Below are 220083 nucleotides of genomic sequence, written 5' to 3' on the forward strand. Positions count from 1 at the left end.
AGTGATCCGGTTGTCCCACAGGGGGCTCATAGTCTTAATCCCCATTTTACAGATGAAGGAACTGAGGCCCAGAGAATAATAATAATGATGGCATTGATTAAGCGCTTACTCTGTGCAAAGCACTGTTCTAAGCGCTGGGGAGGTAACAAGGTGATCAAGTTGTCCCACGGTGGGCTCCCAGTCTTCATCCCCATTTTCCAGATGAGGGAACTGAGGCCCAGAGAAGTGAAATGACTTGCCCAAAGTCACCCAGCTGACAATTGGGGGAGGCTGGATTTGAACCCATGACCTCTGACTCCAAAGCCCGGGCTCTTTCCACTTTTCGCTGAGGAGGGAGTTGGAAGAATTGGGGAGGGCGATGGGTGTGGGGGTCCATAAGGGTGGAGAGATAATTTTGGCAGGCAGAGGAGAGGTCAGAATTAAGGCATGCAAGGATAAACCTGTAATGCACCTGTAGAAGCAGCATGGCTCAGTGGAAAGAGCCTGGGCTTTGGAGTCAGGGGTCATGGGTTCAAATCCCGACTCCGCCAATTGTCAGCTGTGTGACTTTGGGCAAGTCACTTCACTTCTCTGGGCCTCAGTTCCCTCACCTGTAAAATGGGGATTAAGACTGTGAGCCCCCCATGGGACAACCTGATCACCGTGTATCCCCCCCCAGAACTTAGAACAGTGCTTTGCACATAGTAAGCGCTTAACAAATACCATTATTATTATTATTATTATTATTATAATGGACGAAATCGGCCCGATATTTAGATTTCCACTGGCAACGGGCTGTGGGTCTTGCACAGGAGTGAAGGAGGCGATTGGAGAGGCGAGCCAGGGTTGTGGGGTAGTGACACGAGATCGATGAAGGGATAGGGGAGCGAATGACTTGAGTTCAAGAGAGAGGATGGTGTTGAGAAGCAGCGTGGCTCAGTGGAAAGAGCCCGGGCTTTGGAGTCCGAGGTCATGGGTTCAAATTCAGGCTCCGCCAATTGTCAGCTGTGTGACAACTTCTCTGGGCCTCAGTGACCTCATCTGTAAAATAGGGATTAAAACTGTGAGCCCCCCGTGGGACAACCTGTGGGACTATGTCGCCAAAGTGTACTTCCCAAGCGCTTGGTACAGTGCTCTGCACACAGTAAGCGCTCAATAAATACGATTAAATGAATGAATGAATGACAACCTGATCACCTTGTAGCCTCCCCAGCGCTTAGAACAGTGCTTGGCACATAGTAAGCACTTAATAAATGCCATTATTATTATTACTGAAAGCATCAATTTGGTCATCAAGGGAAGGTAGTTTGGGTGTGGAAGCTAAATTCATTCATTCATTCAATCGTATTTATTGAGCGCTTACTGTGTGAAGAGCACTGTACTAAATGCTTGGGAAGTACAAGTTGGCAACATATAGAGTAAGCGCTTAGAACAGTGCTTTGCACATAGTAAGCGCTTTATAAATGCCATCATTATTATTATTATTGAGAGCATCAATTTGGTCATCAAGGGAAGGTAGTTTGGGTGTGGAGGCTAAATTCATTCATTCATTCAATCACATTTTTTGAGTGCTTACTGTGTGCAGAGCACTGCACTAAGCTCTTGGGAAGTACAAGTTGGCAACATATAGAGTAAGCACTTAGAACAGTGCTTAGCGCATAGTAAGCACTTAATTAATGCCATTATTATTATCATTATTATTGAGAGCGTCAATTTGGTCATCAAGAGAAGGTAGTTTGGGTGTGGAGGCTAAATTCATTCATTCATTCAATCGTATTTATTGAGTGCTTACTGTGTGCAGAGCACTGTACTAAGCGCTTGGGAAGTACAAGTTGGCAACATATAGAGTAAACGCTTAGAACAGTGCTTAGCACACAGTAAGTGCTTATTTAATGCCATTATTATTATCATTATTATTGAGAGTGTCAATTTGGTCATCAAGGGAAGGTAGTTTGGGTGTGGAGGCTAAATTCATTCATTCATTCAATCACATTTTTTGAGTGCTTACTGTGAGCAGAGCACTGCACTAAGCGCTTGGGAAGTACAAGTTGGCAACATATAGAGTAAGCACTTAGAACAGTGCTTAGCGCATAGTAAGCACTTAATAAATGTCATTATTATTATCATTATTATTGAGAGCGTCAATTTGGTCATCAAGGGAAGGTAGTTTGGGTGTGGAGGCTAAATTCATTCATTCATTCAATCGTATTTATTGAGCGCTTACTGTGTGCAGAGCACTGTACTAAGCGCTTGGGAAGTACAAGTTGGCAACATATAGAGTAAACGCTTAGAACAGTGCTTAGCGCATAGTAAGCGCTTATTAAATGCCATTATTATTATCATTATTATTGAGAGCGTCAATTTGGTCATCAAGGGAAGGTGGTTTGGGTGTGGAGGCTAAATTCATTCATTCATTCAATCGTATTTATTGAGCGCTTACTGTGTGCAGAGCACTGTACTAAGCGCTTGGGAAGTACAAGTTGGCAACATATAGAGTAAACGCTTAGAACAGTGCTTAGCACACAGTAAGTGCTTATTAAATGCCATTATTATTATCATTATTATTGAGAGCGTCAATTTGGTCATCAAGGGAAGGTAGTTTGGGTGTGGAGGCTAGATTCATTCATTCATTCAATCGTATTCATTGAGCGCTTACTATGTGCAGAGCACTGTACTAAGCGCTTGGGAAGTACAAGTTGGCAACATATAGAGTAAACGCTTAGAACAGTGCTTTGCACATAGTAAGCACTTTATAAATGCCATCATTATTATTATTACTGAGAGCGTCAATTTGGTCATCAAGGGAAGGTAGTTTGGATGTGGAGGCTAAATTCATTCATTCATTCAATTATATTCATTGAGCGCTTACTGTGTGCAGAGCACTGTACTAAGCGCTTGGGAAGTCCAAGTCGGCAACATATAGAGACGGTCCCTACCCGACAACGGGCTCACAGTTTAGAAAAGGGAGACAGGCAACGAAACAGACCATGAAGACAGGTGTCAAAACCGTCAGAATAAATAGAATTATAGCTATATGCACATCAGAGTGCATATAGACTGTGAGCCCACTGTTGGGTAGGGACTATCTCTATATGTTGCCAACTTGGACTTCCCAAGCGCTTAGTCCAGTGCTCTGAACACAGTAAGCGCTCAATAAATACGATTGATTGATTGATCGATCAGAGCCGGGTTTGAATCCCGGCTCCGCCACCTGTCAGCTGTGTGACCCTGGGCAAGTCACTTCACTTCTCTGAGCCTCAGTTCCCTCATCTGCAATGGGGCCGGAGGAGTTGAGACAGTTGGATGGGGTCAAAAGATTGGAGGTCTCTGAGGGGGAACAGGACAGATTTACGGGGAGGAGGGGTGTGGGAAAGAAGGCAGGTCGAGGAGGTTGAGGTCAGAGGGATTTCAGAGTTGGTGAGGGGAGGGATGTGCAGTGGTTAGTGTGGCTCAGTGGAAAGAGCCCGGGCTTTGGAGTCAGAGGTCATGGGTTCAAATCCCCACTCTGCCAATTGTCAGCTGGGTGACTTTGGGCAAGTCACCTAACTTCTCTGGGCCTCAGTTCCCTCCTCTGTAAAATGGGGATTAAGACTGTGAGCCCCCCGTGGGACAACCTGATCACCTTGTAACCTCCCCAGCGCTTAGAACAGTGCTTTGCACAGAGTAAGCGCTTAGTAAATGCCATTATTATCAGCGCTTAGAACAGTGCTTTGCACATAGCAAGCGCTTAACAAATGCCATCATTATTATTATTATTATGAGGAGATCGAGAGGATGTCCAAGTTGGTGAGTGGCCGAGGTAGGGTAGAGCAGGGAGGTCAGGGGACTCAGCGCTTAGAACAGTGCTTTGCATATAGTAAGTGCTTAATAAATGCCGTCAAACCCCCCCCGCCCAAAAAAAAAAAAACTGAGGAGTGAGGGAAGGCGGCAAACGGAAGGGTCATCAGGAACATTTATGTGGATACTGAATAATAATAATGATGGCATTTGTTAAGCACTTACTATATGCGAAGCACTGCTCTAAGCACTGGTTGGGGGGAATACAAGGTGATCAGGTTGTCCCACGTGGGGCTCACAGTCTTAACCCTCATTTTACAGATGAGGGAACTGAGGTTCATAGAAGTGAAGTGACTTGCCCAAGATCACACAGCAGACATGCGGCAGAGCAGGGATTAGAATAATAATAATAATAATAACAATGGTGTTTGTTAAGCGCTTACTATGTGTAAAGCACTGTTCTAAGTGCTGGGGAGGTTACAAGGTGATCAGGCTGTCTCACAGGGGGCTCACAGTTTTAATCCCCATTTTACAGATGAGGGAACTGAGACCCAGAGAAGTTAAGTGATTTGCCCAAAGTCGCACAGCTAACAATTGGCGGAGCCGGGATTTGAACCCATGACCTCTGACTCCAAAGCCCGGGCTCTTTCCACTGAGCCACGCTGTCTCTCTAGCCACGCTGCTTCTCTACTGAAGTCCCCAAGGATCAATGGGGGCATGGAGAAAGAGAGAAAAAATGCGAGAAAAGGATCAAAATGGTTAAAGAAGTTGGAGGTGGGACCTGATGGCCTTTAGATGACAGTTACTAGAATCTGGAGGGGGTGGTAGAGGCGGATGATGTGGGTTTTGAAGGAAGGGAAAGAAAGGGATGGGGGAAGTGGAATAGTGGGAAAGCGGGATTGGGGCGCGAGAGTCTTCTGGACTGTCAGCCTTCTAGACTGTGAGCCCACTGTTGGGTAGGGACCATCTCTAGATGTTGCCAACTTGTACTTCCCAAGCGCTTAGTACAGTGCTCTGCACACAGTAAGCGCTCAATAAATACGATTGAATGAATGAATGCTAAGGAAGACGACATCTCCTCCTTTCCCAGTGAGTCTGAGGGAGTGGGAAAATTAGAGGCCACCTCTGGAGAGGGAAGCGGGTAAGACTGTGTCTCCTGGAGAGAGCCAGGTTTTAGTGATGGCGAGGAGGAGGAGAGAGAGCGGGACAGGAACAGGTCGAAGATGAGGAACTTCCCCATGATGTGGCAGAGCCGGAAGAAGCAGCATGGCTCAGTGGAAAGAGCCAGGGCTTGGGAATCAGCAGTCATGGGTTCAAATCCCAGCTCCGCTGCTTGTCAGCTGTGTGACTTTGGGCAAGTCACTTAACTTCTCTGGTCCTCAGTTACCTCATCCGTAAAATGGGGATTAAGATTATCCCCCGGGCCTGGAATGCCCTCCCTCTGCCCATCCACCAAGCTCGCTCTCTTCCTCCCTTCAAGGCCCTGCTGAGAGCTCACCTCCTCCAGGAGGCCTTCCCAGACTGAGCCCCCTTCCTTCCTCTCCCCCTCCGTCCCCCTCTCCATCCCCCCATCTTACCTCCTTCCCTTCCCCACAGCACCTGTATATATGTATATATGTTTGTACATATTTATTACTCTATTTATTTATTTTACTTGTACATATCTATTCTATTTATTTTATTTTGTTAGTATGTTTGGTTTTGTTCTCTGTCTCCCCCTTTTAGACTGTGAGCCCACTGTTGGGTAGGGACTGTCTCTATATGTTGCCAATTTGCACTTCCCAAGCGCTTAGTACAGTGCTCTGCACATAGTAAGCGCTCAATAAATACGATCGATGAGGATGATGATGATTGTGAGCCCCACATGGGACAACCTGATCACTTTGTATCCTCCCCAGCGCTTAGAGCAGTGCTTTGCCTATATTAAGTGCTTAACAAATACTAAAATTATTATTATTATTATTACTATTATGGAGCAGGGCTTCCACAGGCCGCACTCGGCTGAGGCTGTGAGGAGGGCTTAGGAAGGGATTAAATGGGGATGAGCTGGTGAGTGTCAGTGTGTCCCCTCCTACCTCACCTCCCTTCTCTCCTTCTCCAGCCCAGCCCGCACCCTCCGCTCCTCTGCCACCGCTCACCTCCTCACTGGGCCTCGTTTTCGCCTCCCCCGGCCCGGAATGCCCTCCCTCCTCACATCCTTCAAACTAGCTCTCTTCCCCCCTTCAAAGCCCTACTGAGAGCTCACCTCCTCCAGGAGGCCTTTCCAGACTGAGCCCCCCCTTTCCTCTGCTCTTCCTCCCCTCCTCTTTGCCCCGATTCCTCTTCTCCCCAATTTCCTCCCTCTGCTCTACCTTCCTCCCTGCCCCACAGGACTTGCGTATATTTGTACATATTTATCACTCTATTTATTTGACTAATGACTTGTATATATCTATAATTCTATTTATTTACATTGATGCTATCGATGCTTGCCAACTTGAAGTTGTTTTGTTTTGTTGTCTGTCTCCCCCCCTTGTAGATTGTAAGCCCGTTGTTGGGTAGGGATTGTCTCTATTTTCTGCCGAATTGCACTTTCCAAGGCCTTTATTAGGGTTCTCTGCACACAGTGAGCGCTCAATAAATGCGATTGAATGAATGAATGAATGAGAGGGGGTTGAAGGACAGCGCTGGGACAGGATGGCAGGGATGGGGAGGGGAAGAGGGATGGGGCGTTGGATGGGAGCTCACTGAGGAGGGCTGGCCTGTGGGGACGGGGGATGAAGAGGGAGTCTGGGCAGAGGGGACAGAGGAGGGGAGACCAGACAGAGGGGAGGGAAGGCGCACTGTGGGGTAAGGGGGAAGAGAACGAAACAGAAAGAACGAGAGAAAGAAAGAATAAGAGAATGAAAGGAAGGAAGCAAGGGAGAAAGAGATAGAACGAGAAAAGAAAGAATGAGAGAATGAAAGGAAGGAAGGAAGGAAGGAAGCGAGAAAGAGAAAGAACGAGAAAAGAAAGAATGAGAGAGAGAGAAAGAGAGAAAGAAGGAAACGAAAGAAGAAAGGAAAGAAAAAATTCAGGTAGGAAGGAAGGGAGGGAGGGAGGAAGGATGGAAGAAAGGAAGGAAGGAAGAGAGAAAGGACGAGAGAGAGAAAGAATGAGAAAAAGAGAGAAAAAAGAAAACGAAAGAAAGGAAGGAAGACAGGAAGGAAGGAAGGGAGGAAGGATGGAAGAAAGGAAGGAAGGGAGGAAGAGAGAAAGAACAAGAGAAAGAAAGAACGAGAGCAAGAAAGAAAGCGAAAGAAAGAGAAAGAAAACGAAAGGATGGAAGGAAGGAAGGGAAAAAGAACGAGAGAAAGAAAGAGAGAAAGAGAGAGAAAGAAAACGAAAAAAAGAAAGAGAAAAAGAAAAGAAGGAAGCAAGGAAGGAAGAAAAAGATAGAAAAGGAAGGAAGGAAGAGAGAAAAAAGATCGAAAGAGAAAAGGAAGGAAGGAAGAAAGAAAAGGGAGAGAGAAAGAAAACGAAAGAAAGGAAGGAAGAAGGGAGAAAGGACGAGAGAAAGAAAGAAGGAGAGAAAAAAGGAAGAGAAAGAGAGAGAAAAAGGAAGAAAGAAGGGAGAAAGAGAAGGAATGAGAAAGAAAGGAGAGAAAGAAAAGAAGAGAAAGAAAACCAAAGGAAGGAAGGAAGGAAGGGAGGAAGGAAGGGAGGAAGGAAGGAAGGGAGGAAGAGATGAAGAGAGAAAGAACAAGAGAAAGAAAGAACGAGAGCAAGAAAGAAAGAGAAAGTGGGAGAGAAAGACAACGAAAGGAAGGAAGCAAGGAAGGAAGGAAGGGAGAAAGAGCGAGAGAAAGAAAGAACGAGAGAAAGAGAGAGAAAGAAAACGAAAAAAAGAAAGAGAAAAAGAAAGAACAGAAGGAAGGAAGAAAGAAAAAGATAAGGAAGGAAGGAAGGAAGAGAGAAAAAAGATCGAAAGAAAAAAGGAAGGAAGAAAAAAAGGAAAAGGGAGAGAGAAAGAAAACGAAAGAAAGGAAGGAAGAAGGGAGAAAGGATGAGAGAAAGAAAGAATGAGAAAGAAAGGAAGAGAAAGAGAGAGAAAAAGGAAGAAAGGAAGGGAGAAAGAGAAGGAACGAGAAAGAAAGAGACAGAGAAAGAAAACCAAAGGAAGGAAGGAAGGAAGGAAGGAAGGGAGAAAAAACGAGAGAAAGAAAACGAAAGAAAGAAGGAAAAGAAGAAACGAAGGAAGAAAGGCAGGAAGGGAGGAGGAACGAGAGAAAGAAAGAAAGAAAGAGAAAGAGAGAGAGAAAAAAACGAAAGAAAGAAACAAAGAAAAAGAAAGGAAGGAAGGAAGGAAGAAAGGAAGGAAGAAAGAAAAAGAAAGATAGAAAAGGAAGGAAGGAAGAGAGAAAGAAAGAAATAAATTAATAAAGAAGGAAAGAAGAGAGAAAGAAAATGAAATAAAGGAAGAAAGATGGGAGAAAGGACGAGAGAAAGAAAGAAGGAGAGAAAGACAGGAAGAGAAAGAGAAAGAGAAAGGAAGGAAGAACTAGACAAAGAAAGAACGAGAGAAAGAAAGAACGAGAGAAAGAAAGGAAGAGAAAGAGAGAAAAACGAAAGGATGGAAGGAAGGAAGGAAGGAAGGAAGGAAGGAAGGACGTAAGGGAGAAAGAAGCAGCGTGGCTCAGTGGAAAGAGCCCGGGCTTTGGAGTCAGAGGTCATGGGTTCAAATCCCGGCCCTGCCAATTGTCAGCTGTGTGACTTTGGGCAAGTCACTTCACTTCTCTGGGCCTCAGTTACCTCATCTGTAAAATGGGGATGAAGACTGTGAGCCCACCGTGGGACAGCCTGATCACTTTGTAATCTCCCCGGCGCTTAGAACAGTGCTTTGCACATAGTAAGCGCTTAATAAATGTCATTATTATTATTATTAAAGAATGAGAGAAAGAAAGAACGAAATAGAGAAAGAATGAAAAAGGAAGAAAAAAAGAAAGGAAGGAAGAAAGAGAGAAAATGAAAGAAAGAAAGGAAGGAAGCAAGGAAGGAAGAAAAAGAAAGGAAAAAAAAGAAAGGAAGAAAGCAAGAAAAAGACAGGAAGGAAAGAAGGGAGAAAGAAAGAATGAGAAAAAGAGAAAGAGACAGAGGAAGGAAGGAAAGATGGAAGAAAGAAAAAGAAAGAAAGGAAGGAAAGAAGGAAGGAGGAAGGAAGGGAGAAAAAACGAGAGAAAGAATGAGAAAGAAAGAAGGAGAGTAAGAAAGAGCTAGAGAAAGAAAACGGAAGGAAGGAAGGATGGATTGATAGATGGGAGGGAGGGAGGAAGGAAGGGAGAAAAAACGAGCGAAAGAAAGAATGAGTGAAAGAAAGAATGAGAGGGAGAAAGAGAAATAGAGAAAGAAAACGGAAGGAAGGAAGGAAGGAATGAACGAATGAACGAATGAACGAACAAATGAAGGATGGATGGATGGATAGATGGGAGGGAGGGAGGGAGGAAGGAAGAAAGGAAGGAAGGAAGGAAGGAAGGGATGGAGAAAGAGAAATAACGAGAGAAAGAGAGAGAAAGAAAAGGAAGGAAGGAAGGAAGACAGGAAGGGAAGGAGGAAGGAAGGAAGGAAGGGAGGGAGGGAGGGAGGAAGGAAGGAAGGAAGAAATAACGAGAGAAAGAATGAGAGAAAGAAAGAGAAAGAGAGAGAAAGAAAATGAAAGGAAGGAAGAGAGAACAAGAGAAACAAAGAATGAGAGAAAGAAAGGAAGAGAAATAGAGGAAGGAAGGAAGGGAGAAAGAACAAGAGAAAGAAAGAACGAGAGAAATAAATAAAGAAAAAGGAAGAAAAAAGGAAGAAAGAAAAAGAAAGGAAGAAAGCAAGAAAAAGAAAGGAAGGAAGGGAGAGAAAAAGAAAGAAAGGAATTAAGAAGGAAAAAGAAAGGGAGGAAGGAAGGAAAGGAGGGAGCAAGGAAGGAAGGGAGAAAGAAAAAGAACGGGAGAAAGAAAAAGAACGAGAGAAAGAAAGAATGAGAGAGAGAAAGAAAATGGAAGGAAGGAAGGAAAAGAAAGGAAAAGAAAGAAAGGAAGGAAGAAAGAAGGAAAAAGGAAGGAAGGAAAAGAAAGGAAAAGAAAGGAAGGAAGGAGGGGAGAAAGAATGAGAGAAAGAAAAAGAGAGAAAGGAAGGAAGGAAAGATGGAATAAAGAAAAATAAAGAAAGGAAGGAAGAAGGAAGGGAGAAAGAATGAAAGGAAGAACGAGAGAAAGAAAGAGAAGGAAAGAAAGAGAGAAAGAAATGAGAGAAAGAGATAGCGAATGAAAAATGAAAGGAAGGAAGAACGAGAGAAAAATAAATAAATAAAAAGAAAAGAGAAAGAAAACGAAAGAAGGAAGGAAGGGAGAAAGAACGAGAGGAAGAAAGAATGAGAAAAAGAAAGAGAAAGAGAGAGAAAGGGAGGGAGGAAAGAAGGAAGGCAAGAAGGAAGAAAGAACGAGAGAAGGAGGACTGGGAGAAAGAAAGAGAGAGAAAGACAACGAAAGGAAGGAAGGGAGAACAAGAGAAACAAAGACTGAGAGAAAGAAAGGAAGAGAAATAGAGGAAGGAAGGAAGGGAGAAAGAAAGAACGAGAGAAATAAATAAAGAAAAAGGAAGAAAAAAGGAAGAAAGAAAGAAAAAGAAAGGAAGAAAGCAAGAAAAAGATAGGAAGGAAGGGAGAGAAAAAGAAAGAAAGGAATTAAGAAAAAGAAAGGAAGGAAGGAAGAGAGGGAGTAAGAAAATGGAAGAAAGAAAGAAAGGAAGGAAGAAGAAAAAGAAAGGAAGGAAGCAAGGGAGAAAGAAAGACTGAAAGAAAGAGAAAGAGACAGAAAGGAAGGAAAGATGGAAGAAAGAAAACAAGAAAAAGAAAGATAGGAAGGAAAGAAGGAAGGAGGAAGGAAGGGAGAGAGAACGAGAGAAAGAAAGGAAGAGAAAGAGGGAGAGGAAGGAAGGAAGGTAGAAATGAAGGAAGGGAGAAAGAACGAGAGAAACAAACAATGAGAGAAAGAAAGAGAAAGAAAGAAAGGAAGGAAGGAAGGAAGGAAGAAAGGGAGGAAGGGAGGAACGAACGAAGTAAGGAAGGGAGAACGAGAAAAAGAACGAGAGAAAGAAAGAATGAGAGAAAGAAAGGAAGAGAATGAGAGGAAGAAAAGGAAGGAAGGAAGGAAGGAAAGACGTGAGAAACAAAGAATGAGAAAGAAAGAAAGAAGGAAAGAAAGAAGGAATGAGAAACAAAGAAAGAAAGAAAGAAAGAAAGAAAGGAAGAAAAAGAAAGAAAGAGAAAGAAAGAGACAGGAAGGAGGGGAGAAAGAGAAAGAACGAGAGAAAGAACGCCTCTGCTCTTATGCTCGAAAGAGAAAGAACGAGAGAAAGAACGCCGCTGCTCTTATGCTCGAGCTGCTGAACGCAGCTGGCGAAAGTCTAAACACCATGCCAACCTCGTTCACTTCAAGTTTATCTTTCCTGCCTTAACTCTGCCCTCTCCTCTGCCAGACAAAAATATTCTCCTCCCTGATTGACCCCCATGCCCATCATCCCCGTCAGCTCTTCCGTACATTCAACTCCCTTCTCAGGCCCCCCTGTTCCTCCCCCTCCTCTCTCCCTCACCCCCCAACGATCCGGGCCTCCTACTTCATTAGGAAAATTAACTCCATCAGGTCTGAGCTCCCCAAAGTCACTCCTCCGCCTTCTCCAACCCCCCGCTCTCAACCTTGTACTTCCCAAGCGCTTAGTACAGTGCTCAGCACACAGTAAGCGCTCAATAAATACGATTGAATGAATGAATGAACCCTCTCGTCTACTCTCCCATCCTTCCCCTTCTAGACTGTGAGCCCGCTGTTGGGTAAGGACCGTCTCTATATGTTGCCAACTTGGACTTCCCAAGCGCTTAGTCCAGTGCTCTGCACACAGTAAGCGCTCAATAAATACGATTGATCGATTGATTCCCAGCAGTATCTTCGGTTGAGATCTCCTCCCTCCTAATAGCTACTCCATCCACCTGTGTTTCAGACCCCATTCCCTCTCATCTTATGAAATCTCTCGCCCCTTCCTTCCTCCCTTCCTTAACTTCCATCTTCAACCGCTCACTCATTCATTCATTCATTCAATCATATTTATTGAGCGCTTACTGGGTGCAGAGCACTGTACTAAGCGGCAGCATATAGAGACAGTCCCTACCCAACACTGGGCTCACAGTCTAGAAGGGGGAGATGGTTTACCTGCATTACTTCCGAGCCCTATATGTAAGTTGAATTTATGAATGTGCCAAGTCTACGAATGGAACAATCCCTAAGCTAATATGTTTAATGGGAAAAAGGCATGGATTTTCCTGGACTACATATTAAAAATAAATCCCAATAAGTTACAAATATTGGGCTGTCAGTGTTTAAAAATACATCTCTCTAGAATACGGACAAAGTTAAATTTACATGGTCTTCTGGGTGAAAGTAAGAGTAATAGTTGCCAACTTGTACTTCCCAAGCGCTTAGTCCAGTGCTCTGCACATAGTAAGCGCTCAATAAATATGATTGATTGATTGATTGATTGATAAGAGCAACTGGAAGTTTATGCTAATTTATAGGATTTCTGCAGTAAGTCCTTGCCGTCTTTACCAGAAATGAAATATGGATCTTCATTTACGGGCAGGGAAAAATCTGAATTAATCTTAATTCTAACTCAACCAAAGAAAAAACAAAACACTATTAATGTGGCACTTACTATAAAAAAGTCAGAGTAGGCTATCGGGCTCTTTCCCCTTCAAATATGCCCCCGTCCCCACAGATTAGAACCCACCACCTCGGACTTCCAAGCCTGTGCTCTTTCCCTCGAGCCACAAAGCTTCTCCTACTTCACTTCTCTGGGCCTCAGTTACCTCATCTGTAAAATGGGGATGAAGACTGTGAGCTCCACATGGGACAACCACATTACCTTGTATCAATCCCAGCACTTAGAACAGTGCTTGACACATGGTAAGCACTTAACAAATACCATAATAATAATAATAATAATAATAATGGCATTTATTAAGTGCTTACTATGTGCAAAGCACTGTTCTAAGCCCCGGGGAGGTTACAAGGTGATCAGGTTGTCCCACGGGGGGCTCACAGCCTTGATCCCCATTTTCCAGATGAGGGAACTGAGGCCCGGAGAAGTGAAGTGACTTGCCCAAAGTCACACAGCTGACCATTGGTGGAGCTGGGATTTGAACCCATGACCTCTGACTCCAAAGCCCGGGCTCTTTCCACTGAGCCACGCTGCTTCTCCAGCCACACTGCTTCTCATCATCATTGACTGGTAAGGATTGGATCTGTATATATGTATATACGTTTGTACATATTTATTACTCTATTTATTTATTTATTTAATTTGTACATATCTATTCTATTTATTTTATTTTGTTAGTATGTTTGGTTTTGTTCTCTGTCTCCCCCTTTTAGACTGTGAGCCCACTGTTGGGTACGGACTGTCTCTATATGTTGCCAATTTGTACTTCCCAAGCGCTTAGTACAGTGTTCTGCACATAGTAAGTGCTCAATAAATACGATTGATGATGATGATGATGATGATCTGTTTATTGTTCTATTGCTCTCTCCCAAGCGCTTAGTCCAGTGCTCTGCACACAGTAAGCGCTCAATAAATATGACTGAATGAATACGATTGATTGATTGCCACACAGCGCTCAATAAATATGATGGAATGAGCGAATTAATCCAAGCGCTTAGTCCAGTGCTCTGCACACAGTAAGCGCTCAATAAATATGACTGAATGAATACGATTGATTGCCACACAGTTAGCGCTCAATAAATATGATGGAATGAGCGAATTAATCCAAGCGCTTAGTCCAGTGCTCTGCACACAGTAAGCGCTCAATAAATATGATTGAATGAATACGATTGATTGATTGCCACACAGTTAGCGCTCAATATGATGGAATGAGCGAATTAATCCAAGCGCTTAGTCCAGTGCTCCACACAGTAAGCACTCAATAAATGTGCATGATTGAATGAATGAATACAATTGATCGATCGATTGATTGGCAGGGAATGCTTACTGTTCTATCGTCCTCTCCCCAAAGTTTAGTCCAGTGCTCTGCATAGAGAGGCAGCGTGGCTCAGTGGAAAGAGCCCGGGCTTTGGAGTCAGAGGTCATGGGTTCGAATCCCGGCTCCGCCACATGTCTGCTGTGCGACCTTGGGCAAGTCACTTAACTTCTCTGAACCTCAGTTCCCTCATCTGTAAAGTGGGGATTAAGACTGTGAGCCCCACGTGGGACAACTTGATCACCTTGTATCCCCCCCCAGCGCTTAGAACAGCGCTTTGCACATAGTAAGCGCTTAACAAAATGCCATCATCATCACCATCATAGTAAGAGCTCAATAAATATGATTGAATGAATCAATACAATTAATGGATTGATTGGCACACGGTAAGCTCTCAATCAATCAATCAATTGTATTTATTGAGCACTTACTGTGTGCAGAGCACTGTACTAAGCGCTTGGGAAGTACAAGTTGGCAACATATACAGTCCCTACCCAACAGTGGGCTCACAGTCTAAAAAAAAAAAAAAATGAATGAATTCAAGTGCTTAGTCCAGTGCTCCGCATATAGTAAGTGCTCAATACATACGATTGAATGAATGAATGAAAGAATGCACTTTATTGATTAAGCACTCAGTAAATACAACTGAAGGAAAAAAGCGGTTAGTCAGTGCTCCGCACAAAGTGATCAATAAATATGATTGAATGAACGAAAGAATCAAAGTGCTTAGTCCAGTGCTCCACACAAAGCGCTCAATAAATTAAGGGTTTAGTACAGTGCTCTGCAAACAGTAAGCACTCAATAAATATGATTGAGTGAACAAATACGATTGAATGAATTAATCCATGCACTTAGTACAGTGATCCGCACACAGGAAGCGCTCAATAAATACGATTGACTGACCAAATGAATCCAAACGCTTAGTCCAGTGTTTCGCAGTCAATAGATACGATTGAATGAGTGAATGAAAGAAGACGATTGATTTCTGGGCACACAGTAAGCACGATAGAATATTAATTAAATAATACAATTGATTGCTCAGCAAATGGTAATCCAGAAATACGATTGAATAAATGCATGAAAGAAGACAATAGATTACATTTGAATTTGACTGTTTGATTACGATTGATTACATTTGAATTAATTACATGTGAATTAGATTACATTTGAATTATCATGGAGTACCTGTAATTCTTTTTTATGAATGAGGTACACATATCTATAATTCTATTTATTTCTATTGATGCTATTGATGCCTGTTTACTTGTTTTGATGTCTGTCTCCTCCCTTCTAGACTGTGAGCCCGTTGTGGGCAGGGATTATCTCTCTTTATTGCTGCATTGCACTTTCCAAGTGCTTAATCCAGTGCTGTGAACACAGTAAGCGCTCAATAAATACGACTGAATAAATGCATGAAAAAAGGCAATTGATTACATTTGAATTTGACTGATTACGATGGATTACATTTGAATCAATTACATGTGAATGAGATTATATTTGAATTGATTACACTTGAATTAGCCCACAGTAGCTATAATTCTATTTATTGTTATTAATAATGTGTATATATCTATTATTCTATTGATTGATATTGATGCTATTGATGCCTGTTCACTTGTTTTGATGCCTGTATCCCCCCTTCCAGACTGTGAGCCCGTTGTTGGGTAGGGATTGTCTCAATCTATTGCCGAATTGTACTTTCCAAGCGCTTAGTACAGTGCTCTGCACACAGTAAGTGCTCAATAAATACGACAATAAATGAATGAAAGAAGACAGTTGATTACATTTGAATTTGACTGATTACAATCGATTATATTTGAATCAATTACATGTGAATGAGATTACATTTGAATTGATTACATTGATTACATTTGAATTAGCACAGTATCTATAATTCTATTTATTTTTATTAATGATGTGTATATATCTCTAATTCTATCTATTTAAATTGATATTACTGTTTCCTGTTTCCTTATTTTGATGTCTGTCTCCCCCCTTCTAGATTATGAGCCCGGTTTGGGCAGGGATTGTCTCTCTTTATTGCAGAATTGTACTTTCCAAGCGCTTAGTCCAGTGCTCTGCACATAGTAAGCGCTCAATACATACGATTGAATAAATAAATGAAAGAAGACAATTGATTACATTTGAGTTTGATTACGATTGATTACGTCTGAATTGATTACATTTGAATTAGCCCACAGTATCTATAACAATTCATTTTTATTAATAAGGTGCATATATCTATAATTCTATTTATTGATATTGATGCTATTGATGCCTATTTACTTGTTTTGATGCCTGTCTCCCCCCTTCCAGACTGTGAGCCCGTTGTTGGGTAGGGACCATCTTTATATGTTGCCGAATTGTATTTTCCAAGTGCTTAGTACAGTGCTGTGCACACAGTAAGCGCTCCAGAACTATGATTGAATAAATGAATGAAAGGCAATCGATTACATTTGTTTTGATTGTTTGATTACGAATGATTAGATTTGAATCAATTACATGTGAATTAGATTACGTTGGAATTGATTACATTTGAATTAGCCCACATATATATATATATATATATATATAATTCTATTTATTTGTATTAATGATGTGTATAGATCAATAATTTTATTTATTTCTATTGATGCTACTGATGCCCGTTTACTTGTTTTGATGTGTTATGTAGCAATAATTCTATTTATTTCTGTTGATGCTACTGATGCCTGTTTACTTGTTTTGATGTGTATATAGCTATAATTCTGTTTATTTCTATTGATGCTATTGATGCCTGTGTCCTTGTTCTGATGTCTTCTTCTAGACTGTGAGCCCGCTGTGGGCAGGGATTGTCATTTATTCATCCATTCAATCGTATTTATTGAGCGCTTACTGTGTTCAGAGCACTGTACTAAGCGCTTGGGAAGTACAAGTCGGCAACATATAGTGTGGCTAAGTGGAAAGAGCCTGGGCTTTGGAGTCAGAGGTCATGGGTTCAAATCCCAGCTCCGCCAATTGTCAGCTGTGTGACTTCGGGCAAGCCACTTAACTTCTCTGTGCCTCAGTTACCTCATCTGGAAATGGGGATTAATTCAATTACATTTATTGAGCGCTTACTGTGTGCAGGGCACTGTACTAAGCACTTGATTGACTGTGACTGTGGGGATTGACTGTGAGCCCTCCTTGGGACAACCTGATCACTCTGTAGCCTCCCCAGTGCTTAGAACAGTGTTTTGCACGTAGTAAGTGCTTAATAAATGTCATAATTATTATTATTCATTCATTCAATCGTATTTATTGAGCGCTTACTGTGTGCAGAGCACTGTACTAAGCGCTTGGGAAGGACAAGCTGGCAACATCTAGAGACGGTCCCTACCCAACAACGGGCTCACAGGCTAGAAAGGGGAGACGGACAACAAAAGAAAACATATTAACAAAATAAAATAAATAGAATAGTAAATATGTACAGGTAAAATAGAGTAATAAATCTGTACAAAATTGTCTCTATTTGTTGCTGAATTGTAGTTTACAAGTGCCTAGTCCAGTGCTCTGCGCACAGCAAGCGCTCAGTATTGAATGAATGCCTCACCCTCTCCATCCCCCCCGCCTTACCTCCTTCCCTCCCCCACAGCACCTGTATATATGTATACATGTTTGTACGGATTTATTACTCTATTTATTGATTTATTTTAGTTGTACATATTTATTTTATTTATTTTATTCTGTTAATATGTTTTGTTTTGTTCTCTGTCTCCCTCTTCTAGACTGTGAGCCCACTGTTGGGTAGGGGCCGTCTCTAGATGTTGCGAACTTGGACTTGCCAAGCGCTTAGTCCAGTGCTCTGCACACAGCAAGCGCTCAAGAAATACGATTGAATGAATGAATACGGCGATTGAATGAATGATTGAATGAATCAATCCCCCTCCTCCCCCTCCCCACCCCCGCGCCTTACCTCCTTCCCCTCCCCACAGCACCTGTATATACGTATATATGTTTGTACAGAGGTATTACTCTATTTATTTATTTTACTTGTACATACTTATTCTATTTATTTTATTTTGTTAATATGTTTTGTTTTGCTGTCTGTCTCCCCCCTTCTAGACTGTGAGCCCGCTGTCGGGTAGGGACCGTCTATAGATGTTGCGAACTTGTACTTCCCAAGCGCTTAGTACAGTGCTCTGCACACAGTAAGCGCTCAAGAAATACGATTGAATGAATGAATGAATGAATACGGCGACTAATGAATGATTGAATGAATCAATCCCCATCCTCCCCTCCCCATCCGCCCCGCCTTACCTCCTTCCCCTCCCCACAGCACCTGTATATATATATATATATATATATATATATATATATATATTTGTACGGATTTATTACTCTATTTTATTTGTACACATTTATGCTATTTATTTTATTTTGTTAATATGTTTTGTTTTGTCTGTCTCCCTCTTCTAGACTGTGAGCCCACTGTTGGGTAGGGACCGTCTCTGCCCATCCACCAAGCTAGCTCTCTTCCTCCCTTCAAGGCCCTACCGAGAGCTCACCTCCTCCAGGAGGCCTTCCCACACTGAGCCCCTTCCTTCCTCTCCCCCTCGTCCCCCTCTCCATCCCCCCATCTTACCTCCTTCCCTTTCCCACAGCACCTGTATATATGTATATCATCATCATCATCATCAATCGTATTTATTGAGCGCTTACTATGTGCAGAGCACTGTACTAAGCGCTTGGGAAGTACAAATTGGCAACATATAGAGACGGTCCCTACCCAACAGTGGGCTCACAGTCTAAAAGGGGGAGACAGAGAACAAAACCAAACATACTAACAAAATAAAATAAATAGAATAGATATGTACCAATAAATCAAATAAATAAATAGAGTAAAAAAAATATGTACAAACATATATACATATATACAGGTGCTGTGGGGAAGGGAGGGAGGTAAGATGGGGGGATGGAGAGGGAGAGAGTATATATGTTTGTACATATTTTTTACTCTATGTATTTATTTATTTTACTTGTACACATCTATTCTATTTATTTTATTTTGTTAGTATGGTTTTGTTCTCTGTCTCCCCCTTTTAGACTGTGAGCCCACTGTTGGGTAGGGACTGTCTCTGTATGTTGCCAACTTGGACTTCCCAAGCGTTTAGTCCAGTGCTCTGCACACAGTAAGCGCTCAATGAATACGATTGATGATGATGATGATGATGATGATGCTGCCAACTTGGACTTCCCAAGCGCTTAGTCCAGTGCTCTGCACACAGGAAGCGCTCAATAACTACGATTGAATGAATGAATGAATGAATACGGCGATTGAATGAATGATTGAATGAATGAACGAATACGCTGCCGAAGTACGCTGGAGCGCCGGCGAAGGACGTGAGCGCCTTCGCGCGCCGCAGGTCCCTTAGCGGCCACCGTTGTTCCCCCCCCCCCCCCCCCCCCCCCCCCGCGCGCGGGACCCGGATGTAGGACCCGGATGATGGACCAGGTTACCGGCCGGCGTCCCCGTTTCCATGGAGACGGCGAAGAAGGCGGCCTAGTTTCCCCTCGCTGGAGCCAGGCCCGTGGACCCCCCAAGCAGGTATCCTCCCCGGGGCCATAGAAACCGCGCCCGGCAATGATGATGATGATGGCATTTATTAAGCGCTTACTATGTGCAAAGCACTGTGCTAAGAGCTGGGGAGGTTACAAGGCGAATGTCTTGGAACAGTCTTCTAGAATAACTTCTAGACTGTGAGCCCACTGTTGGGTAAGGACCGTCTGTGTACATTTTTTTTTTATTTTATTATGTTAATATGTTTTCGTCTGTGTACATATTTATTCTATTTATTTTATTAATATGTTTTCGTCTGTATACATATTTATTCTATTTATTTTATTTTGTTAATACGTTTGGTTTTGTTGTCTGCCTCCCCCTTCTAGACTGTGAGCCCACTGTTGGGTAGGGACCGTTTCTAGATGTACTCTATTTATTTATTTATTTATTTATTTATTTATTTTACTTGTACATATCTATTCCATTTATTTTATTTTGTTAGTATGTTTGGTTTTGTTCTCTGAATCCCCCTTTTAGACTGTGAGCCCGCTGTTGGGTAGGGATTGTCTCTATATGTTGCCAGATTGTACTTCCCAAGCGCTTAGTCCAGTGCCCTGCACACAGTAAGCGCTCAATAAATACGATTGAATGAATGAATGAGCCCCCTCCTTCCTCTCCCCCTCTTCCCCCTCTCCATCCCCCCCGCCTTACCTCCTTCCCCTCCCCACACCACCTGTATATATGTTTGTACGTATTTATTACTTTATTTATTTTATTTGTACATATTTATTCTATTTATTTTATTTTGTTAATATGTTTTGTTTTGTTGTCTGCCTCCCCCTTCTAGACTGTGAGCCCGCTGTTGGGTAGGGACCGTCTCTCTATGTTGCCAACTTGTGCTTCCCAAGCGCTTAGTCCAGTGCTCTGCACACAGTAAGCGCTCAATAAATACGATTGAATGAATGAATGAGCCCCCTCCTTCCTCTCCCCCTCTTCCCCCTCTCCATCCCCCCCGCCTTACCTCCTTCCCCTCCCCACACCACCTGTATATATGTTTGTACGTATTTATTACTTTATTTTATTTGTACATATTTATTCTATTTATTTTATTTTGTTAATATGTTTTGTTTTGTTGTCTGCCTCCCCCTTCTAGACTGTGAGCCCGCTGTTGGGTAGGGACCGTCTCTCTATGTTGCCAACTTGTGCTTCCCAAGCGCTTAGTCCAGTGCTCTGCACACAGTAAGCGCTCAATAAATACGATTGAATGAATGAATGAGCCCCCTCCTTCCTCTCCCCCTCTTCCCCCTCTCCATCCCCCCCGCCTTACCTCCTTCCCCTCCCCACACCACCTGTATATATGTTTGTACGTATTTATTACTTTATTTATTTTATTTGTACACATTCATTCTATTTATTTTATTAATATGTTTTGTTTTGTTCTCTGCCTCCCCCTTCTAGACTGTGAGCCCGCTGTTGGGTAGGGACCGTCTCTCTATGTTGCCAACTTGTGCTTCCCAAGCGCTTAGTACAGTGCTCTGCACACAGTAAGCGCTCAATAAATATGATTGAATGAATGAATGAATATTTATTTGTTTATTTTATTTGTACGTATTTATTCTATTTATTTTATTTTGTTAATACGTTCTGTTTTGTTGTCTGCCTCCCCCTTCTAGACTGTGAGCCCGCTGTTGCGTAGGGACCGTCTCTAGAAGTTGCCAACTTGTACTTCCCAAGCGCTTAGTCCAGTGCTGTGCACACAGTAAGCGCTCAATAAATACGATTGAATGAATGAATGAATGTTGCCAACTTGGACTTCCCAAGCGCTTAGTCCAGTGCTCTGCACCCAGGAAGAGCTCAATAACTACGATTGAATGAATGTAAAAATGTAAAAATGTCATCTGTAAAAATGGGATTAAGGAACTGTGAGCCCACTCTTGGGTAGGGACCGTCTCTCTATGTTGCCAACTTGGACTTCCCAAGCGCTTAGTCCAGTGCTTTGCACACAGGAAGTGCTCAATAAATACGAATGAATGAATGAATGTAAAAATGTCATCTGTAAAAATGTGATTAGGACTGTGAGCCCCCCGTGGGACAACCTGATAATAATAATAATAATGATGATGGCATTTGTTAAGCGCTTACTATGTGCCAAGCACTGTTCTAAGCGCTGGGAAGGTTACAGGGGTGATCAGGTTGTCCCACGGGGGGGTGGGGGACTCACAGTTTTAATCCCCGTTTTACAGATGAGGGAACTGAGGCCCAGAGAAGTTAAGTGACTTGCCCAAAGTCACACAGCTGACAGTTGGCGGAGACGGGATTTGAACCCATGACCTCTGACTTCAATCGTATTTATTGAGCGCTTACTGTGTGCAGAGCACTGTACTAAGCGCTTGGGAAGCCCAAGTTGGCAACATATAGGGACGGTCCCTACCCAGCAGCGGGCTCACAGTCAAGAAGGGGGGGACAGACAAATGGGTTCAAATCCCGGCTCTGCCAATTGTCAGCCGTGTGACTTTGGGCAAGTCACTTCACCTCTCTGGGCCTCAGTTACCTCAACTGTAAAATGGGGAACCAAGACTGTGAGCCCCCCGTGGGACAACCTGATCACCTTGTAACGTCCCCAGCGCTCAGAACAGTGCTTGGCACATAGTAAGCGCTTAATAAATGCTGTTATTATGATTCTATCAATCAATCAATCGTAAATGCTGTTATTATGATTCTATCAATCAATCAATCGTATTTATTGAGCACTTACTGTGTGCAGAGCTCTGTACTAAGCGCTTGGGAAGTACAAGTTGGCAAAATATAGACAGTCCCTACCCAATAGTCGGCTCACAGTCTAGAAGAAGGAAAGGGAGACATTATTCAACAAATACGATTGAATGAATGAATGTATATATGTTTGTACATATTTATTACTCTATTTATGTATTTTATTTGTACATATTTATTCTATTTATTTTATTTTGTTAATATATTTTATTTTGTTGTCTGTCTCCCCCTTCTAGCCTGTGAACCCGCTGTTGGGTAGGGACCGGCTCTAGATGTTGCCAACTTGGTCTTCCTAAGCGCTTAGTACAGTGCTCTGCACACAGTAAGCGCTCAATAAATACGATTGAATGAAATGATGATGTGTCAGGAGGGGGGCAGGACTGGGGTCAGTGGTCAGCCCTGGCAGACCCCATCCCAATCAATCAATCAATCAATCGTATTTACTGAGCGCCTACTGTGTGCAGAGCACTGGACTAAGCGCTTGGGAAGTCCAAGTTGGCAACATCTAGAGACGGTCCCTACCCAACAGTGGGCTCACAGTCTAAGAAGGGGAGACGGAGAACAAAACCAAACATATTAACAAAATAAAATAAATAGAATAGATCTGTACAAGTAAAATAAATAAATAAATAGTAAAATAAATAAATAAATAGTAAAATAGATAAATAAATAAATAAGCAAAATAAATAAATAAATGAATGAGTAAAATAAATAAGTAAAATAAATGAATAAATTGTAAAATAGATAAATAAATAAATAAGCAAAATAAATAAATAAATAAATGAATAAGTAAAGTAAATAAGTAAAATAAATAAATAAATAGTAAAATAGATAAATAAATAAATAAGCAAAATAAATAAATAAATAAACGAATAAGTAAAATAAATAAATAAATAAATAAACAAATAAATAAATCCCAGTGTGGCTCGCACGCCGAGATCTCAAGAGGGCTGCTTGGGAGGAGGGCAGGCACCATCCTGGCGCTTAGTAGGCCATCATTATTATTATTATTGCCCTCATCCCCGTCCCTCGGTGGGCCGCCCCGAGTGCCAAGCACAGGGGTTGAGGGGCATCCGGGGGTGAGGGGCCAGTCCTGGCTCGCGCCGACCGTTGGCATGAGGGGAGGCCCCAGGATTAAGTCTGTGAGCCCCCCGTGGGACCACCTGATCACCTTGTAACCTCCCCAGCGCTTAGAACAGCGCTTGGCACATAGTAAGCGCTTAATAAATGCCATTATTATCATTATTAAGGCGATCAGGTTTCAATCAATCAATCATATTTATTGAGCACTTACTGTGTGCAGAGCACTGTACTAAGCGCTTGGGAAGTCCAAGTTGGTAACATCTAGAGACGGTCCCTACCCAACAGTGGGCTCACAGTCTAAAAGGGGGAGACGGAGAACAAAACCACCTCTGACTCCAAAGCCTGCGATCTTTCCACTGAGCCACGCTGCTGAATGAGAAAAGCCGCTCCATCGTGGCTTAGTGGAAAGAGCCCGGGCTTGGGAGTCCGAGGCCCTGGATTCTAATCCTGGCTCTGCCGCTCTTCAGCTGTGTGACTTTGGGCAAGTCACTTCACTTCTCTGGGCCTCAGTGACCTCAAGTGTAAAATGGGGATGAAGACGGTGAGCCCCCCGTGGGACAACCTGTTGACCTTGTACCTACCCCAGTGCTTGGCACATAGTAAGCACTTAACAAATACCGTCGTTATTATTACTATTATTATCCCCCCTCCTCCATCCTCCTCCTTCCCCAGCGCTGACTTTTCCAGGGGGCCGAGGCCGTTCGGAAGGCCCGTCTTCCCCGTCGGCGTTTCTCGGGCCGGAGTCAGGTTTAGGGGCTTTGGTGGCAGGTGTTGGGGCCTGTTTATGTTTCAGGGATCCAACATGGCTGAGGTGCGGATCCTACCGAGCCTCCCTCAGAGAAATGTCGACGCCAGCAGTGGCAGCAACGCCCGAGGCAGCAGCGTCGCTGGGGCCAAGGTCAGTGGTGATGGAGAATGGGCGCCATTTTGGGGCCCACTGCTTCTGATCCTGGGTGGGAGGAAAAACAACTTTGTGAAGAAAAATGGGTGTTTGTGTGTAAAAACTGGTCTGTGAGGAAAATGGTGTGTGTGTGTGTGTGTGTGTGTGTTTGTGTGTGTGTGTGTGTGTGTGTAAAAACTGGTCTGTGAGGAAAATGGCGTATATGTATGTGTTCGGAAAAACAGGTCTGCCAGGAAAATGATGTGTGTATGCGTGTGTCCTTCCGGGGTTCAATCAATCAATCAATCAATCATATTTATTGAGCACTTACTGTGTGCAGAACACTGTACTAAGCGCTTGGGAAGTCCAAGTTGGCAACATATAGAGACGGTCCCCAACCAACAGTGGGCTCACAGTCTAGAAGGGGGAGACAGAGAACAGAACCAAACATACTAACAAAATAAAATAAATAGAATAGATATGTACAAGTAAAATAGAGTAATAAATACGTACAAATATATATACATATACATATATATACGTACAAACGTATATACATATACAGGTGCTGTGGGGAAGGGAAGGAGGTAAGGGGTGGAGGGGGGAAGAGGGGGAGAGGAAGGCGGGGGCTCAGTCTGGGAAGGCCTCCTGGAGGAGGTGAAATGACTTGCCCAAGGTCACACAGCTGACAAGCAATAGAGCCGGGATTAGAACCCATGACCTCTTCCTCCCAATCCCAGGCTCTTGCCACTAAACCACGCTGACTCTCCCAGCGTGGTACTGCAGGCCCCGGGCGGGAAAAGCCTCCTGGAGGAAGAGGCTTTTCAGAAACACTCCGAGGGCAGGGAGGGGACCCAGTGGGCTACTTTTTAATAATAATAATAGTAATACAGTAATAATTACGGTATTTGTTAAGTGCCTACTGAGGGCCGGGCACCGCACTAAGCGCCGGGGTGGATACAAGCAAATTGGATTGGACGCAGGCCCTGTCCCACGTGGGGCTCACAGTCTCAATCCCCATTTTACAGATGAGGGAACTGAGGCCCAGGGAAGCGAAATGACTTGCCCAGGGTCACACGGCAGACAAGTGGCAGAGCTGGGATTACGCACTTGCGTGTGTGAGGAAAAACAGTTCCGTGAGGAAAAACGGGGTGTGGTATGTGTGTGGAAAACAGCTCTGTGAGGAAAAATGGTATGTGTGGGGGGGGAAAAAAGCTCTAGTGAGGAAAATGGCGTGTGTGTGTGTGTCCCTCCCGAGCTCAGCTTCTACGTACATTGTGTGTGTAAAAACAGCTCTGTGAGGAAAATGGCATGTGTGTGTGGATGTCCCCTCCTGAGCTCACCTTCTGTGTACATGGGGGTGTAAGGAAAAACAGGTCTGTGAGGAAAAAGTGTGTGTGTGTGTGTGTGTGTGTGTGTAAAAGCAGTTCTGTGAGGAAAAATGGCGTGTGTGTGTGTGTGTAAAAATAGCTCTGTGAGGAAAATGGTGTGTGTGTGTCCCTCCCGAGGCTCACCTTCTACATACATTGTGTGTGTAAAAACAGCTCTGTGAGGAAAATGGCATGTGTGTGTATGTCCCCCTCCTGAGCTCCCCTTCTGTGTACGTGTGTGTAAGGAAAAACAGGTCTGTGAGGAAAAATTATGTGTGTGTGTGTGTGTGTGTGTGTGAAAGCAGTTCTGTGAGGAAAAATGGCATGTGTGTGAGTGTGTGTAAAAATAGCTCTGTGAGGAAAATGGTGTGAGTGTGTGTCCCTCCTGAGGCTTACCTTCTACATACATTGTGTGTGTAAAAACAGCTCTGTGAGGAAAATGTTTTGTGTGTGTATGTCCTCCTCCTGAGCTCCCCTTCTATGTACATGGGTGTGTAAGGAAAAACAGGTCTGTGAGGAAACATTGTGTGTGTGTGTGTGTGTGTGTAAAAGCAGTTCTGTGAGGAAAAATGGCGTGTGTGTAAAAATAGCTCTGTGAGGAAAATGGTGTGAGTGTGTGTCCCTCCTGAGGCTTACCTTCTACATACATTGTGTGTGTAAAAACAGCTCTGTGAGGAAAATGGCATGTGTGTGTATGTCCTCCTCCTGAGCTCCCCTTCTATGTACATGGGTGTGTAAGGAAAAACAGGTCTGTGAGGAAACATTGTGTGTGTGTGTGTGTGTGTAAAAGCAGTTCTGTGAGGAAAAGTGACATGTGTGTGAGCGTGTGTAAAAATAGCTCTGTGAGGAAAATGGCGTGAGTGTGTGTCCCTCCTGATCTCACCTTCTACATACATTGTGTGTGTGTAAAAACAGCTCTGTGAGGAAAATGGCATGTGTGTGTATGTCCCCCTCCTGAGCTCCCCTTCTGTGTACAAGGGTGTGTAAGGAAAAACAGGTCTGTGAGGAAAAATTGTGTGTGTGTGTGTGTGTGTGTGTGTGTGTGTGTGTAAAAACAGGTCTGTGAGGAAAACAGTGTGAGTGTGTGTCCCTCCCGATCTCACCTTCTACATACATTGTGTGTGTAAAAACAGCTCTGTGAGGAAAATGGCATGTGTGTGTATGTCCCCCTCCTGAGCTCCCCTTCTATGTACATGGGTGTGTAAGGAAAAATTGTGTGTGTATGTGTGTGTGTGTGTGTGTATGTAAAAACAGGTCTGTGAGGAAAATGGCATGAGTGTGTGTGTGCGTCCCTCCTGAGTTCACCTTCTACATACATTGTGTGTGTAAAAACAGCTCCGTGAGGAAAATGGTGTGTGTGTGTGTGTGTCCCCCTCCTGAGCTCACCTTCCCGTCACCTTCCCGGGAGCTCAGGAGGGGGACATACACACACACACACACACACACACACACACACACACACCTTTTTCCTCACAGCGCTGTTTTTACACACACAATGTATGTAAAAGGTGAGATCGGGAGGGACACACACTCACACTGTTTTCCTCACAGACCTGTTTTTACACACACACACACACACACACACACACACAATTTTTCCTCACAGACCTGTTATTCCTTACACTCACATGTACATAGAAGGTGTGAGGAAAAACAGGTGTGTGTGTGTGTATTTGTGTGTCTGCCCCTCCTGAGCTCACCTTCTACACACACTTTACCCTCAACTCTGATCTTGGGTGTGAGGAAAAGCAGGTGTGTGTGTGTGTGTCTGCCCCTCTGGAGTTCACCTTCTACACACACTTTATTCTCAACTCTGATCTTGGGTGTGAGGAAAAACAGGTGAGTGTGTGTGTTTGTGTGTCTGCCCCTCTCGGGCTCACCTTCTACACACACTTTACTCTCAACTCTGATCTTGGGTGTGAGGAAAAACAGGTGTGTGTGTGTGTGTGTGTGTGTGTGTCTGCCCCTCCCGACTTCACCTTCTACACACACTTTACCCTCAACTCTGATCTTGAGTGTGAGGAAAAACAGGTGGGTGTGTGTGTTTGTGTGTCTGCCCCTCTCGAGCTCACCTTCTACACACACTTTACTCTTAACTCTGATCTTAGGTGTGAGGAAAAACAGGTGTGTGTGTGTGTGTATTTGTGTGTCTGCCCCTCTCGAGCTCACCTTCTACACACACTTTACCCTCAACTCTGATCTTGAGTGTGAGGAAAAACAGATGTGTGTGTGTGTGTGTTTGTGTGTCTGCCCCTCTTGAGCTCACCTTCTACACACACTTTACTCTCAACTCTGAGCTTAGGTATGAGAAAAAACAGGTGTGTGTGTGTGTATTTCTGTGTCTGCCCCTCTCGAGCTAACCTTCTACACACACTTTACTCTCAACTCTGATCTTGGGTGTGAGAAAAAACAGATATGTGTGTGTTTGTGTGTCTGCCCCTCTTGAGCTCACCTTCTACACACACTTTACTCTCAACTCTGATCTTAGGTGTGAGAAAAGACAGGTGTGTGTGTGTGTGTATTTGTGTGTCTGCCCCTCTCGAGCTAACCTTCTACACACACTTTACTCTCAACTCTGATCTTGGGTGTGAGAAAAAACAGATATATGTGTGTGTTTGTGTGTCTGCCCCTCTCGAGCTCACCTTCTACACACACTTTACTTTCAACTCTGATCTTGGGTGTGAGAAAAAACAGATATGTGTGTGTGTTTGTGTGTCTGCCCCTCTCGAGCTCACCTTCTACACACACTTTACTTTCCACTCTGATCTTAGGTGTGAGGAAAAACAGATGTGTGTGTGTCTGTGTGGGTTGTTTGTGTGTCTGCCCCTTTCGACTTCATCTTCTATACACACTTTACCCTCAATTCTGATCTTGGGTGTGAGGAAAAACACATATGTGTGTGTGTGTGTGTGTGTGTGTCTGCCCCTCCCGTCTTCACCTTCTGTGCATACTTTATTCTCAACTCTGATCTTGAGTGTGAAGAAAAACAGGTGTGTGTGTGTGTGTTTGTGTGTCTGCCCCTCTCGAGCTCACCTTCTGCACACACTTTACTCTCAATTCTGATCTTGGGTGTGAGGAAAAACAGGTGTGTGTTTGTGTGTCTGCCCCTCCCGACTGCACCTTCTACACACACTTTACCCTCAACTCTGATCTTGAGTGTGAGGAAAAACAGATGTGTATGTGTTTGTGTGTCTGCCCCTCTCGAGCTCACCTTCTATACACACTTTACCCTCAACTCTGATCTTAGGTGTGAGGAACAACAGGTGTGTGTGTGTGTGTATTTGTGTGTCTGCCCCTCTCGAGCTCACCTTCTACACACACTTTACTCTCAACTCTGATCTTGTGTGAGGAAAAACAGGTGTGTGTGTATTTGTGTGTCTGCCCCTCCCGAGCTCACCTTCTACACACACTTTACCCTCAACTCTGATCTTGGGTGTGAGGAAAAACAGGTGTGTGTTTGTGTGTCTGCCCCTCTGGAGTTCACCTTGTACACACACTTTACTCTCAACTCTGATCTTGAGTGTGAGGAAAAACAGGTGTGTGTGGGTGTGTTTGTGTGTCTGCCCCTCTCGGGCTCACCGTCTACACACACTTTACTCTCAAATCTGATCTTGGGTGTGAGGAAAAACACATATGTGTGTGTGTGTCTGCCCCTCCCGTCTTCACCTTCTATGTACACTTTATTCTCAACTCTGATCTTGAGTGTGAAGAAAAACAGGTGTGTGTGTGTTTGTGTGTCTGCCCCTCTCGAGCTCACCTTCTGCACACACTTTACTCTCAATTCTGATCTTGGGTGTGAGGAAAAACAGGTGTGTGTTTGTGTGTCTGCCCGTCCCGACCTCACCTTCTACACACACTTTACCCTCAACTCTGATCTTGAGTTTGGGGAAAAACAGATGTGTATGTGTTTGTGTGTCTGCCCCTCTTGAGCTCACCTTCTACACACACTTTACCCTCAACTCTGATCTTAGGTGTGAGGAACAACAGGTGTGTGTGTGTGTGTATTTGTGTGTCTGCCTCTCTCGAGCTCACCTTCTACACACACTTTACTCTCAACTCTGATCTTGTGTGAGGAAAAACAGATGTGTATGTGTTTGTGTGTCTGCCCCTCTTGAGCTCACCTTCTACACACACTTTACCCTCAACACTGATCTTAGGTGTGAGGAAAAACAGGTGTGTGTGTGTGTGTATTTGTGTGTCTGCCTCTCTCGAGTTCACCTTGTACACACACTTTACTCTCAACTCTGATCTTGGGTGTGAGAAAAAATGGATATGTGTGTGTGTTTGTGTGTCTGCCCCTCTCGAGCTCACCTTCTACACACACTTTACTTTCAACTCTGATCTTGGTGTGTGAGGAAAAACAGATGTGTGTGTGTCTGTGTGAGTTGTTTGTGTGTCTGCCCCTTTCGACTTCATCTTCTATACACACTTTACCCTCAATTCTGATCTTGGGTGTGAGGAAAAACACGTGTGTGTGTGTGTGTGTGTGTGTGTGTGTGTGTGTGTCTGCCCCTCCCGTCTTCACCTTCTATGCACACTTTATTCTCAACTCTGATCTTGAGTGTGAGGAAAAACAGGTGTGTGTGTGTTTGTGTGTCTGCCCCTCTCGAGCTCACCTTCTACACACACTTTACTCTCAACTCTGATCTTGGGTGTGAGGAAAAACAGGTGTGTGTTTGTGTGTCTGTCCCTTCCGACTTCACCTTCTACACACATTTTACCCTCAACTCTGATCTTGAGTGTGAGGAAAAATAGATGTGTGTGTGTGTGTTTGTGTGTCTGCCCCTCTCGAGCTCACCTTCTAAACACACTTTACCCTCAACTCTGATCTTGGGTGTGAGGAAAAACAGGTGTGCGTGTCTGTGTGTATGTTTGTGTGTCTGCCCCTCTCGAGCTCACCTTCTACACACACTTTACCCTCAACTCTGATCTTGGGTGTGAGGAAAAACACATGTGTGTGTGTGTTTGTTTGTCTTCCCCTCTCGTGCTCACCTTCAACACACACTTTACCCTCAACTCTGATCTTGGGTGTGAGGAAAAGCAGGTGTGTGTGTGTATTTGTGTGTCTGCCCCTCCCGAGCTCACCTTGTACACACAATTTACCCTCAACTCTGATCTTGGGTGTGAGGAAAAACAGGTGTGTGTTTGTGTGTCTGCCCCTCCCGACTTTACCTTCTACACACACTTTATCCTCAACTCTGATCTTGAGTGTGAGGAAAAACAGATGTGTATGTGTTTGTGTGTCTGCCCCTCTTGAGCTCACCTTCTACACACACTTTACTCTCAACTCTGATCTTAGGTGTGAGGAACAACAGGTGTGTGTGTATGTGTATTTGTGTGTCTGCCCCTCTCGAGCTCACCTTCTACACACACTTTACTCTTAACTCTAATCTTGGGTGTGAGAAAAAACAGATATGTGTGTGTGTTTGTGTGTCTGCCCCTCTCGAGCTCACCTTCTACACACACTTTACTCTCAACTCTGATCTTGGGTGTGAGGAAAAACAGGTGTGTGTGTGTCTGTGTGTCTGTGTGTGTTGTTTGTGTGTCTGCCCCTCTTGAGCTCACCTTCCACACACACTTTACTCTCAACTCTGATCTCGGGTGTGAGGAAAAACGGGTGTGTGTGTGTCTCTGTGTGTGTTGTTTGTGTGTCTGCCCCTCTCGAGCTCATCTTCTATACACACTTTACCCTCAACTCTGATCTTGGGTGTGAGGGAAAGACAGGTGTGTGTTTGTGTGGCTGCCCCTCCCGACTTCACCTTCTACACACACTTTACCCTCAACTCTGATCTTGAGTGTGAGGAAAAACAGATGTGTATGTGTTTGTGTGTCTGCCCCTCTTGAGCTCACCTTCTACACACACTTTACTCTCAACTCTGATCTAAGGTGTGAGGAACAACAGGTGTGTATGTGTGTATTTGTGTGTCTGCCCCTCTCTAGGTCACCTTCTACACACACTGTACCCTCAACTCTGATCTTGAGTGTGAGGAAAAACAGGTGTGTGTGTGTTTGTGTGTCTGCCCCTATCGAGCTCACCTTCTACACACACCTTACTTTCAACTCTGATTTTGGGTGTGAGGAAAATCAGGTGTGTGTGTGTATCTGTGTGTGTTGTTTGTGTGTCTGCCCCTCTCTAGCTCACCTTCTACACACACTTTACTCTCAACTCTGATCTTGAGTGTGAGGAAAAACAGATGTGTACGTGTTTGTGTGTCTGCCCCTCTCGAGCTCACCTTCTACACACACTTTACTCTCAACTCTGATCTTGGGTGTGAGGAAAAACAGGTGTGTGTTTGTGTGTCTGTTCCTTCCAACTTCACCTTCTATACACACTTTACCCTCAACTCTGATCTTGGGTGTGAGGAAAAACAGGTGTGTGTGTATTTGTGTGGGTGTGTATTTGTGTGTCTGCCCCTCTCGAGCTCACCTTCTACACACACTTTACCCTCAACTCTGATCTTGGGTGTGAGGAAAAACAGGTGTGTGTTTGTGTGTCTGCCCCTCTGGAGTTCACCTTCTACACACACTTTACTCTCAACTCTGATCTTGGGTGTGAGGAAAAACAGGTGTGTGTGTGTGTTTGTGTGTCTGCCCCTCTCGGGCTCACCTTCTACACACACTTTACTCTCAACTCTGATCTTGGGTGTGAGGAAAAACAGATGTGTATGTGTTTGTGTGTCTGCCCCTCTTGAGCTCACCTTCTACACACACTTTACTCTCTTATCTTGGGTGTGAGGAAAAACAGGTGTGTACGTGTCTGTGTGTGTTGTTTGTGTGTCTGCCCCTTCCGACTTCACCTTCTATACACACTTTACCCTCAACTCTGATCTTGAGTGTGAGAAAAACAGGTGTGTGTGTGTTTGTGTGTGTGTGTATTTGTGTGTCTGCCCCTCTCAAGGTCACCTTCTACACACACTTTACTCTCAACTCTGATCTTGGTGAGGAAAAGCAGTGTGTGTTTATGTGTCTGCCCCTCCAGACTTCACCTTCTAAACACACTTTACCCCCAACTCTGATCTTGGGTGTGAGGAAAAACAGGTGTGTGTGTCTGTGCGTGTATTTGTGTGTCTGCCCCTCTCAAGCTCACCTTCTACACACACTTTACTCTGAACTCTGATTTTGAGTGTGAGGAAAAACAGGTGTGTGTGTATTTGTGTGTCTGCCCCTCCCGAGCTCACCTTCTACACACACTTTACCCTCAACTCTGATCTTGGGTGTGAGGAAAAACAGGTGTGTGTTTGTGTGTCTGCCCCTCTGGAGTTCACCTTGTACACACACTTTACTCTCAACTCTGATCTTGAGTGTGAGGAAAAACAGGTGTGTGTGTGTGTGTGTGTGTTTGTGTGTCTGCCCCTCTCGGGCTCACCTTCTACACACACTTTACTCTCCAATCTGATCTTGGGTGTGAGGAAAAACAGGTGTGTGTTTGTGTGTCTGCCCCTCCTGACTTCACCTTCTACACATACTTTACCCTCAACTCTGATCTTGAGTGTGAGGAAAAACAGGTGTGTGTGTGTGTGTATTTGTGTGTCTGCCCCTCTCGAGCTCACCTTCTATACACACTTTACCCTCAACTCTGATCGTGGGTGTGAGGAAAAACAGGTGTGTGTGTGTTTGTGTGTCTGCCCCTCTCGAGCTCACCTTCTACACACTACTCTCAGCTCTGATCTTGGGTGTGAGGAAAAACAGGTGTGTGTGTGTGTGTGTCTGTGTGTGTTGTTTGTGTGTCTGCCCCTCTCGAGCTCACCTTCTACACACTACTCTCAGCTCTGATCTTGGGTGTGAGGAAAAACAGGTGTGTGTGTGTGTGTGTCTGTGTGTGTTGTTTGTGTGTCTGCCCCTCTCGAGCTCACCTTCTACACACACTTTACTCTCAACTCTGATCTTGGGTGTGAGGAACAACAGGTGTGTGTGTGTGTATTTGTGTGTCTGCCCCTCCCGAGCTCACCTTCTACACACACTTTACCCTCAACTCTGATAATAATAATAATAATAATGTTGGCATTTGTTAAGCGCTTACTATGTGCAGAGCACTGTTCTAAGCGCTGGGGGGGGGTACAAGCTGATCAAGTTGTCCCATGTGGGGCTCACAGTCTTAATTCTCTGATCTTGGGTGGCTCAGTGGAAAGAGCACAGGCTTTGGAGTCAGAGGTCATGGGTTCAAATCCCATCTCCGCCAATTGTCAGCTGTGTGACTTTGGGCAAGTCACTTCACTTCTCCCGGCCTCAGTTACCTCATCTGTAAAATGGGGATGAAGACTGTGAGCCCCACGTGGGACAACCTGATCACCTTGTACCCTCCCCAGCGCTTAGAACAGTGCTTTGTACATAGTAAGCGCTTAATAAATGCCATTATTATTATTATTACTATTATTATTATTCTGGACTGGGAGCCCGTTGTGGGCAGGGATGTTCTTTGTTGCTGAATTGTACTTCCCAAGCGCTTAGTCCAGTGCTCTTCACACAGTCAGTGCTCAATAAATACCATTGATTGATTGATTGAATGAATGAATGAATGAATGAATATAAGGTAGTCAGGTCAGACACAGTCCCTGTCCCATGTGAGACTCACAGTCCTAATCCCCATTTTCCTGGTGAGGGAACTGAGGCCCGGAGAAGTGAAGTGACTCGCCCAGGGTCACTCAACAGACGCGTGGTGGAGCCGGAATTAGAATCCATGATCTTCTGACTCTCATTCATTCATTCAATCGTATTTATTGAGCGCTTACTGTGTGCAGAGCACTGGACTAAGCGCTTGGGAAGTCCAAGTTGGCAACATCTAGAGACGGTCCCTACCCAACAGCGGGCTCACAGTCTAGAAGGGGGAGACAGAGAACAAAACAAAACATATGAACAAAATAAAATAAATAGAATAGATATGTACAAGTAAAATAGAGTAATGAATATGTACAAACATATATACATATATACAGGTGCTGTGTGGAAGGGAAGGAGGTAAGGCAGGGGAGGAGGGGGAGCGCCACTTGTCTGCTGTGTGTGACCTTAGGCAAGTCACTTCACTTGGCTGTGCCTCAGTTTCTTCACCTGTAAAATGGGGATTAAGAGTGTGAGCCCCATGTGGGAGAGGAATTGTGTTCTACCTGATTTGCTTGTGTCTACCCCACTGTTTATAATGATAATAATAATGATGGCATTTGTTAAGCGCTTACTATGTGAGAAGCACTGTTGTAAGTGCTGGGGTGGATGCAAGGTGATCAGGTTGTCCCACGTGGGGCTCACAGTCTTCATTCCCATTTTCCAGATGAGGTCACTGAGGCACAGAGAAGTGAAGTGACTTGTCCAGAGTCACACAGCTGGCAAGTGGCGGAGCCGGGATTTGAACCCATGACCTCTGAGTCCAAAGCCTGTGCTCTTTCCACTGAGCCACACTGTTTCCCTCATAGTGCCTGGTACACAGTAAACGCTTAAAATACCACAATAATTATTTTTGTTATTATTATTCCTCCACCTCCTCTTCCTCCTCCATCTCTTCCTCCACCTTCTCCTCTTCCTCCTCCTCCTCCATTTTCTCCTCCTCTCTCTTTCTCTGTCTCCTCCTCCTGCTCCACCTCCATTTCCTCCTCCTGTGTCTCATCTTCATCCCCATCTTGACCTTGTTGTCACTCCCTCCTCTTTCCTTAACAAATACAATTCTTATTTTCATTATAATTATTGTTATTCCTCCATCTCCTCTTCCGTCTCCCCACCTCCTCTTCCTCTTTCTTCTCTTCCTCCACCTTCTCTTCTTCCTCCTCCTCTTCCACCTCTATTTTCTCCTTCTGTGTCTCATCTTCGTCCCCATCTTGACTTTGTTGTCACTTCCTCCTCTTTCCTTAACAAAATACCACAATTCTTATTTTTGTTATTATTCTTATTATTCCTCCATCTCCTCTTCCTCTTTCTTCTCTTCCTCCATTTGCTCCTCCTCTTCCTCCTCTGTCCTCCTCCACCTCCATATTCTCTTTCTCTGTCTCATCTTTGTCCCCATCTTGACCTTGTTTTCACTCCCTCCTCTTTCCATAACAAATGCCATGATGATGATGATGATGATGATTATTATTATTCCATCTCCTCTTCCTCCTCCTCCTCCTCCATTTTCTCCTTTTTCTTCCTCTGTCTCCTACTCCTCCATTTCCACCTCCGTCTCATCTTCCTCCCCATCTTGACCTCGTTTTCACTCCCTCCCCTTTCCTTAACATATACCACAATTATTATTTTCATTATAATTATTATTCCTCCATCTCCTTTTCTTCCACCTCCTCTTTCTTCTCTTCCTCTGTCTCCTCTTCTCCCCCTCCTCCTCCACCTCCTCCTCCATTTTCTCCTCCTCTTCCTCTGTCTCCTCTTCCTCTTCGTCGTCCTCCTCTTTCTCTTCCTCCTCCTCTACCACCTCGACTTTCTCCTTCTCTGTCTCATCTTCATCCCCCTCGGGGCCATGTTTCCATTCCCCCCCTCTTCCACCGTCACTCCCTACTCTTTCCTTAACAAAATACCACAATTCTTATTTTCGCTATTATTCTTATTATTCCTCCATCTCCTCTTCCTCTTCCTACCTCCTCTTCCTCTTTCTTCTCTTCCTCTTTCTTCTCTTCCTCCATCTCTTCTTCCTCCTCCTCTTCCTCCTCTCTCCTCCTCCACCTCCATATTCTCCTTCTCTGTCTCATCTTTGTCCCCATCTTGACCTTGTTTTCACTCCCTCCTCTTTCCGTAACAAATGCCATGATTATTATTTTCGTTATTATTATTATTATTCCATCTCCTCTTCCTCCTCCCCCACCTCCTCTTCCCTTCCTCCATCTCCTCTTCCTCTTCCCCTACCTCCCCTTCTTCTTTCTTCTCTTCCTCCATCTTCTTCCTCGTCCTCCTCCATTTGCTCCTCTCTCCTCCTCCACCTCCATATTTTCCTTCTCTGTCTCATCTTTGTCCCCATCTTGACCTTGTTTTCACTCTCTCCTCCTTCCGTAACAAATGCCATGATTATTATTTTCATTATTGTTATTATTATTATTATTCCATCTCCTCTTCCTCCTCCCCCACCTCCTCTTCCCTTCCTCCATCTCCTCTTCTTCCTCCTCCTCCTCCCCCATTTTCTCTTCTTTCTTCCTTTCTCCTTCTCCTCCTCCATTTCCACCTCTGTCTCCTCTTCATCCCCATCTTGACCTCGTTTTCACTCATTTTCACCCTTTCCTTAAGAAATACCACAATTATTATTTTCATTATAATTATCATTCCTCCATCTCCTCTTCCTCCACCTCCTCTTTCTTCTCTTCCTCTGTCTCCTCTTCTCCCTCCTCCTCCTCCATTTTCTCCTCCTCTTCCTCTTCCCCTGTCTCCTCTTCCTCGTCGTCCTCTTTCTCTTCCTCCTCCTCCACCACGTCGATTTTCTCCTTCTCTGTCTCATCTTCATCCCCGTCGGGGCCGTGTTTCCATTCCCTCCTCTCTTCCACCTTAACTCCCTCCTCTTTCCTTAACAAAATACCACAATTCTTATTTTCATTATTATTCTTATTATTCTTCCATCTCCTCTTCCCCTTCCCCTACTTCCTCTTCCATCTCTTCCTCCATCTCTTCTTCCTCCTCCTCCTCCATTTGCTCCTCCTCTTCCTCCTCTCTCCTCCTCCACCTCCATATTCTCCTTCCCTGTCTCATCTTTGTCCCCATCTTCATCCCTGTCGGGGCCGTGTTTCCATTCCCTCTTCTCTTCCACCTTCCTGCAGAAGCAGCAGATCCAGGCCTCGGGAATTCTCACTCCTCCAGGTAGCCGGAAGAGGGTCAAGGAGAAGAAGAGCATCTTCTTGGGGTTGGAAGTCAACAAGTGTCTCCACTGGAAAGGCTGGGAACTGGGAAGAGAAGAGACCAAGTCCTTGACTCTGAAAAATGTGCACACAAAGACACAGAAACTCAAGTTCAGGTGGGTGGGCCATGGAGGGTGGGGGGAATCAGCAGCCCCCCAACCCAGGGTGCCTCCCCCAGCCCCTCCCTCCCTTCACTCCCTAATAGAGACTGTGAGTCACACATCGGAACAGGGACTGTGTCCGACTTTTTCATTCATTCAGTCGTATTTATTGAGCGCTTACTGTGTGCAGAGCACTGGACTAAGCGCTCGGGAAGTACGAGTTGGGAACATATAGAGTCGGACCCCACCCAACAGTGGGCTCACAGTCTAGAAGTTGTATCCAGCCCAGCGCTTCGTACAGTGCCTGACACCTAGTAAGCGCTAAACCAATACCATCATTACTCCGTCCGTGTCCATAATTGATTTGTTTCTACTAATGTCTGTCTCCTCCCACTCCAAGCTCTTTGTGGGCAGGGAATGTATCAGTTTATTGTTGGATTGTACCCTCTGAAGTGCTCAGTTCGTTGTTCTGCACTCCTAATTTATTTGTTTCTATTAATGTCTGTCTCCTTCCACTCCAAGCTCTTTGTGGGCGGGGAATGTATCTGTTTATTGTTGGATTGTACTCTCCGAAGTGCTTAGTACAGTGTTCTGCACTCCTAATTGATTTGTTTATATTAATGTCTGTCTCCTCCCACTCCAAGTTCTTTGTGGGCAGGGAATGTATCTGTTTATTGTTGGATTGTACTCTCAGAAGTGCTTAGTACAGTGTTCTGCACTCATAATTGATTTGTTTCCATTAATGTCTGTCCCCTTCCACTCCAAGGTCTTTGTGGGCAGGGAATGTATCTGTTTATTGTTGGATTGTACTCTCTGAAGTGCTCAGTACAGTGTTCTGCACTCATAATTTATTTGTTTCTATTAATGTCTGTCTCCTCCCACTCCAAACTCTTTGTGGGCAGGGAATGTATCAGTTTATTGTTGGACTGTACTCTCTGACGTGCTCAGTACAGTGTTCTGCACTCATAATTGATTTGTTTTTATTAATGTCTGTCTCCTCCCACTCCAAGGTCTTTGTGGGCAGGGAATGTATGTGTTTATTGTTGGATTATACTCTCCGAAGTGCTCAGTACAGTGTTCTGCACTCATAATTGATTTGTTTCTATTAATGTCTGTCTCCTCCCACTCCAAGCTCTTTGTGGGCAGGGAATGTATCAGTTTATTGTTGGATTGTACCCTCTGAAGTGCTCAGTTCATTGTTCTGCACTCCTAATTTATTTGTTTCTATTAATGTCTGTCTCCTTCCACTCCAAGCTCTTTGTGGGCGGGGAATGTATCTGTTTATTGTTGGATTGTACTCTCCGAAGTGCTTAGTACAGTGTTCTGCACTCATAATTGATTTGTTTCTATTAATGTCTGTCTCCTCCCACTCCAAGCTCTTTGTGGGCAGGGAATGTATCTGTTTATTGTTGGATTGTACCCTCTGCAGTGCTTAGTACAGTGTTCTGCACTCATAATTGATTTGTTTCCATTAATGTCTGTCTCCTCCCACTCCAAGCTCTTTGTGGGCGGGGAATGTATCTGTTTATTGTTGGATTGTAGCCTCTGCAGTGCTTAGTACAGTGTTCTGCGCTCATAATTGATTTGTTTCTATTAATGTCTGTCCCCTCCCACTCCAAGCTCTTTGTGGGCGGGGAATGTATCTGTTTATTGTTGTATTGTACTCTCCGAAGTGCTTAGTACAGTGTTCTGCACTCATAATTGATTTGTTTCTATTAATGTCTGTCTCCTCCCACTCCAAGCTCCTTGTGGGCAGGGATTGTATCTGTTTATTGTTGGATTGTACTCTCTGAAGTGCTTAGTACAGTGCTCTGCACTCAGTCACCTGTCTACCTGTATATATATGTATATATGTTTGTACATATTTATTACTCTATTCATTTATTTTACTTGTACATTTTCATTCTATTTATTTTATTTTGTTAATATGTTTTGTCTTGTTGTCTGTCTCCCCCCTTCTAACAATAATAATGGCATTTATTAAGTGCAAAGCACTGTTCTAAGCACTGGGGAGGTTACAAGGTGATCAGGTTGTCCCATGTGGGGCTCACAGTCTTAACCCCCATTTTACAGATGAGGTAACTGAGGCACAGAGAAGTTAAGTGAGTTGCCCAAAGTCACACAGCTGACAGTTGGCGGAGCCGGGATTTGAACCCATAATTTCTGACTGCAAAGCCCAGGCTCTTTCCACTGAGCCACACTGCTTCTCTTACTGTGAGCCTGCAGTTGGGTAGGGACCATCTCTAGATGTTGCCAACTTGTACTTCCCAAGCGCTTAGTACAGTGCTGTGCACACAGTAAGCACTCAATAAACTTGATTGAATGAATGAATGAATGAATGAATGAATGTTTTGTTTTGTTGTCTGTTTCCCCCTTCTAGATTATGAGCCTGTTGTTGGGTTGGGACCGTCTCTAGATGTTGCCAACTTGGAAAGAGCCCGGGCTTTGGAGTCAGAGGTCAGGGGTTCAAATCCCAGCTCCGCCACTTGTCAGCTGGGTGACTTTGGGCAAGTCACTTCACTTCTCTGGGCCTCAGTTCCCTCATCTGTAAAATGGGGATTAAGACTGTGAGCCCCCCGTGGGACAGCCTGATCATCTTGTAACCTCCCCAGCACTTAGAACAGTGCTCTGCACATAGTAAGCGCTTAATAAATGCTATCATTATTATTATTATTATTCCCAAGTGTTTGGTCCAGTGCTCTGCACACAGTAAGCGCTCAATAAATACGATTGAATGAGTGAATGAATGAATAGAAAGCGCTCAATAAATGCGATGGACTGACTGACTCTCCAGGCCTTGGCAGCCCCTTTCCTGGCTCCCAACGCCCTCCACCCTGGATTTCATTCATTCATTCATTCATTCACTCAGTCGTATATATTGAGCGCTTACTGTGTGCAGAGCACTGGACTGAGAGCTTGGGAAGTCCAAGTCGGCAACATCTAGAGATGGTCCCTACCCGACAGCGGGCTCACAGTCTAGAAGGGGGAGACAGACAACAAAACAAAACATATTAACAAAATAAAATAAATAGAACATCCCCTTGCCTCCTCTATTGCCTGCGTCTTACGCGTCCGGTTCCGCGACTCGGACGCCTGGGTCCATTCCCATATGGACATGTACATATTCCCATATGTACATATTTATTCTATTGATTTTATTTTGTTAATATGTTTTGTTTTGTCGTCTGTCTCCCCCTTCTAGACTGTGAGCCCGCTGTTGGGTAGGGACCATCACTATATATTGCCAACTTGGACTTCCCAAGCGCTTAGTACAGTGCTCTGCACATAGTAAGTGCTCAATAAATACAATTGATGATGAATAAATACGATTGATTGATATAGAGACGGTCCCTCCCCAACAGTGGGCTCACAGTCTAGACTATGTGGTGCCGACTTGTACTTCCCAAGCGCTTAGTCCAGTGCTGTGCAAACAGTAAGCGCTCAATAACTACGATTGAATGAATGAATGAATGAACCCACATCCTTTCATTCATTCAATCATATTTATTGAGCGCTTACTGTGTGCAGAGCACTGGACTAAGCGCTTGGGAAGTCCAACACATAGAGACGGTCCCTACCCAACAGTGGGCTCACAGTCTAGACTATATGGTGCCGACTTGTACTTCCCAAGCGCTTAGTCCAGTGCTTTGCACACAGTAAGTGCTCAATAAATACGATTGAATGAATGAATGAATGAACCCACATCCTTTCATTCATTCAATCGTATTTATTGAGCGGTTACTGTGTGCAGAGCACTGGACTAAGTGCTTGGGAAGTCCAACATATAGAGATGGTCTCTACCCAACAGTGGGCTCACAGTCTAGACTATATGGTGCCGACTTGTACTTCCCAAGCACTTAGTACAGTGCTCTGCAAACAGTAAGCGCTCAATAAATACGATTGAATGAATGAATGAATGAATGAACCCCCATCCTTTGACTCCCTAGCCCAGCTTCTTGCCACTAGGCCGTGCTGCCTGTTCTGTTGTTCTGTCGTCTTCTCCCAAACGCTTAGTCCAGTGCTCTGCACACAGTCAGCGCTCAATAAATCCGACTGAAGGAATGATATCCCTTCCCTTTTGGCTACCAGCGTGGCTCGGTGGAAAGAGCCCGGGCTTTGGAGTCCGAGGTCATGGGTTCAAATCCAGGCTCCGCCAATTGTCAGCTGGGTGACTTTGGGGAAGCCACTTCACTTCTCTGGGCCTCAGTTCCCTCATCTGGAAAATGAGGATGAAGACTTGTGAGCCCCCCATGCGGCAACCTGATCACCTTGTAACCTCCCCAGCGCTTAGAACAGCGCTTTGCACATAGTAAGCGCTTAATAAATGCCATTATTATTATTACCCCCACAGAGCCCCGGCCACGAGATTCTTCTCGACGGTGTTTCCTCAGCCCATCTTCCTCAGCCCTGGCATGTCCCTCACCCTCCCCGTCACTTTCCGGCCCTTGGAGGAGGTAAGTTTTATCCCCCCTTCGCCCCATCCTCACCTCACTCCCCCCCGCTTCTTTGGGGACGGGGGACGATGTAATAATAATAATAATAATAATAATAATGATAACGTTGGCATTTGTTAAGCGCTTACTATGTGCAAAGCACTGTTCTAAGCGCTGGGGAGGGATACAAAGTGATCAGGTTGTCCCATGTGGGGTTCACAGTCTTATTCCCCATTTTACAGATGAGGTAAATGAGGCTCAGAGAAGTTAAGTGACTTGCCCAAGGTCACACAGCAGACATGTGGGGGAGTCGGCATTCGAACCCATGACCTCCGACTCCAAAGCCCGGGCTCTTTCCACTGAGCCACGCTGCTTCTGGGAGAGGTTGAGGTGCCCACCCCCTTGATAGTTGTGTACAGTTAGCACAGTGCTCTGCACACGGCAGGCGCTCAATAAGTAGGGTGGAATGAATGAATGAATTAATGAGGCAGCGGTCTGGCAGTAGCTTAACGTCAGGGCGCCCTTCATTCATTCATTCATTCATTCATTCAATCGCATTTATCAATCAATCAATCATATTTATCGAGCGCTTACTGTGTGCAGAGCACTGTACTAAGCGTTTGGGAAGGCCAAGTTGGCAACATCGAGAGACGGTCCCTACCCAACAACGAGGATGGCATGACTCCCCACAGCACATATGTATCTATCTGTATATATCTGTCATTTATTGCTTTATCTACTTGTATTAATGTCTGTTTCCCCCTCTAGACCGTGAGCTTGCTGTTGGGTAGGGACCGTCTCTATATGTTTCCAACTTGTACTTCCCAAGCGCTTAGTACAGTGCTTTGCACACAGTCAGCGCTCAATAAATACCTTCCCAGACTGAGCCCCTTCCTTCCTCTCCCCCCCGTCCCCCTCTCCATCCCCCCCATCTTACCTCCTTCCCTTCCCCACAGCACCTGTATAGATGGATATATGTTTGTACAGATTTATTACTCTGTTTATTTTACCTGTACATATCTATTCTATTTATTTTATTTTGTTAGTATGTTTGGTTTTGTTCTCTGTCTCCCCCTTTTAGACTGTGAGCCCGCTGTTGGGTAGGGACCGTCTCTAGATGTTGCCAACTTGTGCTTCCCAAGCGCTTAGAACAGTGCTCTGCACACAGTAAGCGCTCAATAAATACGATTGATGATGATGATAATAAATACGATAGAATGAATGAACAGCGGGCTCCCAGTCTAGAAGGGGGAGAATCCCACTGAATTCTCCCAATCCTCCTGAATTCTCCAACTCATCCCCCAGGGGAGAGAAGCAGCGTGGCTCAGTGGAAAGAGCCCGGGCTTCGGAGTCATTCATTCATTCAATCGTATTTATTGAGCGCTTACTGTGTGCAGAGCACTGTACTAAGCGCTTGGGAAGTCCAAGTTGGCAACATCTAGAGACGGTCCCTACCCAACAGCGGGCTCACAGGCTAGAAGGGGGAGAATCCCACTGAATTCTCCCAATCCTCCTGAATTCTCCTACTCATCCCCAAGGGGAGGGAAGCAGCGTGGCTAAGTGGAAAGAGCCCGGGCTTTGGAGTCATTCATTCATTCAATCGTATTTATTCATTCAATCGTATTTATTGAGCGCTTACTGTGTGCAGAGCACTGGACTAAGCGCTTAGGAAGCACAAGTTGGCAGCATATAGCGACAGTCCCTACCCAACATTCATTCATTCATTCAATCGTATTTATTGAGCGCTTACTGTGTGCAGAGCACTGGACTAAGCGCTTGGGAAGCACAAGTTGGCAGCATATAGAGACGGTCCCTACCCAACATTCATTCATTCATTCAATCGTATTTATTGAGCGCTTACTGTGTGCAGAGCACTGGGCTAAGCACTTGGGAAGTCCAAGTCGGCAACATATAGAGACGGTCCCTACCCAACAGTGGGCTCACAGTCTAGAAGGGGGAGACAGAGAACAAAACAAAACATATTAACAAAATAAAATAAATAGAATAAGTATGTACAAGTAAAATAAATAAATATATAGAGTAATAAATATGTACAAACATATATACATCTATACAGGTGCTGTGGGGAGGGGAAGGAGGTAAGGCGGGGGGGAAGGGGAGAGGAAGGAGGGTGCTCAGTCTGGGAAGGCCTCCTGGAGTCAGAGGTTGTGGGTTCTAATCCCGGCTCCGTCGCTTGTCAGCTGGGTGACTTTGGGCAAGTCACTTCCCTTCTCTGGGCCTCAGTGATCTCATCTGTAAAATGGGGATGAAGACTGTGAGCCCCACGGGGGACAACCTGATGACCTCGTATCTACCCCAGCACTTAGAACAGGGCTTGGCACAGAGTAAGCGCTTAACAAATACCATTATTATTATTATTCCTCAACCCAGGTGATGAGATTGTTAATGGGAGAGCATTTGGGGGTGGAAAAACACTATACAAAACCAATGATCTGAGAAGCAGCCTGGCTCAGTGGAAAGAGCCCGGGCTTTGGAGATAATATGTATATATGTACATATTTATAATTTTAATTCTATTTATTTTTATTAATGCTGTGTATATATCAAAAATTCTATTTATAATTACGCTACTGATGCCCGTTGTGGGCAGGGATTGTCTCTCTTTGTTGCTGAATTGTACTTTCCAAGCGCTTAGTACAGTGCTCTGCATGCAATAAGCGCTCGATAAATACACCTGACTGACCCCACCACCTAATAATAATAATAATATGCATATATGTACATATTTATCATTTTAATTCTATTTATATCTATTAATGCTGTGTATATATCAAGAATTCTATTTATAATGATGCTACGGATGCCCGTTGTGGGCAGGGATTGTCTCTCTTTGTTGCTGAATTGTACTTTGCAAGCGCTTAGTACAGTGCTCTGCACACAGTAAGCCCTCGATAAATCCAATTGACTGACTGACCCCACCACCTAATAATAATAATAATATGTGTATATGTACATATTTATAATTTTAATTCTATTTATTTCTATTCATGCTGTGTATATATCAATAATTCTATTTATAAGGATGCTACTGATGCCCGTTTACTTGTTTTGCTGTCGGTCTCCCCCCTTCTAGACTGTGAGCCCATTGTGGGCAGGGATTGTCTCTCTTTGTTGCTGAATTGTACTTTTCAAGCGCTTAGTACAGTGCTCTACACACAATAAGCCCTCGATAAATCCAACTGACTGACTGACCCCACCACCAAATAATAATAATAATATGTATATATGTACATATTTATCATTTTAATTCTATTTATTTTTATTAAGGCTGTGTATATATGAAGAATTCTGTTTATAATGATGCTACGGATGCCCATTGTGGGCAGGGATTGTCTGTCTTTGTTGCTGAATTGTACTTTCCAAGCGCTTAGTACAGTACTCTGCCCCCAGTAAGCCCTCAATAAATCCAACTGACTGACTGACCCCACCACCTAATAATAATAGTAATATGTATATATGGACATATTTATCATTTTAATTGTATTTATTTTTATTAATGTTGTGTATATATCAAGAATTCTATTTATAATGATGCCACTGATGCCCGCTGTGGGCAGGGATTGTCTCTCTTTGTTGCTGAATTGTACTTTCCAAGCGCTTAGTACAGTACTCTGCCCACAGTAAGCCCTCAATAAGTCCAACTGACTGACCCCACCACCTAATAATAATAATAATATGTACATACGCACATATTTATCATTTTAATTTTATTTATTTTTATTAATGCTGTGTATATATCAAGAATTCTATTTATAAGGATGCTACTGATACTTTATTTTTATTAATGCTGTGTATATATCAAGGATTCTATTTATAAGGATGCTACTGATGCCCATTTACTTGTTTTGCTGTCAGTCTCCCCCTTTCTAGACTGTGAGCCCATTGTGGGCAGGGATTGTCTCTCTTTGTTGCTGCATTGTACTTTCCAAGTGCTTAGTACAGTGCTCTGCCCACAGTAGGTGCTCAATAAATACAACTGACTGGCAGACCCCACCACCTAATAATAATAATAATAATATGTGTATGTGTACATGTTTATAATTTTAATTCTATTTGTTTTTATTAATGCTGTATATAGATCTATAATTCTATTTATAATGATGCTGCTGATGCCCGTTTACTCATTTTGCTGTCGGTCTCCCCCCTTCCAGACTGTGAGCCCGTTGTGGGCAGGGATTGTCTCCCTTTGTTGCTGAATTGTACTTTCCAAGTGCTTAGTACAGTGCTCTGCACACAGTAAGCCCTCAATAAATCCGACTGACTGACCCCACCACCTAATAATAATAATATGTATATATGTACATATTTATAATTTTAATTTTATTTATTTTTATTAATGCTGTGTATATATCAAGAATTCTTTTTATAATGATGCTACTGATGCCCGTTGTGGGCAGGGATTGTCTCTCTTTGTTGCTGAATTGTACTTTCCAAGTGCTTAGTACAGTGCTCTGCACACAATAAGTGCTCGATAAATACAGCTGACTGACCCCACCACCTAATAATAATAATTATAATAATATGTGTATATGTGCATGTTTATAATTTTAATTCTATTTGTTTTTATTAATGCTGTATATAGATCTATAATTCTATTTATAACGATGCTACTGATGCCCATTTACTTGTTTTACTGTCGGTCTCCCCCCTTCTAGACTGTGAGCCCGTTGTGGGCAGGGATTGTCTCTTTGTTGCTGAATTATATTTTCCAAGCGCAGCAGGCAAGCAGCACGGCGTCGTGGATAGAGCCCAGGCCTGGGAATCAGAAGGTCTTGAGTTCTAATCCTGACTCTGCTACTTGTCTGCTGGGTGACCTTGGACAAGTCACTTCACTTCTCTGGCCCTCAGTTCCCTCCTCTGGAAAATGGGGATGGAGACTGTGAGCCCCACGGGGGACAGGGATTCAACTCGATTTGCTTGTATCCCCCCAGGTGCATAGTACAGTGCCTGGCACATAGTAAGCGCTTCAGAAACACCGTCATTATTATTATTATGTGGCAGAGCCGGGGTTAGAACGGCTCTGATGAATTAATAAATTCATTAAATGAATGAATGACTGTGAGCCCACTTTTTAGACTGTGAGCCCGCTGGTGGGTAGGGACTGTCTCTATATGTTGCCAATTTGTACTTCCCAAGCGCTTAGTACAGTGCTCTGCACATAGTAAGCGCTCAATAAATACGATTGATGATGATGATGATGAATTAGAACCCATGACCTTGGGACTTTCAGGCCTGGGCCGTAGCCACCATTCGTTCAGTGGAAATCAATCAATCAGTCAATCAGTCAATCGTATTTATTGAGCGCTTACTGCGTGCAGAGCACTGTACTAAGTGCCTATTATATGGAAAGAGCCCGGGCTTTGGAGTCAGAGGTTATGGGTTCAAATCCCGGCTCCGCCACGTGTCATTCATTCATTCATTCAGTCGTATTTATTGAGCGCTTACTGTGTGCAGAGCACTGGACTAAGCGCTTGGGAAGTCCAAGTTGGCAACATATAATAATAATAATAATAATGATGATGGCATTTGTTAAGCGCTTACTATGTGCGAAGCGCTGTTCTATGCGCTGGGAAGGATACAAGGTGATCAGGTTGTCCCCCGTGGGGCTCCCAGTCTTCATCCCCATTTTACAGATGAGGGAACTGAGGCCCGGAGAAGTGAAGTGACTCGCCCAAGGTCACCCAGCTGACAGTTGGCGGAGCCGGGATTTGAACCCATGCCCTCTGATTCCCAAGCCCGGGCTCTTTCCACTGAGCCACGCTGCTTCTCTAACATCTAGAGACGGTCCCTACCCAACAGCGGGCTAACGGTCTAGAAGCTGTGTGACTTTGGGCAAGCCGCTTCACTTCTCTGGGCCTCAGTGACCTCATCTGGAAAATGGGGATGGAGACTGTGAGCCCCACGGGGGACAACCTGATGGCCTTGTCACCTCCCCAGTGCTTAGAACGGTGCTTGGCACATAGTAAGCGCGTAATAACTGCCATCATTACTATTAGGAGAAGCAGCATGGCTCAGTGGAAAGAGCCCGGGCTTTGGAGTCAGAGGTTAGGGGTTCAAATCCTGGCTCTGCCACTTGTCAGCTGTGTGACTCTGGGCAAGTCACTTCACTTCTCTGGGCCTCAGTTCCCTCATCTGTAAAATGGGGATTGACTGTGAGCCCCCCGTGGGACAACCTGATCGCACTGTAAACTCCCCAGCGCTTAGAACAGGGCTTTGCACATAGTAAGCGCTTAATAAATGCTATTATTATTATTATTATCATTCAGTGGTATTTAGCGAGCACTTACTGTGTGCAGAGCGCTGTACTAAGCGCTCGGAAAGGACGGTTCGGGAATGAATACGCCTGGGTGCTTCCCTCTCTTTCTCCGCAGCGGGAATACCGGGACCGGCTGAGCTTCGAGTCGTCCGAGGGCACATTTGCAGTGGAGCTGTGGGCATCGCTGCCCCGTCAGCAGCTGTGGTGCCCCGCCAGCGTGAAGTTGCCCCTCTGTGCCGTGGCGGAGAGCTCCGAGGCCTGTTTCCCCCTACGCAATGTGGGGTCGGTGTTGGGGTACTCAGCTAGTAGCCGTGGGGGCGGGCAGGCATTCATTCATTCAGTCGTACTGATTGAGCGCTTACTGTGTGCAGAGCACTGGACTAAGCGCTTGGAAAGTACACGTCGGCAACATATTCAGTCATATTTATTGAGCGCTTACTGTATGCAGAGCACTGGACTGAGCTCTTGGGAAGGACAAGTCGGCAACATATTCATTCAGCCATACTGATTGAGCACTTACTGTGTGCAGAGCACTGGACTAAGCGCTTGGAAAGTACACGTCAGCAACATATTCAGTCGTATTTATTGAGCGCTTACTGTGTGCAGAGCACTGGACTAAGCGCTTGGGAAGGACAAGTCGGCAACATATTCAGTCGTATTTATTGAGCGCTTACTGTGTGCAGAGCACTGGACTAAGAGCTTGGAAAGTACACGTCGGCAACATATTCAGTCATATTTATTGAGCGCTTACTGTGTGCAGAGCACTGGACTAAGAGCTTGGAAAGTACACGTCGGCAACATATTCAGTCGTATTTATTGAGCGCTTACTGTATGCAGAGCACTGGACTAAGCGCTTGGGAAGGACAAGTCATCATCATCATCATCATCAATCGTATTTATTGAGCGCTTACTGTGTGCAGAGCACTGGACTAAGCGCTTGGGAAGTACAAATTGGCAACATATAGAGACAGTCCCTACCCAACAGTGGGCTCACAGTCTAAAAGGGGGAGACAAGTCGGCAACATATTCATTCAATCATATTGATTGAGCACTTACTGTGTGCAGAGCACTGGACTAAGCGCTTGGAAAGTACACGTCGGCAACATATTCAGTCATATTTATTGAGCGCTTACTGTATGCAGAGCACTGGACTAAGCGCTTGGGAAGGACAAGTCGGCAACATATTCATTGTCGTATTGATTGAGCACTTACTGTGTGCAGAGCACTGGACTAAGCGCTTGGGAAGTACAAGTTGGCAACCTATTCTTTCAATCGTATTGATTGAGCGCTTACTGTGTGCAGAGCACTGGACTAAGCGCTTGGGAAGGACAAGTTGGCAACCTATTCATTCAATCATATTGATTGAGCGCTTACTGTGTGCAAAGCACTGGACTAAGCGCTTGGAAAGTACATGTCGGCAACATATTCAGTCGTATTTATTGAGTACTTACTGTATGCAGAGCACTGGACTAAGTGCTTGGAAAGTACGCGTCGGCAACATATTCAGTCATATTTATTGAGCGCTTACTGTGTGCAGAGCACTGGACTGAGTGCTTGGGAAGGACAAGTCGGCAACATATTCATTCAGCCGTATTGATTGAGCGCTTACTGTGTGCAGAGCACTGGACTAAGCGCTTGGGAAGTACAAGTCAGCAACATATTCATTCAATCGTATTTATTGAGCGCTTACTGTGTGCAGAGCACTGGACTAAGCGCTTGGGAAGTATGTCGGCAACATATTCATTGTCGTATTTATTGAGCACTTACTTTGTGTAGAGCACTGGACTAAGCGCTTGGGAAGGACAAGTCGGCAACATATTCATTCAGTCATATTTATTGAGAGCTTACTGTGTGCAGAGCACTGGACTAAGCGCTTGGGAAGTACAAGTCGGCAGCATATTCATTCAATCGTATTTATTGAGAGCTTACTGCAGAGCACTGGACTAAGCGCTTGGGAAGTACAGGTCGGCAGCATATTCATTCAATCGTATTTATTGAGCGCTTACTGTGTGCAGAGCACTGGACTAAGTGCTTGGGAAGGACAAGCTGGCAACATATTCATTCAATCGTATTGAGCGCTCACTATAAGCAGAGCACTGGACTAAGCGCTTGGGAAGTACAAGTCAGCATCATATTCATTCAGTCGTATTTATTGAGTGTTACTGTGTGCAGAGCACTGGACTAAACGCTTGGGAAGTACAAGTCGGCAACATATTCATTCAATCGTATTTGTTGAGCGCTTACTGTGTGCAGAGCACTGTATTAAGCGCTTACTATAGAAATGGTCCCTACCCAACAGCGGGCTCATTCATTCATTCATTCATTCAATCGTATTTATTGAGCGCTTACTGCGTGCAGAGCACTGGACTAAGCGCTTGGGAAGTACCAGTTGGCAACATCTAGAGACGGTCCCTACCCACCAGTGGGCTCACAGTCTAAAAGGGGGCGACGGAGAACAAAACCAAACATACTAACAAAATAAAGTAAATAGAATAGATATGTACAAGTAAAACGAATAAATAGAGTAATAAATATGTACAATATTGTTTATATATGTACAAAATATTGTTTCCCCTCCCCAGCGCTTAGAACAGTGCTTTGCACTGCACTGCACTGCAATAATTATATTATTATTATTATTATTTGCACATAGTAAGCGCTCACTAAATGCCATTATCATTATTAACATATAGAGACGGTCCCTACCCAACAACGGGCTCACGGTCTAGGTTATTCATTCATTCATTCAGTCGTATTTATTGAGCGCTTACTGTCCTTGTCCCCCCCATCTTACCTCCTTCCCTTCCCCACAGCACCTGTATATATGTATATATGCTTGTACATATTTATTACTCTATTTATTTATTTATTTGACTTGTACATATCTATCCTATTTATTTTATTTTGTTGGTATGTTTGGTTCTGTTCTCTGTCTCCCCCTTTTAGACTGTGAGCCCACTGTTGGGTAGGGACTGTCTCTAGATGTTGCCAATTTGTACTTCCCAAGCGCTTAGTACAGTGCTCTGCACATAGTAAGCGCTCAATAAATACGATTGATTGATTGATTGATCATTATCATTATTATTATTATTCTCTGGGCCTCAGTGACCTCATCTGTAAAATGGGGATGAAGACTGTGAGCCCCCCGTGGGACAACCCGATCACGTTGTAACCTCCCCAATGCTTAGAACAGTGCTTCGCACATAGTAAGTGCTTAATAAATGCCATCGTTATTATTATTATTATCCCGGCTCCGCCACTTGTTGGCTGGGTGACTTTGGGCAAGTCACTTCACTTCTCTGGGCCTTAGTTCCCTCATCTGGAAAATGGGAATTAAGACTGTGAGCCCCCCGTGGGACAACCTGATCACCTTGTATCCCCCCAGTGCTTAGAACAGTGCTTGGCACATAGTAAGCACTTAACAAATACCAGCATTATTATTATTAAGTGCTGAACATTAAGCACATTTATTAAGCACCTAACAAATACCATCATCATCATTATTAGAAATAATAATAATAATGATAATGATGGCATTTATTAAGCGCTTACTATGTGCCAAGCACTGTTCTAAGTGCTGGGGAGGTTACAAGGTGATCAGGTTGTCCCACGGGGGGCTCACCGTCTTAATCCCCATTTTCCAGATGAGGTCACGGAGGCCCAGAGAATAATAATAATAATGGCATTTGTTAAGCACTTACTATGTGCAAAGCACTGTTCTAAGCGCTGGGGGAAATACTATTAAATGAATACAAGGTGATCAGGTTGTCCCACGTGGGGCTCCCAGTCTTCATCCCCATTTTCCAGATGAGGGAACTGGGGCCCAGAGAAGTGAAGTGACTTACCCCAGGTCACCCAGCAGACATGTGGGGGAGGCGGGATTCGAACCAGAGAAGTGAAGTGACCTGTCCAAAGTCGCACAGCTGACAATTGGCAGAGCCGGGGTTTGAACCCATCTCTAGATGCTGCCAACTTGTGCTTCCCAAGCGCTTAGTCCAGTGCTCTGCACACAGTAAGCGCTCAATAAATACGATTGAATGAATGAATGTTGGGTAGGGACCATCTCTATATGTTGCCTACTTGCACTTCCCAAGCACTTAGTCCAGTGCTCTGCACACAGTAAGCGCTCAATAAATATGATTGATTGATTGAAATACGATTGAATGAATGAAGGAATGTTGGGTAGGGACCGTCTCTAGATATTGCCAACTTGGACTTCCCAAGCGCTTAGTACAGTGCTCTGCACACAGTAAGTGCTCAATAAATACGATTGAATGAATGTTGGGTAGGGACCGTCTCTATATATTGCCAACTTGTGCTTCCCAAGTGCTTAGCCCAGTGCTCTGCACACAGTAAGCGCTCAATAAATACGATTGAATGAATGAATGAATGTTGGGTAGGGCCCGTCTCTATATGCTGCCAACTTGTACTTCCCAAGCGCTTAGTCCAGTGCTCTGCACACAGTAAGCGCTCAATGAATACAATTGATTGATTGATTGATTGAATGAATGAATGTTGGGTAGGGACTGTCTCTATATGCTGCCAACTTGTGCTTCCCAAGCGCTTAGTCCAGTGCTCTGCACACAGTAAGCGCTCAATAAATACAATTGATTGATTAATTGAATGAACGAATGTTGGGTAGGGCCCGTCTCTAGATGCTGCCAACTTGTGCTTCCCAAGCGCTTAGCCCAGTGCTCCGCACACAGTAAGCGCTCAATAAATACGATTGATTGATTGATTGAATGAATGAATGTTGGGTAGGGACCATCTCTAGATGTTGCCAACTTGTGCTTCCCAAGCGCTTAGCCCAGTGCTCTGCACACAGTAAGCGCTCAATAGATACGATTGATTGATTGATTGAATGAATGAACGTTGGGTAGGGCCTGTCTCTAGATGCTGCCAAGTTGTGCTTCCCAAGCGCTTAGCCCAGTGCTCCGCGCCCAGTCAGCGCTCAATCCATACGATTAGATGAATGAATGGTTGGCACCGAATGAGCGCTTAATCCATCAACCAATCGTATTTATTGAGCGCTCACCGTGTGCCGAGCACTGGACTAAGCGCTCAGTGAGTCCCATAAAGACGGAGTGAAGCGGGATCCCTTCTCGGCGCGCCTGACTCGGCTCTCCTCCGCACCCCAGAGAGGCGCCCACCTCGTTCAGGTGGGAGGCGCCTCCCCCCTTCCAGATCCTGCCGGCCACGGGCCACCTGGAGCCCGGTGGCCAGTGCCAAGTCCAGGTGGTCTTCCAGCCGTCGGCCGCCCTCGCCTACTCCGCGCCGGCCTCCTGTTGGCTTGGGGAAGGGGCCCGCCGGCGCCAGGACATCCAGCTCCAGGCCATAGGTGAGGCATCGGTCAACAGACGCCCGGCGCCGGACTTCCCCTTCCCTTGACCTCTCCCCCTTCTAGCCTGTGAGCCCGCTGTCGGGTAGGGACCGTCTCTGTATGTTGCCAACTTGGACTTCCCAAGCGCTCAGTCCAGTGCTCTGCACACAGGAAGCGCTCAAGAAATACGATTGATTGATTGATATCTATTCTATTTATTTCATTTTGTTAATACGTTTGGTTTTGTTCTCTGTCTCCCCCTTCTAGCCTGTGAGCCCGCTGTCGGGTAGGGACCGCCTCCAGATGTTGCCAACTTGGACTTCCCAAGCGCTTAGTCCAGTGCTCTGCACACAGTAAACGCTCAATAAATACAATTGAATGAATGAATGAATGAATGTTGGTCTCATGAAGCTCTCTTCCTCCCTTCAAGGCCCTACTGAGAGCTCACCTCCTCCTGGAGGCCTTCCCAGACTGAGCCCCTTCCTTCCTCTCCCCCTCATCCCCCTCTCCATCCCCCCCATCTTACCTCCTTCCTTTCCCCACAGCACCTGTATAGATGTATAGATGTTTGTACAGATTTATTACTCTATTTATTTTACTTGTACATATCTATTCTATTTATTTTATTTTGTTAGTATGTTGGGTTTTGTTCTCTGTCTCCCCCTTTTAGACTGTGAGCCCACTGTTGGGTAGGGACTGTCTTTATATGTTGCCAACTTGGACTTCCCAAGCACTTAGTCCAGTGCTTTGCACACAGTAAGCGCTCAGTAAATACAATTGAATGAATGAATCTCCCTTCTAGACTATGAGCCCGCTGTTGGGTAGGGACCGTCTCTATATGTTGCCAACTTGTCCTTCCCAAGCGCTTAGTCCAGTGCTCTACATACAGTAAGCGCTTAATAAATACGATTGAATGAATGAGTGAATGAATGTTGGGTAGGGACCATCTCTCTATGTTACCAACTTGTACTTCCCAAGCGCTTAGTCCAGTGCTCTGCACACAATAAGCGCTCAATAAATACGATTGAATGAAAGAATCCCCCTTCTAGCCTGTGAGCCCACTGTTGGGTAGGGACCGTCTCTATATGTTGCCAACTTGGACTTCCCAAGCACTTAGTCCAGTGCTCTGCACACAGTAAGCGCTCAATAAATACGATGGAATGAATGAATGAATGAATGTTGGGTAGGGACCATCTCTCTATGTTGCCAACTTGGACTTTCCAAGCGCTTAGTACAGTGCTCTGCACACAGTAAGCACTCAGTAAATATGATTGATTGATTGATTGGTTGGTTGCTTGATTGACCCCCCTCCTCCCCAGAGATGCCAAGCCTCAAATAAGGCTCTCCCCCTCGCTGCCCCCCACGTAACCTAGACCGTGAGCCCCTTGTTGGGTGGGGAACATCTCTATATGTTGCCGACTTGGACTTCCCAAGCGCTTAGTCCATTCATTCATTCATTCATTCATTCATTCATTCAATCATATTGAGCGCTTACTGTGTGCAGAGCACTGGACTAAGCGCTTGGGAAGCACAAGTCGGCAACATCTAGAGACGGTCCCTACCCAACAGCGGGCTCACAGGCTAGAAGGGGGAGACGGACAACAAAACAAAACATATTAACAAAATAAAATTAAAAAAAATGTACAAATAAAATAAATAAATCGAGTAATAAATATGTACAAATATATATATTCATTCATTCATTCAGTCGTATTTATTGAGCGCTTACTGTGTGCAGAGCACTGGACTAAGCGCCTGGGAAGTCCAAGTTGGCAACATAGAGAGACGGTCCTTACCCGACAGCGGGCTCACAGTCTAGAAGGGGGAGACGGACAACAAAACAAAACATATTAACAAAATAAAATAAATAAAATTAATATGTACAGATAAAATGAATAAATCAATAGAGTAATAAATATGCACAAACATATATACATTCATTCATTCATTCAATCATATTTATTGAGCGCTTACTGTGTGCAGAGCACTGGACTAAGTGCTTGGGAAGTACAAGTCGGCAACACATAGAGACGGTCCCTACCCAACAGCGGGCTCACAGTCTAGAAGGGGGAGACACAGAACAAAACAAAACATATTAACAAAATAAAGTAAATAAAATAAATATGTACAAATAAAATAAATAAATCAATAGAGTAATAAATCTGTACAAACATATACATTCATTCATTCATTCAATCGTATTTATTGAGCGCTTACTGTGTGCAGAGCACTGGACTAAGCGCTTGGGAAGTACAAGTCGGCAACATCTAGAGACGGTCCCTACCCAACAGCGGGCTCACATCAGGTTGGACACCGTCCCTGCCCAACATGGGGCTCACGGTATTTACTGAGCGCTTACGGTGTGCAGAGCACTGTACTAAGTGCTTGGGAGAGGACAATATAACAATAAACAGACAGATTCTGTTATACCAGAGTTGCCAGACACCATCCCTGTCAATCAATCAATCAATCATATTTATTGAGCGCTTACTGTCTGCAGAGCACTGTACTAAGCACTTGGGAAGTACAAGTTGGCAACATGTAGTCCACAAAGTTGTCCACAAAGAACTTGCAGTCTAGAGGGGAAGAACAAGTATTTCATCTCCAGTGCTTTGCACGCAGTAAGCGCTCAATAAATACGATTGCATGCATGAATGAATAACCTAGACTGTGAGCCCGTTGTTGGGTAGGGACTGTCTCTCTATGTTGCCAACTTGGAGTTCCCAAGCGCTTAGTCCAGTGCTCTGCACACAGTAAGCGCTCAATCAATACGATTGAATGAGTGAATGAATGAATAACCTAGACTGTGAGCCCGTTGTTGGGTAGGGACCGTCTCTATATGTTAATAATAATGATAATGGCATTTAGTGAGCGCTTACTCTGTGCAAAGCACTGTTCTAAGCGCTGGGGAGGTTACAAGGTGATCAAGTTGTCCCGCGGGGGGCTCACAGCCTTAATCCCCATTTTATAGATAAGGTCACTGAGGCCCAGAGAAGTGAAGTGACTTGCCCCAAAGTCACACAGCTGCCAATTGGCAGAGGCGGGATTCAAACCCATGACCTCAGACTCCAAAGCCTGGGCTCTTTCCACTGAGCCACGCTGCTTCTCATTTCCAACCTGTACTTCCTGAGCACTTAGTCCAGTGCTCTGCACACAGTAAGTGCTCAATAAATACGATTGAATGAATGAATAACCTCTTCCCTCTCACTTGGCTACCGAGAGGCAGCATGGTGTAATAATGATGGTATTTGTTAAGCGCTTTTTAATGGCATTTATTAAGCCCTTACTATGTGCAAAGCACTGTTCTAAGCGCTGGGGAGGTTACAGGGTGATCAGGTTGTCCCATGGGGGGCTCACAGTCTTCATCCAAATTTTACAGATGAGGTAACTGTGGCACAGAGAATAATAATAATAATAATAATAATAATAATAATAATAATAATAATAATGGCATTTATTAAGCGCTTACTATGTGCAAAGCACCGTTCTAAGCACTGGGGAGGTTACAAGGTGATCAGGTTGTCCCACAGGGGGCTCACAGTCCTTATCCCCATTTTACAGATGAGGGAACTGAGGTACAGAGAATAATAATCATAATAATCAATCAATCAATCGTATTTATTGAGCGCTTACTATGTGCAGAGCACTGTACTAAGCGCTTAATGATGACATTTATTAAGCGCTTACTATGTGCAAAGCACTGGTCTAAGCGCTGGGGAGCTTTCAAGGTGATCAGGTTGTCCCATGGGGGGCTCACAGTCTTAATCCCAATTTTGCAGATGGGGTAACTGAGGCACAGAAAATAATAATAATAATAATAATGATGGCATTTATTAAGCACTTACTATGTGCAAAGCACTGTTCTAAACGCTGGGGAGGTTACAGGGTGATCAGGTTGTCCCACGGGAGGCTCACAGTCTTAATCCCAATTTTACAGATGAGGGAACTGAGGCACAGATAATAATAATAATAATAATAATAATAATGGCATTTATTAAGCGCTTACTATGTGCAAAGCACTGTTCTAAGCGCTGGGGAGGTTACAGGGTGATCAGGTTGTCCCACGGGAGGCTCACAGTCTTAATCCCAATTTTACAGATGAGGTAACTGAGGCACAGAGCATAATAATAATAATAATGGCATTTATTAAGCGCTTACAATGTGCAAAGCACTGTTCTAAGCATTGGGGAGGTTACAAGGTGATCAGGTTGTCCCATGGGGGGCTCACAGTCTTCATCCCCATTTTACAGGTGAGGTAACTGAGGCCCAGAGAAGTCAAGTGACTTGTCCAAAGTCACCCAGCTGACAATTGGCGGAGCTGGGATTTGAACCCATGACCTCTGACTCCAAAGCCCGGGCTCTTTCCTACTGAGCCACGCTGCTTCTCACTGTTCTAAGTGCTGGGGGGATACAAGGTGATCCGGTTCAGTGGGTAGAGCCCAGGTTTTGGAGTCAGAAGGTCGTGGGTTCTAATCCCACTCTGCCGCTTGTCTGTTGTGCGACCTTGGGCAAGCCACTTCACTTAATAATAATAATGATGGTATTTGTTAAGCGCTTACTATGCGCCAAGCACCGTTCTAAGCTCTGGGGGAGATACAGGAGTCATCAGGTTGTCCCACGAGGGGCTCACAGTCTTCATTCCCATTTTCCAGAAGAGGGAACTGAGGCACAGAGAAGTTAAGCGACTTGCCCAAAGTCACACAGCAGCCGAGTGGCAGTCAAGTCCCCGGCTCCGCTGCTAATCTGCTGTGTGACCTTGGGCAAGTCATTTCACTTGTCTGGGCCTCAGTTCTCTTATCTGTAAAATGGGCATTGAGACGGTGAGCCCCACATGGGACTAAGCGCTTAGTACAGTGCTCTGCACACAGTAAGCGCTCAATAAATGCGATTGATTGATTGACTGGGATTGTGTCCAATCTGATTTGCTTGTATTCACCGCAGCGCTTAGTTCAGTGCTTTGCACATAGTAAGCACTTAGCAAATATCATAATAATAATAATAATAATAATTATTATTATTATTACCTCCGATTGGCTCCTCAGGAGCGCCCCACTCCCGGGCCTGGGGGTCAAGAGGACCTGGGTTCTAATTCCGACTCTGCCGCTTGTCTGCTGGTTGGTCTTGGGCAAGTCAGTTCACTTCTCTGGACCTCAGCGACGTCATCTGGAAAATGGGGATTGAGACTGTGAGCCCCACGGAGGACAGGGACTGAATCAATCAATCAATCAATCAATCGTATTTATTGAGCACTTATTGTGTGCAGAGCACTGTACTAAGCGCTTGGGAAGTCCAAGTCGGCAACATCTAGAGACGGTCCCTACCCAACAGCGGGCTCACAGTCTAAAAGGGGGAGACAGAGAACAAAACCAAACATATTAACAAAATAAAATGAATAGATATGTACAAGTAAGATAAATAAATAGAGTAATAAATATGTACAAACATATATATATATATATATATATATATATATATATATATATGTTTGTACATATTTATATATATATATATATATATATATATGTATATATAGAGAAGCAGCTTGGCTCAGTGGGAAGAGCCTGGGCTTTGGAGTCAGAGTTCATGGGTTCAAACCCCGGCTCCGCCAATTGTCAGCTGTGTGACATTGGGCAAGTCACTTCACTTCTCTGTTTGTACTTCCAATTTGTACTTCCCAAGCGCTTAGTACAGTGCTCTGCACATAGTAAGCGCTCAATAAATACGATTGATTGATTGATTGATTCTCTGGACCTCAGTTCCCTCACCTGTAAAATGGGGATTAAGACTGTGAGCCCCCCATGGGACAACCTGATCACCTGGTAAACTCCCCAGCGCTTAGAACAGTGCTTTGCACGTAGTAAGCGCTTAATAAATGCCATTATTATTATTATTATTATATATACATATATATACATATACAATAAGTGCCATTATTATTATTATTATTATATACATATGTTTATATACATATATACAGGAGTCCAACCTGATTTGCCTGTATCCACTTAGTACAGTGCCTGGCCTCCTAGTAAGCGCTTAGCAAATAGCACAATTATTATTACTCTTCCCTCTCACTTTTTGTCCCGACCGGCTCATCAGGAGAGGCCACCCCAGATTGGCCCTCGCTCTGGGGCATTTCCACAGCCCTTTTGGGGTCCCGGTGGCGTCCTCTACACTGAAAACTCACTTTGGGCGGGGAATGTGGCTGTTTATTTTCCTATTCTCCCACATGTTTATTTATTTTACTTGTACATATCTATTCCATTTATTCTGTTTTGTTAGTATGTTTGGTTTTGTTCTCTGCCTCCCCCTTCTAGACTGTGATCCCACTGTCGGGTAGGGACCGTCTCTAGATGTTGCCGACTTGGACTTCCCAAGCGCTTAGTACCGTGCTCTGCACCCAGTAAGCGCTCAATAAATACGATTGATTGATTGACTTGGACTTCCCAAGCGCTTAGTCCAGTGCTCTGCACCCAGTAAGCGCTCAATAAATACAATTGATTGATTGATCGATGCTTAGTACAGTGCTCCGCACACAGTGAGGGCTCAATAAATCCCCATTTTGCAGGTGAGGTCGCTGAGTTCCCAGAGAAGTGACGTGACTTGTGTAAGGTCACACAGAAGACAAAGCGGCAGAGTCGGGATTATCACCCTATTTATTTGTACATATTTACTAGTCTATTTATTTTGTTAATGATGTGCGTAGAGCTTTAATTCTATTTGTTCTGACGATTTGGACGCCTGTCAATCAATCAATCAATCGTATTTATTGAGCGCTTACTGTGTGCAGAGCACTGGACTTTGTTTCCCTACTGAGAGCTCACCTCCTCCAGGAGGCCTTCCCAGACTGAGCCCCCTTTTTCCTCTCCTCCTCCCCATCCCCCCTCTGCCCTACCTCCTTCCCCTCCCCACATCACTTGTATATATGTTTGCACAGATTTATTACTCTATTTATTTTACTTGTTCATATTTATTAATCTATTTATTTTGTTAATGATGCGCATCTAGCTTTATTTCTGTTTGTTCTGACAATTTTGTCACCTGTTCACGTGTTTTGTTTTGTTGTCTGTCTCCCCCTTCTAGACCGTGAGCCCGTCGTGGGGTAGGGACCGTCTCTAGATGGTGCCAATTTGTACTTCCCAAGCGCTTAGTACAGTGCTCTGCACCCAGTAAGCACTCAATAAATACTATTGAATGAATGAATGAATGAATATGATTGTGGCATCCTCTAGACTGTATTCATTCATTCCATTGTATTTATTTGAGTGCTTCCTTTTTTTTAATGGCATTTATTAAGCGCTTACTGTGTGCAGAACACTGAACTAAGCACTTGGGAGAGTCCAGCACAACACTAAGCAGGCACGTTCCCTGCCCACGAGCTCACAGTCCACAGTGGGAGACATAAATAGAAATAAATAAATAAGGGGGAGGGACATAAGTGGTGTGGGGCAGGGAGGGGGGATGAAGAAAGGGAGCCAGGCATGGGGATGCAGAAGGGAGTGGGAGATGAGGAAAAGTGGGGCTTAGTCAGGGAATAATAATAATAATAATAATGATGGTATTTGTTAAGCACTTACTATGCGCAAAGAACCGTTGTAAGCGCTGGGGAGGTTACAGGGTGATCAGGTTGTCCCACGGGGGGGCTCACAGTTTTAATACCCATTTTCCAGATGAGGGAACTGAGGCCCAGAGAAGTGACTTGCCCAAAGTCACCCAGCTGACTGTTCCAGTACCCAACAGTGGGCTCACAGTCTAGAAGGGGGATTCATTCATTCAATTGTATTTATTGAGCACTTACTGTGTGCAGAGCACTGGACCAAGCGCTTGGGAAGTACAAGTTGGCGACATCTAGAGACGGTCCCTACCCAACATTCAGTTATTCATTCATTCAATCGTATTTATTGAGCGCTTACTGTGTGCAGAGCACTGGACTAAGCTCTTGGGAAGTCCAAGTTGGCAACATAGAGAGACGGTCCCTACCCAACATTCAATCATTCATTCATTCAATTGTATTTATTGAGTGCTTACTGTGTGCAGAGCACTGTACTAAGCGCTTGGGAAGTCCAAATTGGCAACATCTGGAGACGGTCCCTACCCAACAGTGGGCTCACCGTCTAGAAGGGGGATTCATTCATTCAGTTGTATTCAATCATATTTATTGAGCGCTTACTGTGTTCAGAGCAGTGGACTAAGGGCTTGGGAAGTACAAGTTGGTAACATAGAGAGACGGTCCCTACCCAACATTCATTCATTCAATCGTATTTATTGAGTGCTTACTGTTTGCAGAGCACTGGACTAAGCGCTTGGGAAGTACAAGTTGGTAACATAGAGAGATGGTCCCTACCCAACATTCATTCTCTATGTGTTGCCAATTTGTACTTCCCAAGCGCTTAGTCCAGTGCTCTGCACATAGTAAGCGCTCAATAAATACGATTGATTGATTGATTCATTCATTCATTCATCCAATCGTATTTATTGAGCGCTTACTGTGTGCAGAGCACTGGACTAAGCGCTTGGGAAGCCCAAGTTGGCAACATCTAGAGACGGTCCCCACCCGACAGCGGGCTCACAGTCTAGAAGGGTCAGAGGTCAAAGGAAGAGTTGTCTCACGGGGGGCTCACAGTTTTAACCCCCATTTTCCAGACGAGGTGACTGAGGCCCAGAGAAGTGACTTGCCCAAAGTCACCCAGCTGACAGTTGGCGGAGCCGGGATTTGAACCCATGACCTCCGGCTCCAAAGCCCGGGCTCTTTCCACCGAGCCACGCTGCTTCTTGGAGGAGACGGGCCTTCAAGAAGGCTTCGAAGCAGGGGATTTGAGGAGGGAGGGCAAGCTAGAAGAGGGACGTGGGCCGGGGCTCGGGGGTGACTGTCAGCTTGTTGTGGGCAGGGAATCCGTTTATTGTTGTATTGGCCTCTCCCAAGCGCTTAGTACAGTGCTCCGCACACAGTAAGCTCCCAGTAAGTATGATTGACGGACTGCCATCAGACCGGACGTCCCGCAGAGGCTGCTTCATCATCATCATCATCAATCGTATTTAATGAGCGCTTACTTTGTATCCCCCCCAGCGCTTAGAACAGTGCATTGCACATAGTAAGCGCTTAACAAATGCCAGCATTATTATTATTATTATTATTATTACTATGTGCAGAGCACTGTACTAAGCGCTTGGGGAGTACAAATTGGCAACATATAGAGACAGTCCCTACCCAACAGTGGGCTCACGGTCTAAAAGATCTTACAGCGGGCTCACAGTCTTCAAGAGAAGCAGCGTGGCTCAGTGGAAAGAGCCCGGGCTTTGGAGTCAGAGGTCAGGGGTTCGAATCCCGGCTCCGCCACACGTCTGCTGTGTGACCTTGGGCAAGTCACCCAACTTCTCTGAGCCTCAGTGACCTCACCTGTAAAATGGGGATTGACTGGGAGCCCCACGTGGGACAAGCTGATCACATTGTATCCCTCCCCCAGCGCTTAGAACAGTGCTTTGCGCATAGTAAGCGCTTAACAAATGCCATCATTATTATTATTTATTTTACGGACATTTTCGGGCCTCACGACGGTTCCCTCTTTCCTCCCTCTTCCAGCCAAGTGTCCGCAGCTTCGGGTGATCGTGGGCCCGGAGAGGTCCGAGGGGGCAAATCCCGACGGGTCCCCGCCGATCCTGAATTTTGGGCCCTGCCCCGTGGGAAGAACGGCGGAGAGGCGCCTCCAACTCTACAATCCATCGGCGGTAAAATTGGGGGGTGGGGACGGGCCCGGGCGGGAAGGGAGCCCCCCACCAAACCCGGGGCCGGCCTGCTCCGCTCCCCCCCATTCCCAGCGTGCCCCCTTCCTCGTAGAGCCCGGGCTTGGGAATCACAAGGCCCTGGGTTCTAATCAATCAATCAATCAATCAATCAATCGTATTTATTGAGCGCTTACTGTGTGCAGAGCACTGGACTAAGCGCTTGGGAAGTCCAAGTCGGCAACATAGAGAGACGGTCCCTACCCAACAGCGGGCTCACAGTCTAGAAGGGGGAGACAGACAACAAAACATATTAACAAAATGAAATGAATAGAATAGATATTTACAAGTAAAATAAATAAATAAATAGAGTAATAAATATGTACAAACATATATACAGGCGTGTATATACAGAAGTCGCTTCAGTCAATCAATCAATCGTATTTATTGAGCGCTTACTGTGTGCAGAGCACTGGACTAAGCGCTTGGGAAGTCCAAGTTGGCAACATATAGAGACGGTGCCTACCCAGCAGTGGGCTCACAGGCTAAAAGGGGGGACAGAGAACAAAACCAAACATACTAACAAAGTAAAATAAATAGAATAGATATGTACAAGTAAAATAATAAATAAACAGAGGAATAAATATGTACAAACATATATACATATATGCAGGTGCTGTGGGGAAGGGAAGGAGGTAAGATGAGGGGGATGGAGAGGGGGAGGAGGGGGAGAGGAAGGAAGGGGCTCAGTCTGGGAAGGCCTCCTGGAGGAGGTGTCCTGAAGGCAGGAGGGGATGCGAGCCTGGAGAGAGGGGGAGAGAGCAGGGGCAGAGATGGAGATCTGGGTGTCATCAGCGTAGAGACGATAGTTGAAGCCGTGGGAGCGAATGAGGTCACCGAGGGAGTGCGTGTAGCTCGAGAACAGAAGGGGACCAAGCACTGAACCTTGGGGAACCCCCACAGTAAGGGGACGGGAGGGGGAGGAGGAGGAGCCTGCAAAAGGGACTGAGAATGAACGACCGGAGAGGTAAGAGGAGAACCGGGAGAGGACGGAGTCTGTGAAGCCAAGGTCGGATAGCGTGTTGAGGAGAAGGGGGTGGGCCACAGTGTCGAAGGCAGCTGAGAGGTCGAGGAGGATTAGGACGGAGTAGGAGCCGTTGGATTTGGCAAGCAGGAGGTCATCGGTGACCTTAGAGAGGGCGGTTTCCGTGGAATGTAGGGGACGGAAGCCAGACTGGAGGGGGTCGAGGAGAGAGTTGGTGTTGAGGAATTCGAGGCAGCGCGTGTAGACAACTCGTTCAAGGAGTTTGGAAAGGAATGGTAGGAGGGAGATGGGGCGATAACTAGAAGGTGACGTGGGGTCAAGAGAGGGTTTTTTTTAGGATGGGAGAGACGTGGGCATGTTTGAAGGCAGAGGGGAAGGAACCAGTGGAGAGTGAGCGGTTGAAGATGGAAGTTAAGGAGGGGAGAAGGGACGGAGCGAGAGATTTCATGAGATGAGAGGGAATGGGGTCAGAAGCACAGGTGGCCGGACTAGCACTTGAGAGGAGGGAGGAGAGCTCCTCTGAGGAGACTGCTGGGAAGGATGGGAGAGTAGCAGAGAGGGTTGAGAGCCGGGGGGTTGGAGAAGGGGGGAAAGTGACTTTGGGGAGGTCGGACCTGATGGATTTAACTTTGTTAATGAAGTGGGAGGCCAGATCGTTGGGGGTGAGGGAAGGAGGAGGGGGAGGAACCGGGGGCCTGAGAAGGGAGTTGAATGTACGGAAGAGCTGGCGGGGGTGATGGGCATGGGCGTCAATAAGGGAGGAGAAATAGTTTTGTCTGGCAGAGGAGAGGGCTGAGTTAAGGCAGGAAAGGGTAAACTTGAAGTGAGCGAGGTTGGCATGGGGGTTAGACTTTCGCCAGCAGCGTTCGGCAGCTCGAGCATAAGAGCGAAGGAGGCGGACGGTGGCGGTGATCCGGGGCTGGGGGTTAGTGGTCCGAGAGCGGCGAAGGGAAAGGGGGGCGAGGGAGTCGAGCTGAGTAGAAAGGGGAGAGTTGAGAGCAGCAATCTGATCATCAAGACTGGGTAGAGAGGAGAGGGAGGCGAGCTGGGGTGTGAAGCTTCACTTCTCTGGGCCTCAGTTCCCTCATTTGGAAAATGGGGATGAAGACTGGGAGACCCCTGTGGGACAGGGACTGTGTCCAACCTGATTAGCTTGTATCCACTCCAGTGCTGAGTACAGTGCCTGGCACATAGTAAGTGCTTAACAAGTACCACAATTATTATTATTATTATTATTATTATTATTCTGGCTTTGCCCCTTTTCATTCAATCATATTTATTGAGCGCTTACTGTGTGCTTAACAAGTACCACAATTATTATTATTATTATTATCCCGGCTCCACCTCTTGTCTGCTGTGGGACCATGGTCAAGTCCCACTTCTTTGGGCCTCAGTTCCCTCATCTGGAAAATGGGGATGGAGACTGTGAACCCCACATGGGACAGAGACTGTGTCCAACCCAATTAGCTTGTATCCACCCCCAGTGCTTAGTACAGTACCTGGCACATAGTAAGCGCTTAACAAATACCACAGGTATTATTATTAATACTACTAATAGTAATAATAATGGCATTTATTAAGCACTTGCTATGTGCAAAGCACTGTTCTAAGACCTGGGGAGGTTTCAAGGTGATCAGGTTGTCCCACGGGGGGCTCACAGTCTTAATCCCCATATTCCAGATGAGGTCACTGAGGCCCAGAGAATAATAATAATAGTGATGATGGCATTTATTAAGCGCTTACTATGTGCAAAGCACTGTTCTAAGCACTGGGGAGGTTACAAGGTGATCAGTTTGTCCCACGGGGGGCTCACAGTCTTCATCCCCATTTTCCAGATGAGGGAACTGAGGCCCAGAGAAGTGAAGTGACTCGCCCGAAGTCACACAGCTGACAATTGGCGGAGGCGGGATTTGAACCCATGACCTCTGACTCCAAAGCCCGGGCTCTTTCCACTGAGCCACACTGTTCCTCAATTCTAGTATTATTATTATTATTATTGTTGTTATTATCCTGGCTCTGGCCCGTGTCTGCTATGTGGTCAAGTTGCTTCACTTCTCTGGGCCTCAGTTCCCTCATCTGGAAAATGGGGATGGAGACTGAGAGCCCCACATGGGACGGGGACTGTGTCCAACCTGATTAGCTTGCATCTTCCCCAGTGTTTAGAACAGTGCTTGGCACATAATAAGCGCTTGACAAGTACCCTAATAATAATTATTATTGATATGATTCCTATTATTACATATTATGAGAAGCAGCATGGCTTAGTGGCAAGAGCCCGGTTGGCACATAGTAAGCGCCTAATACCATTATTATTATTATTACCCCAGCACTTAGGACAGTGCTTGGCATATAGTGAGCGCTTAACAGAAAAACAGCGTGGCTCAGTGGAAAGAGCCCGGGCTTTGGAGTCAGAGGTCATGGGTTCAAATCCTGGCACTGCCACTTGTCAATCAATCAATCGTATTTATTGAGCGCTTACTGTGTGCAGAGCACTGTACTAAGTGCTTGGGAAGTCCAAGTTGGCAACATACAGAGACAGTTCCTACCCAACAGTGGGCTCACAGTCTAAAAGGGGGAGACAGAGAACAAAACCAAACATACTAAGAAAATAAAATAAGTAGAATAGATATGTACAAGTAAAATCAATCAATCAATCAATCGAGTAATAAATATGTGAAAACATATACACATATATACAGGTGCTGTGGGGAAGGGAAGGAGGTAAGATGGGGGGATGGAGAGGGGGACGAGGGGGAGAGGAAGGAAGGGACTCAGTCTGGGAAGGCCTCCTGGAGGAGGTGAGCTCTCAGTAGGGCCTTGAAGGGAGGAAGAGAGCGAGCTTGGCGGAGGGGCAGAGGGAAGGCATTCCAGGCCCGGGGGAGGACGTGGGCCGGGGGTCGATGGCGGGACAGGCGAGAACGAGGCCTAAAGGTGAGGAGATTAGCGGCTGAGGAGCGGAGGGTGCGGGCTGGGCCGGGGAAGGAGGGAAGGGACGGGAGGGAGGAGGGGGCCGGGGGATGGATGGATGGATGGACAGCCTGGAAGCCCAGGGGGAGGAGTTTCTGCCTGATGTGCAGATTGATTGGGAGCCACTGGAGATTTTTGAGGAGGGGAGTAACAGGCCCACAGCGTTTCTGGACAAAGATAATCCGGGCAGCAGCATGAAGTATGGGTTGAAGTGGGGAGAGACACAAGGATGGGAGATCAGAGAGAAGGATGATGCAGTAGTCCAGATGAGATAGGATGAGATCTTGAATGAGCAGGGGAGCGGTTGGGATGGAGAGGAAAAGGCGGATCTTGGCAATGTTGTGGAGCTGAGACCGGCGGGTTTTGATGTGAGGGGTGAACGAGAGAGCAGAGTCAAGGATGACACCAAGGTTGCGGGCTTGTGAGACGGGAAGGACGGTAGTGCCGTCAACAGAGATGGGAAAGTCAGGGAGAGGACAAGGTTTGGGAGGGAAGACAAGGAGCTCAGTCTTCGACATGTTGAGCTTTAGGTGGCGGGCGGACATCCAGACGGAGATGTCCTGAAGGCAGGAGGAGATGCGAGCCTGGAGGGAGGGGGAGAGAGCAGGGGCAGAGATGGAGATCTGGGTGTCATCAGCGTAGAGACGAGAGTTGAAGCCGTGGGAGCGAATGAGGTCACCGAGGGAGTGCGTGTAGATCAAGAACAGAAGGGGACCAAGCACTGAACCTTGGGGAACCCCCACCGTAAGGGGATGGGAGGGGGAGGAGGAGCCTGCAAAAGAGACTGAGAAAGAACAACCGGAGAGATAAGAGGAGAACCAGGAGAGGACGGAGTCTGTGAAGCCAAGGTCAGATAGCGTGTTGAGGAGAAGGGGGTGGGCCACAGTGTCGAAGGCAGCTGAGAGGTCGAGGAGGATTAGGACAGAGTAGGAGCTGTTGGATTTGGCAAGCAGGAGGTCATTGGTGACCTTTGAGAGGGCGGTTTCCGTGGAATGTAGGGGACGGAAGCCAGACTGGAGGGGGTCGAGGAGAGAGTCGGTGTTGAGGAATTCAAGGCAGCGCGTGTAGACAACTCGTTCAAGGAGTTTGGAAAGGAATGGTAGGAGGGAGATGGGATGATAACTAGAAGGTGAGGTGGGGTCAAGAGAGGGTTTTTCTAGGATGGGAGAGACATGGGCATGTTTGAAGGCAGAGGGGAAGGAACCAGTGGAGAGTGAGCGGTTGAAGCTGTGTGACTTTGGGCAAGTCACTTAACTTCTCTGGGCCTCAGTGTTAAATGGGGATGAAGACTGTGAGCCCCCCATGGGACAACCTGATGACGTTATATCTCCCCCAGCGCTTAGAACAGTGGTTGGCACGTAGTAAGTGCTTCACAAATACCATTATTATTATTATTATTATTATTACCCCAGCACTTAGAACAGTGCTTGGCATGTAGTGAGCGCTTAACAGAGAAGCAGCGTGGCTCAGTGGAAAGAGCCCAGGCTTTGGAGTCAGAGGTCATGGGTTCAAATCCCAGCTCCGCCACTTGTCAGCTGTGTGACTTTGAGCAAGTCACTTAACCTCTCTGGGCCTCAGTTCCCTCATCTGTAAAATGGGGATGAAGACTGTGAGCCCCCCTTGGGACAGCCCCGTTACCTTGTAACCTCCCCAGTGCTTAGAATAGTGCTTTGCAAATAGTAAGCACTTAACAAATGCTATTATGGCTTAATGGAAAGAACACGGGCTTGGGAGTCAGAGGTCATGGGTTCTAATCCTGACAACGCCACTTGTCAGCTGGGTGACTTTGGGCAAGTCCCTTCACTTCTCTGGGCCTCGGTGACCTCATCTGGAAAATGGGGATGAAGACTGTGAGCCCCACGTGGGGCAACCTGATTACCTTGTAACCTCCCTAGCGCTTAGAACAGTGCTTTGCACAGAGTAAGCACTTTAATAAATGCTATTATTAGTAATACTTGATCACCTTGTATCCCCCCCACACTTAGAGCAGTGCTTGGCACATAGTAAGTGCTTAACAAATGCCATTATTATTATTATTCTTATTATTATTATTAATGACAAATAACATCATTATTATTATTACCCCACACCACACACTCTCTGCCTCTGCCTCTGTCTCTCTCTCTCTCTCTGTCTGTTCTTATTCTTATTACATATACCCCACTCCCCCGCACACTCACACTCTGTGTCTATCTCTCCGTGTCTCTGCGTCTCTGTCCATTTCTCCTTGTCTCTCCGGCAGGTGAGTGCCCATTTTCGGATCGAGCGGTCCTGGGGTCTCCCGCCACCCGACCCCGCGTTCTCCTGCCCGACAACGACCGGAGTGGTCCCCCCGGGTGGGCAGCAGTGGCTGCCCCTGCTCTTCCAGCCCCAGACCGTCGGAGAGACCAGCGTCGACTCCTTCTCCATCCTTCTGTCGGGCAACGTCTCCCAAACTCCGTTCAAGGTGATGGGCTCCTGCAAAGGTACCAGTCCTCCACCCCTCCGCCAACCCCACACCTTCCCAGAATCATTCATTCCATTCATTCATTCCCAGAATCATTCAAACAATTCATTCATTCAACTCAATTCTAGCCTGTGAGCCCGCTGTTGGGTAGGGACCGTCTCTAGATGTTGCCAACTTGTCCTTCCCAAGCGCTTAGTCCAGTGCTCCACATAAAGTAAGCGCTCAATAAATACGATTGAATGAGGGAATACAGTTCAGCATCCTTCTCGCCGCTCCCCGTTGATGATGATGCCACTTGCCAGCTGTGTGACTGTGGGCAAGTCACTTGACTTCCCTGGGCCTCAGTTCCCTCATCTGGAAAATGGGGATTAAGACTGTGAGCCCCCTGTGGGACAACCCGATCACCTTGTAACCTCCCCAGTGCTTAGAACAGTGCTTTGCACATAGTAAGCGCTTAATAAATGCCTTTTTTATTATTATTATTATTATTATTATTATTATTATTATTATCCCCCCCATCTTACCTCCTTCCCTTCCCCACAGCACCTGTATATATGTATATATGTTTGTACAGATTTATTACTCCATTTATTGGGCAAGTCACTTAACTTCTCTGTGCCTCAGTTCCCTCATCTGGAAAATGGGGATTAAGACTGTGAGCCCCCTGTGGGACAACCCGATCACCTTGTAACCTCCCCAGTGCTTAGAACAGTGCTTTGCACATAGTAAGCGCTTAATAAATGCCTTTATTATTATTATTATTATTATCCCCCCCATCTTACCTCCTTCCCTTCCCCACAGCACCTGTATATATGTATATATGTTTGTACAGATTTATTACTCTATTGGGCAAGTCACTTAACTTCTCTGGGCCTCAGTTCCCTCATCTGGAAAATGGGGATTAAGACTGTGAGCCCCACGCGGGACAACCTGATCACCTTGGAACCTCCCCAGCGCTTAGAACAGTGCTTTGCACATAGTAAGCGCTTAATAAATGCCATTATTATTATTATGATGATGATGATGGCATTTATTAAGCAAGGGACCGTCTCTAGATGTTGCCAACTTGTCCTTCCCAAGCGCTTAGTCCAGTGCTCTGCACACAGTAAGCGCTCAATAAATACAATTGAATGAGGGAATACAGTTCAGCATCCTTCTCACCGCTCCCTGTTGATGATGATGATGATGATGGCATTTATTAAGCGAGGGACCGTCTCTAGATGTTGCCAACTTGGACTTCCCAAGCACTTAGTCCAGTGCTCTGCACACAGTAAGCGCTCAATAAATACAATTGAATGAGGGAATACAGTTCAGCATCCTTCTCACTGCTCCCTGTTGATGATGATGATGATGATGATGGCATTTATTAAGCGAGGGACCGTCTCTAGATGTTGCCAACTTGTCCATCCCAAGCGCTTAGTCCAGTGCTCTGCACACAGTAAGCGCTCAATAAATACAATTGAATGAGGGAATACAGTTCAGCATCCTTCTCACCGCTCCCTGATGATGATGATGATGATGATGATGAGGCTCAAGTTAATGAACGCATTGATTTTAGGAATGATATTGGAAGAAGATGTAGTTCTCTGTCAGCTGTGTGACCTTGGGCAAGCCTGTTCACTTCTCTGGGCTTCAGTTCCCTCATCTGTAAAATGGGGATGAAGATTGTGAGTCCCAAGTGGGACAACCTGATCACCTTGTAACCTCCCCAGCGCTTAGAACGGTGCTTTGCACGTAGTAAGCGCTTAATAAATGCCATCATTAACCTGATCACCTTGTAACCTCCCCAGCGCTTAGAACGGTGCTTTGCACGTAGTAAGCGCTTAATAAATGCCATCATTATTATTATTATGATGATGATGATGATGGCATTTATTAAGCGCTTACTCTGTGCAAAGCACCGTTCTAAGCACTGGGGAGGTTACAAGGTGATCAGGTTGTCCCACGGGGGGCTCACAGTTTTTAGTCCCTGTTTTACAGATGAGGTAACTGAGGCCCAGAGAAGTGAAGTGACTTGCCCAAAGTCACCCAGCTGAGAGTTGGTGGAGCCGGGATTTGAACCCATGACCTCCGACTCCAAAGCCCACGCTCTTTCCACTGAGCCACGCTGCTTCTTCTTCTGTTCCTGTCAGCCCCATCGCCCCCAGGCCTCACCCATCCCCTCATCCTCCCTCCAGCTCCTTCCTCTCCCCACTCCGGAGTTGCCAGCACTTAGTCATTCCTCCGTTCCTTAAGTCCTATTTATTGAGCGCTTACTGTGTGCAAAGCACTGCACTGAGCGCTTGGGAAGTACAAGTCGGCAACACATAGAGACAGTCCCTACCCAACAGCGGGCTCACATTCAGTCATTCAGTCATTCATTCAATCGTATTTATTGAGCACTTACTGTGTGCAGAGCACTGTACTAAGCGCTTGGGAACTCCAAGTCGGCAACATCTAGAGACGGTCCCTACCCAACAGCGGGCTCACAGTCTAGAAGGGGGAGACAGACAACAAAACAAAACATGTGGACAGGTGTCAAGTCGTCAGAACAAATAGAATTAAAGCTAAATGCACAGCATTAACAAAATAAATAGAATAGTAAATATGTACAAATCAAATAAATAGAGGGATAAATCTGTACAAACATATATACAGGTGCTGTGGGGAGGGGAAGGAGGTAGGGCGGGGGGATGGGGAGGAGGAGAGGAAAAAGGGGGCTCAGTCTGGGAAGGCCTCTTGGAGGAGGTGAGCTCTCAGTAGGGCTATGAAGGGAGGAAGAGAGCCGTGTGACTTTGGGCAAGTCACTTCACTTCTCTGGGCCTCAGTTCCCTCATCTGTCAAATGGGGATGAAGACTGTGAGCCCCCCGTGCGACAACCTGATCACTTTGTATCCCCCCAGCGCTTAGAACAGTGCTTTGCTCATAGTAAGCGCTTAACAAATGCCATCATTATTATTAATATTATTAATAAATGCCATCATTATTATTATTATAAGTGCTGGGGGCGGCGACTAAGCGCTTAGCAAAAGCTGCTTTGTACATAGTAAGCGCTGCGTGGGACAACCTGATCACTTTGCATCCCCCCAGCGCTTAGAACCATGGTTTGCACATAGTAAGCGCTTAACAAATGCCATCATTATTATTATTATTATTAATAAATACCATCATCATTATTATTATAAGTGCTGGGGGCGGGACTAAGCGCTTAGCAAAAGCTGCTTTGTACATAGTAAGCGCTTCGTGGGACAACCTGATCACCTTGTATTCCCCCCAGCGCTTAGAACGGTGCTTTGCACATAGTAAGCACTTAACAAATGCCATCATTATTATTATTATTAATAAATGCCATCATTATTATTAGTATCAGTGCTGGGGGTGGCGACTAAGCACTTAGCAAAAGCTGCTTTGTACATAGTAAGCGCTTCGTGGGCCAACCTGATCACCTTGTATCCCCCCAGCGCTTAGAACCATGCTTTGCACACAGTAAGCGCTTAACAAATGCCATCATTATTATTATTAATAAATGCCATCATTATTATTAATCGATCGTATTTATTATTGTAATATTACTTTTAAATTAGAATAATATATTTTATTGTATAAATTGTATTATTGTACAATGTATTATTGTACAATATATTGTATTGTTATTATAAGTGCTGGGGGCGGCGACTAAAGGCTTAGCAAAAGCCACAATTATTATTACTACTATTATTTTGGTTGCTCTCGTCCCAGGTCCTGCCCTGGTCCTGGTTTGTACATAGTAAGCGCTTCGTGGGACAAATGCCATTATTATTATTATTATTGTTAATAAATGCCATTATTATTATTATTATCATAAGTGCTGGGGGCGGCGACTAAGCGCTTAGCAATAGCTGCTTTGTACATAGTAAGCGCTGCGTGGGACAACCTGATCACCTTGTATCCCCCCAGCGCTTAGAACAGTGCTTTGCACATAGTAAGTGCTTAACAAATGCCATTATTATTATTATTATTAAATGCCACCGTTATTATTATTATAAGTGCTGGGGCGGCGACTAAGCACTTAGCAATAGCTGCTTTGTACATAGTAAGCACTTTGTGGGACAACCTGATCACCTTGTATCCCCCCAGTTCTTAGAACCGTGCTTTGCACATAGTAAGCACTTAACAAATCCCATCATTATTATTATTAATAAATGCCATCATAATTATTAATCGGTCTTATTTTTTACTATAATATTATAATTATTATTATATTATGATAATATATTGTATGGTATATATTGTATTATTGTACAATACATTATTGTACAATATATTGTATTATCATTATAAGTGCTGGGGGCGGCGACTAAGTGCTTAGCCAAAGCCACAATTATTATTCCTATTATTATTTTGGTTGCTCTCATCTCAGGTCCTGCCCTGGTCCTGGTTTGTACATAGTAAGCGCTTCGTGGGCCAACCTGATCACCTTGTATCCCCCCCAGCGCTTAGAACCGTGCTTTGCACATAGCAAGTGCTTAACAAATGCCATCACGATCATTATTAATAAATGCAATCATTATTATTAATCGATCATATTTATTATGATAATATTATAATCATTATTATATTATGGTAATATATTGTATTATTGTACAAAATATTATTGTACAATATATTTTATTATCATTATAAGTGCTGGGGGCGGCGACTAAGCGCTTAGCCACAGCCACAGTTATTATTCCTATGATTATTTTGGTTGCTCTCGTCTCAGGTCCTGCCCTGGTCCTGGTTTGTACGTAGTAAGCGCTTTTTGGGACAACCTGATCACCTTGTATCCCTCCCCAGCGCTTAGAACCGTGCTTTGCACATAGCAAGCGCTTAACAAGTGCCATCATGATTATTATTAATAAATGCCATCATTATTATTAATCGATAGTATTTATTATATTATAATAATATATTGAACTGTATATATTGTATTATTGTATCATTGCACAATCATATTTATTGTGATAATATTATAATTATTATATTATGATATTATATTATGATAATATAATTATTATTATACTATAATAATGTATTGTATTATTGTACAATATATTATTGTGCAATATATTGTATTATTATTATAAGGGCTGGGGGCGGCGACTAAGCGCTTAGCCAAAGCCACAATTATTATTATTATTATTATTATTATTATTATTATTATTTTGGTTGCTCTCATCTCAGATACTGCCCTGGTCCTGGTTTGTACGTAGTAAGCGCTTTTTGGGCCAACCTGATCACCTTGTATCCCTCCCCAGCGCTTAGAACTGTGCTTTGCACATAGCAAGTGCTTAACAAATGCCATCACGATCATTATTAATAAATGCCATCATTATTATTAATCGAACATATTTATTATGATAATATTATAATCATTATTATAGTATGATAATATATTGTATTATTGTACAAAATATTATTGTACAATATATTGTATTATTATTATAAGTGCTGGGGGCAGCGACAAAGCGCTTAGCCACAGCCACAGTTATTATTCCTATGATTATTTTGGTTGCTCTCGTCTCAGGTCCTACCCCGGTCCTGGTTTGTACGTAGTAAGCGCTTCGTGGGCCAACCTGATCACCTTGTATCCCCCCCAGCGCTTAGAACCGTGCTTTGCACACAGTAAGCGCTTAACAAATGCCATCATTATTATTATTATAAGTGCTGGGGGCAGCGACTAAGCGCTTAGCAATAGCTGCTTTGTATATAGTAAGCGCTTCGTGGGCCAACCTGATCACCTTGTATCCCCCCCAGCGCTTAGAACCGTGCTTTGCACACAGTAAGCGCTTAACAAATGCCATTATTATTATTATTATCATTATCAATAAATGCCATCATTATTATTATTATAAGTGCTGGGGGCGGCGACTAGGCGCTTAGCAAAAGCTGCTTTGTACAAAGTAAGCGCTTTGTGGGACAACCTGATCACCTTGTATCCCCCCAGCGCTGAGAACCGTGCTTTGCACATAGTAAGCGCTTAACAAATGCCATCATCATTATTATTAAAAAATGCCATCATTATTATTAATCGATTGTATTTATTATTATATCATAATTATTATTATATTATAATAATATATTGTATGGTATATATTGTATTATTGTACAATATATTATTATACAATATATTGTATTATTATTATAAGTGCTGGGGGCGGCGACTAAGCGCTTAGCCAAAGCCACAATTATTATTATTATTATTATTTTGGTTGCTCTCATCTCAGATACTGCCCTGGTCCTGGTTTGTACGTTGTAAGCGCTTTTTGGGACAACCTGATCACCTTGTATCCCCCCCCCAGCGCTTAGAACCGTGCTTAGCACATAGCAAGCGCTTAACAAATGCCATCATTATTATTATTATTATTATTAATAAATGCCATCATTATTATTATTATAAGTGCTGGGGGTGGCAACTAAGCGCTTAGCAATAACTCCTTTGTACATAGTAAGCGCTTCGTGGGACAACCTGATCACTTTGTATCCCCCCAGCGCCTTGAACCGTGCTTTGCACATAGTAAGCGCTTAACAAACGCCATTATTATTATTATTATTATTATTAATAAATGCCATCATTATTATTAATCGATCGTATTTAGTATTATAATATTATTATTATATTATAATAATATATTGTATTATTGTACAATATATTGTATTATTATTATAAGTGCTGGGGGCGGCGACTAAGCGCTTAGCCACAGCCACAGTTATTATTCCTATTATTATTTTGGTCGCTCTCGTCTCGGGTCCTGCCCTGGTCCTGCTTTGTATATGGTAAGCGCTTCGTGGGACAACCTGATCACCTTGTATCCCCCCCAGCGCTTAGAACCGTGCTTAGCACATAGCAAGCGCTTAACAAATGCCATCATGATCATTATTAATAAATGCCATCATTATTATTAATCGATCATATTTATCATGATAATATAATAATTATTATTTTACGATATAATAATTATATTATGATAATATATTGTATTATTGTACAAAATATTATCGTACAATATATTGTATTATTATTATAAGTGCTGGGGGCAGCGACTAAGCGCTTAGCAAAAGCCGCAATTATTCCTATTATTATTTTGGTCCTTCTCGTCTCGGGTCCTGCCCTGGTCCTGCTTTGTACACAGTAAGCGCTTCGTGGGACAACCTGATCACCTTGTATCCCCCCCAGCGCTTAGAACCGTGCTTAGCACATAGCAAGCGCTTAACAAATGCCATCATTATTATTATTATTATAAGTGCTGGCGGCGGCGACTAAGCGCTTAGCAGTAGCTGCTTTGTACATAGCAAGCGCTTCGTGGGACAACCTGATCACTTTGCATCCCCCGAGCGCTTAGAACAGTGCTTTGCACATAGTAAGCGCTTAACAAACACCATCATTATTATTATTATTATTAATAAATGCCATCATTATTATTAACCAATCGTATTTTTTATTATCATTACATTATTATTATATTATAATATATATTGTATTGTATATATTGTATTATTGTACAATATATTATTGTACAATATATTGTATTATTATTATAAGTGCTGGGGGCGGCGACTAAGCGCTTAGCCAAAGCCACAATTATTATTATTATTTTGGTTGCTCTCATCTCAGATACTGCCCTGGTCCTGGTTTGTACGTAGTAAGCGCTTTTTGGGACAACCTGATCACCTTGCATCCCTCCCCAGCGCTTAGAACCGTGCTTTGCACATAGCAAGCACTTAACAAGTGCCATCATGATTATTATTATTAATAAATGCCATCCTTATTATTAATCGATCGTATTTATTACATTATAATAATATATGGTATTGCATATATTGTATTTGTATCATTGTATTATTATTATATTATAATAATATATTGTATTATTGTACAATACATTGTGTTATTGTTATAAGTGCTGGGGGCGGCGACTAAGCGCTTAGCAAAAGCCACAGTTATTATTATTATTATTTTGGTTGCTCTCGTCTCAGGTCCTGCCCTGGTCCTGGTTTGTACGTAGTAAGCGCTTCGTGGGACAACCTGATCACCTTGTATCCCCCCCAGTGCTTAGAACCGTGCTTTGCACATAGTAAGCGCTTAACAAATGCCATCATGATTATTATTACTAATAAATGCCATCCTTATTATTAATCGATCACATTTATTATATAATAATAATATATTGTATATATTGTATCATTGCACAATCATATTTATTATGATAATATTATAATAATTATTATATTATGATAACATTATCATATCAAGATAATATTATAATTATTATATTATAATAATATATTGTATTATTGTACAATATATTATACTAATATATCGTATTATTGTACAATATATTATTGTACAATATATTGTATTATTATTATAAGTGCTGGGGTCGGCGACTAAGCGCTTAGCGAAAGCCACAATTATTATTATTATTATTTTGGTTGCTCTCATCTCAGATACTGCCCTGGTCCTGGTTTGTACGTAGTAAGCGCTTTTTGGGACAACCTGATCACCTTGCATCCCTCTCCAGCGCTTAGAGCCATGCTTTGCACATAGCAAGCGCTTAACAAATGCCATCATGATTATTACTAATAAATGCCATCCTTATTATTAATCGATCGCATTTATTATATAATAATAATATATTGTATATATTGTATCATTGCACAATCATATTTATTATGATAATATTATAATAATTATTATATTATGATAATAACATTATTATATCAAGATAATATTATAATTATTATATTATAATAATATATTGTATTATTGTACAATATATTATAGTAATATATTGTATTATTGTACAATATATTATTGTACAATATATTGTATTATTATTATAAGTGCTGGGGGTGGCGACTAAGCGCTTAGCCAAAGCCACAATTATTATTATTATTTTGGTTGCTCTCATCTCAGATACTGCCCTGGTCCTGGTTTGTACGTAGTAAGCGCTTTTTGGGACAACCTGATCACCTTGCATCCCTCCCCAGCGCTTAGAACCGTGCTTTGCACATAGTAAGCGCTTAACAAATGCCATCATGATTATTATTACTAATAAATGCCATCCTTATTATTAATCGATCGCATTTATTATATAATAATAATATATTGTATATATTGTATCATTGCACAATCATATTTATTATAATAATATTATAATTATTATTATATTATGATAACATTATTATATCAGGATAATATTATAATTATTATATTATAGTAATATATTGTATTATTGTACAATATATTATTGTACAATATATTGTATTATTATTATAAGTGCTGGGGGCGGCGACTAAGCGCTTAGCCAAAGCCACAATTATTATTCCTATTATTATTTTGGTCCCTCTCGTCTCGGGTCCTGCCCTGGTCCTGCTTTGTACATAGTAAGCGCTTCTTTGGACAACCCGATCACCTTGTAGCCCCCCCAGCGCTTAGAACCGTGCTTTGCACATAGCAAGCGCTTAACAAATGCCATCATTATTATTATTATAAGTGCCGGGGGCGGCGACTAAGCGCTTAGCAGTAGCTGCTTTGTACATAGCAAGCGCTTCGTGGGACAACCTGATCACTTTGCATCCCCCCCAGCGCTTAGAACAGTGCTTTGCACATAGTAAGCGCTTAACAAATGCCATCATTATTATTATTAATAAATGCCATCATTATTATTAATCGATCATATTTATTATTATATTATAATAATATATTGTATTGTATATATCGTATTATTGTATTATTGTACAATATTATTATTATAAGTGCTGGGGGCAGCGACTAAGCGCTTAGCAAAAGCCACTATTATTATTATTACTATTATTTTGGTTGCTCTCGTCCCAGGTCCTGGCCTGGTCCTGGTTTGTACATAGTAAGCGCTTTGTGGGACAAATGCCATTATTATTATTATTATTATTATTATAAGTGCTGGGGGCGGCGACTAAGCGCTTAGCAATAGCTGCTTTGTACATAGTAAGCGCTTCGTGGGACAACCCGATCACTTTGTATCCCCCCCCAGCGCTTAGAACCGTGCTTTGCACATAGTAAGCGCTTAACAAGTGCCATCCTGATCAATCAATCAATCAATCAATCATCAATCGTATTTATTGAGCGCTTACTATGTGCAGAGCACTGTACTAAGCGCTTGGGAAGTACAAATTGGCATCACATAGAGACAGTCCCTACCCAACAGTGGGCTCACAGTCTAAAAGACTAAGACTAAACTAAACTAGACTAAAAGTCTAAATGATCCTGATCATTATCAATAAATGCCATCATTATTATTAGTCAATCGTAGTTATTATTATAATGCTATTATATTATAATATGTTGTATTGTATATATTGTATTATTGTACAATATTATTATTATAAGTGCTGGGGGCGGCGACTAAGGGCTTAGTAAAAGCCACAATTATTATTATTATTATTATTATTATTATTATTATTTTGGTTGCTCTCGTCTCAGGTCCCGCCCTGGTCCTGGAGCGCTCCAGCGTGAATTTCGAGTGGCTGAGCCTGGGCGGCCAGCGCGTCCAGCCCCTGGGCATCTACAACGGGTCCGAGGTGCCCGCCCACTACCAGTTCGAGCTGGAGGGGCCCGGGGGGGTCTTCACCTTGGACCGACCTTGGGGGGTCCTCCCCGGGAGATCGCGCCGGACCCTGCGCCTCACCTTCCGGCCCCCCCAGCCCCTCATCTACTTCCGCAGGGTGGCCTGCCTCGTCCATCACCAGGTGGGCTGGACCGCCGCCTCCATCAATCGATCGGATTTATTGAGCGCTTACTGTGTGCGGAGCACTGGACTAAGCGATTGGGAAGTCCAAGTTGGCATCATCTAGAGACGGTCCCTATTCATTCATTCAATCGTATTTATTGAGCGCTTACTGTGTGCAGAGCACTGGACTAAGCGCTTGGGAAGTCCAAGTTGGCAACATCTAGAGACGGTCCCTATTCATTCATTCAATCGTATTTATTGAGCGCTTACTGTGTGCGGAGCACTGGACTAAGCGCTTGGGAAGCCCAAGTTGGCAACATCTAGAGACGGTCCCTATTCATTCATTCAATCGTATTTATTGAGCGCTTACTGTGTGCGGAGCACTGGACTAAGCGCTTGGGAAGTCCAAGTTGGCAACATATGGAGACGGTCCCTACCCAACAGTGGGCTCACAGTCTAGAAGAACACCTGGGTCCTGCCCCCCTCCTCAGAGATAATAATAATAATAATAATAATAATGGCATTTGTTAAGCACTTACTACGTGCCAAGCACTGTTCTAAGCTCTGGGGAGGATACAAGGTGATGAGGTTGTCCCGCTTGGGGCTCACAGTCTTAATCCCCATTTTCCAGATGAGGTCACTGAGGCCCAGAGAAGTGAAGTGACTTGCCCAGAGTCACCCAGCTGACAAGTGGCGGAGTCGGGATTTGAACCCCTGACCTCTGACTCCAAAGCCCGGGCTCTTTCCAATGAGCCACGCTGCTTCTCTGCTTACGTCTCCCCCTCCTCGTGGTCTTGGATCAGTGGGGGCCCATCAATCAATCAGTCAGTCATATTTATTGAGCACTTACTGTGTGCAGAGCACTGTACTAAGCGCTTGGGAAGTCCAAGTTGGCAACATCTAGAGACGGTCCCTACCCAACAGCGGGCTCACAGTCTAGAAGGGGGAGGCAGACAACAAAACCAAACATATTAACAAAAGAAAATAAATAGAATAGATATGTACAAGTAAAATAAATAAATAGAGTAATAAATATGTACAAACATATATACATATATCCAGGTGCTGTGGGGAAGGGAAGGAGGTAAGATGGGGGGATGGAGAGGGGGATGAGGGGGAGAGGAAGGAAGGGGAAATAAGTTAAAATTGACTTCCCTGACCGGGAATTGAACCTGAGCCGTGGCGGTGAGAGCGCCGAATCCTAACCACTAGAACACCCTGCTTACATCTCCCCGTCCTCGTGGTCTTGGATCAGCGGGGGCCCATCAATCAATCATTCAATCGTATTTATTGAGCGCTTCCTGTGTGCAGAGCACTGGACTAAGCGCTTGGGAAGTCCAAGTTGGCAACATAGAGAGACGGTCCCTACCCAACAGTGGGCTCACAGGCTAGAAGAACTCCTGGGTCCTGCCCACCCCCCTCAGAGATGCCAACATCCCCCTGCTTACGTCTCCCCGTCCTCGTGGTCTTGGATCAGTGGGGGCCCATCAATCAATTAATCAGTCATATTTATTGAGCGCTTACTGTGTGCGGAGCACTGTACTAAGCTCTTGGGAAGTCCAAGTTGGCAACATCTAGAGACAGTCCCTACCCAACAGTGGGCTCACAGGCTAGAAGAACTCCTGGGTCCCGCCCCCCCCCACTCAGAGATGCCAACATCCCCCTGCTTACGTCATCATCATCATCATCATCATCAATCGTATTTATTGAGTGCTTACTGTGTGCAGAGCACTGTACTAAGCGCTTGGGAAGTCCAAGTTGGCAACATATAGAGACGGTCCCTACCCAACAGGGTTCGGGTTTTATGTTTTCCGGCTGGGTCGGGGGGTGGTCCGCAGGAACCATTCCGTGGTCCATTCTGGATCTGATCTGTACTTCCCAAGGGCTTAGTACAGTGCTGTGCACACAGTAAGCACTCAATAAATACGATTGAAGTGCTCTGCACACCGTAAGCGCTCAATAAATACGATTGATTGATTAAATGAATTAGGATTAAGTTAAGGGCTAGGCCTAGCCTTAAGCACTCAATAAATACGATTAAAGTGCTCTGCACACAGTAAGCACTCAATAAATATGATTGAAGTGCTCGGCACACAGTAAGCACTCAATAAATACGATTGATTGATTAAATGAATTAGGATTAAGTTAAGGGCTAGGCCTAGCCTTAAGCACTCAATAAATACGATTAAAGTGCTCTGCACACAGTAAGCATTCAATAAATATGATTGAAGTGCTCTGCACACAGTAAGCACTCAATAAATACGATTGATTGATTAAATGAATTAGGATTAAGTTAAGGGCTAGGCCTAGCCTTAAGCACTCAATAAATACGATTAAAGTGCTCTGCACACAGTAAGCACTCAATAAATACGATTGAAGTGCTCTGCACACCGTAAGCACTCAATAAATACGATTGATTGATTAAATGAATTAGGATTAAGTTAAGGGCTAGGCCTAGGCTTAGGTTTAGGGTTAGGTTTGGAGAAGCAGCCTGGCTTATAATAAAATTAATAATGATGGCATTTATTAAGCGCTCACTATGTGCAAAGCACTGTTCTAAGCGCTGGGGAAGTTACAAGGTGATCAGGTTGTCCCCCAGGGGGCTCACAGTTTTAATCCCCATTTTCCAGATGAGGGAACTGAGGCACAGAGAAGTTGAGTGACTTGCCCGAAGTTACACAGCTGACAATTGGCGGAGCCGGGATTTGAACCCCTGACCTCTGACTCCAAATCCCGGGCTCTTTCCACTGAGCCACGCTGTTTCCCCATCTGATCTGATTTGTACTTCCCAAGCGCTTAGTCCAGTGCTCTGCACACAGTAAGTGCTCAATAAATACGATTAAATGAATTAGGATTAAGTTAAGGGTTAGGGCTTACAGTCTTCATCCCCATTTGACAGATGAGGTAACTGAGGCGCAGAGAAGTGAAGTGACTTGCCCAAAGTCACACAGCTGACAAGTGGCGGAGCCGGGATTTGAACCCATGACCTCTGACTCTCAAGCCTGGGCTCTTTCCACTGAGCCACGCTGCTTCTCTACTGTGTGCAAAGCACTGGACTAAGCGCTTGATTAGGGTGAAAGACGTTAGGATTAGGGTTAAAGAGTCTTAGTGGCTACAGCACTGGGAGTCAGAATAATAATGATAATAATAATAATAATAATAATAATGGCACTTGTTAAGCACTTACTATGTGCAAAGCACTGTTCTAAGCGCCGAGGAGGTTGCAAGGTGATCAGGTTGCCCCACGGGGGGCTCACAGTCTTTATCCCCATTTTCCAGATGAGGTCACTGAGGCTCAGAGAAGTTAAGTGGCTTGCCCAAGGTCACACAGCAGACATGTGGCGGGGCCGGGATTCGAACCCATGACCTCTGACTCCAAAGCCCGGGCTCTTTCTACTGAGCCACGTCTAATCCCGGCTCTGCCACTTGTCAGCTATGTGACCTTGGGCAAGCCACTTCACTTCTCCGGGCCTCAGCGACCTCATCTGGAAAATGGGGATGAAGACTGTGAGCCCCATGTGGGACAGGAACTGTGCCCAACCTGATTACCTTATATCTACCCCAGCGCTTATTATAGTGCCTGGAACAAAGTAAGCACTTAATAAATACCACAATTATTGTTATTATTGTCTAGGTAAGGCGTAGGGCTAGGGTTAGATAGTATTAGGGTTATGATTAGGGTTGTGGTGAGGTAATAATAATAATAATAATAATAATAATGATAATAATAATAATGAAGGTATTTGTTAAGCACTTACTATGTGCCAAGCACTGTTCTAAGCACTAGGGTAGATACAGGATAATCAGGTTGTCCCCCGTGGGGCTCACAGTTTTATCCCCATTTTACAGATGGGTTAACTGAGACACAGAGAAGTGAAGTGACTCGTCCAAAGTCACACAGCTGACAAGTGGCGGACTCAGGATTAGAACCCATGACCTCTGACTCCCAAACCCGGGCTCTTTCCACTGAGCCATGCTGCTTCTCATTATTATTATTATTATTTTATTATTAGTGTTGATATTATCATTATTATTGTTTAGGGTAAGGCCTAGGAACACTGCTTGTCATTATTATTATTGTTGTTGTTGTTGTTGTTATCAGTATTATTGTTTAGGGTAAGGCCTAGGAACACTGCTTGTCATTATTATTATTGTTGTTGTTGTTGTTGTTATCAGTATTATTGTTTAGGGTAAGGCCTAGGAACACTGCTTGTCATTATTATTATTGTTGTTGTTGTTGTTATTATTATTGTTCAGGGTAAGGCCTAGGAACACTGCTTGTCATTATTATTATTGTTGTTGTTGTTGTTATCAGTATTATTGTTTAGAGTAAGGCCTAGGAACACTACTTGTCATTATTATTATTATTGTTATTGTTGTTGTTATCATTATTATTGTTTAGGATTAGGCCTAGGAAAACTGTCATTATTATTATTATTGTTATTGTTGTTGTTGTTATTATTATTGTTTAGGGTAAGGCCTAGGAACACTGCTTGTCATTATTATTATTGTTGTTGTTGTTGTTCTTATTATTATTGTTTAGGGTAAGGCCTAGGAACACTGCTTGTCATTATTATTATTGTTGTTGTTGTTATCATTATTATTGTTTAGGGTAAGGCCTAGGAACACTGCTTATCATTATTATTATTGTTGTTGTTATCATTATTATTGTTTAGGGTAAGGCCTAGGAACACTGCTTGTCATTATTATTATTGTTGTTGTTGTTGTTATCAGTATTATTGTTTAGGGTAAGGCCAAGGAACACTGCTTGTCATTATTATTATTATTGTTGTTGTTTGTTATTATCATTATTATTGTTTAGGGTAAGGCCTAGGGTCAGGGTTAGGACTAGGTCTAGGGTTACGTTAGGATTATTCATTCAGTTCATTCAATCGTATTTATTGAGCGCTTACTGTGTGCAGAGCACTGGACTAAGTGCTTGATTAGGGTGAAAGATGCTAGGATCGGGGTTCAAGATAGTATTAGGGTTAAGATTAAGGTTGTAGTGCGGTTTATTATTATTGTTTAGGGTAAAGCCTAGGATTAGGGTTAGGGCTAGGGTTACGTTAGGATTAGTCATTCAGTTCATTCAATCGTATTTATTGAGTGCTTACTGTGTGCAGAGCACTGGACTAAGCGCTTGATTAGGGTGAAAGATGTTAGGATTGGGGTTCAAGATAGTATTAGGGTTAAGATTAAGGTTGTAGTGAGGTTTATTATTATTGTTTAGGGTAAGGCCTAGGATTAGGGTTAGGGCTAGGGTTACGTTAGGATTAGTCATTCAGTTCATTCAGTCGTATTTATTGAGCACATACTGTGTGCAGAGCACTGGACTAAGCGCTTGATTAGGGTGAAAGACATTAGGATTGGGGTTCAATATAGTATTAGGGTTAAGATTAAGGTTGTAGTGAGGTTTATTATTATTGTTTAGGGTAAGGCCTAGGGTCAGGGTTAGGGCTAGGGTTATGTTAGGATTAGTCAGTTCATTCAATCGTATTTATTGAGCGCTTACTGTGTGCAGAGCACTGGACTAAGCGCTTGATTAGGGCGAAAGACATTAGGATTGGGGTTCAAGATAGTATTAGGGTTAAGATTAAGGTTGTAGTGAGGTTTATTATTATTGTTTAGGGTAAGGCCTAGGGTCAGGGTTAGGGCTAGGGTTATGTTAGGATTAGTCATTCAGTTCATTCAATCGTATTTATTGAGCACTTACTGTGTGCAGAGCACTGGACTAAGCACTTGATTAGGACGAAAGACATTAGGATTGGGGTTCAAGATAGTATTAGGGTTAAGATTAAGGTTGTAATGAGGTTTATTCTTATTGTTTAGGGTAAGGCCAAGGGTCAGGGTTAGGACTAGGGTTATGTTAGGATTAGTCATTCAGTTCATTCTATTGTATTTATTGAGCGCTTACTGTGTACAGAGCACTGGACTAAATGCTTGATTAGGGTGAAAGACATTAGGATTGGGGTTCAAGATAGTATTAGGGTTAAGATTAAGGTTGTAGTGAGGTTTATTATTATTGTTTAGGGTAAGGCCTAGGGTTACGTTAGGATTAGTCATTCAGTTCATTCAATCGTATTTATTGAGCGCTTACTGTGTGCAGAGCACTGGATTAAGCGCTTGATTAGGGTGAAAGACGTTAAGATTGGGGTTCAAGATAGTATTAGGGTTAAGATGAAGGTTGCAGTAAGGTTTATTATTATTGTTTAGGGCAAGGCCTAGGATTAGGGTTAGGACTAGGGCTAGGGTTACATTAGGATTAGTCATTCAGTTCATTCTATTGTATTTATTGAGCGCTTACTGTGTACAGAGCACTGGACTAAGTGCTTGATTAGGGTGAAAGACATTAGGATTGGGGTTCAAGATAGTATTAGGGTTAAGATTAAGGTTGCAGTAAGGTTTATTATTATTGTTTAGGGTAAGGCCTAGGATTAGGGTTAGGGCTAGGGTTACGTTAGGATTAATCATTCAGTTCATTCAATCGTATTTATTTAGCACTTACTGTGTGCAGAGCACTGGACTAAGCACTTGATTAGGGCGAAAGACATTAGGATTGGGGTTCAAGATAGTATTAGGGTTAAGATTAAGGTTGTTGTGAGGCTTATTATTATTGTTTAGGGTAAGTCCTAGGGTCAGGGTTAGGGCTGGGGTTATGTTAAGATTATTCATTCAGTTCATTCAATTGTATTTATTGAGCGCTTACTGTGTGCAGAGCACTGGACTAAGCGCTTGATTAGGGTGAAAGATGTTAGGATTGGGGTTCAAGATAGTATTAGGGTTAAGATTAAGGTTGTAGTGAGGTTTATTACTATTGTTTGGGGTAAGGCCTAGGGTCAGGGTTAGGACTAGGGCTATGGTTACGTTCCGATTATTCATTCAGTTCATTCAATCGTATTTATTGAGCGCATACTGTGTGCAGAGCACTGGACTAAGCGCTTGATTAGGGCGAAAGACGTTAGGATTGGGGTTCAATATGGTATTAGGGTTAAGATTAAGGTTGTAGTGAGGTTTATTATTATTGTTTAGGGTAAGTCCTAGGGTCAGGGCTAGGGCTAGGGTTACGTTAGGATTAGTCATTCAGTTCATTCAGTCATATTTGTTGAGCGCTTACTGTGTGCAGAGCACTGGACTAAGCGCTTGATTAGGGCGAAAGATGTTAGGATTGGGGTTCAAGATAGTATTAGGGTTAAGATTAAGGTTGTAATGAGGTTTATTATTATTGTTTAGGGTAAGGCCAAGGGTCAGGGTTAGGGCTAGCGTTACGTTAGGATTAGTCATTCAGTTCATTCAGTTGTATTTATTGAGCGCTTACTGTGTACAGAGCACTGGACTAAGCGCTTGATTAGGGCGAAAGACGTTAGGATTGGGGTTCAAGATAGTATTAGGGTTAAGATTAAGGTTGTAGTGAGGTTTATTATTATTGTTTAGGGTAAGGCCTAGGGTCAGGGTTAGGGCTAGGGTTACGTTAGGATTATTCAGTTCATTCAATTGTATTTATTGAGCACTTACTGTGTGCAGAGCACTGGACTAAGCGCTCGATTAGAAGCAAGAGAAGCAGCGTGGCTCAGTGGAAAAGAGCCCGGGCTTTGGAGTCAGAGGTCATGGGTTCAAATCCCAGCTCCACCAACTGTCAGCTGTGTGACTTTGGGCAAGTCACTGAACTTCTCTGTGCCTCAGTTACCTCATCTGTAGAATGGGGATGAAGACTGTGAGCCCCCCGTGGGACAACCTGATCACCTTGTAACCTCCCCAGCGCTTAGGACAGTGCTTTGCACATAGTAATGCTTAATAAATGCCATTATTATTATTATTAGGGTGAAAGACTAGACTAGACTAGACTCTAGCCTGTGAGCCCGCTGTTGGGTAGGGACCGTCTCTGTATGTTGCCAACTTGTACTTCCCAAGCGCTTAGTACAGTGCTCTGCACACAGTAAGCACTCGATAAATACGATTGAATGAATGAATGAATGACCATCTCTATATGTTGCCAACTTGGACTTCCCAAGCGCTTAGTCCAGTGCTCTGCACACAGTAAGCGCTCAATAAATACGATTGAATGAATGACCGTCTCTATATGTTGCCAGCTTATACTTCCCAAGCACTTAGTCCAGTGCTTTGCACACAGTAAGCGCTCAATAAATGTTTGTACATATTTATTACCCTATTTTACCTGTACATATTTATTCTATTTATTTTATTTGGTTTATATGGGGTTTTTTTGTATTCTGTCTCCCCCTTCTAGACTGTGAGCCCACTGTTGGGTAGGGACCGTCTCTAGATGTTTCCAACTTGGACTTCCCAAGCGCTTAGTCCAGTGCTCTGCACACAGTAAGCGCTCAATAAATACGATTGAATGAATGAATGAATCAATACGATTGACTGACTGAATGAATGAAAGGCATTGGGATTAGGGTTGAAGATTCATTCATTCATTCATTCGTATTGAGCGCTTACTGTGTGCAGAGCACTGGACTAAGCGCTTGGGAAGTGCAAGTTGACAACATATAGAGACGGTCCCTACGCAACAGTGGGCTCAAGATCAAGCAATTGGATTTATTGAGCGCTTACCGTGTGCAGAGCACTGGACTAAGCGCTTGGGAAGTCCAAGTTGGCAACGTACAGAGATGGTCCCTACCCAACAGTGGACTCAAGATAAATCAATTGTATTTATTGAGCATTTACTGTGTGCAGAGCACTGTACTAAGGGCTTGGGAAATACAAGTTGGCACCATATAGAGAAGCAGCGTGGCTCATTGGAAAGAACCCGGGCTTTGGAGTCAGAGTTCATGGGTTCAAATCCTGGCTCCGCCAATTGTCAACTGTGTGACTTTGGGCAAGTCACTTAACTTCTCTGTGCCTCGGTTACCTCATCTGTAAAATGGGGGTTAAGACTGTGAGCCCCATGTGGGACAACCTGATCACCTTGTAACCTCCCCAGCGCTTAGAACCGTGCTTTGCATGTAGTAAGCGCTTAATAAATGCCATTATTATTATTATTATATAGAGACGGTCCCTACCCAACAGTGGGCTCAAGATCAATCAATTGTATTTCTTGAGCGCTTACCGTGTGCAGAGCACTGGACTAAGCGCTTGGGAAGTCCAAGTTGGCAGCATACAGAGATGGTCCCTACCCGACAGTGGGCTCAAGATCAAGCAATCATATTTACTGAGCGCTTACTGTGTGCAGAGCACTGGACTAGGCGCTTGGGAAGTACAAGTTGGCACCATATAGAGACGGTCCCTACCCAACAGTGGGCTCAAGATCAATCAATCATATTTATTGAGCGCTTACTGAGTGCACAGCACTGTACTAAGGGCTTGGGAAGTCCAAGTTGGCAACATACAGAGACGGTCCCTACCCGACAGTGCGCTCAAGATCATCAGCATCATCATCATCAATTGTATTTACTGAGCGCTTACTGTGTGCAGAGCACTGTACTAAGCGCTTGGGAAGTACAAATTGGCAACATATAGAGACGGTCCCTACCCAACAGTGGGCTCAAGATCAATCAATCATATTTATTGAGCGCTTACTGTGTGCACAGCACTGTACTAAGGGCTTGGGAGTACAAGTTGGCAACATAAAGAGACGGTCCCCACCCAACAGTGGGCTCAAGATCAAGCAATTGGATTTATTGAGCGCTTACTGTGTGCAGAGCACTGTACTAAGCACTGGGGAAGTACAAGTTGGCAACATATAGAGACGGTCCCTCCCCAACAGTGGGCTCAAGATCAATCAATCGTATTTATTGAGCGCTTACCGTGTGCAGAGCACCGGACTAAGGGCTTGGGAAGTCCAAGTTGGCAACATACAGAGACGGTCCCTACCCGACAGTGGGCTCAAGATCAATCAATCGTATTTATTGAGCGCTTACCGTGTGCAGAGCACCGGACTAAGGGCTTGGGAAGTCCAAGTTGGCAACATCTAGAGACGGTCCCCACCTGAGGGTGGAGACGAGGGTCGTCAGGGTGAGGTTTAGGGTCAGCTGGGCATCGCCGAGCGGTGACCCGCCGGACTCTGTCCTAGGAGCCGCTGTTCCTGGATGTGCTGGGCACCTGCCACTCGGACGCCACCAAGCCGGCCGTGCTGAAGCCGCGGCACCTGGCCTGGCACCGTGCTCACCTGGCCCGGGGGCTGACCCTCTACCCTCCGGACATCCTGAGCGCCATGGTCCAGGAGGGGCGGCTGGAGCGGGATCCCCTCGGGGCTCTCCGCTTGCCCAGACAGGTACCCCCCGACTCCGGCCCCCTCAAATGCCCTTCCCCGCCGCCGCTCCCCTGTATATATGTATATATGTTTGTACATATTTATTACTCTATTTATTTATTTTACTTGTACATATCTATCCTATTTATTTTATTTTGTCAGTATGTTTGGTTTTGTTCTCTGTCTCCCCCTTTTAGACTGTGAGCCCACTGCTGGGTAGGGACTGTCTCTATGTGTTGCCAACTTGGACTTCCCAAGCGCTTAGTCCAGTGCTCTGCACACAGTAAGCGCTCAATAAATATGATTGATGATGACTGATGATGATATTTATTTATTTTGCTTGTCCATATCGATTCTATTTATTTGATTTTGTCAGTATGTTTGGTTTTGTTCTCTGTCTCCCCCTTTTAGACTGTGAGCCCGCTGTTGGGTAGGGACCGTCTCTATGTGTTGCCAACTTGGACTTCCCAAGCACTTAGTCCAGTGCTGTGCACACAGTAGGCACTCAATAAATATGATTGATGATGATTGATGATGATATTTATTTATTTTACTTGTCCATATCTATCCTATTTATTTTATTTCGTTAGTATGTTTGGTTTTGTTCCCTGTCTCCCCCTTTTAGACTGTGAGCCCACTGCTGGGTAGGGGCTGTCTCTATGTGTTGCCAACTTGGACTTCCCAAGCGCTTAGTCCAGTGCTCTGCACACAGTAAGCGCTCAATAAATATGATTGGTGATGATTGATGATGATATATATTTATTTTGCTTGTCCATATCGATTCTATTAATTTTATTTCGTGAGTATGTTTGGTTTTGTTCTCTGTCTCCCCCTTTTAGACTGTGAGCCCACTGTTGGGTAGGGACTGTCTCTATGTGTTGCCAACTTGGACTTCCCAAGCGCTTAGTCCAGTGCTCTGCACACAGTAAGCGCTCAATAAATATGATTGATGATGATTGATGATGATATTTATTTATTTTGCTTGTCCATATCGATTCTATTCATTTGATTTTGTCAGTATGTTTGGTTTTGTTCTCTGTCTCCCCCCTTTAGACTGTGAGCCCACTGGTGGGTAGGGACCGTCTCTATGTGTTGCCAACTTGGACTTCCCAAGCGCTTAGTCCAGTGCTCTGCACACAGTAAGCGCTCAATAAATATGATTGATGATGATTGATGATGATATTTATTTATTTTACTTGTCCATATCGATTCTATTTATTTGATTTTGTCAGTATGTTTGGTTTTGTTCCCTGTCTCCCCCTTTTAGACTGTGAGCCCACTGTTGGGTAGGGACCGTCTCTATGTGTTGCCAACTTGGACTTCCCAAGCGCTTAGTCCAGTGCTCTGCACACAGTAAGCGCTCAATAAATATGATTGATGATGATTGATGATGATATTTATTTATTTTACTTGTCCATATCGATTCTATTTATTTGATTTTGTTAGTATGTTTGGTTTTGTTCTCTGTCTCCCCCTTTTAGACTGTGAGCCCACCGTTGGGTAGGGACTGTCTCTAGATGTTACCAATTTGGACTTCCCAAGCGCTTAGTCCAGTGCTCTGCACATAGTAAGCGCTCAATAAATACGATTGATTGATTGATTGATTATTATTATTATTATTATTATGGGATTTGCAAAGCTCTCACTATGTGCCAAGCACTGTTCTAAGCGCTGGGGTAGATACAAGGTTTTCAGGTTGTCCCACGTAGGGCTCACAGTCTTCATCCCCATTTTACAGATGAGGGAACGGATGAGGCCCAGAGAATAATAATGATGGTATTTGTCAAGCGCTTACTATGTGCCAAGCACTGTTCTAAGCGCCGGGAGAGATACAAGGTCATCAGGTTGTCCCACGTAGGGCTCACAGTCTTAATCCCCGTTTTACAGATGAGGGAACGGATGAGGCCCAGAGAATAATAATGATGGTATTTGCCAAGCGCTTACTATGTGCAAAGCACTGTTCTAAGCGCTGGGGGGATACAAGGTGATCATCATCAATCGTATTTATTGAGCGCTTACTGTGTGCAGAGCACTGTACTAAGCGCTTGGGAAGTCCCAATTGGCAACATCTAGAGACAGTCCCTACCCAACAGTGGGCTCACAGTCTAAAAGGGGGAGACAGAGAACAAAACCAAACATACTAACAAAATAAAATAAATAGAATAGATAGGTACAAGTAAAATAAAATAAATAAATAAATAGAGTAATAAATATGTACAAACATATATACAGGTGCTGTATATCAGCACTGGAGATCAGGCTGTCCCACGGGGGGCTCGCGGTCTGTCTGCGGGTGTGAAACAGTAGCGGTAGTAATAGTATTTACTGAACACCCACTCGACAGACCCAAATGTCCAGTTCATTCCCTGTACTCACTGTACCCAAGAATATTAGACTTCTAGCCTGTGAGCCCACTGTTGGGTAGGGACCGTCTCTAGATGTTGCCAACTTGGACTTCCCAAGCGCTCAGTCCAGTGCTGTGCACGCAGTAAGCGCTCAATCAATCAATCAATCGTATTTATTGAGCACTTACTGTGTGCAGAGCACTGCACTAAGCGCCTGGGAAGTCCAAGTTGGCAACACATAGAGACGGTCCCTACCCAACAGTGGGCTTACAGTCTAGAAGGGGGAAGCAACGTGGCTCAGTGGAAAGAGCGCGGATTTATCACTCTATTTCACCTGTCCCTATTTCCTATTCCATTTCTTTCACTAACGATGCGCATCCTCCCCAGTGCTTAGAACAGTGCTTTGCACATAGTAAGCACTTAACAAATGCCATCGTCATCATTATTATTATTATCTAGCTTTAATTCTATTTCTTCTGACGACTTCTAGACTGTGAGCCCTACTTGTCCCTATTTCCTATTCCATTTCTTTCATTAACGATGCGCATCCTCCCCGGCGCTTAGAACAGTGCTTTGCACATAGTAAGCGCTTAACAAATGCCATCATCATCATTATTATTATTATCTAGCTTTAATTCTATTTATTCTGACGACTTCTAATAATGATGGCATTTATTAAGCGCTTACTATGTGCCAAGCACTGTTCTAAGCGCTGGGGAGGTTGCAAGGTGATCTGGTTGTCTCACGGGGGGCTCACAGTCTTAATCCCCATTTGACAGATGAGGGAACTGAGGCCCAGAAAAGTTCAGTGACTTGCCCAAAGTCACACGGCTGACAATTGGCGGAGCAGGGATTTGAACCCATGACCTCTGACTCCAAAGCCCGGGCTCTTTCCACAGAGCCACGCTGCTTCAGAAGCAACGTGGCTCAGTGGAAGGAGCGCAGATTTATTACTCTATTTTACCTGTCCCTATTTCCTATTTCATTTCTTTCATTAACGATGTGCATCCTCCCCGGCGCTTAGAACAGTGCTTTGCACATAGTAAGCGCTTAACAAATGCCATCATCATCATTATTATTATTATCTAGCTTTAATTCTATTTATTCTGACGACTTCTAATAATGATGGCATTTATTAAGCACTTACTATCATCATCAATCGTATTTATTGAGCGCTTACTATGTGCAGAGCACTGTACTAAGCGCTTGGGAAGTACAAGTTGGCAGCATATATACTATGTGCAAAGCACTGTTCTAAGCGCTGGGGAGGTTACAAGGTGATCAGGTTGTCCCACGGGGGGGCTCACAGTCTTTATCCCCATTTGACAGATGAGGGAACTGAGGCACAGAGAAGTGAAGTGACTTGCCCAAAGTCACCCAGCTGACAATTGGCGGAGCAGGGATTTGAACCCATGACCTCTGACTCCAAAGTCCGGGCTCTTTCCACAGAGCCACGCTGCTTCAGAAGCAACGTGGCTCAGTGGAAAGAGCGCGGATTTATCACTCTATTTCACCTGTCCCTATTTCCTATTCCATTTCTTTCCCTAACGATGCGCATCCTCCCCAGCGCTTAGAACAGTGCTTTGCACATAGTAAGCACTTAACAAATGCCATCATCATCATTATTATTATTATCTAGCTTTAATTCTATTTCTTCTGACGACTTCTAGACTGTGAGCCCTACTTGTCCCTATTTCCTATTCCATTTCTTTCGTTAACGATGCGCATCCTCCCCGGCGCTTAGAACAGTGCTTTGCACATGGTAAGCGCTTAACAAATGCCATCGTCATCATTGTTAGTATTATCTAGCTTTAATTCTATTTATTCTGACGACTTCTAGACTGTGAGCCCTACTTGTCCCTATTTACTATTCCTTTTCTTTCATTAACGATGCGCATCCTCCCCGGCGCTTAGAACAGTGCTTTGCACATAGTAAGCGTTTAACAAATGCCATCGTCATCATCGTTATTATTATCTAGCTTTAATTCTATTTATTCTGATGACTTCTAATAATGATGGCATTTATTAAGCGCTTACTATGTGCAAAGCACTGTTCTAAGCGCTGGGGAGGTTACAAGGTGATCAGGTTGTCCCACGGGGGGGCTTACAGTCTTCACCCCCATTTTACAGATGAGGCAACTGAGGCCCAGAAAAGTTCAGTGACTTGCCTAAAGTCACACAGCTGACAGTTGGCGGTGCCGGGATTTGAACCCATGACCTCTGACTCCAAAGTCCGTGCTCTTTCCACTGAGCCACGCAGCTTCTGAAGCAACGTGGCTCAGTGGAAAGAGCGCGGATTTATCACTCTATTTCACCTGTCGCTATTTACTATTCCATTTCTTTCGTTAACAGTGCGCATCCTCCCCGGCGCTTAGAACAGTGCTTTGCACATAGTAAGCGCTTAACAAATGCCATCGTCATCATTGTTATTATTATCTAGGTTTAATTCTATTTATTCTGACGACTTCTAATAATGATGGCATTTATTAAGCACTTACTATCATCATCAATCGTATTTATTGAGCGCTTACTATGTGCAGAGCACTGTACTAAGCGCTTGGGAAGTACAAGTTGGCAGCATATATACTATGTGCAAAGCACTGTTCTAAGCGCTGGGGAGGTTACAAGGTGATCAGGTTGTCCCACGGGGGGCTCACAGTCTTCATCCCCATTTGACAGATGAGGGAACTGAGGCCCAGAGAAGTGAAGTGACTTGCCTAAAGTCACACAGCTGACAGTTGGCGGAGCGGGGATTTGAACCCATTACCTCTGACTCCAAAGCCCGGGCTCTTTCCACAGAGCCACGCTGCTTCAGAAGCAACGTGGCTCGGTGGAAAGAGTGCGGATTTATCACTCTATTTCACCTGTCCCTATTTCCTATTCCATTTCTTTCACTAACGATGCACATCCTCCCCGGTGCTTATAACAGTGCTTTGCACATAGTAAGCGCTTAACAAATGCCATCATCATCATTATTATTATTATCTAGCTTTAATTCTATTTCTTCTGACGACTTCTAGACTGTGAGCCCTACTTGTCCCTATTTCCTATTCCATTTCTTTCATTAACGATGCGCATCCTCCCCGGCGCTTAGAACAGTGCTTTGCACATAGTAAGCGCTTAACAAATGCCTTTGTCATTATTGTTATTATTCTCTAGCTTTAATTCTATTTATTCTGATGACTTCTAGACTGTGAGCCCACTGTTGGGTAAGGACTGTCTCTATATGTTGCCAACTTGTACTTCCCAAGCGCTTAATACATTTATTACTCTATTTTATTTGTCCCTATTTCCTATTCCATTTCTTTCATTAACGATGCTCATCCTCCCCGGCGCTTAGAACAGTGCTTTGCACATAGTAAGTGCTTAACAAATGCCATCATCATCATTATTATTATTATCTAGCTTTAATTCTATTTCTTCTGACGACTTCTAGACTGTGAGCCCTACTTGTCCCTATTTACTATTCCATTTCTTTCATTAACGATGCGCATCCTCCCCGGCGCTTAGAACAGTGCTTTGCACATAGTAAGCGTTTAACAAATGCCATCGTCATCATCGTTATTATTATCTAGCTTTAATTCTATTTATTCTGATGACTTCTAGACTGTGAGCCCTACTTGTCCCTATTTACTATTCCTTTTCTTTCATTAACGATGCGCATCCTCCCCGGCGCTTAGAACAGTGCTTTGCACATGGTAAGCGCTTAACAAATGCCATCATCATCATCATCATTATTATTATCTAGTTTTAATTCTATTTATTCTGACGACTTCTAGACTGTGAACCCTACTTGTCCCTATTTACTATTCCATTTCTTTCATTAACGATGCGCATCCTCCCCGGCGCTTAGAACAGTGCTTTGCACATAGTAAGCGCTTAACAAATGCCATCGTCATCATTATTATTATTATCTAGCTTTAATTCTATTTCTTCTGACGACTTCTAGACTGTGAGCCCTACTTGTCCCTATTTACTATTCCATTTCTTTCATTAACGATGCGCATCCTCCCCAGTGCTTAGAACAGTGCTTTGCACATAGTAAGCACTTAACAAATGCCATCGTCATCATTATTATTATTATCTAGCTTTAATTCTATTTATTCTGATGACTTCTAGACTGTGAGCCCACTGTTGGGTAGGGACCGTCTCTATATGTTGCCAACTTGTACTTCCCAAGCGCTTAGTCCAGTGCTCTGCACACAGGAAGTGCTCAATAAATACGATTGAATGAATGAATGGGAGTCGTCCAAGGTCATGGGTTCTAATTCCGGCTCCGCCACTTATTGGCTTATTGCTTATTGGGAAGCAGCGTGGCTCAGTGGAAAGAGCCTGGGCTTTGGAGTCAGAGGTCATGAGTTCAAATCCCAGCTCCGCCAATCGTCAGCTGGGTGACTTTGGGCAAGTCACTTCACTTCTCTGGGCCTCAGTTCCCTCATCTGTAAAATGGGGATTAAGACTGTGAGCCCGGGACAACTTGATCACCTTGTTACCTCCCCAGCGCTTAGAACAGTGCTTTGCACATAGTAAGCGCTTAATAAATGCCGTCATTATTATTATTATTGGCTGTGAGACTTTGGGCAAGTCACTTAACTCCTCTGTGCCTCAGTGACCTCATCTGGATAATGGAAATGAAGACTGTGAGCCCCACGTGGGTCAACCTGCTCACCTTGTATCCCCTCAGTGCTTAGAACAGTGCTTGGCACATAGTAAGCACTTAACAAATACCATCATTATTAATATTATTATTATTATTATTATTATTATTATTATTATTAAAGCCCGGGCCTGAGAATCAGAAGGTCATGGGTGCTAATCCTGGCTCCACCACATGTCTGCTGGGTGACCTCGGACAAGTCATTCATTCATTCAATCGTATTTATTGAGCGCTTACTGTGTGCAGAGCACTGGACTAAGCGCTTGGGAAGTACAACTAAGGGCTTGGGAAGTCGCTTCTCTGGGCCTCAGTTAGCTCATCAGGAAAATGGGGATGGGGACTGTGAGCCCCACGTGGGACAGGGACTGTGACCAACCCGATTTGCTTGTGTCCACCCCAGCGCTTATTACAGTACTTGGCACGTAGTAAATGCTAAACAAAAACCGTCATTCTTATTATCGTTATCTGCTGTGTGACCTTGGGGAAGTCACTTAACTTCTCTGAGCCTCAGTTCCCTCATCTGTAAAAATGGGGATTAAGACTGTGAGCCCCACGGGGGACAACTTGATCACCTTGTATCCCCCCCAGCGCTTAGAACAGTGCTTTGCACATAGTAAGCGCTTAACAAATGCCATTATTATTATTATTATTTACTGAGCGCTTACTGTGTGCAGAGCACTGGACTAAGCACTTGGGAGAGGACAATCTAATGAAACAACAGACACATTCCCCACCTACAGCGAGCTTCCAGTCTGCCCATGTCCGCCTCATCATCAATCATCAATGGTATTTATTGAGCGCTTACTGTGTGCAGAGCACTGGACTAAGTACTAAGCGCCTCAGCATCCTGGACCTGTGGCAGGGAACGCGCCTGTTGAGAAGCAGCGCGGCTCAGTGGAAAGAGCCCCGGCTTTGGAGTCAGAGGTCATGGGTTCAAATCCTCGCTCCGCCAATTGTCAGCCGGGTGACTTTGGGCAAGTCACTTCACTTCTCTGGGCCTCAGTTACCTCATCTGTAAAATAGGGATTGATTGTGAGCCCTCTGAGGGACAACCTGATCACTCTGTAGCCTCTCCAGCGCTTAGAACAGTGCTTTGCACATAGTAAGCGCTTAATAAATGCCATCATTATTATTATTATTCTCTGGGCCTCATGACCTCATCTGGAAAATGGGGATTAAGACTGTGAGCCCCACCTGGGACAACCTGATCACCTTGTAACTTCCCCAGTGCTCTGAACAGTACTTTGCACATAGTAAGCGCTTAATAAATGCCATTATTATTATTATTATTATTATATTGTTCTAGTGTCCTCTCCCAAGTGCTTTTTACAGTGCTCTACACACAGTAAGCGCTTAATAAATACGATTGACTGACCGACTGACCTCCAATAGGCCTTCCCCGATGAAGCCCTCCTTTCCTCTTCTCCCACTCCCTTCTGCGTCGCCCTGACTTGCTCCTTTTATTCATCCCCATTATAATAATAATAATAATAATAATAATAATGGTGGTATTTGTTAAGCGCTTACTATGTGTCAAGCGCTGCGGTGGATACAGGGTAATCAGGTTGTCCATGTGGGGCTCACAATTTTAATCCCCATTTTCCCGATGAGGTCACTGAGGCCCAGAGAAGTGAAGTGACTTGCCCAAGGTCACACAGCAGACAAGTGGCGGAGCCAGGATTAGAACCCGCGACCTCTGACTCCGAAGGCCAGGCTCTTGCCACTGAGCCACGCTGCTTCACTTGCGTCCGTATCCGTCATTTATTGCTTTCTGTTTGTGTCTGTCTTCCCCTCTAGACTGTAATCAATCAATGAATCAATCAGTCGTATTTATTGAGCGCTTACTGTGTGCAGAGCACTGGACTAAGCGCTTGGGAAGCTGTGAGGGGGTCAGTCGATCGTATTTATTGAGCGCTTACTATCTTCTAGACTGTGAGCCCACTTAGGGTAGGGACCGTCTCTATATGTCGCCGACTTGTCCTTCCCAAGCGCTTAGTCCAGTGCTCTGCACACAGTAAGCGCTCAATAAATACGATTGAATGAATGAATGAATGAATGTGGGCAGGGATTGGATCTGTTGTATTGTTCTGTTGGACTCTCCCAAGTGCTTAGGCCAGTGCTCTGCACATCCGTTCAGTCAATCGTATTTATTAATAATAATAATAATAATTGGCATTTGTTAAGCGCTTACTATGTGCAAAGCACTGTTCTAAGCGCTGGGGAGGATACAGGGTGATCAGGTTGTCCCACGTGGGGCTCACAGTCTTCATCCCCATTTTACAGATGAGGTCACCGAGGCCCAGAGAAGTTAAGTGACTTGCCCAAGGTCACACAGCAGACATGTGGTGGAGTCGGGATTCGAACCCCTGACCTCTGACTCCAAAGCCCGGGCTCTTTCCACTGAGCCACGCTGCTTCTCTTTATTGAGCGCTTACTGTGCGCAGAGCACTGGACTAAGCGCTTGGGAAGTACAAGTTGGCAACATCTAGAGAGGGTCCCTACCCAACAGCGGGCTCATATTCATTCATTCATTCATTCAATAGTATTTTTTGAGCGCTTACTGTGTGCAGAGCACTGTACTAAGCGCTTGGGAAGTCCAAGTTGGCAACATATAGAGACGGTCCCTACCCAACAGCGGGCTCACAGTCTAGAAGATAGTAAGCGCTCAATAAATACGATCGACAGACCCCCCTCACAGCTTCCCCCAGCCCTCTTGGTGGTCTGCCCCCCAACCCTGATTTGGAAACCCTGCCACGGGGAGGAGGCTGGGGCATAATAATAATAACAATAATGATGGCATTTGTTAAGCACTTACGATGTGCAAAGCACTGTTCTAAGCACTGGGGGGGGGATCCAAGGTGATTCATTCATTCAGTCGTATTTATCGAGCGCTTACTGTGTGCAGAGCACTGGACTAAGCGCTCGGGAAGTCCAAGTTGGCAACATCTAGAGACGGCCCCTACCCAACAGCGGGCTCACAGTCTAGAAGGGGGAGACAGAGAACAAAAGACATATTAACAAAATAAAATAAATAGAATAAATATGTACAAATAAAATAAATAGAGTAATAAATCCGTACAAACATATATACATATATACAGGTGCTGTGGGGAGGGGAAGGAGGTAAGGCGATCAGGTTGTCCCACGTGGGGCTCACAGTCTCCATCCCCATTTTAAAGATGAGGTCACTGAGGCTCAGAAAATAATAATAATAATGATGATGGCATTTATTAAGCACTTACTATGTGCAAAGCACCGTTCTAAGCCCTGGGGAGGTTACAAGGTGATCAGGTTGTCCCACGGAGGGCTCACAGTCTTAATCCCCATTTGACAGATGAGGTAACTGAGGCACAGAGAATCAATCAATCAATCAATCAATCGTATTTATTGAGCGCTTACTATGTGCAGAGCACTGTACTAAGCGCTTGGGAAGTACAAATTGGCATCACAGTGAGTTGCCCAATGTCACACAGCTGACTAGTGGCGGAGCCAGGATTTGAACCCCTGACCTCTGACTCCAAAGCCCAGGCTCTTTCCACTGAGCCACGCTGCTACTATGTGCAAAGCACTGTTGTAAGCGCTGGGGGGGAGGGTGATCCAAGGCGATCAGGTTGTCCCACGAGGGGCTCACAGTCTTCATCCCCATTTTAAAGATGAGGTCACCGAGGCTCAAAAAATAATAATAATGATAATAATAATGATGGCATTTATTAAGCGCTTACTATGTGCAAAGCACCGTTCTAAGCGCTGGGGAGGTTACAAGGTGATCAGGTTGTCCCACGTGGGGCTCACAGTCTTCATCCCCATTTTAAAGATGAGGTCACCGAGGCTCAGAAAATAATGATAATGATAATAATAACGATGGCATTTATTAAGCGCTTACTATGTGCAAAGCACCGTTCTAAGCTCTGGGGAGGTTACAAGGTGATCAGGTTGTCCCATGGGGGGCTCCCAGTCTTCATCCCCATTTTAAAGATGAGGTCACCGAGGCTCAGAAAATAATCATAATGATAATAATAATGATGGCATTTATTAAGCGCTTACTATGTGCAAAGCACTGTTCTAAGTGCTGGGGAGGTTACAAGGTGATCAGGTTGTCCCACGGGGGGCTCACACTCTTCATCCCCATTTTAAAGATGAGGTCACCGAGGCTCAGAAAATAATGATAATGATAGTAATAACGATGGCATTTATTAAGTGCTTACTATGTGCAAAGCACCGTTCTAAGCGCTGGGGAGGTTACAAGGTCATCAGATTGTCCCACGGGGGGCTCCCAGTCTTCATCTCCATTTCCCAGATGAGGTCACTGAGGCCCAGAGAAGTGAAGTGACTCGGCCAGAGTCACCCAGCTGACAAGTGGCGGAGCCGGGGTTTGAACCCGTGACCTCTGACTCCCAAGCCCGGGCTCTTTCCCTTCATTCATTCATTCATTCATTCAGTCGTATTGATTGAGCGCTTACTGTGTGCAGAGCACTGGACTAAGCGCTTGGGAAGGACAAGTTGGCAACCTAAGTTGACGAGTTTCCACTGAGCCACGCTGCATCCAAGCAGGAGGCCTTCCCAGACTGAGCCCCTTCCTTCCTCTCCCCCTCATCCCGCTCTCCATCCCCCCGTCTTACCTCCTTCCCTTCCCCACAGCACCTGTATAGATGTATATACGTTTGTACATATTTATTCCTCTATTTATTTATTTATTTTACTTGTACATATCTATTCTATTTATTTTATTCTGTTAGTATGTTTGGTTTCGTTCTCTGTCTCCCCCTTCTAGACTGTGAGCCCGCTGTTGGGTAGGGACCGTCTCTAGATGTTGCCGACTTGGACTTCCCAAGGGCTTAGTCCAGTGCTCTGCACACAGTAAGCGCTCAATAAATACGATTGATTGATTGATTGATTGGGGGGTCCATTCTTATCCTCCCCAGACCCTGGACGAGCCTCCGCCGCCCGCGCCCACCCCCCTGCCACCCCTGGAGGAGTACTTGGCGGGAGAGGCTGGCAGCTATCCAGAGTCCAGCCCGCCCCTGGTCAGCGTGGAGCCCTTGGAGGTCAACTTTGGGGGCTGCCCGGAGCCCCCCGAGCCCTGCCCGCTCCGCCTGACCAACCACAGCAGAGGCAAGGTCAGCGTGGCCTGGGTCCTGCCAGCGGACGGCCCCTTCCGAGTGACCCCGGACACCTGCGACATCCCCCCGCTCAAGTCCACCGCCGCCCGCCTCCATTTCCAGCCCCCGCACCCCTATCGCCTCTACGCGGCCCAGCTCCAGGCCTTCGCCCTCTACAAGGTGGGGACCAGGGATAGATAATAAATAACGATAATAATAATAATAACGGGGCATGGTAATAATGATAGTGATGGTATTTGTTAAGCACTTACTATGTGCCAACAAGGCCAGCTCTAAGTCTTCTCCCTCTTACAAGGTGGGGACCAGAGATAGATAATAAATAACAATGATAATAATGATAATAAATAACAATAGTAATAATAGCGTGGCATGGCAATAATGGTAATGATGGTATTTGTTAAGCACTTACTTTGTGCCAATATGGCCCAGCTCCAAGCCTTCGCCCTCTACAAGGTGGGGACCAGGGGTAGATAATAAATAACAACAATAATAATAATAACGTGGCATGGTCATGCTAATAATGATGATATTTGTTAAGCACTTACTATGTGCCAACAAGGCCAGCTCTAAGTCTTCTCCCTCTTACAAGGTGGGGACCAGAGATAGATAATAAATAACAATGATAATAATAGCGTGGCATGGCAATAATGATAATGATGGTATTTGTTAAGCACTTACTTTGTGCCAATACGGCCCAGCTCCAAGCCTTCGCCCTCTACAAGGTGGGGACCAGGGGTAGATAATAAATAACAACAATAATAATAATAACGTGGCATGGGCATGCTAATAACGATGATATTTGTTAAGCACTTACTATGTGCCAACAAGGCCAGCTCTAAGTCTTCTCCCTCTTACAAGGTGGGGACCAGAGATAGATAATAAATAATAATTAATACGGCCCGGCTCCAAGCCTTTGCCCTCTACAAGGTGGGGACCAGAGATAGATAATAAATAACAATAGTAATAATAACGTGGCATGGTAATAATGATAGTGATGGTATTTGTTAAGCACTTACTTTGTGCCAATACGGCCCAGCTCCAAGCCTTCGCCCTCTACAAGGTGGGGACCAGAGGTAGATAATAAATAATAATAATAACGTGGCATGGTAATAATGATAATGATGGGATCTGTTAAGCGCTTACTTTGTGCCAGTAAGGCCCAGCTCCAAGCCTTCACCCTCTACAAGGTGGGGACCAGGGATAGATAATAAATAACAATAATAATAATAACATGGCATGGTCATGCTAATAACGATGGTATTTGTTAAGCACTTACTGTGTGCCAACAAGGCCAGCTCTAATAACGTGGCATGGTAATAATGATAGTGATGGTATCTGTTAAGCACTTACTTTGTGCCAGTAGGGCCCAGCTCCAAGCCTTCGCTCTCTACAAGGGGGGGACCAGAGATAGATAATAAATAATAATAATAACGTGGCATGGTAATAATGATAGTGATGGTATTTGTTAAGCACTTACTTTGTGCCAATACGGCCCAGCTCCAAGCCTTCGCCCTCTACAAGGTGGGGACCAGAGATAGATAATAAATAACAATAATAATAATCATGTGGCATGGTAATAATGATAACAATAGGATCTGCTAAGCGCTTACTTTGTGCCAGTACGGCCCAGCTCCAAGCCTTCGCCCTCTACAAGGTGGGGACCAGAGATAGATAATAAATAATAATAATAATAATGTGACATGGTAATAATGATAACGATGGGATCTGTTAAGCGCTTACTTTTTGCCAGTAAAGCCCAGCTCCAAGCCTTTGCCCTCTACAAGGTGCGGACCAGGGATAGATAATAAATAACAATAATAATAATAGTAACATGGCATGGTAATGCTAATAATGATGATATTTGTTAAGCACTTACTATGTGCCAACAAGGCCAGCTCTGAGTCTTCTCCCTCTTACAAGGTGGGGACCAGAGATAGATAATAAATAGTAATAATAACGTGGCATGGCAATAATGATAACGATGGGATTTGTTAGGCGCTTACTTTGTACCAATACGGGCCAGCTCCAAGCCTTCGCCCTCTACAAGGTGGGGACCAGGGATAGATGATATATAACAATAATAATAATAACGTGGCATGGTAATAATGGTAGTGATGGTATTTGTTAAGCACTTACTTTGTGCCAATACGGCCCAGCTCCAAGCCTTCACCCTCTACAAGGTGGGGACCAGAGATAGATAATAAATAACAATAGTAATAATAACGTGGCATGGTAATAATGATAGTGATGGTATCTGTTAAGCGCTTACTTTGTGCCAATACGGCCCAGCTCCAAGCCTTCGCCCTCTACAAGGTGGGGACCAGAGATAGATAATAAATAATAATAATAATGTGGCATGGTAATAATGATAACGATGGGATCTGTTAAGCGCTTACTTTGTGCCAGTAAGGCCCAGCTTCAAGCCTTCGCCCTCTACAAGGTGGGGACCAGAGATAGATAATAAATAATAACTATAATGTGACATGGTAATAATGATAACGATGGGATCTGTTAAGCGCTTACTTTGTGCCAGTAGGGCCCAGCTCCAAGCCTTTGCCCTCTACAAGGTGGGGACCAGAGATAGATAATAAATAACAATAGTAATAATAACGTGGCATGGTAATAATGATAGTGATGGTATTTGTTAAGCACTTACTTTGTGCCAGTATGGCTCAGCTCCAAGCCTTCGCCCTCTACAAGGTGGGGACCAGAGATAGATAATAAATAACAATAGTAATAATAACGTGGCATGGTAATAATGATAGTGATGGTATCTGTTAAGCGCTTACTTTGTGCCAATACGGCCCATCTCCAAGCCTTCGCCCTCTACAAGGTGGGGACCAGAGATAGATAATAAATAATAATAATAATGTGGCATGGTAATAATGATAACGATGGGATCTGTTAAACGCTTACTTTGTGCCAGTAAGGCCCAGCTCCAAGCCTTCGCCCTCTACAAGGTGGGGACCAGGGATAGATGATAAATAACAATAATAATAATAATAACGGGGCATGGTAATAATGGTAGTGATGGTATCTGTTAAGCACTTACTTTGTGCCAATACGGCCCAGCTCCAAGCCTTCGCCCTCTACAAGGTGGGGACCAGAGATAGATAATAAATAATAATAATACCGTGGCATGGTAATAATGGTAACGATGGGATCTGTTAAGCGCTTACTTTGTGCCAGTAAGGCCCAGCTTCAAGCCTTCACCCTCTACAAGGTGGGGACCAGAGATAGATAATAAATAGCAATGATAATAATAATAACGTGGCATGGTAATAATGATAACGATGGGATCTGTTAAGCGCTTACTTTGTGCCAGTACGGCCCAGCTCCAAGCCTTCGCCCTCTACAAGGTGGGGACCAGAGATAGATAATAAATAATAATAATAACGTGGCATGGTAATAATGATAACGATGGGATCTGTTAAGCACTTACTTTGTGCCAGTAAGGCCCAGCTTCAAGCCTTCGCCCTCTACAAGGTGGGGACCAGAGATAGATAATAAATAATAACTATAATGTGACATGGTAATAATGATAATGATGGGATCTGCTAAGCGCTTACTTTGTGCCAGTAACGCCCAGCTCCAGCCTTCACCCTCTACAAGGTGGGGACCAGGGATAGATAATAAATAACAATAATAATAATAATAATAATGATGTGGCATGGTCATGCTGATAACGATGGTATTTGTTAAGCACTTATTATGTGCCAACAAGGCCAGCTCTAATAACGTGGCATGGTAATAATGATAGTGATGGTATTTGTTAAGCGCTTACTTTGTGCCAATATGGCCCAGCTCCAAGCCTTCGCCCTTTACAAGGTGGGGACCAGAGATAGATAATAAATAATAATAATACCGTGGCATGGTAATAATGGTAACGATGGGATCTGTTAAGCGCTTACTTTGTGCCAGTAAGGCCCAGCTTCAAGCCTTCACCCTCTACAAGGTGGGGACCAGAGATAGATAATAAATAGCAATGATAATAATAATAACGTGGCATGGTAATAATGATAACGATGGGATCTGTTAAGCGCTTACTTTGTGCCAGTACGGCCCAGCTCCAAGCCTTCGCCCTCTACAAGGTGGGGACCAGAGATAGATAATAAATAATAATAATAACGTGGCATGGTAATAATGATAACGATGGGATCTGTTAAGCACTTACTTTGTGCCAGTAAGGCCCAGCTTCAAGCCTTCGCCCTCTACAAGGTGGGGACCAGAGATAGATAATAAATAATAACTATAATGTGACATGGTAATAATGATAATGATGGGATCTGCTAAGCGCTTACTTTGTGCCAGTAACGCCCAGCTCCAGCCTTCACCCTCTACAAGGTGGGGACCAGGGATAGATAATAAATAACAATAATAATAATAATAATAATGTGGCATGGTCATGCTGATAACGATGGTATTTGTTAAGCACTTATTATGTGCCAACAAGGCCAGCTCTAATAACGTGGCATGGTAATAATGATAGTGATGGTATTTGTTAAGCGCTTACTTTGTGCCAATATGGCCCAGCTCCAAGCCTTCGCCCTTTACAAGGTGGGGTCCAGAGATAGATAATAAATAATAATAATAACGTGGCATGGTAATAATGATAACGATGGGATCTGTTAAGCGCTTACTTTGTGCCAGTAAGGCCCAGCTCCAGGCCTTCACCCTAAACAAGGTGGGGACCAGAGATAGATAATAAATAGCAATAATAATAATAACGTGGCATGGCAATAATGATAACGATGGGATTTGTTAAGCCCTTACTTGGTGGCAGTAAGGCCCAGCTCCAAGCCTTCGCCCTCTACAAGGTGGGGACCAGAGATAGATAATAAATAACAATAATAATAATAACGTGGCATGGTAATAATGATAACGATGGGATCTGTTAAGCGCTTACTTTGTGCCAGTAAGGCCCAGACTGTGAGCCCCCCGTGGGACCACCTGATCATCTTGTAACCTCCTCAGTGCTTAGAATGGACCGTCTCTATACGTTGCCAACTTGTACTTCCCAAGCGCTTAGTACAGTGCTCTGCACACAGTAAGTGCTCAATAAATACAATTGAATGAATGAATGAATGAAGGAAGGAACAGTGCTTTGCACATAGAAGTGCTTAATAAATGCCATCCTTATTATTAGTAGTAGTAGTAAGCACTTAATAAATGCCATAATCATTATTATTATTATTCATTCATTCATTCAATCTTATTTATTGAGCGCTTACTGTGCGCAGAGCACCGTACTAACCACTTCGGAAGTACAAGGTGGCAACATATAGAGATGGTCCCTACCCAACAGTGGGCTCACAGTCTAGAAGGGGGAGACAGAGAACAAAACAAAACATATTAACAAAATAAAATAAATAGAACCAATATGTACAAATAAAATAAATAGAATAAATATGTACAAATAAAATAAATAAATAGAGTAATAAATACATACAAATATATATACATATATACAGGTGCTGTGGGGAGGGGAAGGAGGTAAGGCGGGGGGGATGGAAGGGGGAGGAGGGGGAGATTCATTCATTCTCTTCATTCAATCGTATTTATTGAGCGCTTACTGTGTGCAGAGCACTGGACTAAGCGCTTGGGAAGTCCAAGTTGGCAGCATCTAGAGATGGTCCCTACCCAACAGCGGGCTCGCAGTCTAGAAGGGGGAGACAGAGAACAAAACAAAACATATTAACAAAATAAAATAAATAGAATAAATATGTACAAATAAAATAAACAGAATAAATTTGTACAAATAAAATAAATAAATAAATGAATAGAGTAATAAATACATACACATATATATATATACATATATACATATATATATATATATATATACACATATAGACAGGTGCTGTGGGGAGGGGAAGGAGGTAAGACGGGGGGATGGGGAGGGGGAGGAGAGGTGTCCAGCCATCAGAACAAATAGAAATAAAGCTAGATAAATGCGATTGAATGAACGATAGGCAGGGAAAGGGTCAGGGGTTAGGGCTGGGGTTCAATCGTAGTTATTGAGCGCTTACTGTGTGCAGAGCACTGTGCTAAGCACTTGATTTGTGAGCCCATTGTTGGGTAGGGATCGTCTCTATATGTTGCCAACTTGTCCTTCCCAAGTGCTTAGTCCAGTGCTCTGCACCCAGTAAGCGCTCAATAAATATGATTGATTGATTGATTGATACCTTCCCTTCCCCACAGCACCTGTATATATGTATATATGTTTGTACATATTTATTACTCTATTTATTGATTTATTTATTTTACTTGTCCATATCTATTCTATTTATTTTATTTTGTTAGCATGTTTGGTTTTGTTCTCCGTCTCCCCCTTTTAGACTGTGAGCCCACTCTTGGGTAGGGACCGTCTCTATACGTTGCTGACTTGGACTTCCCAAGCGCTTAGTCCAGTGCTCTGCACCCAGTAAGGCTCAATAAATACGATTGATTGATTGATTGATACCTTCCCTTCCCCACAGCACCTGTATATATGTATATATGTCTGTACATATTTATTACTCTATTGATTTATTTATTTTACTTGTCCATATCTATTCTATTTATTTTATTTTGTTAGTATGTTTGGTTTTGTTCTCCGTCTCCCCCTTTTAGACTGTGAGCCCACTGTTGGGTAGGGACTGTCTCTATACGTTGCCGACTTGGACTTCCCAAGCGCTTAGTCCAGTGCTCTGCACCCAGTAAGCGCTCAATAAATACGATTGATTGATTGATTGATTGGGAGACACTGACTTGCCCCCCCGCCCCGTCCTCCAGGTGCTGAAGGACTTCAACAACGTGGAGCAGGATTGCACCATCTGCCCTTCGTCTTGCCTGAAGCTGCGGGCCAGCGGGCACGGCTTCCGGCCCGGCCTCGTCCATCCCGTCCCCCAGTACACTCTCGACTCGCCCAAGGTGAGGGGGTCAGGACACTCAGGGCCCTGATATTGCCAACTTGTCCTTCCCAAGCGCTTAGTCCAGTGCTCTGCACACTGTAAGTTCTCAATAAATACAACAATGAATGAATGAATGTGAGCCCACTGTTGGGTAGGGACCGTCTCTATATGTTGCCAACTTGGACTTCCCAAGCGCTTAGTACAGTGCTTTGCACACAGTAAGCGCTCAGTAAATACGATTGAATGAATGAGTGAATATAGCTCTATTTGTTCTGACGATTTTGACCCATCTCCATGTTTTGTTTAGTTGCCCATCTCCCCCTTCTAGACTGTGAGCCCGCTGTTGGGGAGGGACCGTCTCTAGATGTTGCCAACTTGGACTTCTCAAGCGCTTAGTCCAGTGCTCTGCACATAGTAAGCGCTCAATAAATACGATTAAATTATTGGATGAATGTGAGCCTGCCGTTGGGTAGGGACCGTCTCTAGATGTTGCCAACTTGGACTTCCATTCAGTCATTCATTCAATCGTATTTATTTGTTTTGTTAATATGTTTTGTTCTCTTTCTCCCCCTTCCAGACTGTGAGATCACCGTTGGGTAGGGACCGTCTCTATTTGTTGCCGACTTGTACTTCCCAAGCGCTTAGTCGAGTGCTCTGCACACAGTAAGCGCTCAATAAATATGAATGAATGAATGAATGAATATAACTCTATTGGTTCTGACGATTTTGACACCTGTCTACATGTTTTGTTTTGTTCTCTGTCTCCCCCTTCTCGACTGTGAGCCCGCTGGTGGGTAGGGACCATCTCTCTATGTTGCCAACTTGGACTTCCCAAGCGCTTAGTACGGTGCTCTGCACACTGTAAGCGCTCAATAAATACAACAGTGAATGAATCAATCAATCAATCAATCAATCGTATTTATTGAGCGCTTACTATGTGCAGAGCACTGTACTAAGCGCTTGGGAAGTACAAATTGGCATCACATAGAGACAGTCCCTACCCGATAGTGGGCTCACAGTCTAAAAGGGGGAGACAGAGAACAGAACCAAACATACCAACAAAATAAAATAAGTAGGATAGAAATGTACAAGTAAAATAAATAAATAAATAAATAAACAGAGTAATAAATATGTACAACCATATATACATATATACAGTGAATACAACAGTGAATGAATGAATGTGAGCCCGCTGTTGGGTAGGGACCGTCTCTATATGTTGCCAACTTGGACTTCCCAAGCGCTTAGTACAGTGCTTTGCACACAGTAAGCGCTCAATAAATATGATTGAATGAATGAATGAATATAGCTGTATTTGTTCTGATGATTTGGACACCTGTCTCCATGTTTTGTTTCGTTCTCTGTCTCCCCCTTCTAGCCTGTGAGCCCGCTGTTGGGTAGGGACCGACTCTATATGTTGCCAACTTGGACTTCCCAAGCGCTTAGTCCAGTGCTCTGCACACAGTAAGCGCTCAATAAATACGATTGAATGAATGAATGAATGTGAGCCCACTGTTGGGTAGGGACCGTCTCTAGATGTTGCCAACTTGGACTTCCCAAGCACTTAGTCTAGTGCTCTGCACACAGTGAGCGCTCAATAAATACGATTGAATGAATGAATGAATGAATGTGAGCCCGCTGTTGGGTAGGGACCGTCTCTAGATGTTGCCAACTTGGACTTCCCAAGCGCTTAGTACGGTGTTCTGCACACTGTAAGCGCTCAATAAATACAACAGTGAATGAATGAATGTGAGCCCGCTGTTGGGTAGGGACCGTCTCTATATGTTGCCAACTTGGACTTCCCAAGCGCTTAGTACAGTGCTTTGCACACAGTAAGCGCTCAATAAATATGATTGAATGAATGAATGAATATAGCTGTATTTGTTCTGATGATTTGGACACCTGTCTCCATGTTTTGTTTTGTTCTCTGTCTCCCCCTTCTAGCCTGTGAGCCCGCTGTTGGGTAGGGACCATCTCTAGATGTTGCCAACTTGGACTTCCCAAGCGCTTAGTCCAGTGCTCTGCACACAGTAAAAGCTCAATAAATACGATTGAATGAATGAATGAATGTGAGCCCACTGTTGGGTAGGGACCGTCTCTAGATGTTGCCAACTTGGACTTCCCAAGCGCTTAGTCTAGTGCTCTGCACACAGTGAGCGCTCAATAAATACGATTGAATGAATGAATGAATGAATGAATGAATGTGAGCCCGCTGTTGGGTAGGGACCGTCTCTAGATGTTGCCAACCTGGACTTCCCAAGCGCTGAGTCCGGTGCTGTGCACACAGTGAGCGCTCAATAAATACGATTGAATGAATGAATGAATGAATGTGAGCCCGCTGTTGGGTAGGGCCTGTCTCTAGATGTTGCCAACCTGGACTTCCCAAGCGCTTAGTCCGGTGCTCTGCACACAGTGAGCGCTCAATAAACACGATTGAATGAATGAATGAATGTGAGCCCGCTGTTGGGTAGGGACCGTCTCTAGATGTTGCCAACCTGGACTTCCCAAGCGCTGAGTCCGGTGCTGTGCACACAGTGAGCGCTCAATCAATACGATTGATTGATTGATGATTATAATTATTATTAGTCTTACACTTTTGTTCTCTCTTCCCTTCCCGCCGCCGGCCCGCCCAGGTGTTTCCAGCCGTGCCGGCCCAGGCTCCGGCCTACCGCAGTCTCCTGCTGACCAACACGGGCACCACCCTGCTGACCTTCAAGCTGTGCCCGGCCAGCCTCCCGGCGCTCAGAGTCCGGCCCGCGGCGGGCAGCGTGGCCCCCGGGGCCCACCATGTCATCCTCGTCTCCACCCGCCCGCAGGGCACCGCCTGGCGACAGGACCGGCTCACCCTCGAACTCAATGCTTGCCCGGACCATACCCAGGTGAGGAGCCCCTCCCCTGCCCCCTGGCAGCTCTGGGGCCACTGGCCCTGGAGTTCGATGCCCATCCGGACCGATCCGGGTCCGTCAGTCGTTTTTATTGAGTATCCACTGCTCTGCAATCAATCAATTGTATTTATTGAGCGCTTACTGTGCCCAGAGCACTGGACTAAGCGCTTGGGAAGTCCAAGTTGGCAACATACGATTGATTGATTGATTGAAGTTTGATTGATTGATTGAAGTACAAGTTGGCAACATAGACATAGAGAGACGGTCCCTACCCAACAGTGGGCTCACAGTCTAGAAGGGGGATTCATCCTTTCATTCATTCAGTCGTATTTATTGAGCGCTTACTGTGTGCAGAGCACTGGACTAAGCGCTTGGGAAGTCCAAGTTGGCAACATCTAGAGACGGTCCCTACCCAACAGTGGGCCCACAGTCTAGAAGGGGGATTCATTCATTCATTCAATCGTATTGAGCGCTTACTGTGTGCAGAGCACTGGACTAAGCGCTTGGGAAGTCCAAGTTGGCAACATCTAGAGACGGTCCCTACGCGACAGTGGGCCCACAGTCTAGAAGGGGGATTCATTCATTCATTCAATCATATTTATTGAGCGCTTACTGTGTGCAGAGCACTGGATTAAGTGCTTGGGAAGTACAAGTTGGCAACATCTAGAGACGGGCCCTACCCAACAGTGGGCCCACAGTCTAGAAGGGGGATTCATTCATTCATTCATTCATTCAATCGTATTTATTGAGCGCTTACTGTGTGCAGAGCACTGGACTAAGCGCTTGGGAAGTACAAGTTGGCAACATCTAGAGACGGTCCCTACCCAACAGTGGGCTCACAGTCTAGGAGGGGGATTCATTCATTCATTCATTCATTCATTCATTCATTCATTCATTCAATCGTATTTATTGAGCGCTTACTGTGTGCAGAGCACTGGACTAAGCGCTTGGGAAGTCCAAGTTGGCAACATCTAGAGACGGTCCCTACCCAACAGTGGGCTCACAGGCTAGGAGGGGGATTCATTCATTCATTCATTCAGTTGTATTTATTGAGTGCTTACTGTGTGCAGAGCACTGGACTAAGTGCTTGGGAAGTTCAAGTCGGCAACATCGAGGGACGGTCCCTACCCAACAGCGGGCTCACAGTCTAGAAGGGGGAGACAGAGAACAAAACGAAACATATTAACAAAATAAAATAAATAGAATAGTAAATATGTACAGGTGAAATAAATAGAGTAATAAATCTGCAGAAACATGTGCTTCCCAAGCACTTAGTACAATGCTCTGCACACAGTAAGCGCTCAATAAATTTGAGTGAATGAATGAATATATACAGGTGCTGTGGAGAGGGGAAGGAGGGGGCTCAGTCTGGGAAGGCCTCCTGATCACCTTGTAACCTCCCCAGTGCTTAGAATAGTGCTTTGCACATAGTGAGCACTTAATAAATGCCATTATTATTACTAGTAGTGGTAGTAAGTGCTTAACAAATACCATCATTATGATTATTATTATTATTCTCTTGTCCTCTCCCAAGTGCTTGGTACAGTGCTCTAGACCGTGAGCCCGCTGTTGGGTAGGGACCGTCTCTATATGTTGCCAACTTGTACTTCCCAAGCGCTTAGTACAGTGCTCCGCACACAGTAAGCGCTCAATAAATACGATTGAATGAATGCTCTGCACGAGGTAAGTGCTCAATGTATGACAAGAGAAGCAGTGTGGCTCAGTGGAAAGAGCCCGGGCTTTGGAGTCAGAGGTCATGAGTTCAAATCCCGGCTCTGCCAATTGTCAGCTGGGTGACTTTGGGCAAGTCACTTCACTTCTCAAATCCCGGCTCCGCCAATTGTCAGCTGTGTGACTTTGGGCAAGTCACCTCACTTCTCTGTGCCTCAGTGACCTCATCTGGAAAATGGGGATTAAGACTGTGAGACCCCAGTGGGACAACATGACCACCTTGTAACCTTCCCAGCGTTTAGAACAGTGCTTTGCACATAGTAAGCACTTAACAAATACCATCATCATCATCATTCTCTGTGCCGCAGTTAACTCATCTGTAAAATGGGGGTTAAGATTGTGAGCCCCACGTGGAACAACTTGATCACCTTGTATCCCCCCCAGCGCTTAGAACAGTGCTTTGCACACAGTAAGCGCTTAACAAATACCATCATCATCATCATCATTCTCTGTGCCTCAGTTAAGTCATCTGTAAAATGGGGATAAAGACTGTGAGCCCCCAGGGGGACAACTTGATCGCCTTGTATCCCCCCAGCGCTTAGAACAGTGCTTTGCACATAGTAAGCGCTTAACAAATACCATCATCATCAATCAATCAATCAATCAATCAATCATATTTATTGAGCGCTTACTATGTGCAGAGCACTGTACTAAGCGCTTGGGAAGTACAATTTGGCATCACATAGAGACAGTCCCTACCCAACAGTGGGCTCACAGTCTAAAAGAGGGAGACAGAGAACAGAACCAAACATACCAACAAAATAAAATAAGTGGGATAGAAATGTACAAGTAAAATAAATAAATAAATAAATAAATAGAGTAATAAATCTGTACAACCATATATACATATATACAGGTGCTGTGGGGAAGGGAAGGAGGTAAGACGGGGGGATGGAGAGGGGGATGAGGGGGAGAGGAAAGAAGGGGCTCAGTGTGGGAAGGCCTCCTGGAGGAGGTGAGCTCTCAATAGGGCCTTGAAGGGAGGAAGAGAGCGAGCTTGGCGGGTGGGCAGAGGGATTGGGGGCATTCCGGGACAGGGGGAGGACGTGGGCCGGGGGTCGATGGCGGGACGGGCGAGAGCGAGGGACGGTGAGGAGATCAGCGGCGGAGGAGTGGAGGACGCGGGCTGGGCTGGACAAGGAGAGAAGGGAGGTGAGGGAGGAGGGGACGAGGGGATGGATGGACAGCCTGGAAGCCCAGGGTGAGGAGTTTCTGCCTGATGTGCAGATTGTTTGGTAGCCACTGGAGATTCTTGAGGAGGGGAGTGACAGGCCCAGAGCGTTTCTGGACAAAGATAATCCGGGCAGCAGCATGAAGTATGGATTGAAGTGGAGAATCATCATCAATGGGGATTAAGACTGTGAGCCCCCAGTGGGACAATATGACCACCTTGTAACCTTCCCAGCGCTTAGAACGGTGCTTTGCACATAGTAAGCACTTAACAAATACCATCATCATCATCATTCTCTGTGCCGCAGTTAACTCATGTGTAAAATGGGGGTTAAGATTGTGAGCCCCACGTGGGACAACTTGATCGCCTCGTATCCCCCCCACCACTTAGAACAGTGCACATAGTAAGCGCCTAACAATTACCATCATCATCATCATTCTCTGTGCCGCAGTTAACTCATCTGTCAAATGGGGGTTAAGATTGTGAGTTGATCGCCTCGTATCCCCCCCAGCACTTAGAACAGTGCACATAGTAAGCGCCTAACAAATACCATCATCATCATCATTCTCTGTGCCTCAGTTAACTCATCTGTCAAATGGGGGTTAAGATTGTGGGACACCTTGATTGCCTTGTATCCCCCCCAGCGCTTAGAACAGTGCACATAGTAAGCGCCTAACAAATACCATCATCATCATCATTCTCTGTGCCGCAGTTAACTCATCTGTCAAATGGGGGTTAAGATTGTGGGATAACTTGATCGCCTCGTATCCCCCCCAGCACTTAGAACAGTGCACATAGTAAGCGCCTAACAATTACCATCATCATCATCATTCTCTGTGCCGCAGTTAACTCCTCTGTAAAATGGGGATTAAGATTGTGAGCCCCACACGGGACAACTTGATCACCTCGTATCCCCCCCAGCACTTAGAACAGTGCACATAGTAAGCGCCTAACAAATACCATCATCATCATCATTCTCTGTGCCTCAGTTAACTCATCTGTCAAATGGGGGTTAAGATTGTGGGACAGCTTGATCGCCTCGTATCCCCCCCAGCGCTTAGAACAGTGCACATGTATATATGTTTGTACATATTTTATACTCTATTTATTTATTTATTTGTTTTATTTGTCCATATCTATTCTATTTCTTTTATTTTGTCAGTATGTTTGGTTTTGTTCTCTGTCTCCCCCTTTTAGACTGTGAGCCCGCTGTTGGGTAGGGACTGTCTCTATATGTTGCCAATTTGCACTTCCCAAGCGCTTAGTACAGTGCTCTGCACATAGTAAGCGCTCAATAAATACGATTGATGATGATGATGCACATAGTAAGCGCCTAACAAATACCATCATCATCATCATTCTCTGTGCTGCAGTTACCTCATCTGTAAAATGGGGGTTAAGATTGTGAGCCCCCCGTGGGACAACTTGACCACCTCGTATCCCCCCCAGTGCTTAGAACAGTGCACATAGTAAGCGCCTAACAAATACCATCATCATCATCATTCTCTGTGCCTAAGTCATCTGTAAAATGGAGATTAAGATTGTGAGCTCCACGTGGGACAATTTGATCGCCTTGTATCTCCCCCAGCGCTTAGAACAGTGCTTTCCACATAGGAAGCGCTTAACAAATACCATCATCGTCATCATTCTCTGTGCCTCAGTTAACTCATCTGTCAAATGGGGGTTAAGATTGTGGGACAACTTGATCGCCATGTATCCCCCCCAGCGCTTAGAACAGTGCACATAGTAAGCGCCTAACAAATACCATCATCAACATCATTCTCTGTGCCTCAGTTGCCTCATCTGTAAAATGGGGGTTAAGATTGTGAGCCCCCCGTGGGACAACCTGATCGCCTCGTATCCCCCCCAGTGCTTAGAACAGTGCACATAGTAAGCGCCTAACAAATACCATCATCATCATCATTCTCTGTGCTACAGTTAACTCATCTGTCAAATGGGGGTTAAGGTTGTGGGACAACTTGATCGCTTTGTATCCCCCCCAGCGCGTAGAGCAGTGCACATGTATATATCTATATATGTTTGTACATATTTTATACTCCATTTATTTATTTATTTTATTTGTACATATCTATTCTATTTATTTTATTTTGTCAGTATGTTTGGTTTTGTTCTCTGTCTCCCCCTTTTAGACTGTGAGCCCACTGTTGGGTAGGGACTGTCTCTATATGTTGCCAATTTGCACTTCCCAAGCGCTTAGTCCAGTGCTCTGCACACAGTAAGCGCTCAATAAATACGATTGATGATGACGATGCACATAGTAAGCGCCTAACAAATACCATCATCATCATCATTCTCTGTGCCGCAGTTGCCTCATCTGTCAAACGGGGGTGAAGATTGTGAGTTGATCGCCTTGTATCCCCCCCAGCGCTTAGAACAGTGCACATAGTAAGCGCCTAACAAATACCATCATCATCATCATCATCATCATTCTCTGTGCCGCAGTTAACTCATCTGTCAAATGGGGGTTAAGATTGTGGGACAACTTGACCGCCTCGTATCCCCCCCAGCGCTTAGAACAGTGCACATAGTAAGCGCCTAACAAATACCATCGTCATCATCATTCTCTGTGCCGCAGTTAACTCATCTGTCAAATGGGGGTTAAGATTGTGGGACACCTTGATCGCCTCGTATCCCCCCCAGCGCTTAGAACAGTGCACATAGTAAGCGCCTAACAAATACCATCATCATCATCATCATCATTCTCTGTGCCGCAGTTAACTCATCTGTCAAATGGGGGTTAAGATTGTGGGACAACTTGACCGCCTCGTATCCCCCCCAGCGCTTAGAACAGTGCACATAGTAAGCGCCTAACAAATACCATCATCATCATCATTCTGTGTGCCGCAGTTGCCTCATCTGTCAAACGGGGGGGAAGATTGTGAGTTGACCGCCTCGTATCCCCCCCAGCGCTTAGAACAGTGCACATAGTAAGCGCCTAACAAATACCATCATCATCATCGTCATCATTCTCTGTGCCGCAGTTAACTCATCTGTCAAATGGGGGTTAAGATTGTGGGACAACTTGATCGCCTTGTATAATAATAATAATAATAATAATAATAATGGCATGGTCGATAGTCTGTTTCCACAATGAGAGTAGAGTATGACCTAGTGGAAAGAGGATAGGTCTGGAAGTTGGGAGACCTGGGTTCTAATCCCAGCTCTGTCACTGACCTGCTGTGGATGGCCGTAGACATGTCGCTTAATCTCTGGACCTGCTTCATCGACAGTAAAATAGGAATAAAATAGATTATGAGCAGTGAAGGACAGTGACTGTATCTCATCTCATAACCTTAAATCTGCTCCAATGCTTAGAATATAGTAAGCACTTGACAAATAGTATATTGTATGTCTACAAGACTGTAAGCCCACTGTTGGGTAGGGACTGTCTCTATATGTTGCCAATTTGCACTTCCCAAGCGCTTAGTACAGTGCCCTGCACATAGTAAGCGCTCAATAAATACGATTGATGATATATATTTGTATAAATTATAATGTAAGATGATATAATTATAATAAAATATGTACTAATATGTAATATACATTATATATCTCTTGTACTCTCCCAAATCCTTAGTTCAGTGTTCTGCACACAGTGCTCATTAAATACAGTTGATTGATTGATAAATGTCATAGTTGTTAGCTCAAAGAGGCCTAGTAATAGGAATCCTCATGCGTGCATAGAGGATTTCCTTCGGAATAATATATCTTTTGTGATGCCTACCAGAGAATAGGGCAGAGATAGATCCATTTGATAGATCATAGGTATGGGAATTCTTAATAATCCAGAACAATTATCTGCTAGGAAAATAACATCATTAATGGTATTTATTGAGCACTTATTGTATGCAGAGCACTGACCCAGATCATTTAGGAAAGAGCTGGGTGTGAAGTTTCACTCCAGATATCAATCTGGCTCCTCCTCCCCCTCCCATTCCCTTACTGTAGGGGTTCCTCAAGGGTCAGTTCTTGGTCCCCTTCTGTTCTCTATCTTCACTCACTCCCTTGGTGAACTCCCACGGCTTCAACTATCATTTCTACGCTGATGACACCCAAATCTACGTCCCTGCCCCTGCTCTCTCTCCCTCCCTCCAGGCTCGTATCTCCTCCTGCCTTCAGGGCATCTCCATCTGGATGTCTGCCCACCATCTAAAACTCAATATGTCCAAGACTGAACTCCTTATCTTCCCTCCCAAAGCCTGCCCTCTCCCTAACTTTCCCATCACTGTTGACGGCACTACCATCCTTCCCGTCTCACAAGCCCGCAACCTTGGTGTCATCTTCGACTCCGCTCTCTCGTTCACCCCTCACATCCAATCCGTCACCAAAACCTGCCGGTCTCACCTCCGCAACATCACCAAGATCCGCCCTTTCCCCTCCACCCAAACCGCTACCCTACTCGTTCAATCTCTCATCCCATCCCGACTGGATTACTGCATCAGCCTCCTCTCTGATCTCCCATTCTCCTGTCTCTCCCCACTTCAATCTGTACTTCAGGCTGCTGCCCGAATCGTCTTTGTGCAGAAATGCTCTGGGCATGTTACTCCCCTCCTCAAAAATCTCCAGTGGCTACCAATCAACCTATGCATCAGGCAAAAAATCCTCACACTCGGCTTCAAGGCTTTCCATCACCTCACCCCCTCCTACCTCACTTCCCTTCTTTTCTTCTACAGCCCAGCCCGCACCCTCCACTCCTCTGCCGCTAACCTCCTCACTGTGCCTTGTTCTCACCTGTCCCACTGTTGACCCCCGGCCCCCGTCCTCCCCCGGGCCCGGAATGCCCCCAATCCCTCTGCCCATCTGCCAAGCTCGCTCTCTTCCTCCCTTCAATGCCCTACTGAGAGCTCACCTCCTCCAGGAGGCCTTCCCAGACTGAGCCCCCTCCTTCCTGTTCCCCTCCTCCCCCTCCCCATCCCCCCGCCTTACCTCCTTCCCCTCCCCACAGCACCTGTATATATATATGTATATATATATATATATATATATGTTTGTACATATTTATTACTCTACTTGTACATATTCTGTTTATTTTATTTTGTTAATATGTTTTGTTTTTGTTGTCTGTCTCCCCATTCTAGACTGTGAGCCCACTGTTGGGTAAGGACTGTCTCTATATGTTGCAAACTTGTACTTCCCAAGCGCTTAGTACAGTGCTCTGCACACAGTAAGCGCTCAATAAATACGATTGATTGATTGAAGTAAGCGCTTACTATGTGCAAAGCACTGTTCTAAGCGCTGGGGAGGTTACAAGGTGATAAGGTTGTCCCACGGGGGGCTCACAGTCTTATTCCCCATTTTACAGATGAGGTAACTGAGGCCCAGAGAAGTGAAGTGACTTGCCCAAAGTCACCCAGCTGACAATTAGTGGAGCCGGGATTGAACCCATGACCTCTGACTCCAAAGCCCGGGCTCTTTCCACTGAGCCACGCTGCTTCTCTAAGCGCTTAACAAATACTGTTATTATTATCATCAATCGTATTTATTGAGCGCTTACTACGTGCAGAGCACTGTACTAAGCGCTTATAATAATTACTCTATATAATAATAATAATGTTATTATTATTGACTGATTGAGTGCCACCTCTTCCACCTGGCCCCCTTCTCTTCCCAGGAGATCACGCTGCTGAGCCGGGAGGAGTCGGCCCAGCTGCGCCTGGAAGGAAGCGGGAATCTCTGCTTCCCGCCGGCCTTCCCGGGCTTCCCGTCCACCCGCTCCCTGAGCCTGCACAGCGACAGTCGCCTGCCCTTGGCCTTCCAGTGGAGGATCCCGCCGGGCCGCGCCGACCTCCTCCGCGTCCAGCCCGGCTCCGGGGTCGTTCTGCCCAACCAGGCCGCCGTGAGTCCCGCCCGGCCCCCTCTTCTCTCCTTCTCTGATTCTGGATATAATAATCGATCGATCAATCTTATTTATTGAGCGCTGACTATGTGCAGAGCACTGGACTGAGCGCAAATTGGCAACATATAGAGATCCCGCCGGGCCGCACCGACCTCCTCCGCGTCCAGCCCGGCTCCGGGGTCGTTCTGCCCAACCAGGCTGCCGTGAGTCCCGCCCGGCCCCCTCTTCTCTCCTTCTCTGATTCTGGATATAATAATCAATCAATCAATCTTATTTATTGAGCGCTGACTATGTGCAGAGCACTGGACTGAGCGCAAATTGGCAACATATAGAGATCCCGCCGGGCCGCGCCGACCTCCTCCGCGTCCAGCCCGGCTCCGGGGTCGTTCTGCCCAACCAGGCCGCCGTGAGTCCCGCCCGGCCCCCTCTTCTCTCCTTCTCTGATTCTGGATATAATAATCGATCAATCAATCTTATTTATTGAGCGCTGACTATGTGCAGAGCACTGTACTAAGCGCTTGGGAACATACAGAGACAGTCCCTACCCAACAGTGGGCTCACAGTCTAGAAGGGGGAGACGGAGAACAGAACCAAACATGTGGACAGGTGTCAAGTCGTTAGAACAAATAGAATTAAAGCTAAATGCACAGCATTAACTGTGAGCCCATTGTTGGGTAGGGACCGTCTCTATATGTTGCCAACTTGGACTTCCCAAGTGCTTAGTATTCATTCATTCATTCATTCAATCATATTTATTGAGCGCTTCCTGTGTGCACAGCACTGTACTAAGCGCTTGGGAAGTCCAAGCCGGCAACATCTAGAGACGGTCCCTACCTGACAGCGGGCTCACAGTGTAGAATTGTTAAGCGCTTACTTTGTGCCAAGCACTGTTCTAACAATAATAATACTAATAATAATAATGGCATTTATTAAGCGCTTACTATGTGCAAAGCACTGTTCTAAGCACTGGGAAGGTTACAAGAGGATCAGGTTAGAGGATTAGGAGGCCTTCCCAGACTGAGCCCCTTCTTTCCTCTCCCCCTCGTCCCCCTCTCCACCCCCCCGTCTTACCTCCTTCCCTTCCCCACAGCACCTGTATATATGGATATATGGTTGTACATATTTATTACTCTATTTATTTATTTATTTATTTATTTATTTTACTTGTACATTTCTATCCTACTTATTTTATTTTGTTGGTATGTTTGGTTCTGTTCTCTGTCTCCCCCTTTTAGACTGTGAGCCCACTGTTGGGTAGGGACTGTCTCTATGTGATGCCAATTTGTACTTCCCAAGCGCTTAGTACAGTGCTCTGCACATAGTAAGCGCTCAATAAATACGATTGTTTGATTGATTGATTGATTGATTGATCAGGTTGTCCCTCTTGGGGCTCACAGTCTTCACCCCCATTTTACAGATGAGCTAACTGAGGCACAGAGAAGTGAAGTGACTTGCCCAAAGTCACCCAGCTGACAATTGGAGGAGCCGGGGTTTGAACCCGTGACCTTTGACTCCAAAGCCCGGGCTCTTTCCGCTGAGCCCCGCTGGTTCTCTAGTTATAATAATAATATAATAATAGACTGTGAGCCCGCTGTTGGGTAGGGATCGTCTATGTTGCCAACTTGTCCTCCCCAAGCACTTAGTCCAGTGCTCTGCACACAGTAAGCGCTCAATAAATACGATTGAATGAATGAATTGTTATCATTAACAGAGCCAGTAATAATAATGATGGCATTTATTAAACGCTTACTATGTGCAAAGCACTGTTCTAAGCACTGGGGAGGTTCCAAGGTGATCAGGTTGTCCCACGGGGGGCTCACAGTCTTCATCCCCATTTGACAGATGAGGGAACTGAGGCCCAAAGAAGTGAAGTGACTTGCCCAAAGTCACACAGCTGACAGTTGGGAGAGTCGGAATTTGAACCCATGACCTCTGACTCCAAAGCCTGGGCTGTTTCCACTGAGCTACGCTGCTTCTCTAATTATAATAATATATAATAATAGACTGTGAGCCCATCGTTGGGTAGGGACCGTCTTTAGATGTTGCCAACTTGTACTTCCCAAGCGCTTAGTCCAGTGCTCTGCACACAGTAAGTGCTCAATAAATGTGATTGAATGAATAAATGAATTGTTATTATTAACAGAGCCAGTAATAATAATGATGGCATTTATTAAGTGCTTAGTATGTGCAAAGCACTGTTCTAAGCGCTGGGGAGGTTACAAGATGATCAGTCAATCAATCAATGAATCGTATTTATTGAGCGCTTACTGTGTGCAGAGCACTGTACTAAGCGCTTGGGAAGTACAGGTCAGCAACATCTAGAGATGGTCCCTACCCAACAGTGGGCTCACAGTCTAAAAGGGGGAGACAGAGAACAAAACCAAACATATTAACAAAATAAAATAAGTAGAATCGATATGTACAAGTAAAATAAATAAATAAATAGAGTAATAAATATGTACAAACATATATACATATATACATATAGAGATGGTCCCTACCCAACAGCAGGCTCACAGTCTAGAAGGTTGTCCCTCAGGGAGCTCACAGTCTTAACCCCCATTTTACAGATGAGGGAACTGAGGCCCAGAGAAGTGAAGCAACTAGCCCACAGTCACCCAGCTGACAATTGGCGGAGCCGGGGTTTGAACCCACGACCTCTGACTCCAAAGCCGGTGCTCTTTCCACTGAGCCACGCTGCTTCTCTAATTATAATAATATATAATAATAGACTGTGAGCCCACTGTTGGGCCGGGACCGTCTCTAGATGTGGCGAACTTGTCCTTCCCAAGCGCTTAGTCCAGTGCTCTGCACACAGTAAGCGCTCAATAAATACGATTGGATGAATGAATGAATTGTTATTATTAACAGAGCCAGTAATAATAATGATGGCATTTATTAAGCGCTTACTACGTGCAAAGCACTGTTCTAAGCGCCGGGGAGGTTACAAGGTGATCAGGTTGTCATTCATTCAGTCATTGTCGTATTTATCATCATCATCATCATCATCAATCGTATTTATTGAGCACTTACTGTGTGCAGAGCACTGTACTAAGCGCTTGGGAAGTCCAAGTTGGCAACATATAGAGAAGGTCCCTACCCAACAGCAGGCTCACGGTCTAGAGCACTGTACCAAGCACTTTGGAGAGGACAAGAGAATAACAATAATAATAATAATGATGGTATTTGTTAAGCACTTACTACTACTACTAGCAATAATAATGGCATTTATTAAGTGCTTACTACGTGCAAAGCGCTGTTCTAAGCGCTGGGGAGGTTACAAGGTGATCAGGTTGTCATTCATTCATTCATTCAGTCGTATTTATCATCGTCATCATCATCATCAATCGTATTTATTGAGCGCTTACTTTGTGCAGAGCACTGGACTAAGTGCTTGGGAAGTCCAAGTTGGCAACATATAGAGACGGTCCCTACCCAACAGTGGGCTCACAGTCTAAAAGGGGGAGACAGAGATGAGCGCTTACTGTGTGCAGAGCACTGTACTAAGCGCTTGGGAAGTCCAAGTTGGCAACATATAGAGACGGCCCCTACCCAACAGCGGGCTTACGGTCTAGAAGGTGGTCCCACAATCTTAACCCCCATTTTCCAGATGAGGGAACTGAGGCCCAGAGAAGTGAAGCGACTTGCCCACAGTCACCCAGCTGACAGTTGGCGGAGCCGGGATTTGAACCCAGGACCTCGGACTCCAAAGCCGGTGCTCTTTCCACTGAGCCCCGCTGCTCCTCTGGCACATTCCCCGCGGTGGGACGGGGACGGGGGGTCCCTCTGACAGGGGTCCGACGGTCGTCCATCTCTCTCCGTCCGCAGACGCAGGTGTGGACCTTGACGCCGGCGGAGGAGGCCAAATACCTGGTCCGCGTGGGGCTGTGGGTTTGGGTGGGCACGGCCTCCAACCCGCCTCCGGCCTCCGCCGTGACCCGCTATTTCCTGCGGGTGACCGGCGAGGGCACGACCGGCCACCTCAAGGTGAGCGTCATCATCATCATAAATATTATTCATTTATAATGATATAATCAAACAGTAAATACGATTGGTGATGATGATGATGATAATAATAATAATGGCATTTATTAAGCGCTTACTATGTGCAAATCACTGCTCCAAGCACTGGGAAGGTTACAGGGTGATCAGGTTGTCCCATGGTGAGCTCACAGTCTTCATCCCCATTTTCCAGATGAGGTCACTGAGGCCCAGAGAAGTGACTCGCCCAAAGTCACCCAGCTGATAAATGGCAGAGCCGGGATTCGAACCCATGACCTCAGACTCCAAAGCCCGGGCTCTTTTCCACTGAGCCACGCTGCTTCTCATCATCATCAGATACGATCGAACAGAATAGAATAATGGCATTTGTTAAGCGCTTACTATGTGCAAAGCACCGTTCTCTCCCCTGGCGTCCCGGGGTGGGGAGACGGGAGAAGGCGGGAAATCATCATCATCATCATCTTAATAATAATAATGCTGGTATTTGTTAATACCAGAGAATCAATCAGTCAATCGTATTTATTTATTTTTTTTAAATGGCATTTATTAAACGCTTACTATGTGCAAAGCACTGTTCTAAGCACTGGGAAGGTTACAAGGTGATCAGGTTGTCCCATGGCGGGCTCACAGTCTTCATCCCCATTTTCCAGATGAGGTCACTGAGGCCCAGAGAAGTGACTCGCCCAAAGTCACCCAGCTGATAAATGGCAGAGCCGGGATTTGAACCCATGACCTCTGACTCCAAAGCCCGGGCTCTTTTCCACTGAGCCACGCTGCTTCTCATCATCATCAAATACGATCGAACAGAATAGAATAATGGCATTTATTAAGCGCTTACTATGTGCAAAGCACCATTCTCTCCCCTGGCGTCCCGGGGTGGGGAGACGGGAGAAGGCGGGAAATCATCATCATCATCTTAATAATAATAATGCTGGTATTTGTTAATACCAGAGAATCAATCAGTCAATCGTATTTATTTATTTTTTTTTAAATGGCATTTATTAAACGCTTACTATGTGCAAAGCACTGTTCTAAGCACTGGGAAGGTTACAAGGTGATCAGGTTGTCCCATGGCGGGCTCACAGTCTTCATCCCCATTTTCCAGATGAGGTCACTGAGGCCCAGAGAAGTGACTCGCCCAAAGTCACCCAGCTGACAAATGGCAGAGCCGGGATTCGAACCCATGACCTCAGACTCCAAAGCCCGGGCTCTTTTCCACTGAGCCACGCTGCTTCTCATCATCATCAGATACGATCGAACGGAATAGAATAATGGCATTTGTTAAGCGCTTACTATGTGCAAAGCACCGTTCTCTCCCCTGGCGTCCCGGGGTGGGGAGACGGGAGAAGGCGGGAAATCATCATCTTAATAATAATAATGTTGGTATTTGTTAATACCAGAGAATCAGTCAATCGTATTTATTGAGCGCTTACTGTGTGCAGAGCACTGGACTAAGTGCTTGGGAAGTCCAAGTTGGCTACATATAGAGATGGTTCCTACCCAACAGTGGGCTCACAGTGTAGAAGGGGGATTCATTCATTCATTCATTCATTCATTCATTCATTCAATCGTATTTATTAAGCGCTTACTGTGTGCAGAGCACTGGACTAAGCGCTTGGGAAGTACAAGTTGGCAACATGTAGAGACGGTCCCTACCCGACAGCGGGCTCACAGTCTAGAAGGGGGAGACAGAGAACAAAACCAATCAATCAATCAATCAATCAATCATATTTATTGAGCGCTTACTGTGTGCAGAGCACTGTTCTAAGTGCTTGGGAAGTCCAAGTTGGCAACATATAGAGACGGTCCCTACCCAACAGCGGGCTCACAGTCTAGAAGGGGGAGACAGAGAACAAAACCAATCAATCAATCAATCAATCATATGTATTGAGCGCTTAATGTGTGCAGAGCACTGTACTAAGCGCTTGGGAAGTCCAAGTCGGCAACATATAGAGATGGTCCCTACCCAACAGCGGGCTCACAGGCTAGAAGGCTAAGCTCGTTAAATATGAAAGCATCCTTGTATTGCTTTGAAATTGGCCTTCCCTCTAGATTGTAAGCTTGTGTGGGCAGGGAATATGCCTTTTTTTGTCTATTGGACTCTCCCAAGTGCTTAGTACAATGCTCTGCAGATAGTAAGCACTCAATAAATACCATCGGTTGAATGAATGAATGATTGGTCAGCTCTCTGGAAGATACTTTGATAAGTATTATTCTATTTATTCATTTATTTTACTTGTCCATATCTATTCTGTTTCTTTTATTTTGTTAGTATGTTTGGTTTTGTTCTCTGTCTCCCCCTTTTAGACTGTGAGCCCGCTGGTGGGTAGGGACTGTCTCTGTGTGTTCCCAAGCACTTAGTCCAGTGCTCTGCACACAGTAAGCGCTCAATAAATACGGTTGATTGATTGATTGATAGAAGGGGGAGACAGAGAACAAAACCAATCAATCAATTGTATTTATTGAGCCCTTACTGTGTGCAGAGCACTGGACTAAGCGCTTGGGAAGTCCAAGTTGGCAACATCTAGAGACGGTCCCTACCCAACAGTGGGCTCACGGTCTAGAAGGGGGAGACAGAGAACACAACAAAACAGATTAACAAAATAAACTAAATAGAATAAATATGTACAAGTAGAGTAATAAATATGTACAAACATCTATACATATATACAGGTTCTGTGGGGGAGGGAAGGAGGTAAGGCAGGGGGATGGAGAGGGGGATGAGGGGGAGTGAGAACTGAGAAGTGAAGTGACTGGCCCAAAGTCACCCAGCTGACAATTGGCGGAGCCGGGATTTGAACCCATGACCTCTGACTCCAAACCCCGGCTCCGCCAGTTGTCAGCTGTGTGACTTCGGGCGAGTCACTTCACTTCTCTGGGCCTCAGTTCCCTCATCTGGAAAATGGGGACGAAGACTGTGAGCCCCCCGAGGGACAACCTGATCACCTTTTCCACCTGATCACTCCAAAGCCCGGGCTGTTTCCACTGAGCCACGCTGCTTCTCTAATTATAATAATATATAAAAATAGACTGTGAGCCCGCTGTCGATTGAATGAATGAATGAATGTTGGGTAGGGACCGTCTATGTTGCCAACTTGGACTTCCCAAACGCTTAGTACAGTGCTCTGCACACAGTAAGTGCTCAATAAATACGATTGAATGAATGTTGGGTAGGGACTGTCTCTAGATGTTGCCAACTTGGACTTCCCAAGCGCTTAGTCCAGTGCTCTGCACACTGTAAGCGCTCAATAAATACGATTGAATGAATGAATTAAGCGCTTACTATGTGCCAAGCACTGATCTAAGCGCTAGGGAGATACAAGGTAATCAAGGTTGTCCCCTGTGGGGCTCACAGTCTTCATCCCCATTTTCCGGACGAGGTCATTGAGGCCCAGAGAAGTGAAGTGACTCCCCCAAATAGTAATAATAATAATAATAATAATAATAATAATAGCATTTATTAAGCGCTTACTATGTGCAAAACACTGTTCTAAGCGCTGGGGAGGATACAAGGTAATCAAGGTTGTCCCATGTGGGGCTCACACTCTTCATCCCCATTTGACAGACTAGGTCATTGAGGTCCAGAGAAGTGAAGTGACTCCCCCAAATAATAATAATAATAATAATGGCATTTACTAAGCGCTTACTATGTGCCAAGCACTGTTCTAAGCACTGAGGAGGTTACAAGGTGATCAGGTTGTCCCACAGGGGGCTTACAGTCTTCATCCCCATTTGACAGATGAGGTCACTGAGGCCCAGAGAAGTGAAGTGAGTCGCCCAAAGTCACACAGCTGACAATTGGCGGAGTCGGGATTTGAACCCATGACCTCTGACTCCAAATCCCGGGCTCTTTCCACTGAGCCACGCTGCTTCTCTAGCCACGCTGCTTCTCTATTTGTTAAGTTCGTACTATGTGCCAAGCACTGTTCTAAGCACTGGGGAGGATACAAGGTAATCAAGGTTGTCCCACGTGGGGCTCACACTCTTCATCCCCATTTGACAGATGAGGTCACTGAGGCCCAGAGAAGTGAAGTGACTCACCCGAATAATAATAATGGCATTTATTAAGCGCTTACTCTGTGCAAAGCACTGTTCTAAGCACTGGGGAGGTCACAAGATGATCAGGTTGTCCCACGGGGGGCTCACAGTCTTAATCCCCATTTTACAGATGAGGGAACTGAGGCCCAGAGAAGTGAAGTGACTCACCCAAATAATAATAATAATAACGGCATTTATTAAGTGCTTACTATGTGCCAAGCACTGTTCTAAGCACTGGGGAGGTCACAAGGTGATGAGGTTGTCCCACGGGGGGCTCACGGTCTTCATCCCCATTTTCCAGATGAGGGAACTGAGGCCCAGAACAGTTAAATGACTCACCCAAAGTCACCCAGCTGACAGGTGGCGGAGCCGGGATTTGAACCCATGACCTCTGACTCCAAAGCCCGGGCTTTTTCCACTGAACCATGCTGCTTCTCTATTTGTTAAGCGCTTACTATGTGCCAAGCACTGTTCTAAGCACTGGGGGGATACAAGGTAATCAAGGTTGTCCCATGTGGGGCTTGCAGTCTTCATCCCCATTTGACAGATGAGGGAACTGAGGCACAGAGAATAATAATAATAATAATGACATTTATTAAGCACTTACTATGTGCAAAGCACTGTTCTATGCGCTGGGGAGGTTACAGGGTAATCAGGGTTGTCCCACGGGGGGCTCACAATCTTCATCCCCATTTGATAGATGAGGGCACTGAGGCACAGAGAATAATAATAATAATAATGACATTTATTAAGCACGTACTATGTGCAAAGCACTGTTCTAAGCGCTGGGGAGGTTACAGGGTAATCAGGGTTGTCCCACGGGGGGCTCACAGTCTTCATCCCCATTTGACAGATGAGTGAACTGAGGCACAGAGAATAATAATAATAATAATGGCATTTATTAAGCACGTACTATGTGCAAAGCACTGTTCTATGCGCTGGGGAGGTTACAGGGTAATCAGGGTTGTCCCACGGGGGGCTCACAGTCTTCATCCCCATTTGACAGATGAGGGAACTGAGGCACAGAGAATAATAATAATAATAATGGCATTTATTAAGCACGTACTATGTGCAAAGCACTGTTCTATGCGCTGGGGAGGTTACAGGGTAATCAGGGTTGTCCCACGGGGGGCTCACCGTCTTCATCCCCATTTGACAGATGAGGGAACCGAGGCCCAGAGAAGTGAAGTGACTTGCCCCAAGTCACACAGCTGAGAAGTGGCAGAGTCAGGATTAGAACCCACGACCTGTGACTCCCAAGCCCGGGCTCTTTCCACTGAGCCACGCTGCTTCCCCCAGGGAAGGCTGCCTGGGGGTCAGGAGGTCATGGGTTCTAATCCCGCCTCCACCACTCGTCCGCTGTGTGGCCTTGGGCAAGTCGCTTCGCATCTCTGCTCCACCGCGTCTGCTGTGTGACCTTGGGCAAGTCACTTAACTTCTCTGAGCCTCAGTGACCTCATCTGTAAAATGGGGATTAAGACTGTGAGCCCCCCCGTGGGACAACCTGATCACCTTGTATCCCCCGCCAGCGCTTAGAACAGTGCTTGGCACATAGTAAGAGAAGCAGCGTGGCTCAGTGGAAAGAGCCCGGGCTTTGGAGTCAGAGGTCATGGGTTCAAATCCCGGCTCCGCCACTTGTCAGCTGGGTGACTTTGGGCAAGTTACTTCACTTCTCTGGGCCTCTGGGCCCCAGTTCCCTCATCTGTAAAATGGGGATTAAGTCTGTGAGCCCCAAGTGGGACAACCTAATCACTTTGTATCCTCCCCAGCGCTTAGAACAGTGCTTTGCACATAGTAAGTGCTTAATAAATGCCATTATTATTATTATTATTATTATTAGAGTAAGCGCTTAACAAATGCCATTATTATTATCTCTGGGCCTCGATTTCCTCAACTGGAAAATGGGGTTGGGGACTGTGAGCCTCATGGGGGACAGGGACTGAGTCCCACCTGATTTGCTTGTGTCCACCCAAGCGCTTAGTACAAAGCCTGGCACATAGTAAGCGCTAAACAAATGCCATTTTATTGTTACTATTTGTATTATTATCATTATTATTCAGTCATTCGTTCATTCAGTCCAATTTACTGAGCACTTTACTGTGTGCAGAGCACTGTAGTAAGCGCTTGGGGGAGGACAGTAGTCTGTCTCCCCCTTCTGAGCCTGCTGTTGGGTAGGGACCGTCTCTAGATGTTGCCAACTTCCCAAGCGCTTAGTACAGTGCTCTGCACACAGTAAGCGCTCAATAAATACGATTGATGATGATGATAAGTCAAGCGCTTAGTACAGTGCTCCGCACACGGTAAGCGCTCAATAAATACCATTGAATGACTAAGCAGACACATGCCCTGCCCACAAGGAGCTGACAGTCTAGAAGGGGAGATGGGAAGGAATAGAAATCAAGAAATGACAGATCTGGACATAAGTGGACAGAAGTCAAGCGCTTAGTACAGTGCTCTGCACACAGTAAGCGCTCAATAAATACGATTGAATGACTAAGCAGGCACATGCCCTGCCCACAAGGAGCTGACAGTCTAGAAGGGGAGACGAGCGGGAATAGAAATCAAGAAATGACAGATCTGGATATAAGTGGACAGAAGTCAAGCGCTTAGTACAGTGCTCTGCACACAGTAAGCGCTCAATAAATACGATTGAATGACTAAGCAGGCACATGCCCTGCCCACAAGGAGCTGACAGTCTAGAAGGGGAGACGAGCGGGAATAGAAATCAAGAAATGACAGATCTGGATATAAGTGGACAGAAGTCAAGCGCTTAGTACAGTGCTCTGCACACAGTAAGCGCTCAATAAATACGATTGAATGACTAAGCAGGCACATGCCCTGCCCACAAGGAGCTGACAGTCTAGAAGGGGAGACGAGCGGGAATAGAAATCAAGAAATGACAGATCTGGACATAAGTGGACAGAAGTCAAGCGCTTAGTACAGTGCTCTGCACACAGTAAGCGCTCAATAAATACCATTGAATGACTAAGCAGACACATTCCCTGCCCACAAGGAGCTGACAGTCTAGGGAGACGGACAGGAATAGAAATCAAGAAATGACAGATCTGGACATAAGTGGGCAGAAGTCAAGCGCTTAGTACAGTGCTCTGCACACAGTAAGCGCTCAATAAGTACCATTGACTGACTAAGCAGACACATGCCCTGCCCACAAGGAGCTGACAGTCTAGACGGGGAGACGGACAGGAATAGAAATCAAGAAATGACGGATCTCGACATAAGTGGACAGAAGTCAAGCGCTTAGTACAGTGCTCTGCACACAGTAAGCGCTCAATAAATACCATTGAATGACTAAGCAGACACATTCCCTGCCCACAAGGAGCTGACAGTCTAGGGAGACGGACAGGAATAGAAATCAAGAAATGACAGATCTGGACATAAGTGGGCAGAAGTCAAGCGCTTAGTACAGTGCTCTGCACACAGTAAGCGCTCAATAAGTACCATTGACTGACTAAGCAGACACATGCCCTGCCCACAAGGAGCTGACAGTCTAGACGGGGAGACGGACAGGAATAGAAATCAAGAAATGACGGATCTCGACATAAGTGGACAGAAGTCAAGCGCTTAGTACAGTGCTCTGCACACAGTAAGCGCTCAATAAATACCATTGAATGACTAAGCAGACACATTCCCTGCCCACAAGGAGCTGACAGTCTAGAAGGGGAGACGGACAGGAATAGAAATCAAGAAATGACAGATCTGGACATAAGTGGGCAGAAGTCAAGCGCTTAGTACAGTGCTCTGCACACAGTAAGCGCTCAATAAATACCATTGAATGACTAAGCAGACACATGCCCTGCCCACAAGGAGCTGACAGTCTAGAAGGGGAGACGGACGGGAATAGAAATCAAGCAATGACAGATCAGGTTGTAATAATAATAATAATAATGATGGTGTTTATTAAGCGCTTACTATGTGCAAAGCACTGTTCTAAGCGCTGGGGAGGTTACAAGGTGATCAGGTTGTAATAATAATAATGATAATGATGATGCCATTTATTAAGCACTTACTATGTGCAAAGCACTGTTCTAAGCGCTGGGGAGGTTACAAGGTGATCAGGTTGTAATAATAATAATAATAATAATAATGGCATTTATTAAGCGCTTACTATGTGCAAAGCACTGTTTGAAGCGCTGGAGGGGTTACAAGGTGATCAGGTTGTAATAATAACAATAATAATAATAATAGTAATAATAATGGCGTTTATTAAGCGCTTACTATGTGCAAAGCACTGTTCTAAGCGCTGGGGAGGTTACAAGGTGATCAGGTTGTAATAATAATAATAATTATTATTATTATTACTATAATTATAATAATAATGATGATGGCATGTATTAAGCGCTTACTATGTGCAAAGCACTGTTCTAAGCGCTGGGGAGGTTACAGGGTGATCAGGTTGTAATAATAATAATAATAATAATGATGGGATTTATTAAGTGCTTACTATGTGCAAAGCACTGTTCTAAGCGCTGGGGAGGTTACAAGGTGATCAGGTTGTAATAATAATAATAATAACAATAATGATGGCATGTATTAAGCGCTTACTATGTGCAAAGCACTGTTCTAAGTGCTGGGGAGGTTACAAGGTGATCAGGTTGTAATAATAATAATAATAATGATGGGGTTTATTAAGTGCTTACTATGTGCAAAGCACTGTTCTAAGCGCTGGGGAGGTTACAAGGTGATCGGGTTGTAATAATAATAATGATGGCGTTTATTAAGTTCTTATTATGTGCAAAGTACTGTTCTAAGCGCTGTGGGGGATACAAGGTGATCAGGTTGTAATAATAATAATAATAATAATGGCATTTATTAAGCGCTTGCTATGTGCAAAGCACTGTTCTAAGCGCTGGGGAGGTTACAAAGTGATCAGGTTGTAATAATAATAATAACAATGATGGCATTTATTAAGCGCTGGGGAGGTTACAAGGTGATCAGGTTGTAACAATAATAATAATAATACTGATGGCATTTATTAAGCACTTACTATGTGCAAAGCACTGTTCTAAGCGCTGGGGAGGTTACAAGGTGATCATCATCATCAATCGTATTTATCGAGCGCTTACTATGTGCAGAGCACTGTACTAAGCGCTTGGGAAGTCCAAATTGGCAACATCTAGAGACAGTCCCTACCCAACAGTGGGCTCACAGTCTAAAAAGGTGATCAGGTTGTAATAATAATAATACAATACAAGGTACACAATACAAGGTGATCAGGTTGTAATAATAATAATAACGATGATGGTGTTTATTAAGCGCTTACTATGTGCAAAGCACTGTTCCAAGCGCTGGGGAGGTTACAAGGTGATCAGGTTGTAATAATAATAATAATAATAATGATGGCATGTATTAAGCGCTTACTATGTGCAAAGCACTGTTCTAAGCGCTGGGGAGGTTACAAGGTGATCAGGTTGTAATAATAATAATAATAATAATAATAATGATGGCATGTATTAAGCGCTTACTATGTGCAAAGCACTGTTCTAAACGCTGGGGAGGTTACAAGGTGATCAAGTTGTAATAATAATAATAATAATAATGATGGCATGTATTAAGCGCTTACTATGTGCAAAGCACTGTTCTAAGCGCTGGGGAGGTTACAAGGTGATCAGGTTGTAATAATAATAATAATAATAATAATGATGGCATGTATTAAGCGCTTACTATGTGCAAAGCACTGTTCTAAACGCTGGGGAGGTTACAAGGTGATCAGGTTGTAATAATAATAATAATAATAATGGCATGTATTAAGCACTTACTATGTGCAAAGCACTGTTCCAAGTGCTGGGGAGGTTACAAGGTGATCAGGTTGTAATAATAATAATAATAATGATGACGTTTATTAAGTGCTTACTATGTGCAAAGCACTGTTCTAAGCGCTGGGGAGGTTACAAGGTGATCAGGTTGTAATAATAATAATAATAATAATGGTGTTTATTAAGCGCTTACTATGTACAAAGCACTGTTCTAAGCACTGGGGAGGTTACAAGGTGATCAGGTTGTAATAATAATAATAATAATGGCATGTATTAAGCATTTACTATGTGCAAAGCACTGTTTTAAGCACTGGGGATGTTACAAGGTGATCAGGTTGTAATAATAATAATAATAATGGTGTTTATTAAGCGCTTACTACGTGCAAAGCACTTTTCACAGCGCTGGGGAGGTTACAAGGTGATCAGGTTGTAATAATAAAACTGATGATGATGGCATTTATTAAGTGCTTACTATGTGCCAAGCACTGTTCTAAGCGCTGGGGAGGTTACAAGGTGATCAGGTTGTCCCACAGGGGGCTCACGGTCTTCATCCCCATTTTCCAGATGAGGTCACTGAGGCCCAGAGAAGTGAAGCGACTTGCCCAAAGTCACCCAGCTGACAATTGGCAGAGCCGGGATTTGAACCCACGACCTCTGACTCTAAAGCCCGGGCTCTTTCCACTGAGCCACGCTACTTCTCTAGTACAGTGCTTAGAACAGTGCTTTGCACATAGTAAGCACTTAACAAATGCCATCATCATTATCATTATTATTATTATTATTATTACAGTGCCTGTCACATAGTAAGTGCTGAACAAATACTGTAAATAATAATAATAATAATAATAATAATAATTCAGTCATATTTATTGAGGGCTTAGTGTGTACAGAGCACTGGACTGAGCGCTTGGGAAAGGACAGTAGAGGAATAAGAAGCAGCGTGGCTCAGTGGAAAGAGCCCGGGCTTGGAAGTCAGAGGACGCGGGTTCTAATCCCGGCTCCGCCCCTTGTCTGCTGTGTGACCTTGGGCAAGCCACTTAACTTCTCTGTGCCTCAGTTACCTCATCTGTAAAATGGGGATGAAGACTGGGAGCCTCAGGAGAAGCAGCGTGGCTCAGTGGAAAGAGCCCGGGCTTTGGAGTCAGAGATCATAGGTTCGAATCCCAGCTCCGCCACTTGTCTGCTGTGTGACCTTGGGCAAGCCACTTAACTTCTCTGTGCCTCAGTTACCTCATCTGTAAAATGGGGATGAAGACTGGGAGCCTCAGGAGAAGCAGTGTGGCTCAGTGGAAAGAGCCCGGGCTTTGGAGTCAGAGATCATAGGTTCGAATTCCGGCTCCGCCACATGTCTGCTGTTGTGACCTTGGGTAAGTCACTTACCTTCTCTGAGCCTCAGTTCCCTCATCTGTAAAATGGGGATGAAGACTGTGAGCCCCACATGGGACAACCTCATTACCTTGTTTCCCCTCCCCAGCGCTTAGAACGGTGCTTTGCACATAGTAAGCGCTTAACAAACGCCATCATTATTAGTATTATTATTATGTGGAACAACCTGATGTAAAACACAGTCTTTTAGACTGTGAGCCCACTGTTGGGTAGGGACCGTCTCTATATGTCGCCAACTTGTACTTCCCAAGCGCTTAGTACAGTGCTCTGCACACAGTAAGTGCTCAATAAATACGATTGATTGATTGATGACCTTGTATCTACCCCAGCGCTCAGAACAGTGCTCAGCACATAGTAAGCACTTAACAAATGCCATCAGTCTTCTAGACTGTGAGCCCACTGTTGGGTAGGGACCGTCTCTATATGTCGCCAACTTGGACTTCCCAAGCGCTTAGTCCAGTGCTCTGCACACAGTAAGCGCTCAATAAATACGATTGATTGATTGATTGATTGATTGATGACCTTGTATCTACCCCAGCGCTCAGAACAGTGCTCAGCACATAGTAAGCACTTAACAAATACCATCAGTCTTCTAGACTGTGAGCCCACTGTTGGGTAGGGACCGTCTCTATATGTGGCCAACTTGTACTTCCCAAGCGCTTAGTCCAGTGCTCTGCACACAGTAAGCGCTCAATATTCATTCATTCATTCAATCGTATTTATTGGGTGCTTACTGTGTGCAGAGCACTGGACTAAGCGCTTGGGAAGTCCAAGTTGGCAACATCTAGAGACGGTCCCTACCCAACAGTGGGCTCACAGCGATTGAATGAATTATGAACTGACACATTCCCTGCCCACAAGGAGCTGATAGTCTAGAGGGGGAGACAGGCATAAATAGAAAGAAATAAAGGAGGGAGGGGGGAATTCATTCATTCATTCATTCAATCGTATTTATTGAGCGCTTACTGTGTGCAGAGCACTGGACTAAGCGCTTGGGAAGGACAAGTTGGCAACATCTAGAGACGGTCCCTACCCGACAGTGGGCCCACAGTCTAGAAGGGGGATTAAGTAATTAATTAATTAATTCATTCATTCATTCAATCGTATTTATTGAGCGCTTACTGTGTGCCGAGCACTGGACTAAGCGCTTGGGAAGGACAAGTTGGGAACATCTAGAGACGGTCCCTACCCCACAGCGGGCTCACGGTCTAGAAGGGGGAGACAGAGAACAAAACCAAACATGGAGACAGGGGTCAAAATCGTCAGAACAAATAGAATTAGAGCTATAGGGACATCATTAATAAAATAAATCGAATAGTAAATATATACAAGTAAAATAAATAGAGTAATAAATCTGTATAAACATATATACAGGTGCTGTGGGGAGGGGAAGGAGGTAGGGCGGGGGGGATGGGGAGGAGGGGAGGGAAAAGGGGGCTCAGTCTGGGAAGGCCTCTTGGAGGAGGAGGGAGGAGAAGCAGCGTGGCTCAGTGGAAAGAGCCCGGGTTTTGGAGTCAGAGGTCATGGGTTCAAATCCTGACTCTTCCAATTGTCAGCTGGGTGACTTTGGGCAAGTCACTTCACTTCTCCGGGCCTCAGTGACCTCATCTGGAAAATGGGGATGAAGACCGTGAGCCCCCTGTGGGACAACCTCATCACCTTGTAACCTCCCCAGCGCTTAGAACAGTGCTTTGCACATAGTAAGCGCTTAATAAATGCCATTATTATTATTATTTTGGAGTCAGAGGTCATGAGTTCCAATCCCAGCTCTGCCAATTGTCAGCTGTGTGACTTTGGGCAAGTCACTTCACTTCTCTGGGCCTCAGTGACCTCATCTGGAAAATGGGGATGAAGACTGTGAGCCCCCGTGGGACAACCTGATCACCTTGTAACCTCCCCAGCGCTTAGAACAGTGCTGCCCCTCCGCCAAGCTCACTCTCTTCCTCCCTTCAAGGCCCTGCTGAGAGCTCACCTCCTCCAGGAGGCCTTCCCACACTCAGCCCCTTCCTTCCTCTCCCCCTCGTCCCCCTCTCCATCCCCCCCATCTTACCTCCTTCCCTTCCCCACAGCACCTGTATATATGGATATATGGTTGTACATATTTATTACTCTATTTATTTATTTATTCATTTTACTTGTACATCTCTATCCTATTTATTTTATTTTGTTGGTATGTTTGGTTCTGTTCTCTGTCTCCCCCTTTTAGACTGTGAGCCCACTGTTGGGTAGGGACTGTCTCTATGTGTTGCCAATTTGTACTTCCCAAGCGCTTAGTACAGTGCTCTGCACGTAGTAAGCGCTCAATAAATAAGATTGATTGATTGATTGATTGATTGCTTGGCACATAGTAAGTGCTTAATAAATGCCGTTATTATTATTATTATTATGGCCTTCAGGCAGATCTCCCCCACCCCCGGACTGACCAGTTGAGCCTGGGGTGGCTGGGTGGGGGCGGACATTGATCCAGGGCAGCTCAGTGGAAAGAGCCCGGGCTCTGGAGTCAGAGGCCATGGGTTCAAATCCCGGCTCTGCCACTTGCCAGCTGGGTGACTTTGGGCAAGTCCCTTCACTTCTCTGAGCCTCAGTGACCTCATCTGGAAAATGGGGATGAAGACTGGGAGCCCCACGTGGGACAACCTGATCACCTGGTAACCTCCCCAGTGCTTAGAGCAGTGCTTTGCACATAGTAAGCGCTTAACAATCAATCAATCGTATTTATTGAGCACTTACTGTGTGCAGACCTTGGGAAGTCCAAGTTGGCAACATATAGAGACAGTCCCTACCCAACATCATCATCATCATCAATCGTATTTATTGAGCGCTTACTATGTGCAGAGCACTGGACTAAGCGCTTGGGAAGTACAAATTGGCAACATAGACAGTCCCTACCCGACAGCGGGCTCACAGTCTAAAGGGGGGAGACAGAGAACAAAACCAAACATACTAACAAAATAAAATAAATAGAATAGATATGTTGAGAAGCAGCGTGGCTCGGTGGAAAGAGGCCGGGCTTTGAAGTCAGAGGTCATGGGTGCGAATCCCGGCTCCACCATATGTCTGCTGTGTGATCTTGGGCAAGTCACTTCACTTCTCGGAGCCTCCGTTCCCTCATTTGTAAAATGGGGATGAGGACTGGGAGCCCCACGGGGGACAACCTGATCACCTTGTATCCCCCCAGCGCTTAGAACAGCGCTTTGCACATAGTAAGCGCTTAATAAATGTCATTATTATTATTATTATTATTATTATTATATGTACAAATAAATAAATAAATAGAGTAAAAAATATGTACAAACATATATACATCTATACAGTCAATCAATCAATCAATCAATCGTATTTATTGAGCGCTTACTATGTGCAGAGCACTGGACTAAGCGCTTGGGCAGTACAAATTGGCATCACATAGAGACAGTCCCTACCCACCAGTGGGCTCACAGTCTAAAAGGGGGAGACAGAGAACAGAACCAAACATACTAACAAAATAAAATAAGTAGGATAGAAATGTGCAAGTAAAATAAATAAATGAATAAATAAATAAATAAATAGAGGAATAAATATGTACAACCATATATCCATCTATACAGGTGCTGTGGGGAAGGGAAGGAGGTAAGATGGGGGGGATGGAGAGCCCAACAGTGGGCTCACAGTCTAAAAGGGGGAGACAGAGAACAGAACCAAACATACCAACAAAATAAAATAAGTAGGATAGAAATGTACAAGTAAAATAAATAAATGAATAAATAAATAGAGGAATAAATATGTACAACCATATATCCATCTATACAGGTGCTGTGGGGAAGGGAAGGAGGTAAGATGGGGGGGATGGAGAGCCCAACAGTGGGCGCACAGTCTAAAATGCTATTATTATTATTATTATTATTATTATTATTATCATTATTATTATTATTTTCATTATATCCCCAGGTGAAAGAGGAGGAGCTGGACTTTGGGCCTGTGCTGGTCCACGAGGAGGAGGCCAGGACACTGGTGCTGCTCAACGACGGGGCCTGCGCCCTGCGCTACCGGCTGCGGGTGGACCAGACGCTCAGCGGACCCTGCGACCCCGAACGCGTCCGCCGAGACCCCCTCGGTGAGGCCGGCCCACTGGGGACGGGGGGGAGATGATGATAATAATAATAATAATAATAATAATAACAATAATAATAATAACCATAATAACCATAATGGCATTTATTAGGCGCTTACTACGTGCAAAGCACCGCTCTAAGCGCAGGGGCGGATACAAGGTGACCGGGTTGTCCCCCGTGGGGACGTGATTGATGGATTGACCGACTGATGGATCGATTAGTCCAGCGCTCTGCACCCAGTAAGCGCTCAGCAAGTACGATGATTGATTGATTGATTAGTCCAGTGCTCTGCACCCAGTAAGCGCTCACTAAATACGATAAGTCCCCACAGCCCCTGTATATATGTGTATATGTTTGGACGTATTTTTTACTCTATTTATTTATTCATTTTATTTGTACCTATCTATTCTATTTATTTTATTTTGTTAGTATGTTTGGTTTTGTTCTCCGTCTCCCCCTTTTAGACGGTGAGCCCGCTGTTGGGTAGGGACCGTCTCTAGATGTTGCCAGTTTGTCCTTCCCAAGCGCTTAGTCCAGTGCTCTGCACATAGTAAGCGCTCAATAAATACGATTGATGATGATGATGATGATTGATTGATTGATGGACGGGTTGATTAGTCCGGTGCTCTGCACCCAGTAAGCGCTCAATAAATACGATTGATTGATTGATGGATGGGTTGATTAGTCCAGTGCTCTGCACGCAGTAAGCGCTCAATAAATATGATTGATTGATTGATTGATTAGTCCAGTGCTCTGCACCCAGTAAGCGCTCAATAAATACGATTGATTGGTGGATGGGCTGATTACTCCAGGGCACTGCACACAGTAAGCGCTCAATAAATACGATTGATTGATTAGTCCAGTGCTCTGCACCCAGTAAGCGCTCAATAAATGTGATTGATTGATTGACTGATGGATGGATTGATTAGTCCAGTGCTCTGCACCCAGTAAACGCTCAATAAATATGATTGATTGATTGATTGATGGGTTGATTAGTCCAGTGCTCTGCACCCAGTAAGCGCTCACTAAATACGATTGATTGATTGATGGACGGGTTGATTAGTCCAGTGCTCTGCACGCAGTAAGCGCTCAATAAATACGATTGATTGATTGATGGACGGGTTGATTAGTCCAGTGCTCTGCACCCAGTAAGCGCTCAATAAATACGATTAATTGATTGATGGATGGACTGATTAGTCAAGTGCTCTGCACACAGTGAGTGCTCAATAAATACGATTGATTGATTGATGGATGGGTTGATTAGTCCGGTGCTCTGCACCCAGTAAGCGCTCACTAAATACGATTGATTGATTGATGGACGGGTTGATTAGTCCAGTGCTCTGCACCCAGTAAGCGCTCACTAAATACGATTGATTGATTGATGGATGGGTTGATCAGTCCAGTGCTCTGCACCCAGTAAGCGCTCAATAAATACGATTGATTGATTGATGGATGGGTTGATTAGTCCAGTGCTCTGCACACAGTAAGCGCTCAATATATACGATTGATTGATTGATGGATGGGTTGATTAGTCCGGTGCTCTGCACCCAGTAAGTGCTCAATAAATACGATTAATTGATTGACTATTCCAGTACTCTGCACCCAGTAAGTGCTCAACAAATACGATTGATTGATTGATGGACGGGTTGATTAGTCCAGTGCTCTGCACCCAGTAAGCGCTCACTAAATACGATTGATTGATTGATGGATGGGTTGATTAGTCCAGTGCTCTGCACCCAGTAAGCGCTCAATAAATACGATTGATTGATTGATGGATGGGTTGATTAGTCCAGTGCTCTGCACACAGTAAGCGCTCAATATATACGATTGATTGATTGATGGATGGGTTGATTAGTCCGGTGCTCTGCACCCAGTAAGTGCTCAATAAATACGATTAATTGATTGACTATTCCAGTACTCTGCACCCAGTAAGTGCTCAACAAATACGATTGATTGATTGATGGACGGGTTGATTAGTCCAGTGCTCTGCACCCAGTAAGCACTCAACAAATACGATTGATTGATTGATTGATGGATTGATTAGTCCAGTGCTCTGCACACAGTAAGCGCTCAATATATACGACTGATTGATTGACTGATGGACTGATTTGTCCAGTGCTCTGCACCCAGTAAGCCCTCAACAAATACGATTGATTGATTGATTGATGGGGTGACTAGACCAGCGCTCTGCACCCAGTAAGCGCTCAATAAATACGATTGATTGATTGATGGATTGATTAGTCCAGTGCTCTGCACCCAGTAAGCGCTCAATAAATACAATTGATTGATTGATTGATGGGTTGATTAGTCCAGTGCTCTGCACCCAGTAAGTGCTCAATAAATACGATTGATTGATTGATGGATGGATTAATTAGTCCAGTGCTCTGCACCCAGTAAGCGCTCAATAAATATGATTGATTGATTGATTGATGGGTTGATTAGTCCAGTGCTCTGCACCCAGTAGGCTCTCAATAAATACGATTGATTGATTGATTAGTCCAGTGCTCTGCACACAGTAAGCACTCAATAAATACGATTGATTGATTGATTGATGGATGGGTTGATTAGTCCAGTGCTCTGCACCCAGTAAGCGCTCGATAAATATGATTGATTGACTGATTGATTAGTCCAGTGCTCTGCACACAGTAGAAGCAGAGCAAGCAGTAGAAGTAGAAGCAAGCTGCTTAGAGAAGCAGCTTGGCCCAGTGGAAAGAGCCCGGGCTTTGGAGTCAGAGGTCATGGGTTCAAATCCCGCCTCCACCAACGGTCAGCTGGGTGACTTTGGGCAAGTCACTTCACTCCTCTGGGCCTCAGTGACCTCATCTGGAAAATGGGGATGAAGACTGTGAGCCCCATATGGGACAATCTGATCACCTTGTAACCTCCCCAGCGCTTAGAACAGTGCTTGGCACATAGTAAGCGCTTAATAAATGCCATTACAAAAACCAAAAAACAGTAAGCGCTCGATAAATACGAATGAATAAATGCCATTATTATTGTTATTATTATTAAGGGGGGGTTCCCCACTGGGGCTAGCGGGGCGAAGGGGGCACGGGGGAAGGGGGCGAGGGGTCGCCCACCCAACCGGGTCCCCCGTCACGCGTGTCCCGAGCAGCTTTGGAGTTGGAGCAGGCCGAGGGGACCGTGGCCGCCCGCTCGAAGGCCTCCGTCCGGCTGATCGCCAGGCCCACCCGACGGCTACTCTACTCCTGGGTCATCAGCGGTGCCATCCTCAACCGCCAAGGTGCCACAGCCTCCCATGCCACGAGACTCATCCTCCCTCTCTCCGCCTTACCTCCTTCCCCTCCCCACAGCACCTGTATAGATGTGTATACGTTTGTTCGTATTTATTACTCTATTTATTGATTTATTTTACTTGTTACCTCCTTCCCCTCCCCGCAGCATAGATGGACGTATTTATTACTCTATTTATTCCCTTCTTTATTTATTTTACTTGTACATTTCTATCCTATTTATTTTATTTTGTTGGTATGTTTGGTTCTGTTCTCCGTCTCCCCCTTTTAGACTGTGAGCCCGCTGTTGGGTAGGGACTGTCTCCTTCCCCTCCCCGCAGTATAGATGGACATATTTATTACTCTATTTATTCCCTTCTTTATTTATTTTACTTGTACATTTCTATCCTATTTATTTTATTTTGTTGGTATGTTTGGTTCTGTTCTCCGTCTCCCCCTTTTAGACTGTGAGCCCACTGTTGGGTAGGGACTGTCTCTATGTGTTGCCAATTTGTACTTCCCAAGCGCTTAGTCCAGTGCTCTGCACATAGTAAGCGCTCAATAAATACGATTGATTGATTGATATGTTTGTTCGTATTTATTACTCTATTTATTGATTTATTTTACTTGTTACCTCCATCAATCAATCAATCAATCGTATTGATTGAGCGCTTACTGGGTGCAGAGCACTGGACTAAGCGCTTGGGAAGTACAAGTCGGCAACATCTAGAGACAGTCCCTACCCAACAGTGGGCTCACAGTCTAGAAGGGGGGAGACAGAGAACAAAACCAAACATACTAACAAAATAAAATATATGGATATATGTTTGTTCATATTTACTACTCTATTTATTGATTTATTTTACTTGTTACCTCCTTCCCTTCCCCACAGCACCTGTATAGATGGCTATATGTTTGTTCGTATTCATTACTCTATTTATTGATTTATTTTACTTGTTACCTCCTTCCCCTCCCCACAGCACCTGTATAGATGTAGATACGTTTGTTCGTATTTATTACTCTATTTATTGGTTTATTTTACTTGTTACCTCCTTCCCCTCCCCACAGCACCTGTATAGATGGACATATTTATTACTCTATTTATTCACTTCTTTATTTATTTTACTTGTACATTTCTATCCTATTTATTTTATTTTGTTGGTATGTTTGGTTCTGTTCTCTGTCTCCCCCTTTTAGACTGTGAGCCCACTGTTGGGTAGGGACTGTCTCTATGTGTTGCCAATTTGTACTTCCCAAGCGCTTAGTCCAGTGCTCTGCACATAGTAAGCGCTCAATAAATACGATTGATTGATTGATATGTTTGTTCGTATTTATTACTCTATTTATTGATTTATTTTACTTGTTACCTCCATCAATCAATCAATCAATCAATTGTATTTATTGAGCGCTTACTGGGTGCAGAGCACTGGACTAAGTGCTTGGGAAGTCCAAGTTGGCAATGTAGAGAGACAGTCCCTACCCAACAGTGGGCTCACAGTCTAAAAGGGGGAGACAGACAACAAAACCAAACATACTAACAAAATAAAATATATGGATCTATGTTTGTTCGTATTTATTACTCTGTTTATTGATTTATTTTACTTGTTACCTCCTTCCCTTCCCCACAGCTCCTGTATAGATGGATACATGTTTGTTCATATTTATTACTCAATTTATTTTACTTGTTACCTCCTTCCCTTCCCCACAGCACCTGTAAAGATGGATATATGTTTGTTCGTATTAATTACTCTATTTATTTTACTTGTTACCTCCTTCCCTTCCCCACAGCACCTGTATATATGTATATACGTTTGTTCGTATTTATTACTCTATTTATTGATTTATTTTACTTGTTACCTCCTTCCCCTCCCCACAGCACCTGTATAGATGGATATATGTTTGTTCGTATTTATTACTCTATTTATTGATTTATTTTACTTGTTACCTCCTTCAATCAATCAATCAATCGTATTTATTGAGCGCTTACTGTGTGCAGAGCACTGGACTAAGCGCTTGGGAAGTCCAAGTCGGCAACACATAGAGACGGTCCCTACCCAGCAGCGGGCTCACAGTCTAAAAGGGGGAGACAGACAACAAAACCAAACATACTAGCAAAATAAAATATATGGATCTATGTTTGTTCATATTTATTACTCTATTCTTTTGTTTATTTTACTTATTATCTCCTTCCCTTCCCCACAGCACCTGTATAGATGGATATATGTTTGTTCGTATTTATTACTTTATTTATTTTACTTGTTACCTCCTTCCCTTCCCCACAGCACCTGTACATATGTATATATATTTGTTCGTATTTATTACTCTATTTATTTATTTTACTTGTTACCTCCTTCCCCTCCCCACAGCACCTGTATATATGCATATACGTTTGTTCGTATTTACTACTCTATTTATTGATTGATTTTGCTTGTTACCTCCTTCCCCTCCCCACAGCACCTGTATAGATGGATACATGTTTGTTCGTATTTATTACTCTATTTATTGATTTATTTTACTTGTTAATCAATCAATCAATCAATCAATCAATCGTATTTATTGAGCGCTTACTGTGTGCAGAGCACTGGACTAAGCGCTTGGGAAGTCCAAGTCGGCAACATCTAGAGACGGCCCCTACCCAACAGCGGGCTCACAGTCTATAAGGGGGAGACAGACAACAAAACCAAACATACTAACAAAATAAAATATATGGATATATGTTTGTTCATATTTACTACTCTATTTATTGATTTATTTTACTTCTTACCTCCTTCCCTTCCCCACAGCACCTGTATAGATGGCTATATGTTTGTTCATATTTATTACTCTATTTATTGATTTATTTTACTTGTTACCGCCTTCCCTTCCCCACAGCACCTGTATAGATGGCTATATGTTTGTTCGTATTTATTACTCAATTTATTGATTTATTTTACTTGTTAATCAATCAATCAATCATATTTATTGAGCGCTTACTGTGTCCAGAGCACTGGACTAAGCGCTTGGGAAGTCCAAGTTGGCAACATCTAGAGACAGTCCCTACCCAGCAGCGGGCTCACGGTTTAAAAGGGGGAGACAGACAACAAAACCAACCATACTAACAAAATAAAATATATGGATATATGCTTGTTCGTATTTATTACTCTATTTATTTACTTATTTTACTTGTTACCTCCTTCCCTTCCCCACAGCACCTGTATAGATGGATACATGTTTGTTCATATTTATTACTCAATTTATTTTACTTGTTACCTCCTTCCCTTCCCCACAGCACCTGTATAGATGGATATATGTTTGTTCGTATTTATTACTCTATTTATTTTACTTGTTACCTCCTTCCCTTCCCCACAGCACCTGTATATATGTATATACGTTTGTTCGTATTTATTACTCTATTTATTGATTTATTTTACTTGTTACCTCCTTCCCTTCCCCACAGCACTTGTATAGATGGATATATGTTTGTTCGTATTTATTACTCTATTTATTGATTTATTTTACTTGTTAATCAATCAATCAATCATTGTCATATTTATTGAGCACTTACTGTGTGCAGAGCACTGTACTAAGCGCTTGGGAAGTCCAAGTCGGCAACATCTAGAGACAGTCCCTACCCAACAGTGGGCTCACAGTCTAAAAGGGGGAGACAGACAACAAAACCAAACATACTAGCAAAATAACATATATGGATCTATGTTTGTTCGTATTTATTACTCTATTTATTGATTTATTTTACTTGTTACCTCCTTCCCTTCCCCACAGCACCTGTATAGATGGATATATGTTTGTTCGTATTTATTACTCTATTTATTTACTTATTTTACTTGTTACCTCCTTCCCTTCCCCACAGCACCTGTATAGATGGATACATGTTTGTTCATATTTATTACTCAATTTATTTTACTTGTTACCTCCTTCCCTTCCCCACAGCACATGTATAGATGGATATATGTTTGTTCATATTTTTTACTCTATTTATTTATTTATTTATTTTATTTGTTACCTCCTTCCCTTCCCCACAGCACCTAACAAACACCATGGGTAGGGACCATCTCTGTGTTGCCAACTTGGACTTCCCAAGCGCTTAGTACAGTGCTCTGCACACAGTAAGCGCTCAATAAATACGATTGAATGAATGACAGCCTGATCACCTTGTAACCTCCCCAAAGCGTAGAACAGTCCACATAGTAAGCGCTTAACAAATACCATCATTATTGTGATTATTATTACATAATAATAATAATAATAATGATGGCATTTATTAAGCGCTTACTACGTGCAAAGCACTGTTCTAAGCGCTGGGGAGGATACAAGGTGATCAGGTTGTCCCACGAGGGGGCTCACAGTCTTAAACCCCATTTTACAGATGAGGTAACTGAGGCCCAGAGAAGTTAAGTGACTTGCCCAGAGTCACACAGCTGACAACTGGTGGAGGCGGAATTTGAACCCATGACCTCTGACTCCAAAGCCCGGGCTCTTTCCACTGAGCCACGCTGTTTCTCAGCGTGCTTAGGTGCTTACATAGTAAGCACCTAACAAACACCATGGGTAGGGACCATCTCTATGTGTTGCCAACTTGCACTTCCCAAGCGCTTAGTCCAGTGCTCTGCACACAGTAAGCGCTCAATAAATATGATTCAATGAATGACAGCCTGATCACCTTGTAACCTCCCCAGAGCTTAGAACAGTACCCATAGTAAGCGCTTAACAAACACCATCATTATTGTGATTATTATTACATAGTAAGCACCTAACAAGCACCATGGGTAGGGACCGTCTCTGTGTGTTGCCAACTTGGACTTCCCAAGCGCTTAGTCCAGTGCTCTGCACACAGTAAGCGCTCAATAAATTCATTCATTCATTCAATCATATTTATTCAGCGCTTCCTGTGTGCAGAGCACTGGACATAAGCGCTTGGGAAGTACAAGTCGGCAACAGAGACGATCCCAATAAATACGATTGAATGAATGAATGAATGACAACCTGATCACCTTGTAACCTCCCCAGAGCTTAGAACAGGGCCCATAGTAAGCGCTTAACAAATACCATCATTATTGTGATGATTATTACATAGTAAGCACCTAGCAAACACCATGGGTAGGGACCGTCTCTATATGTTGCCAACTGGGACTTCCCAAGCGCTTAGTCCAGTGCTGTGCACACAGTAAGCGCTCAATAAATACGATTGAATGAATGAATGAATGACAGCCTGATCACCTTGTAACCTCCCTAGAGCTTAGAACAGTGCACATAGTAAGCGCTTAACGTATACCGTCATTATTGTGATTATTATTACATAGTAAGCACCTAACAAACACCATGGGTAGGGACCGTCTCTATGTGTTGCCAACTTGTACTTCCCAAGCGCTTAGTACAGTGCTCTGCACACAGTAAGCGCTCAATAAATACGATTGAATGAATGACAGCCTGATCACCTTGTAACCTCCCCAAAGCGTAGAACAGTCCACATAGTAAGGGCTTAACAAATACCATCATTATTGTGATTATTATTACATAGTAAGCATCTAACAAACACCATGGGTAGGGACCATCTCTATGTGTTGCCAACTTGCACTTCGCAAGCGCTTAGTCCAGTGCTCTGCACACAGTAAGCGCTCAATAAATTCATTCATTCAATCGTATTTATTGAGCGCTTACTGTGTGCAGAGCACTGGACATAAGTGCTTGGGAAGTACAAGTCGGAAACAAATAGAGACGGTCCCAATAAACACGACTGAATGAATGAATGAATGACAGCCTGATCACCTTGTAACCTCCCCAGAGTTTAGAACAGTGCCCATAGTAAGCGCTTAACAAATACCATCATTATTGTGATTATTACTACATAGTAAGCACCTAACAAACACCATGGGTAGGGACCGTCTCTATGTGTTGCCAACTTGGACTTCCCAAGTGCTTAGTACAGTGCTCTGCACACAGTAAGCGCTCAATAAATACGATTGAATGAATGAATGAATGACAACCTGATCACCTTGTAACCTCCCCAGAGCTTAGAACAGGGCCCATAGTAAGCGCTTAACAAACACCATCATTATTGTGATGATTATTACATAGTAAGCACCTAACAAGCACCATGGGTAGGGACCGTCTCTATGTGTTGCCAACTTGGACTTCCCAAGCGCTTAGTCCAGTGCTCTGCACGCAGTAAGCGCTCAATAAAGACGATTTAATGAATGAATGACAACCTGATCACCTTGTAACCTCCCCAGAGCTTAGAACAGGGCCCATAGTAAGCGCTTAACAAACACCATCATTATTGTGATGATTATTACATAGTAAGCACCTAACAAGCACCATGGGTAGGGACCGTCTCTATGTGTTGCCAACTTGGATTTACCAAGCGCTTAGTACAGTGCTCTGCACACAGTAAGCGCTCAATAAATATGATTGGTGATTGATTGATTGATCCAAGGGTCCTCAGCCCCCAACGGCCTTTGTCTTCCCTCCAGGCTCGGAGCTGGGGGAGCGGCGGGCTCTGTGCAGGGCGACGGCGACGGGCGTGTACCCGGCCTTGGCTGTCCTGGACGCCTACGCGGCGGGCAGTGCCCAGGGCATCACCCGGACCCATCTGTGGCGGCTCTTCTCCCTGGAGACCCTCAACAAATACCTGGCCCGGGATCCCACCCCGCCGGAGCTGCTCCACAAGGAGCCCACCCGCCACTCGTGAGCAACCGGAGGACCCCGGGGGACCCTCGAGAAGGGCCCAGGGTGGGAGTCCTTCTAGCCCGTGAGCCCGCTGTCGGGTAGGGACCGTCTCTAGGTGTTGCCAACTTGGACTTCCCAAGCGCTTAGTCCAGTGCTCTGCACACAGTAAGCGCTCAATAAATACCATTAAATGAACGAATACCCCTTCTAGACTGTGAGCCCACTGTTGGGTCGGGACCGTCTCTAGATGTTGCCAACTTGGACTTCCCAAGCGCTTAGTCCAGTGCTCTGCACACAGTAAGCGCTCAATAAATACCATTAAATGAATGAATACCCTTTCTAGCCTGTGAGCCCACTGTTGGGTCGGAACCGTCTCTAGATGTTGCCATCTTGTCCTTCCCAAGCGCTTAGTCCAGTGCTCTGCACACAGTGAGCGCTCAATAAATACCATTAAATGAATGAATACCCTTTCTAGCCTGTGAGCCCACTGTTGGGTCGGGACCGTCTCTAGATGTTGCCCACTTGGACTTCCCAAGCGCTTAGTCCGGTGCTCTGCACACCGTAAGCGCTCAATAAATATGATTGATTGATTGATTGATTGAGGACCGGGGGTCACCCCAGAAAGGGGCACGGAAGCTGCTCCCTGATCACCCCACCCATCCCCTGGTCTAATGGAAAGAACCGGCCTTCTAGACTGTGAGCCCGCTGTTGGGTAGGGACCGTCTCTAGATGTGCCAACTTGGACTTCCCAAGCGCTTAGTCCAGTGCTCTGCACACGGTAAGTGCTCAATAAATACGATTGAATGAATGAATCCCCCTTCTAGACTGTGAGCCCACTGTTGGGTCGGGACCATCTCTAGATGTTGCCAACTTGGACTTCCCAAGGGCTTAGTACGGTGCTCTGCACACAGTAAGCGCTCAATAAATATGATTGAATGAATGAATGAATCCCCCTTCTAGACTGTGAGCCCACTGTTGGGTCGGGACCGTCTCTAGATGTTGCCAACTTGTACTTCCCAAGGGCTTAGTACGGTGCTCTGCACACAGTAAGCGCTCAATAAATATGATTGAATGAATGAATGAATCCCCCTTCTAGACTGTGAGCCCACTGTTGGGTCGGGACCGTCTCTAGATGTTGCCAACTTGGACTTCCCAAGCGCTTAGTACGGTGCTCTGCACACAGTAAGCGCTCAATAAATACGATTGAATGAATGAATGAATATTTGTACAGATTTATTACTCTATGTATTTTACTTGGACATATTTACATATTCTATTTATTTTATTTTGTTAATATGGTTTGTTTTGTTGTCTGTCTCCCCCTTCTAGACTGTGGGCCTGCTGTTGGGTAGGGACCGTCTCTAGATGTTGCCAACTTGGACTTCCCAAGCGCTTAGTCCAGTGCTCTGCACACAGTAAGCGCTCAATAAATACGATTGAATGAATGAATGAATGAATCCCCCTTCTAGACTGTGAGCCCACTGTTGGGTAGGGACCGTCCCTAGATGTTGCCAACTTGGACTTCCCAAGCGCTTAGTACGGTGCTCTGCACACAGTAAGCACTCAATAAATACGATTGAATGAATGAATCCTCCTTCTAGTCTGTGAGCCCACTGTTGGGTAGGGACCGTCTCCATATGTTGCCAACTTGTACTTCCCAAGCGCTTAGTCCAGTGCTCTGCACACAGTTAGTGCTCAATAAATACAATTGAATGAATGAATGAATGAAAAGTCACTTCACTTCTCTGGGCCTCAGTTCCCTCATCTGGAAAATGAGGAGCGGATAAGAGAAGCAGCGTGGCTTAGTAGAGAAGCAGTGTGGCTTAGTGGAAAGAGCCTGGGCTTGGGAGTCAGAGGTTGTGGGTTCGAATCCTGGCTCTGACACTTGTCAGCTGTGTCACTTTGGGCAAGTCAGTTCACTGCTCGGAGCCTCAGTGACCTCATCTGTCAAATGGGGATGACGACTGTGAGCCCCACGTGGGACCACCTGATGACTTTGTATCTCCCCCAGCGCTTAGAATAGTGCTTGGCGCACAGTAAGCGCTTAACAAATACCTTCATTATTAATATTATTATTACAGAGCCTGGCACATAGTAAGCGCTTAACAAGAGAAGCAGCGTGGCTCAGTGGCAAGAGCCCGGGCTTTGGAGTCAGAGGTCATGGGTTCGAATCCTGGCTCGACACCATGTCTGCTTTGTGACCTTGGGCAAGTCACTTCACTTCTCAGAGCCTCAGTGACCTCATCTGTCAAATGGGGATGACGACTGTGAGCCCCACGTGGGACCACCTGATGACCTTGTATCCCCCCTCAGCACTTAGAATAGTGCTTGGCGCACAGTAAGCGCTTAACAAATACCTTCATTATTAATATTATTATTACAGAGCCTGGCACATAGTAAGCACTTAACAAGAGAAGCAGCGTGGCTCAGTGGCAAGAGCCCGGGCTTTGGAGTCAGAGGTCATGGGTTCGAATCCTGGCTCGACACCATGTCTGCTTTGTGACCTTGGGCAAGTCACTTCACTTCTCGGAGCCTCAGTGACCTCATCTGTCAAATGGGGATGACGACTGTGAGCCCCATGTGGGACCACCTGATGACCTTGTATCCCCCCCAGCGCTTAGAATAGTGCTTGGTGCATAGTAAGCTGTATATATGTATATATATGCATATATATATATATATATATATATATATATATATATATATATATGTGTGTATATATGTATATACATGTGTATATATATGTATATATTACCTATATATATATATATATATATATATGTTTGTACATATTTATTACTCTATTTATTTATTTATTTATTTTGCATGTACATATCTATTCTATTTATTTTATTTTGTTAGTATGTTAGTAGTTTGTTCTCTGTCTCCCCCTTTTAGACTGTGAGCCCACTGTCGGGTAGGGACCGTCTATGTTGGCAACTTGGACTTCCCAAGCGCTTAGTCCAGTGCTCTGCACACAGTAAGCGCTCAATAAATACGATTGATTGATTGATAGTAAGCGCTTAACAAGTACCTTCACTATCAATATTATTCTTCCAGAGCCTGGCACATAGTAAGCGCTTAACAAAGACCACAAAGACCACAATCAGTAGTATTATTATTATTATTCTAGAGACACGGTCCCTGTCCTTCGTGGGGATAGAAGGGCGGCCTCCTGGGTGCGGGACGGTGGGGTGGGCGAGGGAGAATCAATCAATCAGTGGTGTTTATTGAGTGGGGTGGGCGAGGGCTGGCGAAGGGAGAATCAATCAATTAATCAATGGTATTTATTGAGGGTGAATGTTGCCCCCTTCGCCGGGGGGCTGCCCCTTCCTCTCCCGCTTCCCAGGGTCCAGCGGATCCCGCCGGTCAACACCACCGGCGGGCTGGACTTCAACTTTGGAGCCGCTCCTCTGGATGCTAAACCTTCCGTCTTCCTGCTGCTCTTCAAGAACATCAGCGTGGTGCCTACTACATGGTGAGCCGGGGCGGGCGTCGACGGAAACGGCGGGCTGAGGCCGAAGGCGGGGGGAGCCGAGAGGATGATGATGATGATGGTATTTGTTAAGCGCTTACTATGTGCAAAGCACTGTTCTCAGCGCTGGGGGGGGATACAAGGAGATCCAGTTGTCCCACGCGGAGCTCACAGTCTTAATCCCCATTTTGCAGATGAGGTCACTGAGGCACAGAGAAGGGAAGTGACTTGCCCAAAGTCACACAGCTGGCAAGCGGCGGAGCCGGGATTTGAGAAGTGAAGTGACTCGCCCAAAGTCACCCACTTGACAGTTGGCAGAGCCGGGATTTGAACTCATGACCTCTGACTCCAAAGCCCGGGCTCTTTCCAGTGAGCCACGCTGCTTCTCTTGTCGTACATTGAGCACTTGCCGTGTGCAGAGCATTCATTCATTCATTCAGTCGTATTTATTGAGCGCTTACTGTGTGCGGAGCACTGGACTAAGCGCTTGGGAAGTACAAGTTGGCAACACCTAGAGACGGTCCCTACCCAACAGCGGGCTCACGGTCTAGAGCACTGTACCAAGCACTTGGGAGAGGACAAGAGAATAATAATAATAATAATGATGGTATTTGTTAAGCACTTACTACTACTACTAGTAATAATAATGGCATTTATTAAGATTCAGGAGAGGAGACAACCCCAGCACCCCTGGGCAGGGCTCATCAGCCCCCTCCTAGACTGGGAGCCCGTAGTTGGGTGGGGACCGTCTCTATTTGTTGCCGACTTCTACTCCCCAAGCGCTTAGTCCAGTGCTCTGCACATAGTAAGCGCTCAATAAATACGATTGAATGAATGAATGAATGAAATACCACTGTTATTATCATTCTTCTTCTTCTTCTTATTATTATTATTAATCAGACACATTCCCTGCCCACCACAAGTTTACAGTCTAGAGGGTCGACAGGCTCTGATCTCATGACTTTCCAATGTCCAGGCCCGGGATCTACCCGCTCTGCCACGCTGCTTTAGATCCGGGGGAGCCGTCCCCCCGAGAGGGAGTAGGGACCGTCTCTAGATGTTGCCGACTTGTCCTTCCCAAGCGCTTAGTCCAGTGCTCTGCACACAGTAAGCGCTCAATAAATGCAATCGATTGATTGATTGATTGATTGATCAGCCAGTTAATCGTATTCATTAACTGGCCCCCTCATTCCTACTTCCCAAGCGCTTAGTACAGTGCTCTGCACTGTAAGCGCTCAATAAATACGATTGATTGATTGATCAGCCAGTTAATCGTAATTATTAACTGGCCCCCTCCTTCCTACTTCCCGAGGGCTTAGTGCAGTGCTCTGCACACAGGAAGCGCTCAATAAATACGATTGAATGAATGAATGAATGAAATACCACTATTATTATCATTATTCTTCTTCTTATTATTATTATTAATCAGACACATTCCCTGCCCACCACAAGTTTACAGTCTAGAGAGTGGACAGGCTCTGATCTCATGACTTTCCAATGTCCAGGCCCGGGATCTACCCGCTCTGCCACGCTGCTTTAGATCCGGAGGAGCCGTCCTCCCGAGAGGGAGTAGGGACCGTCTCTAGATGTTGCCAACTTGTCCTTCCCAAGCGCTTAGTCCAGTGCTCTGCACACAGTAAGCACTCAATAAATACGATTGATTGATTGATTGATCAGCCAGTTAATCGTATTTATTAACTGGCCCCCTCATTCCTACTTCCCAAGCGCTTAGTACAGTGCTCTGCACACAGTAAGCGCTCAATAAATGCGATTGATTGATTGATCAGCCAGTTAATTGTATTTATTAACTGGCCCCCTCCTTCCTACTTCCCAAGCGCTTAGTGCAGTGCTCTGCACACAGTAAGCGCTCAATAAATACGATTGAATGAATGAATGAATGAAATACCACTATTATTACCATCATTATTATTATTATTATTATTAATCAGACGCATTCCCTGCCCACCACGAGTTTACAGTCTAGAGAGTCGACAGGCTCTGATCTCCTGACCTTCCAATGTCCAGGCCCGGACTCCATCCGCTCTGCCACGCTGCTTTAGATCCGGGGGAGCCGTCCTCCCGAGAGGGAGTAGGGACCGTCTCTAGATGTTGCCGACTTGTCCTTCCCAAGCGCTTAGTCCAGTGCTCTGCACACAGGAAGCGCTCAATAAATACGATTGATTGATTGATTGATTGATCAGCCAGTTAATCGTATTTATTAACTGGCCCCCTCATTCCTACTTCCCAAGCGCTTAGTCCAGTGCTCTGCACACAGTAAGCGCTCAATGAATACGATTGATTGATTGATTGATTCCTCTCCCCCTCCTCCCCCTCCCCATTCATTCACTCATTCACTCATTCATTCATATTTATTGAGCGCTTACTGTGTGCAGAGCACTGTACTATCCCCCCCCGCCTTACCTCCTTCCCCTCCCCGCAACACCTGTATATATGGATAGTACTGAGCACTTACTGTGTGCAGAGCGCTGTACTATCCCCACCCCCGCCTTACCTCCGTCCCCTCCCCACAGCACCTGTATATATGGATAGATGTTTGTACGGATTTATTACTCTATTTATTGATTTATTTTATTTGTACACGTTTATTCCATTTATTCTATTTCGTTAACATGTTTTGTTTTTTTGTCCGTCTCCCCCTTCTAGCCTGTGAGCCCGCTGTCGGGTAGGGACTGTCTCTAGATGTTGCCAACTTGGACTTCCCAAGCGCTTAGTCCAGTGCTCTGCACACAGTAAGTGCTCAATAAATACGATTGATTGATTGATTGATTGATCAGCCAGTTAATCGTGTTTATTAACTGGCCCCCTCCTTCCTCTCCCCCTCTTCCCCCTCCCCATTCATTCATTCATTCATTCATTCGTATTTATTGAGCGCTTACTGTGTGCAGAGCACTGTACTATCCCCCCCGCCTTACCTCCTTCCCCTCCCCACAGCACCTGTATATATGGATAGTATTGAGCACTTACTGTGTGCAGAGCACTGTACTATCCCCGCCGCCTTACCTGCTTCCTCTCCCCCTCCTCCCCCTCCCCATTCATTCATTCATTCATTCATTCATTCATTCATTCATTCGTATTTATTGAGCTCTTACTGTGTGCAGAGCACTGTACTATCCCCCCCACCTTACCTCCTTCCCCTCCCCACAGCACCTGTATATATGGATAGTACTGAGCACTTACTGTGTGCAGAGCGCTGTACTATCCCCCCCGCCTTACCTCCTTCCTCTCCCCCTCCTACCCCTCCCCATTCATTCATTCATTCACTCATCCATTCATTCATTCATTCATTCATTCGTATTTATTGAGTGCTTACTGTGTGCAGAGGACTGTACTATCCCCCCCGCCTTACCTCCTTCCCCTCCCCACAGCACCTGTATATATGGATAGTATTGAGCACTTAATGTGTGCAGAGCACTGTACTATCCCCCCCCCCGCCTTATCTCCTTCCTCTCCCACTCCTCCCCCTCCCCATTCATTCATTCATTCATTCGAATTTATTGAGTGCTTACTGTGTGCAGAGCACTGCACTATCCCCCCCACCTTACCTCCTTCCCCTCCCCACAGCACCTGTATATATGGATAGTACTGAGCACTTACTGTGTGCAGAGCGCTGTACTATCCCCCCCGCCTTACCTCCTTCCTCTCCCCCTCCTACCCCTCCCCATTCATTCATTCATTCACTCATCCATTCATTCATTCATTCATTCATTCGTATTTATTGAGTGCTTACTGTGTGCAGAGGACTGTACTATCCCCCCCGCCTTACCTCCTCCCCCTCCCCACAGCACCTGTATATATGGATAGTATTGAGCACTTACTGTGTGCAGAGCACTGTACTATCCCCCCCGCCTTACCTCCTTCCTCTCCCCCTCCTCCCCCTCCCCATTCATTCATTCATTCATTCATTCGTATTTATTGAGCGCTTACTGTGTGCAGAGCACTGTACTATCCCCCCACCTTACCTCCGTCCCCTCCCCACAGCACCTGTATATGTGGATAGATGTTTGTACGGATTTATTACTCTATTTATTGATTGATTTTATTTGTACATGTTTATTCTGTTTATTCTATTTTGTTAACATGTTTTGTTTTGTTGTCCATCTCCCCCTTCTAGACTATGAGCCCGCTGTTGGGTAGGGACCGTCTCTAGATGTTGCCGACTTGTACTTCCCAAGCACTTAGTACAGTGCTCTGCACACAGTAAGCGCTCAATAAATACGATTGAATTTATTGAGCACTTATTGGGTGCAAAGCACTGGATTAATAATAATAATTATAATGATCAATCAATCATATTTATTGAGCACTTACTTTGTGCAGAGCACTGTACTAAGCGCTTGGGAAGTACAAGTTGGCTACATAATGATGACTTCTAGACTGAGCCCACTGTTGGGTAGGGACCATCTCTATATGTTGCCAACTTGTACTTCCCAAGCATTTAGTACAGTGCTCAATAAATACGATTGAATGAATGAATGAATGACATTTATTAAGTGCTTACTATGTGCCAAGCACTGTTCTAAGCACTGGGGAGGTTACACGGTGATCAGGTTGCCCCCCGGGGGCTCCCAGTCTTCATCCCCATTTTACAGATGAGGGAACTGAGGCCCAGAGAAGTGAAGTGACTTACCCAAAGTCACCCAGCTGACAAGTGGCAGAGCCGGGATTTGAACCCATGACCTCTGACTCCAAAGCCCGGGCCCTTTCCACTGAGCCACACTGCTTCTCTAAGTGATTAAGTGATGGGGAGAGCAGAGATCCCAGGCCTGGAGGTTGGATAGGGACCGTCTCTATATAATAATAATGATGGCATTTATTATGCGCTTACTATGTGCAAAGCACTGTTCTAAGCGCTGGGGGAGATACCAGGTGATCAGACTGTCCCATGGGGGGCTCACAGTCTTAATCCCCATTTTCCAGATGAGGTAACTGAGGCCCAGAGAAGTGAAGTGACTTGCCCAGAGTCACACAGCTGACACGCGGCGGAGCTGGGATTTGAACCCACGACCTCTGACTCCAAAGCCCGGGTTCTTTCCATTGAGCCACGCTGCTTCTCAAAAATTGGGCTCTAGATGTTTCCAACTTGGACTTCCCAAGCGCTTAGTCCAGTGCTCTGCACACAGTAAGCGCTCAATAAATACGATTGAATGAATGAATGAATGACTGTCTCTCTATGTTGCCAACTTGTACTTCCCAAGCGCTTAGTACAATCAATCAATCAATCGTATTTATTGAGCGCTTACTGTGTGCAGGGCACTGTACTAAGCGCTTGGGAAGTACAGGTTGGCAACATATAGAGACAGTCCCTACCCAACGGTGGGCTCACAGTCTAGAAAGCGCACACAGTAAGCGCTCAATAAGTACGACTGAATGAATGACTGAAGCCCGTGCTCTTGCCACTAGGCCAATGCGGCTTCTCGTCACGGGTTCTAATCCCAGCTCCTCCGCTCGTCTGCTGTGTGACCCTGGGCAAGTCACTTCCCTTTTCCGGGCCTCAGGTCCCTCATCTGGAAAATGGGGATTGAGACTGCAAGCCCCACTTGGGACAGGGACTGTGTCCACCCCGATTGGCTTATATCCACCCCGGCGGTTAGTACAGTACCTGGCACAAAGTTCACTGCTTTGCCCACAGCAAGTGCTCAACAGAGATGGTAGGGACCGTCTCTATATGTTGCCAACTTGTACTTCCCAAGCGCTTAGTACAGTGCTCTGCACACAGTCAGCGCTCAATAAATACGATTGAATGAATGAATGAATGAATACGGTTAATAATAAGCGCCTAACAAATAGACTGTGAGCCCACTGTTGGGTAGGGACTGTCTCTATATGTTGCCAACCTGTACTTCCCAAGCGCTTAGTACAGTGCTCTGCACACAGTAAGCGCTCAATAAATACGATTGAAGGAATGAATGAATGAATAAATAAATACGGTTAATAATAAGCGCCTAACAAATAGACTGTGAGCCCACTGTTGGGTAGGGACCGTCTCTATATGTTGCCAACTTGGACTTCCCAAGCGCTTAGTCCAGTGCTCTGCACACAGTAAGCGCTCAATAAATACGATTGATTGATTGATTGAAGCAGCGCGGCTTAGTGGCAAGAGCCCAGGCTTGAAAGACAGAGGACGTGGGTTCTAATCCCCGCTCCGCCACTCGTCTGCTGTGTGACCTTGGGCAAGCCGCTTAACTTCTCTGTGCCTTGGTGACTTTTTCATTCATTCATTCATTCAATCATATTTATTGAGCGCTTACTGTGTGCAGAGCACTGTATTAAGCGCTTGGGAAGTCCAAGTCGGCAACATATAGAGACGGTCCCTACCCAACGACGGGCTCACAGTCTAAAAGGGGGAGACTGACAACAAAACGAAACATGTAGACAGGGGTCAAAACTACCTCATCTGGAAAATGGGGATTAAGACTGTGAACCCCAGGTGGGACAACCTGATCACCTTGTATCTCCCCCAGCACTTAGAACAGTGCTTGGCACATAGTAAGCGCTTAACAAATACCACAATAATAATAATCATTATAATAATAACGGCATTTCTTAAGCGCTTACTATGTACCAGGCACTGTTCTAAGCGCTGGGGGGGGATACAAGGTGATCAGGTTGTCCCACGGGGGGCTCACAGTCTTCATCCCCATTTTCCAGATGAGGTCACTGAGGCCCAGAGAAGTGAAGTGATTTGCCCAAAGTCACACAGCTGACAAGTGGCCACGACCTCTGACTCCCAAGCCCAGGCTCTTTCCACTGAGCCACGCTGCTTCTCTTAAACACTGTTATACAATAATATCTAATAATGTGTATTGTAATGATAATTATTCATTCATTCATTCAATCGTACTTATTGAGCGCTTACTGTGTGCAGAGCACTGGACTAAGCGCTTGGGAAGTACAAGTTGGCAACATATAGAGACGGTCCCTACCCAACAGCGGGCTCACGGTCTAGAACGGGGAGACAGACAACGAAACGAAACATATTAACAAAATAAAATAGAATAAATATGTACAAATAAAATAAATAAATTCATTCATTCAATTGTATTTATTGAGCGCTTACTGTGTGCAGAGCACTGGACTAAGTGCTTTGGAAGTCCAAGTTGGCAACAAAGAGAGACGGTCCCTACCCAACAGCAGGCTCACAGTCTAGAAGGAGGAGACAGACAACAAAACAAAACATATTAGCAAAATAAAATAAATAGAATAAATATGTACAAATAAAATAAATAAATTCATTCATTCATTCAGTTATATTTATTGAGCACTTCCTGTGTGCAGAGCACTGGACTAAGCGCTTGGGAAGTCCAAGTTGGCAACATCTAGAGACGGTCCCTCCCCAACAGTGGGCTCACAGTCTAGAAGGGGGAGACAGACAACAAAACAAAACATATTAACAAAATAAAATAAATAGAATAAATATGTACAAATAAAATAAATAAATTCATTCATTCATTCAGTTATATTTATTGAGCACTTCCTGTGTGCAGAGCACTGGACTAAGCACTTGGGAAGTACAAGTTGGCAACATAGAGAGACGGTCCCAACCCAACAGTGGGCTCACACTCTAGAAGGGGGAGACGGACGACAAAACAAAACATATTAACAAAATAAAATAAATAGAATAAATATGTACAAATAAAATAAATAAATTCATTCATTCAATTGTATTTATTGAGCGCCCACTGTGTGCAGAGCACTGCACTAAGCTCTTGGGAAGTCAAGTTGGCAACATAGAGAGATGGTCCCTACCCAACAGCGGGCTCACAGGCTAGAAGGGGGAGACAGACAACAAAACAAAACATATGAACAAAATAAAATAAATAGAATAAATATGTACAAATAAAATATAATAAAATAAATAAATAGAATAAAATAGAATAAATGTGTATAAATAAAATAAATAAATAAAAAGAGTAATAAATCTGTACAAACATCTATACATATATACAGGTACTGTGGGGAGGGGAAGGAGGTAAGGCGGGGGGGGATGGGGAGGGGGGAGAAGGGGGAAGGCCTCCTGGAGGAGGTGAGCTCTCAGTAGGGCTTTGAAGGGAAGAAGACCTTCTAGACTGTGAGCCCACTGTTGGGTAGGGACCATCTCTATATGTTGCCAACTTGTACTTCCCAAGCGCTTAGTCCAGTGCTCTGCACACAGTAAGCGCTCAATAAATACGATTGAATGAATGAAGGGAGGAAGAGAGCTAGCTTGGCAGATGTGCCAAGGCGCTACTTGGAGAAGCAGCATGGCTCAGTGGAAAAGAGCTTGGGCTTTGGAGTCAGAGGTCGCGGGTTCAAATCCCGGCTCCACCAACTGTCAGCTGTGTGACTTTGGGCAAGTCACTTCACTCCTCTGGGCCTCAGTTCCCTCATCTGGAAAATGGGGATGAAGACTGTGAGCCCCCCATGGGACAACCTGATCACCTTGTATTCTCCCCAGTGCTTAGAACAGTGTTTTGCACATAGTAAGCGCTTAGTAAATGCCATCATCTTTATTATTATTATTATGTGCAGAGGGAGGGCATTCCGGGCCAGGGGGAGGACGTGGGCCGGGGGTCAATCAATCAATTAATCAATCGTATTTATTGTGCGCTTACTTTGTGCAGAGCACTGTACTAAACGCTTGGGAAGTCCAAGTTGGCAACATCTAGAGACGGTCCCTACCCAACAGTGGGCTCACAGTCTAAAAGGGGGAGACAGAGAACAAAACCAAACATACTAAACCAAACATACTACGGCGGCACGGGCGAGAACGAGGCCCGGTGAGGGAGAGCGAGGCACAGTGAGGAGGACGTAATTATTTAATGCCATCATCATCATCATTATTATTAGGAGTTTCCTGCTTCCCAGTGATCAGCGGATCAGCCTGGACTTCTGGGCGGAGAAGATGGAGCTGACGTCCCAGGAACTGCACCAGATGAGGGTTCAGGACAACCAACTGTTCTCCATCACCCCCAAGGCCGGGTGCCTGGACCCCGGGCAGGAGCAGACCGTGGAGCTCACCTACAGGTGCCCGGCGGGCAAGGGGGGGTGTCGGGTGCCGCCCAGGGTATGGAACTCCGCCTTCATTCATTCATTCAATCGTATTTATTGAGCGCTTACTGTTGATGATGATGATGATATCAGAGCCTGTCGACTCTCTAAGACTATAAACTTGTGGTGGGCAGGGAATAATAGTGGTATTTCATTCATTCATTCATTCAATCGTATTTATTGAGCGCTTACTGTGTGCAGAGCACTGGACTAAGCGCTTGGGAGAGGACAAGTTGGCAACATCTAGAGATGGTCCCTACTTCCTCTTGGGGGGACGGCTCCTCCAGATCTAAAGCAGCGTGGCTGAGCGGATAGAGCCCGGGACATTGGAAAGTCATGAGATCAGAGCCTGTCGACTCTCTAGACTATAAACTCATGGTGGACGGGTCATGAGATCAGAGCCTGTCGGCTCTCTAGACTGTAAACTCGTGGTGGGCAGGGAATGTGTCTGATTAATAATAACAATAATAATAATAATAATAATAATAATAATGATAATAATAGTGGTATTTCATTCATTCATTCATTCAATCTCATTTATTGAGCACTTACTGTGTGCAGAGCACTGGACTAAGCGCTTGGGAAGTCCAAGTTGGCAACATCTAGAGACGGTCCCTACTCCCTCTCGGGGGGACGGCTCCCCCGGATCTAAAGCAGCGTGGCAGAGCGGATAGAGCCCGGGACATTGGAAGGTCATGAGATCATCATCAATCGTATTTATTGAGCGCTTACTATGTGCAGAGCACTGTACTAAGCGCTAAGATCAGAGCCTGTCGACTCTCTATACTATAAACTCATGGTGGACGGGTCATGGGATCAGAGCCTGTCGACTCTCTAGACTGTAAACTCGTGGTGGGCAGGGAATGTGTCTGATTAATAATAATAATAATAATAATAATAATGATAATAATAATAGTGGTATTTCATTCATTCATTCATTCAATCTCATTTATTGAGCGCTTACTGCGTGCAGAGCACTGTGCTAAGCCCTTGGGAAGTCCAAGTTGGCAACATCTAGAGACGGTCCCTACTCCCTCTCGGGGGGACGGCTCCCCCGGATCTAAAGCAGCATGGCAGAGCGGATAGAGCCCGGGCCTGGACATTGGAAGGTCAGGAATTCAGAGCCTGTCGACTCTCTAGACTGTAAACTCATGGTGGGCAGGGAATGTGTCTGATTAATAATAATGATAATAATAATAATAATAACAGTGGTATTTCATTCATTCATTCATTCAATCATATTTATTGAGCGCTTACTGTGTGCAGAGCACTGGCCTAAGCGCTTGGGAAGTACAAGTTGACAACAAATAGAGACAGTCCCTACCCAACAATGGGCTCACAGTCTAGAAGGGGGAGACAGAGAACAAAACAAAACATGTAGACAGGTGTCAAAATGGTCAGAACAAATAGAGCGATATTCATGCATTCATTCTATTGTATTTATTGAGCGCTTACTGTACGCAGAGCACTGGACTAAGCGCTTGGGAAGGACAAGTTGGCAACATCTAGAGACGGTCCCTACTCCCTCTCAGGGGGACGGCTCCCCCGGATCTAAAGCAGGGTGGCAGAGCGGGTAGAGCCCGGGACATCGGAAGGTCATGAGATCAGAGCCTGTCGACTCTCTAGACTGTAAACTCGTGGTGGGCAGGGAATGCATCTGATTAATAATAATAATAATAATGATAATAATAGTGGTATTTCATTCATTCATTCAATTGCATTTATTGAGCGCTTACTGTGTGCAGAGCACTGGACTAAGCGCTTGGGAAGTCCAAGTTGGCAACATCTAGAGACGGTCCCTACTCCCTCTCAGGGGGACGGCTCCCCCGGATCTAAAGCAGCGTGGCAGAGGGGATGGAGCCCGGGCCCGGACATTGGAAGGTCATGAGATCAGAGCCTGTCGATACTCTAGACTATAAACTCATGGTGGACGGGTCATGAGATCAGAGCCTGTCGACTCTCTAGACTGTAAACTCGTGGTGGGCAGGGAATGCGTCTGGTTAATAATAATAATAATAATGATAATAATAGTGGTATTTCATTCATTCATTCATTCAATCATATTTATTGAGCGCTTACTGTGTGCAGAGCACTGGACTAAGCGCTTTGGAGAGGACAAGTTGGCAACATCTAGAGACGGTCCCTACTTCCTCTCGGGGGGACGGCTCCCCCGGATCTAAAGCAGCGTGGCTGAGCGGATAGAGCCCGGGACATTGGAAAGTCATGAGATCAGAGCCTGTCGACTCTCTAGACTATAAACTCATGGTGGACAGGTCATGAGATCAGAGCCTGTCGGCTCTCTAGACTGTAAACTCGTGGTGGGCAGGGAATGTGTCTGATTAAAAATAACAATAATAATAATAATAATAATAATGATAATAATAGTGGTATTTCATTCATTCATTCATTCAATCATATTTATTGAGCGCTTACTGTGTGCAGAGCACTGGACTAAGCGCTTGGGAGAGGACAAGTTGGCAACATCTAGAGACGGTCCCTACTCCCTCTCGGGGGGACGGCTCCCCCGGATCTAAAGCAGCGTGACTGAGCGGATAGAGCCCGGGACATTGGAAAGTCATGAGATCAGAGCCTGTCGACTCTCTAGACTATAAACTCATGGTGGGCAGGTCATGAGATCAGAGCCTGTCGGCTCTCTAGACTGTAAACTCGTGGTGGGCAGGGAATGTGTCTGATTAAAAATAACAATAATAATAATAATAATAATGATAATAATAGTGGTATTTCATTCATTCATTCATTCAATCTCATTTATTGAGCACTTACTGTGTGCAGAGCACTGGACTAAGCCCTTGGGAAGTCCAAGTTGGCAACATCTAGAGACGGTCCCTACTCCCTCTCGGGGGGACGGCTCCCCCAGATCTAAAGCAGCGTGGCAGAGCGGATAGAGCCCGGGACATTGGAAGGTCATGAGATCATCATCAATCGTATTTATTGAGCGCTTACTATGTGCAGAGCACTGTACTAAGCGCTAAGATCAGAGCCTGTCGACTCTCTATACTATAAACTCATGGTGGACGGGTCATGAGATCAGAGCCTGTCGACTCTCTAGACTGTAAACTCGTGGTGGGCAGGGAATGTGTCTGATTAATAATAATAATAATAATAATAATGATGATGATAATAATAATAGTGGTATTTCATTCATTCATTCATTCAATCTCATTTGTTGAGCGCTTACTCTGTGTAGAGCACTGTGCTAAGCCCTTGGGAAGTCCAAGTTGGCAACATCTAGAGACGGTCCCTACTTCCTCTTGGGGGGACAGCTCCCCCGGATCTGAAGCAGCGTGGCAGAGCGGATAGAGCCCGGGACATTGGAAGGTCATGAGATCATCATCAATCGTATTTATTGAGCGCTTACTATGTGCAGAGCACTGTACTAAGCGCTAAGATCAGAGCCTGTCGACTCTCTATACTATAAACTCATGGTGGACGGGTCATGAGATCAGAGCCTGTCGACTCTCTAGACTGTAAACTCGTGGTGGGCAGGGAATGTGTCTGATTAATAATAATAATAATAATAATAATAATGATGATAATAATAATAGTGGTATTTCATTCATTCATTCATTCAATCTCATTTGTTGAGTGCTTACTGTGTGCAGAGCACTGTGCTAAGCCCTTGGGAAGTCCAAGTTGGCAACATCTAGAGACGGTCCCTACTCCCTCTTGGGGGGACAGCTCCCCCGGATCTGAAGCAGCGTGGCAGAGCGGATAGAGCCCGGGACATTGGAAGGTCATGAGATCATCATCAATCGTATTTATTGAGCGCTTACTATGTGCAGAGCACTGTACTAAGCGCTAAGATCAGAGCCTGTCGACTCTCTATACTATAAACTCATGGTGGACGGGTCATGAGATCAGAGCCTGTCAACTCTCTAGACTGTAAACTCGTGGTGGGCAGGGAATGTGTCTGATTAATAATAATAATAATAATAATGATAATAATAATAGTGGTATTTCATTCATTCATTCATTCAATCTCATTTATTGAGCGCTTACTGCGTGCAGAGCACTGTGCTAAGCCCTTGGGAAGTCCAAGTTGGCAACATCTAGAGACGGTCCCTACTCCCTCTCGGGGGGACGGCTCCCCCGGATCTAAAGCAGCGTGGCAGAGCGGATAGAGCCCGGGCCTGGACATTGGAAAGTCATGAGATCAGAGCCTGTCCACTCTCTAGACTGCAAACTCGTGGTGGGCAAGGAATGTGTCTGATTAATAATAATAATAGTAATAATAATAATAGTGGTATTCCATTCATTAATTCATTCAATTGTATTTATTGAGCGCTTACTGTGTGCAGAGCACTGGACTAAACACTTGGGAAGTACAAGTTGGCAACAAATAAAGATGGTCCCTACCCAACAACTGGCTCATAAGGGGGAGACAGACAACAAAACAAAACATGGAGACAGGTGTCAAAATTGTCAGAACAAATAAAGCTATAGTCATTCATTCATTCAATCGTATGTATTGAGCACTTACTGTGTGCAGAGCACTGTACTAAGTATTTGGGAAGTACAAGTTGGCAACAAATAGAGACAGTCCCTACCCAACAACGGGCTCACAGTCTAGAAGGGGGAGACAGACAACAAAACAGAACATGTAGACAGGTGTCAAAATCGGCAGAACAAATACAGCTATATTCATTCATTCATTCATCATCATCATCAATCGTATTTATTGAGCACTTACTGTGTGCAGAGCACTGTACCAAGCACTTGGGAAGTACAAGTCAGCAACAAATGGAGACAGTCCCTACCCAACAACGGGCTCACAGTCTAGAGGGGGGAGAGGGACAACAAAACAAAATAGGTAGACAGGTGTCAAAATCGGCAGAACAAATAGAGCTATGTGCACATCATTCCCAAAATAAATAAATAGTAAATATGTACAAGTAAAATAAACAGAGTAATAAATCTGTACAAATATATGCAAGTATTTGTCAAGTGCCTACCGTGTACCAAGGCACTGTACTAAGCGCTGGAGTGGTTACTAAGTGCTAGAGTGGAGGCCTTCCCAGACTGAGCCCCCTCCTTCCTCTCCCCCTCCCCATCTCTCCTGCCTTCCCCTCCCCACAGCACCTGTATATATGTATAGATGTTTGTACGTATTTATTACTCTATTTATTCATTTATTTTATTTGCACATATTTCTTCTATTTATTTTATTTTGTTAATATGTTTGGTTTTGGTCTCTGTCTCCCCCTTCTTGACGGTGAGCCCACTGTTGGGTCAGGACCGTCTCTATATGTTGCCAACTTGTACTTCCCAAGCGCTTAGTCCGGTGCCCTGCACACAGTAAGTGCTCAATAAATACGTTTGAATGAATGAATGAATGAAGTCAGAAGGATCTGGGTGCTAATCCCGGCTCTGCCACATGTCTGCTGTGTGACCTTGGGCAAGTCTAGACTGTGAGCCCGTTGTTGGGTAGGGACCGTCTCTATATGTTGCCGATTTGTACTTCTCAAACGCTTAGAACAGTGCTCTGCACACAGTAAACACTCAATAAATACAATTGAATGAATGAATGAATGATTTGTACTTCCCAAGTGCTTAGAACAGTGCTCTGCACACAGTAAGAGCTCAATAAATACGAATGAATGAATGAATGAATGAATGAATGAATGAAAGCACGGGCTTTGGAGTCAGAGGTCATGGGTTCAAATCCCGGCTCTGCCAATTGTCAGCTGTGTGACTTTGGGCAAGTCACAGAACTTCTCTGGGCCTCAATTTCCTCATCTGTAAAAATGGGGATGAAGACTTTGAGCCCCCCGTGGGACAACCTGATCACCGTGTAATCTCCCCACTGCTTAGAACAGTGCTTTGCACATAATAAGCGCTTAATAAATGCCATCATTATCATTCACGTCTCTGGGCCTCAATTCCCTCATCTGGGAAAATAATAATAATAATTTTGGTATTTGTTAAGCGCTTACTATGTGCCAAGCACTGTTCTAAGCACTGGGGGAGATACAAGGTGATCAGGTTGCCCCACGTGGGGCTCCCCGTCTTAATCCCCATTTTCCAGATGAGGGAACTGAGGCCCAGAGAAGTGAAGTGACTTGCCCAAAGTCACACAGCTGATAAGTGGTGGAGCTGGGATTAGAACCCACGACCTCTGACTCCCAAGCCCGTGCTCTTTCATAATAATAATGGCATTTATTAAGCACTTTCTATGTGCAAAGCACTGTTCTAAGCGCTGGGGGAGATACAAGGTGATCAGGTTGTCCCACGTGGGGCTCCCAGTCTTAATTTCCATTTTCCAGATGAGGGAACTGAGGCCCAGAGAAGTGAAGTGACTTGCCCAAAGTCACCCAGCTGACAAGTGGTGGAGCCGGGATTAGAACCCATGACCTCTGACTCCAAAGCCCGGGCTCTTTCCACCGAGCCACGCTGCTTCTAAACAAGGATTGAGCCTGCGAGCCCCAGCATAGTATAGTGGGTAGAGCCCGGGCCTGAGAATCAGAAGGTTGTGGGTTCTATATGTTGCCGATTTGTACTTCCAAACGCTTAGAACAGTGCTCTGCACACAGTAAGCGCTCAATAAATACGATTGAATGAATGAATGAATGAATGAATGAATGAAGTCAGAAGGATCTGGGTGCTAATCCCGGCTCCGCCACATGTCTGCTGTGTGACCTTGGGCAAGTCTAGATTGTGAGCCCATTGTTGGATAGGGACTGTCTCTATATGTTGCCAATTTGTACTTCCAAATGCTTAGAACAGTGCTCTGCACACAGTAAGCGCTCAATAAATACGATTGAATGAGTGAATGATTGAATTAATGAATGAATGAATGAATGAAGTCAGAAGGATCTGGGTGCTAATCCCGGCTCTGCCACGTGTCTGCTGTGTGACCTTGGGCAAGTCTAGCCTGTGAGCCCATTGTTGGGTAGGGACTGTCTCTAGATGTTGCCGATTTGTACTTCCAAACGCTTAGAACAGTGCTCTGCACACAGTAAGTGCTCAATAAATACGATTGAATGAATGAATGAATGAATGAATGAATGAAGTCAGAAGGATCTGGGTGCTGATCCCGGCTCTGCCACGTGTCTGCTGTGTGACCTTGGGCAAATCTAGATTGTGAGCCCATTGTTGGATAGGGACTGTCTCTATATGTTGCCGATTTGTACTTCCAAATGCTTAGAACAGTGCTCTGCACACAGTAAGCGCTCAATAAATACGATTGAATGAGTGAATGATTGAATTAATGAATGAATGAATGAATGAAGTCAGAAGGATCTGGGTGCTAATCCCGGCTCCGCCACGTGTCTGCTGTGTGACCTTGGGCAAGTCTCGCCTGTGAGCCCATTGTTGGGTAGGGACCGTCTCTATGTGTTGCCGATTTGTACTTCCAAATGCTTAGAACAGTGCTCTGCACACAGTAGGCACTCAATAAATACGATTGAATGAGTGAATGAATTTAATCCCCTAACTTTGTGTCCACCCCGCTTCTAGGCACTGCTTTACTGGGACGGACCGCTTACCTGTGCTGCTCAAAGTGTCCCAGGGCCGGGAGATCCTGGTAAGGGGGACCCCACCCCATCCCCAGCCCCCCGCCCCCCCCCAGTCATCCCCACCCAGAGGACAACCCCAACCCTTAGAACAGTGCTCAGCGCTTAAAACAGTGCTTTGCACATAGTAAGCGCTTAATAAATGCCATCATTATTATTATTATCCCGGGGAGCAAGGCTACATCTCATCCCCCTTCCTCCCCATATCTGACAGACCCTGACTCTTCCCCCCGCCATTCAAAGCCTTATCAAAGGCCCACCTCCTCCGGGAGAACTTCCAATCAATAAATCAATCAATCGTATTTATTGAGCGCTTACTGTGTGCAGAGCACTGGACTAAGCGCTTGGGAAGTCCAAGTTGGCAACATATAGAGACGGTCCTTACCCGACAGTGGGCTCCCAGTCTAGAAGACTTCCCTGACTAAGCCCCCCTTTCCTCTTCTCTCATTCATTCCTTCATTCAATCGTATTTATTGAGCACTTACTGTGAGCAGAGCACTGGACTAAGCGGTAATCCCTCCTGCGTCACCCTAACTCGCCCCCTTTCTTCATTCAGTCATTCATTCAATCGTATTTATTGAGCGCTTACTGTGTGCAGAGCACTGGACTAAGCGGTACTCCTTCCTGCGTCACCCTGACTCGCCCCCTTTCTTCATTCATTCATTCATTCAATCGTATTTATTGAGCGCTTACTGTGTGCAGAGCACTGGACTAAACGCTTGGGAAGTACAAGTCGGCAACATCTAGAGACGGTCCCTACCCAACAGCGGGCTCACAGGCTAGAAGGGGGAGACAGACGACAAAACAAAACATATTAGCCCACTGTTGGGTAGGGACCGTCTCTATATGTTGCCAACTTGTACTTCTCAAGTGCTTAGTCCAGTGCTCTGCACACAGTAAGTGCTCAATAAATATGATCAAATGAATGAATGAATATTAACAAAATAAAATAAATAGAATAAATATGTACAAATAAAATAGAGTAATAAATACATACAAACATATATACATGCATTCATTCATTCAATCATATTTATTGAGCACTTACTGTGTGCAGAGCACTGGACTAAGTGCTTGGGAAGTACAAGTCGGCAACATCTAAAGATGGTCCCTACCCAACAGTGGGCTCACAGTCTAGAAAGGGGAGACAGAGAACAAAACAAAACATATTGACAAAATAAAATAAATAGAATAAATATGTACAAATAAAATAGAGTAATAAATACGTATAAACATATATACATTCATTCTTTCATTCATTCAATCGTATTTATTGAGAGTTTATTGTGTGCAGAGCACTGTACTAAGCACTTGGGAAGTACTAGTTGGCAACATATAGAGACGGTCCCTACCCAACAGTGGGCTCACACTCTGGAAGGGGAAGACAGACAACAAAACAAAACAGATTAACAAAATAAAATTAATAGAATAAATATGTATAAATAAAATAGAGTAATAAGTACGTACAAGCATATATACATTCATTCATTCAATCATATTTATTGAGCGCTTACTGTGTGCAGAGCACTGGACTAAGCGCTTGGGAAGGACAAGTTGGCAACATATAGAGACGGTCCCTACCCAACAGTGGGCTCACAGTCTAAAAGGGGGAGACAGAGAAGAAACCAAAAAGATATTAATAAAATAAAATAAATAGAATAAATATGTACAAATAAAATAAATCAATAAATAGAGTAATAAATACGTACAAACCTATATACATTCACTCATTCATTCATTCATTCAATCGTATTTCTTGAGCACTTACTGTGTGCAGAGCACTGTACTAAGCGCTTGGGAATTACAAGTTGGCAACATATAGAGACGGTCCCTACCCAACAGCGGGCTCACAGGCTAGAAGGGGGAGACAGAGAACAAAACCAAACATACTAACAAAATAAAATAAATAGAATAGATATGTACAAGTAAAATAGAGTAATAAATATGTACAAACATATATACATTCATTCATTAATTCAATCATATTTATTGAGCGCTTACTGTGTGCAGAGCACTGGACTAAGCACTTGGGAAGTCCAAGTTGGCAACATCTAGAGACGGTCCCTACCCAACATTCATTCATTCATTTAATTGTATTTATTGAGCGCTTACTGTGTGCAGAGCACTGGACTAAGCGCTTGGGAAGCACAAGTTGGCAACATACAGGGACGGTCCCTGCCCAACATTCATTCATTCAATCGTATTTATTGAGCACCTACTGTGTGCAGAGCACTGGACTAAGCGCTTGGGAAGTCCAAATTGGCAACATATAGAGACGGTCCCTACCCAACATTCATTCATTCATTCAGTCGTATTTATTGAGCGCTTACTGTGTGCAGAGCGCTGTACTAAGCGCTTGGGAAGTCCAATTTGGCAACCTGTAGGGACAGTCCCTACCCAACATTCATTCATTCATTCAATTGTATTTATTGAGCACTTACTGTGTGCAGAGCACTGTACTAAGCGCTTGGGAAATACAAGTTGGCAACATATAGGGACGGTCCCTACCCAACAGCGGGCGGGCTCACAGTCTAGAAGGGGGAGACAGACAACAAAACAAAACATATTAACAAAATAAAATAAATAGAATAAATATGTACAAATAAAATAGAGTAATAAATACGTACAGACATATATACATATATACATATCCAAGAGCACTGTACTAAGTGCTTGGGAGAGGACAATCAATATATCAGACACATTCCCTGCCCCCAAATAGCTTATTCCTTGGGCACTGACAGTATCCAGAGCACTGTACTAAACGCTTGGGAGAGGACAGTAGAACAATAAACAGACCCATTCCCCGCCCACAAAGAGCTCACAGTTTAGAGTGTGCAGAGCACTGTACTGAGCGCTTCGGAGAGGACGGTTGTGGGCAGGGATTGTCGCTATTGCTGAATTGCCCTTTCCAAGTGCTTAGCACAGTGCTCCGCACGCAGTAAGCGCCCAATAAATACGAGTGAATGAATGAATGAATGCCCACCACAAGCTTATTTATTGAGCGCCGACTGTATCCAGAGCACTGTACTAAGCGCTTGGGAGAGGACCATAGAATACTATATCAGACACATTCCCTGCCCACAGCGAGCTTATTTATTGAGCGTCGACTCGATCCCGAGCACTGTACTAAGCGCTTGGGAGAGGACCGTAGAATACTATATCAGGCACATTCCTTGCCCACAGTGAGCTTATTTATTGAGCATTGACTGTATCCTGAGCACTGTACTAAGCGCTTAGGTGAGGACAGTAGAATACTATATAATACAGACACATTCCCTGCTCATAATGAGCTTATTTATTGAGCGCTGACTCTATCCCGAGCACTGTACTAAGCGCTTGGGAGAGGACCATCGAATACTATATCAGACACATTCCCTGCCCACAGCGAGCCTATTTATTGAGCGTCGACTCGATCCCGAGCACTGTACTAAGCGCTTGGGAGAGGACCGTAGAATACTATATCAGACACATTCCTTGCCCACAGTGAGCTTATTTATTAAGCATTGACTGTATCCTGAGCACTGTACTAAGCGCTTAGGTGAGGACAGTAGAATACTATATAATACAGACACATTCTCTGCCCATAATGAGCTTATTTACTGAGCGCTGACCCTATCCCGAGCACTGTACTAAGCGCTTGGGAGAGGACCGTAGAATACTATAGCAAACACATTCCCTGCCCACAGTGAGCTTATTTATTGAGCATCGACTGTATCCTGAGCACTGTACTAAGCGCTTGGGAGAGGACTGTAGAATACTATATCAGACACATTCCCTGCCCACAGTGAGCTTATTTATTGACCATCGACTGTATCCTGAGCACTGTACTAAGCGCTTGGGAGAGGACAATCGAACACTATAATAGTCACATGCCCTGCCCACAGTGAGCTTATTTATTGAGCACCGACTGTATCTTGAGCACTGTATTAAGCGCTTGGGAGAGGACAGTAGAATACCAGATAAGACACATTCCCTGCCCACAACGAGCTTATTTATTGTCGACTGTATCCTGAGCACTGTACTAAGCGCTTGGGAGAGGATCATCGAACACTGTAACAGTCACATTCCCTGCCCACAGTGGGCTTATTTATTGATCACCGACTGTTTCCTGAGCACTGTATTAAGCGCTTGGGAGAGGACATTAGAATACCAGATAAGACACATTCCCTGCCCACAACGACCTTATTCATGTCGACTGTATCCTGAGCACTGTGCTAAGCGCTTGGGAGAGGACAATCGAACACTATAACAGTCACATTCCCTGCCCACAGTGAGATTATTTATTGAGCACCGACTGTATCCCGAGCACTGTATTAAGGGCTTGGGAGAGGACAGTAGAATACCAGACAAGACACATTCCCTGCCCACAACGAGCTTATTCATTATCAACTGTATCCTGAGTGCTGTACTAAGCGCTTGGGAGAGGACAGTCGAACACTATAACAGTCACATTCCCTGCCCTCAGTGAGCTTATTTATTGAGCACCGACTGTTTCCTGAGCACTGTATTAAGCGCTTTGGAGAGGACATTAGAATACAAGATAAGACACATTCCCTGCCCACAACGAGCTTATTTATTGTCGACTGTACCCTGAGCACTGTGCTAAGCGCTTGGGAGAGGACAATCGAACACGATAACAGTCACATTCCCTGCCCACAGTGAGCTTATTTATTGAGCACCGACTGTATCCTGAGCACTGTATTAAGCACTTGGGAGAGGACAGTAGAATACTAGATCGAACATATTCCCTGCCCACAATGAGCTTATTTATTGTCGACTGTATCCTGAGCGCTGTACTCAGCGCTTGGGAGACGACACTCGAACACTATAATAGTCACATTCCCTGCCCACAGTGAGCTTATTTATTAAGCACCGACTGTATCCCGAGCACTGTATTAAGCATTTGGGAGAGGACAGCAGAATACCAGATCAGACACATTCCCTGCCCACAACGAGCTTATTTATTGTCGACTGTATCCTGAGCACTGTACTAAGCGCTTGGGAGAGGACAATCGAACATTATAACAGTCACATTCCCTGCCCACAGTGAGCTTATTTATTGAGCACCGACTGTATCTTGAGCACTGTATTAAGCGCATGGGAGAGGACTGTAGAATACCAGATCAGACACATTCCCTGCCCACAACGACCTTATTCATGTCGACTGTATTCTGAGCACTGTGCTAAGCGCTTGGGAGAGGACAATCGAACACTATAACAGTCACATTCCCTGCCCACAGTGAGATTATTTATTGAGCACCGACTGTATCCCGAGCACTGTATTAAGGGCTTGGGAGAGGACAGTAGAATACCAGACAAGACACATTCCCTGCCCACAACGAGCTTATTCATTGTCGACTGTATCCTGAGTGCTGTACTAAGCGCTTGGGAGAGGACAATCGAACACTATAACAGTCACATTCCCTGCCCACAGTGAGCGTATTCATTGAGCACCGACTGTATCCCGAGCACTGTATTAAGCGCTTGGGAGAGGACAGTAGAATACCAGATAAGACACATTCCCTGCCCACAGTGAGCTTATTCATTGTCGACTGTATCCTGAGCACTGTACTAAGCGCTTGGGAGAGGACAATCGAACACTATAACAGTCACATTCCCTGCCCACAGTGAGCGTATTTATTGAGCACCGACTGTATCCCGAGCACTGTATTAAGCGCTTGGGAGAGGACAGTAGAATACCAGATAAGACACATTCCCTGCCCACAGTGAGCTTATTCATTGTCGACTGTATCCTGACCACTGTGCTAAGCACTTGGGAGAGGACAAGCGAACACTATAGCAGTCACATTCCCTGCCCACAGTGAGCTTATTTATTGAGCACTGACTGTATCCCGAGCACTGTATTAAGCGCTTGGGAGAGGACAGTAGAATACCAGATCAGATACATTCCCTGCCCACAACGAGCTTATTTATTGAGCACCGACTGCATCCTGAGCACTGTACTAAGCGCTTGGGAGAGTACAATCAAACACTATAACAGTCACATTCCCTGCCCACAGTGAGCTTATTTATTGAGCACCAACTGTATCCCGAGCACTGTATTAAGCGCTTGGGAGAGGACAGTAGAATACTAGATTGGACATATTCCCTACCCACAATGAGCTTATTAATTGTCGACTGTATCCTGAGTGCTGTACTAAGTGCTTGGGAGAGAACACTAGAACACTATAATAGTCACATTCCCTGCCCACAATGAGCTTATTTATTGTCGACTGTATCCTGAGCACTGTACTAAGCGCTTGGGAGAGGACAATCGAACGCTATAACAGTCACATTCCCTGCCCACAGTGAGCTTATTTATTGAGCACCGACTGTATCCTGTGCACTGTATTAAGCACTTGGGAGAGGACAGTAGAATACTAGATCGAACATATTCCCTGCCCACAACGACCTTATTTATTGTCGACTGTATACTGAGTGCTGTACTAAGCGCTTGGGAGAGGCCCGTGGAATACCAGATCAGACACATTCCCTGCCCACAAAGAGCTTATTTATCGAGCGCCGGCCTGTATCCAGAGCACCGTACTAAGCGCTTGGGGAGAGGCAGCGTGGCTCAGTGGAAAGAGCGCCGGCTTGGGAGTCAGAGGTCACGGGTTCAAATCCCACCACCCCCACATGTCTGCTGTGTGACCTGGGGCAAGCCACTTCACTTCTCCGTGCCTCAGTTCCCTCAGCTGGAAAATGGGGATGAAGACCGGGAGCCCCACAGGGGACCACCTCATCTCCTTGTGTTCCCCCCCAGCGCTTAGACCAGTGCTTTGCTCATAGTAAGGGCTTAACAAATGCCATTATTATTATTAGGCACATAGTAAGCACTTAACAAATACCAACAATATTATTATTATTATTATTATTATTATTATTATTATTATTATTATTATTATTATTATCATTGGGGAGGGGGGCAGTCAAACAGTAAGCAGCCCCAGTCCCTCCTCATGGTCCAAACTCAAGCGTCCATCTGTGTCCTCGGCAGCTGAACTTCGTGGGAGTGACAGTGACTCCGGGACGGGGCCTCCTCCACTTCTCCTCGGCCGAGCACCAGTTCACCCCAGTGGCCATCGGCACCTCTCTCCCCCCTCGGCAGGTCAGGGGGGGCGTCTACTACTGGTTGGGGTTAGTCCAGTGCTCTGCACATAGTAAGCGCTCAATAAATACGATTGATTGATTGATTGATTGATTGGGGTCTCGGGGCGGCCCCAGGCCGCAGCCCCAGGTTGGAGAAATAGTCCTTTGTTCATTCGGTCGGATTCACTGAGCGCTTACTACGGAGGATGGTTATTGAGCGCTCACTTAGTAAGCGCTCAATAAATACTGATGATGATGATGATATATATGTATATATGCTTGTACTTTTTTTTACTCTATGTATTTATTTAATTTATTTGTCCATATCTATTCTATTTATTTTATTTTGTCAGTATGTTTGGTTTTGTTCCCTGTCTCCCCCTTTTAGGCTGTGAGCCCACTGTTGGGTAGGGACTGTCTCTAGATGTTGCCAATTTGGACTTCCCAAGCGCTTAGTCCAGTGCTCTGCACATAGTAAGCGCTCAATAAATACGATTGATGATGATGATGATGCAATCATATTTATTGAGCGCTTACTGTGCGCAGAGCACTGGACTGAGCGCTTGGGAAGGACAAGCTGGCAACATCTAGAGACGGTCCCCACCCGACAGCGGGCTCACGGGCTAGAAGGGGGAGACGGACAGCGAAACAAAACATGTTGACAAAATCATCATCATCAATTGTATTTATTGAGCGCTTACTGTGTGCAGAGCACTGTACTAAGCGCTTGGGAAGTCCAAGTTGGCAACATGTAGAGACGGTCCCTACCCAACAGCGGGCTCCCAGTCTAAAAGGGGGAGACAGAGAACAAAACCAAACGTACTAACAAAATAAAATAAATAGAATAGATATGGACGAGAGAAAATAAACAGAATATATACAAGTAAATAGAGTAATAAATATGTACAAACATATATCTATTCATTCAATTGGATTTATCGAGCGCTTACTGTGTGCAGAGCACTGGACTAAGCGCTTGGGAAGTCCAAGTTGGCAACATCTAGAGACGGTCCCTACCCAACAGCGGGCTCACGGTCTAGAAGGGGGAGACAGACAGCAAAACAAAACATGTTAACAAAATAAAATAAACAGAATATATACAAGTAAATAGAGTAATAAATATGTACAAACATATATCCATTCATTCAATCGGATTTATCGAGCGCTTACTGTGTGCAGAGCACTGGACTAAGCGCTTGGGAAGGACAAGTTGGCAACACATAGAGACGGTCCCTACCCAACAGCGGGCTCACGGTCTAGAAGGGGGAGACAGAGAACAAAACAAAACATATTAACAAAATAAAATAAGTAGAATAAATATGTACAAATAAAATAAGTAAATAAATAAAGCGCTTACTAACATGCAACTTACATGTTGCCAACTTGTACTTCCCAGGCGCTTAGTCCAGTGCTCTGCACACAGTAAGCGCTCAATAAATACGATTGATTTGATTGATTACTAAGATGAGGGAACTGAGGCCTAGAGAATAATAGTAATAATAATAATAATAATAATAATAATAATAATAATAAAAATGATGATGGTGGTGTTTGTTAAGCACTTACTATGTGCCTAGCACTGTTCAAAGCGCTGGGGGACATACGAGGTCATCAGGTTGTCCCCCGTGGGGCTCACAGTCTCAGTCCCCATTTTACAGATGAGGTAATTGAGGCCTAGAGAATAATAATAATAATGATGATGGTGATGATGGTGATGATGGGATGATGTACTTCCCAAGCGCTTAATACAGCACACAGTAAGCGCTCAATAAATGTGATTGATTGATTGATCAGGTTGTCCCCCGTGGGGCTCACAGTCTCAGTCCCCGTTTTACAGATGAGGGAACTTAGGCCTAGAGAATAATAATAATAATGATGATGGTGTTTTTTAAGCGCTTACTATGTGCCAAGCACTGTTCAAATCACTGGGGGAGATATGAGGTGATCAGGTTGTCCCCCGTGGGGCTCACAGTCTCAGTCCCCATTTTACAGATGAGGTAACTGAGGCCTAGATAATAATAATAATAATAATAATAATAATAATAATAATCATGGTGTTTGTTAAGCGCTTACTATGTGCCGAGCACTGTTCTAAGCGCTGGGGGAGATACGAGGTCATCAGGTTGTCCCCCGTGGGGCTCACAGTCTCAGTCCCCATTTTACAGATGAGGTAACTGAGGCCTAGAGAATAATAATAATAATAATGATGGTGTTTGTTAAGCGCTTACTATGTGCCAAGCACTGTTCTAAGCGTTGGGGTGATACGAGGTCATCAGGTTGTCCCACGTGGGGCTCACAGTCTCAGTCCCCATTTTACAGATGAGGGAACTGAGGCCTAGTGAATAATAATAATAATGATGACGGTGTTTGTTAAGCGCTTACTATGTGCCGAGCACTGTTCTCAGCACTGGGGGAGATACGAGGTCATCAGGTTTTCCCCCGTGGGGCTCACAGTCCCAATCCCCATTTTACAGATGAGGTAACTGAGGCCTAGAGAATTATAATAATAATAATGATGGTGCTTGTTAAGCGCTTACTATGTGCCAAGCACTGTTGAAAGCGCTGGGGGAGATACGAGGACATCACGTTGTCCCCTGTGGGGCTCACAGTCTCAGGCCCCATTTTACAGATGAGGTAACTGAGGCCTAGAGAATAATAATAATAATAATGATGGTGTTTGTTAAGCGCTTACTATGTACCGAGCACTGTTCTAAGCGCTGGGGGAGACATGGGGTCATCAGGTTGTCTCCCGTGGGGCTCACAGTCCCAGTCCCCATTTTACAGATGAGGTAACTGAGGCCTAGAGAATAATAATAATAATGATGATGGTGTTTGTTAAGCGCTTACTATGTGCCGAGCACTGTTCAAAGCGCTGGGGTAGATACAAGGTGATCAGGTTGTCCCACGTGGGGCTCATAGTCTTCATCCCCGTTTTCCAGATGAGGCAACTGAGGCCCAGAGAAGTGAAGCGACTGGCCCAAAGTCCCACAGCTGACAAGTGGCAGAGCCGGGATTAGAACCCACGACCTTTGACTCCTAAGCCTGGGCTCTTGACACTAGGCCACGCTGCTTCTCTGGGTGCAGAGCACTGTACTAAGCGCTTGGGACGGGATGGCAGTGTTTGGCACGTAGTAAGCACTTACAAAAATACCACAGTTATTATTAGAGAAGTAGCGTGGCTTAATGGGTAGAGCCCAGGCCTGACAGTCGGAAGGACCTGGGTTCTAATCCTGGCTCCGCCACATTAAAAAAAAAAAATAATGATGGCATTTGTTAAGCGCTTACTATGTGCCAAGCACTGTTCTAAGCGCTGGGGAGGTTCCAAGGTGATCAGGTTGTCCCACGGGGGGCTCACAGTCTTCATCCCCATTTTCCAGATGAAGGAACTGAGGCCCAGAGAAGTGAAGTGACTTGCCCAAAGTCACCCAGCTGACAGTTGGCAGAGCCGGGATTCGAACCCGTGACCTCTGACTCCCAAACCCGTGATTTTCCCACTGAGCCACGCTGCTTCTCCAAAGTTAGAGAAGGACCTGGGTTCTAATCCCATCTTTACCATATGACAGTAATGATAATAATTGTGGTATTTTTTTGAGTGCTTACTATGCGCCAGGCACTGTACTAAGCGCCGGGGTGGAAACAAGTCGATCAGGTTGGACAAAGCTTGAGACTCACAGTCTCAATCCCCATTTTCTAGATGAGGAAACTGAGGCCCAGAGAGGTGAAGTGACTTCCCCAAGGCCTCACAGCATCATCATCAATCGTATTTATTGAGCGCTTACTATGTGCAGAGCACTGTAGGCAAGTGGCAGAGCCGGGGTTAGAATCCACTCGTCTCCCGTGTGACTTGGGCACGTCGTTTCACTTCTCTTGGGCCTCAGTTCCCCCATCTGTAAAATGGGGATTAAGAGTGTGAGCCCCCCGTGTGGGACAGGGGCTGTGGCCAAGCTGTGTGACCTTGGACAAGTCGATTGTCTTCTCTGTGCCTCAGTTACCTCACTTTACCCGGGCCTCGGAGTCGGAAGGGCCGGAGTTCGGATCCCGGCCCTGCCGCATTCCGGCTGTGTGGCCTTGGGCAAGTTGCTTCACTTCTCTTTGCCTCATTTACCTCATCTGTAAAATGGAGATTAATAATAATAATAATAATAATAGTATTTGTTAAGATCTTCAGTAAGATCTTAATAAATACGATTGATTGATTGACAACTTGATCAGCTTGTATCCCCCCCAGCGCTTTGAACAGTGCCCTTAACAAATGCCGACGTTATTATTATTAATGCGTCTCTCGTTATTTTGTCTAGTAAATAAGCGCTTAGTACAGTGCTCTGCACACAGTAAGCGCTCAATAAATACGATTGATGATAGTAATAATAATAATAATAATGGCATTTATTAAGCACTTACTAGGGGCAAAGCACTGTTCGAAGCGCTGGAACAGTCTAGTCTGGTGTTGTTTTGCACACAGTAAGCGCTCAGTAAGTAGGATTGATGAAATAATAATAATAATAATAATAATAATAATGATGGCATTTATTAAGCGCTTACTATGTGCAAAGCACTGTTCTAAGCGCTGGGGATGTTACGTGGTGATCAGGTTATCCCACGTGGGGCTCACCGTCTCAATCCCCATTTTACAGATGAGGTAACTGAGGCCCAGAGAAGTGAAGTGACTTCCCCAAGGCCTCACAGCAGACAAGTGGCAGAGCCGGGGTTAGAATCCACTCGTCTCCTGTGTGACTTGAGGAAGTCATTTCACTTCTCTGGGCCTCAGTTCCCCCATCTGTAAAATGGGGATTAAGAGTGTGAGCCCCCCGTGTGGGACAGGGACTGTGGCCCAGCTGTGTGACCTTGGACAAGTCGATTGTCTTCTCTGTGCCTCAGTTACCTCACTTTACCCGGGCCTCGGAGTCGGAAGGGCCGGAGTTCGGATCCCGGCCCTGCCACGTTCCGGCTGTGTGACCTTGGCCAAGTTGCTTCACTTCTCTTTTTGCCTCATTTACCTCATCTATAAAATGGAGATTATTAATAATAATAATAATAATAATAATAATAATAGTATTTGTTAAGATCTTCAGTCAGATCTTAATAAATACGATTGATTGATTGACAACTTGATCAGCTTGTATCCCCCCCAGCGCTTCGAACAGTGCCCTTAACAAGTGCCGACGTTATTATTATTAATGCGTCTCTCGTTATTTTGTCTAGTAAATAAGCGCTTAGTACAGTGCTCTGCACACAGTAAGCGCTCAATAAATACGATTGATGATAGTAATAATAATAATAATAATGGCATTTATTAAGCACTTACTAGGGGCAAAGCACTGTTCGAAGTGCTGGAATGGTCTAGTCTAGCGTTGTTTTGCACACAGTAAGCGCTCAGTAAATAGGATTGATGAAATAATAATAATAATAATAATGATAATGATGGCATTTATTAAGCGCTTACTATGTGCAAAGCACTGTTCTAAGCGCTGGGGATGTTACATGGTGATCAGGTTATCCCACGTGGGGCTCACCGTCTCAATCCCCATTTTGCAGATGAGGTAACTGAGGCCCAGAGAAGTGAAGTGACTTGCCCAAAGTCACACAGCTGAAAGAATGAATGAAGGCTTGGTTGTGCCAAGCCCTGTTCTAAGCGCTGGGGTAGACACAAGGTAATCAGGTTGTCCCACATGGGGCTCGCGGTCTTCATTCCCATTTTACAGATGAGGTCACTGAGGCCCAGAGAAGTGAAGTAGCTTTCATTCATTCAGTCGTATTTATGGAGCGCTTACTGTTGGCAGAGCACTGTGCTAAGCGCTTAGGAGGAGGAAGGACACAAAGTCACACAGCCGACACACTCAACAGACGCATTCCCTGCCCACCACGAGTCCTGAGCACTTGTCGTGTGTGGGGAGCACTGTGCTTACGCGTTGGAGAGCATACAACACAACAGACATATTCATTCATTCATTCAGTCGTATTTATTGAGCACTTACTGTGTGCAGAGCGCTGTGCTAAGCGCTTAGGAGGAGGAAGGACACAAAGTCACACAGCCGACACACTCAACAGACGCATTCCCTGCCCACCACGAGTCCCGAGCACTTGTCGTGTGTGGGGAGCACTGTACTTACGCGTTGGAGAGCATACAACACAACAGACATATTCATTCATTCATTCAGTCGTATTTATTGAGCACTTACTGTGTGCAGAGCACTGTGCTAAGCGCTTAGGAGGAGGAAGGACACAAAGTCACACAGCCGACACACTCAACACACACATTCCCTGCCCACCACGAGTCCTGAGCACTTGTCGTGTGCGGAGCACTGTACTTACGCGTTGGAGAGCATACAACACAACAGACATATTCATTCATTCATTCAATCGTATTTATTGAGCGCTTACCGTGTGCAGAGCGCTGTGCTAAGCGCTTAGGAGGAGGAAGGACACAAAGTCACACAGCCAACACACTCAACACACACATTCCCTGCCCACCACGAGTCCTGAGCACTTGTCGTGTGCGGAGCACTGTACTTACGCGTTGGAGAGCATACAACACAACAGACATATTCATTCATTCATTCAGTCGTATTTATTGAGCGCTTACCGTGTGCAGAGCGCTGTGCTAAGCGCTTAGGAGGAGGAAGGACACAAAGTCACACAGCCGACACACTCAACAGACGCATTCCCTGCCCACCACGAGTCCCGAGCACTTGTCGTGTGCGGAGCACTGTACTTACGCGTTGGAGAGCATACAACACAACAGACATATTCATTCATTCATTCAGTCGTATTTATTGAGCGCTTACTGTGTGCAGAGCACTGTGCAAAGCGCTTGGGAGGAGGAAGGACACAAAGTCACACAGCCGACACATTCAACAGACGCATTCCCTGCCCACCACGAGTCCCGAGCACTTATCGTGTGTGGGGAGCACTGTACTTACACGTTGGAGAGCATACAACACAACAGATATATTCATTCATTCATTCAATCATATTTATTGAACGCTTACTGTGTGCAGAGCACTGTGCTAAGCGCTTAGGAGGAGGAAGGGCTCAAAGTCACACAGCCAACACACTCAACACACACATTCCCTGCCTACCACGAGTTCCGAGCACTTATCGTGTGTGGGGAGCACTGTACTTACGCGTTGGAGAGCATACAACACAACAGACATATTCATTCATTCATTCAGTCGTATTTATTGAGCACTTACTGTGTGCAGAGCACTGTGCTAAGCGCTTAGGAGGAGGAAGGACACAAAGTCACACAGCCGACACACTCAACACACACATTCCCTGCCCACCATGAGTCCCGAGCACTTGTCGTGTGCGGAGCACTGTACTTACGCGTTGGAGAGCATACAACACAACAGACATATTCATTCATTCATTCAGTCGTATTTATTGAGCACTTACTGTGTGCAGAGCACTGTGCTAAGCGCTTAGGAGGAGGAAGGACACAAAGTCACACAGCCGACACACTCAACACACACATTCCCTGCCCACCAAGAGTCCTGAGCACTTGTCGTGTGCGGAGCACTGTACTTACGTGTTGGAGAGCATACAACACAACAGACATATTCATTCATTCATTCAATCGTATTTATTGAGCACTTACTGTGTGCAGAGCACTGTGCTAAGCGCTTAGGAGGAGGAAGGACACAAAGTCACACAGCCAACACACTCAACACACACATTCCCTGCCCACCACGAGTCCTGAGCACTTGTCGTGTGTGGAGCACTGTACTTACGCGTTGGAGAGCATACAACACAACAGACATATTCATTCATTCATTCAGTCGTATTTATTGAGCGCTTACTGTGTGCAGAGCACTGTGCTAAGCGCTTAGGAGGAGGAAGGACACAAAGTCACACAGCCAACACACTCAACACACACATTCCCTGCCCACCACGAGTCCCGAGCACTTGTCGTGTGCGGAGCACTGTACTTACGCGTTGGAGAGCATACAACACAACAGACATATTCATTCATTCATTCAGTCGTATTTATTGAGCGCTTACCGTGTGCAGAGCACTGTGCTAAGCGCTTAGGAGGAGGAAGGACACAAAGTCACACAGCCGACACACTCAACACACACATTCCCTGCCTACCACGAGTCCCGAGCACTTGTCGTGTGCGGAGCACTGTACTTACGCGTTGGAGAGCATACAACACAACAGACATATTCATTCAGTCATTCAATCGTATTTATTGAGCGCTTACTGTGTGCAGAGCGCTGTGCTAAGCGCTTAGGAGGAGGAAGGACACAAAGTCACACAGCCAACACACTCAACAGACACAATCCCTGCCCACCACGAGTCCCGAGCACTTGTCGTGTGCGGAGCACTGTACTTACGCGTTGGAGAGCATACAACACAACAGACATATTCATTCATTCATTCAGTCGTATTTATTGAGCGCTTACTGTGTGCAGAGCGCTGTGCTAAGCGCTTAGGAGGAGGAAGGACACAAAGTCACACTGCCGACACACTCAACAGACGCATTCCCTGCCCACCACGAGTCCCGAGCACTTATCGTGTGCGGAGCACTGTGCTTACGCGTTGGAGAGCATACAACACAACAGACATATTCATTCATTCATTCAGTCGTATTTATTGAGTGCTTACTGTGTGCAGAGCGCTGTGCTAAGCGCTTAGGAGGAGGAAGGACACAAAGTCACACAGACAACACACTCAACAGACACATTCCCTGCCCACCACGAGTCCTGAGCACTTGTCGTGTGCGGAGCACTGTACTTACGCGTTGGAGAGCATACAACACAACAGACATATTCATTCATTCATTCAATCATATTTATTGAACGCTTACTGTGTGCAGAGCGCTGTGCTAAGCGCTTAGGAGGAGGAAGGACACAAAGTCACACAGCCGACACACTCAACACACACATTCCCTGCCCACCACGAGTCCTGAGCACTTGTCGTGTGCGGAGCACTGTACTTACGTGTTGGAGAGCATACAACACAACAGACATATTCATTCATTCATTCAATCGTATTTATTGAGCGCTTACCATGTGCAGAGCGCTGTGCTAAGCGCTTAGGAGGAGGAAGGACACAAAGTCACACAGCCAACACACTCAACACACACATTCCCTGCCCACCACGAGTCCTGAGCACTTGTCGTGTGCGGAGCACTGTACTTACGCGTTGGAGAGCATACAACACAACAGACATATTCATTCATTCATTCAGTCGTATTTATTGAGCACTTACTGTGTGCAGAGCACTGTGCTAAGCGCTTAGGAGGAGGAAGGACACAAAGTCACACAGCCAACACATTCAACAGACGCATTCCCTGCCCACCACAAGTCTTGAGCACTTATCGTGTGTGGAGCACTGTACGTACGCGTTGGAGAGCATACAACACAACAGACATATTCATTCATTCATTCAATCGTATTTATTGAGCACTTACCGTGTGCAGAGCACTGTACTAAGCGCTTAGGAGGAGGAAGGACACAAAGTCACACAGCCGACACACTCAACACACACATTCCCTGCCCACCACGAGTCCCGAGCACTTGTCGTGTGCGGAGCACTGTACTTACGCGTTGGAGAGCATACAACACAACAGACATATTCATTCATTCATTCAGTCGTATTTATTGAGCGCTTACTGTGTGCAGAGCACTGTGCTAAGCGCTTAGGAGGAGGAAGGACACAAAGTCACACAGCCAACACACTCAACAGACGCATTCCCTGCCCACCACGAGTCCCGAGCACTTATCATGTGCGGAGCACTGTACTTACGCGTTGGAGAGCATACAACACAACAGACATATTCATTCAGTCATTCAGTCGTATTTATTGAGCGCTTACTGTGTTACATATCTCTATTTATTATATCCGTAATTTATTTATTGCTACCAATATCTGCCCTCCCAGACTGTAAGCGCTTGGGAAGTACATATATCTAATTTATTTATTATATCCATAATTTATTTATTTCTACCAATATCTGCCCTCCCAGACTGTAAGTGCTTGGGAAGTACTTATATCCAATTTATTTATTATATCTGTAATTTATTTATTTCTACCAATAGCTGCCCTCCCAGACTGTAAGCGCTTGGGAAGCACGTATATCTAATTAATTTATTATATCTGTAATTTATTTATTTCTACCAGTATCTGCCCTCCCAGACTGTAAGCGCTTGGGAAGTACGTATATCTAATTAATTTATTATATCCGTAATTTATTTATTGCTACCAATATCTGCCCTCCCAGACTGTAAGCGCTTGGGAAGTGCATATGTCTAATTTATTTATGATATCTGTAATTTATTTATTTCTACCAATACCTGCCCTCCCAGACTGTAAGCGCTTGGGAAGTACATATCTCTAATTTATTTATTATATCCATAATTTATTTATTTCTACCAATATCTGCCCTCCCAGACTGTAAGCGCTTGGGAAGTACTTATATCCAATTTATTTATTATATCTGTAATTTATTTATTTCTACCAATAGCTGCCCTCCCAGACTGTAAGCGCTTGGGAAGCACGTATATCTAATTAATTTATTATATCTGTAATTTATTTATTTCTACCAGTATCTGCCCTCCCAGACTGTAAGCGCTTGGGAAGTACGTATATCTAATTAATTTATTATATCCGTAATTTATTTATTGCTACCAATATCTGCCCTCCCAGACTGTAAGCGCTTGGGAAGTGCATATGTCTAATTTATTTATGATATCTGTAATTTATTTATTTCTACCAATATCTGCCCTCCCAGACTGTAAGCGCTTGGGAAGTACATATCTCTAATTAATTTATTATATCTGTAATTTATTTATTTCTACCAATAGCTGCCCTCCCAGACTGTAAGCGCTTGGGAAGTACATACATCTAATTTATTTATTATATCTGTAATTTATTTATTTCTACCAATATGTGCCCTCCCAGACTGTAAGCGCTTGGGAAGTACGTATATCCAATTTATTTATTATATCTGTAATTTATTTATTTCTACCAATATCTCCCCTCCCAGACTCTAAGCGCTTGGGAAGTACATATATCTAATTTATTTATTATATCTGTAATTTATTTATTTCTACCAATATCTGCCCTCCCGGACTGTAAGCGCTTGGGAAGTACATATATCTAATTTATTTATTATATCTGTAATTTATTTATTTCTACCAATATCTGCCCTCCCGGACTGTAAGTGCTTGGGAAGTACATATCTCTAATTTATTTATTATATCCTTAATTTATTTATTGCTACCAATATCTGCCCTCCCGGACTGTAAGCGCTTGGGAAGTACATATCTCTAATTTATTTATTATATCCATAATTTATTTATTGCTACCAATATCTGCCCTCCCGGACTGATCTCTAATTTATTTATTATATCCGTAATTTATTTATTGCTACCAATATCTGCCCTCCCGGACTGTAAGCGCTTGGGAAGTACATATCTCTAATTAATTTATTATATCCGTAATTTATTTATTGCTACCAATATCTGCCCTCCCGGACTGTAAGCGCTTGGGAAGTACATATCTCTAATTTATTTATTATATCCGTAATTTATTTATTGCTACCAATATCTGCCCTCCCGGACTGATCTCTAATTTATTTATTATATCCGTAATTTATTTATTACTACCAATATCTGCCCTCCCAGACTGTAAACGCTTGGGAAGCACATATCTCTAATATATTTATTATATCCGTAATTTATTTATTTCCACCAATATCTGCCCTCCCAGACTGTAAGCGCTTGGAAAGTACATATATCTTATTTATTTATTATATCTGTAATTCATTTATTTCTACCAATATCTGCCCTCCCAGACTGTAAGCGCTTGGGAAGTACATATCTCTAATTTATTTATTATATCCGTAATTTTTTTATTGCTACCAATATCTGCCCTCCCAGACTGTAAGCGCTTGGGAAGTACATTTATCTAATTTATTTATTATATCTGTAATGTATTTATTTCTACCAATATCTGCCCTCCCCGACTGTAAGCGCTTGGAAAGTACATATATCTAATTAATTTATTATATCCGTAATTTATTTATTTCTACCAATATCTGCCCTCCCATACTTTAAGCGGTTGGGAAGTACGTATATCTAATTTATTTATTATATTTGTAATTTATTTATTTCTACCAATATCTGCCCTCCCAGACTGTAAGCTCATTGTGGGCAGGGAATGAGAAGCAGCGTGGCTCAGTGGCAAGAGCCCGGGCTTTGGAGTCAGAGGTCATGGGTTCGAATCCTGACCCCGCCACATGCCTGCTGTGTGACCTTGGGCAAGTCACTTCACTTCTCTGAGCCTCAGTTGCCTCATCTGGAAAATGGGGATGAAGACTGTGAGCCCCAAAGGGGACACCTGTATATATGTATATATGTTTGTACATATTTATTACTCTGTGTATTTATTGATTTATTTTACTTGTACATATCTATTCTATTTATTTTGTTAATATGTTTGGTTTTGTTGTCTGTCTCCCCCTTCTAGCCTGTGAGCCCAGTGTTGGGTAGGGACCGTCTCTAGATGTTGCCAACTTGGACTTCCCAAGCGCTTAGTACAGTGCTCTGCACACAGTAAGTGCTCAATAAATACGATTGATTGATTGATTGATTGATTGACTGTCTCTATATGTTGCCAACTTGTACTTCCCAAGCGCTTAGTCCAGTGCTCTGCACACAGTAAGCGCTCAATAAATACGATTGATTGATTGATTGATTGACAACTTGATCAGTTTGTATCCCCCCCAGCGCTTAGAACAGTGCCCTGCACATAGTAAGCGCTTAGCAAATGCCAACATTATTATTATTAATGCATCTCTCGTTATTTTGTCTACTGTTATTTTGCACACAGTAAGCGCTCAGTAAATAGGATTGATGAAAGAATGAATGAAGGCTTGGTTGTCAGGCTACCTGTTTACGGGATTGGTTGATTGATTGATTGATTGATAATGCGTCTCTCATTATTTTGTCGTGTTATATTGCACACCGTAAGCGCTCAGTAAATAGGATTGATGAAAGAATGAATGAAGGCTTGGTTGTCAGGCTACTGTTTATGGGATTGATTGATTGATAATGCATCTCTCGTTTTGTCTAGTGTTATTTTGCACAGTGTAAGCGCTCAATAAATAGGATTGATGAAAGAATGAATGAAGGCTTGGTTGTCAGGCTGCCTGTTTATGGGATTGATTGATTGATTGATTGATTGATAATGCATCTCCCGTTATTTTGTCTAGTGTTATTTTGCACACCGTAGGCGCTCAGTAAATAGGATTGATGAAAGAATGAATGAAGGCTTGGTTGTCAGGCTACTGTTTATGGGATTGATTGATTGATAATGCATCTCCCGTTATTTTATCTAGTGTTATTTTGCACTCCGTAAGTGCTCAGTAAATAGGATTGATGAAAGAATGAATGAAGGCTTGGTTGTCAGGCTGCCTGTTTATGGGATTGATTGATTGATTGATAATGCGTCTCCCGTTATTTTGTCTAGTGTTATTTTGCACACCGTAGGCGCTCAGTAAATAGGATTGATGAAAGAATGAATGAAGGCTTGGTTGTCAGGCTACTGTTTATGGGATTGATTGATTGATAATGCATCTCCCGTTATTTTATCTAGTGTTATTTTGCACACCGTAAGCGCTCAATAAATAGGATTGATGAAAGAATGAATGAAGGCTTGGTTGTCAGGCTACTGTTTATGGGATTGATTGATTGATTGATAATGCATCTCCCGTTATTTTGTCTAGTGTTATTTTGCACACCGAAAGCGCTCAATAAATAGGATTGATGAAAGAATGAATGAAGGCTTGGTTGTCAGGCTGCCTGTTTATGGGATTGATTGATTGATTGATTGATTGATAATGCATCTTGTTATTTTGTCTAGTGTTATTTTGCACACTGTAAGCGCTCAATAAATAGGATTGATGAAAGAATGAATGAAGGCTTGGTTGTCAGGCTACCTGTTTATGGGATGGATTGATTGATTGTTAATGCGTCTCTCATTATTTTGTCTAGTGTTATTTTGCACACCGTAAGCGCTCAGTAAATAGGATTGATGAAAGAATAAATGAAGGCTTGTTTGTCAGGCTACCTGTTTACGGGATTGATTGACTGATTGATTGATAATGCATCTCTCGTTATTTTGTCTAGTGTTATTTTGCACACAGTAAGCGCTCAATAAATAAGATTGATGAAAGAATGAATGAAGGCTTGGTTGTCAGGCTACTGTTTATGGGATTGATTGATAATGCGTCTCTGGTTATTTTGTCTAGTGTTATTTTGCACACAGTAAGCGCTCAATAAATAGGATTGATGAAAGAATGAAAGAAGGCTTGGTTGTCAGGCTACTGTTTATGGGATTGGTTGATTGATTGATTGATTGATAGTGCGTCTCTCGTTATTTTGTCTAGTGTTATGTTGCACACAGTAAGCGCTCAGTAAATAGGTTTGATGAAAGAATGAATGAAGGCTTGGTTGTCAGGCTGCCTGTTTACGGGATTGATTGACTGATTGATTGATAATGTGTCTCGTTATTTTGTCTAGTGTTATGTTGCACACCGTAAGCGCTCAGTAAATAGGATTGATGAAAGAATGAATGAAGGCTTGGTTGTAAAGCTACCTGTTTATGGGATTGGTTGATTGATTGATTGATTAATTGATAATGCATCTCCCGTTATTTTGTCTAGTGTTATTTTGCACACAGTAAGCGCTCAATAAATAGGATTGATGAAAGAATGAATGAAGGCTTGGTGGTCAGGCTACTGTTTATGGGATTGATTGATAATGCGTCTCTGGTTATTTTGTCTAGTGTTATTTTGCACACCGTAAGCGCTCGGTAAATAGGATTGATGAAAGAATGAATGAAGGCTTGGTTGTCAGGCTGACTGTTTATGGGATTGATTGATTGATTGATAATGCATCTCTCGTTATTTTGTCTAGTGTTATTTTGCACACAGTAAGCGCTCAATAAATAGGTTTGATGAAAGAATGAATGAAGGCTTGGTTGTCAGGCTGCCTGTTTACGGGATTGATTGACTGATTGATTGATAATGTGTCTCGTTATTTTGTCTAGTGTTATGTTGCACACCGTAAGCGCTCAGTAAATAGGATTGATGAAAGAATGAAAGAAGGCTTGGTTGTCAGGCTACTGTTTATGGGATTGATTGATTGATTGATAATGCGTCTCGTTATTTTGTCTAGTGTTATTTTGCACACAGTAAGCGCTCAATAAATAGGATTGATGAAAGAATGAATGAAGGCTTGGTTGTCAGACTACTGTTTATGGGATTGATTGATTGATTGATAATGCGTGTCTCATTATTTTGTCTAGTGTTATTTTGCACACAGTAAGCGCTCAGTAAATAGGATTGATGAAAGAATGAATGAAGGCTTGGTTGTCAGGCTACTGTTTATGGGATTGATTGATTGATTGATAATGCGTCTCTCGTTATTTTGTCTAGTGTTATTTTGCACACAGTAAGCGCTCAGTAAATAGGATTGATGAAAGAATGAATGAAGGCTTGGTTGTCAGGCTACTGTTTATGGGATTGATTGATTGATAATGCATCTCCCGTTATTTTATCTAGTGTTATTTTGCACTCCGTAAGCGCTCAGTAAATAGGATTGATGAAAGAATGAATGAAGGCTTGTTTGTCAGGCTACCTGTTTACGGGATTGATTGACTGATTGATTGATAATGCATCTCCCGTTATTTTGTGTAGTGTTATTTTGCACACAGTAAGCGCTCAGTAAATAGGATTGATGAAAGAATGAATGAAGGCTTGGTTGTCAGGCTACTGTTTATGGGATTGATTGATTGATTGATAATGCGTCTCATTATTTTGTCTAGTGTTATTTTGCACACCGTAAGCGCTCAGTAAATAGGATTGATGAAAGATTGGTTGTAAAGCTACCTGTTTACGGGATTGGTTGATTGATTGATTGATTGATAATGCGTCTCCCGTTATTTTGTCTAGTGTTATTTTGCACACAGTAAGCGCTCAGTAAATAGGATTGATGAAAGAATGAATGAAGGCTTGGTTGTCAGGCTGCCTGTTTACGGGATTGGTTGATTGATTGATTGATTGATAATGCGTCTCCCGTTATTTTGTCTAGTGTTATTTTGCACACAGTAAGCGCTCAGTAAATAGGATTGATGAAAGAATGAATGAAGGCTTGGTTGTCAGGCTACTGTTTATGGGATTGATTGATTGATAATGCGTCTCTCGTTTTGTCTAGTGTTATTTTGCACACTGTAAGCGTTCAATAAATAGGATTGATGAAAGAATGAATGAAGGCTTGGTTGTCAGGCTGCCTGTTTATGGGATGGATTGATTGATTGATAATGCGTCTCTCGTTATTTTGTCTAGTGTTAGTTTGCACACAGTAAGCGCCCAGTAAATAGGATTGACGAAAGATTGGTTGTAAAGCTACCTGTTTATGGGATTGGTTGATTGATTGATTGATTGATAATGCATCTTGTTATTTTGTCTAGTGTTATTTTGCACACCGTAAGCGCTCAATAAGTAGGATTGATGAAAGAATGAATGAAGGCTTGGTTGTCAGGCTACTGTTTATGGGATTGATTGATTGATTGATAATGCGTCTCGTTATTTTATCTAGTGTTATTTTGCACACAGTAAGCGCTCAATAAATAGGATTGATGAAAGAATGAATGAAGACTTGGTTGTCAGGCTACTGTTTATGGGATTGGTTGATTGATTGATTGATTGATAGTGCGTCTCGTTATTTTGTCTAGTGTTATGTTGCACACAGTAAGCGCTCAATAAATAGGATTGATGAAAGAATGAATGAAGGCTTGGTTGTCAGGCTACCTGTTTATGGGATTGATTGATTGATTTATTGATAATGCGTCTCTCGTTATTTTGTCTAGTGTTATTTTGCACACAGTAAGCGCTCAGTAAATAGGATTGATGAAAGAATGAATGAAGGCTTGGTTGTCAGGCTACTGTTTATGGGATTGATTGATTGATAATGCATCTCCCGTTATTTTATCTAGTGTTATTTTGCACTCCGTAAGTGCTCAGTAAATAGGATTGATGAAAGAATGAATGAAGGCTTGGTTGTCAGGCTACTGTTTATGGGATTGATTGATTGATAATGCATCTCCCGTTATTTTGTCTAGTGTTATTTTGCACACCGTAAGCGCTCAGTAAATAGGATTGATGAAAGAATAAATGAAGGCTTGTTTGTCAGACTACCTGTTTACGGGATTGATTGACTGATTGATTGATAATGCGTCTCTGGTTATTTTGTCTAGTGTTATTTTGCACACCGTAAGCGCTCAGTAAATAGGATTGATGAAAGAATAAATGAAGGCTTGTTTGTCAGACTACCTGTTTACGGGATTGATTGACTGATTGATTGATAATGCGTCTCTCGTTATTTTGTCTAGTGTTATTTTGCACACAGTAAGCGCTCAATAAATAGGATTGATGAAAGAATGAATGAAGGCTTGGTTGTCAGGCTACTGTTTATGGGATTGATTGATAATGCGTCTCTGGTTATTTTGTCTAGTGTTATTTTGCACACAGTAAGCGCTCAATAAATAGGATTGATGAAAGAATGAAAGAAGGCTTGGTTGTCAGGCTGCCTGTTTATGGGATTCGTTGATAGATAGATAGATAGATTGATTGATTGATTGATTGATTGATTGTCCCGTCCACCCCCTAGATCTACGAGCTGTACAATGGGGGTTCGGTGCCGGTGACTTTTGAAATTCAGACGGAGCCCTTGCGGAAGGTCCAGGAAGAAAACTTCCACCACCCCGTCTTCTCCTGCCTCTCACCCCTGGGCGAGGTCCCCCCCGGCTGCGTGGCTCAACTTCAGTGGATCTTTTCGCCGCTGGAAGCCAAGACCTACGTTGTAATTATCATTACGCATTCATTCAGTCGTATTTATTGAGCGCTCACTGTGTGCAGAGCACTGGACTAAGCGCTTGGGAAGTCCAAATCGGCAATGTCCAGGCATCAACATCAACGACGGGCTCACGGTCTAGAAGGGGGAGACAGACAACAAGGCAAAACACGTAGACAGGTGTCAATACCATCAGAATAGATGAATTATTGTAATAATAAGAGGGATAATTGTGGTATTTGTTCAGTGCTTTCATTCAGTCAGTCAGTCGTATTTATTGAGCGCTCGCTGTGTGCAGGGCACTGGACTAAGCGCTTGGGAAATCCAAATCGGCAACGTCTAGGCATCAACATCGAAGACGGGCTCACGGTCTAGAAGGGGGAGACAGACAACAAGGCAAAACACGTAGACAGGTGTCAATACCATCAGAATAGATGAATTATTGTAATAATAAGAGGGATAATTGTGGTATTTGTTCAGTGCTTTCATTCAGTCAGTCGTATTTATTGAGCGCTCGCTGTGTGCAGAGCACTGGACTAGGCGCTTGGGAAGTCCAAATCGGCAACAGATAGCGACGGTCCCTACCCGACGACGGGCTCACAGTCTAGAAGGGGGAGACAGATGGCAAACAAAACAAGTAGATAGGTGTCAATACCATCAGAATAGATGAATTATTGTAATACTAAGAGTAATAATTGTGGTATTTGTTCAGCGCTTTCATTCATTCATTCAATCATATTTATTGAGCTCTTGCTGTGTGCAGAGCACTGGACTAAGCACTTAGTCCAGTGCTCTGCCCGCAGTAAGCGCTCAATAAATACGATTGATTGATTGATTGATTGGTATTTGTTCAGCGCTTTCATTCATTCATTCAATCGTATTTATTGAGCACTTGCTGTGTGCAGAGCACTGGACTAGGCGCTTGGGAAGTCCAAATCGGCAACAGATAGCGACAGCCCCTACCCAACAGCGGGCTCACAGTCTAGAAGGGGGAGACGGACTACAAAACAAAACACGTAGACAGGTGTCAATACCATCAGAATAGGTAAATTATTGTGATAATAAGAGTAATAATTGTGGTATTTGTTCAGCGCTTTCATTCATTCATTCAATCATATTTATTGAGCGCTTGCTGTGTGCAGAGCACTGGACTAGGCGCTTGGGAAGTCCAAATCGGCAACAGATAGCGACGGTCCCTACCCAACAGCGGGCTCACAGTCTAGAAGGGGGAGACAGATGGCAAACAAAACAAGTAGATAGGTGTCAATACCATCAGAATAGATTAATTATTGTAATAATGAGTAGTAATTGTGGTATTTGTTCAGCGCTTTCATTCATTCATTCAATCGTATTTATTGAGCGCTTGCTGTGGGCAGAGCACTGGACTAAGTGCTTAGTCCAGTGCTCTGCCCACAGTAAGCGCTCAATAAATACGATTGATTGATTGGTTGATTGATATTTGTTCAGCACTTTCATTCATTCATTCAATCGTATTTATTGAGCGCTTACTGTGTGCAGAGCACTGGACTAAGCGCTTGGGAAGTCCAAATCGGCAACAGATAGCGACGGCCCCTACCCAACAGCGGGCTCACAGTCTAGAAGGGGGAGACAGACAACAAAGCAAAACACGTAGACAGGTGTCAATGCCATCAGAATAGATGAATTATTGTAATAATAAGAGTAATAATTGTGGTATTTGTTCAGCGCTTTCATTCATTCAGTCGTATTTATTGAGCGCTCACTGTGTGCAGAACACTGGACTAAGCGCTTGGGAAGTCCGAATCGGCAACAGATAGAGACGGTCCCTACCCAACGACGGGCTCACAGTCTAGAAGGGGGAGACGGACAACAAAACAAAACATGTGGGCAGGTGTCATCAGAATAAATAGAAATAAAGCTAGATGCACATCATTAACAAAATAAATAGAATAGTAAATATGGACAAGTAAAATAATTCTAATTATGGTATTTGTTAGGCACTTACTACGTGAAGCACTGGGGTAGATGCAAGATAATCGGGTTGGACGCCGTCCCTGTCCCACACGGGGCTCACCGTCTTCATCCCCATTTTCCAGATGAGGGAACCGAGGCCCAGAGAAGTGAAATGACTTGCCCAAGGTCACACAGCCGACGGGAGGTGGAGCCGGGATTAGAACCCATGACCTTCTGGCTCCCAGGCCCGGACTCCACCCGCTAGGCCTGTGTGCAGAGCACTGGACTAAGCGCTTGGGAAAGGACAATAGGACAATTGTCCCCCTCCCCATCCCCCCCGCTTTACCTCCTTCCCCTTCCCACAGCACCTGTATATATGGATAGATGTTTGTACAGATTTATTACTCTATTTATTGATTTATTTTATTTGTGCATGTTTATTCTATTCATTTTATTTTGTTAATATGTTTGGTTTTGTTGTCCGTCTCCCCCTTCTAGCCTGTGAGCCCATTGTTGGGTAGGGACCGTCTCTATATATTGCGACTTGTACTTCCCAAGCGCTTAGTATAGTGCTCTACACACAGTAAGCGCTCAATAAATACGATTGAATGAATGAATTTATTAATCTATTTATTTACTTTATTTTTACGTATTTATTCTATTCATTTTATTTTGTTTAATATGTTTTGTTTTGTCGTCTGTTTCCCCCTTCTAGCCTGTGAGCCCGCTGTTGGGTAGGGACCATCTCTAGATGTTGCCGACTTGGACTTCCCAAGCGCTTAGTCCAGTGCTCTGCACACAGTAAGCGCTCAATAAGTACGATGGAATGAATGGATGAATTTATTAATCTATTTATTTATTTTATTTGCACATATTTATTCTGTTTATTTTATTTGGTTAATATGTTTTGTTTTGTTGTCCGTCTCCCCCTTCTAGACTGTGAGCCCGCTGTCGGGTAGGGACCGTCTCTAGATGTTGCCAACTTGGACTTCCCAAGCGCTTAGTCCAGTGCTCTGCACACAGTAAGCGCTCAATTAATACGATTGAATGAATGAATGAATGTATATATGTTTGTACGGATTTATTACTGTATTTATTTTACTTGTCCATATTTATTCTATTTATTTTATTTTGCTAATATGTTTTGTTGTCTGTCTCCCCTTTCTAGACTGTGAGCCCGCTGTTGGGTAGGGACCGTCTCTATATGTTGCCAACTTGGACTTCCCAAGCGCTTAGTCCAGTGCTCTGCACACAGTAAGCGCTCAATTAATACGATTGAATGAATGAATGAATGTATATATGTTTGTACGGATTTATTACTGTATTTATTTTACTTGTACATATTTATTCTATTTATTTTATTTTGCTAATATGTTTTGTTGTCTGTCTCCCCTTTCTAGACTGTGAGCCCGCTGTTGGGTAGGGACCGTCTCTATATGTTGCCAACTTGGACTTCCCAAGCGCTTAGTACAGTGCTCTGCACGCAGTAAGCTCTCAATAACTACAATTGAATGAATGAATGTATATATGTTTGTGCGTATTTATTACTCTATTTTATTGGTACATATTTATTCTATTTATTTCATTTTGTTAATATGTTTTGTTTTGTTGTCTGTCTCCCCCTTCTAGACTGTGAGCCCACTGTTGGGTAGGGACCGGCTCTCTATGTTGCCAACTTGGACTTCCCAAGCGCTTAGTCCAGTGCTCTGCACACAGTAAGCGCTCAATAAATATGATTGAATGAATGAATGAACTGTGCTCGGCATGTAGTAAGTGCTTAACAAATACGACGATGATGATGATGACGATGAAGCATCACCATCATAGAGAAGCAGCGTGGCTCAGTGGAAAGAGTGCAGGCTTGGGAGTCAGAAGTCATGAGTTCGTATCCTGACTGCCAGTTGTCAGCTGTGTGACATTGGGCAAGCCACTTAACTTCTCTGTGCCTCAGTTCCCTCATCTGTAAAATGGGGATTAAGACTGAGCCCCACGTGGGACAACCTGATCACCTTGTATCCCTCCAGTGGGTGCTACAAGAGCAGTGCTTCACACATAGTAAGCGCTTAACAAATACCATCATTATTATTATTATTATTATCATCATCACATGGGACCAGAATTGTGTCCAGCCCGATTTGCTTGTCTCCACCCAGGCGCTCAGTACAGTGCCTGGCACATAATAAGCACTTAGCCAATACCACTATTCTTCTTCTTCTTCGTTCATTCATTCATTCATTCATTCAATCGTGTTTATTGAGCGCTTACTGTGTGCAGAGCACTGTACGAAGTGTTTGGGAAGTACAAGTTGGCAACATCTAGAGACAGTCCCTACCCAACATTCATTCATTCATTCAATCGTATTTGTTCATTCATTCATTCAATTGTATTTATTGAGCGCTTACTGTGTGCAGAGCACTGTAATAAGCGCTTGGGAAGTCCAAGTTGGCAACATCTAGAGACGGTCCCTACCCAACATTCATTCATTCAATCGTATTTATTCATTCATTCATTCATTCAATCGTATTTATTGAGCGCTTACTGTGTGCAGAGCACTGGACGAAGCACTTGGGAAGTCCAAGTTGGCAACATAGAGAGACGGTCCCTACCCAACATTCATTCATTCATCCATTCAATCGTATTTATTCATTCATTCCTTCAATCAATCGTATTTATTGAGCGCTTACTGTGTGCAGAGCACTGGACGAAGCACTTCGGAAGTACAAGTTGGCAACATATAGAGACGGTCCCTACCCAACATTCATTCATTCGTCCATTCAGTCGTATTTATTCATTCATTCAATCGTATTTATTGAGCGCTTACTGTGTGCAGAGCACTGGACTAAGCTCTTGGGAAGTCCAAGTTGGCAACATCTAGAGACGGTCCCTACCCAACATTCATTCATTCATCCATTCAATCGTATTTATTCATTCATTCAGCCGGTCAGTCCTATTTATTGAGCGCTTACCGTGTGCAGAGCACTGTAGGAGGCGCTTGGGAAGTCCAAGTTGGCAACATCTAGAGATGGTCCCTACCCAACATTCATTCATTCATCCATTCAATCGTATTTATTTATTCATTGCTTCATTCAATCGTATTTACTGAGCGCTTACTGTGTGCAGAGCACTGTATGAAGCACTTGGGAAGTCCAGGTTGGCACCATCTAGAGACGGTCCCTACCCAACATTCATTCATTCATCCATTCAATCGTATTCATTCATTCATTCAATCATATTTATTGAGCGCTTACTGTGTGCAGAGCACTGTACGAAGCGCTTGGGAAGTCCAAGTTGGCAACATATAGGGACGGTCCCTACCCAACATTCATTCATTCGTCCATTTAATCGTATTTATTCATTCATTCATTCATTCAATTGTATTTATTGAGCGCTTACTGTGTGCAGAGCACTGGACTAAGCGCTTGGGAAGTCCAAGTTGGCAACATCTAGAGATGGTCCCTACCCAACATTCATTCATTCATCCATTCAATCGTATTTATTCATTCATTCATTCATTCAATCGTATTTATTGAGCGCTTACTGTGTGCAGAGCACTGGACGAAGCGCTTGGGAAGTCCAAGTTGGCAACGTCTAGAGACGGTCCCTACCCAACATTCATACATTCATCCATTCAATCGTATTTATTCATTCATTCCTTCATTCAATTGTATTGATTGAGCGCTTACTGTGTGCAGAGCACTGTACGAAGCGCTTGGGAAGTCCAAGTTGGCAACATCTAGAGACGGTCCCTACCCAACATTCATTCATTCGTCCATTCAATCGTATTTATTCATTCATTCAATCGTATTTATTGAGCGCTTACTGTGTGCAGAGCACTGGACTAAGCTCTTGGGAAGTCCAAGTTGGCAACATCTAGAGACGGTCCCTACCCAACATTCATTCATTCATCCATTCAATCGTATTTATTCATTCATTCAGCCGGTCAATCCTATTTATTGAGCGCTTACCGTGTGCAGAGCACTGTAGGAGGCGCTTGGGAAGTCCAAGTTGGCAACATCTAGAGACGGTCCCTACCCAACATTCATTCATTCGTCCATTCAATCGTATTTACTCATTCATTCATTCATTCAATCGTTTTTATTGAGCGCTTACTGCGTGCAGAGCACTGTACGAAGCGCTTGGGAAGTCCAAGTTGGCAACATCTAGAGACGGTCCCTACCCAACAGTGGGCTCACCGTCTAAAAGATGAAGATGAGTGATGATGATGGCGATGGGTTCCAACCCCGGCTCTGCCGATTGCCAGCCGTGTGACTTTGGGTGAGTCCCTTGACTTCTCTGGGCCTCAGTTCCCTCGCCTGTAAAATGGGGATGAAGACTGGGAGCCCCCCGTGGGACAACCCGATCACCTTGTCAACCTCCCCAGCGCCAAGCACAGTGCTTTGCACAGAGTAAGCGCTTAATAAATGCTAACATTAGTAATATTATCATGACCCTTCTCCCCGTCCGGCCCCCCAGGTGGACGTCCCCTTCCGCACCTCCGGCGGGGAGTCGGCCCGGGTCACCTTCAAGGGAGTCGGCTACGACCCCCACACCCTGGGCGCTGCCGGGGCGTTTCATACACTCACCTCCTCCGACCCCTCACCGGGCATCGCCAGGCTCACCGGGCCTGGGCAGGTACGGGGCAGAGGCGGGAGGGCCGGGGGTAGGCCGCAGTTGGGGATCGGGGCCGGAAATAATAATAATAATAATAACAATAATAATAATAATAATAATAGTAATAATAATGGCATTTGTTAAGCGCTTACTATGTGCAAAGCACTGCTCTAAGCGCTGGGAAGAGGGGAGAGCCGGGACAGCTCAACCCACTTCGATTCAATCGTATTTTTTGCGCGCTGACTGTGTGCTGTCACACAGAAGAAGAGAAGCAGCGGGGCTCAGTAGGAAAGGAGCCCGGGCTCTGGAGTCGGAGGTCACGGGTTCAAATCCCGGCTCCGCCAGCTGTCAGCTGGGTGGCTTTGGGCGAGCCGCTCCGCTTCTCTGGGCCTCAGTGACCTCATCTGGAAAATGGGGATTGAGACTGTGAGCCCCGTGAGGGACAGCCTGATATTCTTGTAGCCTCCCCAGCGCTTAGAACAGCGCTTTGCCATCTTACCTCCTTCCCTTCCCCACAGCACCTGTATATATGTATATATGGTTGTACATATTTATTACTCTATTTATTTATTTATCTGACTTGTACATTTCTATCCTATTTATTTTATTTTGTTGGTATGTTTGGTTCTGTTCTCTGTCTCCCCCTTTTAGACTGTGAGCCCACTGTTGGGTAGGGACTGTCTCTATGTGTTGCCAATTTGGACTTCCCAAGCGCTTAGTACAGTGCTCTGCACATAGTAAGCGCGCAATAAATACGATTGATTGATTGGTTGATTGATTGATTAATAAATGCCATTATTATTATTATTATTATTACTGACTGTGAGCCCACTGTGGGGTCGGGACCGTCTCTATATGTTGCCAACTTGGACTTCCCAAGCGCTTAGTACAGTGCTCTGCACCCAGTAAGCGCTCAATAAATACGATTGATGACGATGACACTGAGCGCTTGGGAGTGGACGGCGCAGCAGCAAACGGACACGTTCCCTGCCCACAACCGGCTCGGTCAGTCATTCGGTCGTATTGGGAAGCAGCGTGGCTCAGTGGAAATCAATCAATCAATCAATCAATCAATCGGATTTATTGAGCGCTTACTGTGTGCAGAGCACTGGACTAAGCGCTTGGGAAGCCCAAGTTGGCAACATGTAGAGACGGTCCCGACCCAACAGCGGGCTCACAGGCTAGAAGGGGCTTTGGAGTCAGAGGTCATGGGTTCCAATCCCGGCTCCGCCACTTGTCAGCTGGGTGGCTTTGGGGAAGTCACTTCACTTCTCGGGGCCTCAGTTCCCTCATCTGTAAAATGGGGATGAAGACTGTGAGCCCCCCGTGGGACAACCTGATCACCTTGTAACCTCCCCAGTCCTTAGAACAGTGCTTTGCACATAGTAAGCCTTAATAAATGCCATTATTAGTAGTACCAGTATTTGGAGTCAGAAGTCATGGGTTCGAATCCCAGCTCCACCACTTGTCAGCTGGGTGACTTTTTGGGCAAGTCACTTCACTTCTCTGGGCCTCAGTTCCCTTATCTATAAAATGGGGATTAAGACTGTGAGCCCAACGTGGGACAACCTCATCACCTTGTAACCTCCCCAGTGCTTAGAACAGTGCTTTGCACATAGTAAGCCTTAATAAATGCCATTATTATTGGTAGTAGTATTTGGAGTCAGAGGTCATGGGTTTGAATCCCCGCTCCACCAATTGTCAGCTGGGTGACTTGGGGCAAGTCACTTCACTTCTCTGTGCCTCAGTTCCCTCATCTATAAAATGGGGATTAAGACTGTGAGCCCAACGTGGACAACCTGATCACCTTGTAACCAAGCCAGCACTTAGAACGGTGCTTTGCACATAGTAAGCACTTAATAAATGCCATTAGTAGTAGTAGTAGTATTTGGAGTCAGAGGTCATGGGTTTGAATCCCGGCTCCGCCACTTGTCAGCTGGGTGACTTTGGGCAAGTCACTTCACTTCTCTGGGCCTCAGTTCCCTCATCTATAAAATGGGGATTAAGACTGTGAGCCCAATCAATCAATTCATCAACCGTATTTATTGAGCGCTTACTGTGTGCAGAGCACTGTACTAAGCGCTTGGGAAGTACAAGTTGGAGACATATAGAGACAGTCCCTACCCAACAGTGGGCTCACGGTCTAAAAGAGAAGTGAAGTGACTTGCCCAAAGTCACACAGCTGACATTTGGCGGAGCCGGGATTCAAACCCATGACCTCTGACTCCAAATAATAATAATAATAATAATAATAATGGCATTTATTAAGTGCTTACTATGTGCAAAGCACTGTTCTAAGCGCTGAGGAGGTTACAAGGTGATCAGGTTGTCCCATGTTGGGCTCACAGTCTTAATCCCCATTTTATAGATGAGGGAACTGAGGCACAGAGAAGTGAAGTGACTTGCCCAAAGTCACACAGCTGACAAATGACGGAGCCGGGATTTGAACCCCTGATCGCTTACTCCAAAGCCCGGGCTCTTTCCACTGAGCCACGCTGCTTCTAGCCCAGTGTGGGACAACCTGATCACCTTGTAACCTCCCCAGCACTTAGAACAGTGCTTTGCACATAGTAAGCGCTTAATAAATGCCATCATTATTAGTAGTAGTATTTGGAGTCAGAGGTCATGGGTTTGAATCCCGGCTCCGCCAATTGTCAGCTGTGTGACTTTGGGCAAGTCACTTCACTTCTCTGTGCCTCAGTTCCCTCATCTATAAAATGGGGATGAAGACTGTGAGCCCAACGTGGGGCAACCTGATCACCTTGTAACCTACCCAGCACTTAGAACGGTGCTTTGCACATAGTAAGCGCTTAATAAATGCCATTATTATTATTATTATTATTATTTGGAGTCAGAGGTCATGGGTTTGAATCTCGGCTCCGCCAATTGTCAGCTGTGTGACTTTGGGCAAGTCACTTAACTCCTCTGTGCCTCAGTTCCCTCATCTATAAAATGGGGATTAAGACTGTGAGTCCCCTGTGGGACAACCTGATCACCTTGTAACCTCCTCAGCGCTTAGAACAGTGCTTTGCACATAGTAAGTGGTTAAATGCCATTATTACTATCATTATTTGGAGTCAGAGGTCATGGGTTCGAATCCCGGCTCCGCCGCTTGTCAGCTGGGTGACTTTGGGCAAGTCACTTCTCTTCTCCCTGCCTCAGTTACCTCATATGTATATATGTTTGTACGGATTGATTACTCTACTTATTTTATTTGTACATATTTATTCTATTTACTTTATTTTGTTAATATTCATTCGTTCGGTCAATCAGTCATATTTATTGAGCGCTTACTGTGTGCAGAGCACTGTACTAAGCGCTCGGGAGAGGACAATGCAACAACAAAGAGGCACATTCCCTGCCCACAACCAACTCAGTCATTAATCATCATCATCAATCGTATTTATTGAGCGCTTACTATGTGCAGAGCACTGTACTAAGCGCTTGGGAAGTACAAATTGGCAACATATAGAGACAGTCCCTACCCAACAGTGGGCTCACAGTCTAAAAAACTGTGGCATTTGTTAAGCGCTTACTATGTGCAAAGCACTGTTCTAAGCGCTGGAGGGGGTTACATGGTGATCTGCTTCTCTGCTGCTGCTTAGTATGCCACTTAGTAATAAATAATAATAATATGGTATTTGTTAAGCGCTTACTATGTGCAAAGCGCTGTTCTAAGCGCTGGGGAGTTTACAAGGTGATCAGGTTGTCCCACGGGGGACTCACAGTCTTCATCCCCATTTTCCAGATGAGGGAACTGAGGCCCAGAGAAGTTGAGTGACTTGCCCAAAGTCACCCAGCTGACAGTTGGTGGGGCTGGGATTTGAACCCATGACTTCTGACTCCAAAGCCCGGGCTCTTTCCAATGAGCCACCCTGCTTCTCTGCTGCTGCTTAGTGCAGTGTTTAGTACGCCACTTAGTAATAAATAATAACAATGATGGTATTTGTTAAGCGCTTACTATGTGCAAAGCACTGTTTTAAGCACTGGGGAGGTTACGTGGCTCAGTGGAAAGAGCCCGGGCTTTGGAGTCAGAGGTCATGGGTTCAAATCCCAGCTCCGCCACTTATAGTAATAATAATAATAATGGCATTTATTAAGCGCTTACTATGTGCAAGGCACTGTTCTAAGCGCTGGGGCGGATACAAGGTCATCAGGTTGTCCCACATGGGGCTCACAGTCTTCAGCCCCATTTTACAGATGAGGTAACGGAGGCACAGAGAAGTGAAGTGACTTGCCCAAAGTCACACAGCAGACAAGTGGCGGAGGCGGGATTTGAACCCATGACCTCTGACTCCAAAGCCCGGGCTCTTTCCACTGAGCCATGCTGCTTCACTTGTCAGCTGTGTGACTTCGGGCAAGTCGCTTCACTTCTCTGGGCCTCAGTTCCCTCATCTGGAAAATGGGGATGAAGACTGTGAGCCCCCCGTGGGACAACCTCATCACCTTGTATTTGGGTAGGGACCGTCTCTAGATGTTGCTAACTTGTACTTCCCAAGCGCTTAGTACAGTGCTCTGCACACAGTAAGCGCTCAATAAATATGATTGATGATTGATTGATTGTATCCCCCCAGCGCTTAGAACAGTGCTTTGCACATAGTAAGCGCTTAATAAATGCCATCATTATTATTATTATCATTATTATTACAAGGTGATCAGGTTTGTCCCATGGGGGGCTCACAGTTTCAACCCCCATTTTCCAGATGAGGGAACTGAGGCCCAGAGAAGTGGCGTGACTTGCCCAAAGTCACCCAGCTGACAGTTGGCGGAGCCGGGATTTGAACCCATGAACTCTGACTCCAAAGCCCGGGCTCTTTCCAATGAGCCACGCTGCTTCTCTGCTGCTGCTTAGTACAGTGTTTAGTACGCCACTTACTAATAAATAATAACAATGATGGTATTTGTTAAGCGCTTACTATGTGCAAAGCACTGTCTTAAGCACAGGGGAGGTTACGTGGCTCAGTGGAAAGAGCCCAGGCTTTGGAGTCAGAGGTCATGGGTTCAAATCCCGGCTCCGCCACTTGTCAGTTGTGTGACTTCGAGCAAGTCGCTTCACTTCTCTGGGCCTCAGTTCCCTCATCTGGAAAATGGGGATGAAGACTGTGAGCCCCCCGTGGGACAACCTCATCACCTTGTATTTGGGTAGGGACCGTCTCTAGATGTTGCCAACTTGTACTTCCCAAGCGCTTAGTATGGTGCTCTGCACACAGTAAGCGCTCAATAAATATGATTGATGATTGATTGATTGTATCCCCCCAGCGCTTAGAACAGTGCTTTGCACATAGTAAGTGCTTAATAAATGCCATCATTATTATTATTATCATTATTATTACAAGGTGACCAGGTTTGTCCTATGGGGGGCTCACAGTTTCAACCCCCATTTTCCAGATGAGGGAACTGAGGCCCAGAGAAGTGGCGTGACTTGCCCAAAGTCACCCAGCTGACAGTTGGCGGAGCCGGGATTTGAACCCACGACCTCTGACTCCAAAGCCCGGGCTCTTTCCACTGAGCCACGCTGCTTCTCTGCTGCTGCTTAGTACAGTGTTTAGTACGCCACTTAGTAATAAATAATAATAACGATGGTATTTGTTAAGCGCTTACTATGTGCAAAGCACTGTTTTAAGCACTGGGGAGGTTGCGTGGCTCAGTGGAAAGAGCCCGGGCTTTGGAGTCAGAGGTCATGGGTTCAAATCCCTGCTCCACCAGTTGTCAGCTGTGTGACTTTGGGCAACTCACTTAACTTGTCTAGGCCTCAGTTCCCTCATCTGTAAAATGGGGATGAAGACTGTGAGCCCCCCGTGGGACAACCTCATCACCTTGTATCCCCCCAGCGCTTAGAACAGTGCTTTGCACATAGTAAGTGCTTAATAAATGCCATTATTATTATCATTATTAGACTGTGAGCCCACTTTTAGACTGTGAGCCCACTTTTTAGACTGTGAGCCCACTGTTGGGTCGGGACTGTCTCTATGTGTTGCCAATTTGTACTTCCCAAGCGCTTAGTCCAGTGCTCTGCACATAGTAAGTGCTCAATAAATACGATTGATTGATTGATTGATTGATTATTATTATCATTACAAGGTGATCAGGTTTGTCCCACGGGGGGGCTCACAGTTTCAACCCCCATTTTCCAGGTGAGGCAACTGAGGCCCAGAGAAGTGGAGTGACTTGCCCAAAGTCACCCAGCTGACATTTGGCAGAGCCGGGATTTGAACCCATGACCTCTGACTCCAAAGCCCGGGCTCTTTCCACTGAGCCGCACTGCCTCTCCTAGTAGAGTGCCCCGCACATAGTAAGCGCTCCGTTACTTGTACTTTCCTCTCCCCCTTCTAGCCCGTGAGCCTGCTGTCGGGTAGGGACCGTCTCTAGATGTGCCAACTTGGGCTTCCCAAGCGCTCAGTCCAGTGCTCTGCACACAGTAAGCGCTCGATAAATACGATTGATTGATTGATTGATTGATTGATTAAATGGCATCGATGGATTTCAGGTGGCGTTCCTGTCCCAGCCCTGCCTCTGCCTCCGAAACATCCCAGTGCTCTGCGCCGTCCGCCGCCTCGTCTTCCTCAACAACCCCTCCGCGGGCGAGACCGTCGTCTTCTCCTGGACCTCGGGCAGCCGCAGCCATGCAGAGGTGAAGCCCCCTCCTCACCCCCCAAATCAATCAATCATCAATATCAACCAATCAATCAATCAATCGTATTTATTGAGCGCTTACTGTGTGCAGAGCACTGGACTAATGGAGTGATAGACCCCGGGCTTGGGAATCGGAAGGTCGGCGGTTCTAATTCCGGCTCCGCCGCTTAATAATAATAATAATAATGGCATTTATCATCATCAATCGTATTTATTGAGAGCTTACTATGTGCAGAGCACTGGACTAGGCGCTTGGGAAGTACAAATTGGCAACATATAGAGACAGTCCCTACCCGACAGTGGGCTCACAGTCTAAAAGGGGGAGACAGAGAACAAAACCAAACATACTAACAAAATAAAATAAATAGAATAGATAGGTACAAGAAAAATAAATAAATAAATAAATAAATAGAGTAATATATGTACAAACATATATACATATATACAGGTGCTGAGGGGAAGGGAAGGAGGTAAGATGGGGGGATGGAGAGGGGGACGAGGGAGAGAGGAAGGAAGGGGCTGAGTGTGGGAAGGCCTCCTGGAGGAGGTGAGCTCTCAGCAGGGCCTTGAAGGGAGGAAAGGGCCTTGAAGGGAGGCATTTATTAAGCGCTTACTATGTGCCAAGCACTGTTCTAAGCGCTGGGGCGGTTACAAGGTCATCAGGTTGTCCCACGGGGGGCTCACCGTCTTCATCTGGGAACTGAGGCCCAGAGAAGTTAAGTAATAATGACGGCATTTATTAAGCACTTGCTACGTGCAAAGCACCGTTCTAAGCGCTGGGGAGGTTACAAGGTGATCAGGTTGTCCCACGGGGGGCTCACAGTCTTCATCCCCATTTGACAGATGAGGGAACTGAGGCCCAGAGAAGTGAAATAATAATAATGGCATTTATTAAGCACTTATTGTGTGCAAAACACTGTTCTAAGCACTGGGAAGGTTACAAGAAGATCAGGTTGTCCCACGGGGGCTCCCAGTCTTCATCCCCATTTGACAGATGAGGGAACTGAGGCCCAGAGAAGTTAAATAATAATAATGGCATTTATTAAGCACTTACTATGTGCCAAGCACTGTTCTAAGCGCTGGGGAGGTTGCAAGGTGATCAGGTTGTCCCACGTGGGGCTCCCAGTTTTCATCCCCATTTGACAGATGAGGGAACTGAGGCCCAGAGAAGTTAGAGAAGTTAGAAGTTAGAGTTAGTTAGAGTTAGTTAGAAGTTAGAGAAGCAGCAAGGCTCAGTGGAAAGAGCCCGGGCTTTGGAGTCAGAGGTCGTGGGTTCAAATCCCAGCTCTGCCAATTGTCAGCTGTGTGACTTTGGGCAAGTCACTTCACTTCTCTGGGCCTCAGTGACCTCATCTGTCAAATGGGGATGAAGACTGTGAGCCCCACGTGGGGCAACCTGATCACCTTGTAACCTCCCCAGCGCTTAGAACGGTGCTTTGCACATAGTAAGCGCTTAATAAATGCCCTTCTAGACTGTGAGCCCACTGTTGGGTAGGGACCGTCTCTATATGTTACCAACTTGTACTTCCCAAGAGCTTAGTACAGTGATCTGCACACAGTAAGTGCTCAATAAATACAATTGATTGATTGATTGATTAATAATGATGGCATTTATTAAGCGCTTACTCTGTGCAAAGCACCGTTCTAAGCACCGGGGAGGTTATAAGGTGATCAGGTTGTCCCACGGGGGGCTCCCAGTCTTCATCCCCATTTGACAGATGAGGGAACTGAGGCCCAGAGAAGTTAAGTAATAATGATGGCATTTATTAAGCACTTGCTATGTGCATAGCACTGTTCTAAGCACTGGGGAGGTTACAAGCAGTGTGGCTCAGTGGAAAGGGCATGGGCTTTGGTGTCAGAAGTCATGGGTTCAAATCCCACCGAATCCCAGCTCTGCCAATTGTCAGCTGTGTGACTTTGGGCAAGTCACTTAACTTCTCTGTGCCTCAGTTCCCTCATCTGTAAAATGGGGATGAAGACTGTGAGCCCCACGTGGGGTAACCTGATGACCTTGTATCTACCCCAGCGCTTAGAACAGTGCTTGGCATATAGTGAGCGCTTAACAAATACCAAAATCATCATCATCATCATCATCATCATTATTTTAATGATTTATTAGGAATTATTATTAATTAATAATAATAATAACAATAAATATGATTGACCGACTTATTAACTCCCTCCCAGCAGCCCAGCGCCCACTGGGTGCAGAGCGCTAGTGTGGCCACCAGGGGGTGACACAGGCCCCACCATCCGTCAATCATCTCCCTTTTTTTAATCAATCAATCAATCAATCAATCAATCAATCGTATTTATTGAGCGCTTACTGTGTGCAGAGCACTGGACTAAGCGCTTGGGAAGGACAAGTTGGCAACATATAGAGACAGTCCCTACCCAACAGTGGGCTCACAGTCTAAAAAGGGGGAGATAGAGAACAAAACCGAACATACTAACAAAATAAAATTAAAAAATGGATATGTACAAGTAAAATAAATAAATAAATAAATAGAGTAATAAATATGTACAAACATATATACATATATACAGGTGAGTCATTCATTCATCCAATCGTATTTATTGAGCGCTTCCTTTCCATTCACTCATTCATTCAATCGTATTTAATAATAATGATAATGATGGCATTTGTTAAGCGCTTACTATGTGCGAAGCACTGTTCTAAGCGCTGGGGGGGGGGTACAAGGTGATCAGGTTGTCCCACGTGGGGCTCACAGTCTCAGTGGAAAGAGCCCGGGCTTTGGATTCAGAGGTCATGGGTTCAAATCCCGGCTCCGCCAATTGTCAGTTGGGTGACTTTGGGCAAGTCACTTCACTTCTCTGGGCCTCAGTGACCTCATCTGGAAAATGGGGATGAAGACTGTGAGCCCCCCGTGGTACAACCTGATCGCCTTGTAACCTCCCCAGCGCTTAGAACAGTGCTTTGCACGTAGTAAGCACTTAATAAATGCCATCATCATTATTATTATTATTAACTGAGGCCGTTACTGTGTACTAAGCGCACGGAATGTACAACAGATACGATTGAATGAATGAAAAAAGACATGCTGCTTCTCGACTGGTAGGAGCGAAGCGGCCCTACCTTAATAATAATAATGATGATGGTATTTGTTAAGCGCTTACTAGGTGCCAGGCGCTGTTCTAAACGCTGGGGGAGACACAAGGTTGGCTTACCTCCTTCCCTTCCCCACAGCACCTGTATATATGTAAATATGTTTGTACATATTTATTACTCTATTTATTGCTTTATTTTACTTGTACATATCTATTCTATTTATTTTATTTGGTTAATATGTTTTGTTTTGTTGTCTGTCTCCCCCTTCTAGACTGTGAGCCCACTGTTGGGTAGGGACCATCTCTCTATGTTACCAACTTGGACTTCCCAAGCGCTTAGTACAGTGCTCTGCACACAGTAAGCGCTCAATAAATACGATTGATTGATTGATAGTAAGCGCTTAATAAATGCCATCATTATTATCGTTATTATTAACTGAGGCCGTTACTGTGTACTAAGCGCTTGGAATGTACACCAGATGCGATTGAATGAATGAACGGAGGAAGCACCTGTATATATGTATATATGTTTGTACATATTTATTACTCTATTTATTGCTTTATTTTACTTGTACATATCTATTCTATTTATTTTATTTGGTTAATATGTTTTGTTTTGTTGTCTGTCTCCCCCTTCTAGACTGTGAGCCCACTGTTGGGTAGGGACCATCTCTCTATGTTACCAACTTGGACTTCCCAAGCGCTTAGTACAGTGCTCTGCACACAGTAAGCGCTCAATAAATACGATTGATTGATTGATAGTAAGCGCTTAATAAATGCCATCATTATTATCGTTATTATTAACTGAGGCCATTACTGTGTACTAAGCGCTTGGAATGTACAACAGATGCGATTGAATGAATGAACGGAGGAAGCACCTGTATATATGTATAGATGTTTGTACATATTTATTACTCTATTGATTTATTTTACTTGTACATATCTATTCTATTTATTTTATTTGGTTAATATGTTTGGTTTTGTCGTCTGTCTCCCCCTTCTAGACTGTGAGCCCGCTGTTGGGTAGGGACCGTCTCTAGATGTTGCCAACTTGTACTTCCCAAGCGCTTAGTCCAGTGCTCTGCACACAGTAAGCGCTCAGTAAATACGATTGAATGAATGAATGAATGAATGAAAAAAGACATGCTGCTTCTCTACTGGTAGGAGGGAAGCGGCCCTCCCTTAATAATAATAACGATGATGATGGTATTTAAGCGCTTACTAGGTGCCAGGCGCTGTTCTAAACGCTGGGGGAGACACAAGTTTGGCTTACCTCCTTCCCTTCCCCACAGCACCTGTATATATGTATATATGTTTGTACATATTTATTACTCTATTTATTTATTTATTTTACTTGTACCTATCTATTCTATTTATTTTATTTTGTTAGTACGTTCAGTTTTGTTCTCTGTCTCCCCCTTCTAGACTGTGAGCCCGCTGTTGGGTAGGGACCGTCTCTAGATGTTGCCAACTTGGACTTCCCAAGCGCTTAGTCCAGTGCCCTGCACACAGTAAGCGCTCAATCATCAATCGTATTTATTGAGCACTTACTGTGTGCAGAGCACTGGACTAAGCGCTCAATAAATACTATTGATTGATTGATTGATTGATAGTAAGCGCTTAATAAATGCCATCATTATTATCACTATTATTAACTGAGGCCGTTACTGTGTACTAAGCGCTTGGAATGTACAACAGATGCGATTGAATGAATGAACGGAGGAAGCACCTGTATATATGTATAGATGTTTGAGCCCACTGTTGGGTAGGGACTGTCTCTATATGTTGCCAACCTGTACTTCCCAAGCGCTTAGTCCAGTGCTCTGCACACAGTAAGCGCTCAATAAATACGATTGATGATGATGATATGTTTGTACATATTTATTACTCTATTTATTGATTTATTTTACTTGTACATATCTAATCTATTTATTTTATTTTGTTAATATGTGTTGGTTTGTTGTCTGTCTCCCCCTTCTAGGCTGTGAGCCCGCTGTTGGGTAGGGACCGTCTCTATATGTTGCCAACTTGTACTTCCCAAGCGCTTAGTACAGTGCCCTGCACACAGTAAGCGCTCAGTAAATATGATTAATTGATTGATTGATTACCTCCTTCCCTTCCCCACAGCACCTGTATATATGTATTCATGTTTGTACATATTTATTACTCTATTTATTGATTTATTTTCCTTGTACATATCTATTCTATTTATTTAATTTGGTTAATATGTTTGGTTTTGTCGTCTGTCTCCCCCTTCTAGACTGTGAGCCCGCTGTCGGGTAGGGACTGTCCCTAGATGTTGCCAACTTGGACTTCCCAAGGGCTTAGTCCAGTGCCCTGCACACAGTAAGCGCTCAATCATCAATCGTATTTATTGAGCGCTTACTGTGTGCAGAGCACTGGACTAGGTGCTCAATAAATACTGTTGATTGATTGATTGATAGTAAGCGCTTAATAAATGCCATCATTATTATCACTATTATTAACTGAGGCCGTTACTGTGTACTAAGCGCTTGGAATGTACAACAGATGCGATTGAATGAATGAACGGAGGAAGCACCTGTATATATGTATAGATGTTTGAGCCCACTGTTGGGTAGGGACTGTCTCTATATGTTGCCAACCTGTACTTCTCAAGCGCTTAGTCCAGTGCTCTGCACACAATAAGTGCCCAATAAATACGATTGATGATGATGATATGTTTGTACATATTTATTACTCTATTTATTGATTTATTTTACTTGTACATATCTAATCTATTTATTTTATTTTGTTAATATGTGTTGTTTTGTTGTCTGTCTCCCCCTTCTAGCCTGTGAGCCCGCTGTTGGGTAGGGACCGTCTCTAGATGTTGCCAACTTGGACTTCCCAAGCGCTTAGTCCAGTGCTCAGCACACAGTAAGCGCTCAGTAAATATGATTGATTGATTGATTGATTGATTACCTCCTTCCCTTCCCCACAGCACCTGTATATATGTATATAGGTTTGTACATATTTATTACTCTATTGCTTTATTTCACTTGTACATATCTATTCTATTTATTCTATTTGGTTAATATGTTTGGTTTTGTCGGCCGTCATCATCATCAATCGTATTTATTGGGCGCTTACTATGTGCAGAGCACTGTACTAAGCGCTTGGGAAGTACAAATTGGCAACATATAGAGACAGTCCCTACCCACATCTCCCCCTTCTAGACTGTGAGCCCACTGTCAGGTAGGGACCGTCTCTCGATGTTGCCAACATGGACTTCCCAAGGGCTTAGTCCAGTGCTCTGCCCACAGTAAGCGCTCAATAAATATGATTGATTGATTGATTCCCAGCCTCACGGTGGCCTGACCCTTTGCCAGCTGTTGCAGGTGTGTCCCTCGATGGGGCTGGTGGCCCCGGGGGCCAATGCCCCCTGTGTGGTGACCCTGAAGGCGTCGGAAGCCCCCTGCTTCTACAGCGTTGACCTGGTGTGCGAGGTGAGACCAGAAACGGGCAAGGGTGGGGTGGCCTGGGGCATGTCACTGCATTTCTCTGGGCCTCAGTTCCCTCCTCTGGAAAATGGGGAGGAAACGGTGAGTCATTCATTCATTCAGCCGCATCGATTGAGCGCGTACTGTGTGCAGAGCACTGGACTAAGCGCTTGGGAAGTACAAGTTGGCGACATATAGCGACGGTCCCTGCCCAACAGCGGGCTCACAGGCTAGAAGAAGGGGGACAGGCACTAGGTCCAACCCCATTTGCTTCGATCCACCCCAGCGCTTAGAGCGCTTAGTACAGTGCTAAGCGCTTAGTATAGTGCTCTGCACACAGTAAGCGCTCAATAAATACGATTGAATGAACAGTGCCTGGGCCTATAGTAAGCACTACCATTTTATATATATATATACATATATACATATATATATATATATATGTATGTTGCCAACTTGTACTTCCCAAGCGCTCAATAAATACGATTGAATGAGCAGTGCCTGGGCCTATAGTAAGCACTACCATTTATATATATATATATATATATTATATATATATTATATATATATGTTGCCAACTTGTACTTCCCAAGCGCTTAGTCCAGTGCTCTGCACACAGTAAGCGCTCAGTAAATACAATTGAATGAATGAATGATTTATTACTCTATTTTACTTGTACATATTTACTATTCTATTTATTTTATTTTGTTAATATGTTTTGTTTTGTTGTCTGTCTCCCCCTTCTAGACTGTGAACCCACTGTTGGGTAGGGACCGTCTCTTTTTTGTTGCCAACTTGTACTTCCCAAGCACTTAGTCCAGTGCTCTGCACACAGTAAGCGCTCAGTAAATACGATTGAATGAATGAATGATTTATTACTCTATTTATTTTACTTGTACATATTTACTATTCTATTTATTTTATTTTGTTAATATGTTTGGTTTTGTTGTCTGTCTCCCCCTTCTAGACTGTGAGCCCGCTGTTGGGTAGGGACCGTCTCTTTTTTGTTGCCAACTTGTACTTCCCAAGCACTTAGTACAGTGCTCTGCACACAGGAAGCGCTCAATAAATACAATTGAATAAACAGCGCGTGGGCCTATAGTAAGCACTACCATTTTTTTTTTTTTTAAAGTAATTCCGCTTCTCTGGGTCTCCATTACCGCTGTGACTTGACCTTGGTCAACTGACCTTGGTCAAGTCACTTCACTTCTCTGTGCCTCAGTTACCTCCTCTGTAACACCTCCTCCCAGACTGAGCCCCCTCCTTCCTCTCCCCATCCCCCCCGCCTTACCTCCTTCCCCTCCCCACATCACTTGTATATATATATATATATATATATATATATATATATATATATATATACACATACATATATATATATACATATATATTTGTTGCCAACTTGTACTTCCCAAGCGCTTAGTACAGTGCTCTGCACACAGTAAGCGCTCAGTAAATACGATTGAATGAATGAATGAATGATTTGTTACTCTGTTTTACTTGTACATATTTACTATTCTATTTATTTTATTTTGTTAATATGTTTTGTTGTCTGTCTCCCCATTCTAGACTGTGAGCCCGCTGTTGGGTAGGGACCGTCTCTTTTTTGTTGCCACCTTGTACTTCCGAAGCGCTTAGTCCAGTGCTCTGCACACAGTAAGCGCTCAGTAAATACGATTGAATGAATGAATGAATGATTTATTACTCTATTTATTTTACTTGTACATAGTTACTATTCTGTCTATTTTATTTTGTTAAATATGTCTTGTTTTGTTGTCTATCTTCCCCTTCTAGACTGTGAGCCCGCTGTCGGGTAGGGACCGTCTCTTTTTTGTTGCCACCTTGTACTTCCCAAGCACTTAGTCCAGTGCTCTGCACGCAGTAAGCGCTCAGTAAATACGATTGAATGAATGAATGAATGATTTATTACTCTATTTTACTTGTACATATTTACTATTCTATCTATTTTATTTTGTTAATATGTCTTGTTTTGTTGTCTGTCTCCCCCTTCTAGACTGTGAGCCCGCTGTTGGGTAGGGACCGTCACTTTTTTGTTGCCAACTTGTAAGCCCACTGTTGGGTAGGGACTGTCTCTATATGTTGCCAACTTGTACTTCCCAAGCGCTTAGTCCAGTGCTCTGCACACAGTAAGCGCTCAATAAATATGATTGATGATGATGTTGGTGTTTGTTAAGCACTTACTATGTGCCAAGCACTGTTCTAAGCACTGCGGGGGATACAAGGTTATCAAGGTTGTCCCACGTGGGGCTCACCATCTTAATCCCCGTTTTCCAGATGAGGGAACTGAGGCCCAGAGACGTGAAGTGACTTGCCCAAAGTCACCCAGCTGACAAGTGGCAGAGCCGGGATTAGAACCCACGACCTCTGACTCCCAAGCCCGGGCTCTTTCCACTGAGCCGCGCTGCCTCCCCAACTTGTACTTCCCAAGCGCTTAGTCCAGTGCTCTGCACAAAGTAAGCGCTCAATCAATACGATTGAATGAATGAAGCACTTAGAACAGTGCTCTGCAAAAAGTAAGCGCTCAATCAATACGATTGAATGAATGAAGCGCTTAGAACAGTTCTTTGAACATAGTAAGCGCTTAATAAATGCCATTATTATTATTATTTTTTTAAAAAGGGAGGGGGACAGGGGAAGGGGAAGTGGTGGGGTCTCTTGCCCGCTTCCTCGCCCCTCCAGGTGTATGCCAAGCGGTCACTAGCCCGATACCAGGAGGAGCTTCAGGCCTGGGAATCCGAGCGACTGAGGCAAGAAGAGGAATTCACCATCACGGAGCTCGGCCTGCAGGTGAGCGTCGGGCCCTGGGGTTGGAAGGATCATCATCAATCGTATTTATTGAGCGCTTACTGTGTGCAGAGCACTGGACTAAGCGCTTAAGGAGAGGGGGACCCCTTCGAGAGGGAAGGGGCTGGGGTGGGGTCTCCTCCCTCCACTCTGTCCCTCCGTCCTTGGCCACAGTCAATCAATCAATCAATCAGTCGTATTTATTGGGCGCTTACTGTGTACAGAGCACTGGACTAAGCGCTTGGGACTAAACAGACCCATTCCCTGCCCACAAGGAGCCGACAGTCCAGACTCTGAGCCCGCTGTCGGGTAGGGACCGTCTCTAGATGTTGCCAACTTGGACTTCCCAAGCGCTTAGTCCAGTGCTCGGCACACAGGAAGCGCTCAGTCAATACGATCGAATGAATGAATGAATGGGGGGGAGACAGACATGAATAGAAAGAAATAAAAGGAGGGGTGTGGACATATGTGGAGAAGCAGCGCGGTTCGGCGGAAAGAGCCCGGGCTTTGGAGTCAGAGGTCATGGGTTCAAATCCCGGCTCCGCCACTTGTCAGCTGGGTGACTTTGGGCATGTCACCTCACTTCTCTGGGCCTCAGTTCCCTCATCTGGAAAATGGGGATGAAGACTGGGAGCCCCCTGTGGGACAACCTGATCACCTTGTCACCTCCCCAGTGCTTCGAACAGTGCTTTGCACATAGTAAGCGCTTAATAAATGCCATCATTATTATTATTATTAGGTCATGGGTTCAAATCCCAGCTCTGCCAATGATCAGCTGGGTGACTTTGGGCAATTCACTTCACTAAGCCCCTTCTAGGCTGTGAGCCCACTGTTGGGTAGGGACCGTCTCTATATGTTGCCAACTTGGACTTCCCAAGCGCTTAGCACAGTGCTCTGCACACCGTAAGCGCTCAATAAATACGATTGAATGAATGAATGAATGAACTTCTCTGGGCCTCAGTTCCCTCATCTGGAAAATGAGGATGAAGACTGTGAGCCCCCCGTGGGACAACCTGATCACCTTGTATCTCCCCCAGCGCGTAGAACAGGGCTTTGCACATAGTAAGCGCTTAACAAATGCCATTGTTATTATTAGAACAGTACTTTGCACATAGTAAGCACTTAATAAATGCCATTATTATTATTATTATTATTATTAAGTGGTGGGACTGGGAGGGGGGATGAAGAAAGAGAGCAAGTCAGGGCAACGCAGAAGGGAGTGGGAGAAGAGGAAAGCGGGGCTTAGTCAGGGCAGGCTTCTTGGAGGTCAGTCAGTTAATCGTATTTATTGAGCGCTTACTGTGTGCAAAGCACTGTAATAATAAGGATTCTGGTAGTTGTTAGGCGCTTACTATATGCCAAGCACCGTTCTAAGTGCTGGGTAGATACAAGGAAATCAGGCTGGGCATGGCCCCAGTCCCACGTGGGGCTCACCATCTTCATTCCCATCATAATAATAATGATGATGGTTTTTGTTAAGCGCTTACTATGTGCCGAGCACTGTTCTAAGCGCTGGGGCAATAATAATGATGGCATTTGTTAAGCGCTTACTACGTGCGAAGCACTGTTCTAAGCTGGGGTAGATACAAATTGTCCCACGTGGGGCTCACCGTCTTCATTCCCATTATAATAATAATGATGATGGTTTTTGTTAAGCGCTTACTATGTGCCGAGCACTGTTCTAAGCGCTGGGGCAATAATAATGATGGCATTTGTTAAGCGCTTACTACGTGCAAAGCACTGTTCTAAGCTGGGGTAGATACAAATTGTCCCACGTGGGGCTCACCGTCTTCATTCCCTTTATAATAATGATTGTTTTATATATATATATATATATATACATATATGTGTATATATAATCATCATCAACCGTATTTATTGAGCGCTTACTGTGTGCAGAGCACTGTACTAAGCGCTTGGGAAGTACAAATTGGCAACATATAGAGACAGTCCCTACCCAACAGTGGGCTCACAGTCTAAAAGGGGGAGACAGAGAACAAAACCAAACATACTAACAAAATAAAATATATATATATATATTATAATGATGGTTTTTAAATGCTTACTATGTGCCGAGCACTGTTCTAAGCGCTGGGGCAATAATAATGATGGCATTTGTTAAGCGCTTACTACGTGCAAAGCACTCTTCTAAGCTGGGGTAGATACAGATTGTCCCACGTGGAGCTCACAGTCTTCATCCCCATTTTACAGGTGAGGGAACTGAGGCCCAGAGAATAATAATAATAATAATAATAATAATAATAATAATAATGGCATTTATTAAGCACTTA

General features: G+C 44.5%; 1 protein-coding gene across 1 annotated transcript; it reads left to right on the forward strand.

Moving 5' to 3' along the window:
- Positions 1–19271: 19271 nt before the first annotated feature.
- LOC119923409 (cilia- and flagella-associated protein 65-like) lies at positions 19272–217795 on the forward strand (the record flags this gene model as incomplete). Its single annotated transcript, XM_038742808.1, has 28 exons — positions 19272–19347; positions 23951–24055; positions 37125–37318; positions 41655–41757; positions 48129–48295; positions 53152–53351; positions 62914–63059; positions 69308–69530; positions 79971–80236; positions 90248–90448; positions 102352–102708; positions 109324–109461; positions 112076–112321; positions 120862–121137; positions 121397–121492; positions 124915–125073; positions 140214–140379; positions 143493–143621; positions 150078–150291; positions 153623–153751; positions 162596–162772; positions 170273–170339; positions 177329–177439; positions 195099–195290; positions 201687–201845; positions 208312–208455; positions 214877–214993; positions 217688–217795. Coding segments are annotated over exons 2-28 (4581 nt in total), but the record flags the coding sequence as incomplete, so codon positions are not given.
- Positions 217796–220083: the final 2288 nt, after the last annotated feature.

This window comes from Tachyglossus aculeatus, unplaced genomic scaffold, assembly GCF_015852505.1.
Source record: "Tachyglossus aculeatus isolate mTacAcu1 unplaced genomic scaffold, mTacAcu1.pri scaffold_194_arrow_ctg1, whole genome shotgun sequence".
NCBI classification, from domain to species: Eukaryota; Metazoa; Chordata; class Mammalia; order Monotremata; family Tachyglossidae; genus Tachyglossus; species Tachyglossus aculeatus.